This window comes from Bos taurus, chromosome X, assembly GCF_002263795.3.
Source record: "Bos taurus isolate L1 Dominette 01449 registration number 42190680 breed Hereford chromosome X, ARS-UCD2.0, whole genome shotgun sequence".
Classification (NCBI taxonomy): Eukaryota; Metazoa; Chordata; class Mammalia; order Artiodactyla; family Bovidae; genus Bos; species Bos taurus.
The window spans coordinates 58,614,927-58,903,284 of record NC_037357.1 but is presented as its reverse complement, the minus strand read 5'-3'; the positions used below and the strand labels follow the sequence as shown (position 1 = coordinate 58,903,284).

Sequence of the window (288,358 nt, the reverse complement as noted above, 5' to 3'; positions counted from 1 at the left end):
AATAAAGCTCAGACCAAAAAATACATAAATTTTTAAAAGATATTAGAGGATATTGTAAGAAAGCCATGGTTAGTCTTTCTAGCACCCATTTATACATCAATGCTTAGACCAGTAAAATTCTCAGCAAAGGTTGTCAAAGGGTAGGATTTGTTTTCTTTTTAAATCTTGCCAGCTTTCCCAAGACCAGCCCAGCTTTAAGGGTCTTGGTGAATGGTAAATTGACTCAGTCTTTTCATATGAATGGTGAATTGACTCAGTCTTTGTTGGAAAATGTCTACATTTCATACTGACTCTTGAGTGATAGTTGAGCAGTGTATAGAATTAGAAGTTCAAGCGCTGTATAAATATTCTATTGTCAGCTAGTCTATATCTCTTCTAGGTCCATCACCTCCCCCTGGAGGGCTCAAAAGTTAAGGGGTCTGCCATTAAGATCCCTCCTTGCTATTTGCTCCTGGAGATTTCCCTTTCTTTATTTCAGGCCCAGCTGTGAGTTCCCGCCCCCAACACTTTATTCAGCATTTCTTTGAGTTTACAATGGGAGAAGCCACTCAAATTATCTCTATTAAGATGCTTAAACCAGAAGTATCTGGTGCCTTTTTTTAATGTGAATACTTTTTTATCAACAATGCCTCTAGATTACTTTAAATATACTCTGATTCATATATACCCTTTTAAAAATTGAGATAAAAATGATATATAACATTATATAAGTTTAAGGTGTACAACATTACAGGTTTCAGTTATATAACATTATAAATCAACATCTGTATGCACTACAAGGAGATTACCACCAAAGGTCTAGTTACCATCCATTACCATACAATTGACCTCCTTCACTCATTAAGGAAGGGGGTTGAAAGGTGGACTAAATGATGCCTTTTAATGTGTACACTCATCCCAATGTTAGAACCATTAATAGGATCACTTTCCAAGGTGTGGTGGGAGAGGGCAGAAGAGGATGACATTGGAAGACAAGGACATAGACTATCCAAATGGTTGATCATCTTCCTTCCTTATCCATTTCCCCCCACCCCACCCCCTTTCTTGAGAGAGGAGTGGCAAAGAGGTGGAAATAAGTGCTGAGAAAAAAAAAACAGCTCCTGCTGTAACCACAAAAATTCCTTCACTTTCAGAGTCCTATACCCTTCCATATATGCTGGGGTCCAAAATACATTTTTTTTCCTCTATGGGGTGATGCCCAGGGGAGAATCTTACCTTCCTTCTGTGACCAGAGCCCAGAACAGAGGCTGTTCTACTTTGGGGCTATAGCTAGCCCCTGGGCAGAACCTCCTGAGTTCAGTACCATCCCTCAATGATTGATTCTTTTCCTTGAATATGAAAGACTTTTCTCAAATACCCCAGGAGAATTCACATCTGGGTCTAAGATGGGGAAGGGCCACTGTTGCTCAGGCCTCAGACTTTATGACCTTCAAATGTTGGCTACTGTTGGGTGGCAAAATTGTCCCGGGTGACAGGGTAAGCCTTCACAGTGACCATTTGGCTCTAAATAATGAAGCTGTGCCCATATAGTGGAGTGGTTGCATGTGGGGTTCTGTGGTCAGACTCCATGTGTTCAAATCCCAGCTCTGCTCCTTCTTAGCCTGGGGCCACTTACTCAACCTCTTTGTGCCAGAGCTTCTTGGTAAAAGAATAAAATAAAATAGGACTAATGAGAGCACCCACTTCACATGGTTGTTTTGAAGATGACATAGGATAATACAGATAAAGCAGGTAGTCCAGAATTTGGACCCCTGATAAATGCTCCACAGATGTCACTATTAATGTGTGTCTTATGCCAGTCTTCAGCCAAGGATTTACTTTTAGATCTTTCCCCACAGTTTAAACAGCATCTCCAAAGAGACTAGATGCTGATTATGTCCCAACTAGCCCTATCCTACCTCAACCTACCCCAACCTCCTCAGGGCTGAACCTAGGTGTAAGGGTAATAAAAAAGATCTTATATTTTTACATCTTGCATTTGATTTTTCCAAACACTTTCACAACATTTGTCACATGATGCTGTGAGGTTAGCAGGATGGTGATGATTAACCCCATTTTGGAGAAGAGGAAACAGAAGCTCTGAGAGGTAATGAGGCCTGTCTAGAACTACCTAGTTTGTTAGAGGGAGAGAAAGAGGTACTCAAAGTCGTCTCCTCCTCCAATGGCCATTTCAACCTCCTACAATACAATGTCTATTTTCCTATAAATCCCCCATTAAATCACAAAGGATTGAACTGATTGCTTACCCCTCCCATCTGTTTGAAATTTGCAGAGCTTTCAGACCAGGTGTAAAGGAAGGAAACATATGTCCAGAAGAAAAAAATTTCTCTATAGCTCTGAGGTAGGCCCAGTTATTTTACCTGTAATATTCTGGTTGGAGAATAAGGTTGAGAATGCCTCAAGCTTATTAGAAAGAGTGAGGGGAAGGCAACCTATATCTGATGTGAGGAACTAGTCCAGTGTCGTGGGATCTCAGGTGATCTCAAAGTGGGATACAGAAATGTTTAGAAACTGTCTGAGGCATAGCCATTCAGTGTCAGGCCAACCCTATACTTTCATGGAAGAAATGATCTTCAGGAGAAGGTTCTATATACTGTTGGTCCCTGAGGGGCAGAGACAGGGACCAGGTGGTGGGGGAGAGGATGGCAGAAAGGTAGAGGACCAGGCCAAGGTGACATTTGCTCTCCATTTGGGCCCCAGAACTGGAAGTTTGGAGACAGTCCCTAAGATTTATTCACCTGGAAGATAATGGTTTTGAAGAGATCTGTGGATGTGGCTTATGATGAGCCACACCCCAACCCTGCAGGAGCCTCCATATTCTCATTAGCCAGAGGCTCCCTCCAGCAGGTAGGGTTGGGCTCTGGCACGACCATGTGGGCAGCGGAAGTCCACGATGTAGAGTAGGAATGGAAGAACAGGAGAGGACTATCAGAATATGGGAAAACTGTCAGGCTCTTCCACAAATTAGAGGAGGAAACCTTCAAAGGATTGAAGTTTTGTAACACACAGGTAGGCACAGGCATCAGTGACAGTGAGTTTTTACTGCTTGTGCTCAGTGGCTCAGTCATGTCTGGCTCTTTGCAACCCCATGGACTGCAGTCCACCAGACTCCTCTGTCCATGGGATTCTCCAGGCAAGAATACTAGAGTGGGTTGCCACGCCCTCCTCCAGGGGATCTTCCAACTCAGGGATCAAACCCGAGTTTCCTGCGTTGGCAGGCAGATTCTTTACCACTGAGCTACGTGGGAAGCCCTTTTACTGCTTTTGGGACCTTATGTTTACCCATTGGCCAGCGGGGCCCGGAGAAACTTGAACTGCCATCTTACAGCAGACAAAGTCATCTTAAGTACTTGGGCATATGATACCCAGCTCCATGTAGATGGTGAGTGACTCTTTAAACATTTCTGCTTTTAACTTTGAGGTGGGGAGAGGAACAGGGACTGGGCTCTGGGAGGTTATGATCACCTCAGTTCAGCTCAGTTCATTTGCTCAGTCGTGTCTGACCCTTTCTGACCCCACAGACTTCAGCCCTCCAGGCCTCCCTGTCCATCACCAACTCCTGGAGTTTACTCAAACTCAAGTCCACTGAGTCAGTGATGCCATCCAACCATCTCATCCTCTATCGTCCCCTTCTCCTCCCGCCTTCATTCGTTCCCAGCATCAGGATCTTTTCTAATGAGTCAGTTCTTTGCATCAGGTGGCCAAAGTATTGGAGTTTCAGATTCAGAATCAGTCCTTCCAATGAATATTCAGGACTGATTTCCTTTAGGATGGATTGGTTGGATCTCCTTGCAGTCCAAGGGACTCTCAAGAGTCTTCTCCAACACCACAGTTCAAAAGTATCAATTCTTCAGTGCTCAGCTTTCTTTATAGTCCAACTCTCACATCCATACATGACTACTTGAAAAACCATACCCTTGACTAGATGGACCTTTGTTGGTAAAATAATGTCTTTGCTTTTTAATATGCTGGCTAGGTTGTTCATAACTTTTCTTCCAAGGAGAAAACATCTTTTAATTTCATGGCTGCAGTCACCATCTGCAGTGATTTTGGAGCCCCAAAAAATAAAGTCTGTCACTGTTCCCCCATCTATTTGCCATGAAGTGATGGGACCAGATGCCATGATCTTCGTTTTCTGAATGTTGAGTTTAGGCCAACTTCTTCACCCTCCTCTTTCACTTTCATCAAGAGGCTCTTTAGTTCTTCGCTTTCTGCCAGAAGGGTGATGTCATCTGCATATCTGAGGTTATTGATATTTCTCCCGGCAATCTTGATTTCAGCTTGTGCTTCATCCAGCCCAGCATATCTCATGATGTATTCTGCATAGAAGTTAAATAAGCAGGGTGACAATATACAGCCTTGACATACGACTTTCGAGATTTGGAACCAGTCTGTTGTTCCATGTCCAGTTCTAACTGTTGCCTCCTGACCTGTATACAGATTTCTCAACAAGCAGGTCAGTTGGTCTGGTATTCCAATCTCCTGAAGAATTTTCCACAGTTATATGTGGTCCACACAGTCAAATGCTTTGGCATAGTCAATAAAGCAGAAGTAGATGTTTTTCTGAAATTCCTGCATTTTCGATGATCCAGCAGATGTTGGCAATTTGACCTCTGCCTTTTCTAAAACCAGCTTGAACATCTGGAAGTTCACCGTTCAAGTACTGTTAAAGACTGACTTGGAGAATTTTGAGAGTTACTTTACTAGAGTGTGAGATGAGTGCAATTGTGCGGTAGTTTGAGCATTCTTTGGCATTGCCTTTCTTTGGGATTGGAATGAAAACTGATCTTTTCCAGTCCCGTAGTCACTGGTGAGTTTTCCAAATTTGCTGGCATATTGAGTGCAGTACTTTTACAGCATCATCTTTTAGGATTTGAAATAGCTCAACTGGAATTCCATCACCTCCACTAGCTTTGTTCATAGTGATGCTTCCTAAGGCCCACTTGACTTCACATTCCAGGATGTCTAGCTCTAGGTGAGTGATCACACCATCATGATTATCTGGGTCGTGTTGATCTTTTTTATATAGTTCTCAGGATTCTTGCCACCTCTACTTAATATCTTCTGCTTCTGTTAGGTCCATACCATTTCTGTCCTTTATTGTGTGCATCTTTGCAGGAAATGTTCCCTTGGTATCTCTAATTTTCTTGAAGAGTCTTTCCCATTCTGCTGTTTTCCTCTATTTCTTTGCATTGATCGCTGAGGAAGGCTTTCTTATCTCTCCTTGCTATTCTTTGGAACTCTGCATTCAAATGGGTATATCTTTTTCTCCTTTACCTTTCACTTCTCTTCTTTTCACAGTTATTTGTAAAGCCTCCTCAGACGGCCATTTTGCTTTTTTGCATTCGTGGTTAGAATCAAACCCCATTCCCACCAGAGACGCTCAGAGGGCTCAAACAAACTTTGTGTGCACCAGGACCCAGAGACCCCACAGAAACTGAGACAGAACTGTGTTTGAGCATCTCCTGTGGAGGTAGGGGTCAGCAGTGAACTGCCATAGGGACAGGGGCTCTGGGTGCAGCAGACTTGGGTATGGCATAAACCATCTTGGAGGAGGTCACCATTAATCCCACCATAGAGCTGCCAGAACTTACACAGGACTAGGAAATAGACTCTTGGAGGACACAAACAGAATATCGTGTGCACCATGACCCAGGAAAAAGGAGCAGTGATCCCACAAGAGACCGACCCAGACTTGTCTGGGGGTATCCAGTAGTCTTCAGCAGAGGTGTGGGTTGGTGGTAGCCTGCTGCAGGGTTGAGGGCACTGGGTGTAGCAGTTCATGCATGGGATCTTTTGAAGGAGGTCACCATTATCTTCATTACCTCTACCATAGTTTCAGTTCAGTTCAGTTCAGTCACTCAGTCGTGTCCGACTCTTTGCGACCTCATGAATCGCAGCACGGCAGGCCTCCCTGTCCATCACCAACTCCCAGAGTTCACTCAAACTCACATCCATTGAGTTGGTGATGCCATCCAGCCATCTCATCCTCTGTCGTCCCCTTCTCCTCCTGCCCCCAATCCCTCCAAGCATCAGGGTCTTTTCCAATGAGTCAACTCTTTGCATGAGGTGGCCAAAGTACTGGAGTTTCAGCTTCAGCATCAGTCCTTCCAGTGAACACCCAAGACTGATCTCCTTTAGGATGGACTGGTTGGATCTCCTTGCAGTCCAAGGGACTCTCAAGAGTTTTCTCCAACACCACACTTCAAAAGCATCAATTCTTCGGTGCTCAGCTTTCTTCACAGTCCAACTCTCACATCCATACATGACCACTGGAAAAACCATAGCCTTGACTAGATGGACTTTTGTTTGACAAAGTAATGTCTCTGCTTTTTAATATGCTATCTAGGTTGGTCATAACTTTCCTTCCAAGGAGTAAGCATCTTTTAATTTCATGGCCGCAATCACCATCTGCAGTGATTTTGGAGCCCCCAAAAATAAAGTCTGCCACTGTTTCCACTGTTTCCCCATCTATTTGCCATGAAGTGATGGGACCAGATGCCATGATCTTCATTTTCTGAATGTTGAGTTTCAAGCCAACCTTTTCAGTCTCCTCTTTCACTTTCATCAAGAGGCTCTTACTTCCTTTTCATTTTCTGCCATAAGGGTGGTGTCATCTGCATATCTGAGTTCATTGATATTTCTCCCAGCAGTCTTGATTCCAGCTTGTGCTTCACCTAGTCCAGCATTTTGCATGATGTACTCTGCATATATGTTAAATAAGCAGGGTGACAATACACAGCCTTGATATACTCCTTTCCCGATTTGGAATCTGTCTGTTGTTCCACATCCATTTCTATCTGTTGCTTCTTCACCTGCATACAGATTTCTCAGGAGGCAGACAAGGGGGTCTGGTATTTCCATCTCTTGAAGAATTCTCCACTGTCTGCTGTGATCCACACAATCAAAGGCTTTGGCATACTCAATAAAGCAAAAGTAAATATTTTTCTGGATCTCTCTTACTTTTTCGATGATCCAACAGATGTTGGCAATTTGATTTCTGGTTCCTTGGCCTTTTCTAAATCCAGCTTGGTAATACATTTCTGATTCATAGGAAGAAAAACTGATGTTTTGAAGCAGCAACTATTAGCAACATAGACATTAAGGCATTTTCTGAAGTCACTCTTTTCAAAGTGTGATTTGAAAAGTTCACACTTTTGAAATTGAAAAGTTCACACTTGTTTCTCCTAGAAGTCACCTGTACCCGCACAGAGTTTCCACTTCTGAATTTTTTTCCAGCGGATATTCCAATTTCTAATTGCTGCAACAATAAGGCATGCACTGGATTTCATGGCTGATTTTAATGTAGGTTGCATAGTAAGATCTTTTTTTCCCTTCAAATTCCTTCATTTTAATTTTCAACATTACAGAATAATAATAAGAAATTAACTTCTTGAGGGGGCTTATTGCCAAATTCTTTTTTAAATTTATTTACTTTAATTGGAGGCTAATTACAATATTGTAGTGTGTTTTGCCATACACTGACATGAATTAGCCATGGGTGTACATGTGTTCAGCTTCCTGAACGCCCCTCCCACGTCCCTCCCTATCTCATCCCTCTGGGTCATCCCAGTGCACCAGCCCCGAGCACCCTGTCTCATGCATCGAACCTGGACTGGCGATCTGTTTCACATATGATAATATACATGTTTCAATGCTAGTCTCTCAAATCATCCCACCCTCGCCTTCTCCCACAGAGTCCAAAAGACTGTTCTATACATCTGTGTCTCTTTTGCTGTCTCTCATATAGGGTCATCGTTACCATCTTTCTAAATTCCATATATATGTGTTAGTATACTATATTGGTGTTTTTCTTTCTGACTTACTTCACTCTGTATAATAGGCTCCAGTTTCATCCACCTCATTAGAACTGATTCAAATGCATTCTTTTCAATGGCTGAGTAATTGTGTATATGTACCACAGCTTTCTTATCCATTCATCTGCCGATGGACATCTAGGTTGTTTCCATGTCCTGTCTATTGTAAACAGTGCTGTGATGAACATTGGGGTACACGTGTCTCTTTCAATTCTGGCTTCCTTGGTGTGTATGCCCAGCAGTGGGATTGCTGGGTCATATGACAGTTCTATTTCCAGTTTTTTAAGGAACCTCCACACTGTTCTCCATAGTGGCTGTAATAGTTTGCATTCCCACCAACAGTGTAAGAGGGTTGCCTTTTCTCCACAGCCTCTCCAGCATTTATTGCTTGTAGGCTTTTGGATAGCAGCCATTCTGACTGGGGTGAAATGAGGACCTCAATTCTTTTTCTTTATCTCATGAGGTTCTGCCAGTTTAAAGAAAGTCTTCTGTTTTTTCTGTCCTGTAGAGCCCTGTCCCTTTCCTGAAGGGCTCAGGAAAAATTTAATTTCATGGGTTATCAGGATTTTATCTGAATGTTTGGCTGAGAGTTGTGTACTTTACAGGCTCTTATATCCTACACAATAGGAAATAATTACAACTGTAGGTGTAAAGAATACTTTGTAATAATTGAGAATGACAGACTATCTTCTCCCTCACAGAGGGAAGAAGAAATAAAATACTAAAATGAAATTACTAAACATTCACAGAATTGTGAAAATGACTGTGGTGGGTCCACCTTGTTTCTCATAAGTGGTCACCAGTGTTCTCTTAATAAGATGAAAGAGGCAGGAGATATGCCCACAATTAGTTCAAAATGCATATCTCCTATGGTTGATTTTGTGCCTCTAAAAGTAATGTATCTGTGCCATAAACACTCATACTCATATGTGATCATATTTGGAGATAGAGTATTTACCAAGTAATCAAGTTAAAATATGTTCATTAGAGTAGGTCTTAATCCAAATGAGTTATAGCCATATAAAAAGGGAAAGGGCCTCTTGATGAAAGTGAAAGAGGAGAGTGAAAAAGTTGGCTTAAAGCTCATCATTCAGAAAACTAAGATCATGGCATCCAGTCCCATCACTTCATGGCAAATAGATGGGGAAACAGTGGAAACAGTGGCTGACTTTACTTTTCTGGGCTCCAAAATCACTGCAGATGGTGACTGCAGCAATGAAATTAAAGGACGCTTGCTCCTTGGAAGGAAAGTTATGACCAACCTAGATAGCATATTAAAAAGCAGAGACATTACTTTGTCAACAAAGGTCCGTCTAGTCAAGGCTATGGTTTTTCCAGTGGTCATGTATGGATGTGAGAGTTGGACTATAAAGAAAGCTGAGCACGAAAGAATTGATGCTTTTGAACTGTGGTGTTGAAGAATACTCTTGAGAGTCCCTTGGACTGCAAGGAGATCCAACCAGTCCATCCTAAAGATCAGACCTGGGTGTTCATTGGAGGGACTGATGTTGAAGCTGAAACTCTAATACTTTGGCCACCTGATGCAGAGAGCTGACTCATTGGAAAAGACCCTGATGTTGGAAAAGATTAAGGGCGGGAGGAGAAGGGGCTGACAGAGGATGAGATGGTTGGATGGCATCACTGACACAATGGACATGGGTTTGGGTGGACTCCGGTAGTTGGTGATGGACAGGGAGGCCTGGCGTGCTGTGGTTCATGGGGTCGCAAAGAGTCAGACATGACTGAGCAACTGAAATGAACTGAACTGAACTGGAAAAGGGAAAATCAGACATAAGATATATACATATAGGAAAGAAAATGTGGGGAGGTATAGGGAGATATCAGCTATTTACAAGCCAAGGAAAGAGGCCAGGAATGGAGGCCCCTTATGCATTCACACCTTGTGTAAGATCCAACTCAGATGAAACCTTGATTTGGACTTAGAGCCTCCAAAAGTATGAGACAATAAATGAATGTGTTTAACTGACCCAATCACTAGCATTTTGTACAGGAGCTCTAGAATACTTGAAAGTGTTGAAAGTATTAGTCACTCAGTCGTGTCTGACTCTTTGTGACTCCGTGGACTGTAGCCTGCCTCGCTCTTCTGCCCATGGAATTTTCCAAGCAAGAACACTGAAGTGGGATTCCATGGCCTACTTCAGGGGATCTTCCGACCCAGGGATTGAACCTGAGTCTCCTGCATTGCAAGTGGATTCTTTACTATTTGGCCATTTTCTAATACTTATATAATATTTAAATGATCTTAATTAGTTTTATAAAATGAACAATAATATAGATAAATAATCATACTTCTTACACTACTGTAACCAGACCCGAACACCCCAGGAAGCCCATTATTGGTTTAGTCAGGATAACCTCGCTGTAGGGTGGCTCAGTGACTGTGGCTACCAGTTTGAGTCCCTCCTTGGCTGACATGGAGTCAACATGAACTTTTTAGCTTCTTTGATGAATGCCCTCACCATCCCTAGGATGTTAAGCTGAAAACCATGAAGGTTTTCCACTTCAAAAACAAGAGAATAAGGGCTGGAAAAGAATTACATTAGATCATCTGAATGAGTTAGGGTAGAAACTTCTGATTCTAGGCAGTGTGAAATGAGTTTTTTTCCTGAATTTTTTGTTGCACTTAACTTCTATGTTGTGTTGGGGTCCTCTTTATAAGTGAATCCATAAACAATGGTAATGTTGAAAAGATTTCTGAATGGGGTATGCCTATCCTATCAACACCATCATCCGTGAGTTGAGACTTGCAGTTGTTAACTCAGCCGTGAAGCCATTTCCCTTATTTTGCCTTTACAATGAACCACAACATTGCAAGGTGATTACTCATAGGCTCTCTTATTTCCTTAATCATCAACTGAAGTGAATAATTACTAGTGTTACTCCCCCTTCCAGTCTTCAACATCAAACTGCTTTTCCCTTCTCCATCCTCGATTTCCTGTATATCAGAGACCTTTGAGGTCCCAGTTATCTCTTTAAAACCCATTGTTTTGTATTTTTAATGTTTTTTTATAACTAATGTGTTCACTTAATTTCTGAATTTACAAATGTGAAAGAAACACAGCTCATTAAAATATCTAATGGATTCTGTTTCTTAAAATGACTTCCTACATAATATATGTATTATATTTAGGTCTTTAGACCATTTTGAGTTTATTTTTGTATATGCTGTTAGAGAATGTTCTCATTTTACTTTATTGCATGTAGCTATCCAGTTATGCCAGCATCACTTATTGAAGAGATTGTCTTCTCTCCACTGTATATTCTTGTCTTTTTTATTATAGATTAATTGACCATAAGCACATAGGTTTGTTTCTGGGCTCTCTCTTCTGTTCCACATGTCTGTTTTTGTGCCAATACTATACTGATTGGATTAATGTAGTTTTCTGATATAGTTCAAAGTCAGGGAACCTTATTCCTCCAGTTCTGATCTTCTTCCTTAAGATGGTTTTGGTGATTCAGGGTCTTTCATTTTCCATACAAAATTTAAAATTGTCTGTTCTAGTTTTGTGAAAAATGCCCTGGTATTTTCATAGCAATTACATTGAGTATGTGGATTGCCTTGGATAGCATGTTTATTTTAACAATATGAATTCTTCCAATCCATAAACAAGGTAAACCTTTCCCTCTGTTTGTATTATCTTCACATTCTTTGATCAGGGTCTTATTTTTTCTAAGTACAGGTCTTTCACCACCTTAGGTACATTTATTTCTAGGTGTTTTATTTCTCTCTTTTTTTATTCGTTTTCTCTCATCCTAGTGACTTTTCAGCAATAAGAGTGATCATTTTTTGAGAAATAACCACTATAAATCATTAATCAATTCCAGTATGTGTGGTATTTGGGGGACCTAAATAATGTTTAAGAAAACAACTTATAATTTGCAAAATGTTAAATATTTTTAGTGTGCATGTGTAAGTATTCCTATGTCTGTGTTCTGTATTTGGAGACTGGGATTTTGTCATTCTCTTCATACTGATCATTGGTTTTGATAAATTTTGTAGATAATAGCTGTTTATTTAATTCCTATGATTTTCAGGAGCACTCTGCTGAGGAAGCCAGGACATTCTGCTCATGCCACTGAAGGTCAATCAGGAGAAGATACTGTGTTGGAGTAAAATGTCCACCAAGTGACCTGAGTCACTCTGATGCCTGAAAGAGCTGGAGTTATGGAGGTCTGTCATACTCTCTCAGGAAGTTCTAACTGATTATTTCATTTTTCAACTTAGGTGACTTTCACTGAGTTTAGCTGAAAGTGAAAGTGAAGTCGCTCAGTCGTGTCCGACTCTTTGCGACCCCATGGACACCAGGCTCCTCTGTCCATGGGATTTTCTAGGCAAGAGTGCTGGAGTGGGTTGCCATTTCCTTCGCCATGGAATCTTCCCGACCCAGGGATCGAACCAGGTCTCCTGCATTGTAGACAGACACTTTACCGTCAGAGCCACCAGGTGAGTTCGGCTGACTGGGATTAAACGTGGGGGAGGGGGGCGGCAGGAGTTGGGAGGTGGGCCGTCCAGTGTCACGTGACATGGGCTGCCATAGTAACAGGCCTACCTGCCTTGCATCCAATCAGATATGGACAGTGTCTGTGACATCAGGGAAAGCAGGGCCTATAAATTCGGCCAACGGCCTTCAACGCCCTCACTGTTCTTCTGGGCTGAGCTATGGGGAATGGTGGCTCTACCATGTCCAAACCATCCTCTGACAGCTATGAGGAAGACGTGATCACCAAAGAAAATGGCACCTCCGAAATTGAGCCCTCTGAAACGGATATGGCAAAAGCGGAGACCTTCAAACCAGAGCCGTATGATGCGGAACCAAAAAAGGCAAAGCAGAAGACAGCTAAGGGCCGCCGTCGCCGTCACCGGCACTGCCATCACGACAATTTCTCAAGTTTTGCTACCTATTTCCCTAGGGTGCTGAGGCAAGTACATACAGGCCTGAGTCTTTCCCACGACTCCGTGAACATCCTGGATTTGTTTGTGAAAGGTATGTTTGAGCAGATTGCCGAAGAGGCCGGGCGCCTGGCCCGCAACAACAAGCGCCGAACCATCACGCACGAAGACATCGAGACAGCTGTGCGTCTTCTGTTGCCTGGGGTGCTCAGCAAGTATTCCATAACCCAGGCCACCAAGTCGCTCATTAGATACCACACCTGCAGATGAACTGCCTCAGGACTGTCTGACCATCACAAACCAGACTTAAGGGTTCTCCCTTTAGGCCCTACATTTAATCTTTAAAACATTTCTACCCCAAAGAAAACATTAAAAACCTCATTAATTTTGCTTCAATATGTGTCGGTTGTGTCACTTGTTCGATGGAAAATCATGTACTTTTTCTTAACGTATTGCAACTCGTCACTTTACTAAATGGTTATTTCTATTCGTGGTTTCTCAATGATTTTAGGGATCTTTATGGTCAAAATTCTTTCCCTAAAAGTTTCATTGGCCTTTTCCATTTTCATTCTCCCATCTATATTTAGGTATAATCCAGAGATTTTTATATGGGGTATAGCAACCGATAAAAAACAGTGTGGTCTTCCCGGGTGGCTCAGCAGAAAAGAATCCGCCTGCAATGCAGGAGTCACAGGAGAGGCAGGTTCCATCCCTGGGTCATAAAGATCCCTGGGAGGAGGGCATGGCAACCCTCTCCAGTATTCTTTTCTGGAGAATCCCATGGAGAGAGGAGCCTAGTGGGCTACAGTCCATAGGGTCTGCAAAGAGTCGAGCCCGCCAGGCTCCTATCTCCTTGAAATTTTCCAAGCAAGAATAGTGAACTGGGTTGTCATTTCCTACTCCAGGGGATCTTTCTGACCAAGGGATAGAAGCTGTGTCTCTTTCATCTCCTGCATTGGCAGTCAGATTCTTTACCACTGCACCAGCAGTAGCAGATATAAAAATCACATTTACCCATTCTATTCCTTCAATCCCAATTCACTTCCATGTGTAAAATAGGACTCAAACACAGTGTAAAATAAGAAAATTTTAAATTTCTGGAATCCAGCACCATATCTTCTGGAAATTACCTTATCCAGATTTCTCTGATCCTATTTTTTGTTTGCAACGTAGAACATTTTGCTTTTAAAAAAAAAAAACAAAACAACAAAAAAAACAAAAATCCTGACTGAATTGCAAACTTGCAGGGATGATGGAACAGTCCAGTGACAGTGAACGTAGCCACAGTCTCCACAGTAGCAGCCAATGAGGGACTGGTAGCCCATGAGCCAAAGCAATTGGCCAAACATATGTGAGGAGGGCTGAACAAATAACAACCTTCCTGTGACAATCATCCTAGAGATGGAGCAGGAACGTGGGGTGATAGTTTCCCTGATGTTTTTCCATTCAAGCACCTGCTGTTAACCATGGCGATTTAAGTACAGGCATCCATTTCTTGGGGCTTCCCAGGTGGTGCTACTGGTAAAGAACCTGCCTTCTTACGTGGGAAACATAAGAGCCATGGATTCAACCCCTGGATTGGGAAGATGCCCTGGAGAAAGGCATGGCACCCCACTCCAGTATTCTTGCTGTAAAGTCCCATGGACAGAGGAGCCTAGCGGGTTACAATCCATGGGGTCTCAAAGAGTCAGACACGACTGAAGCGGCTTAGCACACACACATCCATTTCTTGGGTCTTCCCAGGTGGTACCGGTAGTAAAGAACCTGCCTGCAATGCAGGAGACACAGGAGACCCAGGTTCTGTCCCTAGATGGAGAAGGTTCCCTGGAGGAGGGCATGGAAACCCACTCCAGTATTCTTTCCTGGATAATTCCCAGGGACAAAGGAGCCTGGTGGGCAGCAGTTCATAGGGTCACAAAGAGCGGGACACAACTGAAGAGACTTAGCGCACATGCATGCATCCACTTCTTGTTGTGGGACATGTCTCTAGCTCCTTGCATCAAAATAAGGTGGAGGAGGATGTTCAGCAATAAAAGAAATAAGATGACTCCTTCTTCTACCTCACGTATTTGACTGCTATTGCTTATGATAGTATTTACTGAATGTAATGTCCATTATGTTTTCTTCTTGGTGCATTAACATTTTTATTTCTATAAGTGTATTGCTGAATTTCAAACTAGTTGGTGATTTTCCTATTCATTTTATTTTTGTTTATTTTGAGATATTTTTTATTTTTTTATTAATCTTTTATTGAAGGATTATTGCTTTACAGAATTTCGCTGTTTTCTGTCAAACCTCAACATGAATCAGCCTAGGGTATACATATATCCCCTTTCTTTTGTAACTCCCTCCCCATCCCACCCCTCTAGGTTGATACAGAGCCCCTGTTTGAGTTTCCTGAGCCATACAGCAAATTCCCATTGGCTATCTATTTTACATATGATAATGTAAATTTCCATGTTACTCTTTCCATGCATCTCTCCCTCTCCTCCCCTTTCCCCCTGTCCATAATTCTATTCTCCTATTTCTTTTTTAAAAGATTGATTTCAAGCTTACTACATCCTTGGAGAAAGAGAAAGCACTCTGCGATTTCAGTCCTTTTTAATTTACAATGGTTTTCATTAGAACTTACTATTTCATTATATTTTAAACTATTCATTTTGAACTTTAAGCAACAGGGATATGCTGTACAGCACAGAGAAATATACCAATTATCTATTAATAAATGTAAACAGAGTATAATATATAAAACAACTGAATCACTATGTTGTAAACCTGAACAAATATAATATTGCAACTCATGAATATATCCATAAAAAATTTTAAAGTTAAAAAGAATTTATCAGTACCACTGTTATTGGATGTAGAAATCTGTGAAGGATGTGACTCTCAGCAAAACAATAAGAGAAAAGCTAAGAGGATCTACAAAATTCCAACCTCTTGACCCCAGCTGTAGTGTTTTCTCTAGGTCAGTCATGACAGAGTTCGTGAGTTCTGAATTATTTTCCTAGCAATTTCATTTCCCAGTTTATTCTCATTCTCCCAATATGTACTATGGAGTTCTTCAGAAGCAGTTTATGTGTGATATGCAACAGATAGAGTGAAGAAACTGATATACCCATCCACTACCTCTCTTACACTTTCCCCATGTATCCCAGTTTATTTACATATTTTCCACATATCCTAGTTAATCAAACATTTAAATATATAAATGGGGACTGAAATATAGTACAGAACTGGCAAAACAAAAATTTCACACACATTTCAATTTTCTAATTTCCTGGTTTTTGAAACTGTTTTAAAAATTCATACAGGAGAACAAGATGGCAGAGGAATAGGTGGACATGGAGTACATCTCTCTCCACGGATACATCAGGAATACACCTTCAGACACAGAAGTGCATGCAGAACACCAGCTGAGAGAGGACAGGAGTACCTGACCAGCAGAAAAGAATATATAGACCCACACAAAACTCAGTAGGATGAAGGAACTAGGTGGGAAAACAGGAGTGTTAGTAGAACTGGACCTGCCCTCGGTAGGTGGGGGAACTGAAGCAAGGGTCGGATCCCCACATCAGGGCAATTGTCTGAGTCAGAGGAGAAACATTCAAGGTTGAGAGTGAAACAGCTGACCTGTGGCAGCCTAAATGGAATGAGAATCAGACAGTCCTTACAACCATACTTACCCAAGACAGGGATGCAGATCCCCTGGAAGGTGCAGCAGCTGGTAGCTGGAGTTTAGGGATTGTGGAGCAATCCCAAAGCGAGGGCTGCTGTTGACTGTGGAGAGACTAATCAAGGGGATGTGAGGGAGGAGACTGTGGTGGGAAATGCCTGTGGAGGAAAGCCAGGCAGCCATGGAAGCTAGGCGATACTGCTGAGTCACGTTTGGGGGTGGAGACATCACCATAGCCTCTCTCTCCCCGCAGTGCCAGCATTGGCAGCTGAACAATAGAGAGGCTGGCCCAGCAAGCACCTGACGCACTGAACTACAGAGTAGGACCCCACCCAGGGTGCCCCTTTAAGTGCCTGATGTGCCAATCTACAGAGTAGAACCCCAGCCAGGGGGGCCCCTATATGTGCCTGATGTGCCAAACAACAGAGAAGGTCCCCAGGCTAGGAAGCCCTCTAAGTGCCTGAACGGGTGGAGCTACGGAGAAAGACTGGCCAAATAGGCCTTCTGATCACCAGCTACAAGAGGCTTGAAAAAAGACTCTGATGGGGCCATAACTCCTGTGGTGGAGGCAGTCTGTGTCCCTGCACACTTGGTGCTGCCAGGGTCCCCGCAAGCCAAGCAGCTGTTGCAGCTTCACCCTCAACTCTCACTGGGGCAAAGCTGCCACAGGCAAAAAAAGTCTTGCGCCTCTGCATGTGGGGTCACTTCGGTAGTGTCCTACTCTTTGTGACCCTGGAGACTGGCCTGCCAGGCTTCTCTGTCAGGGAGCAGGGTTCTCCAGGCAAGAATACAGGAGCGTGTTAGCCAATACTGGTTTCCATGGCTGTGCGGCGCTGGAGCAGCCCTGAGGAGATACCCCACGTCCAAGGTCAGAGAAGCCCAGCAAGATGGTGATGCTAAAGCGACCTTGAGGAGATACCCCATGTCTAAGGGCAGAGAAGCCCCAGCAAGATGTTAGGAGGGGCGAATTCACGTTTAGAGTCACACCCCATCTCCACAAGAGACACTCAGAGGGCTCAAACAAACCTTGTGTGCACCAGGACCCAGAGACCTCACAGAGACTGAGACAGAACTGGGTTTGAGTGTCTCCTGTGTAGGTACGGGTCAGCAATGGACTGCCGCAGGGGCAGGGGCCCTGGGTGCAGCAGACTTAGGTATGGCATAAACCATCTTGGAGGAGGTCACCATTAATCCTACCATAGAGCTGCCAGAACTTACACAGGACTAGGAAATAGACTCTTGGAGGACACAAACAGAACGTTGTGTGCACCATGACCCAGGAAAAAGGAGCAGTGACCCCACAAGAGACCAACCCAGACTTGTCTAGGAGTGTCCAGGAGTCTCCAGCAGAGGTGTGGGTTGGTGGTAGCCTGCTTCAGGGTGGGGGCACTGAGTGTAGCCGTGCATGCATGGGGCCTTTTGAAGGAGGTCACCATTATCTTCATTACCTCCACCATAGTTTCAGTTCAGTTCAGTTCAGCCCCTCAGTCATGTCCAACTCTTTGCGACCCCATGAATCGCAGCACGTCAGGCCTCCCTGTCCATCACCAACTCCCGGAGTTCACTCAAACTCATATCCATTGAGTCGGTCATGCCATCCAGCCATCTCATCCTCTGTCGTCCCCTTCTCCTCTTGCCCCCAATCCCTCCCAGCATCAGGGTCTTTTCCAATGAGTCAACTCTTCCCATGAGATGGCCAAAGTATTGGAGTTTCAGCTTCAGCATCAGTCCTTCCAGTGAACACCCAAGACTGGTCTCCTTTAGGATGGACTGATTGAATCTCCTTGCAGTCCAAGGGACTCTCAAGAGTCTTCTCCAACACCATAATTCAAAAGCATCAATTCTTCGGTGCTCAGCTTTCTTCACAGTCCAACTCTCACATCCATACATGACCAATGGAAAAACCATAGCCTTCACTAGACGGACCTTTGTTCGCAAAGTAATATCTCTGCTTTTTAATATGCTGTCTAGGTTGGTCATAACTTTCCTTCCGAGGAGTAAGCGTCTTTTAATTTCATGACTGCAATCACCATCTGTAGTGATTTTGGAGCCCCAAAAAATAAAGTCTGCCACTCTTTCCACTGTTTCCCCATCTATTTCCCATGAAGTGATAGGTCCAGATGCCATAAATAACAGGGAGGGAACACAGCTCCACCCATCAACAGAAAATTGGATTAAAGATTTACTGAGCATGGCTCTGCCCATCAGAACAAGACCCAGTTTCCCCCTCAGTCAGTCTCTCCCATTAGGAAGCTTCCATAAGTCTCTTATCCTTCTCCATCAGAGGGCAGACAGACTGAAAACCACAATCACAGGAAACTAACCAATCTGATCAAATGGACCGCAGCCTTGTCTAACTCAATGAAACTATGAGCCATGCCGTGTGGGGCCACCCAAGACGGACGGGTCATGGTGGAGATGTCTGACAGAATGTGGTCCACTGGAGAAGGGAATGGCAAACCACTTCAGTATTTTTCCTTGAGAACCCCATGAACAGTATGAAAAGGCAAAAAGATAGGACACTGAAAGATGAACTTCCCAGGTCGGTAGGTGCCCAATATGCTACTGGAGATCAGTGGAGAAATAACTCCAGAAAGAATGAAGAGATGGAGCCAAAGCAAAAACAACACCCAGTTATGGGTGTGACTGGTGATAGAAGCAAAGTCTGATGCTGTAAAGAGCAATATTCCATAGGAACCTGGAATGTCAGGTCCATGAATCAAAGCAAATTGGAAGAGGTCAAACAGGAGATGGCAAGAGTGAACATAGACATTTTAGGAATCAGCAAACTAAAATGGACTCGAATGGGTGAATTTAACTCAGATGACCATTATATCTACTACTGTGGGTAGGAATCCCTTAGAAGAAATGGAGTAGCCCTCATAGTCAATAAAAGAGTCCGAAATGCAGTACTTGGATGCAATCTCAAAAACAACAGAGTGATCTCTGTTTGTTTCCAAGGCAAACCATTCGATATCATGGTAATCCAAGTCTATGCCCTGACCAGTAATGCTGAAGAAGCTGAAGTTGAACAGTTCTATGAAGACCTACAAGACCTTCTAGAACTAACACCCAAAAAAGATGTCCTTTTCATTATAAGGGACTGGAATGCAAAAGTAGGAAGTCAAGAAACACCTGGAGTAACAGGCAAATTTGGCATTGGAGTACAGAATGAAGCAGGGCAAAGGCTAATAGAGTTTTGCCAAGAGAATGCACTGGTCAGAGCAAACACCCTCTTCCAACAACACAGGAGAAGACTCTACACATGGACATCACCAGATGATCTATACTGAAGTCAGATTGATTATATTCTTTGCAGCTAAAGATGGAGAAGCTTTATACAGTCAACAAAAACAAAACCAGGAGCTGACTGTGGCTCAGATCATGAACTTCTTATTGCCAAATTCAGACTTGAAGAAAGTAGGGAAAACCACTAGACCATTCAGGTATGACCTATATCAAATCCCTTATGATTATACAGGGTATGATCAGGCTTCATTTATTCCATTTATCTCTAGTGACATTAGCTTAAAGGACAGGAGGGGCAAAAGCCAAGGGAAAAAGAATGACTGGGGCGAAAAATGAAGCAGAGACTTGTGATCATTCTGCATTATCATGGTGATCGGAAAATTAGTTTTCATCTTTAAGACATTTGCCTTCCCCTATATAGGTTCCAGACACAAATTTTGATTCTGCATCATCAATTTCTTTTTCAGGAAAGTCAACAGCCCTTTCCCTGAACTAAGAGCAACTCTGGCTGAACATGGAGGTCCAAAAATCCACTCTGGCTTGGACTGGACTAGGTGTGAGCCAACAGGGTCAGATAAGAGAGGAAAACTGGGTCCCCAGAGCACCACTAACTAGAATTTTGGTTTCCCAACCAGTTGAACCCTCTTCCTCTCCTACCCCCGCCAGGCCTGAGGAAACAGCACTGGTGATTGATGCATCCACAGGCAGCCCACACCACGGGGCTGCCAATTTGTCTGCTAATCTTTGTTTTTTTCCAAGAATCATTTTCCTCTTCCTGGAATCAGATCCAATGTTTAAGGTAATGGAGCAGCAGACTTGAACCCTCAGAGAAGATTTGGTCTCTGTGCCTCTTTTCATCCCCACTGCCCTGACCCTAGATTGAGTCATCTGAAGAGTCAGTCACCTGTACTATTGCAGTGCTTGCTGCCGTGCTCAGGCACTCGGTCATGTCCGACTCTTTGCAACCCCATGGACTATAGCCTGCCAGGCTCCTCTGTCCAAGTTAGTTTTCTAAAATGTGTTTCTAATCATGTCACTCCTACTGTTTTTAAAAGATCTTTGAGTAACCCAATTACATGGACTATTATTGAATAAATAAATTTGCTCTGTTAGTATCAAATTCCCCATTATCCTTATTTCCTGTCTTTATAGCCTTCACCACGATTTCAACCTATCTTACTTATGTGTTTTCTTACTTATTGTCTGTCTCCCTCTTCTGTTGGAATGAAGTTTCCGTTTGATCAATGTTCTTATCTGTCTGTCCCCAAAACAGTGGCTGACAATGTTAGATAATAAATATTGACTGAATGAAGGACTCAATAAATCAAATTCTGTTAGCCACAGTTAATTCTTTTTTTCATAAATGAACTTTATTTACTTTAACGATTACAAATGTAATACATGCTTACTGTAGAGAAACTGGAAAGTACAGAGAAGTAAAAAGAACATTAAAACACCCATAATCCCACCACATTAAGGCAAACACTGTTCACATTATGTTCTATCTATGCCTGTTTAAAGACCAAGATCTTTATCAAGAGTGCTGGCCACGAAGCACAATAGCCAAGGGGAGTGAGGGCAATTAACAACTGAGGAGGTCACCCAAAGGTCAGAGCTAGAAATTTCACACTAAGGGACAAGACAATGGCCACTTACAATAGATCAAGACTTCAGAAGTTGACAACAGAAGAACAAGTTGGGTTATGGTAAGAATGTAGTGAGATGATGCTTGTCAAGAGTTTAGCCCACTATCTGTCACATAGTACATAAACAATAAACATTAGCTATTACTAAGATTATTACTATGGGTCAAAACGAATGGTTCAGGATGGAGACTATAAACAGGACAAGGGCCTTGGAGACCAAATTTAAGTGCTATGAGTTGGGGCATATAGGGACAAGTATACTGGATGAAAAGGATGGTATTGGAGTGGGCATCACTCTCCTTATGGGCTCCCTTGCCAGGTGAAATGGGACCAGGGCTTCCTCAAGTTTGCCTGATGACATGTGGCAAGACACTCTAAGGTGTTTTTGAGGTAGGACATAGTTTCTCCTGCCTAGACTTCTCCCTGGACCAAGAATTAGCACTGTCCTTGTTGGTAATGGGAGTTCAGAACCTCATACATTGAACATTCTTGAAGTCCACGTTCTGATTGTTGGGGCAGGTTAAAGGCATGTGGGGTGAAAGAGAAGGTCAAGTCAACCAAGTGAGGGATAGGGTGGGATGCACCTGGAGGGGGTGCTGAAGGGGGAAAGGCCACAAGTTCTAATGATGTAATTGCATGGAATGAGTCTAGGAACCAGTCCTCAAGTTAGCAGCCAAGTTGGATATCACAGGAGAAGAGTCCAGGTAGCATTACTTGTTAGTGGGGGCCTTCTGATGGCCTGTGCTCTTTCGAAGGTGGTCGTGCAGACCCTCTTGAGGGTCTTCATGCTCTTTCAGGTAGTAACAGCGTTTGGGAACATGCTGGTGCTGGGAGTGAGAAAAAAAAAACAAAAACAGCAAATGTAAGAGCCATGCTTACTATGACAAGTGGGGTTCCACCTGGATAATCTCAATCACTTAACATGTCAAGGAACTTGGCCAACGTACCTTATTTGTATAAAAAGTGTGACCAAGGACTAGACTGGTCAAATTCCCTAGTGACCTGGGTCTACAACACATGTGGCTGTAGGTGGGACCCAGCCTCCAAAACATGACCCCTCTTTTAGAACTGGACCTGGAATCAGTAGTAGCAAATTGGGACTGAGCCCAACCAGTCCCCTCAGAAGATTTAGACCTTTACCACCCCCAAACCCTGAGTATCTTAGGTAGGGCAAGGCTCCACAAAGTTAATGGAGTTTGGGTTAATATGCCCAAAACAAGGGCCTAACCAGGCCCGCTGATGAAATTCCAGGTTGAGGCTTATGGTCTAGGAGCTCAATGCCTCCCCCAACCTCTTCCTTAGTCTACATAAAGGAGCAGGATGCCTTCAATTTTCTATTCAGAAACCTTGAGTGTGTTTCCCCATCATTACCTCCTCGGTCTGCTGCTGGGGGTTCAGTTCATTCTCCATTGCTTCCTCACTATTCCGCTTACAGGGTGATGTCAGAACCTGGCTGGAGCTGCCTCGGGAATTCTTCTCTCCGGCCAGCTGGCACTCGGTATAGAGAGACCTATCTATCAGCTCCTTTAGGCTGCCAGCCACCTTCAGGAAGATCCGGCCCATTTTGGTGGCAACAGCTTCAGAGAGTCCTTCCAGGAACCTGGTCCGCAGAATGGCATCAGACCAAGACAAATGTCGGGCCAGCAGAAGGAAGTCAGTGGCATACTGCCTGACCGACTTCTGGCCCTGCTTGGGATGGCAGAGAACTGCACTGAGGATGTCAATTTCAGACAGGGAGTCATATAAGCCCTGGGATCTTCTCAGGAAAGATTTATCTTCACTGGTGAGGGGGTTTCCTACCTCCATCTGCAAGATGGACCACCTCTCTGCTGCCCCCAGATGAAGAGACACCAGAAAAGCCATTTTCTCTGAATCATTCAAAAATCCCTTCATTTGCTTCTCCTCATCAATCTCCACCTCCTCTTCCACAGGGCATGAACCCCGGGCTGCTTCTTGTTCTTCTAAGAGGTAACAGAGTGCTGGGGTCAGCATGCCAAAAGATGGGACTTCCTCTGATGGTGGCTTTACTGTTTTGGGGGGGGTGGTCGTCGCATGTGGTGTGGACTTTGATCCCGAGGCTGTGACATTGATGCGAGGGGCAGATGTTTCCCCAGAGTCTGTGGCTTTGATTCCCAAGGTGGACATCATTCCAGGGGCTGCCATTTGGGATGCGAACATGGCTCCTGGGACTGTGGCCCTCATTAGTGGCATGGACATCCCCCCAGAGGATATGGGTCTTAGAAGTGGCATGGACATCATTCCAGAAGCTGAGGCTCTCATAAGTGGTGTGGATGTGGCTCTGGAAGCCGAGGCTCTCATCAGTGGTGTGGACATCTTTCCTGAGGTTGTGTATGTTGTTTGTGGCAAGGACGTTGATCCAGAACTCACAACTCTTGTTTGCAGTGTGGACATTGCTCCAGATGACAGGCTTTTCATTAGTGGTATGGATGTCTCTCCAGAAGCCATGGCAGACATCAGTGGCATGGGTGTTACTCCAGAGGCCACAGCTCTCACGGATGGCTTGGACATCCCTCCCGAGGCCATGGCTGTGGTTTGTGCGGTGGCCATCTTTCCAGAGGCTGGACCTCTCATGAACTCTGTGGACACATCTTCAGAGACTGAGGGTCTCCTTGGGGGTGTGCACATAATTCCAGAGACTGGAGCCCTTAATAATGGCGGGGACATCACTCCCAAGCTGGGGGCTCGCATGGATAGCGTGCACACCTCTGCAGATGCTGCTGTGGGCATCTGTGGTGCAGATGTTGCTCCAGGGGCTGGGGCCCTCAACAATGGCATGGGCACCCCTCCAGAGGCCACAGCTGTCATTTGAGGCGTGGACATCACTCCAGAGGCTGTGGATCTCATGAGTGGTGTGGACATCGGCCCAGAGATTGGAGCCCTCATTTGTGGCATGGACATCATGCCAGAGGCTGTGGCTGTTCTTTGCGGAGTAGACATTGCTCCATAAGCTGGGGCTCTCAGAGGGGTGGTGGCTATCTCCCCAGAAGTTGGGGATCTCGTTGGTGCTGAGGACATCTCTCCAGAGGATGAAGCTCTTGTGAGAAGTGTGGACACCTCTCCAGGGTTTGAGGCTCTCATCAGGGGTGTGGATACTGCCCCAAAGCTTGGGGCTCTAATTTTTGGTGTGGACATCACTTCAGAGGCTGGGGCTCGCATCTGCAGTGTGGACATCCCTCCAGAGGTCATGAATCTTTTGAACGACATGGACATCCCCCCAAAGTCTTGAGTGCCTATTGGCTGACTGGGCATCTTTCCAGAGACTGTGGATCTCATTAGCACTGTGGGCATGGTTCCAGGGCCCGGGGCTCTCATTAGGGGCACGGACATGCTTCCAGAGGCTGCGGCTGTCATTTGTGGTGTGGACACGTCTCCAGAGGCTGGGGCTCTCATTAGTGGTGTGGACATCCCGGCAGAGGCAGTGTCTGTCATCTGTGGCATGGACATGGCTCCAGAAGCTATGTCTCTCATTAGCATTGTGGAGATCTCTCCAGAAGCTGCAGTTGTCATTTGCTGCATGAACATTGCTTCTGAGGCTTTGGTTGTTGTTAGTGGCTTGGACAATGCTCCTGAGGCTGTAGCTTTCATCAGCGGCACGGACATCACTCCCGGGGCTGTGTCTCTCGTTAATAGTGAGGACATGGATCCAGAGGCTTTGGCTGTCATCTGTGGGGTGGACATGGCTCCAGAGGCTCTCATTTGTGGTCCGGCTGTCACCCTCAAGGCTGTGGCTCTCCTTTGTGACCTAGATGTTGCTCCAGAGACAGGAGCTTTTATTTGCAGTGTGGGCACTGACCCAGAGGCTGGGGTGGTCATTTGTAGCATAGATACTGTTTCAGAGATGGGGGCTGTGCTGGGTGGGATGGACATTGCCCCCAAAGCTGGAGCTCTCATTCGTGGTGTGGACTTTGCCCCACTGGCTGGGACTTTCATAAAGCCCGTGGATGTGGCTCCAGAAATTTGAGCCGTTGTTAAGTGTGTGGACATTCCTCTAGAGGCTGCAGTTGGCACTGGCTCTGCGGACATGGTTCCAGAGGTTGTGGCTGTCATCAGTGGGGTGGACAGTGCTGCAGAGTCTGGGACTGTCTTTAGCAGCGTGGACATATTGCCAGAGGCTGGGGTTCTCATTCGCAGTGTCGACCTTGCTCCAGAATCTGAGGCTCTCGCTGACGAAGCAGACATCTCCCCGGAGGCTGTTGCTCTCGTTGGTGGAGTAGACACAATCTGAGAATCTAGATTTTGTGTTAACTGTGAGGACATAGCTCCAGAGCTTTGGGCTGGCATCAGCTGGGTGGGCATCCCTCCAGAGCTCAGAGCCATCATTAGCAGTGGGGACACTGCCTCAGCATCTGGGGCTGGCTTTGACAAGATGGGCATTTCTCTAGCCTCGGGGACTGACAGGAGTGGTGAGGATATGGCTCCGGAGCCTGGAGCTGTTGTTAGTGGTAAAGACTGTACTGCAGAGTCTGGGCCTGACATTAGCTGGGTGGACATTTCCCCAGAATCTTGGGTGCTCGTTAGCTGGGTGGACATTGCTTCAGAAGTTAGGGCTGACATTATCAGTGAGGAGATCGCTTCAGAGTCTGTGTCTGACATGAGCAGTGAAGAGATCTCTCCAGAGACCAGGGCAGTCATTAGCACTTTGGACATTGCTTCAGTGTCTTCATCTGTAATTTGCAATGGTGACATTCCTTCAAAGCCTGGAGCTGGCGTTGGCTGTGTGGACATCTCTCTGGGGTTAATATCTGGCATTAGCAGTGGGGAGAGCTCTCCAGAATCTGGGGCTAGCATCAATGGTGTGGCCATTGCTTCAGAGGATGAGGCTGACATTGCCAGTGGTGATATGTCTTCAGAATCTGGTGTTGCCGTTAGTGCTGTGGACATTGTTCCAAAGTCAGGAATCATCAGCCCTGGGGACATTAATCCATACTCTGAAGTGGACAGCAATGGAGACAATGTTCCAGAATCTGAGGCTGGCATTAGCAATGGGGAAAGCATCCCAGAGTCTGAGGTTGGCATTAACAATGGGGACAGAGCCTCTGAATCTGAAGTTGGCATTAACAATGGGGACAGTGCCCCAGAGTCTGACAGGAGCGGTGAAGACACAGCTCCAGAGTTTGCTGTTCCCATTAGAGGTGTGGCCATGGTGTCAAAGGCTGGGGATGTCATCAGCTGTGTGGACATCCCTCCAGGGTCTGATGCTGAAGTTGAGACCATAGGCTGGACACTAGAAGGCAGAATTTGGCCTTCTGCTGTGTTCTCCTGCGTTGGTCCAGAGAAGGTCATCTCCCTATTTTGGGTGTCGCCATTTTCCTCCCTCAGCACATTGCTGAACTGCAGTGAATTTAAGGGTATTGATGTATCTGCCATGGCCAAAGGACAGTGTGTAGAGAACCTCTAAAGCAATTATATCAGGGGTCCTGCTGAAGCCCAAGTGGCAAGAAAATCTGTAAACAGGAAACAAGTTTAGCAGTCAAAAGGCAAATCAAAAAAATGGGGAAATAGACAAATGACTCGTGATGGAGACCTCTTATGTGTTTGCTGGCTCTGTGGCATCAGAGATGGGCCTCTCAGGTTAAAGAAGCTGTATGGCATTAAACAAATTCGAAGCTGGAGCAACTATCCTTTCCACCTCTATCCTTTTCAAACCAACCTGCTCAGTCACACGGCACACACACTCAGTTTATAAAAGCTATCAACACTGGCAACTTCAGCAGCCCAGAGCCTGGGAGGTCCTGGTTGAAATGAAACAGCAGCACCACCTTCTGGAAAATTGTGAGAAGTGCAGGTTCCTGAGCTACGCTCTCTTCCCACCATACAGCACTAGCAAGCCAGCCAAGGGCCTGGATGAGAACACCTTTCGCCCCAGGATAACTATTAGTTCCTAGTGCTCACTGAGTCCTGCTAATGCTTTAATCCCCATTTTACTACTCTAATGGACCTAAATGTCTTCCTCAGGAAAAGGAAGGCATTTAACTGACCAATGAGAGTAGCATTCCACAAACTGAAATTCCTGTTTATTAACATTTTGATTTTTAATAACAAAAATCACCACTACTACTACCACCTACTGCTCACCTAGTGTGTTCAAGGCAGTACACTTTAGCATCTGCAGTGTACCAGGATGTAGAAGCATTACACATTGGAATCTTACAATAGTCGTATTATTCCCATTTTACCAGTGCACTCAGATTAGTTGGGATTGGGGTTAGAATAAGACCACTGAAACACTAGAAACTGTTTGTCTTTGACTATCACTTACTCCTTGGGGTTGCCTAGCCTTTGGCATCCCTAAGGCTACATTCAGTTATCTCTCTGATGTCCTAGATCATGGTTCACTTGAAGCTCAGTCTATAGGAAGTACAAACTTCAAGCTTCTCTGACAACTGGGTAAGAGTGAGTGGGCAAGCCCAGAGCCTCACCCCTCCAGCCCCCTCCCATAAGCAGCCTCCAATGGGGCTTCTTGGCACAGAACTTGGAAACTAACACACACATGACACAATGTTGACATGTCCCCTCAGCCTGCTCATGCCCCCAGTGGAACACTTGCTCATTTGGGACAATGTCATAAAACTCATCAATCTGGTGCAGCGTGCCTCCATAATAATATTGAGAATGCTAGCAACAGAAGTGCCAAATGCTCAACATCTCTTGAGCATATGATGACTGGCAAGTACCCTACTGGGCACTTTACATGCACTCTCTTACTTGGTCCCCACAGCAACACTGAGAGATTTTGGTCATCCTCAGTGACGGTCATCCTCAAAATCCTCATCTTACAAAGGAGAAAACTAAGATCCAGAGAGGCTTCATAATTTGCCTGCAGTCACTTGGATTCCCAGGCCCACCCAACTCCAGAGACCCCTACTCTTCTCTGCTGTGCTATAATGATCCACCTTATCTGAAACACTGGCCTCATGTTAGGACCGTGGTTACTCTAATAATTGGTGCAATGGGAAAGATGGGTCAAAAGGGAAGCCGTAGCTGACCACCCCCACCTACCACATCTTCAGAAAAATCCCTGAACATGCCATAGTTTCCCACCAGGCAAAACCCGGAAAGATCTTACCTTGCCAGTCAGGGAGAAGAGAGGGAGTATGTCCTTTGCGCCCCTAGTTGTTTTGGTCTGGCCAATTTACTTATGCCCCATGCCCAGCCAGTTCATTAAAGTAAGACCCAGTACCAGCAGCTGTTCTCTGCAATCTCCCTTAGCTATCCCCTGCCACGCCCCCCTCCTGCCCGCCAGCCAGCCAGCCTGCCCACCCGCCCACCCGCCCCACTGCTCCTGACTTGCTAGTGCTTGCTCTGTCTCTCTGGTCCCAGATTCCTGCCTCTATATAGGCTCTGACATTTGCCTCTGGCCGCGTTTCACTTGACAGCCCTCCAGAAGCTCCACTTTAGCACTTGGCCTATGCAACTCCACCCTTCTTCCCCTCGCCCCCAGTAGCTGCACCAGGCCACTCTGCCCACCTCTGGCCATCCCAAAGGAAAGAGGAGAGTCACACAAGTAAAGAGATGAGACCGAAAGGGTCTTGGCTCAGGAAATGAGACATTCTCTCTGTGGCTGAGTGGACACCAGGGTCGTGGGAGCCAGGCGCTACCACCAGTGGGCCGTGGAAGAGCAGGTAGGGGATAGAGGGAACAGGGCTGGAGGCTGAGTGGAGCAGTGGAGAAGAGTGGGTTCAGGTGCGGGTAAACCAGGGTTTGGAAGGATGGGCCACGGGGCTTAAGAGAGCCCAGCAATGGTGACAACTAAAAAGCCAACTGGCCCTAGTGTCAGAGACTCAGTGGGAAATCTTGCAACCAGCTACCCTGCCATAGGGTTAGAATTCAACAATGAGGCTCCAGGGCATCCAGACAACTGGCAAGAAAAGCATGCCAATCTTAAGCATACCAGGTGAGAGCTTGCTCATAGAAGCAGGACTTTAGCCTGCTTTCTAGAACTGGGGCACAAGATCAGAGTAAAATTAACAAAAAGGTTTGCCAGAGCCTTCTGAATAAGGAGCCCTCCAACCCTTATACTAAGGGCAGAAATGATCCCTGAGCCCCGAATAGGGCAAAGCCTTTAGATGAAGTTGAAGTACCCCAGGGACTCAGAATCTAGGGGCTGGGGGGAGGCATTCAGCTTGTTATAAACCTCCCCATGCTCCAACAACCAAAGATAATTATCACCCCACAATACCTGGGCACTCAGGCTAAGCACCACACTTGTTTTATATCCTTCACACCTCATGGCCACACCTGCAAGGTAGGCACTAATACCATTCCCATTTATTTTATGCTTTAGAAATTTTTTCCTTCATTTTCTTTTTTCAATTTTCTTTTTTATTGAAATACAATTGATTTATAATGTTATGTTAATTTCAGGTGTTCATCAGTGATTCAGTTTTATTGTATATATGTGTGTGTGTATATAATATATTCTTTTACAAATGGTGAGAGGTGCTTGGAGAAATTGTAACCAATATCATAGAACCCGCACATGGCAAAGCCCTGATATGAGCCCAAGTTAGTCTGATTCCAGAATCAGACTAATTTCCTCTCTTGGTAAACAGACAAGTGATTAGAAACACTCCCCAAGTACCACCGTGCTCTTCCTACCCCCACTAATGGCTGAATCATCATTGTGATAATAATAATAGTAATAATAATAATACCAACTGACTTGGAACTCTTGCTACATGCCAAGAACTACGCTGAGGGTTGTACATGCATTCTCTCATTTGATCCCAACATCTATCCTGTAAGCTAGGTGTTTTTAATTCTCAGTTTACAGATAAGAAAACTGAGTCTCGGTGAAGTGAACTGACATGACCAAAACCATACAGCTCCATTTGACTCCAGAACTCACTGTAGTATACTACTCAAAGGGAAAACTTCCAGTCACTCTCCCCCTACCCTAAACCAAAAAGTACTCACAGGGAACCCAACAACAACAATTATTATTATTATTATTATTATTATACTTAATAATAACAGCTAACACTTACTGTGCCAGGCACTGTGCTAAGCACTATACATGCAAAATCTCATTTGCTGCTCACAGCTGCCCTATGAGGTAGGTATTATCACTCTCATTTTCAGATGAGGCACAGAGAGATTAGTTAGCTTTGCCAAGGTCACATAGCCAGAAAGCACTGTTGTTTATGATCATAAAAACTTGGAAATTACCTAAATGCCAGCATTAGAACCCAATCCACTGAATGATTAAACAAATCATTGTACATCTCCAGTGTCCAGTGAAAATGAGTATCTTATTTTTATAAAATAAATATGTATATTTTTGCAGAGAAAAAAAATACAGTTTGGAAAGATGTATACCAAAATGTTAACAGTGACCATACCTGAGTGACTGGATTAAAGAGAATTTTTACTTTTGTTTTTCTTAGCTGTATTCTCTCATCTGTCCATATAAATATTATTGTATTAGAAGAAAAAAATATTTTTCTTTCTTTTAAAAGGTATGTTCCTCTACAGTTCTATCTCTAGCCCTCTCCTCTCCTCTCTCTAAGGGCCCCCAACATCTCCCCACCCAAGTAACCTTTCTCCTCCAATAGGCTTAATTCTTGTATCACTGAGATCCTTGGTCAGTAGTGACCTCTGAAAACTGTCTCTAATGGCTTATTTTATTTTTTATCATTACTTTTTAAAAATCCAATTTCTTATTTTTCTACTTTTATTTATGCCTAAGAATTACACAAGTAATCTAGGAATATATTCTCAGGATAAAAACTTGAAATCCTACCTACAGATAAAGCCAGTCCTGCACCTACCCCACCCCACCCCATCCCCTCAAGTTCCATTCCTCTGTCTGTTCACAGTTGGGTGTGTCTCCTTCCAAACTTTTTCTAGCTGCAATGGCATTTGGAGTTCATATCATGCAATTGCTTGCAAAACCCAGGGTGTGCAAAGAGCTCCTGTTAGAAAACCACTCTGACTCTGGACATCCAGGAGTTCAAGTTCTGGTTCATTGTGACCATTAATCATCAGCCGTCTTCTAAGGTGGCTATCTAGCAAGAGTGCTTGCAGGCTCAGGCCATTTGGGTCCCAGATTTTCATTTTGTTCGTGCCAGTGTCTCTATAGACACAGAGAGGGGAGGCCTACTAAGGAAGGAAAAGCCCAGAAACTGCTGCTTAGCATCTCAGATCTCTCACGTCTGGCCCAGTCTACATTGATCAATACAGCTAGTAGGAAGTGTCACATGCCTGCTGCCTCACAAAAGGTAATTGAGTTTGGGCTAGCTGCTCAGGGAAATAAGAATAAACAAGAGACAGTTCAATATGTCAACAAATAGCTCTCCAGCTCTTGAAAATAAACTTTTCCTGAGATTCTGCATGATAGCCTCTCCCTGCCGGCACTAGCAAGCAAGCATTAAGATAACAGAAAAGAGACAACCTCAGGGTAGAGAAAGACTTGATCTACTTGAGGGTCTGCCACCTCCCTCACCCCATTGCTCACCCCACTTCTCCAATAGCCTTGATGCTTAAAATGCCCACCTGGCTCTTTATAAATCGAAGGGGGAAAGAGCTTGCATTCACGGAATCCTCACTCTGCCAGGCACTGGGTTAAGCTCTTTACATATATCACATCATTTATCACACAACAAACCAATGAAGTGGTTTTTTTAACCCTAATTTTATAAATCAGCTTAAAAAAAAAAAAAACAAGTGGAGAGAAAATAAAATCAAGTAACTCACCTGGGCTCCCACAGCCGAGAGGGGGTGAAGCTGGGCTTGTCACTCGCGACTGTCTGACTCAGCTGGTGCTCTTAACTCAAAGGAGAGTCACACACTGTCTTCGAGTCTCTGAAGGGCTGTCATATGGAAGAGAGGGTAGGTGTGTTCTGGGTAGCTCCAAAGAGAAGGATTTGACTGTTAGTTGGGAATTACACTTTCATTGGATGTGCTGCAAATTCCCCAAACAACATGTATATGCATGTCCAACTCTATAGGGAAAAAAACATTATAAAAAGAGCAAACGGAACTGCCTTGCATTAGCTGCTGTCCTGTGCAATCGGAGAGAACAGGAGGGATATCAAAGGATTGCACATGGGCAGCATCCCAATTTTCTTAAAGAAGGAAACTACAGACCAGTATACTGTAAACTCCAGAGCTGTAAGCTTGATGTCAATCCTTGGAGAGATTCTGCCGCAGATTATGAAGCAGGTAATTTATAAGCACTTAGAATGGAAGTGGTGATAGAAGGTACCTAGAGGTTCTAGCAGAACTGAAACCAATTAAGCCAGGTTCCCAAGACTGGCAGCTATCACAAACCAAAAATCTGGGGAGACTGACAGTAGGTTGCCAGGTTTTTATTTCTCCAAATAAAGGAACAAGCAAGACAAAACAACCTCAAATTATCATTTCCTAGAAAGGGTTTTCTTTAAACACAAAAAGAGAAGCAAACAATCTCAGAATAAAGGACAGTTCTTTCAGTGAAATAGGTTTCGCTTTACAGAACACTGGCTACATCGTCCTCAGGCTTTCTCATTGCACCCGAGGACTGCAATAATTTTCCTGGAGGATGGGCATTTATCCAAAGACCTTCTTTAGGGAATCCCTCACAGTGAAAATATCAACAAAGATAAGATCAGATACCTGTAAGACAGGAAATCTTTCTGGCCAGAACTGGGAAGAACGGAGTTTGACCTTAGCCTAAGTGAGGATATTAACATACATAAAGTGTCCACATAAAGGAGCATGAGAGAAATAGAACTTGCCAAGTGCAAATTCAAGCCCTGCTGGGCAGGACTTGGCCAGCACATTTGACTTTTGCCATCCCTTGGACCACCCAACTGTCCTGTAGGAATATTTGCCTGATGCCATTAAGCATTTGGCTCACAAACCAGTTTCTGACTTGAGACACTCCAAGCAGCCTTCAGACTATTACTGGTCTCTCCAGGGAGAGTTCCTAAAGGCAAATGAATTCTCAATTGGCTCAATACTATAGCCAGACTGGGGTTCTACAACAATCTAGAAGGCAGCTTCTAACTTTGGTCCCATCCTGTTCAATCCTCTCATCAATGGTGTGAAGAAGAGCATAGATGGATCTTTTACACAACTATTCTAGCGCTGAGGAGAATCTCTATGTTTGGCCTAGGAAGTAGATTTACATTTTTAAATCCCATGGTTTATAGTCTATGTCTCTGCCTTTGGGCATTTTCTCTCCTGTTCTTCGCTGCCAATACCGGAAGTCTCTGCAATGTGTGCTCTTTGTGGAAAATGCTTAGTGACGGTATGGCTGCTATGAGCTCTGCCTGCTGAAGAACAGGTAGGTTTTTCTCTACAAAGTGCTGAGCCTTCATCTCAGGCCTGCCATCTTTCCTCAGGTAACTGGTGTCAGTGGATACTTCTTGAATTAGAAAAGAGGACAGACTAATGTCCTCATATTTGTAGAATCAGCCCTATTTCCAAAAGAGCGTCAATTGGACTTTGACCTCATCTATTGACCTTGACCTTATTTCTGAAGGTGAAGTCAGAGCAGTTTACAGTACCTGCCATACTCCCTCAAACTGCATTTCTCTAAGTGTGGTTGGGAAGCCCTTTGCATTAGTCATTCTTCTGTGAGGACTGTTAAAATGCAGATGCAGAGTTGGGAGGTGGGGCTCCACATTCAGAGAGTCAAACTCAGTAGGTCCAGAGTGAGGCCGAGGAATCTGCATTTTGACCCAAGTGATTCTGAAACCCTCTAGAGTTTAAGAACAGCTGGCTTAGGGATCTGGACACCCTGGATATTATTTTTAATTAACTAATTTATTTTAATTGGAGGATAATTGCTTCACAATATTGTGATGGTTTCTGCCATACATCAATATGAATCAGCCACAGGTATACATGTATCCCTTCCATCCTGAATTTAATATCAAATAAACCAGGATTCCAACTCCCAGCACTGGCCTGTTATCTTTTCTGTAAAACAGGGATAATAACGGTACCTACCTCACAGGATCTTTGAATGTTTTAAACACAAAACATGCGTCAAGGGTCTGGCACCTAGTTGAAGCTCAGTCACCTCTCCTGGGCCTGCTTATTTGTGAGCCCTGCTGCCTGTATTCTGCCCCTGTTGCCAACTGCTCACTCTTTCTAGGTCTGGTATTCAAGCTCCCCAAGCGAGAGACTCTCATTGGTCCAAATTTAGTCACCACTGTGCTTGTTGGGCAAAGTTCTCATCCCACGTTCCCTCCTAGGCAACTTGCCAGCCTATAGAGTGACTGCTCTTGGATCAGATGCCCTCTCCTGGCTCAGTCGGCTATTGGCAGGGAGAAGCAGGGTCACGTGGGTACCAAACATAGCCACCTATTCATAAGAAACTGCTCCTTCCCTCGGCTAGGGTCTGCGGATGGAAACTCTTTAGAAGGGGCCTATGGGTGTGGCAGGAATTCTGAGGCTTAGCCCATCCAGTACACCTAGGCTTCTCATTTATCCAGCCTGCCAAAGGAATGAAGCATTCAAGTTCACTGAAGTCTCTATTTAATTCCTACTTTTCATCTCCATCAGGCCAGGAATACCAGTTTTCAAAAAACTAGACACGGTGAAGGAAAAAAAAAGAATACCTTAACCCTAAGAATGAGACTGTCTGTGTCTAGAACACGTTCTTCAGTTTTCAAAGCTCTTTCACATCTATTTCCTCATCACAGAGTCTGTAAACTAGCAGCCACAGGCTGGATTCAGACTGTAGAAGGATTTTATTTGACCCCTACAATGTTTTTGCCATTTTTTAAAGTATTGCTAACATTTGAAAGTCAGGAGATTTCACCTACATAATGCGGGAAAAACAGAAAACTCAGATCCTGGTTCTGAGATGGGAACAGTCAGGTGGAGCTGGGTAAGCTGCTCCTTGTAGATGGACCACTGGCTCACCATTTTGCCTCAGTACCCACCAGCCACTGACTTTTTCACAGTGACTTGCTTGGCCCCTGTGGGCCTTTGAAGCCTCATTTTAACCCCATCGAGCTTGTACAGAAGATGGTTAAGAGCACAGATTCTTAGGCTGAACTGTCTGGGTTAGAATCCCAGTTTTGCCCCTCACTGGCTTTGGGACTCTGCTCAGGTGATTTAACCTCTCTGAGCCTGTTTCTTCATCTGTAAAATGGGCATGATGGTGATAATAATAATGCCCACCTTATAGGGTTATTGGCCCAACTAAATCAGTCAATGTGTACAAACTGCTTAGAACCATACCTCGCACATGGCACACACTAAAGAAACGTAGTTTAGTAGCTAAGTCATGCCAACTCTTTGTAACCCCATGGACTGTAGCCGCCAGGCTCCTCTGTCCATGGGATTTCCCAGGCAAGAACACTGGAGTCGGTTGCCATTTCCTTCTCAAGGAGATGTTCCTGACCCAGGGATTGAAGCCAGGTCTCCTGCACTGACAGGTGGATTAGTTACTGCTGAGCCACCAGGGAAGCCCAAAGAAACATTAGCTTCTTTCATTGTCCACAATTTCTTACCTGGCTTTTTGACATCCAAAGGATTCTGAAAACTGAAATTTTGTGGCAAGCTCATATGGTAGCCAAACTGGGCCTGAATTGTTTTGTGTGTTATTCGCTCAGTCAGTCATGTCCTAACTTTTGCAACCCCAAAGACTGTAGTCCACCAGGCTCCTCTGTCCATGGAGTTCTCCAGGCAAGAATCCTGGAGTGGGTTGCCATTCCCTTCTCCAGGGGATATTCCCAACCCAGGTATTGAACCTGGGTCTCCTGCATTGCAGGCAGATTCTTTGCTGTCTGAGCCGCCAGGGAAGCCCAGGCTATTCATTTATCCCATTGAGAAATATTAGTGTGATTGATGACAGAATACTTGCCCCAGATTCCACAAGGGGTATTATATATGTTATAGGTACCATATTGCTTTACTAAAATCTAAAAAAAAAAAAAAAAAAAAAAACTCATGAAATCCAGAACATATGTAGTCTCAATGGTTTCAGATAAAGGATTGTAGACCTGTATTATTATTAATTTGTATACCCACTTGACAGATGGGAAAACTGAACTCCTGGGCACTAAGCAACTGATCGACAGTCCTACAGCTTGGAACTGGACATAACGTTGACCCCTATGCATGAAGCCCCTAGTGCCTAGTGCTGCGGTATGCACTGGGCTCACTGTAGGCGTGTTGATACAGGCTACCAGTCAGGGTCCCCTAAGGAACTGAAGCCTGCCGTCAAATACTGAGAGAGACAAACCCTCCCCCTAGTAGCATTCTTGTGACCCTTGGCATTAATCTTCACTATTGATATCACTGGGGCTTCCCCAGTGGTGCTAGTGGTAAAGCACCCACCTGCCATTGCAGGAGACACAAGAGACATGGATTTGATCCCTGGGTCGGGAAGATCCCATGGATGAGGTCATGGCAACCCACTCCAGTATTCTTGCCTGGAAAATTCCATCAACAGAGGAGCCTGGTGAGCTACAGTCCAGAGAGTTGCAGAGTCAGACACCATTGGGTTAGGATTAGAATGGGGATTACTGTCTTCATTTTACCCTGAGATCCAGCGAAGAGAAGTGACTTGTCCCAGATCACTCAGCAAAAGACAGGCAGATCTAGAGCCAGAAACCAAATGCTCTGCGTTTTTCTTATTAAACTCCAAGGCTGATCCAAGGGAGATGTGTGCTATACTTTTCACATACTGACCCACACTCTCTGCAGACAATCCTAAAATTTCAACACACCTGATTAAAGGAGAATGACCCAAGATCTTGCAAATATCAAAATGAGACCACGTGACTGAGTGGACCTCAGCCTTCCCAGTACCATAGGCAGCATTGTATAAACACCATCCAGTCAGAAGCCAGGGAGGAGAGATTTCTCAAATCCCAAGAAAATCACAGAGACCCTACTGTTTGCCCCTCTCTGTTGATTTTTTAGGCGCTGACATTTATTTTGTCAAAGGTCAAAAGAAATGAAAAATCTACTGGAAGGGGAATTACATCAGTTATGGAGCAGCATCTTAAAGAAACCTTTGCACAGTATCAGTTCCCATGTTGGAAATGCAGAAAATAGAGCACTGCTATTTCATACTGTCGGTGCATCAGAGACCTGGGAATGAGAACAGCATCCCCAGGAACTCCTGCCAGCCCCCAACTCTGCACAGGGGAGCTTTCTGACACCACCAGCCACTTAACCAAGTTGGAAGAGAGAAGGCAGGCCATGCCCCAGGTGACCTCACGTCTCTCCTAAGCTCATGGCTCGAGTTCCTCCTACCAACAAATCCGCACTTTGATCACACACCCACAGCGACCCAGATCTTTGAATTCAGCAATTCTTTCTCAGGTTTCAGCGAGGCATTGGCAGCCTGAGCTATTTTGGGACACTTTCTCTGCTGTGGATGCCACTTTCGGAATACGCCAGAAACACGCTCAGCACTAGGAGCTCTCCATCCTGGACCTGTTTTCGGGTTTGCTTGCGCTCTCTCTTCCTCTGGGCTGATCGTTTGGAGGACAGTCATTCTTGCCAGCCTAATCCCAGGAGCCTGACTACCTTGCTGGGCCACAGGCTCCAAGAGGCAGTGTGGCTGCCAGCACCCTCACGAGAAGGGGTATGGAGGCGCCAGGCAGCCAGGAAAGACAGATGTCCTGGGGAGGTAGAGGGGGTGATCTGAGTTTGGATATGGACTGAAAAAAACAAGAGGAGAGGGCAACAAGACTTTCCAAACATCTTATTTTTACAATCATCACCTCCTAAGCTGATGCAACTGACTCAGCAGGCATTCAGGAACCTGCCTTCTCCATTTTTCTGTCCGAAAATCCTCTGCACCTGTAAGTACCGGGGCTCATTGTCACTCATACTGTCTTTTATTTGGGGCAGGGAGGGAAGGGCCTGGGGTAGGTCATCAGTCAGGTGTGGGCAGGCCCATGACTTTGGAAGAATTCCTGACACCCTCCCCCACCCCCGGAAGTGCTTCTGAGTTCGGAAAATGAAAATGCCTTTTCGTTCTTTCCCAAACCCCCAGCATACTAGAAATGCCAAACAGCCTTCGGGGGTCTTCTGTTGAGCAGTGCTGTGCACATCCAATGGCTCGAGTTGGACTTAATGGGAGAAGCGCGCCCTGAGCATTTGAATTTCTTAAATGTGACCTCAGCTACTGTTGTGGGTACAGTCACTGCTGGCTTCTCCATCTTTTACAAAGCAAATTGCTGAAACGGGGCAAGATGTAAACAGGACAGTTGAAATAGAATTTAGCAACTCCTCTGTGTTGAAAAGGGCAGTGGGGCTTGGGCTGATAGTCAGCCCAATTAGAAACGCAGCCACCACACTGCAAGCTCCCTGCTCTGCCGCGAGATGGCCCTTTTCAACATCTTCCCAGTCTGATGGAAAGAGAGGCCAAAATAGACATGGGCTCCCCAGGAAAGGAGGAGCTTTTATTTACTGCTTTCCTGAGACACTGGACATAGTCTCTGGCCAGTTTGTCAGTCCCTGAAGCAGCTCAAACGAGGGCTCCAAAGAGTCCTAGATGACAGAGCCCACCCCTGTTACCTGCCCCAACACCAAAGCATTCTTAGGGCACAGGACATGTTTGGAGGCGAGTGTGAGGGATGCCTTTGATAGGAAATTATCTGGATAAACTTACCAGGATCCATACTAAAAACAGTGTCCCTCTAGGCTTTCCTAATGACTTGATGGGTCATGAATAAGAACATAACAAGGTCAGAAGGTCTTGCCCTTTTTTCCGTATATAGCAGCACAGAAGGAACACTGTCTTTGGCAGAGAAAAAGCAAAACTGGCTACTTTCAATTTCTCAGCCTGGCAAAATCAGCTGCTTCTCATTTGTATTCTGCTAAGAGTCTGAGGAAGATTAGAGGAGAAGAGGGCTCATATCAGTGCCAGAGAAATGAAAAGAGGAAAATCACCCTGTCTAGGGTGGAGATTGGATTTGTTCTCAGGTTATAGAAAGAAACTAGTCTCAGGAGGAATTTGGCTTTGCTTTGACTACTATTGTTTGTGTGGTCTTTGGTAACTCATGGAGCTTAGCAGTCCTTCCAACAGAGCTCTGAGAAAATGATGCTTGCATCATAGAAGTTCATTATCTGGAAGACTTTTTAGTCAAAACCTTGAGTGGTGAGTGAGAGGAGGGAGTTCATTCGATGTGATGGATTCTAAAAAAAATAAGCCAGCTTCTGGCCTGGTGGTAGCCTGAATTTGATGTCTACTTCATGGTATTCCAGGAGTATTAAGAACATTCCCTTGCCCTTCCAAATCTCTCCCTATCCCCACCCAAGGGCTTGAAAATTCTTAAGTCCATAATTTCTTTGATATGGGGCTTTGACACCAGTTAAAATGCCAACTTCTTGGGAGGGTCAATCTGTTAAGACTCACCTGGATGTATCCCATCCTGATGGCAACTCTGATAGCAGAGAGAAGAGAGTGCAGGAACATGAGATTACTGTAGGTACAGAGATAAACCTCAGAGCAGGAGCTGGAAGCAGGACCTAGGTCAAGGCCAAAAGGACCAAGAGAGTCCATTGGCAAAAAGGGAAAGTTCTCATGAAAGTGAAGTACAAGACAACTTACTAAAGGTGAGACTCAGAATTTGGGTAACAAGACAAAGACGCATTTAATGAACCTGGGGACAGGGAAGAGGAAGGAGCTCATCTGCTACAGTGGGATAGGAGATAGAAGGGTTCCCTGCAAAGGCACCCCCGGGCTCAGTTGCCTGAGCCACTGAACTAGGGACTCTCAAAAATGTGAAGAGGCCTTGGTACAAAGAATCAAACAGATCAAATACTCTGGGACCCCTCAGCCCCGGCATTTCTCCAGCCCAAGAGGGTGGATCAAAGGAGCGGATCACATAGGGACTTAGCCTTGGAGCCTCTGCCCGACCTGTTCCTTGGATTGGGAACTCATACCCAAGGGAATTCATGATAGATACAGTCACTCACCTTGTTCACCAGAAGCTATCAGATGCAAAGAGAGGTTGCCCATGCAGAACCACAGGCCCAGGGGAAGGCATCCCCATATCCCTACACCCTTCCTAGGGCCTAATAAACAGAGTTTGGGAGTAAGACTACCTGGGCTGAAATCCTGGCTCTGCCACTCCATAGCTGCATGGCCTTGGGCAAGTCATATAACCTCTCTCAGCCTCATCTGTAAAATGGGCACAATATTAGTAGGATCTATCAAAGAGTGTCATGAAATGAGGTGATGCATGTAAGGCCCAGCATAGTGCCAGGTACGAAATAAATATTTCACAAAAATCAGCCACGATTAAGATTTCCAGCTCTCTGCTGTATGAACCATCATCTGAGAATGGGTTACAGCAGCAGGAAGTCCTGCCCAGGGCAGATCTACCACCATCAGGGTTACCATTTCCTTAAAGTAGCTCTCTTCCTCCTTTGCTTCCCGGTCCCACCAGATGAGAGCTTTCCCAAGCCTTTCCTCTCACTGATTTTATATCCACCCCACCCCCCAGCTAGCTAACTAGACAGATTCAGCATTAGGGATCCATGCAATCATTTTCTTGGCTTTCCTCAACCACAGACTGAGCTTTGCTACTCCTTTCCTAGTGATGAGCTGGAGTTATTTCTGGGAGGGTGGGGTCCAGAAGGGTGAAGCTCCCTAGAGAGTACAGAGGCTCAGTCATGTCCAACTCTTAGCAACCCCATGGACTGCAGCCCACCAGGCTCTTCGGTCTATGGGGACTCTCCAGGCAAGAATACTGGAGTGGGTTGCCATTCCCTTCTCCAGGGGATCTTGCCGACTCAGGGATCAAACCCAGGTTTCCGAGCCACTCCAAGCACTCAACAAAAGGAAAGGAGTGCCACCTAAAATTTCAAATCTCTGGTTCCTGTAAAGCTGACTGCAACTGCAGCATCAATACCTAGCCATGGCCACTCGCACTGTGGCTCTCTGATCCTGTGGCTGCTGACCCACCAGCACACACCCCCGACCTCTGTCTCCCATCCTCCCTCCCCCTTCAGGACATCCCGTTGTCTGGGCCCCAAGGTGCTTCAGCTTCAAGAGGATTTCCTTCACTTCCTCTCTTCCCCCTCCCCGCCCACTCCTGAGGATTCACTCTCTTTCAAGGGGTGTGGTGGCAAAAAAGAGCTCTGCTTTCTGTGCAGGCATGCCCTCAGCGTGCTCTCTGCATTCAAGCCCTCCCTGATTCTGCTTGGCAAGGGGGCTGCGGAGGAAGCCCCCCTAGCCACACTTTGGGTACCTGTAGAATTAGCAGACAGGCTTCCAGTCTCAGAGACTTAAGTGAGACCAGTTGTGGAACTACTTCAGTCCAGGAGTTGGCTCAAATGCATATTCCAGCTATAATCTCCATAGAGATACAGAGTGTCTGGGCTTGGGGTTCATCCCTGGAATCTGCATGTTTAAAAAGCGTTCCTTGAGCCACACCTTAAGAAACGTGGTGCTCCATCTTGTGGAATGAGGGCAGGGGATGGGGAGGAAGATCGCTGGACTCCGATTCCTATAACCAGCCCCAGCCTCCATCCTGACTCTCTTACCCAGGAAAGCATGTGTAAATGTCTTCTGAATCCTGACTTCTCATTCAGGCAGCAGCTCCTAGGTTTTGTTTTTGTTTTTGTTTTTTTCACAAAGACCCGGAGCAGTTTTAAATATCTGAACTGCAGATCAAAATCATTGATGCTACCAATCTGAAGTGCTAAATGGACAGAGAACTCTTATCTAGAGGTGTTCTGAGCTACTAGAGGCTCTAGAAGGCCTGGTGCTTCCCAGGTGGTAAAGAATCTGCCTGCAATGCAGGAGATGTAGGTTCAGTCCCTGGGTGGGGAAGATCCCCTGGAGGAGGGCATGAAAACCCACTCCAGTATTCTTGCCTGGAGAATCCCATGGACAGAGGAGCCTGGCGGGCTACAGTCCATGGGGTCGCAAAGAGTTGGACACGACTGAAGCAACTGCACACAGAAGGCCTGGGTGGTTAATAGCATGCTGAAGCCACACTGGTAGACTTAGACTCACAACCCAGGCCTCCTATAAGCTGTATGACCTTGAGCAACTTAATCTTTCTGTGATTTGTTTCTTTACCTGTAAAATGGAGATAGTAATAACACCCCCCTCACAGTGTTGTGCATGTGGAATTAGGAATTATTTCGTCTAATGTGTTTAGAACCATGCTGGGCCTACATTAAGTTCTCAGGAAACATGATATGCTATGATTGTTACTATTAATATTATATATATTGTTACTATTATATATATACTTATATACATATACTTATATATGTATATATAGTATATGTATATATACTTCCCTGGTGGTTCAGACGGTAAAGAATCCACCTGCAATGCAAGAGATGTGGGTTTGATCCCTGGCTTGGGAAGATCCCCTGGAGGAAATGGCACCCCATTCCTGCCTGGAGAATTCCATGGACAGAAGAGGCTGGTGGGCTACAGTTCATGGGGTCACAAAGAGTCAGACACGACTGAGCTACTAACACACACACACACACACACACACACACACACACAAACAGGGTCTATAATATTCATAAGGAATAAGTGAGTTCATGTGAGTAAAGTGTTCAGAACCACTACTGATGCGGTCCCAGGAATTTAACAATAAATCAAATATCTGTCAAGATGGCAGTTTGGGGTCTCTTACATTCAGAGTGTAACTGAAACTTTCATGACTAACTTGGGGCTTTAGATGTATGGTATTATGGGATTTGGTTAGGGGACCCACTAGGTCTAATTGAAGCTTTAGGGCTCCTAGGAGACCCATGGTAGTCTGCACAGAGTAGATCTTTAGAAATGCCCTCGTGAATGTGCTTCCAGTTCTGCAGCACTGAATACTCGGTTGTTTGCACTGAATGCTCCAGCTGTCATCATATAGCCCTTGCATTTGTCCTTTCTGTCCCAAATCCCTGGTGGTTCATTTATTGGATTTCATCAGAAGACACGCCCCACCAAAGAACCCAAAAGCTGAAGTGATTGTCCTTTCCATGGCTCACCCCCGTGTGACATGAGTTCTGCACACAGAGCACCTCCCTTCACTGGTGGGAGCATAGCCATGGAAAAGGGACACTGGTCTTGAGGAGAAGGGACGGGGTTTCTGGAAGGGGCTGTGTCTTCTCACCCTGGGCCAGTGTCCCCGCCATCACACCCCTTTCATGCTGGGGCTCCCCTGGCTCTGTCCCCAGCCCTTGTCCTGTAGGAGTAAACGGGACAAGAGATACTCCATCCGGTCCCACAGGGTCAGCTAATGCCACTTAGACCCTGGTGGGTTCTCAGCCCTCAGCTCTCACCCCACTTCCTGCTGGATATGTCCACTAAGTCCCACTGGCAACCCACACCCTACGAGTCCCACTGAACTTGTCGCCTGTCCCCACTCATGCCCCTGCCAACCCTGTCTCTGTAAACAGCAACACCAGGGGCCCGAGCTGGAAGCTCAGGGTCATTGTCACCTTTTCTCTCTCCTTAATACTCCACAACATTAGCCCTGTGGTTTCTGTGACATGTCCCTGGAATGGTTTCCTGCTCCCACTGCACACTCCTGAGCCAGAGCTCCTGCCACTTCATGCCTTGAGATGGCTTCCCAATCGGTCTAACCCACTTTGAGCCCCTTTGCTCACAGAACAAGGTGCAAAACTCAGCTGGCCAACGAAGCCTAGTATAAGCTGCTCCCAACCACCTTTCCACCCCCTCTGCTGCTGCCAATTGCGCACCACCCCAACCCCAATCACCCCCACCACCACCCCCACGCCACCCCAACCATCCTCCCGCCCTCTGGAACAGGCTCTTTCATGCAAATACTGCTCCCTCTGCCCAAATGTCCTTCCCCTCCCTCCACTGCTCCTCCTGGCCAAATCCTCCATCCCTCAAAATTCAGCTCAAATGTCCTTCATCTGAAAAGCCCACCTAACTTCTGGATACCAGATCACTTACCATCAGTGCCCGGGTGATGCTGCTCCCTTCGACCACAGCACAGCTGTACCATGAGTATTTATGTGTGCCCCATTAGTCCTGCGAGATGGAGAGGTCCCCAAAGGCTACCAATACAAAGGTATTGGGTTCTCATTTGCATTCTCAGTTGAATACAATAAACTCTTGGCTTCCCTATTTTTAGGTGCATCATGAAAAGAATAGTTGCTACCTCCCAGAGTTAGAAGGATTAACTGAGATAATGTAGATAATGATAAAGAAGATGGCGATGATATGAAGGAAGAATAGTTAGCATCCTCTTGGTGCTTTCTATTAATACCTACCAGACACTGTCTTAAACTCTTTATATGGATGAGAGTCAGGTTAGGTATGCATGTGTTTATGTATAAAGATATAGATGTCATTTAGATGACATATTTATAACATGTATCAAGCACACTGCCTGACACCTAGAAGGAACTCTAGTTTTTCCTTTCTTCCCCCATCTTCCCTATCCTTCACCCTTAGCCCTTGCTACCCATCACTCTACAGGGCTGGGTCAGGAGGGAGGTAAATGCAGGGGTCTCTGAGTTATGGTCCCTGGTAACAGACTGGTTAGCAGAAAAGAGGGAAGCCCTTGGGATTCCTTTGGACTTAGTATCTAAGCTCAGTCACTCCATTCAGGTTGTCATTTCTTTAAGAGCAGGGGCTATGCTGGACCCCTGTTTCAGGCCACCATAAGCACTGGCTCAGTGGTGGGCACGCGGCAGGCTCTAAATAAGCTCTTAGTCTGGACTCAGCCTCAGAGGTCCTAGATTTCATCAGTTGCTGAGCCAGGTCTTGGAGTCGTGATTTCCAGATTCTCGGGAGCACAGAGAGCAAAGCCAGCGCCACCCGGTATCAGCCCTCTTGGCAGCGCCCTGCTGGGGACTGGCCACCTGCATCCCAGACACAGCTCTGCCACCAACTGGCCAGGTGACCCTGCGCCAATCTCCCTGCTTGCCTGGGTCTCGGGGTCCTCACCTGTAAAATGCTGCCCCTCTGGCTGTCTGAGGAGGCACAGCCTGCCAGCTGTGAAAGCTCTTTGCCAGAAGTTAAGGTGTTGTTAATTTCAAGTGCTGGGCTTCAGTCAGTAGGAAACATTCAGGAAGCGTGGGTGGAGGGAGAGAGCAAGGGCTCGTGTATCCAGGACATATGGGGGCCTAGATTTGTTGTCCTTCTGCTTAGCAGCGTTAGTGATTCAAGCTGGTGCTGCCTGTGGAACACTCTGTCCTTTGGGACCTTCGGGGACAGGAGAGGTTGCAGAGCTGCGAGGCTGAAGCCAGCACACAAGACGGTGAAAAATAGTGATAGCAATGAGGAGCCACGCACGCAGGTTCATCCGCATGCATTCACACTCCTGACGCCCCCAGCGCTGCCGCGCAACAGCAGCTGGAGCTAATTACAGACAGACAGCTCCTTTTCCATCCGGCTCTTTTTTTCCAAACTGTCATCCCTCCCCGCACCGCCCCTACCAGCCCGCCCCTGGAGATTGCCTGAGCTCTCAGTAGGGGTGCTGCTGGCGCCACAGTTAAGTGCCCAGAAAGAACGTGGAAGGGGTACAGGGCAATAGAAAGCCACCATGTGGCTTGTGTGGATGAGAAGACAGGAGGAGGTGCGGGGGTGGGGGAGCAGGCTGGGAGGCAGATGCAGCTTTGTGTTAACAGACCTGCTCTCCTAGCAGGAGAGAACCCAGCAACTCTGCCCCTCCCTTCTCCTTCATCTGAATCCACCCAGGGGTCCCCTCTTAACCCTTCTCCCTCTTGAATCCCCAACTTCTTCTTCAAACTTGGTATCTGGCACAAAGCTCAGTAAACGTTGAATGAATGGATGGATGGATGAATACACGAAGGCTCTTCAAACCTATGACTCGCATGTCCTGTTCCCACTTCACAGACCATAATACCTCCGCAAGCCCTTTCCTCTGCTTTTCTTTCTATGTACTCCCTTTGGGCAGTTTCAACTCTCACCTACATGCTCCTAACTTCCATATCTCTTTCCAGCCAAGACCCTGCCAGCTGCCTGAATGTTGCTCATGCTCCTCAGATCCAACGGGCTCCATATTACATTCTTTGGCAATGACGTCCCCAAGGGTTTTCTAGCACTGAGTCCTGGTCTGCCCAGGGAGTAGGAGAGGGAAGGGCTTGCTGTGTGTCCACTAGCAGGATAGAGGCAATGAATATATCAGCACAGTCATGGGGCAAACTCCTATTCCCAGAGCCTCTCTTCACCCTCTTAATCATCACCCCCTCCACACACACCCATAAGGAAAGTCAAGCTGGGAACCTGGGTGGCTAACTGCCTCAATCTGAGCTTCTAACATGAGGATCAGGCAAGTTGTTTCAGCAAGGGGAAGTCCTGGGAAGGGAACCAGTATGTACTAAGGAGTTATTTCTTCTCCAACACTCTCTGTCCAGACCTCACTCTCATTGCCTTGCAACCTGGTACCACCCACCCCACGCCTGCCATTCCTCACACAGTACACACATACACACACACACACCCCTCCCCTCACTCCCCAACTCCATTCCTCTTCATTCTGGAACCCTGTCCCCAGGCTCACTGCAAACCCCCAGGTAAATATTGAGCCAAGATTGGTAGAGACTGGGGATTTCATTCCATCAGACCAGTGCTGGAGGGAAGACCCAGAATGTTTACTGAGAGTCCACACTCAAATTCTTTCCTAGCCTTGGCAAGGACAAGAGAAAATAAAGCCCCTCTTTCCTTCAGGCCCTCCTAGATCTGGATAGCAGCCAAGGGATGGGTTACAAATACAGTGGCCTTTGGTTCCTGACAGCCTCAGGGCCTATGAAGGTGGAATCCAAGTTTCTTCCTTCTTTCCCGAAGGGTCCTAAGTGGCATGCGCTGAGACAAATGTAAGGTGTGACTGTACCAGACTGTGTTATGGTCACATCTAGGCATTTTCAAATTTTAAAGTAAAGTGAAATCTTTATCGCCAGTTTGTCTGACATGTAACATGTGATATACTTTATTTAAAGGATTCATGTGTTTACTTAAATGAATTTTAAATTCATTTGTTCATTCAGCAAATATCTTTGAAACATTTCAATGAGTTGTAAACCATTGTTCCTGCCTTCAAACTGCTCCTATTCTAGCTGGGGCGGGGAAGCCTACATACAAGGGTTAACTGATGATACAAGATTATGCCATGTTTCCCTCCATGCCTGGTGTGGCCTGGGTGACTCCTGAGTTCCCTCCAACAGTATGGAAATTTTCTACTCTTACTGCTACTGTCATGACTATTCCTCTCTCCTTCAATATAAGATGGTGGTTAAATGTATCTTCAGGGTGGGATGTATCTCTGGGTTCATATCTGAGTTCCACCATTCACTAGCTGTGTGACCTTGGCCAAGTTACTCAGCCTGTCTGAGCCTCCTCTGTAAAATGAAGACAACAATAGTACCTACCTCACAGTGTTATAGTGAGAATCAAGTGAATTAATACACACGGTGCACTAAGAATGATACCTGGCACATAAGTACTCAATAAATGTTAGTAATTATTTTCCTAATGCACCTACTGTCCTTTGTTACCACCAGAGATTAGAGTTCTTATTGGGCTTCAGAAAAAACTCATAGAGGTCTTATTCATTCATCCATTCAATCAACAAATCCACATTGAGCATCTACAAGCTAAGCTTGGATCATATAGACAAATAAGGCACAGCTCTTGTGTTTGGGAATAAACAGTTCACTCAAAGTATTGCTGGGTTAACAATGCCCTGAAGCACCTGGAAGAAGCAAACACAAATTCTTACTGGAGGAACACACCTTCCATCTGCTTCCGGATTCCCATCAATAGAGTCTGGCTGAACATGAACTCATAATCCAAAATTACAAAGCACACCATGAAGCCAGAAAAAACAGAAACAGAATCAGATCCTCAAGATTCAGATATTGCAATTATGTCATATAAAATATGTATTTTTAAAAATTTTAGGTGCATTAAAAAACAAAAGAGGATTTTGAAAACATTAGCAGAGGACAAGATACTAGCAGAAAATAATTAAAGTATCATCTTTTGTAGAGGGCAAAGCTAGGGCTTTGAAGGAAGTGACTCTTTCAATATTACACAGCTAATCACGAGGGACTCAAGTCAGGTTCTCAGTGTCTAATGTTTTTTGGCACACTTGGTTACTGGAGCTGGGCCATATTTTCCCTGAGTCAGTCAATTGACTGAGATGAGTACAAAGCACTTGTTAGATCTGTAGAAACTGCCAAGATGAACACAAGAGTATCTCTGCCCTCAAGTAGCTTAAAAGTCAGTACAGAGACATGACTACATACAGAAAAATAATCATGGCTCTCAGGTTGTGTGGTAGAAACTACTGTGGTCTGAAATGGTAGGAGGTACCCAAAGGACAGGGAAGAGGCAGATCTGTGGGGAAGAGGAGCTTTGGAGTGGTGACAGCAGTAGAAGAGATGGGAACAGCCTGACCAACATTATGGAGAAAATGAGCCCACACAGCAGTTTAGGGAACAGTGAATTCATCCGGCCAGCACACTGGCTATATGCAGGGGCAGGCCTGTGCCCAAGCACAGGACCTAGCACTCACAAGGGCCCCCACCATGCTTGGTTGAATGTGCTGCTGTTGCTGTCTTGAACATCTGAATACATTTTTTACAAGGGGACTCTACATTTTCATTTTGCCCCAGACCCCACCCACAAATGGTATAACCAGTCCTATATATAGGGCAATGAGGAGAGTATGGCAGGAAGACGGGCACTGTTGGGAAGGACCTTGAATGCCACTCTGATATCTGCTCTGCAGACAATGAGGAATCACTGTAAGTGTTTGAGTCCAAGAGGGATGTGGTGACTGTGGTTTTAGAAAGCCACGTGGGAAACTGGGTGGGTGGTGGTGGGGGAGGCAGGTAACAGACGGACTGGAGAAAGCAGAGATGAGGATTAGTCAGGGCACTATTGCAATAAAGCAACCATGGTCCAGACAGGAATAGTGACAGCAGACATGGAGAAGGAAAAGGTCTTCACATTACTCAGTTACCCATTCTCCAGATGTTTACTGAGCACATAAGATGTGCTAGGCACAGTGCTAGGGGCTGAGATTTGGGGTTGCACACGGCCCCACCCCTGACCTCAAGCTGCTCCCAGCAAGGAGACAAATAAGTAAACAGACCATGACCACCCCATGTGCTAAGGGCCAGGACCAGATTAAGGTGAGAGTGTTGTGGGAACCCAGAGAAAAAGTCCCTAACCCAGACAGGGGATTCAGAGATTTCTACCAAGATGCGATATCTGAGCTGCATGTTGAAGGTGGTATAGGAATTCACCCCATGGACAAGGTACAGGCAAGCAACCCAGGAAGAGGGCATAGAATGTGTAAGATCATGCCACGTCTACTATGTGCCAGGCACTGTCCTTGAGAGTCCCTGTTCTCAGGCTGCTAGAGGAAGCAGACAACTAAGCAGAGAATAACGAGATGATGGGGAAAGTGCTGTAATGTGGATGCTGTGGGTGTTCAGGGGAGAGGCATCTCACCCAGACAGGGAGGGGGGATCAGGGAAGGCTCTTCTGTAGAGGTGTCTTCTGATCTCTGTGTTGTAGACAAGAAGGCATCAGGGGGGAGAGGGAGGGGCGGGAAGGGGGGAGATGTGTGCAGATGCTCAGAGATAAGAGACTGTGGCCTCAGAGAAGTGTAAATGATTCCCTATGATTCTAGAAGGAGGATAGAAGGAGCGTGGGGAGACAGGACCGAAGAGTTGGGACTTCATCTTGAAGAACAGTAGTCGTCAGCCTTGACTGCCAACTGAAATCACCTGGGGAACTCTTAAAAAACACGGATGAATAGCTCCCACTCCCAGGGACTCAGATTTAATAAGCCCATTGGGGAGGTGTTGGAATGTTTAAAAGCTCCCCAGGTTTATACTAATGTGCAAGCAGAATTGTGAACCAGGGCTTTAGGGTGGGAGGTCTAAATCTGAGCACTCATAAGAATCACCCAGAGGGCTTGTCGGACCCAAATGGGGGGTGGTGTACCCTGAGTTTCTCATTCAGTAGGTCTCTAAGAAGTACCTACTTTAACAGGTTTTCAGAGATGCTGTGGCTGCTGGCCCCATGACTACACTTTGAGAGCTTCTGGTCTCAGGTATTGTAAAGTGAGTTACACTTCAGTGGAAGAAAGAAAAGAAAATGTTAGTCACCCAGTCATATCTGACTCTCTGCGACCCCATGGACCTTGCCAGGCTCCTCTGTCCATGGAATTCTCCAGGCAAGAATACTGGAGTGGGTTGCCATTCCCTTCTCCAGAGGATCTTCCCTACCCAGGGACTGAACCCTGGTCTCCCACATTGCAGGCAGATTCTTTACCACCTAAATGGAGGAGGTGGTGGGAAATGGTCTGACCTGCCTCTTGGAAAGATAGTTCAGACCACTTTGAGGAGAATCATCACCAAGGGGAAAATGAGAGGTGAGGAAACAAGAAGCTACTGAGGGAATCAAGGCAAGAGAAGACTGAGGAAGTCATGAACTAAAGCACTGGCAGGAGAAATGGAGAAATGGGTCAGATTTGAGGAACGCTTAGGAAGTAAGCTTGGCAGGGCTTATTGACTGGCTGAACATAAAGGTGAGAAATAAGGATGCAGGAAAAACAACTCTAGGCTTTTTGCCTTGGGCAACTGGTGAGTCTGATTGCACTGGGCATGTTGGTTACTGCAATCAAAAGTTAGAGGTATTACCGGACTTGGGTTGAGCAGTTGGGGAGCGGGGCATTTCTATCCTCAAATATCATAGTAATCATTTCAGAGAATTTAACAGGCATTTCTCACTGTCCACTTAACCCCTGCTTTCAGCATCATGAGTCATTACCTCGACCCTAATCAACTTGGGATTCTCTTCAAAATGCCCGGAAAAGAAAAGAAAGACAGTGATCACACTGACATGACTGACTAGCTGCCCAAGCCCAAGGTACCGGGCATACACCTCTGCTATAACCTCAGGTGTGTTTCATTCATTCGTTATTTTAATATTTATAGGGTTGCTGCCTAGAGGGGTTTTGGAATGTTCACAGTGGCCACATTTCACATACAGGTAAAGAATTCATAACCTGCTCTTATATAACCAGGGAAACAAATGTAGCTTAAAGGGCAGCCTGCAAAAACATTCATTCTGCATGGATTTGAAATGTGTAAAAATGAGCAATTTTCCAGTGCATCATCGGTCGTGACTACTTATAACTCCCTTCCGTGGGCAAGTAGAGAGCCAGCAATCAGCAGGACCAGGAGATGATGGATGGGATAATTGTCCATTAGAGTACAGATAATTTCTGTACCGTGGGAGGGTTCGACAGCATATAGACATGATAGATGGAAGAAGAGTTAGTTAATGTGATCAGAGTTGTAGCTCCATTTCTGATAGTAACCATTCTCTGGCTGAATTGATGACTAATCAAAGACACTTTCTCATTTGAAACTTTTCGCTAACCGGTGCACAACCCCTGCTTTGGGTTAAATTTAATAGCATCATTAAAAACTGCTGTTCAAGAAACTCGAATTACTTTTCCCCAGAAGAAATCATGCCACATTAGAGAGCTCTTTTGTGAGCTCGTGCACAGGGGCCATGGAGTGGGTGTGCCTGTGTTTAAATGTTTAACATTAGAATCCTCAATGCCCAGCCTAGGGGCTGACACAGAGCACTCAATAAATGTTTGTTAAAGTAAAGTGAAATGAATTAATACATTTGTCCATTCATTCATCTGTTTATTCCTTTAGCAGACATTTATTAAATACAGGAATTAAGAGCTCTAGCCCCCAAACCAGATGCTGCAGGCTTCAAATTCTAGCTCCCATTTGCTATGAACTTGAGCAAGTTACTTAGCCTCTATGAGCCTGACGCCTCCTATAGAAAATGAGAGAAACCATAACAGTTGTTTTCATAGGGCTACTTAAGGGTTAAATGAGTTAGTGTCTGGAAGTGTTCAGCAAGGGCCTGGCCCATAGTAAATGCTCACTAAAGGGCAACTGTTATATCATTATCCTTGTTATATATACTATGGCAGGGCCTTTCTCAAGTAACTAGGTCCATAGATGAGGCCCAGAATCTCTTAAGAAATGACAGGGCTCTTGGCCAAAGCTGCCTTTCATTAAAGTTGTTATTTATGGTTTCCAGCCCAGAGCCCAACTGCCCTAGGCCTGCCAATCCTGGCCTGGTGCCCTCCTGTGGTGGCTCTGGCTACCCCTAGGTGGGGTGTGCTCTCTAGAGAAACCTGAGAAATTACGGAGCAGGAAGGTGAAAGAGGAAGGCAAGGGCTGGCAGGGATCCAATTAAACATCAACGTGCAACCGCCGCCGCACCCCCGACATTGTTAACTCCCTTGGGTGTCTTTCTGTGCTTTTGTATAGCTCTTCCTGGCAACATTTCTACCTACTAATTGCTATTTCGAATGTTTATCCTCTTGGCTCGGCTGAACAAGACTCTCCTTGATTTTAATTTTCATTTAAAGGCAACAGAGTAGAACACACTTGCCTTGGAGTTCAGTCAGGAGGTAAGGGAGGCGATGCAAGTAAGTGGCCTGAGATGATTCTAGAGATAGACATGATCAGCCACTGAAGAGCTATGTGACCTAAGACATATTGCCTACAGTCTCTGAGCCTGAGCTCCAGAGAAGGGAACTTGAGAATAACGGTCTTCAAGACTACATGGAGACCACTTAGGAGGGTGCCTGGTGCACAATAAAGTACCTAATAAATGGTAGCTATGACTATTATTTTGGGGCCCTGGCTGGGGAAACAGAAGCCCAGAGAGGTTAAGGGCACAGGTAGCTAGTTAGTTTAGGAGTCTTCCTGTTCCTTATTCTTACTATTAAACTAGTCCAGTCTCTTTCAAGCCCTTTCCAGTTCCCATTTACACATAGTCTAGCATACGAATTACAGATCATGCTTGTTTTCCACCACAGGTAAATGTAATACATTTAAATGAGTACTTCCCGTATGTGTCTACCCAGAAGGTCTTACAAGCAACTCAAGGGCAAGAGCTATATATCATTCATCTGACATGCTCACTAACCATGGGTGAATGCTGGTAGTTGAGCCAGCAGTCAGTAACCTACCTGAGGAGTGTATGTCTTCCATCTTCTGGGTGTTATTCCAAGCAGTGCAAAAAGGTGGAATGGCGGGGACTTCCTTGGCGATCCAGTGGTTAAGAATCCACCTTCCAATGCAGGGAATGCGGGTTCAATCCCAGGTTGGGTAACTAAGATCCCACATGCAGCAGGGCACCTAAGCCTGCACGCTGCAACTACCAAGCCTATGTGCCACAACTAGAGAGCCCGAGCACTGCAATGCAGATCCTGTATGCCACAATTAAGACCCGATGTGGCCAAATAAATAAATTTTTAAAAAAATAAGTGGGATGGATGTACTGGACTCATATGAGCCTAGGCTTGAACTCTACAACTGGCAGCTAGGTATAAAGCACATGCCTGTGCTGGGAAAATGATAATAGCACCAGTAACCATAGCAGCAGTGGCAGTAGTAATAGCAGTAGTAATTTTAACGATTAGCGAAATGTAGAGTAGGGCATTTTTGTCAAGGATTCATTTTGTTCTCAAGGGCTGTGAGAGGCCTGAAATATGCTATGTGGAGGCAGTATAGTGCTGTTGCATCAGATAAGCCTGGGTTTGAATCCCACCTCCCCACATATAGATTGTGTGATCTTGCATTATGTTCCCTGAGCCTGTCTCTTTGTTTGTCAAATTAAGATAATGACAGTACTTCCCTTACTGCTTTGTGGTGAGGATGAAATAAGGTATGGGATATAAAGCATATCATAGTACAGTACCTCACACATAATGACTCAAAAAATCTGTTTGAATTAGTGAATATGAATTTTCAATAAAATGGCATGAAAGAAACTCCAGACACCTTTTAGCATCTACAAGAGATCTGAAGGAGGAAAAGAGAGTTCCCAGTAAAAGCTGGTTAAACACTTAACCACCTGTCTCTTCTGATGTAATACCTCATGTTGGAAACAGTGGGAATTTAACGTTATCAGAATAAACCATTCCCAGTGAATGCAGAGAAAGAAGCCAGTTTCAAAGCACAATCTTGCAGTTGCAGGAACAGAGAGGGTCTCTGAGAATGTGATAAAACATTGAAAAGTACAAATTTGACACCTACACACAGAATAGTTGGTCATGTCAGCCCCTCCCAAATGTGTAGAAGCACATACACCAATAACCATTGAAGCCAAAGCAGAAAAAGAAAAAAATCTAAGCAGTTGAAACCCAATCATGGCAGAGAACTCACTGGATAGACCTTTTACTCTTGGCCCTGAGGTGACCTGCCAGACTGGAAAACCTCTTGGGCTGAGTGGCTGACTCTGACAGGGGAGTCTGCTGTCATGATGTCACCATCATGTCCTCTTTATGAGTCCAGGAGAGACCGGACATGATGGGGGGACGAGGGGGCTACAGGCAGAGATCAGCTCCCAGCCTAGGATGCAAAAACCACCTATTCTCCACTTTCTGTGGTGCCCACACCCCCTGCCCTCTTCTTGTTTGGGCTTGCACCAAGAATGGCATTCAGGATTCCTGCATTCTCTCTCTCTCTCTCTCTCTCTTTTTTTTTTTTTTTAACTGTTTGGATTGGCTGTTTGCCAAGGCAACTGAAGAGCATTTCCAAAAAGCAGGTGAGCCTGGGGAAGATCTCATTATCTTCTCCGATATTTTAACTCCCTGACAATGAAAGTAATCAGGGAACCCTTTGTAAAGAGCATAAGCACTCTCAGCGCTTCCAAGTTAAAATTCCTACAAGACGCCCAACAAGGTGGTCATTTTCAAGGGAAAAGTACCCAGATGTGGTAGCTGGTTTAAGAAATTTGAGAAGTGACACACAGGTTACGTTTCTGATAGTGAAAACCACTCTGTGTTAGCAACCGTTTGGGTGGTATTGCAGTCATGGGTGTGAAACATCTGGTTGTAACCAGAATGTGGGTGACTGGCTCACAACTAGGGGAGGCAAGTAAATATGACTTGGCCTCCTGGTCTTGTATCTGGCCCCAGCGTGCAAATTCCTGTCTGGAAACTGATTCTTCCCTGCCAGAATTCAACAGGTTAATGACAGCAGCTGGCAGAGGTCTGCCCGTGGTTACACTGAGTGCCGCATGGCGACAGGTTAAGGACTACAGAAAGCCGCCAGAAAAGGGGGCTTGGATTGTCTGAGGAGTGGAGGACCTGGCTTGCCAGTCAGGGGAGGGTTCAGGCCATGGTCCAGGGCCAATATCAGAGGTACAGCAAACAAAACCAGAAGAAGCCAGGACAGGAAAAAGGAGATGGCAAGGACTTATTGCTTGAGCACTTCCTCTCTCCCCATCAGGCACTGTGCCAGCTCTGGGTAACTTCTCTTATTTGATCGCAGCAAGAGCCCCATTTTACAGAAAGGGAAACTGCAGTATAAGATCAAAAGCAGGAACCAGGAACAGTACAAATACCAAAGCTCCCAGAGGCACTTGGAATCAGCTGCCAAGAAAAATTTAGGAACCTGAGTTCTTTATAGTCATGGCAAAGGGGATTAGGAGATTTGCATGTAAACCACTATATCTCTTCAGCTGACTACCTTATTGGGCTGCCTGTACCTCTCACACCTCAAGGTGGCTGGGAAGGGCCAGTTTGGCAAGGACAGGGACCAGAAGAGGGATGGACAGGTATCAATGACAGATTCCTTTGAAGAGTACGTTAATGGCCACACACCATAAAACTCCAGCTAGAACACTAGTGGGGAAAAAAGATCAGTGAGTTGCAATAGCAGAATTGGCACATGAATTTGGGCTCTGTGTATACTTCTATAATCAGTGCTAGTCATTTCCTTGTTTGCAACTGAGATGCTCTGCCATCATTAATACCTGTTCATAAGTGCAAATAGGCTTGAATGACACTCACAGAGACCCGCATTTAAGCACACTGACAACTGCAAGCAAAGCACGGGTCCTACTGAAAGGAACACACAATAGAAATCACCACAAAACTCCGAGTCATAAATTGTCTAAATAGTCCTCCCCCACCGACAACGTTAGCCATCATTTGTTCTCCGGCCAAAACTGTCCTTGGCTCCAATTAGCAGTCAGTGAACAAATGACATTGTATCACAGAATCCCGCCACTAGAGTATACACCTCCACACGCAGGAAAAGCAGGCATCTCTCACCTTCAGCCCTCTGTGCGTACAAGCCAAAAAGTCCAAGTGCCTGAAAAGAGTTAGATCCTGCTTAGTCTTTTGAAGGATGAGAAAACCCCTGGAAGGTGACAGACATCAGGGCAATCCATTGACACTTGTTGGGCTGTGACACGAAATCAGAGGGGTTGGATGAGAACCTCACACAATAGCAACAGAGTTGCATTCCCAGCTGTGTGAAATGACCAGCATATCATGATTGCCTTTTCACGCAAATGTCAATGACATAATCCTAACAGACTCGCAGCTCTCTCACTGGTGTAATAAAACAATGACCCAATTATTTTGCAGGGCTGAAGCAGCAGATGTGATGACTAGGTAGGCTGTGAAGAGCACTGTGTGTGACGGACGGGGCACAGTAGGGCAGCAAACTGTGTGCCGAGGGTTTGAAATTTGCCTCCCAAGCCAAAACTTCTACCATTCATCTGGTCAGGAAAAAAAAATAAAGCCATTCAGTATGAAAGTTCCCACTTGTTCTCATAATGGAGGCCAGTTGGGAAAATGTGGCGCAGCGCTGATTGAAGCAAATTCTGTTTAAAAAACCAGCCGTTTTGTGGGTATTTGTTTATTTATAACTCTCCCCTGCTCCTCCCCCTCACTCTGCCTCCTTCTGCAAAGGATTTGAAATCGGATTGGAAAACTGAAAGTTTGTTTAAGTCCTAAACAGGTCCAGCTACTTTTCAGATGGACGACAAAATGAAACTCTTACAATCAAGCGCCTTGCTCTAGAAACGCTGCCGAGGTTGCTCAGTCAGCGCCAGTCCCCCCTGTATCCCACAGGGAGAGGGACCTCTCACATCAGAACACACCTTGTCATCAGTGCTACATTTTAATGCAAGCCAGGGAAATAAACATGAACCCATAAGCCTGCGCCTGAGAAAATAAAAGAACAGGGATTCACTACCTCCCTTATTCATTTACTCAACAAATATTGACTGGTACCTGTTTTGGAACAGGCTCTATTCTAGACACAGGGGAAGAAAAAATGAAGAAGACAGAGTCCTTGAACTTGAGAAGCTCCCAGTCTAGTGGGAATGATTGTTGATCAGAGCTGTGGCCGGGTAGCTTGGGGGCTGCACCGGGGCATGCATGATTCAGTTCCCAGCCTCAGATGGCCCTGGGTTCAACTTTTGGTTCTGTCTCTCGCTAGATACATGACCTTGGGCACTTTGCTTAACATCTCAGGGCCTCAACTCCCTCATCTGTAAAATGGGGTGGCTAATAATAGAATTGACATCATTGGGTTATTATGAGGATTAAATGAGATAATCTCCCTAGAACACTTAGAACAGCTCCTGACGCACAGTAAGCCCCCAGTAAAAAGTTAGCTTCCTGTGCTTTCTGTTCCTTTTGTTTAACTTTCGTAAGACTGTGTCTGGTGATAAGACTCCAAGGACCAGTTTCTAAAACAAAACTGCTTTCAACAAACTCCTCCCTTCAGCCTGATTTTTTTTTCATTTGGAATGACACAGTTCTGTCATGATTTTTTTCCTCAGCAACCATATGTCTGGCAAAAACCTCAGGGAGAAAATATTTCCCAGATGGTTTTGTTTATGTCAGCCTACTATGTGCCAAGCACCCATCTAGATGAGAAGCACATATTACCAAGTGATAAAGACAAGGTCCCTGTCCTCCTGGAGTTTACATTCCAACAGGAAAGACAGACTCTAAATAGATACATAGAAACAGAATTACACAGAGAGGTAAGTGGGATTAAGGAGCTATAGGCAATAAGAGGAATATTAGGAGGGAATTAACTGGAGGTGGTTGCAGAAGGCACATCTCAGGAGGTGACACTTGAGCCGAGACCGAAAGGTTAAGATGAAGCCTCCCATGTCAAAAGCAAGAGCAAGGCAGTCCAGGCAGAAGGAATAGCATGCACAAAGGCCCTGGGGCAGCAAAAGACCTTGGGAATGTTCCAGAAATCAAAAGAACAGCATGGCTGAGACATGCAGCCCCAGTAGGGAGGTAAAGCAGACAGAATTAGTCAATGCATTCTGAATGAGGGCATGGAAAGCCCAGAGAGATTAACAGACTTACCCACAATGCCTTGCACACAGTAGGCGCTCCATATGTTGTAGAATTGTCAGTCTGCAGGGCGGGGCTGAGGCCCACTGCCTTCCAAAATCGGACTGAGATTTCCCACCACAACTAGGAATCAGCTACCCAGCAAGACTGAAACATATAGTCTTTTTCGTTGGTGAGTCATAGGCAACACGCATTAGAGTGTAGGGTCGAGTGGCCCCAGCTGCCGCCTGAGTGTAAGGGGCGGGGGTGGGCTCAGGCCGTGGCTGAAGCTTTTTAGCATGTTTATGATGAGCTGAAAGCACTCACTGCTTAATTTAAAATACCGCTCACACATACACACACAATTCAGCAGCTGGGGGAGCTGCCAGGAATTGAGGCTAAGTGTAGAAAATTGGAGGATCAGAAATATCGGGTGCCGGGCCTTGTTTCCCAGCCCCCACGGGTTGTCTCTAACCCAGTACAGTCCCATCTTCCCTAATAAACTCCTGGAGGTCAAGACAGAGATGGGGGCAGCCGTGGTTTGAGGAAGGGAGGCCTACACAGAGCCCTCCATGCCAGCAACACTGGTAGCTCTACCTGGTCTTAAGTTTGCCAGCCTTCCTCTCCATCCAGCCTATTAAGATACCTCTCAAAGCCCAAACTCACTTTCCTTATGAAGCTTCCCTTTGCAGCCCCCCATTAACCCCCCCATCCTTAACTCCCCCCAACCTTCATGTTATTTGAAATTTGACAGTTGGGAAGACTCATTTGGCCCTGATCACAAATTGCCTGGGCTGGCTGCTGCTTTTTCTGGTGTGCATATCTTGACTCTCCAACCATACAGGGTCCCTCAGCACACATTGGAGGAACCACGTTGCTTTCTTCAGTCTTCTTCTCTGCTCTCAGCCCAGGAGTATATACACAGTGAGAGTCTCCTGTGCTTTTGCTCATTGGTTACATGATAGTATCATTTGAAAAGCCTTTTGGGTAGAGGAGCTGCTCTTAATTGAAAAACAAGAACTTCAACTTGACAAAATTTGAACACCATCAAGGGTATTCAGTTTCCTTCCCACTGCTCCCCTATACCCAGGGTACGCTGCCCACGAACTGGATGAACCTGCAGCCTTCATGATCAAAATGCCCCACAGTTCATCTCTTTGTTCATAATATCCCTCTGACCATGAGGCGCTCTCTCCCAATCCTACCTTTCAAAACCCCAACTCACCCTTCAAGGTCAAATCTAAATGCCATCCCTGCCTCGTCCCTGAGCCCCCATGACAGCCTGTGTCTACCTCTTTCAGGCTATAGGTTGGCAGACTGGAAATATCCTAGGTTCAAAGCCCAACTCCATCACTTCCCTAAGAACCTATTTTCTCTTATGGAAAAGGGGTTAACAACCCGCCTCAATGGGATATTGGAAGGTGCCAATAAAATAATTATATCTGCAGCCCAGTCAGTACACGATTTGGTCAAGGGAGCTCAGTGAGAGCTACTCGTCATCATCTTCATCATCTCTGGGAAGCAGAGTGAAATCATGGTTAAGAGTGTGTGAGCTTCGGAACCAGATTCATCTAAGTTCCAGGCCCGGTTCCATCACTTTCTAACTGTGTGACCTTTGGCCAGTCACTTCCTTTCTGAGGCCCAGTTTCCTTATGTGTACAACAAAGTAAGCACAGTTTCTCTGCCCATCACAGAACCTGTTGGGGAGGTTCAAAGATGTGCTGTATGCAGGTAAACCCCTCAGTACAGGACCCATCACATAAACATGGCTCATTCAGGTCTGTGCTCTGCTACAACCTAGAAAATTCCTTTAAGGGCACAGATAATATTTGACTTATCTTTGCATCTCTCCCTGCCTAGCCTAGCCCAGAACCTCTGCAGCTGGCAGGCCCACAATAAATCATTGTTGAATTGAATTGAAAACCCAAACCAGATGTGCCTCCTCCCCTGTCAAATGAAGCTTTCAAGCTGGTGGGTTGGGCTTGCTGCCTCTTCGACTCCCCCTCCCTTCAAGCCGAGCTGCCGCCATTGTCTCGAAGGGCTCTGGGGACTGAATCAGGGTGGCTGGGTGGGAAGTGGGACGAGCCTGGCAGAACAAGTCAGGTAGGGAAGAGCCCACTGTCTGCTCTCTGAGCAAACTGCCTTGGAAAGATGCTCTCCTGAAGTCTCTGCTGAATGAGAAGAGATGGCTTGGACTCCTGAGGGGACACCTCAAAAGTCCCTCACCCATCCAGGGTCTAACAGTTGAGGAAACCCCCTTCTTCCCCTGAGACACTGAAAAATTGACAGAAGTGAAGGTGTCAGGAAAAAGTTTCCTTCCCCTTCCGCAGAGATGGTGAAACTGAGGTTCAAAGAGGTTAGCTTCTGAAATCACAAGAGTGGGCTTCAAAGCAGAGTTTAACTGGTGTCACAGAAAAACTCTAACCATTTTGCAACCTTGCCACTAGGTGAGTCTTGCTCCAAAAGGACAGAGGTATGTATTTATCCCTCCCACCTCAAGATCCCCGGGAAGAAAACACAGCTTTACTGAGGAAAAATACTGCAAAAAAATGAATAAATACAAATCTTCTTTCAAACTACAAGAGGCCCATGTCTTCAGTGTTTCTGAGCCAAAGCTTTGTAGACAGGGCCCAGGGAATAGCATGCTGCCCAGCACAGGGTCAAAGTGAAACCAGAACATGGCTGCCCACACTGTATCTCTGACCCTAGGCAAGTGATTTAACCTCCCAGTGTTTCTGTTTTCTCATCTATCTCAAGGTGCCAGTAATAGTACCTCCTCACAGAGCTGTCAACAAAAGTCAAATGAGCTAATCTTTGTAAGTTGTGTTAGTTGCTCAGTCATGTCCAATTCTTTGTGACCCTATGGACTGTAGCCCACCAGGGTCCTCTGTCCATGAGATTCTCTAGGCAGGAATACCGGAGTGGGTTGCTATTTCCTTCTCCAGGGGATCTTTCTGACACAGGGGTCAAACCCTGCATTGCAGGCATTTCAGGCAGATTCTTTACCATCTGAGCCACCAAGGAAACCCAATCTTTGTAAAGCACTTGCCATGTGCCCTGTATATGGAAACACCATACAACTATTTGTTAAATAAAAATGAATGGGTATCTCTGTATCTCTGTAGCAAGATCAGCCCAGAGGGAGGGTGTTCAAGTGTTAGAGCCTACCTGTGGAACTAGCTGAACCCGGCTTCCAAGCCCAGTCTCATGACTGACTCTCTTTGAACCTCAGTTTCATCACCTCTAACGTGGGGATACTAATAGTCCCCACCCCAAAGCCTGCTTCTACTTTTAAATGAGATAGTACCAAAGTCCTGAACACCCGGCATGACCCAGAAGAGTGAGTTAGCACCCAACAAAGGTAGAGTGCTCATCATCTGAATCTTGGAGAGTGCTACTTCCTAATTATTTTTTTGCCTCTTCTGGGTTAACACACAATATGTAGTTTTGGAAATCCTGCCGCAGTAAAGGAACAATTTCATCCTTTTGCCAATGAAACCCCTAAACATTTTCTTTCAAGAGCCAGAAAAGGGAAACATTTTTGGTCATTTCCAAACCACAAACATGGGCGATTTGTTTCCCCATTCAGTAAACCTCACCCAAAGTTGCAGAAGTCTTGCAGGACAAAAAAAATAATTGAAGGAATGAGTATTTTACTGCAAACAAACACCATCTTTGTTTGCTGCCCAGCTTTGGGAGGGAAAATACCTTAACCCAGAAGCTTGGAAAATTCTTGAAAGTTCTCATTTTATTCCAACAAATCCAACCAATCTGGCAAGACCCCTGGCCATGTGAACCAGAATCAGAATGAATCAAAACTCACCGAAAGCACCACTAAAGAACATTTTGAAAACAGGAGGGGAAAAAAAAAAAAGCATCCATCAACTCACCACTCTAACACAACTCTTAATTTTGGAAAGTTCTCTTCCAGTCTTTATCCACGTGCAGACATATTTATACAGCACTGTAGTCATAGGGAAAAACTGCAGTAGCTTCAGCCAAGAACCAGATACCACACAGCTCATGTCACTAAACTTTCCAAGTGAGGGCTTTTGCCTCCCTCATGCACTCCATTCATTCTGTCAGTCAGCCATTCGACAAACCTGGATTGAACCAGGCTCTGGTGCTACGCCCTGGGGATCGCGAGACCGAGATGACTAAATCACAGTCCCCGCCCTCAAGCAGCTCCCAGTTTAGCGGGAGAAACAGACCAGTCAGCAGGAAATTAGAGTGCACCGTGATCAATGCATAAATGCTGTGAACTGCACAGAAGAGAAGCATTAAAGGTGGGCAGGAAGGGGAGGGGGAGTGGGGATGGGAGAGATCAGACAGAGCACATGCAAAGACATGAAGTTAGGAGAAAACAAAGTGTCATCAGGTAGCCAAAAATAGTACAGAATGACTGGCTCCTAGGCAGATGGCAGTGGACACAGGAAAGGAAAGGGGTGGGGGGGCAACTCATTAAGAGTCAAGGTTTCTGTTTCATTGTGAAAACCATGGGGAAAGCTTGGGAAAGATTGAATTTAAACACAGTAGTAGCACAGTCGGATACACAACTGAGGAAGAATGTCCCAGCAACAGAATGGAGGCTAGATGGAAGGATATGAGCTAAGGAAGAACAGGGGGACAGGTTAGCAGGCTATCAGAGTCATCGATCAAGATAAGGAGGGTCTAAATGACTGAGATGGCTTCTCCACTTACACTCTGAGTCACCTTAGTAGGTGACTTAACCTCTCTGTGCCTTAGGCTCTATTGTAAAGCAAGGATAAAAAATAGTATCTCCCTTGTGGAGCTGCTGGGAGGACTAGATGAGATACTGCATGCAAAGCACCTGGCGCAGTGCCTGGCACCCAGAAGACACTCAAGACATGTTTCTTCCCCTTCCCCTCATTCCCTTGTCTTCCACCTCACCCTTCCTTAAAGGCTGGCACGGTATGGAGCATGAAAGTGGCTGAAACAGGATTCTAACCCAGATCAGTCTGACTCCAAAGGGCAGTGGAGAAAGTTTGAAAGTGCCGTTGTCAGGACAGTTACTTAGAAGGATTGTTTAGCCAAGTCGAGGGCCCAGCTGAGGTTGGAAACTATGAGTTTTGAGTGGGACTAATCAACAAAGTGATGGGATTTTCTCCAGCAGTGCTCCTCCATCTGGGTGTAAGCACAGAGGAGGAGGCTGTCAGTTAAATTTATCCAGGCTTGGGTTTTTGCCTAGTGGATGTGTCAGAAAGACACAGGGCAAGGGAGTTCAGGATATAGGCAAGATCCTGAAGTCTACATTCCAGGAGTTAGGCAAACAGAGTTGGCTTCAAATCTCATCTCTGTCCTGAACTAGCTGGGGGACTTTGGGAAAGTCACTCAACCTCTCTGAGCCCCAGTCACCTCATTAAAAAAAAATAATAATAACAACAGTCTCTGTCTCATAAAGTTACTGTGAGAATTACATGAGGTTATTGAAATGATGTAAGATGCCTAGTATGTGCCTGCCACATACATATTCAATTATTATTTTTAACATCATCATCATTTTCAAGGATGGAGAGAGGAGGAAGAAAAGCTAGAAGGGCTAATGGGGTGGGGGAGTGAAGTGACTCAAGAACCTGGAGATCCTCTTGAGGCAAAGGATGAGCTTTGAGGTCGGTGGGCAGGAGATGGATGGTGGGGGCTCTGAGATGGAGCAATTCTGACGGATGATGAAGGATGAAACATGGTATGGCTATAATGGAGGTGTGTCCTGCACATGGATCATGGATGTCAACTCACCCAGGATGATGTCAGGACTTGGGGTGGAGAAGAAGACAGTGAGCCAGATGTCGAACTCTTCCTTGAATGGGTGAGGGGGATGGGTGGCTAAAAAAGAAGAGTCGATGAGGAGAGGAGAAAAAAGAAGAGGGTGCTGTAGCCAGATGGCTTCAGAAGGAGGAGTTCTTGGCAGAAGCGGAGGAGTAACGATCTGGACGCAAACAGGGGAAGCCAGAGCACAGACCCCACCTCCCAGCCCTAGGGTGTCTGTGGTAGAGGAGTGTGAGAAGTGTCCACCAGAGGGCGCTGCAGGCAAAGCCGTGAGCCCCTCCGTGGAGACTCAGGTTTCAGCACTTGCAGGCGCAGAGGTAGAGAACAGTGTTCTGCGGAGCTTATTTGGAGTGAAGAGGGAATTGTTTCCCGTGGGGGCGGGGTGGGGGGGGGCTTTCCAGAGGGTACAGAGAAGAGTAGGAAAGGGCAGTGGTAGTGAGATGGAGGAGTCAGGGGTTGCGGGGAACGGGAGTGCAGAGCAGTATGGGGACGGTGTGGGAGAGGACAAATGATGGGCAGGGAGACTCACGTTTGGGCTGTAGCCAAGGAAGGGGGGATGTGAGGCTTGGTGGGATTAACTGTCCTCAGACTTCCAAATGAAGCTCTTTTCCCTTTACATCTTTTGTTTATTATAAAAGTAACACATGCTTGTTTCAGGCAATTCTAATCATTACTGAAGTGAAAATCCACCTCCCCATTCCTTTCCCCAGAGGTAACCACTGTTAACAATCTGTCTATCCTTCCAGATTTTTTCCTATGAATAACAAATAATATCCTTAACGAAAATCAGATCCTATTATACTGATTTTCCTGCAACTTGCTTTTATCACAATATTATATTGGAGACATCAATCATATATAAATTATATCTGTATACAAAGATCTAGCTATGGATATCAATATATAAAGATCTCACTTGTCCTTATTTATGGCTACATTGTCACTGTCATCATTACAGTAGTAGTAGGGATAATGCTATGCTATGCTAAGTCGCTTCAGTCGTGTCCGACTCTGTGTGACCCCATAGATGGTAGCCCACCAGGCTCCCCATCCCTGGGATTCTCCAGGCAAGAACACTGGAGTGGGTTGCCATTTCCTTCTCCAATGCATGAAAGTGAAAAGTGAAAGTGAAGTCGCTCAGTCGTGTCGGACTCTTAGCGACCCCATGGATTGCAGCCTAACAGGCTCCTCCGTCCATGGGATTTTCCAAGCAAGAGTAGGGATAATAATAGATAGTAGTTATTGAATGCTCTGTGCCAGGTACTAAATATTTCATAAGCCATCATAGGGGTTGTCTCATTTACTCTTCACAATGTTATGAAGGAGGTAATGTTTTTATTATTATCATTTCCATGCTATAGATGAGACCACTGAGGCACAGAGAAGTTTAGGAACTTGGGCAAGGTCACACAGCTCACAAGGGCTAGAGGAGGAAGTCAGACCTAGGTCATCTGACCACAGAGCCCAAATTCTTAATCATTAGCATAATGAAGCTTGGTCTGCCACTATTTGGACATGCTATAAATTATTTACAAATTATAAATTATGACACCAGCCCTCCACAGACATCATTTGGGTTATTTCCAAATTTTCACTATTTACAAATAATGTTTAAATGAAGATCCTATTCATGGAGTATTTCAAACGGCTAAACTCCTAAAAGAACTCTTGCTGGGTCAAATAATATTTCAAGCTGCTCCCCAGGAATTGTGCTAATTTAGATGTACACCAAGAATGAATACATGTGCCCATTTCACCATAGCCCCACAAACGCTGGATTTTAGCAACCTTTTAAATTTCTGCCAATCTGAAAGGTGAGAAACATTTCAGCTCTCTCAACACTGTTGTAATTTGCATTATTATTAATTATTACTGAGGTTGGGAACCTTTTCATAGGGCATAAACCATTTGTGTTTCCTCTGGGATTCCCTGTTCATTATTCTTTGACTATTTTTTTAGTGGACTGTTCATCATGTTCTCATTGATCTATAGAAGCTCCCTCCTTCAATCTGTCAATGAGTATTTATTGAGCACCTTCTGTGTGCCAGATACTAGAACTAGGAATACAGCGGTGAATAAGCAAAGCTTCCAGCTTTCATGAAGCAAACACATAGGTAGAGGAAACAGATAACAAGCAAATCATTAAATAATGTAATTGCAGGTCATGGTGAGTGATGTAAAGAAGAGCACACATCCTATAACGGAGCTCTTGAAACATTATGAATAATAAACCTCTGTCTGCCTTTGACTTTATCCTGGTTTGTCCTTTGTCTTTCAACTTTGCATGAGATATCTTTTGCCATAGCAAAGCTGTTCATTTTTTTTTTTCCAGGCAAATCTGTCATTCTTTTTCTTTATAGCTCCTAGGGATTTTTTGTTACTTTCCAAAGACTTCCCACCTCCATTTTTTTTTTTTAATTTTCCTATGCTTTCTTCCAATCTTTCAATGGTGTCTCTTTTGAAAATCGACAGCTTTGACTAAGATGCGATCTATTTAGAAATAAAGAGGGAGGCAGAAATTCAGCTTGATTTTTTTTCCAGTGGCAGGCCACTTGTCACAGTAAATGGCCCCACGGGTTAAACTGTGTGTCCTCTTCCCCAGGAGGGTCCAGCGAGGTCCACAGAAAGGAATAGCCTTGCTCAGGGTCACATAGCAAATTAGCAGTGCCAGAATCGAGCAGGACTGTGAGGTCTGAAGGGTGGCTGACTCCCATGGCAGCAATGTGGGATAGAGCTCACCACAGCTCCATCTATCACTGCACTGGATCCACCCTCCCTGACCGGGGCCGGGACTCACTGTCTGCTGCCAAGGGCGCTTTCCCTTTCTAGTAAGCCCCCTGCCCCCTGGCTCAGAGATAGGCATGCAGCAGCGGTCCGAAGTGGCTCTGCGACTTATCAACAGGCAAACACCTGCTGATCTGTACTAGCTACCTGACATAAGGCAGTTTGGGCTGCAGAGGACAGATAGATTTGCCACTTTAAGAATCAAAATAGAAAGTGTCTGTTCTAAATAAAGAAATCTGGCTTTGTTTCCATTCGGCGGCTGACAGAGCAGCTGCTGTCCTGGGAGCCTTCTGAGGGGGCTGCCTCAAATTGGGCCAAAGCTGGTGGTTTGGAGACTTCTGGGATTTGTTCTGAGGCCCTGGCTAGAACAGCTCTAGAATCTAAAAGGTCATCTTCCAAGGACAAGGAGCACATCTCCATGGCACTTGGCCTAATATTCCATTTCACGGGTTGTCTCCTATACAGGGTTTGCCTTCTCCGTCCACATTTCCTGGGGCTGTGCACGTGGTCTCACCACGAGCAGGCAGGCATGCAGGAAGGGGTCTCCAGGGAAACAGACATGTGAAGTGGGAGTTATGTCATTCTGGCTACATGAGGCAACATTTTTCGTTTAAATCATATTTTCCCTCAGTTCCCAGGAGCTTTTTGGTCAAAGTGTTTGAACAAAATAGGTGGATAATTGTCACCATTATTTCGCTCGGCTTTCCGTGCATAGACACAGCCAAACACATTAGCACATTCTTATCATCCTACTAACCTTGATGGGTATTTTGTTGCTTCTCTCCAAAACTCAGCAGTGAATTTACTGCTTGCGATAATGCAAGGCAACCTGGTGGCCTCGGATCTGTCCCCCAGCTATAGGCAGGGTGGGCAGCTGGCCTCTGCAGTGAGATTTAAAGCGGTTCTTCCCATGCCAAGGATCACTCCAACCCGTCACACTGACTCCAGATATTCCCACCGCCAACACAGTGGAAAGAGACCCGATTTTTAGCTCCAACTCTGCCATGACTTGCTGTGTGACCTAGGGTAAATCACTGCCCCTCTCTGAGACTTGGGTACTTTCCAGCAAAATGAGATCAGTCTGAGTGGACTCCCTCACCAAGCTCCTCATCAGAATCACCAGTGATACTTACTGATGTGCAAATTTCAAGCCCTAACTCAGACATCCTGAGTCAGATTATCTCAGTTTTAGGGGTCACTATATCTGTATGTCAACAGAACTCCCGGTGATGCCACTGTACCGGCAGGTTTCTGATCCAGTGAATCAGATGACCCCAAGGCCACTTCAACCTCTGACGCTAGCTGGTTTGATACCTCCCTCAGCATTTCTGTATTTTTTTATCTCTAAGAGGGATGCTCCCTTCGCCTCCCCAACCCCATGCAGAGTCAGGGATACTTGCTCATCAAGAGCCCTGAAGCATTCCACCACCCACTGGTTAGACTTTGAGCACAGAAGCCAAGAGGAAAAGGTACACACCTTATTGTTGGAGAAGGGGACTAGGAAAGAGAAAAGCAACAGTAGCAACAACAGGAAAATGGGGAACTAGATCTGTGTGAAGTTCAAGGCAGCCTGACACCCCTACCGAGGACACAGATGTATTTTAGGGACCGCACTTGAGGCTCCCATACCCTGGAGTCCTCTCCACCTCAGCCCAGGTCACACAGTGCAGAGAGGTACAGCCATGCTAGGGAATAGCCTTCTTTAATTGGTGAGGTCTTATGGCTTTTGAGGTTGGTACCAAAAGTAAGAGCGTAAACACTTCTCTCTCCACCACTGGTACCATCTGAGTCAAGTCCCTGGACCCAAGCATGATTCAGGCCCAGAGACCTGTAAGAAGCACTGGGCCTTGCATGCACCACAACTGCTGAGCCTGTGTTCTCGAGCCCAGGAGCCAAAACTACTGAAGCCCATACGCCTAGAGCCTGTGTTCAGCAACAAGAGAAGCCACTGCAGTGAGAAGCCAGCGCACCACGACTAGAGAGTAGCCCCCAGTCTCCACAACTAGAGAAAAGCTCATATAGCGATGAAGACGCAGCACAGCCAAAACCAAATAAATAGATAAAACGGAAAGACGCACTGCTCGTCGACATCAGGACACTAGCTTTGGGGAAAGCTCTGAATTAGAGTCCTCCTTTCATAGCGGACACCTGCCCTCTTTCAGTGATCAAGAGCCCCCATCTACTGCCACTCTTATCCCCCAACTCTGCTGCCCTAGATCCCTGACTCTCTGGCTCTAGGTTTGAGTCCACATTTATTACTCATTCTTCAGTTGCCCATTATTTACTAAGCACCTACTCTGACCTGGCACTAGGTTAATTAGGCCAAATCGAAGCAAAACAGACATGGTCTTGGCCCCCGGGAAGCCAAGAGGCTAGCACAGTAAATATCAATCTTATCAGAATCGAAACTTCTCTTTTTATCATAAATGTATCTTGTTGTACCCCTTTGTGGTCTGTTCACTCAGTTCAGTCGTGTTGACTCTTTACAACCCCATGGACCGTAGCCCATGAGGCTCCTCTGTCCATGGGATTTTCCTAGCAAGAATACTGGAGTGGGTTGCCATGCCCTCCTCCAGGGGATTTTCCCAACCCAGGGATCAAACCCGTGTCTCCTGTGTTGCAGGCAGGAACCTGCTGAGACACTGGGGAAGCCCGTCATACCCTTTTATTATCCTGAAATTAAAATCATAGCTATAATAACCTGCATATACACATAAGTTCCAAAAGATCAAGAAGTGTCCTTCCACACAAAGAAGAAATGAAAATAATCCATAATCAACGACAATGTATTTAAATATGTAAATACTTACATAGGATGACAGTGAAAGACTAAATGAAGTAGGCAGAGACTTGCGCCTTCATCGAGAAGCCCCACGAAATGCAACAGGCACAAACTGATAAGGGATGTTGCACAGACGACTCTAATTCCAAAAGCAACATCACTACTGTTACCACGTGATTTTTGAAATGGTGAACGACTGTGGATAAACCTCTGGGAGGAGAAAACAAAGTTCCATCTTCCCTCTATTTACACAAGATTCATTAAAACTGTGTGTGGAGGCAGGAAGCCAAACTTTTTGTACATATATGTAAAATATTTACAGTACACGTTCTGATCATTATAAGAAGAATTTCCACCTCCACGGAAGTCCAACAGGACATTTGAAAATCATATAGGATGTTGGACTAGTCTTCATTTTGCAAGACTGTCCTGGGTAAAGAATCCGTCTGTCCAGACAGGAGATGCAAGAGACACAGGTTCAATCCCTGGGTCATTGGGAAGATATCTGGAGAAGGGCATAGCAACCCACTCCAGTATTCTTGCTGGAGAATCCAATGGACAGAGGAGCCTGGCGGGCCACAGTCCATGGGGTTGCAAAGAGTCAGACACGACTGAGCACACACACAGCACAGCATCTGGGCAGTCCAGGACGTGAGGCATCTCCATTTCTTGTCCACTAAATGACCTCACACATTTCCCCAAAGTCCCCCTAGGGGGCAGTATTGGCTCAGTTTCGCGTCATCAGGCTAAGTGTCTCCGTTTCCATAGAACTAGAGCTTTGTCTGATTCTCCCCAAATCCTCATCCCCTTCACCCTTGCACCCAAGGAATGGAGTCCAATCCTTGCTACCACTGTCTGACGGGACTCATAAGCTTCAAGCCCTCTTGATCAGTTCAGCTAGTTTGCTTCCACCGGAGGCGACTGCTTGTCTGGATTACAACCTGTTGCTCCCACTCCTTTCAGGTGCCCCCGCTGAACTCGGCACCCGCAGCAGAGCCTCCTTTGCCATGCCAAGAGTGCCACTACTTGCAGATGGCCGCCCTTCAGCTCTGCAGCTCAGCCCTGCCCCCCCTCCCTCAGCTCCCAGTTCCCCTCCATCCCCACTCTGGGCGACTTGAGAAGCTTCACTTAGACTCTCTGAGCGGCAGTTTGTTCATTTGGAAAAACGGCGATAATAATAGTACCTACCTCCACAGTGTCCTTGAGAGATGAAATGAAATGAATGCTTATAAGATGTTTAGTAGCCTGCCTGGCACACAGCAATCCACCCGAAAATGATAGTTTTTGTTCCTATTCTGGGAATCACATGGAGTGCACTGCACACTGGCTTCTGCTGACTCTACTTCTCCCATTCTGCATGTTTCCACTTTATCTTCCAGACCAAGTTAGAAGTTTATATGAGGCTGAGCAGGATGGGTCTGCATCTGGCTTGAAGTTCCATTTGCTGAGAAGTAATAAGCTGGGAAAATCTTCAGCGCTCTTTTCACCCAGGCCAAAAGAATGCTTTTTAAGTATTTTTTTTTTCCTATCCTGTTTCATCTCACAAACACTATCTGAGAAGGAGTCATTGAGCAGACCAGAACTGGGGAGCGGGATTAATTAGGAACTATCGTTAAAATACGGCACCCACTTTCTTGTCTGAATCAGTGTCTGGTGAAGTTGGCTGCATGGTTAATCACCTAAGCTGTGTCTGCATGGTGCCAAAGGTTTTGGAGGAAAAGGGAAAAACACAATCAATCATCCATGTGTCAAATAGTACATTCAGCTCCTGTACATAGATGATACTAAAAAGTCATCTCAGTACAAGCAGTTAGATCAGGGCAACAGACATCTTGAAGGTTCTAACTGTTTGCTTAGCATTAACAAAGGATCTTGAAGAACCCAGAAACCACTGAAGGGAATGTCCAGACATTTGTTTATTGATCAATATTTATTGAGCACGTACTATGTGTGTGGCACTGTGCAGGCTATAGAAAGCAGAGGAATCAGTCTAGAACCTTCCCTTCGTGGTTGCTATCCAAGAGGAGAGTTGTGGCGGGATGGGGAGAACCAGTTCCTGATAAAGCAATAGAAAGCCCGTCAGCTAGGTCTTTCAGAGTAGGTGAACATCCTTCAGTTGCTGTAATCATTGTTGTTTAGTTGCTAAGTTGTGTCTGACTCTTTTCCGACTCCAGAGACTGTAGCCCACCAGACCATGGGATTTCCCAAAAAAGAATACTGGAATGGGTTGCCATTTCCTTCTCCAAGGGATCTTCCTGACCCAGGGATCGAACCCATGTCTCCTGCTTGGCAGGCAGATTCTTTACCACTGAGTCACCTGGGAAGCCAGTTGCTGTAAATTACATTCTCACAAAATCAAGCAACCCAAATATTCTGCTATTTGGTGGTGGGGGTGGGGGGTGGAGACAGTTGAGCTTATTGAGATGGCTATTTGGCTTTACAAGTGAAGTGAAAGTGAAAGTGAAATCACTCAGTCATGTCTGACTCTTTGCAACCCCGTGGACAGTAGCCTACCAGGCTCCACAGTCCATGGATTTTCCAGGCAAGAATACTGGAGTGGGCTGCCATTTCCTTCTCCAGGGGATCTTCCCAACCCAGGAATCGAACCCGGGTCTCCTGCATTGCAGACAGACGCTTTACTGTCTGAGCCAGACTTAGACTGAATGCTTCAGGACTAGATCTTGTGTCCAGCAGATCTGGGTTTAAGTTCTGGCTGTGCCACTTTACAAGCTGTGTGACCTTGCCCAAGTTGCCTAACCTCTCTGAGCCAGTTTCCCCCTGTGGAAATTGAAGGTAATGACAGTATCATCTTTGAAGGATTGATTATTGTGAGGATTAGAAGAGATATCTTACATAAAGCACTCGGCATCAAGCCTCCATCATAGTCAATGTTCCTGAAAAAGGCAGCTTACTATAATCATTAAAAGAGAGAGAATGGCTATCACATGCATTGGTCCAAGATATCTCAAAACTCTGGAGAAAAATTCTAGCCACTGGCATTAGCAGTGAAGGCAGGTTCTCCTCTCCTCCCTGCAGCTCTAGTATTCTCAGGGATGAGCCAGCCAGGTCTGGTAATATCATGAGGAGGTAGAAAAAGCATTCCCATGACAGCTCCTCCCCTCCCCTCCCCCCGCCACCTCTCCCCACACCCCAGGCTAATCTGGCGTTTAAGGTGCCACCTACTGGCCCAGAAGGATCTCCCTTCCCCCGCTGAGGCCCCTGTCGGAGAGCCCTTGGTCATCCAATTTCAATATTCCTCTCTACAATCTCCCTTTGCAACTTGGCATCCTACATCTCCTTCCCTGAGGTATAACAACATGAGAATGGATAGACACATTGTAATGTGACCTTTTAAAAAAGAATGACCTGTATGTAAAAATCCATCAGCGCCTCCTAAAAAATGCAAAACCCCACAAAAGGCTCTGACTCATGGTTGGGAGCAGCAACGGGCACACCTGAATAGATTTTTCTAATTTGACTGGCAAAAAATTTCTCTCTGAATCTCCCCTCATAGTATGTAGTTTCTACCACCATCCCCCCCAAAAAACCCACTTTGCATTATTAGGAGAGATCATAATGGCTGTTCCAACAGAATGTGGATGACAGAATCTGCTTCTGAAAATGCTACCATGTGTAGTATTTTGTTGTTTCCTGCTTATTAATACAATACATTTTGCCTCTGAGTCAAATGTTTTTCCTTCTGCCAAGAAAAATCGTGAGTTACAGGAAATCTAACAGGCTTAATTAGTGAGGAGTTTAACTTAAGCCAGTGGTTTTGCAATCACCCCAGCCCAAGTCAGGCTCACTCCCTGCATTTAGTGGGAAATAAGTGGTAGGAAATGGCCTTCAGCAACCTTGTTAGAGAAAAGGCACGGTACCAGCAAGGCTGGTTCTCCCAAAGTAAAAAATGGCAGGTTGAGGTCACTGTAATTATCAACAGTGCTTTTTGCATGCAGGTTCCTATTACATATGTCACCTGTTACTTTCAACTTTCTGTAATTACAGTTTCTTCTGGTGAGATTGCGCTGCTTTCCCTGCTTTTTACCAACCAGCACACTTGGGAGAAAATCATTCATGGCCCCTTGAGTTTGCCCTGTAAGTGTATTTTAAAAGGCAAAGCTTCTTAGACCAGCCAAATGAAACTGATTGGAAATGTTCACCATAGAAACGGGAGACCTATTACATATAATGGCCGAGCTCTTTGCAGCCAAGTCCTAAGTGCTAGGCCACAATTTCAGAATGAAAGAACCTGTAAAGGCTTTGGAAGATAGCCGTGAAGATGATTAAGGGATTGGAAAAGAGGATCTAGGGGAAAAGGTGAAAGGAATTAGGATTAGAAGGACGATTTAGTCCCAAGAGAAAAAAAAAAAAATGAAGGCGTTAACCAGCTGTTTCTTCCTTGCTATCAATGGCATGCAGTACATGAATGGCAGCATGAGATACTTTAGGTTAGATGTAAGAAAGAACTTCCCAACAATGCATCTCCTTCAACACTAAAGGCCATTTATTCTTAAGTCCTAAAAGCACATGTTGGACCATGTGCTGGGTCCTGGAGAAGTTCACAGGCCAATGTTGTTGTTGTTGTTTAGGGACATTAAATAGATCATTACAAGACAGTGGGGTGCGTTCTATAATAGAAGGAATTTGGAATGCTTTGAATTTTAAGAAAGCCAGAGGGGATCTATAGCAGAATATTATATGTCACTTCCAGTGGGGTCTGAGACAGCATCCAGCAATCAAGTACATTGATATTTCAGGAGCAAAAACACATGAATATTCACACAGGGTGTGATAGAAAAAGACTATAAATAGCCTCATGCCAGCGCAGGTTTGGCTGCCAACTGAATTTACCTTAAACTTACAAAAGGCCCTCAGTTTTCAGAGCTTTGGGGCTTGGGAAGGATGGATATGGGAATGTGTATCTGTGTGCACCGAGTCGGGTCTAGCAGCAGGACTTGGGAAAAACGGGACTTTTGACTGCAGGCAGAGAATGTGTCTCTAACGTGCTCTGTGGCCTCAGGACTGTGGACATGTTTTCGAGGAACTTGACTCTGTGTGTGTGTGTTTGTGTGGGCATGTGCATGCATGCATGTGTGCGTGCGTGTGTGTGTGTGTGTGTGTGTGTGTGTGTGTGTGTGTGTGCGTGAAGCAGTGGGAAAACCTCATTATCCCTCAGGTCAAGCCCACATTCAGGGCCTATATATAAAGTAGCCCCTGGTAAGGCATCCCAAATGGTCAGCCAATGGTGTTTGTTATGGTTATGATGATTTCAAATATTTGGCCCCTTGGTCCCTACGGGCAAGGCCACAAAATTTCAGAATCGGCATCCTTCAGTGGGGTCCACAGGGTGTGGTAGAACCACTGAAGGGGGTTGAGGGGACATCTTTGACCTTCCTTTTTAAGCTGTGTTCATACCTGCTGTGGTAGATGGCGGTGCACGTCAAGAGACAAAGTGAAAAGCCTACAGGGAGGAGCACTGAAGCGCCTTCTTCTGTGGGGTGAGGAACACCTAGTTACCCTCTACCAGCCAAGCACCCTCACTTAGGGGGTAACCTCCCTTGAGGGGGAACACCCAGTGAACCCTGCCACACCCTCAGAAGTTGTTTCCTTTCCAAAGGAAAGGGGGCAGTCCTTCAGCTAAGTCTCCTCTTAGCAGTCAGAAAAAGGAGACCCCCACCCTTCAGGGGGCATTTTCTACTACGACCCACCTATCCACAGGTGTCACTTACACGTAGAGATGAAAGACACCAAGACTCTCTTTCTGTCTTTAGATACCCCCAAAGTAGGACCTCCTCCCTGGTCCTCCTCTCTGCCCTCCAGGAATTCAAGCCCACATCATTTCAGGATGAGCTCAGCCTCCAACCACTCCCTCTGAGGCCTGGCTTCCCAACCTTGGTGATTCCAAAGTTCACATCTGTTGCAATACACAGGGCCCACCCTAGGCAAAACTGTGCCGGAGACACAGCCTTCTATCAGCTGATTTCCCACACCCCCACGCCCCACCCCTGCCTGCCTGGCTTTCCTCTTCCCTGGGGAGTCAGCTCCCTCTAACCTTTTCCTCCCCTCCCCCTGACAGGAAAGGCTCTGATCAAAAAATCTGCACTCACATACACAAAGCAACCCTGCCTGGCCCAGCCATTCCCCCCAGACCACCCAGGGCAGTTGGACTCAAAGGGATCGTCCACTGATGGTAGAGATAGTGGCATTACTCACAGGCCAGAAGGAAGTCTCTGGGTCCGAGGGGGGAGGCCTTCTCAACACCCATCAGATAACGACGTGGGGCCATCAAGTCAGCCTTCACCATTTGAATGTAAGATGGACTGTGGTGACACTCCTCGCAGGAATGAACTCTGCTTTCTGAATTCAAATCAGCTCGTGCACTCAAGACAGCAGGAGAGAATATCCAGAAACGGGATCAGCCCCAGGAACTCTGACGGCTAGTTGTTCCAAAGGTTGAGGATGCCAGAGGGAGCCACTGGGAAAGGAAGGGAAGAGTTTCCAAAAGGATACCTGTTGGTGAGGCAAGGAAAGAAGCAACGGGGGAAGGGAAACCTAGATGGCAGGGGTGGGGGTGGGGGAGCCAGTAGAAACAGATTTCAGGAAAGATTTCACATTTTTCAAGTGATTATTTTGTACTACAGGCTTCCCTGGTGGCTCAGTGGTAAAGAACTGCCTGCAGTACAGTAGGTGTGGGTTCGATCCTTGGGTCAGGAAGATCCCCTGGAGAAGGAAATGGCAACCCACTCCAGTATTCTTGCCTGTAGCATCCCATGGACAGAGGAGCCTGGCGGGCTACAGAGGTCGCCCACAGGGTCACAAAGAGTCAGACAAAACTGAGCGACTAAACAACAACAACATTTTGTACTACACACAGTTGCTGTGTTGTCTCATGTCATCCTCACAACCTCCCCAGGAGATGAGAAGTATTATGAGATCCATGTGACAAAAGGGGAATGGGAGGCTCAATGAGGTTATTTGTGACCAATGACACAATTCATCCTGGAATGGTGAAGCCAGATTGAAACACCTGTTGGTCTGACTCCAGAGCTCTCAGCCCTCCGAGGTAGGCACCAAGCACCTTGAGAATGTGGGAGGGGCCCCCACATGTCTGTTGAAAGAGATGCCCAGAGCAACCTGTACCCCCACTCCCCATAACCAGAGCCCGCCCGCCCCCCGACCCCCCCACAGCTTACACAAGGGCCGCTTGCTCCTGGGTTAAAGATTGCATTAACATGTAAACATGTGCTCTGGAAAAGTTTAGCACAGCCCAGAAGTCAAAGTCTCAGAGGAGTTGCAAAGGACAAAGCTCCCAATGGGATGGGCTACCTGGTAGGCCCCATAGTAGTGGCTGCAGGGGTGGGTAACACTGTGGCGCAGAGTCCCTGAGACACCTTACAAGCCTGAAGACATCAAAGACAAGCTTGACTTATGTCACCATCACTGTATTACCCAGAAGAGGCCCCACCCTCCATACACAAAAAGGAGAGAAGGCACTGGAGACCAACAGCCTAGGTTCAAATCATGGCTTTGCAACTTCCCAGCAACATGACCCTGGGCAAGTCACTACTCTGAATTTACATTTCCTCATCATGAAGGACAGCGAAGTGTGGCATGCTGTAGTCCATGGGGTCGCAAAGAGTGGGACATGACTTAGTGACTGAACAACAACATTTGTGAAGTACAGATGGACATTAAAAACATCTCTTTCAGACATGAGATCGTGCATGCAAAATGTTCAGCACAATGCCTGGTACTTAATAGAAACTCTGCTGCTGCTGCTGCTAAGTCACTTCTGCTGCTGCTGCTGCTGCTAAGTTACTTCAGTCGTGTCTGACTCTGTGCAACCCCATAGACGGCAGCCCACCAGGCTCCCCCGTCCCTGGGATTTTCCAGGCAAGAACACTGGAGTGGGTTGCCATTTCCTTCTCCAATGCATGAAAGTGAAAAGGGAAAGTGAAGTCGCTCAGTCGTGTCCGACTCTCAGCGACCCCATGGACTGCAGCCCACCAGGATCCTCCGTCCATGGGATTATCCAGGCAAGAGTACTGGAGTGGGGTGCCATTCGCTTCAGTCGTGTCCAACTCTGTGTGACCCCATAGACGGCAGCCCACCAGGCTCCCCCATCCCTGGGATTCTCCAGGCAAGAACACTGGAGTGGGGTGCCATTGCCTTCTCCAATGCATGAAAGTGAAAGTGAAGTCACTCAGTCATGTCTGACTCTTCGAGAACCCATGGACTGCAGCCTACCAGGCTCCTCCGCCCATGGGATTTTCCAGGCAAGAGTATTGGAGTGGGGTGCCATTGCCTTCTCCGAGTAGAAACTCATTAAGTATCAAATCCATCTGGCCAGTTCTTACCACCTCTTGGCAGAAAAGGGAGACCCAATTTGAAAGCCCTGGAAATAGCTTCTGAAGATAATTGGGACTTTCATTAATTCATTCAACATGCAAGCCCTGAACCTCTCCTTCTATCCTGGAGAGTCACACATGAAAATAAATAAATAAATAAATAACAGTCCTTGTTCTCAAGGGACTCATATTCTAGTGGGCAAAGCTGCAACATACTCCAGCCACTTGATGGAACACATTATAAAAGTGGTAGATCCAAGAGGGCGGGGAAGACTCCTGAGGGTACTGAGAAACCTTCCCAAAGAAGAAAGCTGAGGTAGAACTTGAAGGACAAGTAGCAGTTGTCAGGCAGACAGAAAAAGAAAGTATATTCCAAGGGAAGAGAATAGCATATGTTGAGTAACAGAACAGGGCAGGTTTAGATGGAGCTGGAACAGGGAGGATCAGTGAGAAATTACCCTGGAGGAGGAGTCAGATGGGGTAGAGGACTCTTGAGTGACACCTCTGAGCCAAGAGAGATGACATTCAAGATTTATAACAACCAGTGTGGCATGGGCATGAAACATTTTGAAAAGACCCCGGAGCCATAAAAAATAAGGTCACGATGGGGTCTTTAGGAAGGGACTCCTCATATTTAGAATAATTTTGGCCACTGAAGTGACTATAGGTGGATAATCGATGTATTTGCTATTACAGAGACTTCCATGCTATTTGAAAATTTAGCCTGACATTGACAGTAATATATGGCATACAAGATACATATACATTGGCACATAATACTGTTTCACAGAAGCGTTTTTCTAACGTGTATCCATATCTATAGAGAAGAAATTCTCCACTATCCTGCTAAAACTTGGGTGTATAGTATTGTCATAGCTGCCCTAAGTGTGTAGGCCACAGCCACACGTCATCTATCCCTAATCACTGTTGAGTTGCTGTAACATGGTCAGTTGAATTGAATGTATTCCCCTTGAAATTTGATCCCTGTCAATTTCTTTAAAATGTCTTAGCGAATCACTTGAATGAATCCACCTTTTCCCCCTCTCCTATTCATTGCCTTTGCTATATAATCTCAGATAGTCAGGGTAGAGAAGGAACGTTTTTTAAATTCTCTTTGGACTCCATAGAGCTCCCTCTTTGTTAATTATCTTCTGAACCCCCTGACTCATCCATGGTCATCCCACACTATCATCTGATGCTAGCATGGATATTATTGTCTGACCTGTTGTTTTTCTAAGCCTCCCGAGAGAATCAGTAATAGTCTCGCCACACAATGAGGTTATATTAATCATTTATTTGCAAGGGAACCAGGTCACCTTTCACGTCAGCTCTCCTAACATGTCAATTTTTAACACATCTAACATGAAACAGCCCAAACAAATCAGTTCCATCTAGCTAAGGGCCTGCAAGCAAATGTTCTTAGAAAATTAGTAAGAACAAAAATGATGGGGTTTTTTTTAGTGTAGTTTAATGCTAACCAAGTCAATGTGACCAGGGTCATCTCCACCTGCTGTAGGTTGTGAGGGCAAATGCAACCTTGTGTCTGTAGGAAGTCAGAACCCAGGTTTTACACTTTTGGAGCCAGACTGGTCTCTGTTTAAATTTCAGCTTTAGTACTTGCTTGCTGTGGGCCTTAGGCAAGTTTTTTTAACTTCCCCAAGTCTAGGTACATTGGAGATAAATGTACCGCCCTCACTGGAGAAGGAAACGGCTTCTCCAGTACTCTTCTCCAGTACTCTTGCCTAGAGAATTCCATGGACAGAGGAGCCTGGTGGGCTGCTGTCCGTGGGGTCACACAGAGTCGGACACAACTGAAGCGACTTAGCATTCATGCATGCATTGGAGAAGGAAATGGCAACCCACTCCAGTATTCTTGCCTGGAGAATCCCAGAAACAGAGGAGCCTGGTGGGTTGCTGTCTATGGAGTCGCCCAGAGTCGGACACGACTGAAATGACTTAGCAGCAGCAGCAGCAGCAGCAGCATACCGCCCTCACAGGGTTGTTGTGAGGATTGAAGGTAAGGAATGGAAATTGGAAGGTGCTTTGTGCCCGGCAGTGAGCAGACACTCATCAAGTGGTAGTTATTATTATTGTTACTGCGGGTCCATTGTAAGGCAGAAAGAACCCAAGGCTCTGAGTCGGGAGCCTAGGTTATGTTCTGAGCTGCACTACTAATGAGGCAAAGACACTGTCTCATCTCTTGACCTCAGACACTCTGTAAAATGAGGAGATTTGCTGAAGGGTGGCTAGTACATCACATGACTTCCTCCAGTCTTCTAATCAACATTCAAGACAGGCATCAATAATCAATCACAGCACTTGTTCCTGAGGAGCAAACAGAATCATTCTCAATGCCGGATCCCAAATAGCCTCTACTGCTCAATTAAAGTTGGCAACTGAAATGAAGTTTATTTGCCTTCCCTGTATTAAACAGCCTCAGACATATGTTTTAGTGCTACCATTCTGTGGCTCTGTGGAAGAAGTGCCTTCTGATAAAGTTTGCAAGTCAACTCCAAGGTGAAGTGAAGGGCTCCGGGATCAGAGAGTGACTTCCCACCTAATGAGATGGAAACAAATAATTCAACCCAAAGAGGTAAGGCAATAAGAGCGACCTGGATTTATGTCTGTTTCTTCTGCTGTGTCCTTGCTCTGTGACCTTGGACAAATCACTTAACCTCTCTGAGCCCCCGTTTTCTCATTTGTAAAAACAGACCTGAGATGGTTATGTAAGGTGTTAACATCGGGGGAAACTGAGTTATCCTTGCAACTGTTGTGTAAATCTAGAATTATTCCAAAGTTTAAATTTTTCTTATTTAAAAAAAATAGGCAGAAGGGCAATTACCTTGGGAGACTGTGAAGATAAAATGAGATAAAGAGGTGTGGAAAGCATGTAGTTCGGTGCTTTTCTTTTGCCCCTCCCAGGCATCTCCCTTCACCTACACCTTCAAACTCGCTGAACACCTGGAGAATCAGGAGGTATGTTTTCTGGACTGCGATGCCAGCAGGTTCACCAGCCTGACAGCACTGTAATTCAGAGCCTTGCTGCCAAGCCAAAACCCTCCCAGCAAGAAGGTTGGTTTTACATGGTCCTAGGATCTAATAAATGTGTCACACGTTGCCAGAAAGCAAAGTGACCTATCTTTGTTGGACTCTGAGTGTGTGTGGGGCGGAGGAGGGCAGAAGGGTGCGTGCAGGGGGAGGCGAAATAAGAGAACCAGCTAGAATCTGGATAAGACTTGCAGGTCAAGGAAGCTAGTCAAGGAAGCAGGTTCAAGCTCCACTCCCACCCTCCAACTTACAACCCACTTTCTTGTTGGCTTTGGGTAAAAGCACTTTTTCCAGACAGACCCTGTTAGATCCAAATACGTTGGAGGTGGGGGGCGGAAGGAGGAGTATATAACCAATCAGTAGTTTCTTGCTGCTCCCAGGCCTGTTTGCCCACAATCCATCCCTTCCTCTTCCCTTCTCTGCTGACATTGTAGCAGGAGAGGACAGAGAGGGGAGGGGGATGAGTGGACCCCTGAAGGCTGTTTCCCAGGTCCTGGTGGGTTTGGCCAATGGAAGGCACTGGTAGGACTTGGAAAACAGAAGGGAGAACAAAGCTGGGCTACTTCTCTCCTTCCCTCTCTGCCTCATGTGATGTCCCCCACAGTGACTGTGTCTCTCTTGTGGCTCCAGTTTCCACCGAGCAACCTAGCTCCCTCACTTCTGGTGTAGGAGCTTCTTGCTGTGGCTAATCTCTGGGTAGCCTCATTGTCCTTGGCTTGGCACTGAAGCTCTCTCATCAGCTGGGTAACCAATTCCCTGCACTGAATTCCTTCTCCCTTAAATACTCAGTGATTCATTCCTGTTGTCCCAGTTGGACCAGACTGATCAACCCTCCACCGGCCCAGAGCCAGGATTCTTGCTCTGCACTAGTCAATTTTCATTTTGGAATGCAATGCTCTGAGAGACTTATCTGGGAAATCTGGGTGGGAGATTAAGGGGAGTGGAAGAGGTTTGAGGAATTAGAAATGGAGGTCAAGCTCAGGAGAGCCTGGTGACCTAAGTAAAGTCTGAAAAAAGAAGGGAGCAAGAACAGAAAAGCAGCGGAGCTAGTTTTACTGCTTCTCGAATTTGCACTGTCTTGACCTGTGGTGCTCTGAGCCCTCTGCTTTGGCAGAAAGCAAGTCAAAGCCTAGAAAGAGAAGAAAGATGAGCACCCCGCCCTCCTCTGAATCAGCTCTAGAACAGGGAAAGAAGAGGAGAGAAGTTCCAGGTTGTGGCAGGCCTGGCTGTAGGCGGCGGACACATTCCAATCAGATGAAGGAGAACAGCCCTAGGAGCCCCACGGAGCCCCTCAATCAGGCAGTCCTGAACAGTCATGATCAAACTGTTCCAGACGAAGGACTTGCTTGATGCTGAGTGGCAGGATTTCAACAGAAACAATGCAGGACTGTCCCTAGGACTGAGGTCCCTTTGCTTCATCTCATTGCAAACTGTGTTTGGGGCTGTATAGACCCAGCTGCTGTGCTTGAGTCTCATTCATCAGCTACTAACTGACTGCGTGACCTTGGAGAAAACAGACAGAGGGCAGTTAGGCCCCCTGCTTACCTAAGAGGACACATTGTGAGTACCCAATACACATCAAACTGTAATTCCAGCTTCAAGGAGGAACAGAGCAGATGCCTGAGAAATGCTTCCTGCTGGAGGCTGGGAAAGCAGAATGGAGAAGCTAGCCTGTAGTGCTCAAGAGCATGGTTTTAAAGTTGTTGTTAGTTTGGTTAGGGGCAATGGTAATACTGTCACTGGATATGAAAATATCCCTAATTGTTTTAGATGTGTCATGAAGTATGTAGAGGTAAATGATATAACACCTGGGATTTCCTTCCAAATATTAAGGCAAGGCCTTAAAGAAAAGAGAAAAAGAAAAAGATAAATAAAGCTAACGTGAAAATAATCTTGATAGCTATTGAATCTGGTAATGAGTACACAGGGATTTTACACTATTCTAATTTTTTTTTCTTTCTCCAATTTTTTTTAAATTAAAGTAGCTTCCCAGGTGACTCAGCCATAAAGAATCCACCTACAGTGCAGGAGACGAAGGTTCAATCCCTGGGTTGGGATGATCCCCTGAAGAAGGAAATGGCAATCCACTCCAGTAAATTCTTGCATGGGAAATCCCATGAACAGAGGAGCCTGGCAGGCTACAGTCCATGGTGTTGCAAAAGAGTCCGACACGACTGAGTGACTAAAAAACAATAACAAAGAGTAATTTACAATGTTGTGTTAGTTTCAAGAGTACAGCAAAATGATTCAGTTACATGTACATACATACATTCTTTTACAGATTCTCTTCCATTATAGGGTAAGATACTGAATATAGTTCCCTATGCTATTGCAGCAGGCCCTTGTTGTTTACCTATTTTATATATAGTAGTATTATACTATTCTACTTCTGTCTGTATGAAAATTTTCATAATAAATTTTTAAAGCATGTGTTTTAGAGTCAGACCTGAGTTTGACCCCAGTTATTTAAGCAATAAATGTGTAATGGAGTAATACTGGCTACCAGGCCCTGTGTTTTGACTCAACAGTGGTAGGTACAAGAGGCACAAAAGAGACCAGGTCAGGGGTCCCAAACAGAGGAAAGGCTTTCAATATTAGGTGGCCAGAAAAAAGTGACAAATGTCCACCTCATCTATCTAGGTTCTTTCTAAATTGCCTCCGATGTCTCTGATGCCTCTGATGCCACTTTCTGCTTGAAAGGCCAGAGTGCTTTCTGATGAATTCTTCCATGATCCCTAAAAGGGCACTGAAGCTCTCTTTTGTGACCTGTGCTGCTGTAGCCAATGGCTAGGGAGGACCACTGCAAGCTGGGGTGGGCTGCCTTTCCAGTGCCCTGAGCAACTCACAAAGTCCCACCCGATCCTAACTCCAAGGAGATTCTGAGCTTCCATGGGACACTCTGAAGTCTCAAGCAAATTGCCCTTTCCCCCCCTTGCCTGTCCCTCTCCCTCACACTTGTCCAGGATTGTGTCATTGAAATCACATGAGCAATGAGGCATTTCAAAAGTTAGACAGACCTGTATTTGAATCCAGACTCCACAAACTGACTACCAATGTGACCTTTGAGCACATCACCTCAATGCTCTGAGCTTCCATTGCCTCTTCTGTAAAATCATGACAAAATGGCACTTCCCTCACAGGGTCACGTGAGGGTTAGTGAAGAAAGTGCTTACATGGTTCCAGGTTCAAGGTAAGCTCTCCCAAACCCAGGCACTGCTCTTGCTGAGGGACAGGAGAATAAAGAGTTTATTCTCTGCCTGGGTGGGAGGTGCGGAGAAGGAACAGGAGTTGAAGTACCTCTGAGTCATAGCCTCATCATCCAGAGCTCAGGGCTCCCCTTGAGCATGGGCCCTGAGGCAAAACACCCCGTGCACGTTTTCACCAGGGAGAATCCAGGGGCCCCCGGTGAGGTGGAAACCCTTTGGCCTGAGGGGCACTAGGATTTTACAGGACACTCAAGAAAGAAACCCAGTTCTGAGCTCACACCAGAGGTTTCAGGCTAATTCCAATAAAGCACCCCTGAAGCAGCCCAACACATTCTCTGCCTGACCACATACTTTGCCCAGATCCCAGTAGTTATCTAGAAGTTGCACCTGACTGGAGCAGGCTCTTTGGTCCTGAACTGTTCCAGATCCAGAAACCCCAGCCAATAACTCAGCATCTGGGACTATGAGCCTGGGATAGTGGGCCCCCGCCAGCTGAATGAATCACAGGCAGGCCCCAGCTGCTCAGCATATGCTGACTGGACATACTGAGGGATGGCCCGCTCTCCCTGAAGGCCAAGCAAAATGTCCCAGAGGCAACCTTGACCTACAGTTTGCAGATTCCACTTTCCATGTGAAGGGATACAAGCTCGGAGAGCTAAAGTGTATCACCCACTGTGGTCCAACTCACATGTCCCCATCCTCCCACCAGCATTCTTGCCCTTGACTCCCACTGTCTCCAAGGGTAGCTTTGTGGTAAACCCCTCTCAGGCCAAGGTAGGCCATTGGCTGGATGAGCAGAGAACAGGGATGATTCCTAGAAGAGGAATCCCCCTTTTCAAGAGCCATGTGACTAGGCCCTGGTTTGTTTGTATTGATTATTATTATTATTTTAGCCACCACAGAGAAGGCAATGGCACTCCACTTCAGTACTCTTGCCTGGAAAATCCCATGGACGGAGGAGCCTGGTGCGCTCCAGTCCATGGGGTCACTAAGAGTCGGACACGACTGAGCGACTTCACTTTCATGCATCGGAGAAGGAAATGGCAACCCACTCCAGTGTTCTTGCCTGGAGAATCCCAGGGACAGAGGAGCCTGGTGGGCTGCCGTCTGTGGGGTCGCACAGAGTCAGACACGACTGAAGCAACTTAGCAGTAGCAGCAGCAACCATGCATCTTGTGGGATCTTAGTTCCCCGACCAGAAATCAAATCCTGGCTCTCAGCAGTGAAAGCAGAGAGTCAGAACCACTGGACCACCTGAGAATTCCCTGTATGTTTGTTTTAAATAAACACATGTTTAAAGTTTGGTTTAAGTCATTCATGAGGAAATCAGAAAGACATCACAATTGGTGCAAAGGAGAACTCAACACACATTTATAGTCAGGGAAGGAATGCTAAAATGAATTTACAAATGAAAGTAAAACAGGAAAAGCTGGTCAATATTCATGGCAATAATCAATTGTATTCCATGAGACACTGGACCTACACAATCCCCAAAGCCTCCAGAATTGCACTGAGAGGATATCCAGTCATTTCCTTTGCACATTTCAAAATCTTCTACCATTTTCTATATACCTGGAAACTGTAGAGATGCTGGAGTAGGGTGGGTCTTGACCTGGCTGGTGCTTTTAATGAGGCAGAGGAAATTTTTGAAGTGTGGGTGTAGGGATCATCATTGGAAGACCACGGGCTCTGGGAATCAGGGAGGGAGGGGCCTGAAGCCTGGTTTCTGTTCTGCCTTGGGGCAGGGGGCCTTTATCTCACTTAGCTTCAGCCTCCTCACCTGCAAGATGGAAATAAAGACTGGTAGTATCTGCCTCATCTAGTTGTGGTACTTGAGGATGTAAATAAAACACCTACTACAAAGTCATTGGTCATGAGAGCCAACAGTGAACGTGGGCCTGCTCTAGATCAGTTTAGTTCAGTTCAGTCACTCAGTCATGTCTGAATATTTGCGACCCCATGAACCACAGCACGCCAGGCCTCCCTGTCCATCACCAACTCCTGGAGTTTACCCAAACTCATGTCCATCGAGTCAGTGATACCATCCAACCATTTCATCCTCTGTTGTCCCCTTCTCCTGTCTTCAATCTTGCCCAGCATCAGGGTCTTTTCAGATGAGTCAGCTCTTTGCAGCAGGTGGCCAAAGTATTGGCGTTTCAGCTTCAGCATCAATCCTTTCAATGAACACTCAGGACTGATTTCCTTTAGGGATGGACTGATTGGATCTCCTTGAAGTCCAAGGGATTCTCAAGAGTCTTCTCCAACACCACAGTTCAAAAGCATCAATTCTTCGGTGCTCAGCTTTCTTTATAGTCCAACTCTCACATCCATACATGACTACTGGAAAAACCACAGCCTTAACTAGATGGACCTTTGTTGGCAAAGTAATGTCCCTGCTTTCTAATATGCTGTCTAGGTTGGTCATAACTTTCCTTCCAAGGAGTAAGCGTCTTTTAATTTCATGGCTGCAGTCACTATCTGCAGTGATTTTGGAGCCCAAAAAATAAAGTCAGCCACTGTTTCCCCATCTATTTGCCATGAAGTGATGGGACCGGATGCCATGATCTTCGTTTTCTGAATGTTGAGCTTTAAGCCAACTTTTTCATTCTCCTCTTTCACTTTCATCAAGAGACTCTTTAGTTCTTCACTTTCTGCCATAAGGGTGGTGTCATCTGCATATCTGAGGTTATTGATATTTCTTCCAGAAATCTAGATCAGGCACTGTATCAAGCACTGGGATAAGCAGTTTACATGCCTTTATTCATTTATTCCTCACCACAACTATGAAGTATGTACTGTTTTAGCCCTTTTTATTGGCAAGGAAGTAAGGTTCAAGGAAGTTAACCGGCCCAAGATGATCCAGCTAGTAAGTGATGGTACCACTGTTTGAACCCAGGCAGTGGACTTCAGGCCAAGCTTTTAGGCTCTCTACTGTCTCCCTGTTTCCATGGGAGATGTGGTCTCTTGTCAGAGGCAGGCCCAAAAATTAGAGGGGCAATGTGCAAATAGCACAAATGTGGTCTTAATCCAGGAAGCAAGTTTCCTGCGAACACAGGCCCCCGTAAAGAAGCTGCAGAAGGTAGACCAAGGCCTGGGCTCTCCAAGGCACGCATAACCCCCACCCCAGCTCACACACACACTCAGGTACACACATCACATCACATCTTTTTGACTGTTCCTCCTCATTGCTTCCCAGCCTCTTTAATTTCATGGAAAACAAAGGAGACTATATTTTTAAGGTGCCAGGGTTCTCAGGCCCCTCCTAGTCTCTCTGAGGGTCACAGAAATCAAGAGCTTGGTACATCAATCAGGTCGCTTTGCTGTAACTCACAGATACCTTCTGTCTACTCCAAGCAAAATGATCTGATTATATATTTCCAATCAAACGCAGATTAAAACATTTGTAGGAAGCTGAACACTTAAATCTTCCACTACAATTTCAGGTTTTAGACCCCATTTCCTTCCACTCACGTTCAGAGTTAGTAGACGAATAACTGCCTGATATTTAATGTGATGCTGTACATTTTTAGACATGTTATTTTAAATGAATAAACAATATGAATTCATTTGTCATTCTTTCCTACTAGTATGGATCATAATAAACTCATCTATGATTCACAAGAATGTAAAAACATACTCCCATGGGAACTTCATCTTAATTCAGCATTATTGGTCTTTCTAAGTGAAACATTATCTGTCGCTCTTCTGAACAGAGAGTTCATTGATAATTGTTCATCAGAGGAGAAGCATAATATTTTCCATATTTTTTTTCAGTCTCTGACAAAATCACGGGTAAAAATTGGCTGGGTATGCATGATGTCAACAGATATGGATGAATAAAAATGGAGGAGGTGATATTGTCATTGATATAGTCATTGACTAGTCTGTTTGGTCCATATACTACTTGCCAACATCTGGGTGTTTGGCCTGAAAGGGTTCAGAGTATTTTCTTTCCATTCACATGTTATGGCTTTGTGTATATAGATGGCTTCTCACTAAACAACTTGGATGCCTCTGTTACGAAAGAATATATGGAAACAATGAGAAGTTGAAAAAGGAAGGGGTGGGACAAAGGAGAAACTGTGGCAGAAGACATTCCTAAAATGGTTCTGCCACTGCCATGGAGTTGGAGCCCAAGCTGCCATAATGATGTAGGAAAATGTGGCTACTATAACACAAAACAGCAAAGGTGGAGGAGAAATCATCAGTATTACACCACTTATCAGAAAAATACTGAGTCTAAGTCAGCACTGATTAACCCATGTTTGCTATAGCCTGGGAGGGTGCCCCTGAACATGGTGGTTAGGGGAAACAATGACTTGCCCATGAATTCAGCAGACCAGGGCCCATGAGGCCGTCACATGGACACTTAATACACTATTCAATTGTAGCTCTGAATTGAGTTAGTGGACATTCACAGCCTCAGTGTGAATGTGTGGAAAACCAAACAACGTGATTTCATTCTACAAAAACAAACCCAGAAAAGCCCGGCAGAAACAGTGAAAAGTAGCCCAGAAGAGCAAATCTTTCAGCACACATTTTAGAACTGCAGATCAATAGAAAGTAACTTAAGATTATAGAAGGCAAGAGGCGAAGGGAAAGAGCTTCATGGGGATTCTCTGCACTTCCCACTTGAGAGTGAACCAATCTTCTTTTGAAGTTGAGACTACTCAGAATAACTCAGTTCCAGTTGACAAATGTGGAGAGAAGAGAGTGGCGGCCATCTGCTGTTCATGACTGAGGCTGGCTCAAGAGTAAATAACTTTCAACAGCCATGGGAAAGAAAGGCCCATAAAAAGGATTTATAAGAGAGACTTACGAAGCTTCTATCTTGAATAAAGATCAAAATCTAAATGAAAAGCCAAGTTCACCTTCTTGTCTTGACTGATAAGGTAGTTTGACTGCTAGGTTAGAGGGACCAATTTAGTCCATACAGCTCAACCTCTCCAGCATCTAGACAATGATCCAAGAACTCAACAGAGACATTTCTATTGTGCTGTATGGTAGCCTCTACCACTTCTTTTCAGCCCTGTGCTTTGGGGGGTCTATAGCAGTAGGGAATCTCCTGAGACATTTTGGCCATATTCAGTTCACCCAATTGCAAGATAAACAGGAGATTTAATTTCAAGAGAAAATATATGTAAGCTACTTCTGAGTTGTTACTTCTCAAATATTTTATTTATTTATTTACTTGAGGTTGGGATTGCTTTTGGGGTGAGTGCGGCAGGCCCACCATGGTGGAGTTAGTGTTCTGCCCTTGGAGGCAACCGAAGCTGGGCGCCTCCACCCGCCACCTACCTGGGTTAGTAGAACATGCTTAGTTGGAGGGTGAAGGTGAGGCAGAGCCACCAGGGCCCCGGGTGATGGAACAGGAACAGGTGGCACTGGCTGGGTTGCCTCGGTCAGCACGGACCACCCAGGCAGTGAGGGGAACAGGGGTTGAGGCTCCTGGGAGAGGCAGGCAGGCAGCACCCCAGGGGAGACCCACAGGCCTGGGGAGGTGGGCACCGGGCCCACGGTGGGCAGAGGCCTGTAGGAGCTCAGCCGTACCTGGCTGGCATGCCTGAGAGCTGAGCAGTGACGAGCTTTTCACCAGGAGGGTCTGTCTCCCATCCAAGGGACTTTATAGTGAGCTGAGGCTGGAAGGCTGAAGCCAGAGGCCTGGGGTCTGAGGGGCCTGGCCTGGGCCAGCTGGGTCTGCTAGGGAATCTCATCATCTTCTCATGGGGAATGGGCTTTCTGAGCAGCCTAGGAGAGGCGGCTGCCGCCCCCGCATGGCCAGCAGAGCCAGTGGATCCATCCTGGAGACCGGAGAAGCTCTGGTCCTGATGGCCCTGCTGCTGGGGGCCACACCTGCTGCCCGCGCAGGTCGGACTGGGGTTGGGGGTTGGGTGGGGCTGGTCTACGGGGCTGGGGGAACTTCGTGCAGGCGGAATCCCCTGGGGAGATGGGAGGGCTGAGTTGGGGGCCCATCTCTGGATGAGTGGCAGGTAAAGAGGAGTAGGGAGACCTGGGGGATGAGGTGGTCAGTATTTCAAATACTTTAGTTAAAAGGAGTGCTGATGTTTTTTGTCATTCTTCTATGCAATCAAATAGGTCATCTTATATTAGAATATATATTGTATGCTATTAAATAGTATTTGCACTTTGAAATAAAAATGCAACAGAAAACTTATAAACATTCTATTTTTAACCTGAACTGACTCTTTTTTTTTTTTTTTTAATTTTCACAGAGATGTATAAGGGACCCCATTTTGGATATTTATGTACCTTGTAGAAATTCAGCAAATATTAATTGAATCTTGTGGGCTTTCCAGGTGGTGCTAGTGGTAAAGAATCTCCCTGCCAATGCAGGAGGTGCAAGAAAAGCCAGTTCCATCCCTGGGTCAGGAAGATCCCCTGGAGAAGGAAATGGCAACCCACTCCAGTATTCTTGCCTGGATAAGCCCGTGGACAGTGGAGCCTCTTGGGCTACAGTCCACGGGGTCTCAAAGAGTCGGACATGACTGAGCACACAGCATACATTGGTTGAATCTTAAATCCCATCATTTTCTTTTCAAATGATTGTTTAATGTGGGCACATGATTTTTATATATATATATCAATGTAAAAATGCAGTATCCTGCCACATCCAACTTGCAGTGTTTCTCCATTGGGTTAAGTTTGTGTTTTGTTCAAGTGGAAAAAAAACACAACAAAGAATGATTAATTGGGGGACAGACACACTTCCAATGCTCTATGGTAAACAAACAAGCTGACTCAGTGTCCTTGGTGAAACAAAACTTTCCCTAAGAGCCAGGAATCAAATAAACACAGGATGTGCCTACATTTCTCAGCCTGTTCATTCCAGTTGGAATCATGGCCTGCAATGGCCTGTCTTTTCCTTCCTTCCTATCAAACTCTCAGCATAAGGTTTCTTACCCTTCTGGCTTTGAAGATTGAATATTCTTCAGGGCATGTTGAATTCCAGATAAAAAGAAAAAAAATGTGTGTGCATGTGTGTGTGTGTGAATGTCTGTTCTGGCTGGGGCCACTGGCTTCCCCCATTTGCAAGGGAATGATAAATTTCAGTCACACCCATCATCGTGGGAACAAGTCAACTTGTGGCAGAGTGAAGTGGCAGAAACAGGACAAAATCCCAGATATTTTGACTCCCACTCCAATGCTGTGTTCATTGTTACAAGCAGCCTCATTCGTTGATAAGATGTCTTGGCATTTGGATGTAAACCAATGAATGTTTCTCAAGCCATATTCTCCAGGAAAAAAAAAAAAAAAACCAGGTATTAGTAAAGGATCCTTAGTTTGTAAAGTTTGAGAGATCCAGCATATTCTATCTTCCCTTGGAGATCTTTGCTTAGCATTTGAAAGGCTCTGAGAGGACTTGGTGTAAAGAACCCTGTTCAATTTTATTTTACGCAAAAATTTCCAGCCTTATTTAACTATGGATCTTTTTTATCCCATTGAATGCCTATTAACATCTTGTAGGGCTCCATAGTGTGTAATTTGAAAAACACTTGTAAAATAAATCAGGAACGTGTAAATGAAATTGTACTTACTATGTTTGGACACTGCTTAAGAAAGTATTGCTGGTACTGGAAGCCAGCCATTCTGATTTCCTGGCCAGTTCACATTCTCCCCACTGCATCTATCACATGCTTTACCCATGGTCTTTTTTTTCCTTCTGGTTTCTTTTACTCGGATTTTTCTAGTTAGCTGCTCTCTTGAGACAACTACCTTGTTAATCTAAGGCAATGGTTCTTAAAATGTGGGCCCTGGGTCAGTGGCATCACCATCACCTGGGAACTTGTCAGAAATGCATATTTTGGGGCCTCACTTACTTCAGAACTATTGAGTCAGAAATTCTGGGGCAGGCTCAATGATCTGTGTTTTAACAAGCCCTCCAGGGGATTCTGAGACCCACTGATCTTCTAAGGCAAGGCTATAAACCATTTCCCTATATCTGCTATCATTTCATTTTTTCTCTTGTCACTCAGAAAACAGCCAAGACAAAATAAGGTACATGCCAGGGACATGTGCCTACATAAAATCTCCTCCCTACCCCTCCCTCTGATAAAAAAAAAAAAGTAGTTCCTTTGACAAACAAATTACTCATTCCTTCCTTCAATATTGAATATATTCAGTTTAGGATGAAAAGTTTTAAGTGAAATATAAAAAGATTACCCTGAGCAGCCTATCCATGGCAAGCAGCTTGCCCCACCAAGTCATAGCAAAGCTGAAACTTCTTAAAGGTAACAGACATATTTGTCTCTAAACAGTAAGCACATTTTAACACACCCAAGTTTTGAAGGGAGGTTACACAGTGAATTCTTCACAATCCTATTGATCAGTAAACTGACAAATATCTTGTTGTTGTTTCTCAAAGTTGCATCCGACTCTTTGCGATGCCATGGCTCCTCTGTCCATGGGATTTCCCAGGCAAGAATACTGGATTGGGTTGTCATTTCCTTCTCCAGGGGATCTTCCCGACCCAGGGATCAAACCCGTGTCTCTAGTGTCTCCTGCATTGGCAGGAGGATTCTTTACCACTGAACCACGGTGGCACTAGTGGTAAAGAACACACCTGCCAATGCTGGAGACACAAGAGACAAATATCTACTGAGCACCTATTAAATGGGCTTCCCTGGTGGCTCAGATGGCAAAGAATCCACCTGCAATGCAGGAGACCTGGGTTCAATCCCTAGGTTGGGAAGATCCCCCAGAGAAGGGCATGGCAACCCACTCCAGTATTCTTGCCTGGAGAATCCCTATGGACAGAGGAGCCTGGTGGGCTACAGTCCATGGAGTTGCAAAGAATTGGACACGACTGAGTGACTAAGAACAATGTGAAGCACCTGCTCCATGCTCTCATAGAACATAATGTGGGCCCCTTGCACTCTGCGATGTCACAGTGTAGTTTAAGAGAAACATTTATCATATTAAAAACTGTCCAACAGAACAAAGTAGTGATCAGAAAGTCCCAGAAGACTGCAACTAAGCAATAGGCATATAGACTGGAAAAAAATATGTTGTTGAAAGAACATTGAAAACATCTATGAGCTGAACATCCAAAGAGCAGAAAATGTGGGTTATAGTTCTCTCTCTTTCACTTAATATTTCTGTGATCTTGGGCAAGTCTCAACCTCTATGGGTTTTAATTGACACTCTGTAAATTAAGGGTAATGGTACCATACATGCCCAAAGGCAGGGAACAAAAAGCAGATGCACTCTTAAGGTAGCTTTCAGTCTAAGTCCTCTGAATCTAGGAGATCTCAAACTAAAAAGTCCACAGGTGCACATGGGGGTGAAATGAACCATGTTCCTAGAGCATACATGCTCCGACCGAGGGTTGCCAAGTCTTCCAATTTTTCCAAACAAAGAGAAATCCATATTTTATGTGAAACTTGCCCATTACAACTTTTTGCAGCTAACTGTACAGTTTTTTTTTTTTTTTAAACTGGACCAAACAAAATGTATCTGTGAGCCAGATGCAGCTTGTTATATTGCTAATTGGTAACCTCAGGACTATACAGAGGCCATGTAAGTCTTCATAGGGAAGATGAAATTGCGGAGAATTTTGCTGAGGTTGAAATTAAGTGATGGTATCAGTTTAATCATTAAGATGCCTCCCTTCAAACAGAGTCAATATTTTTTTTCTCCCCAAGTCTTTGTTTAGTATTACACAGGCATGGCCGCAGTTAATTATAGAGCTTACACCCCTCCTCCTTAAAGCTTTCCCTGACCGCTGCAGCCCCAAGTGCTCTCACTCCCTCCCCTTTGAGTTCCCATAGCAATTATTTTCCATGCAATTCATTTGGCAATTAATCACACCGTGCCTTGTGGCATCTTTTCTATTGTGGTCTTGAACTGCTATTTAAACATGTTATAATTATTTAAGTTTCCACAAGTTTGCATCTCCTCTTCCCTCTAAGTTAGTAAGCTCTTTGAGGATAGAGTCCAGGTTTTATTCCTTACAGTGCCTAGAACAGAGTAGAAGCTTAATATGCTTTGAATTTAATTTCAAAGGAGCACAGTAGGGAAGGGTAGGGTACTTAAGAGCATCTCTCAGCTGGCTTTTAGATCTCATCTTCCCCTCTGCAGTCTGTGCTCTTTATCATATGTGAACTTGTAAATGTCTATTTAATAACAATAGCTTCAAGAAAGTGAAAAGATATCATGCTTTTCATTTTCTTGAGAGGAAATATATGCAAACCTACATATAACAAAGGACTTGTATATAAAAAACTATTAAAGCTCAATAAGGGGGGAGGTGATATATGTATAATTATGGCTGAATTGTGTGGTTGTATAGCAGAAACCAACACAACATTGTAAAGCAATTTTCCTCCAATTAAAGAATAAATTTTTAAAAATAGATAAAAAATCAGAAGACAACTTAATCTTAAATGTGCAAAGGAGTTGAATAGACATTTCTCCAAAGAAGATGTAAGAATGACAAATGGAAACTAAAACTTTGATGGTGAGCACCCTGTAGTGTATACAGAAGTGAAAGTATAATATTGTACACGTAAAACTTAAATGACTTTGTAAGCCAACAAAAAGTATATTTTTAAAAAGAATGGCCAATAAGCAACTGAAGAGATAATATGATTAGCCATCAGGGAACTGAAAATCAAATCACAATGAGATACCACTTCATACCTTTTAGGATGGCTTTAATAGATAGACAGCTAATAACAAGTGGTGATGAAGATGTGGAGAAATTGGAAGTCTCATTCCCACCTCTAGCTGGAATGTAAAATGGTATAGCTGCTATGGGATACAGTTTGGCAATTCCTCATACCATATGACCCAGCAATTCCACTCCTAGGGATACAGTGAAGAGAACTGAAAACATAGCATCACACAAAAACTTGTAAATGAAAGTTGATAGCAGCATTACTCATAATAACAAAAAGAATGGAAAACAACCCAAATGTCAATCGAATGATGAATGGATAAATAAAATATGGTATATCCATACAATGAAATATTATTTGGCAAAAAAACAATGAAGTACTGATACATGCTATAACCTAGATGAACCTCAAAAATATGCTAAGTGAAATAATTTAGCCACAAAAAATCACCTATTATATGAGCCCATTTATATAAAATGTCCAGAAGAGGCAAAACTACAGAAAGTAAACTAGTGATTGCTTGAGGCTGAGGAAGGGAATCAGGGATGAGAATGACTGCTAATGGGTACAGGGTTCCTTTTGGGGTGATGAAAAGGTTACAAAGTTAGATTGTGATAATGGTTACACAGCTTTGTAACTATATGAAAATCACAGAACTGTACACTTTCAGTGGGTGAATTAATGGTTTTATAGTGAATTTTTGTCTCAAAGTTGTTAAAATTATGATAATAGCTGATATTTATATAGCACCTATTGTGTGACACTCTTCTAAGTGTCCTAGATGTACTAACCCATTTAATCCTCACAAGACCCTAGGAGGAAGGTATTTTCATTGTCCCTATTTGACAGATGGGGAACTGGAGTTACACAAACATTAAGTGATTAGCCTGAGCTCTCACACTAAGTGGTGGAGGTGGGTCTCTGATTCAGGCCATCTCAGTCTAGATAGAGTGTCACATTCTTCAATGCAGTGCTATATTGGACCCAAATAGTCAATGCTTGTCATCTCTCCATTTATTCTGCTGGAGCCATGATGAAGAGAGTCTGCACAGGCATGGGCTACACTGGAAGAGAGTGGAGGGAAAGTTAATTAGCAAATAAAAGGGAAAAGCCTACGCAAGCCTAAGAAAGCACAAGAGGAGTGGATTTATAGACTGGCTCTGCTGTGGTTTTTAACTCTTTCTTCTGCCCATCATAGGAAGAGTACGTAACCTGTACATAGCATGGGAGAGACTGTGTCCAATGAGGGACAGAAGTAGTGTTTTAGGGTAATCTTATAGAAAGGACTTTACTGTGAATCAGTTGGCCATGTCTGTTGCTGTCTGTGAGATGGTGCCCCAGTTCAGTGACCCAGGAAGCAGAATGGATGACTCACATTTTCCTCTTGATTCCTACGAGGATATGGAATAATCCTATCTGGAAGATAGCTAGGTCTGTTTATCAAGCACAAGTATTTATTAAGCCAAATGCAGGGGAACTCTGCTCAATGTTATATAGCAGCCTGCAAGAGAGAGGCATTTGGGAGAGAATGGATATATGTATATGTATGGCTGAGTCCCTTTGCTATTCACCTGAAACTATCATAGTGTTAATTGCCTGTGCTCCAGTATAAAATAAAAAGTTTTTTAAAAAATAAATGCAAGGAAATACAAAGTTGATAATACCAACCATTTAGTGAATGTTTACCATGTACTATGCTGACTTATTGAATCCTTAAAGCATCCCTATGCAGTAGGTGAGCTTCCTTGGTGGCTCAGTAGTGAAGAATCCGCCTGCCAATGCAGGAGATGTGGTTCGATCCCTGGGCGAGGAAGATCCCCTGCAGAAGGAAACGGCAACCCACTCTAGTATTTTTGCCTGGGAAATCCCATGGACAGAGCCTGGTGGGCTACTGTCCATAGGGTCACAAAGAATCAGACATAACTTGGTGACTAAACAACAGTAACAATGGGGTAGGTACACTTATTATCATCCTCATTTTACAGATGAGGAAACTGAGGCTCAGGGAGATTGAGATCATACAATAACTAAGAACAGAGTCAAGATTCTAATGCTTTTCCCACTACAACATACTGCCTTCAACAAATATTTAATGAGCTTATACTTACACGAGGTACTATGTGGGAGAAGGTAATACAAGTCTTCTCTCCTCAAAATACTTATAAACTGGTTGAGTGTCAAGATATATACACATAAAAGGTTTTAAATGCTATGAGAATAATAGAATAATAATTAAAATATACTGTGTATACAAGTATGCTATATATATAGGAATAATACAACATTACAAGAGATGATGATGTCAACTGGGGCTTCCCAGGTGGTGCTAGTGGTAAAGAACCCTCCTGCCAATGCAGGAGACACAAGAGATGTGGGTTTGATCCCTTGGAGGAGAGGGCATGGCAACCCACTCCAGTATTCTTGCCTGGAGAATCCCATGGACAGAGGAGCCTGGTGGGTTACAGTCCATAAGGCTGCAAAGAGTCAGATGAGACTGAAGCAACATAGCACACACACTCACACATGATGTCAACTACCAACATTTACAATTTGACAGGTTCTGTTCTCAGGGCTTTATAAGTATTATCTCCTTTATTCCAGTTTATAGGCGAGAAAACTGAGACAAAAGGAGGTGAAATAATTGGCCCAACATCACATAGCATCATATGTAGCACCATCAGGACTCAAAACCAGGCAGTATGCCTCCAGAGCCTAGCCTTCTACTCATTACATTGCATTTCCATGATAAGTATGGTGCTATAATAAGAGTTGGAAAAAATGCTATGGGAACCCAAAGGAGAAGGTCATGAATTCTATCTGGGGCAGTCGGGAGAGGTTTCCCACAGGATGAAATAGTTGTGCAGGGTCTTAAAGGAGGGAAGGAATTTACTGGTGAGATAAGAGGAGTAAGGGTGTTCTGGGCAGAGGGAACAACATGTGCATGAACTTCTGTTGAAGGCCTAGTTTATCTGAGGAATGTTGAAAAGTTCAGCATGACTAGTATCTAGAATATGTCAGGATTATGAAAGGGTGGGAGCAGCAGTGAAAGTGGAAGATGAGACTGGAGGAGTGAGCTAAGTAATCAGAGTGGGAGGGGCCTTGTGCACAGTAGAATTGATACCAAAAAATGAGCTCCAATATGATGTCTACTGGGAGATTCTCCCCCTTTTGAATTCACCCCTGATTTTTTGAAGAGTCCTTTCCTTTCTCTAAGCTTGGGAAATGAGTTTTCTAAGCAAGGATAAGAATTCTTGGGGGCAGGAAGGTTGGAAGAGTATACTCTCTGGAAAGGACATGGGCCCTGGTGGGAAAGAGACTGTAACAAGGATATCTGCCTCAGATTCATTTGAGAGAGACAGACAGATACCCTTCTCCAACCTACCATTAAGTTGAGTGCAAGCAGAAGTTACTCAATGCACACTCACCCTATACACACATACTAGAAAGAAAGATGATCTGATATCTGGAGGGAAAAGCTACTAGATGGCTTGTTTTAAGAGTTTCTCACCCCAGACATAGTTCCTTAGTTGTCCCTTCATCTATTAGTCTGGGGGAATCCTTTGGTTCTTTACCAAGTCATTGTGCGAAACTGAGGGAATTCTGCTATGTCCCATAGGCAATGGTCCACCACAGAAAGTTGATAAGCAGGGAAGTATTAGAAAGCTCACTCTTGAGACAGATTGAAGCCTGAACTAGAGGGAGGAAGAGACTAATGGCCCAGATCAGAGAGGATATGGAATTTAATTAACACAGTGGCCCTGTGAGCGGGAGTCAGGAGAAGGGCTTTGAGTCAGGACAGCCTTCTGAGGTAGACATATAACATCTTGGTGACCAAATGAATATAGAGGAGCGAGGACTCTAGGAGATAGCTGACTAATTTGACAAATTAATTACCAGCAGGACATTTGTTTATGACACTTATCTACTTTCAATATGGCTGTCTAATGCCAGTGAGCTTGCGTTGGTTGTCTGAGTGGGCTGACATACGAAACTAGCTACAGGTTATATCCTTCCTTCTTATTTCTTTTCTATTTTTCTCATTTAGTCTAGCGCGCAACTCCATGGTTCTCCCTTGCCTTCTTTGTAGTTTCTTTTCTGCTCTTTTAAGAAAAGGAATCAGAAAGTCTAAAAGTGCCATTTCTGCCACCCTCATTCCTGTCTCCCAGACCCCGGTGGCCTTTGTTTCTTGTTGTCGATGGTGGTGTTTTGGTTGCTGTTTATTTCCTTTATGATTGGTACACTGCTTACTCACACTCTGTTCCATAAAGTTCGTCATGACCCACTGTGCTCTTTCTTCCCAGACTTGTGTGTAATTATCTTGTGTTTGCATGTGGTTCGTTTCTTCTGTCTCTGTTTTTTCCACATAGCCTTCTGAATTTTTGCTACAGTATTTAAAAACAAAGAGAGAATTCTAACCAAAGCACAGGTATGGAATACATAATTCTTAGCAAAGAATTTTTCTAAAAAAAATACTATCAACAGCATAGAGGAGGCGTGAATTCAGACCTGAATCAGATTAATCTTCCTAAAGGACCTCTCTGATTATACTATTGTCTGACTCCAAAATCTGTCATTGCTTCATAAGGTTGGTGGAAAGAAGTTCAAATTTCTAAAGCTTGTATGTTCTGTCCCCAACAAATTTGACGACCTCAACTCTTACTACTCTTGTACATGCAGCTACACTTTCCCATGTTTGTTTCAATACTTCTAGTCATATTATTCATTCTAGCTTTCTTACTTTGCCCCACTCTCGTCTTTTGAAACATCAACTGCTATCGACTGCTCCTTTGTGCCTGGAAGCTGATGATGGTAAGGAATCAACCTGGCTTTCCAACTCAGATTTACTACTTTCTGATTGCATGATCTTGGTGCCTTCTTTTCTTTTTTCCCCTTGGCCAGATGGCATGTGGGATCTTAGTTTCCTGACCAGCGATCGAACCCACACCCCTTCCATTGGAATCATGGCGTCTAAATCACTGGATCACCAGGGAAGTCCTGATTGCATGATCGTGGGCCAGTCATTTTCCATCACTGAGAAAAAAGTCTTCATCAGTAAGTGGATGATAATAATCTATTCTCAAACTTACAGTGAGGAATATATTATATATGTTTACCAACATCTACCACAATATCTATCATATAGTAGATGCTCAATAAATTATCAAATGGCTATGTTTCACGGGCTTCACAGACCACCCAAAGCCATCCATGCATTTTGCATTAGAAATTCTTGAATTTTAATTCATCAATATCAGACAGTCTATTTAAAAGAAGAATAGTACGTCAAGAGTGTGTCTGTATGTGCCCATGTTCAAACATGTGCACATGCATGTGTGTGACAGAGACAGTATATATGTGTTGTGGGGCAGCGGGGTGGGGTTATTTACTTCAGCAATTACATTTCAGAGGGAGTTGAGGAAACAAGACTTATTTTCAAAATAAGTCAATCGGATGTCAGGGAAGTTGGGTCACTCAAAGGGAGGCCCAGAGTGGACCCAAAGGAGCAAAAGAGGACTATGCAGAAAGCCGCGGTGGGCTACAGTGTTCTCTAGTTCTCAAGTCACAAGTTATCACTAAGAGAAAGTGAAGAATCTCTTGACAGAAAGGCGGTAACCTGACAGAAGACTTCCATGACTTATAATTTAAAAGAACAGCTGAAAGCAGATCCTCTTTTTGGCTTTGTCTTTCAACTGAGAATTAACATCAGATGAAAATCAGAATCTCACTAAACCATTTACTAAGAAAGTAGACCATGGAAAGTGTCTCCCTGAAAGCTATCAGAGAAATGGAAAGCAATCAAGAATCAACACTAGAGAACAATTCAAAGGTGCAGTGAAAAGTGGATGGGGGTGGTGTGATACAGAGTACTGTGAAAGAGCAGTCCTATTGTTAAGAGAAAACCAGTGAGGGGCTCAAAATGTCATCTGAGTGGTGAGCAAAGTGACAGGAACAGAAAGCCAGAGTGAGCAGGGGATGCGAAGAAGCTGTGCTTGCTCTTAAGAAAAGTGATGCTCTGGCAGATTGGCAGAGCCAGCCATGGGAGGCACCCAGCCACCGAGCCAGTGTCTCTAAGGACCACTCCAATGTGTCTTCCTGGAGAACAATTCACAGAAGGGAACTGGACAGGCTCCAGGGCACACCCAACTGGCAGCTGACGGGCAGTTGTGGACATAATCATCTCCACCCTGGGGTCTTCACAAGCAGTTATTGATGGAAATGAAATTGTTCCAATCAGTACTACTATTCAATTCAATAAATTTAGCATAATATTGAGCCACCTGCTATGTATTCTGTGCTGTGCTGACTCAGACAGAACCATCCATTCATTTATTGAGCACCTACTGTGGACCAGGCACGGTTGTGAGCTCTGGCAATATAGCAGTGACCAAAACAGACAAAAATCCCTGCCTTCCTGGAGGTTACATACTAGTGAGATCCAAAGAAGAATAAAGCAAGCTAACTGCTACTTACCATCTATTATGTATCAGGTGCTTTACATCCATTATCACATTTAATCCATATAGCAACCTATGAGAAAGTTTATTATCACCATACAGAAGACAAAACTGAGGTTAAAATAGATTAAAAACCAGACTAAGATAACACAGCTAGGCAGTGAGAGAACTGATGCTGGAAACCATCCATGTCTGTCTTATTCCAAAGTGCATGGATTTCTCCTCTAACTTTCTGACCTTCCATAGATCCTCAGGGTGAGTTTCAACACCCTCAAGATTTAACTTTTAGAGACTGCTTTCCAACAGCCATTCAAAAATGCCAGGATTACTCAAGGTTCAGTGGATCAGAATCAGATCTTGCGGATATAGACATGAAAACACATCACCTTTGCCCTGAACCCTTTCACTCAGTAGGTGAAGAGGCAGTCTGGCAAAGTGCTTAAGAGCCCAGGTGCTGAGGAAAGACTTAGTGACCTCAAGTCTCAGTTCTGCCTCTGCCTGTGTAACCTTGGGGAAGTTGTTTAACTTCTCTATGCCTTGGTTTTCCCACCTGCAAAATGGGGATAATAAAACCTACCTCACGTTGGGGGAGGACTGCAAGGATCAGGAAGATAATAGTAGCAAACACTTATATACTGCTTATTATGTGTCAGGCACTATTCTAACCACTTCATATATGTTAGCTCTTTAATGACAACAAACAGTTCTCAAAGGTCAGGAACTCCTGGAGATCTGTGAGTTCAAAACTATTTTCATAAAAATACTCAGTCGCATGTTACTTTTGGTATTCTCATCTTCTCACAAGTGTACAGTGGAGTTTTCCAGAGACTATATGATGTGTAATATGATCTGTTGATTGAATACAAAAGCAGATAGGAGAATCCAGCTAGCTTCTATTGATCCAAGTGTTTAAAAGATTTGTAAAATGAAAAATAATGCTATTTTCTCACTGAATTTGTTTTGTTTTTGAAAATGTAGTCATTTCTCATTAAAAAGATTTGTATATTAACATAAGCAATGGGTTTACTAATTTTTTAATATACTGATAAACAATTTTTCAAAATTTCTCAGTTTCAATTTCTAATGAGGTAAATATTGACAAATATAAGCCAAATAAACACTCTTTGAGGTCCTCAATAATTGTTAACCATCTAGAGGTCCTGCAGCCAAAAAATTTAAGAACCTGTAATATATATAAGAAGGGCTCAATAAAGGACAGAAATGGCAGGGACCTAACAGAAGCAGAAGATATTAAGAAGAGGTGGCAAGAATACACAGAAGAACTGTACAAAAAAGATCTTCATGACCCAGATAATCACGATGGTGTGATCACTCCATCTAGAGCCAGACATCCTGGAATGTGAAGTCAAGTGGGCCTTAGAGAGCATCACTACGAACAAAACTAGTGGAGGTGATGGAATTCCAGTTGAGCTATTCCAAATCCTGAAAGATGATGCTGTGAAAGTGCTGCACTCAATATGCCAGCAAATATGGAAAACTCAGCAGTGGCCACAGGACTGGAAAAGGTCAGTTTTCATTCCAATCCCAAAGAAAGGCAATGCCAAAGAATGCTCAAACTACCGCACAATTGCACTTATCTCACACGCTAGTAAAGTAATGCTCAAAATTCTCCAAGCCAGGCTTCAGCAGTACATGAACCATGAACTTCCAGATGTTCAAGCTGGTTTTAGAAAAGGCAGAGGAACCAGAGATCAAATTGCCAACATCTGCTGGATCATGGAAAAAGCAAGAGAGTTCCAGAAAAACATCTATTTCTGCTTTATTGACTATATGAAAGCCTTTGACTGTGTGGATCACAATAAACTGTGGAAAATTCTGAAAGAGATGGGAATACCAGACCACCTGACCTGCCTCTTGAGAAACCTATATGCAGGTCAGGAAGCAACAGTTAGGACTGGACATGGAACAACAGACTGGTTCCAAATAGGAAAAGGAGTACGTCAAGGCTGTATATTGTCACCCTGCTTATTTAACTTATATGCAGAGTACATCATGAGAAACGCTGGGCTGGAAGAAGCACAAGCTGGAATCAAGATTGCCAGGAGAAATATCAATAACCTCAGATATGCAGATGACACCACCCTTACAGCAGAAAGTGAAGAAGAACTAAAGAGTCTCTTGATGAAAGTGAAAGAGGAGAGTGAAAAAGTTGGCTTAAAGCTCAACATTCAGAAAACGAAGATCATGGCATCCAGTCCCATCACTTCATGGCAAATAGATGGGGAAACAGTGGAAACAGTGGCTGACTTTATTTTTTGGAGCTCCAAAATCACTGCAGATAGTGACTGCAGCCATGAAATTAAAAGATGCTTACTCCTTGGAAGGAAAGTTATGACCAACCTAGACAGCATATTAGAAAGCAGAGACATTACTTTGCCAACAAAAGTCCATCTAGTCAAAGCTATGGTTTTTCCAGTGGTCGGGTACGGATGTGAGAGTTGGACTATAAAGAAAGCTGAGCACGAAAGAATTGATGCTTTGAACTGTGGTGTTGGAGAAGACTCTTGAGAGTTCCTTGGTCTGTAAGGAGATCCAGCCAGTCCATCCTAAAGGAGATCAGTCCTGGGTGTTCATTGGAAGGACTGATGTTGAAACTCCAATATTTTGGCCACCTGATGCGAAGAGCTGACTCATTTGAAAAGACCCTGATGCTGGGAGGGATTGAGGGCAGGAGGAGAAGGGGATGACAGAGGATGAGATGGTTGGACGGCATCACCAACTCAATGGACATGGGTTTGGGTGGACTCTGGGAGTTGGTGATGGACAGGGAGGCCTGGCTGCTGTGGTTCATGGCATTGCAAAGAGTTGGACATGACTGAGCGACTGAACTGAACTGAATATATATACTGGACTTCCCAGGTGGCACAGTGGTAAAGAATCCACCTGCCGATACAGGAGACGTTGGTTCAATCCCTAGTTTGGGAAGATTCCCTGGAGGATGAAAAGGCAACCCATTCCAATATTCTTGCCTGGGAAATCCCATGGACAAAGGAGCCTAGTGGGCTATAGTCCATGGAGTTGCAAAGTGTTGGACACAACTTAGCAACTGAACAACAACAATATATATAATACCTAAAATATAATGCCTACAGTATCTGTCACATAGTAAGCACTCAAAACGCTAAGTAATTATTTTAATACCTATAACCATAATAGGCATCACATGATCAGTGTCTTAAAAGAAATTCTAAATGCTGTAGAAGTCCACAGAAAAGAAAGTTCACATCCAGCTGAAGGATCCTGGAAAGGCTTCATAAAGTAGGAGACATTTGACATGGACACTAAAGAATGAATAAGATTGTGAATAGAGAATTTGGTGGAGGGGAGTTAATTCCAGGTGGGAGAAACACTGAAGTGGGAGAGCAGAGGGTGTGCTCTGGAAACAAGAAGTGGTCAGGTTTGGCTGAAACCAAAGCTGTGTGCAAAAGAGGAAAGGCAGAGAAGGCTGGAAAGGAAGATCGGTGAGCACATATTCTGTGGAGAGCCTTGAGTGCCAGGATGAGGAGTTTGTACATTACCCAGCAGGTAAAGGGGTGGCCACTAAAGGTCATTAGCCAAAGGCTGAGGCTTATAGAGATGACTGGCAGCTATGCTTAGGGAATGGGAGGCAGGGAAGGGATGTGAAAGAGTAGGGCCATCAGTTAAATAAACATTCAGTGAACTTCCACAATCTACTCTGTTTCTCTCTCCAACATTAAGGACTTCCCCCATTACCCAAAGGTAAGTCATAATGGACATATTTCATATTTATGGCCACCGAACTGTGCCACACCATGGCAGAAGAAACTGAACAGGATAAGTATGTCAGATTTCAAAATGAATGTCCACAAGGAAACCAGGCTCCTAAACTAAAGGACAAAAATGGAGAGATACTAGAGGTGAGGGTAGATATTAAAATCCAGACTCCCTGTACAAATCAAAATTGATGATGATATATGACTTATGTAATCTAGTGGAAAGGGAAGTTATCCAATGAGCCCAAGGCCAAATGAAAAGAATTTTTTTCAAACAGAAGCAAAAGAAATGTTCCACCTGTCCTGAGTAAGAAAATACTCTGCAGCACATGGACATAGAGGGGTGGGGATTAGTATATAATAGTTCCAGCCTTTTGCCCAGTTGATTAATGGTTTGCTTTTGGGTGTTGTTTAAAAGAAAAACAAAAAAGAAGCCAAGCTATTCAGTGACTTACTGCAATGTTCCCTTAGTTTTCATTCCGTTCTTTCTGTACTGCGTAAGGCTCAATGAAGTTCCTAGAAAACTCTGGGCATCTGTGCTCTGCTATGCTGGCTATTTCACAGAATTATGAAGAAGTAGACAGAGGTCTTACAGGCAAATAGAGAGGTATTAAGGTTCTTCCTCTCCCAAGTGGTTAACACATATAGTTTGCCTGGCAGGAGTGAATTTTATTCGTACTGATCCTGTAAAAAGTCAGCGTAGGTGAAACATTCTCCTGGCAGGATTTCAAGATTGGATTTAAATAGCTGTCTTCTGTAATGGAATATCTTCAGAGTGAGGGAAAACCTTGAGAGTGTTATTTCCCTTGAAGGTTCATTAATACTGTCCACTAGCAGCTCTGTTCTACATTCACCCACAGCCCACTGCCAGTATCGGGTTGTGATTAGGAAGACCCAAGTGGGAAGGAGTTTCTGTGTCCTGAGGTGGGATCTGAAAGACTTATCTACTGAGCTCAACGAGAAGCTCAAGAAGTGCTCAAGGAGAAGCAAATGACCAAATGTCATACCTCCTTCAGTAACAGAAAGAAATAATGACTAATATTCATTGAGGACTTATCAAGTGCCAGATGCACTTGACTTGAATCATCTCAATGGAATCTCACCACAACCCAGCAAGGAAGGCACTATGGTCATATTGTAGGTGAGAGAACAGTGTCAGAGTTTTAAGTGACTGTCGAAAAGCATACACTAGCTAGGAAGAGGCAGAGCGAGAATTTGAACCCACATCTGATCCTTTCTATGATGCTTCACCACCACTAAAAGAGGTTTGTTTGTTTTCAATTGAAGTATTGTTGATGTATACTATTATCTTAGTTTCAGGTATACTACACAGTGATTTGATATTTGCATTCATTATGAAATGATCACCACAATAAGTATAGTAGCCATCTGTCTCTGTACCAAGTTACTGCAATATTATTGCCCATTACCTTACGCTGTATGTTACATCCCCAGGGCTTATTTATTTTGTGACTCCAGGTTTGTGCCTCTTAATCCCCTTAAAGGGTTTCTTTTTTGGTTTCTCCTGAATGTTCGTGCTTCCTGACAGGGCAGACCATGTTTTTTGGTACTCCAGATGATTACAGCACCATGGATCTCTGCATCGCCCTGTAGAATTCTCCCTCATCTGAAGGCCTTTGAGGTATCATGTCAGCCAACCACCTCAGGAAGCTCCCCTAATCCATTTGGGAAAATAGAATCTCAGATTAAGGTCATCTTTTCCAGTGCCTCAGCTCCTGTCGACTCTTCTCTCTAACATCCCTGTCTAGAGGCTCTCACTCGTGCTTGAAGATTTCCAGTCAGAGCTTGCTTCATGGGCATATGGCTATTTCATTTTGTGCTGGGCCCAGCAAATTAGGTGCTAATTCTGCTTCCAATGAAGAGAAACTCATTAGCTCAGGAGGCAGTCCATTCCATCACTGGACTCCTCTGTCTCCTAGCGAGGACATCCTTATGGTGTGAAGAAATCTGTTTACTCTCAGCTTCTTCCCACTGGCTTCAGAGACAGACAGACAAACTCTTCAGCCTCCTCATTATGGCTCTAAGCAAGTCATTTCACCTCTCTAAACCTCAGTTTCCTCATCTCTAAAATGGGGAGGGGGTAAAGGGATGGATGAAATAGGTGAAACGGACTAAGGGGTACAAACTACCAGTTATAAAGAAATAAGTCACAGGGACACAATGTACAACACACAACATATTCTATTATAATGTAATAACTGTCAACAATATTATAATAGCTTTGTATGGTATGTAATCTATAAAAATATCAAATCACTATGTTGTACGCTTGAAACTAATACAATGTTGTAAGTCAACTGTACTTCAATAAAATGTATAGGATGGAAATATTATCATTAGAACTTTTGTACTAACCTAATACCTTCTTTGCAGGGTTTTTTTTTTTTAAGGACCGATAGGACATAGCACATTGTACGTAGTCAAAGAATGTTAACTGTAATTAACACCATTATTACCCCTACCATGAACACATTGAGTGCAAAGGACAGAACACGGTACAGAACACAGATCCTGATGTGTTCTTTACCTAAATTGAGAAAATCACTTGAAGTGTCTTGCATTTTTGCTATTCTTCTTACTTTCCATGCTAAGAAAACTTGATATCCTTAGCCCACCATTCATTTTACCTTTAATGTACTCTAACCAGTCTTCTAATTTAATTTTAAAAAATAAACTTCTCAGTAGTAGCTATAGTATTTTACCATAGGATTGTTTAGTGTTTTAATTTCATGTAGTAACTTCCCATTCCTGATCTCATCTGAATTTTACAATAACTCCATGAAGCAGGCAGGGCAGGCATTAGTTCATTCATTCATTCCTTTGTTCATTCATTCATCTATTCAACCACTATCTAGTGAGGCTCTACTATCTGCCAGGCCCTATACTAGGGGTTAGGGTGAATAAAGCAGAACTGGTTACAACTCTCTAGACTCCCGAGTCTAGAACTTATATTCCAGTAGATTTGCAGATGAGGAAACGAACCTCAATGTTTAAATAATCTGCATGTGATGAGCAGGAGGTAGAGCCAGCACTAGAATAAGAATTTCTAATAATGCTTATTCTTATAGATATGCCACTCTTCACTTCTGTCTCTTGCTCTCCTGCATCCAGCTCTAAAGCATGTTGTTTGCTATTAAGACTGTTCTTTCTAAACACCAGTTTCAGCCTTGCTGATAGTTTGGTTAACATAGTTTCCACTAGTCTGTTGGTTCAACATCAAGTCACCCCAGTGTCTCTGACCTGTTTCATGAGCTTGACTACTTGTCTGGATAACCTGTTAGCAATGATTTCACCCAGTCTCCTTACTCCTTCCACGATGAGTTCATGTTTCTTTGGCTGGCCAGATAATATAATTTCCTTTCTAAAACGCTGAAGTGGCTCCCAATTGATATCAAGTCCAAACGTACCACCTGGCTTTCCAGGCCCTCCATAATCTATTCCCACCTTGCCTTTGAACTCTCTTTACTCCCCTCACTTTCACACATTCACCCCAAGCTCATTTCCTAGCCTATGGCTTATTCATGCACCTCATCACTCCTGTTAGCTCCATCCCACAAACCTGGAAGCTCTCTTGTATCCCTTCTATCTAAAATAAATCCTACTTATGGAACTTCTCTGCTGGTCCAGTGGCTAACACTCTGTGCTCCCAATGCAGGAGTCCTGGGTTTGCTCCGTGGTCAGACAGCTAGATCCCAAATGCTGCAACTAAAAAAGCCCACATGCTGCAACTAAGACCTGGCACAGCCAAATAAATAAATAATTAAAAATAAAATAAATCCTGCTTAGCTGAAGTCTTACTTCCTATAAGAAGCCTGCTTTAATGGCTCCAGCTCTCGATGATCTCACCAGCAACCAAATAGTTCTACATCCGAGTTTTAAAAATTAATTGCCTAAGTACATGCTAGAGAAGGACGCATTTGACAGCCCTTCATTTGAAAAAGTCCTGGGGGTTTTAATTGGCCTCCTGCTCAATATGAATCAATAGTAGTGATGCAGTTGCAAATGTATAAATAGATGGATAGCTGGGAGATACAATCTCAGGCTATTTTAAAGGAAATATCATGCCTAGATTGAGAGAAATAATGCCTCCACTGGCTCATTAATTCACTCACTCATTCATTTCAAACACATCCATCTCTTTTCAAAGTGCTTATCCTCTGTTCCAGAAATTCCACCTTTAAGAATTTATCCCACAGAAATACCATGCAGTAGTATTTGTCTCTAGTAAGTTTTGAGATTTTCCTTTTATCCTTGATGTCCTGAAGTTCCATCATGATGCATCTAGAAGTTATCCATTTGTCTTCATTTATTCTGTTTAGGATTAGGTACAGGATTTTAACCTGAGGACTCGTGTCTTATGAATTCTGAGAAATTCACAGCCATTTCTCTTCAAACATTACTTTTTCCTGTTTTTTTTTTCCTCTTCTGGAATTTCTGCTATATGTATGTGGAGCTTCTTATTCTATCTATCATCTGTATCTTCTAATTTCTCTTTCATGTTTAGCATTTTTATAGTGTTGTTCTATATTTTATGAATATCTCAGCTTTATTTATTTCACTAATTCTTCCCTCATCCATGCCTTATTTGTAGCTTAACCTGTCAGTTGAATTTGTAATGTTTAAATGGGATGAGAACTAATGTCTTCCAACGATCATCCCATATTTTCTAGAGTCTTCATTTCTAGAACTTTTCTTTCATAAGTGTTAGTCGCTCAGTCGTGTCTAACTCTTTGCCACCACATGGATGGTGACCTGCCAGGCTCCTCTATCCATGGAATTCTCCAGGCAAGGATACTGGAGTGGGTAGCCATTTCCTTCTCCAGGGGATCTTCCCGCCCCAGGGATCGAATCCAGGTCTCCTACATCGTGGGCAGATTCCTTACTGTCTGAGCCACCAAGGAATCCCATATATATGAAGTATATATTCCATCCATTCTTTGATGGAATATACACACACACACACACACACACACACACATATATACGTATAGTCTTCCTAACTCAGGGATCTGACCCAGGTCTCCCACATTGCAAGCAGATTCTTTACCATCTGAGCCACCAGGAAGTCCATATATAACATATACCATATTATATATGATGTACATATATATATATATATATATATATATGTATTCTGGAGTTTTTTCCTCTTTAAACCTTTAAATATACAATATTTTGAAGTATTTTTGGATTGCTGTATTGTCCATAATTCCTTGGACTGAATTCTCCCATTTCTTGTGTATACTGACTAAATTTTATTGTAACGGGCTTCTTCATGTGCTTTATAATTTTCTATGTGAGCTTATCTTCTACAGGAGTTACATTCTGTGAGGATTTTACTCTGAGTTGAAGAGGTGGCCCTGTGGGCAGTTTTTAATTTGCCCCTACCAGAGTTCTATGGCATTCCCAGTTCTGGAAAAGTTTTTATGTAAAGGTCTCAGCTCAGGATTTCTGAAATACATGGGCATTATGAATTTGGGTCTCATACCAGTGTGTAGCTCAGGTTTAAACATTTTAAACTTCTTAGAGATGAGTTTATTTTCACCCTTGTCCTACGGAAGATGGCCTACATCTTATTTGTAGTGACGTAGTATAGTATAATCGGAGAAGGCAATGGCACCCCACTCCAGCGCTCTTGCCTGGAAAATCCCATGGATGGAAGAGCCTGGCGGACTGCAGTCCATGGGGTCGCTAAGAGTCGGACAAGGCTCAGCGACTTCACCTTCACTTTTCACTTTCATGCTTTGGAGAAGGAAATTGCAACCCACTCCAGTGTTCTTGCCTGGATAATCCCAGGGACGGGGGAGCCTCGTGGGCCACCGTCTATGGGGTCGCACAGAGTCGGACATGACTGAAGCGACGATACTGGAATCAGGATACCTGGGTCTGAAGCTTATACCTACTACTTCCTAGCAGTGTAACCTTAAGCAATTTATTAATACTTAAACATTTTCTCCCTTATTTGTAAAATGGGGGTTATAACAGTACCTCCCTTAATGGGGTTTTGTGAAGATTAAAGAAATTAACACATGCAAAATATATAGAACAGTACCTGGCACATTGTGTGTACTGATCAAGATTTGTTATTATTGTGCATCTGCCTAATTGACAAAGGTGGTTTCAATTCATAAATGAGGCAGGTCTCCACTGCTCCTTGTTTTGTGCAGGAAGCACAGGTCTAAGTCAATTCCAAGCCCTTTGGAGGACCCCAAACCTCAGTCTCCAAGGTGCTTATCTGGTTCCATTATCCCTGTGAGTTGTGACACTTCAATTTGTGTTCATTGCTAGGGTTTTGAGTTCTACTTTTGTTTCTGGTATCTGGAAGTTTTCCTTTCTTGCTTCTTGAGTTCAGCTATATATTTTGTGGTTAAATTTTATGCAGTGTGTCCCTGTGTTTTGAGAATCATTGCTTCTAATATGGACCAATATTAGATAACTAACTGTCCAATAATAGGGGATTTGTTAAATAAATTATGATAAATTTTTCAAATGGAATACAATTCAGCTATAAAAATAATGAAGTAGGTCTGCATACCTATATGAGCTGACATAGAATACAGACTGTTGCATTGTTAAGTGAAAAAAAGCAAGAAACAGAGATGGGTGTCTATATTGTGTATATATAAATATGTACATTTTTGTACACAGAAAAGGTACTGGGAGGATGCCCACCACAGACCATTACTATGACTAATTCTAGCATGCATATGAGGGATAGACTTTTACTTCACTCTTTTCCCTTTAGTTATAATTTAAAAAATAATAGGTAGGCATTTCTTCTAAAAATACATAATTTGAATAAAGAGAAAAACAAACACTCCCTCTCCAACTTCATCCCCTTTCTCTCCAAAAGAAAAGATAACCAGCATGTACCAAGTATGCGCTTGGCCAGGAGCTGAGACAATAATGATGAATAAGCTTCATTCCCTGCCATAAGAAGCTCAAGATCTAATGGGAGAGACATGCATAAATAATCAGAGTGCTGTAAGAAATGTTCTCAAGGAGCTGGGGAAATATCTAACTTTCTCAGAAGGAAGGACACTCAGGGAAGCCTCACAGGGGAGCTGGGACCTGAACAAAGTGGAGTTCACCGAATAGACACCAGGGCATGGTGGCAGTCAAGGGTCTAGTAGGAAACAAACAGCATACTGAAACAGAATACATGAGGGGAGTTTAATGATGGGACTGTTTACAACCATGTGAGCAGCGTTAAGGGAAATCAAGAAAGGATGGTGAGACAGCCCAGGGAGCCTTTACCATCTTTATACCTGAAAGGCCAAGAGGAAGGAACAGTTATCAGAACCCAGAAAGAGTAGCTGTAGCTATAAAAGATGGCTGCCAAAAAAAGTCTGTGGCCTATGTTAGATTCTTCTAGAAGGACTCAACCAAACTGCTACCACTCCACAGAGAGGGGGATAGGAGAATAAATATTCAGATTTTAATCTGCTTCTGGTCTCCCTTGGGTTTATTTATTTATTTTTTTGCCATGCCTTGTATCCTGTGGGGTCTTAGTTCCTCGACCAGGGATCAAACCCATGCCCCTTGCAGTGGAAATGCGGAGTCTTAACCACTGGACTGCCAGGAAATTCCTTCCAATCCCTTGTTAATGATTCCCATTGGCCATATCCGTGAGAATTCAGAGAAGAAACTCAGTTAATACAGTCCACAAAGGTCAGCCTCTAGAGGTACAGGGAAAGAGTGGAAAAGGGGGAAAAGTGGATCCACTGAGGGTATCCGGAAACTCTCTATATGTTCCTCTCAATTTTTCTGTGAGCCTAGAACTTCTCTAAAAAATAAAAACTATTTTTAAAAAGTGGATCTGGAGAGACAAATAGGGACTATTCCGAATAGGCGTTTGATGCAGAGAGCGCCATATGGGTAAAGGAATAAGAGCAAGAGATCACAAGGGGTATTTGAGAAGCAGAGCATAGTCTTGTGTGACTAAATAGTTGGGCTTATGGGGGAGGACAAAGGTGAGGTCATGGAGTGAGGAAAATGTGAAAGGAGTGTTGCCAAACTGTATGAGTTCCAAATAGATTTGCAAACTGTCAGCTCACGGGACAAAATGGACCTGTAAATATGTTTTGTCTCGAGTTTGAATGTGAATATCTTTAGACAACTACATGGACTCCACAGGTCCCACTACTTGCCATTGTCTCACAACTGGTCTACCTCAGTTTTTAAAAAGTATCTACTTTCCACTGAAGACATGTGGAGGAGAACATCCATATCAGGGCTTGTCCCGGGGAGAGCAAAGCAGGTGGGTTTGGAAACCATGACAAATTAAGAGTTTTTGCCTTGCAGAAGAGATGATTTAGAAGGACATAATGACTTTCTCCAAGCCAACCAAAAGCTAGCACAGAGAAGAGGGAGTAGACTTATTTTGTCTTATACTTTCATTCACTTGGCACACATGTGTAGCCTGTCCCATTCGTATCAGGCTCCAAATAGCTGAACTAGGCTTAATGGGTATACGTTTCAGGAAGGCAGATTCAGACTCTGGATAGTGATTATTGGGGCTTCCCTGGTGGCTCAGATGATAAAGAATCTGCCTGTAATGCAGGAGACCTAGGTTGGATCCCTGGGTTGGGAAGATCCCCTGGAGAAGGGAATGGCTACCCACTCCAGTATTCTTGCCTGGAGAATCCCACGGACAGAGGTGGGCTACAGCCCATGGATTGCAAAGAGTCAGACATGACTGAGCAACTAACACATAGTGATTGATTATTAACCATTTTGGGTCTCAGGCCCCTTTTAATCTGATAAAAGGTATGGGTCTTCTCCATTGAAATATATACATTCTTTTTTGTTTCACAGATACTTATTGAGTATCTATCATGTGCCAGGCACTGGGGTAGGTACTGGGGATAGAGCTGCTGCTGCTGCTGCTAAGTCGCTTCAGTCGTGTCCAACTCTGTGTGACCCCATAGACAGCAGCCCACCAGGCTCCCCCGTCCCTGGGATTCTCCAGGCAAGAACACTGGAGTGGGTTGTCATTTCCTTCTCCCATGCATTAAAGTAAAAAGTGACAGTGAAGTCGCTGAGTCTTGTCCGACTCTTCTCGACCCCATGGACTGCAGCCCACCAGGCTCCTCCGCCCATGGGATTTTCCAGGCAAGAGTACTGGAGTGGGGTGCCATTGCCTTCTCTGGGGGATAGAGCAGTGACAAATAAAATCCCTGTATTCCTGAAGTTTACATTCTAGTGGTGGAGAGAGATAATGAACAAGCAAGCAAATATTAATATATCAGAAAATAAGTGCTGTGGAGAAAAATAGAGCAATGGGAAGTGATAGAAAAAACATGCAGAAAATGGCAATTTTTAAATGAGATAGTCGAGGAAATGTCACTGGTAGTATCATTTGCACAGAGGCCTGAGGGAAGCAAGTGAGTAAGCCTCTGTGGGAAAAGAACATTCCAGTTAGAGGGAACAGCAAAGGCCCTCTGGGAGTTATCTTGGCATGTCTGAGAAATAGCAAGCAGGCCATATGGCTGAAGCTGAGTAATCAAGGGAGAGAATGGTAGGGTTGAGTTCAGAGAGGTAACAGGGAAGAAGCCAGTTCCTGTAGAATCTTCTAAGTGATTCTAAAGAGTTTGCTTTTACCTCGAACAATATAAAAAGTCATGGGCAGGCTTCAAGCAGATGCATGACCTGATCTGATTTACACATTTAATGGATTTGGGGCTTCCACAGTGGCTCAAACAGTAAAGAATTTGCCTGCAGTGCAGGAGACCCAGGTTCAATCCCTGGGTCGGGAAGATCCCCTGGAGAAGAAAAAGGAAATGGCAACCCACTCCTATTCTTGCCTAGAAAATCCCATGAACAGAGGAGCATGGCGGGCTACTGTCACAAAGGGTCACGAGGTCACAAAGAGTCAGATACGACTGACCAACTCAAACACACACACACACACACACACACACACACACACACAGAATTTTGTGATGGTCCAGATAAGAAGTGATGCTGGCTGGGACTAAGGCAATAGCAGCAGAAATAGCAAGAAGTGATCAAGTTCTAAATATGTTTTGAAAGACTCAACCCACAGTATCACTGATTGATACTGTGAGGTGTGAGAAAATGGGAGGTGTCGAGGAAGGCTCTAAGTTTGGCCTGAAATTCTAGAAACATGGTAAAGAAGACTGTGGGATAAACAGGTCTGAGGAAAATAGTCATTTTGGTTTTGGAGAATTTTGAGTTGAGTGGCCAATTAGACAGCCTAATGGTTAGAAAGATGAGGAGAACCCAGCAAAGGATACTGAGAAAGAGTAGCTAGCAAAGAAGGAGGAGAACCAATACAGAGTGGTGTCTCAGAAGCCAAGTGAACAAATTGTTTCAAGAAGGGAGTGATCAACTGTGTCAAATGCTGCTGTTGAGTCAAATAAAATGAGAACAGAAAAAGGATCATTGTATTTAACACTGAGGAGATACTATTGACCTTGACATGAATCATTCTGGTGGAGTGCTGGGGGCAAAAGCCTGATTGGAGAGGGTTCAAGAGAGACTAGTAGGAGAAAATATGTTTTGCTTTAAGGAGAGAGAAAAAAAAATGGGGCTGTAGCGGAGGCAAAGAAAAGTTTTGTTTTGTTTCTTAACATTGGAGATGTTGGTTTGGTGAGAGAAGAATTGCTGATGTCATAGAGGGAGAGAAAAATGACTAGAGTCATGACCTTGGTAAGTTCAAAAGGGGAAAGATCTAGCACACAAGTGAAGGAGTCAGCCATTGGTGGAATTACAGACAGTTCATTCCTAGTGACAAGCAGGAAGGCAAGGTTGACAAGCAGGAAGCAGGGTATGTGGATAGAGATACAAGTAGGTTTGCAGATACCATGGTAAGAGTCTGCACTTGTTCTCTTCTGACATTTTTTATTTTCTCAGTGAAATGAGAAGCAGAGTCAGCAGCTGAGAATGAGGATAGGGGAAGGGGTTTGGGAGGAGGATAGGGAAGGTGTAAAACAGCCACTGGGCTTCCCCAGTGGCTCAGTGGTAAAGAATCTATCTGCCAATGCAGGAAATGCAAGAGATGAGGATTCAATCCCTGGGGCAGTAAGATCCCCTACAGAAGGAAATGGCAACCCACTCCAGTGTTCTTGCCTGGAGAATCCTATGGACAGAGGAGCCTGGAAGGCTACAATCTATGAGGTCACAAAGAGTTGGACACAACTGAGTGAGCACGCACATACAGACGCAAAACAGCCATCAGAGAGAGTTCAAGAACGGTTGAATGAAGAAAATGTAGGAAAATTGGAGGGTAGCATGAAGGGCCCACTTGAGGTTAATGGTCATGAATTGAAAGTGAGACTAGTTAGCATGGTTTTAAGAATTTTCTAATCTTGTTCAGCTGCTGGGGCAGGTTTGGAATAGATAGAGAGTTGGATTTAACCAGGATTAGGTGTCTGTTGCTCAACTAAGATGGGGGTGGAGAGAGGCAAGGGAGATATAGGGTGTGTGCCAAACAGTGAATATAATGGTGCACATAGGATCTAAGCTGTACAAAGAAGACAATGATGACACCAGGGGACTGAGAACAGTTCAGCACATAAGTGTTCTCTTGTTAACTTTTGTCATGAAAGGGCTAAAAAGCAGCCATTCCTGTTACCAAGTAGGAGGGCACCAGTGGCCTTGAGCAGTGTTCTCACGATTGTTTCTCAAAACCACATCATCACCCCTGTAAGTGAAGTCACAAAACCTTGAAAACCCTGTGTTCCCCAACCTTCTCATAGGAATCCACATTGCCTGTTAACATATCAAGGATTCTGAATATTCCTGTAGTTGGGAAATCCAATTTGACTAATCCAGCAGTTCACAACTTTGCCTGTTCCTAGGGCTCTTTCTTGTGTAACATCTTATTCATAAGATGAATATGAATTAGTCCATCCCCAAGGACTAATATTCTGTGGAACAACTTTGAGAAACACTAAGTTAGGAATCATGTTGCAGATTAGAACCTGAGTTTTAGGCCAAAACCTCACTCACTGCAGCCTTTCTCCAAGGTGGTGTGTGTTGCAGGAACTCACACCCTCCCCAAGCCATCTCACTGTCTGCAGCTGATCTTGCCCTTGGAGACTGGGGTTCTAGCCAGTTCCCTGACAGCCCCTCAAAACCCTGATATTGTCAGTACAGCTGATTCCCTCATTTTCATTCATCTGCAGCTCTCCCATGTTATCTCGTCAATAATTTAAGAGATATTATTGTGTCAGTGCACAGAAGGTGATATGAACATTTATTAACCACTTTCTTGAGTCAGGCACTCTGCTTGGCGTTTCACATATATTTTCTCACTCACTCTTCACAATAACATGGTGAGAAGGTAGCTGTTATTAAAAAAAAAAAAAAAATTCAGGAAAATCACCAGTAACCAGTGTTCATCAGAAACTTGTTGCCTGGAAGAAGAGAAATAAGTTTAGTCAGTAATGAGTGATGTGTTTGTGACAAACAGATTTGAAGCCCTAGGAACTTCATAGAATTGAATGTTGAGCTGAAAGGGACATTTAGAGATCAAGTTAAGATAGTAGAGGTTATTGTATTCTCCTCAAAATTTATTACATAAATTGTCTCAGGAGAGCAGGATTAATAAATTTTGCCATAACTGTTTTGATTTAAATCAAGCCATATAAAATGATATTGTCACACAAATTAAAGTCTACAGATCATGCTGTAAGAATGCAATATTGTAATTGGTTATTGGCTGGAATTGTAAATGAACATTTAGAGTTGAATCTGTGTTTCACTGCTGTGGAAGCCCGATTTCACCAGAATGCCATGGTCCTTAAACCTAAGTGTATCTCAGAATTATTCCAGTTACCTGTTTTAAAAGGTAGGTTCCTGTACTCTATCTTCAGAAATACTAACTCAGTAAGCCCGGTGGGTGTGTGTGTGAGTGCGCGTGTGTGTGTTAGTCACTCAGTCTGTCCGACTCTGCGACCCCAGGCTCCTCTGTCCTTGGAATTCTCCAGGCAAGAATACTGGAGTGGGTAGCCATTCCCTTTTCAAACTGTTTATGGGGTTCTCAAGGCAAGAATATTGAAGTGGTTTGCCATTCCCTTCTCCAGTGGACCACATTTTGTCAGAACTCTCCACTTACTGTTTATTTAACTTATATGCAGAGTCAGTTCAGTTCCATTCAGTTCAGTCACTCAGTCATATCTGACTCTTTGTGACCCCATGGACTGCAACATGCCAGGCTTCCCTATCCATTACCAACTCCCAGAACCTACTCAAACTCATGTCCATTGCATCGGTGATGCCATCCAACCATCTCATCCTCTGTACTCTCCTTCTCCTCCCACCTTCAATCTTTCCCAGCATCAGGGTCTTTTCCAGTGATATGCAGAGTACATGATGTGAAATGCTGGACTAGATAAGGCACAAGCTGGAATCAAGATTTCTGAGAGAAATACCAATAATTTCAGATACACAGATGACACCACCCTTATAGCAGAAAGTGAAGAAGAATTAAAGAGCCTCTCAATGAAAGTGAAAGAGGAGAGTGAAAAAAATGGCTTAAAACTCAACATTCAAAAAACTCAGAGCATGGCATCTGGTCCCATCACGTCATGGCAAATAGATGGAGAAACAATGGAAACAGTGATAGACTTTATTTTCTTGGGCTTCAAAATCACTGCAGACAGTGACTGCAGCCATGAAATTAAAAGATGCTTGCTCCTCGGAAGAAAAGCTATGACCAACCTAGACAACATGTTAAAAAACAGAGACATTCCTTTGCCAACAAAGGTCCATCTAGTCAAAGCTATGGTTTTCCCAGTAGTCATGTATGGATGTGAGAGTTGGACCATAAAGAAAGCTGAGTGCCGAAGAACTGATGCTTTTGAACTGTGGTGTTGGAGAAGACTCTTGAGACTCCCTTGGACTGCAAGGAGATCCAACCAGTCTATCCTAAAGGAAATAAGTCCTGAATATTCATTGGAAGGACTGATGCTGAAGCTGAAACTGCAATACTTTGGCCACCTGATGCGAAGAACTGACTCATTAGAAAAGACCTTGATGCTAGGAAAGAGGAGGAGAAGGGGATGACAGAGGATGAGATGGTTGGATGGCATCACCGACTCGATGGACGTGAGTTTGAGCAAGCTCTGGGAGTTGGTGAGGGACAGGGAAGCCTGGCATGCTGCAGTCCATGGGGTCACAAGGAGTCAGACACGACTGAGCGACTGAACTGAACTGAACTGAGCCATTCCCTTCTCCAGGGGATCTTCCCAACCCAGTCACTGAACCCAGGTCTCCTGCATTGCAGGCAGATTCTTTACTAGCTGAGCCACCAGGGCCAGGAAGTTTGCACTCTTAACAAGCTCCCTTGGTTACACTCAGTGGTCCATCGCTATGGGTGGTCCACCGACTGATCACAACCTGATAAACACATTGCAAAGGTTATTCTCTTCCTAATCAAGGTGTTAGCAGGGCTGGGGGCAGTTGTTCTGCAGAGATCAAAAAACTGTTTCTATGTTTCTACTGTCATCATAGCCCTCACCATCATCCCTGTGAGTGAAGTCAAAAAACTTTGAAAACCCTGTGTCCCCCATCCCTCTCTTTGAGACTCACATTGCCTATTAACTTAGCAAGGACTCTGAATATGTCTGTACTTGGGAATCCATATTTGATAAAACCAGTGGTTCACAACTTGATTGTTCATGGGGCTGTTTCTTATGTAATACTATCAACGTCCATCCCCAGGGACTAATACTCCCTGGAACATACTTTGAGAAATACTAATTTAGGAAGCAGGTTGGGGGTTCGAAACTGAGTTTCTACTGTTTCTGGATCCCTATTTTTTCTACTGAATCTCATCTTAATATGATAAAGAACTCTTAAAGGCATCTCCTTCCCTATGTTTGGATGATGGGGGCCAAGGCTCGGGAGCAAACATAGAAGGTTCTTATGAGGAACCTTTCTGGGACATCACATTGAGGTAGAATCCAAATTCCTCCTAGAAGCTTTTAAGTAATTAGAAATTCTTCTGTATACTCATAAATTTATGGCATTTCATTAGTGTGGTCTCTTACATGGTAAACAAATGGACATGGATTGTAGGCTGTGAGATGCTTCTATCCTGAAGGGATCTTGCCAAGATACAATCCTCAGTTTCACAGGTTCTAAAACTCAATTTTTTCAGTTTTAACCAGGGAATGATTAAGCTCTGGGGGACACATTTCACACAATCTAAAGTTACAAAGAAATGTTTTGGAAACCAAAATGTCAATTTATTAATTCATCTTGATAATTAATTACAAAGCAAACCTATGTCAACAAGTGCGTCCTCTTCCCAGTAGGAAATCTACTTAGGAAACCAAATAAAAGGCAAAGCAAACGCCTTTTGGTGGAGGCAGCCTGGTTTAGTGAAAAGAGCCAAGATTTTAGAGTCATCCAGATCTAGGTTAGAATCCCAGCTAGGCTACCTGTAGTGAGTTGAATGCTGTTCTACAAACAGATATGTCCAATTGGAACCTCAGAATATGTGATCTGATTTGGGATAAGGGTCTTTGCAGATGTAATTAAGGTAAGGATCTCTATATGAGGTCAGCTGGATTAGGGTGGGCTCTAAATCCAATGATGAAAGTCCTTAAAATAGAAAGAGACATAGGGGAGAAGGTCACGTGAAGATAGAGGCAGAGGTGGGAATAATGCAGCTAGTAAGTCAAGCTAAGTCTGCAGCCACCAGAAACTAAGAAGAAACAAGGAATGCAATCTCCCCTAGAGACTTTGGAGGAAGCATGGCCCTGCCAATGCCTTGATCTCAGATTTTTGGCCTCCAGAACTGTGAGAGAATGCATTTCTGTTGTTTCAAGCCACTAAATTCGTGGTAATTTGTACAGTAGCCATGGGAAATTAGTATTGCTCATTTAGTTTTATGGACTTGTGTAAGCCACATTACCTCTGTGAGCCTCAGTTCCCTCATCTGAAAACAGGGCTAACTAGAGAAACCTATGAGGTCATAGGGTTACTGTGGGAGAAGTCAGTTCATTTATATAAAGTGCTCGGTTTAGAGTAGGTGCTTATTATTTAGTACAAGGTGGCTGTTGTTACTGGTGAGTGAAGAAGTCAGTAGAGTGTGGGATGTTTTGAAAAGATGGAGTCGTATAGTTTATACAGCCTGATGCAACCATCCATTCCCTATCAGAAAGACAGTAAATACATCACCAGGTCAAGCACGGCATGAGAGAAACAACTTCTTTCTAATTATTTTTATTTGTTTTGATAATGGTTAAATAGCTTACTTAGCCATATCATATCATAAATCCCTTCTTAGCTTTGATGGGCCTTCCAGCCATAGCATTCGAAAGGCTACAGTAGGGTTTTTCCACTGTTTACACTTTAGAGCATTGCCTCTTAATGACATATAGGGAGGTCACTTATCTAATCAGTACATGGTTGTTTTTTTTTTTTTTTTGTGTGTGAGCAACCAATCCCATTTCTGCAGTGGGCAACTTTCCTATCAGTTTAAGTCCTCCAGCGTGGTATTTTTCTTATTAGTTGTCCTGAGCTCTAGAGTTGGGGGCCCTCTTCCCTTTTAATCTGTATCCCTCTGTCTCCATTTTCAGAGACCTGTGAATTCATAGAGCTATGTCTATGTTCTCACCAACCTGTTTATAAACAGAAAATTCTTTCATCTCTGTTCCTGATATCCTACATTCCCACCCACACAGCCCCAGCCAGTATTAGGTCTGGGAGACAAAGGAGATTGTGCCCTATTCATCCTTATAGATTCTGTTTTGTATACTTTATGGCATATGGTAAATAGGCTTCCTAGGTGGCACACTGGTAAATAATTCACTTGCCAATGCAGGAGATATAAGAGATATGGGTTCGATTCCTGAGTTGGGAAGATCCCTTGGAGTAAGAAATGGCAAACTACTCCAATATTCTTGCCTGGAAAATCCCATGGACAGAGGAGCCTATGGGCTACAGTCCATGGGGTCAGGACTGATTCTGAAGCTGAAGCTCCAATACTTTGGCCACCTGATGTGAAGGGCCTACTCACTGGAAAAGACCCTGATGCTTTTTCATTAGGAGGAAAAGGGGCAAGAGAGGATGAAATGGTTGGATAGTGTCACCGACTCAATGGACATGAGTTTGAGCAAACACTGGGAAAGAGTGAAGGACAGGTAAGTCTGGCATGCTGCAGTCCATGGGGTCACAATGAGTTGGACAGGACTTAGCTACTGAACAACAACAAAAAAAGATGAGGAAAGACAGTAAATCTTGACCCTGGAGTCAGGCAGACCTGGATTTAAATCCTAGCTCCCCTTTTTGCTAGCTGTGGGGCCTTGAGAAAATTACTGCAGCTCTTGGGACCTCAATTCCCTCATCTATAAAACAATGGTAATAGTGGTACTTAGCTCCTAGATGTTTCATAAGGATTAAATGAGTTAATATGAATAAAGCCCTTAGGACAGTACCATATACATAACTGAATGCTCAGTAAATGTTTGCAATGACTGAAGGACTATATGAAATAATAAATAAGTGAACGTACATTTTCAACAGGAAGACATATAACTCCAGGAAATCTTTAGTGCCTATAAGAAATTCAGAGAAGGATGGGAGAAGAGTCAGTAAGGACGGGTGAATACTTCATTTACCATGTCTCTTATCATGTGATTCCTACTGTTGGGAGTACTTGAAAACTGAAGTTTATCAGAACAAACCAGTCAAGCTGAATGCATGGATGGAAAATAACATTTCATATCATAACAGTAACAGTTGCTCAGCTTCAGAGAGTACTCCAAAACATGATAAAGTGTTGAAAAGTGTAGCATTGTCAACAGAAGCTATTCCTAGCAGTTGTCTTAAATTAATTAAAAATACTGATTCTGGCGTTCTGGTTTTAGTACAGAGCACTTGAGTTATTATTGTTATTAGAGTGTCTGAGTCAGGAGGATCACATAGACAAATGATAACATTAAAGGAAGTCAGATGAAATTTCACACATCAGGGGCGCTGCACAGGCAATGGATGTAACTTTCACATCATATGACATTCTTTAAGTAGTAGTGTAGGGATGACAGGGGAAGGGAGGAAGGAGAATTGGTATGCTGGAAACTTAGCCAGAATCAGTTGTTGCTAAACATTCTGCACCATCAATGGGTCTATGATATCTATCCCAACCTCCCAGTCTCCTATCCCCCACTGATACTTTCCTTCAACAAAAATATATTGGGTGCCTATAACATGCCAGGCACTGTTCTGGGTGTCGGGAATATAAAAGTAAACAAAAATCCTTGCCTTCCTGGAACTTACATTCTAGTAGGAGTCAACAGTATGGCTCATGGACAAATTCTGGCCCATCACTTGTTTTGGTAAATAGCATTACTGAGACACAGCCATACATCTCTTGATGTATCATCTATGACTATTTCTGTGTAACAACAGAGTTGGGTATTTGTGTTGGAAACTCACTGGCCCACAAAGCCTAAAATATTTACTATCTATTCCTTTAGAGAAAAAGTTTGCTGGCCCTTATTCTAGCAGGAGAGGGACAATTTTTTAAAACAAGAGCAGGAGCTGACTGTGGCTCAGATCATGAACTCCTTATTGTCAAATTCAGACTGAAATTGAAGAAAGTGGAGAAAACCACTAGACCATTCAGTTGAGTTCAGTTCAGTTCAGTCGCTCAGTCATGTCTCTTTGCGACCCCATGAATTGCAGCATGCCAGGCTTCCCTGTCCATCACCAACTCCCAGAGTTCACCCAGACTCATATCCATTGAGTCGGTAATGCCATCCAGCCATCTCATCCTCTGTCGTCCCCTTTTCCTCCTGTCCCCAATCCCTCCCAGCATCAGAGTCTTTTCCAATGAGTCAGCTCTTTGCATGAGGTTGCCAAAGTACTGGAGTTTCAGCTTTAGCATCATTCTTTCCAAACAATACCCAGAGCTGATCTCTTTTAGAATAGACTGGTTGGATCTCCCTGTAGTCCAAGGGACTCTCAAGAGTCTTCTCCAACACCACAGTTCAAAAGCATCAATTCTTCGGCACTCAGCTTTCTTCACAGTCCAACTCTCACATCCATACATGACCACTGGAAAAGCCATAGCCTTGACTAGACAGACCTTTGTTGGCAAAGTAATGTCTCTGCTTTTTAATATGCTGTCTAGGTTGGTCATAACTTTCCTTCCAAGGAGTAAGCGTCTTTTAATTTCATGGCTGCAGTCACCATCTGCAGTGATTTTGGAGCCCCAGAAAATAAAGTCAGCCACCGTTCCCACTGTTTCCCCATCTATTTCCCATGAAGTGATGGGACCAGACACCATGATCTTGGTTTTCTGAATGTTGAGCTTTAAGCCAATTTTTTCACTCTCCTCTTTCACTTTCATCAAGAGGCTCTTTCCTTCTTCTTTGCTTTCTGCCATGAGGGTGGTGTCATCTGCATACCTACGGTTACTGATATTTCTCCCAGCAATCTTGATTCCAGCTTGTGCTTCCTCCAGCCCAGCGTTTCTCATGATGTACTCTGCGTATAAGTTAAATAAGCAGGGTGACAATATACAGCCTTGACGTACTCCTTTTCCTATTTGGAACCAGTCTGTTGTCCCATGTCCAGTTCTAACTGTTGCTTCCTGACCTGCATACAGGTTTCTCAAGAGGCAGGTCAGGTGGTCTGGTATGCCCATCTCTTTCAGAATTTTCCACAGTTTATTGTGATCCACACAGTCAAAGGCTTTGGCATAGTCAATAAAGCAGAAATAGATGTTTTTCTGGAACTGTCTTGCTTTTCTGATGATCCAGCGGATGTTGGCAATTTGATCTCTGGTTCCTCTGCCTTTTCTAAAACCAGCATAAACATCTGGAAGTTCACGGTTCACGTATTGCTGAAGCCTGGCTTGTATGACCTAAATCAAATCCCTTATGACTATACAGTGGAAGTGAGGAATAGATTTAAGGGAATAGATCTGATAGACAGAGTGCCTGATGAACTGTGGATGAAGGTTCGTGACATTGTACAGGAGACAGGGATCAAGACCATTTCCAAGCAAAAGAAATGCAAAAAAGAAAAATGGCTGTCTGAGGAGGCCTTACAAATAGCTGTGAAAAGAAGGGAAGAAAGCAAAGGAGAAAAGGAAAGATATAAGCATCTGAATGCAGAGTTCCAAAGAATAGCAAGGACAGAGGAGAAAGCTTTCCTCAGCAATCAATGCAAAGAAGTAGAGGAAAACAATAGAATGGGAAAGACTAGAGATCTCTTCAAGAAAATTAGAGATACCAAGGGTAACATTTTATGCAAAGATGGGCTCAATATAGGAAAGAAATGGTAGGGACCTAACAGAAGCAGAAGATATTAAGAAGAGGTGGCAAGAATACACAGAAGAACTGTACAAAAAAGATCTTCACGACCCAGATAATCACGATGGTGTGATCACTGACCTAGAGCCAGACATCCTGGAATGTGAAGTCAAGTGGGCCTTAGGAAGCATCACTATGAACAAAGCTAGTGGAGGGGATGGAATTCCAGTTGAGCTATTCCAAATCCTGAAAGACAATGCTGTGAAAGTGTTGCACCCAATATGCCAGCAAATTTGGAAAACTCAGCAGTGGCCACAGGACTGGAAAAGGTCAGTTTTCATTCCAATCCCAAAGAAAGGTAATGCCAAAGAATGCTCAAACTACCACACAATTGAACTCATCTCACACGCTAGTAGAGTAATGCTCAAAATTCTCCTAGCCAGGCTTCAGCAATATGTGAACCGTGAACTTCCAAATGTTCAAGATGGTTTTAGAAAGGGCAGAGGAATCAGAGATCAAATTGCCAACATCTGCTGGAGCATAGAAAAGGCAAGAGAGTTCCAGAAAAGCATCTATTTCTGCTTTATTGACTATGCCAAAGCCTTTGACTGTGTGGATCACAATAAACTGTGGAAAATTCTGAAAGAGATGGGCATACCAGACCACCTGACCTGCCTCTTGAGAAACCTGTATGCAGGTCAGGAAGCAACAGTTAGAACTGGACATGGGACAACAGACTGGTTCCAAATAGGAAAAGGAGTACGTCAAGGCTGTATATTGTCACCCTGCTTATTTAACTTATACGCAGAGTACATCATGAGAAACGCTGGGCTGGAGGAAGCACAAGCTGGAATCAAGATTGCTGGGAGAAATATCAGTAACCGTAGGTATGCAGATGACACCACCCTCATGGCAGAAAGCAAAGAAGAAGGAAAGAGCCTCTTGATGAAAGTGAAAGAGGAGAGTGAAAAAATTAGCTTAAAGCTCAACATTCAGAAAACTAAGGTCATGGCATCTGGTCCCATCACTTCATGGCAAATAGATGGGGAAACAGTGGGAACAGTGTCAGACTTTATTTTCTGGGGCTCCAAAATCACTGCAGATGGTGACTGCAGCCATGAAATTAAAAGACGCTTACTCCTTGGAAGGAAAGTTATGACCAACCTAGACAGCATATTAAAAAGCAGAGACATTACTTTGCCAACAAAGGTCCGTCTAGTCAAGACTCTGGTTTTTCCAGTGGTCATGTATGGATATAAGAGTTGGACTATAAAGAAAGCTGAGTGCAGAAGAATTGATGCTTTGTGAACTATGGTGTTGGAGAAGACTCTTGAGAGTCCCTTGGACTGCAAGGAGATCCAGCCAGTCCATCCTAAGGATATCAGTCCTGGGTGTTCATTGGAAGGACTGATGTTGAAGCTGAAACTCCAATACTTGGGCTACCTGATGCAAAGAGCTGACTCATCTGAAAAGACCCTGATGCTGGGAAAGATTGAGGGCAGGAGGAAAAGGGACAATAGAGGATGAGATGGTTGGACGGCATCACCGACTCAATGGACATGGGTTTGGGTGGACTCCGGGAGTTGGTGATGGACAGGGAGGCCTGGCATGCTGCCGTTCATGGGGTTGCAAAGAGTCGGACACAACTGAGCGACTGAACTGAACTGAAACATATAATGTCAAGTAGTGTTCTCAGTATAAAGAAAAAGAAAGCCAGAAAGGCAGATGGAGAATGTGGAGGGGAAAATTACAACTTTAACCAGGGCTGTCAGAGAAGATCTCACCAAGTATGGGATGTCTGATCCACCACTTGAAGGAGGTGAGTGAGTGAGTTATATTGATATTTGGGTTGTATACAGCATAGTGGGCCATTGTAAGGAGTTTTACTATTATTATGTGTGAGACAGGATGTCACTGGGGTTTTGAGTAGAGGAGTGACCTAGTCTGACTTTCATATTAATAAGATTAGTCTAGCCCTCAAATTAAGATGGGAATAATAGACTTGGATGAGGGCAGCAAGGCCAGGAGCAAGGAAAAGGGTTGGGAGATATAATTCTGAATATGGATCATTGTGACTTAAACCAGGTGATGAAAGTAGTCGAATTCTAGGCATATTTCAGAGATGGACCGACAAGATTTGATGGTAGAATAAATGTGCGATGTGAAAGAAAGTAAAGAATCAAGAATGATCCTAAGGTCTTCAGCCCAAGTGACTGGAAGAATGAAGTTACCATTTACCCATGAGATGGGGAAGACAGTGAGGAGCAGATTTGATAAGTGGAGCAAGTTTAGGTGGGAGTGTCCAGGGTAGGGGTGGAGGCAGGGGGAATTAAGAGCTCAGTTTTGGATGTGTTAAGTTTAAGATGCCTACTAGGCATCCAAGGTGACATGTCAAGCAGGCAATTGGTTATGAAATATGGAGGGTTCAGGCTGGAGATAGTACATTTAGGAGTCATCCGCTTATAGACGGTATTTTGAGCCATGAGAAATAGAAGCATCACCAAGGAGAGAGAAGAGATCCAAGGCTTAAAGTCTTCCTCTACCTATCAATTCTAGATTTAGTGCATGTCAAAATCCTATCAATTCTTCCTTTATGTTTCTCAATCCAACATTTACTTTCCATTCCCACTGCTACTGTCCTAACCCAGGATCTCGTTCTGTCTCACTTGACCTTTTACAATGGCCACTTAATTGGCTTCCTTGACTCTAAATGTCAAGTTGAAACTCATCTTCTCATCTGTCCTTCCCCTCCAAAAAATCCCTCCATTTCTCCTGGGGTTGCCATCATAAAGAATAACATCACCATTCATACTTATTTGTTCAAGTTTGAAACCTGAAAATTATCCTTATCTTCTCCATTTCTCCTACTTTCCATATGCAATCCATTATCAAGCCTTGTCACTTTTAGCTCCTAAATATAACTCAATTCTGCCCCTTTTCTCAGTCTCTGTTACCACCATCATCCTCCATATGAACAACAGTAATAGTCTTCTAACTACCTTCCATTCCTCTACTCTGTCTTCCATACTGATATCAGCGGGATCTTTTAAAAACACTTTTCACCTTTAGTAGGTCCACAGAATAAAATTCAAAAACCTTTCATCACTTGGCCACAACCTTCTTTCCAATGGTATCTGCCATGGTTATTCTGTGAAGTCCCTCCATTTTATCTCTGTGGCCTTGTCAGCAGTCTTTACACCCACCATGACCATAGCTTGTCCCGATAACTTAGTGTAGACCTTCCCAAGAGTGTTACAGGTGTCTCAGGTGCAGTATAGTTGAAACTTTTGGTCACTTGCCTCTGGGCTGAAACTGCTTCCTCCATCCACTTTACAAATACTATGCTTTTCTTACAAATACTATGTGTGCTACAATAAAAGTTAGGAAGCGCTGCCTTAGTGCACACAACTCCCTCATCCTGGGAAGTTCTGTTCCATCCTTTTCTTTAAGTGCACTTCTATGCCAAGTTCAAGACCCACTTTTGCATGGTTTTATTGTGGGATCTTATTTCCATGGCCAAGGATCGAACCTGTGAGACACGGCAGTGAAAGTGTGGAGTCCTAACCATTGGACTACCAGGGAATTCCCGAGACCCATCTTCTTGATAAAGCTGTCTATGTTGCTACATTCCCAGCCTCAAAATTCCCATATGACCTAAGTAGATCACCCATTTGGCACTTAGCATATGTACCTGTGTGTTGTCATTCAACTTTCAATGGTGAGATTTTATCTCAGTTGTGTTGTCAGGTCCTTAAGAGCAAGGATTTTTTTTAAATTTTTGATTGAAGGATAATTGCTTTACAATATTGTGTTAGTTTCTGCCATACATCAAGATGAATCTGTCATAGGTATACATATGTAAACTCCCTCTAGATCCTCCCTCTCACCTCCTTCCTCATCCCACCCCCTAGGTAGTCACAGAGCACTGGGTTTGAGCTTCCTGCATCATACAGCGAATTTCCACTGGCTATTTATTTTACATATGGTGATGTATATGTTTCTATGTTACTTTTTCAATTCGTCCCTCCCTCTCTTTTCCCCTCTGTGTCCACAAGTCTGTTTCCTATGTATGTGTTTCTACTGCTCTGCAAATAGGTTCATCAGTATCATCTTTCTAGATTCCATATATATGTGTTAATATATGATATGTTTTTCTCTTTCTGACTTACTTAACTCTTCATAATAGGCTCTAGGTTCATCCACCTCTTTAGCCTGACTCAAGTGCATTCCTTTTTATGACTGAGTAATAGTCCATTGTGGGCTTCCCTGTTGGCTTAGCAGTAAAGAATCTGCCTGTAATGCAGGAGCCACAGGTTTGATCCCTGGTTGGGAAGATCCCCTGGAGGAGTGCATGGCAACCCACTCCAGTATTCTTGCCTGGAGAATCCCATGGACAGAGGAGCCTGGACGTCTACAGTCCATAGGGTCTCAAAGAGTCAGACATGACTGAAGTTACTTGGCATCCATGCATGCAATATTCCATTGTATGTATTTACCACAACTCTATCATTCATCCATCAGTGGACATCTAGGTTGCTTCCATGTCCTAGCTATTGTAAATAGTGCTGCTTTGAACATTGGGGTACATGTGTCTTTTTCAATTATGGTTTCCTCAGGGTATATGCACAGTAATGGGATTGTTGAGTCATACTGTTGTTTTATCCCTAGTTTTTTAAGGAATCTCCATACTGTTCTCCACTGTGGCTTTATCAATTTACATTCCTACCAAGTGCAAGAGGGTTCTGTTTTCTCCACACCCTCTCAAGCATTATTGTTTGTAGATTTTTTTGATGATGGCCATTCTGACCAGTGCGAGGTGATACCTCATTGCAGTTTTGAGTTGCATTTCTCTAATAATGAGCAATGTTGAACATCTATTCCTGTGTTTATTAGCCATTTGTATGTTAAGAGCAAGAATTTTTATATCTACCTTCCTTCCCATCTAGTGCCTTTGCATACAGTAGGTACTTAATTCATTGTTATAATATGAATAAGTGGAGGAATAGATGAATAAATGAATGGATATGTGAAACCCATTTGATGGTACAAAAGAAAAGATCACTGGATTAAGAGTCAGAGAACCTGGATTCTCTAGTTCACTTTGCCACTAGATAATTGTAAGAGATATTAGGCAATTTGCTTTCCTTGGTTCCGTCATTCACAAAATAGGAGCAACACTTTACATCCTCACTTCCAAGATGAGATGGGACCATTTATGAAACAATTATTTGGCGGGTGACAAGAGCATGTTGTTCAAGAATAATGCCGAAGGAGGTAGTGTAAAAGATGAAAAAGGACACTGCAGAAAGTCATGGTTGGTGGAAAAGCCAGTAGGGTAAGGGAAATTCACCAGCAAAGTAGACTTGTCCAGGAGTTGTTGAAAAAGGATGTCAAGCACAAGAGGCAGAAAAATCAAATATTTCTACTGAGAGGCAATATAACACAGCCATTAGATCTAGACTGCCTAGGTTCAAAGCCTGGCACTTACCAGCTGTGTGATTTTGGACAAGTTACTCAATGTAATTTCTAAATTGAACTTCAGTTTACTCATCTATCATATGGGGATAATAATAGTACTAATTTCCATGGAGTTGCTATAAGACTTAAGTGAGTTCATGTTTGTAAAGTACTAAGCCATGGAGACCAGTGTCTGGCATAAAGAGCATTACAGAAGAGTGTGTTAGGTAAAACAATGGCCTTGCCAAGCAGAACTTCAACGCCCATGGTTGTGACTTCTTCCTTGGGCCTAAAGCAGGGTTCAGAGAAGCCCTTAGTTGTTCCCCAGTGGGCGCTTCTGCCATCCAGTTTCCCAAGCCCTGTCCTCTAAGCTTGGTCTACCTCATTGTTCACAGGACACTGGCTGCTTTTACTAGCTTTCTGACTCACAAAGTTTCTTCCCGACTCTTCAGCTTCTTTCAAAGCCCAATAAGAGTTTATTATGAGGACAGATTGGAGTAGACTCCATGAAATCCCCAAAGCAGATAGAGTCAGAAGAGTCTGATCTTTAATAATAATGGCTTTGCCATCAAGCAAAATTGAGTATGAATCTAGGCTCTGCAAATGACCAACTAGATAACCTTGAACAAATCAATCTCTCTGAGCCTCAGTTTGCTAATCTGTCAAATGAGGCCTCACAGGCGGTTTTTCAGGAACAAATGAGAAAATGGACATGAAGCGTTCAGTACAGGGCCTGGCCCATGGTAAATGCTCTAAAAGTATTGATTCTTATCATTAAAAATCCTAGGATTACCGGTCTTGATTTTAGAATGTAATTTAGCAGCATTATGGCCTCCAGTCACTACTGCTCTGCCATCCCAATGTGTCCCTTTCAAACCTAAAAAGTGCAAAAAAAGAAAAAAGTTATATATGCCTATAAATTGAAATCGTTCCATTTGAGGTTTATGCTCAGTTCAAAAGAGTTACAGAGTGGAACTTCCCTGGTGGTCCAGTGGTTAAGACTCTGCACTGCCAATGCATGGGGCTTGGGTTCAATCCCTGGTCAGGGACCCAAGATCTCTTGTGCCTTGTGATGTGGCCAAAAAATTAAAAAGAAAGAGAGAGTCACAAAAGAATTACAAAGAAAGAACTAGCAAATCTAAGCACACCAGATTTCAATATGTCTGAGAATACTCTCAGCCTCCATAAAATCAACAATCTTTTTTTTTAATTTATGAGGTATATACTATTAATATCCCCATTGTAGAGATGGGGATACAGAGGCAAATGGAGATTGACCAACTTGCCATGTCCACCCAGTTAATATATAGCAAAGTCAAAATTTGAATCCAGATAATCCAACCCCAAATCCCTTAGTCTTTTTTAAAATGTATTTTTAAATGGGGGGAAATTGCTTTACAATGTTGTGTTGGTTTCTGCTGTACAACAATGCAAATTAGCCATAATTACACATATGTCCCCTGGACAAGGGCATGGCAACCCACTCTAGTATTCTTGCCTGGAGAATCCACATAGACAGAGGAGCCTGGTGGGCTACAGTCCATAGGATTGCAAAAAGTTGGACACGGCTGAAGCACGCATACACACGTATGTTACTTCCCTCTTGAGCCTCCCTCCTTTCCCTCCATCCCACTCCTCTAAGTCATCACAGGGAGCCCATCCTGGAGGTTTCTCACCAGCTATCTGCTTTCCACATGGTAGTGTATGTATGTTGATGCTACTTTCTCCATTCGTCCCACTCTCTCCCTCCTGCACTGTGTCCACAAGTCCTCCATTCTCTATATCTGAGTCTCCATTCCTTCCCTGAAAATAGGTTCATCAATACCTTAATTTTATGAAATACATTCTTCTTACAAAATGGTGAATAGTTTTGGCAATGCTCATACTTGCATTTAGCCTAGAAACAATTCTCTTGTTGAAACAAATCTCCAGTGAGGACACAAGTGGCCAGGCCAGAATGTTTAATGTTGTCCAAGTGACTCTGGGAAACACTTCTGCTGTGAGTGAGGGGCTGAAAAGTGAGTTTGGGGCAAGAGGTCAGGGCCTCTCTTTGAGAAGAAATTCAAGAAGGGCAAGGATAAGCACTCTGCCTCCCACACGAAGTGGATATGTAGAAACATGCCTTAAACCACTGAGGGAAAGCACCATATTTTGTCCTTTATATATTAATCATGAAAGATTTTCTTCCTATAGTTTATCCAAGCATTATCCTTGACACACCAACTGGAGAATTGTGTCAGTGAGAATACAAAATTTATCCCATGCTTCAGAAATGCAACTCTATTTAATGACTGGATTAAATATATGCTATGTCTAAAGATCAAATACTATTTAATGTCTGAAGCAAAGAATGATTACCAAATAATATAATTATTTGGGGCTTACACAACTGTTCTCAAAGCTAATTATTAGCTGGCAAAAACTGGCCTTGATTATGAACATTAGTAAGTGAGCTTGCATTTCAAATCAAGAAATCAAACTCTCAAATGGCTTTAATCAAATAAAATAAAAACAAATAATTCTCAAAATAAAAGCATAAAACAAAAGAAAGTGTAAAAAAATCATAGCTGATGAAGTTGTTATTTTTTATTCCCTTGTATACATATATGTATATATATAAACAACTTCATAAGTTATGATTTATAGTTCAAAAATTCTTGATTTTTTAAAAAATATATTTTACAGCAGTTTTAAGTTTACTATCTAATATATTTTATAGCAATTATTGATATATATTATATAAATATATATTATATTGGGGCTTCCCAGGTAGTACAATGGTATATGATATGCAAATATATACATTATATATACGCACATACATAAATATATTTTATATAATATTAATATGTATTAATATATGACATATGTCACATATAGATATATGTTAGGTTCATCTATGTTACTTTGGAGGTCCACCAAAAACCTAGATGTTTCCTATAAAACATCTGAAAAATTTAAAGTAAATTTTCATTTAAATTTTTCAAAAATAAATAGAATGTCAAATTTCATATACATATGTGATCTCTAGTAACAGATCTATACTTGGTTCTCATTTTCCTAGTACCAGAATTCTCAATAATGAAGGACACTTGACCCTCCGCATCCTTGAATTCAACTGCAGATCGTGTAGTACTATTGTATTTACTACTGAAAAAAAAAAATCCACATATAAGTAGACTTGTGTTAATCAAGGATCAACTGTATAGTCATAGAAATACTTTTTAAAAATAATACTTCAAGAAGAAATGTTAAATCCATTGAGCTATAGATGTCAATATTTCAATACAAGGATGTAAAATTTGTAATGTAGTTAGGCATAAAACTCAAAAACCAGGTAAAACTGATTCTCATTTACTTCTGATCTCTTGTTAACTATGTGAGCTTGGTCAAGTTACTTTTTTTCTCTGAGCTTCAATTTTCTTATCAGCAAAATAAGGATAATGATAGCTCCTATGTCAGAGAGTTGATGGGAAGATTAAGTGAGCTAATTCACTTACAAAATTTTTAAACTGTCTGACACGTGGTTGGTGTTTAATGATTGTTTTGAGATTTTGTTATTATTTCTTCTAGAATGTAAATGGCAGTTTCCTTCTCATCGTCTTCTTTGTTGGATTCCCAGTGCCTAACATAGGGAGTGCTCAATAAATATTTGTTTGGTGGATTAATTTATGTGACAGCTATCTGAAGGTCTAGGGGAGCTCTTTATTGATTGTGCCACTGCTTCTAACCACACTTGGCAGCTGCACAAGTAACTCAAGGTGAATTTTTTATAACAGCTTTATTGAGTTATAATTCCCCCATTTAAAGTGTACCATTAAATAGTTTTTAGTGTATTCATGGAGATGAACAACCATCACAGTCAATTTCAGAACATTATCACTCCAAAAAGAAACTCCATACTCATTTAGTCACTCCCCATGAACTCACAGCCCTTCCACCACTGCCTCCCCCTCAGCCTGAAGGTAACACCAATCTGCTTTCTGCCCTTATTAATTTGCCTGTTCTGCACATTTCTTAAGGGCTTCCCTGGTGGCTCAGTCATAAAGAGTCTGTCTGCAATGTAGGAGAGCTGGGTTCCATCCCTGGGTCAGGAAGATCCCCTAGAGAAGGAAATGGCAACCCACTCCAGCACATTTCTTAAAAATAGACTCATACAACAAGTAGTCCTTTGTGACTGGCTTCTCTCATTTAGCACAATGGATTTTCAAGGTTCACCCATGTTTTAGCATATATTAGTGCTTCATTAATTTTCATGGCTGAATAATATTCCATTGTATGGTTATGCCATTTTTATTTATCCATTCATTAGTTGATAGACATTGTGGTTGTTTCTACTTTTTTGCTATTATGAATAATGTTGTTATGAACACTTACATACAAGTTTTTGTGGGGACATGTTTTTATTTCTCTTGGGTACATACCTAGGAGTGGAACTGCTGGGTCATATGGCAATTCTATGTTTAACATTTGAGGAAATGCCAGAATATTTTCTACAGCAGCTGTACCATTTTACATTCCACCAACAGTGTATGAGAGTTCCAATTTGTTTACATCCTTGCCAACACATGTTATTATTATCTGTCTTTTGATTATAGCCATCCTAATGGAAGTAGTATCTCATTGTGGTTTTGATTTGCATTTCCCTAATGATTAATTGGAGAAGACAATGGCACCCTACTCCAGTACTCTTGCCTGGAGAGTCCCACGGACAGAGGAGCCTGGTGGGCTGCAGTCCATGGGGTCACACAGAGTCGGACACGACTGAAGTGACTTAGCAGCAGCAGCAATGATTAATTATGTTGACCGTCTTTTTATGTACTTATTGGCCATTTCTATACCTTTTTTGTAGAAATGTGTATTCAGATCTTCTGCCCTGCCCTTTTTAATTGGGCTACTTGTCTTTTTATTATTGAGTTGTAAGAGTTGTTTAGATATTCTGGATGTAAGTCCCTTATCAGATACATGGTTTGCAAACATTTCCTCCTACTCCATTCTGTGAGTTGTCTTTTCATTTCCTTTGATTCACAAAAATTTGTAATTTTGACGTAGTCAACGTACCAGTTTTTTTCCCTTTGGTTGTTTGTATATCTGGTGTTATATTTCAGAAATATTGCCTGATTCAAGACCATAAAGTTGTACATCTTTCCTAAGAGTTCTATTGATCAGCTCTTAAATTTGGGTCTTTGATCTCTTTTTATTTTTTGGCTCCATCCCTTCATTCTTTCTGGAGTTATTTCTCCACTGATCTCCAGTAGCATATTAGGCACCTACTGACCTGGGGAGTTTCTCTTTCAGTATCCTATCATTTTGCCTTTTCATACTGTTCATGGGGTTCTCAAGGCAAGAATACTGAAGTGGTTTGCCATTCCCTTCTCCAGTGGACCACATTCTGTCAGATCTCTCCACCATGACCCGCCCATCTTGGGTTGCCCCACGGGCATGGCTTAGTTTCACTGAGTTAGACAAGGCTGTGGTCCTAGTGTGATTAGATTGACTAGTTTTCTGTGAGTATGGTTTCAGTGTGTTTGCCCTCTGATGACCTCTTGCAACACCTACCATCTTACTTGGGTTTCTCTTACCTTGGGTGTGATCAGTGGAGAAATAACTCCGGAAAGAATGAAGGGATGGAGCCAAAGCAAAAAAATACCCAGCTGTGGATGTGACTGGTGATAGAAGCAAGGGCCGATGCTATAAAGAGCAATATTACATAGGAACCTGGAATGTCAGGTCCATGAATCAAGGCAAATTGGAAGTGCTCAAACAAGAGATGGCAAGAGTGAATGTCGACATTCTAAGAATCAGCAAACTGAAATGGACTGGAATGGGTGAATTTAACTCAGATGACCATTATATCTACTACTGCGGGCAGGAATCCCTCAGAAGAAATGGAGTAGCCGTCATGGTCAACAAAAGAGTCTGAAATGCAGTACTTGGATGCAATTTCAAAAACAACAGAATGATCTCTGTTCGCTTCCAAGGCAAACCATTCAATATCACAGTAATCCAAGTCTATGCCCCAACCAGTAATGCTGAAGAAGCTGAAGTTGAATGGTTCTATGAAGACTTACAAGACCTTTTAGAACTAACACCCAAAAAAGATGTCCTTTTCATTATAGGGGACTTGAATGCAAAAGTAGGAAGTCAAGAAACACCTGGAGTAACAGGCAAATTTGGCCTTGGAATACGGAATGAAGCAGGGTAAAGACTAATAGAGTTTTGCCAAGAAAATGCACTGGTCATAACAAACACCCTCTTCCAACAACACAAGAGAAGACTCTATACATGGACGTCACCAGATGGTCAACAATGAAATCAGATTAATTATATTCTTTGCAGCCAAAGATGGAGAAGCTCTATACAGTCAACAAAAACAAGACCAGGAGCTGACTGTGGCTCAGACCATGAACTCCTTATTGCCAAATTCAGACTTAAATTGAAGAAAGTAGGGAAAATCACTAGACCATTCAGGTATGACCTAAATCAAATCCCTTATGATTATACAGTGGAAATGAGAAATAGATTTAAGGGCCTAGATCTGATAGATAGAGTGCCTGATGAACTATGGAATGAGGTTCGTGACAGGGATCAAGACCATCCCCATGGAAAAGAAATGCAAAAAAGCAAAACGGCTGTCTGGGGAGCCCTTGCAAATAGCTGTGAAAAGAAGAGAAGTGAAAAGCAAGGGAGAAAAGGAAAGATATAAACATCTGAATGCAGAGTTCCAAAGAATAGCAAGAAGAGATAAGAAAGCCTTCCTCAGCGATCAATGCAAAGAAAGAGAGGAAAACAACAGAATGGGAAAGACTAGAGATCTTTTCAAGAAAATCAGAGATACCAAAGGAATATTTCATGCAAAGATGGGCTCTATAAAGGACAGAAATGGTATGGACCTAACAGAAGCAGAAGATATTAAGAAGAGATGGCAAGAATACACAGAAGAACTTTACAAAAAGATCTTCACGACCCAGATAATCACGATGGTGTGATCACTGACCTAGAGCCAGACACCCTGGAATGTGAAGTCAAGTGGGCCTTAGAAAGCATCACTACGAACAAAACTAGTGGAGGTGATGGAATTCCAGTTGAACTATTCCAAATCCTGAAAGATGATGCTGTGAAAGTGCTGTACTCAATATGCCAGCAAATTTGGAAAACTCAGCAGTGGCCACAGGACTGGAAAAGGTCAGTTTTCATTCCAATCCCAAAGAAAGGCAATGCCAAAGAATGCTCAAACTACCGCACAATTGCACTCATCTCACACGCTAGTAAAGTAATGCTCAAAATTCTCCAAGCCAGGCTTCAGCAGTACGTGAACCGTGAACTTCCAGATGTTCAAGCTGGTTTTAGAAAAGGCAGAGGAAGCAGAGATCAAATTGCCAACATCCGCTGGATCGTGGAAAAAGCAAGAGAGTTCCAGAAAAACATCTATTTCTGCTCTATTGACTATGCCAAAGCCTTTGACTGTGTGGATCACAATACTCTGTGGAAAATTCTGTAAGAGATGGGAATACCAGAACACCTGACCTGCCTCTTGAGAAACCTATATGCAGGTCAGAAAGCAACAGTTAGAACTGGACATGGAACAACAAACTGGTTCCAAATAGGAAAAGGAGTACGTCAAGGCTGTATATTGTCACCCTGCTTATTGAACTTATATGAAGAGTACATCATGAGAAACGCTGGGCTGGAAGAAGCACAAGCTGGAATCAAGATTGCCAGGAGAAATATCAATAACCTCAGATATGCAGATGACACCACCCTTATGGCAGAATGTGAAGAGGAACTAAAAAGCCTCTTGATGAAAGTGAAAGTGGAGAGTGAAAAAGTTGGCTTAAAGCTCAACATTTAGAAAACCAAGATCATGGCATCTGGTCCCATCACTTCATGGGAAATAGATGGGGAAACAGTGTCAGACTTTATTTTTGGGGGCTCCAAAATCACTGCAGATGGTGACTGCAGCCATGAAATTAAAAGACGCTTACTCCTTGGAAGGAAAGTTATGACCAACCTAGATAGCATATTCAAAAGCAGAGACATTACTTTGCCAACAAAGGTCCGTCTAGTCAAGGCTATGGTTTTTCCAGTGGTCATGTATGGATGTGAGAGTTGGACTGTGAAGAAGGCTGAGCACCGAAGAATTGATGCTTTTGAACTGTGGTGTTGGAGAAGACTCTTGAGAGTCCCTTGGACTGCAAGGAGATCCAACCAATCCATTCTGAAGGAGATCAGCCCTGGGATTTCTTTGGAAGGAATGATGCTGAGGCTGAAACTCCAGTACTTTGGCCACCTCTTGCGAAGAGTTGACTCATTGGAAAAGACTCTGATGCTGGGAGGGATTGAGGGCAAGAGGAGAAGGGGACGACAGCGGATGAGATGGCTGGATGGCATCACTGACTCGATGGACGTGAGTCTCAGTGAACTCCGGGAGTTGGTGATGGACAGGGAGGCCTGGCGTGCTGCGATTCATGGAGTCGCAAAGAGTCGGACACTACTGAGCGACTGATCTGATCTGATCTCTTCTTGTTTGTTTGTTTTGTTTTGGCTGCACTACATGGCATGTGGGATCTCAGTTTCCTGACCAGGGATTGAACCTGTACCCCCTGCAGTGGAAGCATGGAGTTCTAACCACTGGACCACCAGAGAATTCCCATATTTGATCTATTTTCAGTTCATTTTGTATATAGTGTGAGGTAAGCATCCAAATTCATTCTTTTGAATGTGGATAACCAATTGTTTGGACACCATTTATTGAAAATATTCCTCCTTCTTTATTGAAATGTCTTGGCACATTTATTGAAGATCAAACATAAACTTTTATTTTTATATTCTAAATTGTATTCCATTGATCTACATGTCTATACTTGTGCCAATACCACATTGATCACTGTAGCTTTGTAGCAAGTTTTGAAACTGAGAAATGTGCATCCTCTTCGTTCTTTTTCAAGATTTTTTTTTTTTAATTATTGAGTTATAACATATACCATATAATTCACTTGCTTTATTTGCATAATTCAATGTGTTTTGGTATATTTACAGTTGTGTTACTATCACCACTGGCACAGAATTTTTTTGTTTTGTTTTTCGGCTATCCGACATGTGGGATCTTAATTCCACAAGCAGGGATCGAACCTGCACCCCCTACATTGGAAGTGCAGAGTCTCAATTGCTGGACTCCCAGGGCACCCCCTCAAGATTGCTTTGACTATTCTGGGTCTCTTGCATTTCCATATGAATTTTAGGATCATGATGTCAATTTCTGCAAAGAAGCCAGCTGGGACTTTGCTAGGAATTATGTTGACTCTATAGATCAATTAGAGTAGCACTGCTATCTTAACAATATTGTCTTCTGAGTCATGAATATAGGATTTCTTTCTGTTTACTTATGTTTTCTTTGATTTATTTCAATAATGTTTTGTAGTTTTCAGTGTACAAGTCATGTACTTCTTTGGATTAAATTTATTCCTAACTATTTATTCTTTTTTATGCTAGTGCGATCAATGGAATTGTTTTGTTAATTTCATCTTTAGATTGTTCATTGCTAGTGTATTGAAACACAACTGATTTTTGTATGTTGATCAGGCAACTTTGCTGAAATCTTTTACTAGCTCTAATAGTTATTTGGTAAATTCTTTAGGGTTTTCTGTATATAATATCAAGCCATCTGCAAATAAAGTTTTACTTCTTCCTTTTCAACCTGGATGCCTTTTCTTTTTTTTTGCCTAATTGCCCTGGAAAGATCTTCTAGAACAACGTCGAATAGGAGTGGTGAGAATAGACATCTTGGACCTGTTCCTGATTTTTTTTTAAATTTTTTTTTATTTATAATATCATATATGAAATGAGTCACCAGTCCAAGTTCGATGCACGTGTATACCTGTTCCTGATTTTAGGTGGAAAGCTTTCAGTATTTTACTATCAAGTATAATGTTAGCTGTAGGGTTTTTGTATATGCTGTTTATCAGGTTGAGGGATAAGGTGAAATTTACTTGAAACTGGAAGACCATCACCAATAAAGGAACTCTCAGGCCCAGTTGTATTTTCTCTCTTCTAGTTTGGCATAATTCTTCTGTTTCATATTATTCAAACAGGGGGAGAATGCCTTACAGGACAGGCCTATACCTTATTCTGGGTTTCAATTTCAGAGGAATGTTTCTGGATTGTTTCATTTCCCAGGGAAATGTTTTAAAAATACAGCCTACTGAGAACTGTACATATACTTAATAATTAATTTATAAAACATAAGATAGCAGGCTTTGTTTGAGCTATGACTTTGTTATTAATAGTTTGGTGAAGTTTGGGTTCTGTCAGTATATCTCATCTTTTCCTTAATCTCCCTGATGGGAGCATGAGAATAAGCGGGGAACATGGAGGACTCTCTTATATATGATATCTGGAAAAGTAGTGGTATGTATGACAGGACTTCCTGGGGGGTTCAAATCCTTGCTCTGTCACTTATGAATTTGACAAGTTATGCAATCTGTATGTGTCTCAGTTTCCTCATTTGAAAAATGGGTGTGATAAAAACAATGATGATGGTGATAATAATAAAACCTACCTTGTACAGTTGTTGTGAAGAATAAATGAGTTATTGTGTATAAATGTACTTAGAACAGTTCCTGGAATTATGGTGAACTCTATTTATGTACTTGCAATTAGGCTGTGGTGTTCAGAAACAAAAACATAGGTTTAGGAGCCAGATAAATCCAAGTTGTAATCCTTGCTCAACTGCTTTTGCCAACTATGTGGCCTCTGACAAATTACTTCATCTCCCCGAGCCTTGGTTTTCTCATTTCTGAGGCAGAAACAGAGCTTACTTTACATGGTTATTAGAAGGAACAAATTAGATAATTCCTGTGAAACACCTAGCACAAAATAATTGTTGAACAAGTGGCAACTGACTATGATGCTTTACTTATATTTTCCTATTTGAAGGCCAGTGAGGTACTATCACAGAACTTCTCACGCTTATTTTATAGTTCAGGTCTGGGGATGGCAAAAGCAAATCCCATAGGGAACTTTAGTTTAAAAAATTATTTCTAAAATTACAAAAGTAGCATATACTTATAAAAAATTCAAACTTTCAAAAGTATATAGTGAAAAGTAAAAATCTTTTTATACCCATTCACCCACCCACTTCACTTCCCCTCTCAGAAATAACAGTGCCAACAGTTTGGTGTATATCCATCCAGGCCTTCTTCTATGTATATACATACATAGGAACACATACATAAGAATATATGCATGCACATGTATGGTGGTTGTGGTGGTTCAGTAGTTAAGTTGTGTCCAACTCTTGAGACCCCATGGACTGCAACCTGCCAGGCTCCTCTGTCCATGGGATTCTCTGGGCAAGAATACTGGAGTGGGTTGCCATTTCCTTCTCCAGGGGATCTTCCCAATGCAGGGATCGAACCTGGGTCTCCTGCATTGCAGGCAGATTCTTTACCAACTAAGTTACGAGAGAAGCCCCCACCCCCCACCCCCACTATATATATATATATACATATATATATATATATATATTATTCTGTGACTTTCTAGTTTTCCTCATCAGTATGCCTTTTACATCTTTCCATTTGAGTATGTAAATATCTACCTCATTCTTTTTAATGGCTATTCAGTCATCTATATGATGGATGTGTCAGAGGTTTACTTTTAAAAATCCTCAGTCATTGCTCTCAGGACAGCATCGTGAGTATCCAATGGCAGTGTGTTTTTTCTCAAAGCCTGTATTTAACAATGTAGTGTGTAAATGTGCAGTTTAAGGCAAATTCATAGTTTGCCTAGATGATGAATGCCTTCTCGAATTCTCAGCTGTAGGGACAGAATGGAAAGCTAAGTATGTGGGCAGAAAGGAAGTTCTTTAGATAAGTCAGAAGGAAAAACAAGTCATTCAAACTATTACCAGCTTTTGAATTTTTTTTCCTGATGGGTTCTAATATTGAGAGACTAAATGAAAAAGAAGTGGAAAACCAGTAAGTTCAAAAAAGACCTTGGGATGCTTACTAAATACAAAAGAAACTGTTGATCTGGCGGATGAAATAACTATAATAATTAACCTTTTGCGTTGAGAAGTTACCATAATTACTCTTTTGAATAAGAAAGTGAAAGTGAAGTCGCTCAGTCGTGTCCGACTCTTTGAGACCCATGGACCGCAGCCCACCAAGCTCCTCCGTCCATGGGATTCTCCAGGCAAGAATACTGGAGTGGGTTGCCATTTCCTTCTCCAGGGAAGAACCTAGCACAAATAATTGAGAAATGACAAAAAGTGATAACCCTGTATTCAAAATAATTACATTTATATAAATAAGCCCACAAAGGAGAAATTAAAATTAATGCTTCCAGAACAAGCAAAATACACTGTGTCAATTTCCAACAGTCCCAATCTGTCTATGTGCTACTGATGGAGGTGTCAGAATTCTGGGCAAGTATTCACAAAGTTCAAAAGAGTCATAACGCTGAAAAAATGTGCTTATAAGAGAAGAATATGTGCATAGATGGAATCATGGAAATCATGGAAATATCGCTCACTGTAATATCTGAGCAGGAGGTTGCAATCAAAGCAGTCAACAATTAGAAAGTACAAGGCCTTAACTCCCACAGAATTTTTGGTATAAGCAGCTCTGACGGCACACAGAACTGTTGTAAGATACTTTGTAAGAAAGCGCTGTCAATGGTAACGCCTTCCTTAATGACATCTGGAAACAGCTGTTTTGCTCCCAAAGACAGCAATATGTTGAAGCCTGCCAAATACAGATAATAAGAGGTACTTACCTATCATTAACAAAATTATGCTTTCTTTATTGACAGAAAAGATCTGTTCACATTGTGAGAGGAGTACATTACAGAACTAGTGAAAAGCTATTGAAAAGTATCATACGGATGGCTGCAAAGCAGTGATTCCCAGCCCTAAATCTGCCACCCTCTAGGATCATCATGAGCTTTCAGAAAACGTCTCAAAACAAAATTAAATATGAGGCACTTTAATTTTAAAACATGATATGCCATACAGCATTTTAAGGAAAAGGGGGAGATGCTATAAAATCAAGCTAACAATAGCAGTGTGTTATAAATTCCCACGAGATTGGGAGCCAATGATAGTCAGACTGGTGTATAATATAGATTCAGCAGTAGTTCTTTTGAATTCAGAACACTCTACCAAGGCACACCATCAAAACAGTTATAAGCAAATGCATGAGTTTTCTATGTTTTTCACACAAATAGTAATCTGTGAATTCTGTCTCCAAGTTTTGGGCAATTTTTGTAGTTAAACATTTCCTGAATGTCTAAAAACATATTCCAATGCTAGCAACGAAATCATTCATTCATTAAAGAAATATTTATTGAGAGCATGCTATAGGCCAGGTACTGATATACACATTGCTGGATAGAAAGTTTGTATCAATCATGTATAGGAGTGTCTGTTTTCTTAAGCTCTTGCGATAGCATATTAGAAAATATCTGTAGCAATAGATTAGTAAAAATAGTAACTCATTGTCATTTACCATTTCTTTGAATACCAACCAGTAAGATTGGACACTTTTTCATATGACAGTTTGTATGGTCATTTGACATTTTGAATAATCTGCTCACATCCTATGTCCATTTTCTACTGGTCTTTTTTTAATTCTTTTTTTTAAACTTCTTTTTTAATTGGAGGAAAATTGCTTTACAATGTTATGTTGGTCTCTGCTGTACAACAACGCAAATCTGCCATAATTATACATATATCCCTTCCCTCTTGAGCCTCCCTCCCCTACCCCCATCCCACCCCTCTAGGTCATCACAGAGTGTCAGGCTGACTCCCTGTGTTATATAGCAACATCTCACCAGCTATCTGTTTTACACATGGTAGTGTATATATGTCAATGCTACTTTCTCCATTCGTCCCTCTCTCTCCTTCCCCCACTGTGTCCACAAGTCCATTCCACCTGCGTATCCTTTACTTCCCTGCAAATAGGTTCATTTATACCATTTGTGAAGGCTCTTTACATATTACCATGCCATCTATCTGACCTTACTGTCTTTGAGTAGGAGTTTCCAGAGACAGCCAAATTCGCTCCATAACTATCAGATTGAAGTAAGTTAATGTTGTCAAATATTTTTATAAGGTCTTTGAGTATCCTGGAGTCATTGTATTTCTGTTCACTTCTCCTATTTCTGCACGTAATCTAATTTTATGTACACTAAATCAGGTTATGCCATAGCTAAACGGATTCCAGGAGTGTCCAATAGGCCATATTGTTCAATAGTCAATAAGGAGGAAATTGGACTATAATCTTGCCAGTGATTTAAAACAAAACAAAAAACTGAAAAATCTTACTATGGTTGCCACCATCGACTGGCTCATCATTCTTGAAGTTGGCATTAATGGCAGCATCTTTGGAATATTTCAACACATTTTTAGTACTGTGTATATTTAGAAAGGACTTCATTGCCATCTAAGGCACACTCCATCACCCTGCTTAAAAACAATCTTAGCAGGCATACACAATTAGGTCCTAGAGATTTGCGGATTTGAGAGCAATACTGACCTTTTCACTGGAAACAGCAGAAGCTAATTTAAGGTGATATCAGTGTGGCCCAGTAACTTGAGCCATCATCCTCAATGACAGATAGGTATTAAAATTTCCATAGAATTCTTTTCTCTCTGTGATTCAGACTCAATAAACATTTGCTGATCTTAATAGGTGCCAGGTGCTTTTACATACACTCTTCTGATCCTCACCACCAATCTATTATTTATATATTGGCATCTTGATGTTCATATGAGGAAATTTTAACTCAGAGAGGTTCTATGATTTGTTCATGGTCATATTAAGTGGCAGAGATGGAACTTGAAACCAGATTTTCCAAGTCTAAGTCTAGTGTTCTGATGATGACACAACTGCCCTCCTCAGCAAGACTGGCCAGGACATGTATTAAATGCCCCAGGCAGCCTCACGTTCTGGTGCCTCTTCAGTGTATTAAAAATATATGCCCAAAATTTATTTAATGAGAGTAGGGACTGAGATCCTCTTAATAAAAGTGTAAACCTTTTGCATTATGTTCAAAATAAAGAATTTACCACATATACTTGCCATAATAACAGCTGCCATTTATTGAGCAATTACCATCATCAGGTATGAACCACTCCACATGAACTATCTCCTTTAATCCTAAGAGATTGGCATCATCATCATCACCATCACATACTGATCCCCATTCAGTATGTGAGGCCCAAGGTTAAGTGACTTAGCCAAGGTCATACAGTTAGTAGGGAAGCCAGGATTTAAGCTCAAGGCAGTCTGACACCTGAGCCTTTGAGTTTAACCACTATGATTTACCGACTTTAACTACAGTAAAATCCTAAATTAGCATTTTAACCTACTCATTTCTTTCATTTGTTTTGTTTTGTTATTCAAAACTGAATACAGTAGAGGTAATTTACATGGATATAGTTACAAAATCATATGTAAAAGATTTAGAATCCCCCCACCACCTTTATTGTTTGTTTGCTTTTGTTTTCTTGATAACAGACCATTTCCTATTTTCCTTTAGTTTTTGTTTTGTCTTAAGTTTCCTTTTGCAATTTTCAAACCAGGCAACTTTCAGGGAAGTGTATTAGAGGATTTAAAACTCAGATAAGAAAATAAATCCCTCATTCTTGATAAACAGCACTGTGGCAAGCATTATGGTATTTCACAATCTCCACTCACGGTGGAGCATTGCCCATTTAAGCAACTCCCAGCTTGCTAATCTCACAGTTGGTGGCACACCCTTTAACTTGCATGTGCTCATCACAAAAATTATATGGTTGGCACCAGTGAGAACTGCTGGCTCTTTTTGCTTTTGACTTTTTTTTTTTTTTTCCCACTCAAGGACCCAACAAACTTAGCAAGAGAGATGGCTAATTTCCATCTCACAAATTATTTTGGAAAGAACTGGAAGAAACCCAAAGTGGTTGGCACCAAATTTATAATTTATCCCAGAGGTTTTCTAACACCTCTTTCAAATTGGCACCCCAGGCAGTTGCCTGGCTGGCCCTTTGCTTAATCGCCATTCCTGTTTCTGGAAGCTGCAAAGGAATTGATGGGTCTAATCAAATTTTCACGATTATGCAGAATTCAAGAGTTGAAGAAGAAGGAAGGTATAGTTGGATACATGCATATTGATTCATATATAAAAAACAATTTTCTATGAGTTTTGGCTGAACCTAATGGACATATAGATTCCAGCAAAACCCATTTGGTGCGTTTCCTCACCTTACTATTTGTAAACAGGTAAAACCTGATTATAATGAATGTCATAGGGCAGTTGTAGCCTGCAGGTTGAATACTGATGCTGACAGCTGTGTAATTACAATGCAGTTTTATTACAGGCATTGCATATATATAATTATAATGAAGTTTGGATAATTTAGAAAAATGACTGATCATTAGCAATGTCAGGCCATCTACCATCTGAACTTCCCCTTTGTGTTAGAGCAAAACCTTCAAACAGAACTGGAAATGAAGGATCATGCCCGGCAGAAAGACTCCCCTACCTGGCTTCTAGTTTGTCCAGTAATTGTATGTACTTCTATGGAAAGCTACAGACTTTACAGACTGAGTACTTCTGGGATCCAGATCATGCCACTTCCCCTGCCCCCGGTCCCACTTGGCCAGTTTTTCATGGGCACAAGTCTGCTTTGGATCTTAATTAGCTGTCTCTGACTAGAACTGAGGGTTTCAAACCATGTGTAGGGAGTGGAGGCAGTTTTATGTCTTGGTGCCTGAGAAAACAAAGCCTCCCTCTTATGCTGACGAGAAATGCACAGTGATCACAGTTTGGAATTTCAAATGGGAACACATAGTCTGAAAATGTAACAGAGCATCTGAAATCAGAACTGCCCCAGAAAACTTGGATAATTATAGGCATCATGTATTTTGAGTACTTACTATCTGCCAGGCACTGGGTAAAGTCCTTCCCAGGCATATTATCTCATTTAATTCTTTCAACAAACCCTAAGAAGTAGGTCTTAGAATCCTCATCTCTGCATATGAGGAAACTAAGGCACAGTGAGGTTTAGACAACTTGCCCAAGGTCATACAGCAATTATGTGGCAGAACTGAGATTCAAATCCAGTTCTGACTAACTGCGAAGGTATTCTCATGATTACCAAGGGGCCCTGACAGCCTCTGAGATGTTTGTACTGTGCTGTGCTTAGTCGTTCAGTTGTGTCCAACTCTTTGCTACCCTACGGACTATAGCGAGCCAGGCTCCCTTGTCCATGCGGATTCACCAGGCAAGAATACTGGAGTGGTTTGCCACGCCCTTCTCTGGGGTCTCTAAGATGTTTAGGGTCTAAATAATTTCTTTGCAGAAAGTATTCAAGGTAGAAGCCAAATAAATATTCCATTTGTATATAATCTGCACAGTTTTCATCCAAAGACTACATAAATTACAGGCAGGGTGTTCAGACATGCTATGCTCTCTCTCGTTCCCTGAACATAGGGGTGGCAGGCTTTCCCACCTTAGCCTCATCCCCATAAGCCTACCCAGGATCTATTCCTGGCCAGCCAATTTGGTCTCTAGAAAGTGAACTGCCTTGGCTCAACCTCCTTTAATCTCATTTTAAGCAACAGTAACTATGAACTCAGAGATTGGATGTTTAGATATATTTTTTAATGCACATCAAAATAAATAATGTTCATCTGTGATCATCCCAAATCATCTTGTGCCACCTGGGAGACATTTAGCCACATACAGGACAGCACTGATCTGGGTAATCTCTAAGTGACCTCCCAACCTTTACATACCATGAAACAACCTCTAAAAATAGTTCAAAAGGGATGAGACAAATTTGAGTAAGATGGCAATTTGCCCATCCTTGCTCATTTTCATCTCTTAAAATCTCCAATCTCTGCTTTACTGTCCTCCATTTGCTGAGAATTTTGTTTTCATAGCTCTTCAGGAAAAAATGAGCACTTCCCAGGGAGCAAGCTGCTTCTATTTCCACAACTGCTGATCTTCAACCTCTAGCTAAGGTTTCATGTCCTTAGAGAAGCTTTCTCTGATGACTTAATCTGAAGTAACCCCTTATAACGTTACCCTGTCTTATTTTTCCCTTAACGCTTATCACTGATTGAAACCGTCTTGCCTATTCGTCTCCTATGAAATAATAAGTTGCCTGGCATGTAGTAAGTGCTCAAGGGGTATTTCTCAAATGAATCAAGTAGGGAATCTAAAGTTAAGGTAGGCCTGTGGAATTGATGAAACAGAGAAAACATAAGGAAAGCTGAACTTTGGGTGATGTAATTTATCCAACAAGGCAAAATGAGCAATGACTTGGGAAGGTGTAAAACTGTCTCAGGTACTTACACAACTCATTGCATCTTGAGTGCTTACTACTATTTGTGCTATCAGAGCATTGTGCTAAGGTATCCCCTGTGAACTGGCTACTGTTAAGCTCTGGGGCTTATGCCATTGGTAAGTCTCAGTTGCATTCTATAACTTCTGATCATTGAGTGGCTACTACAAGTCAAGCATTGCTCTATGCTAGGATACAACAATAAAGAGGACAAAATTCCAGCCCTCGGTGAGGGTCAAATTAGGATCAGGCATGCATCTTTATGGTCTTCCCTGGTTGCTCTTGCCATCTCCTATTTGACCACTTCCAACTTGACTTGGACCTAACCTTGACTCATGGACCTAACATTCCCAGGTTCCTATGCAATATTGTTCTTTACAGCATCAGATTTTACTTCCATCACCAGTCACATCCACAAGTGGACATTGTTTTCACTTTGGCTCTGTCTCTTTATTCTTCATGCCAAACAGGAGATGACATGAGTGAACATCAACATTTTAGGAATAGGTGAACTAAAATTGATTGGAATGAGTGAATTTAATTCAGATGACCATTATATCTACTACTGTGGGCAAGAATCCCTTAGAAGAAATGGAGTAGCCCTCATAGTCAACAAAAGAGTCCAAAATGCAGTACTGGGGTGTAATCTCAAAAATGACAGAATGATCTTTGTTCATCTACAAGGCAAACCATTGAATATCACAGTAATACAAGTCTATTCCCCAACCACTAATTCGAAGAAGCTGAAGTTGAATGATTCTATGAGGACCTACAAGACCCTCTAGAACTAACACACAAAAAAGATGTCCTTTTCATCATAGGGTACTGGAATACAAAAGTAGGAAGTCAAGAGATACCTGGAGTAACAGGCAAGTTTGGCCTTGGAGTACAAAATGAAGTAGGGCAAAGGGTAACAGAGTTTTGCCAAGAGAACGCATTGGTCATAGCACATACCCTCTTCCAACAACACAAGAGATGACTCTGCATATGGACATCACCAGAGAGTCAATACCAAAATCAGACTGATTCTATTCTTTGCAGCTGAAGATGGAGAAGCTCTATAAAGTCAACAAAAGAAAAAAGACCGGGAGCTGACTGTGGCTCAGATCATGAACTCCTTATTGCCAAATTCAGACTTAAGTTGAAGAAAGTAGGGAAAACCACTAGACCATTCAGGTAAGATCTAAATCAAATCCCTTACAATTATACACTGGAAGTGACAAATAGATTCAAGGGATTAGATCTGATAGACAGAGTGCCTGAAGAACTATGGACAGAGGCTTGTGACATTGTATAGGGGACAGTGATCAAGACCATCCTGAAGAAAAAGAAATGCAAAAAGGCAAAATGGTTGTCTGATGAGGCCTTACAAATAGCTGAGAAAAGAGAAGCTAAAGGCAAAGGAGAAAAGGAAAGACATATCCATCTGAATGCCGAGTTCCAAAGAATAGCAAGGAGAGATAAGAAAGCCTTCCTCAGTGATCAATGCAAAGAAATAGAGGAAAGCAATAGAATGGGAAAGACTAGAGATCTCTCCAAGAAAATTAGAGATACCAAGGGAACATTTCATGCAAATGAGCACAATAAAGGACAGAAATGGTATGGACCTAACAGAAGCAGGAGATCTTAAGAAGAGGTGGCAAGAACACACTAAAGAACTATACAAAAAAGATCTTCATGACCCAGATAACCACGATGGTGTGATCACTCACGTAGAGCCAGACATCCTGGAATGTGAAGTCAAGTGGGCCTTAGGAAGCATCACTATGAACAAAGCTAGTAGAGGTGATGGAATTCCAGTTGAATTATTTTGAAACCCTAGAAGATGATGCTGTGAAAGTGCTGCATTCAATATGCCAGCAAATTTGGAAAATTCAGCCGTGGTCACAGGACTGGAAAAAGTCAGTTTTCATTCCAATCCCAAAGAAAGGCAATGCCAAAGAATGTTCAAACTACCACACAATTGCACTCATCTCACATGCTAGCAAAGTAATGCTCAAAATGCTCCAAGTCAGGCTTCAATGGTACGTGAACTGAGACCTTCCAGATGTTCAAGCTGGATTTAGAAAAGGCAGAGGAATCAGAGATCAAATTGCCAACATCTGTTGGATCATAGAAAAAGCAGGAGAGTTCCAGAAAAACGTCTACTTCTCCTTTATTGACTATGCCAAAGCCTTTGACTGTGTGGATCACAACAACCTGTGGAAAATTCTTAAAGAGATGGGAATACCAGACCACCTGACCTGCCTCCTGAGAAATCTGTATGCAGGTCAAGAAGGAATGGTTAGAACTGGACGTGGAACAACAGACTGGTTTCAAATTGGGAAAGGAGTACATGATGGCTGTATATTGTCACCCTGCTTATTTAACTTATATGGAGAGTACATCAGGCAAAATGCCTGGCTTGATGAAGCACAAGCTGGAATCAAGATTGTCGGGAGAAATATCAATAACCTCAGATATACAGATGACACCACCCTTATGGCAGAAAGTGAAGAAGAACTAAAAAGCCTCTTGATGAAAGTGAAAGAGGAGAGTTGAAAAGAAAAAGTTGGCTTAAAGCTCAATATTCAGAAAACAAAGATCATGGCATCTGGTCCCATCACTTCATGGCAAATAAATGGGAAAACAATGGGAACAGTGAAAGACTTTATTTTTTGGGACTCCAAAATCACTGCAGATGGTGACTGGAGCCAGGAAATTAAACGATGCTTACTCCTTGGAAGAAAAGCTATAACCAACCCAGACAGCATATTAGAAAGTAGAGACATTACTTTACCAACAAAGGTCCATCTAGTCAAAGCTATGGTTTTTCCTGTAGTCATGTATGGATGTGAGTTGGACTATAAAGAAAGCTGAGTGCTGAAGAATTGATGCTTTCAAATTGTGTTGTTGGAGAAGACTCTTGAGAGTCCCTTGGACTGCAAGGAGATTCAACCAGTCAATCCTAAGGAAATAAGTCCTGAATATTCATTGGAAGGACTGATGCTGAAGCTGAAACTCCAATAATTTCGCCACCTGATGTGAAGAACTGACTCACTGGAAAAGACCCTGATGCTGGAAAGATTGAAGGCGGGAGGAGAAGGGGACGACAGAGGATGAGATGGCTGGATAGCATCACCGATGCAATGGACATGAGTTTGAACAGGCTCTGGGCATTGTTGATGGACAGGGAAGCCTAGTGTGCTGCAGTCCATAGGGTCACAAAGAGTCAGACACGACTGAGCGACTGAACTGACTGGCTGACTGATGGAGAATATCTTCTTTTGTTTCTCTTTTCCTCCTTGCATTCACTCAAGAAACATTATATGCTAGTCATGGGGCCAAGGGACCTAGAGAGGTGGCCGTTGCCCTCAAGAAGTAGAAACTAAGTAGAGGAAGACAATAGAGCTACAATATCAGAGTGGCCTGAAAGAGGAGGCAATATTTAATTCAGGACTTAAAGGATAAGTTGAAGTTTACTAGAAAAGAAGTAGGGAGGGAAATTCCAAAAAGAACTAATAACATGGGTAAAGAAGGGAACAGAATTCCGTAAAATAAAAATAGGGAAGTGATAGAGCATAGCATGCTGAGGGAACTATCAATAATCTGACTGATATAAAAAGTTTGTGGGGAATAATGGTGAGAGACAAGGCAAGGGAGTTAGTCTGGGGTGTGATTGAAAATGTTCCTTTCTGCAATGTTAAAGAATTTGGGATTCTTCTTAAAGGCAATGAGATTCTAACAAAAGGTTCAAGTAGGGATGTGACAACAGCAGGACAGCATTTTTTTTTTAATGCTCCTTCTGATAATGCTGCCAAGAATGGACTAGAGTGGGGGCGGGTAAAACTGGATACAGAGAGAATAATCAAGTGGCTCTTGGTTAGCATGGATGACATGAGGCTATAGAAATGAAAAGAGATTTGAGGTAACATTGGTGGACTAAGTGTAAGAGGTGAGACATAAGTAGGAGTTACAAATGATTCACAGGCCTAGGTAATTGAGTAGATGGAGACAACATTAACTAAAATAGGAAATACCCAAGAGGGCCATGTTGTATACAATGAGTTATGTTTTGGATATGTTGAATTTCAGGTGTCTTTGGGACACCAGGTGAAACAATTTAATAAGTCAACTGAAATATCAGCCTGCAGCTTGGTTAGAGAAGTCAATGATGGAGTTAGTGATTTGGGAGTCATCAGACTACAGGTGTTGAACAGACTGATGACAATAATAAATGTAGAGCAAGAGAAAGGGCTGTTGTCAGGGGCCTGAGGTGCAGATAGCTGGAGTAGGAGAAATACCCCAAAAGAGACTGAGAGAAGCAGTAATCTGTCATGGAAGACACAGAAGAAAGGTCCTGGAAGGAAGGGATGGTCATGAGTCACAAATGCAGAGCAGAGGTCATACAGAATAAGGACAGGAAGGGCCACTATGAATTGGGCAATAGATGCCACTAGTGGCTTTTGTTGGAACAGTAGTGAGGGCATAAACCCGACTGCTGTGATTTGAGGACTTAAGAGGAGATAAGGAAGAAGGAAACAGTATATAAGAGGTTTATCTGTCAAGAAGGCTGGCAGTAAGTGAAAAGTGAAAAATAAGATGGCACCACAGTAGGCAAAGTTCAAAGAAAGATCGTTTAATGTAAGACTGACAATGTGAGTGATAGTGGAGCTCTGAGAGAGGAGAGGGCTGATTCAAAGTTGAGTCTCAGACAAGTCAGGGGAAGATAAGTTCTAGCCCAATACTTTTCAAGATAGGTTCTAGCTGACGATGTTCCAAACTCTCTGTGGTGGAGGACCAGTTTTTTAAACTTCCAATCTGTCGCATATTGGTACTTTTGTAAAATATAATACAAATAATTTACTAGAAAGATGCATTGAAAAACACAGATACTCAAAATATAAGCCCTAATTTCTCATTATTAGATCGAATGAATATACAATTACTTTATCAAATTGCTAAAAAATTTCTAAATTCTTACTCTCAGTTTCAATGCTTACGTAGTTGTAGATCAATATCAAACAGTTTGAGGATTGGAAGGGGTCTACCACCTTCTTTGGGTCCAGTACTTACTTTGGATACCACTATTCTAGACCATAGGACCTGGAAAGGAGAAAGGAAAGAACACTCCTTCTTCCAAGAGAGAGGAAGGAAGCAGGAAAGGATGGGAGAATAGTGAGAACACTTACAAATGGAATGAAGGAGAGTTGAGGGGATTCCCATTTGAAAACCTTTTTTTTTTTTTTTTGTAGTGAAGTAGGATGTCTTCACCTTATGGAATGAGTAAAGGATAAAGGGCATGGTGGGGGGGATTGGAAGAGTATAATAATGAGTTGAAACAATTGCAGACTGATGAAGTTTCTTCTTTGAGAATATTCACTGAACTTTAACTTCAGGGAACAAGTCATAAGTGATATTAAAGACACAAAGCCAAAAGCCTACCCAAGGCAGGACATGTAATGAGGTTCCTTGCCAGATAAAATTGGAATGACAAGGAGCTAAAGCATCAGTGTACAAGTGAACCAGAAATAAGCTGCCACACATACACACATACATAAACACACACATAAGGGGACTTTGAGGAAAGCAGCCTTGGCATTAAGTGGAGAGGCTGTAAGCACAATCTTGTCTAATAAAGATTTGCAGCCTAAATTCACATTACCCAGGTGCTGCAAAATACCTCAAGCTCTGAATTTAAAGTAGACCCAGATTGGTAGTGCCACAAAGTACCTGGCAGAATGCAAATCCTCTTTGCAGGAACTCATCCTCATCCTAAACTTCAAAATACTCCCACAGATGATTTTCCAAAAAATGAGGAAATCGTGATTAAAAATCATTAAGCACACAACAAAACAAGATACCATGCATAAGATAAATAGGAAGTTCAAATAAGATAGATTTGAAATAAAATATATAAGTAGTTTTATGTAAATATAATGAACTAAATGCTTGTGTTTAAAAGAAACTAAATTTTAAAAATCCAACCATATACTTTTTATAAGGGTTACATTAAAACATAAAGATACAGAGAGACTGACAGTAAAAGGATGGAAAAAGACATTTCACACAAATGCTGCTGCTGCTGCTGCTGCTGAGTCACTTCAGTCCTGTCCGACTCTGTTTGACCTCATAGACGGCAGCCCACCAGGCTCCGCCGTCCCTGGGATTCTCCAGGCAAGAACACTGGAGTGGGTTGCCATTTCCTTCTCCAAATACTAACCCCCAAAAAGCTGGTACTGCTACATCAGTATCAGGCAAAATAGATTTTAAGGCAAGAGAGCACTACTACAGATTTAGAGGGTCATTTTTATAAAAAATACACTCCAAGGGGAAGATATATAAATGTTAAATTTAAATGAACCTAACAATAGCCTTAAAATAAAGTAAAAATCAATGTATTAGACAAGTTCACAGTCATAACTTTGAACACAACTCTCTTAGTGTAGGACAAATAGAACAAAAAATCAGTAAGTATCCAGAAGATTTTAATAACACAATTAACAAAATTAATCTAATAGTGTATAGAACACTCAACCTAACAATTTCAGAATACACATTCTCTTCAAGCACACATAGAAGACTCACCAAAAAAAAAAAAGACTCACCAAAACTGATCATGTACTGGGTCACAAAACAAAGGATTAAAATAATACAAATGACATTCAATGATCATAATGCAATTAAGCCAGAAATCAACAACAAAATAATAAATAGAAAAACCACATATGTTTTGAAAATTTTAAAACATACTTTTAAATAAACCATGGGTCAAAGATGAGATAATATTAAAAATTGTAAAATACTTCGATTTCAACTAAAATGAAAATACTACCTACCAAAGTTTGTGGGATGCAATCAAAGCAATACTTAGAGGGAAAGCTATAGCCTGAAATGTTTATATTTGAAAAGAAATAAAACCTGAAAATGAAAAAACTAGACATTCATTTGAAAAATCTAGAAAAAGAACAACAAAATAAACACAAAGAAAGTAGAAGTAAAGAAAACATATGATAAAGTTCATCCAAGATTAGAGTTTGGCAGAGCAGATGTGGTTGAAGGTAATAAGAGGGAATTGAGGAAGCTAGTGAAAGTGTGGGCAGCAAAAGGGGTGAAGTGGATGTGGTAAAGGAGGGTATAGCAGGAAGACTGGAGAATAGGGATGGGTCTAGAGACCTGAGGTCACAAAGACATGAGATCACAGAGCAATTTAACGGGAGTAGGAGATCCAACCAGTCCATCTGAAGGAGATCAGCCCTGGGATTTCTTTGGAGGGAATGATGCTGAAGCTGAAACTCCAGTACTTTGGCCACCTCATGAGAAGAGTTGACTCATTGGAAAGAGTCGGACATGACTGAGTGACTGAACTGAACTGAAGGGAGTTAGTTAGAGGTAAATACATAGGAGTTTTTGGTTAGTGTGGAATTTTAAGGTTAAGGGTTTCATATGTGAAACAGTTCTAAATGAAGAAAATATGTCAAATGTAGCCATGTAAGTGGGTTGCTGGAATGAGGTGGGGTACTTTTACTTCTCTGTTTAGAAGTCTTTCTCTGACTCTACATTGGATTGTAAGACCTCACAGGATTAGAAACACCTTATTCATTTCTACATCCCTGTTATGGGGTCTGTTACATAGTAAATGCTCAACAAGTGCTTGTCTACCCTAACTAATATAGGCACTATGCTAAGCACTTTACACACATTTTTAAAATTTAATCCTTACAACAAGTCTATGAAATACCTTCAGTTCAGTTCAGTTGCTCAGTCGTGTCTGACTCTTTGCGACCCCATGAATCGCAGCATGCCAGGCCTCCCTGTCCATCACCAACTCCCGGAGTTCACTTAAACTCATGTCCATCAAGTCGGTGATGCCATCCAGCCATCTCATCCTCTGTTGTCCCCTTCTCCTCCTGCCCCCAATCCCTCCCAGCATCAGAGTCTTTTCTAATGAGCCAATGCTTCGCATGAGGTGGCCAGAGTATTGGAGTTTCAGCTTCAACATCAGTCCTTCCAATGAACAACCAGGACTGATCTTCTTTAGGATGGACTGGTTGGATCTCCTTGCAGTCCAAGGGACTCTCAAGAGTCTTCTCCAACACCACAGTTCAAAGCATCAATTCTTTGGTGCTCAGCTTTCTTCACAGTCCAACTCTCACATCCATACATGACCACTGGAAAAACCATAGCCTTGACTAGACGGACCTTTGTTGGCAAAGTAATGTCTCTGCTTTTTAATATGCTATCTAGGTTGGTCATAACTTTCCTTCCAAGGAGTAAGCATCTTTTAATTTCATGGCTGCCGTCACCATCTGCAGTGATTTTGGAGCCCAAAAAAATAAAGTCTGCCACTGTTTCCACTGTTTCCCCATCTGTTTGCCATGAAGTGATGGGACCAGATGCTATGATCTTTGTTTTCTGAATGTTGAGCTTTAAGCCAACTTTTTGACTCTCCTCTCTCACTTTCATCAAGAGGCTTTTTAGTTCCTCTTCACTTTCTGCCATAAGGGTGGTGTCATCTGCATATCTGAGGTTATTGACATTTCTACTAATACACAATTTAAGAGAGAAGGAAAGTGAGGTTAAGTAACTTGCTCAAAACTGAACAATGAATGAACAGCTACTTGTGCTAAAGGCTTGAGAGTAGATGTTTACTACAGTCCTAGTAGACAAGCTATGCCCAAAGCAATCACTAGGCTCTGTTGTGATTCTGAAGAGCAAAATTTTGCTGAAGTAGTAAAAACATCATGCTATCAACATTTTCACTGGAATCCTCAAGCTGGTTTATAAAATGTATATCCTTCCTCGTTGCCTCTCAACTGTCTACTTCTCTCACCCCATCACACTTCAACCACTACCCAAATCCAAGCATTTTACTGCCTGCCTTCTTTAAGTGTTCATCATTTTCATACAGCTGAATCCCCCTTCTTTCCTGGCTGATTCTATCTTATCCATCTCCCTATTTATGAAACTAGAATAAAATAATAATTAATGCTTTGAGATCTCAGTACTTTTGCTGTTCAGAAGTGTTTCAGAATTAAATCATCAGTCCAAAAATTACTTGTAGGTATCACCCCACTCCAACACTCCTGCCTGGAAAATCCCATGGATGGAGGAGCCTGGAAGGCTACAGTCCATGGGGTGGCTGAGAGTCGGACACGACTGAGCGACTTCACTTTCACTTTTCACTTTCATGCATTGGAGAAGGAAATGGCAACCCACTCCAGTGTTCTTGCCTGAAGAATCCCAGGGACGGGGAAGCCTGGTGGGCTGCCGTCTATGGGCTCACACAGAGTCGGACACAACTGAAGTGACTTAGCAGCAGTGGCAGCATACTCCACTGAAGAATTTGTAATAATAACAACTACTTATAAGAACTCTAGAAACTATCTGTAATTAAAGAAAAGCCCTCTTTCAACCCAATATTCCTCTCTAGCTATTCCCTCATTTCTCTGCACTTCAGAGTCAAATGTTTCAACAGAGTTATCTGTATACACACTATGAGAAGTTCCTTGCCTCCCTATTCACTTTTCAACCCATTCTAATCTGGCTTCAGGCCTCTCCACGCCAATGAAATCACTGCTGTTATTTCAACAAGCCACCTCCATCTTGCCAAATACAGTAGAAACTTTATCCTTATCTTACTTGAACTCTCTGAAACATTTTACATTGTTCACTTTTCCCTCCAAGTTAAAACATTTTCTTCTTTGGATATTGTGACATGACACTGCTGAATTTCCCCCTACCTCACTGGATGCTCTTCTTTAGTCTCCTTTGCAGATTTCTCCTAACATTGTGGTACCTCAGGACTCACTGCTGGGTTTTCTTCTCTTTTTTCTTTATACAGTCAACCCTTGATATCCAGAGTGGATTGGTTCCAGAAGGCCCCCACACATACCAAAATCTGCAAATGTGCAAGTCTTACATAAAATGGTGTAGGACAGGAATATAGCCAGTCCTCCTTATCCTAGGGTTTCACATCTGTGGATTCAACTAGCTGAAGATCAAAATCTGAGGTTGGCTGAATCTGCAGATGCAAAAGGCATGGAAACAGAGGGCCACTGTATTCTTTCTCTATGTTATCTTATCCAGACCATGGCTTCAAATACCACAAATATGCTGATAACTCTCAAGTGTATTTCAAGACTCTACTCTGAGTATATAACATGTATATTTGACTATCTACTTGACATCTTCATTTGGATATCTGGCAGATACCTTAAACTTATTATGTCAAGAACTTTTGCTATTTTTCCCAAATAGCTCGTGTTCCTATCTTTCCCATCTCAGTCACCACTGTTTATCCAGTTACTTAAAAAATCTAGGCATTATTCTTAATTGCTTCTTTTTCCTCACCTCAACAACATATCTATCAGTAAATCTTCTTGAATTTATCTCCAAAATTTATGTAGAATATATCCATTCATTTCATAATAACTGCCACCACCTACATCCAGGCATACCCTGGATTGTGGAAGTTTCTTGCTTGGTCTCATTTCTTCCTCTCTGTTCTCTTTGAGTACAATTCTCCACATAGCAGCAAAATTTATCTTACTGAACCCTTCAATGACTCCCCATTTGGCTCTTTGAATATCTTTTTTATGGTTATATGTGAGCCACTCTTGTTTTTTAATAAGTAAATAGAAGACTTGGACAACACTATACACCAGCTAACCCTAAACGTGCATCTATAGAGCATTCTTTACCTCATGCGAAGAGCTGACTCATTGGAAAAGACTCTGATGCTGGGAGGGATTGGGGGCAGGAGGAGAAGGGGACGACAGAGGATGAGATGGCTGGATGGCATCACTGACTTGATGGACGTGAGTCTAAGTGAACTCTGGGAGTTGGTGATGGACAGGGAGGCCTGGCATGCTGCGATTCATGGGGTCACAAAGAGTCGGACACAACTGAGCAACTGAACTGAACTGAACCCAGTAACAGCAGAATATATAATCTTCTTAAGTGAACATGGAATATTCTCCAGAAAAGACTATATGCTAGGCCATAAAATAAGCTTAGAAGCATTTAAAATGACTGAAATTTTACAACAGTAGTCTCTACCACAAAGGAATAAAATTGGAACTAAATAACAGAAACTTGAGAAATTCACAAATAAGTGGAAATTAAATAAAACACTCCCAAATGACTACTGTGTCAAAGAAAAAAATCACAAAAGAAATTTAAAAATAGTTTGAGATTTAAAAAAAAAAAAGCAAAACTACAATATGCCAAAGATTATGGGATATAGCTGAAGCAGTGCTTAGGGGGAAATTTATAGCTGTAAGACCTTTACTTAAAAAGCAGAAATATCTCAAATCAATACCCTAGCCTCTTACCTGAAGAAACTAGAACAAAAGGTAAAGTACACACAAGGCAAATATAAGGAAGGAAATAGTAAAAATTAGAACAGATATAGATGAATTGGAAGGTAGAAAAGCAATAGAGGAAATCAAAGAAACAAAAGTTGGTTTGAGAAAAACAGCAAAACTGACAAGCCTCAATGGATATGTGTTTGAGCTAACTCCAGGAGATAGTGAAGGACAGGGAAGCCTGGTATGCTGCAGTCCATGGGGTCACAAAGAGTCGGACATGACTTAGTGACTGAGCAACAGCAGCGATGACCAGGAACAAGACAGGTATGTCTTCTCTTGCCAGTTTTATTTAACATTGTCCTGGATGTTTCAGCCAGGACAATTAGGCAAGAAAAAGAAATAAAAGGCATCTAGATTGGAAAGGAAGAGGTAAAAACATCTGTTTGCAGATGACTTGATCTTGTATACAGAAAACACTAAGAAATCAAATTAAAATATTACTATAAACAGTTCTGCTAGGTTTTAGGAGACAAGATCTATATATAAAAGTCAGTTATGTTTCTATACAATGTACAATTCAAAAACTAAAATTAATAAAACAATTCCAACTACAATAACTTCAAAAGCATAAAATACTTAGAAATACGGTTAACAATAGAAATGCAACATTATACTCTGAAAACTACAAAGCATTGGTGAAGGAAATTAAAGCAGATCTTGATAAATGGAGAGAAATCCCATGTTGATGGATTAGAAGACCAAATATTGTTAAGATGTCAATACACCTCAAAGTGATCTACATTCAATGCAATGCCTATCAAAATCCCAATTGGCTGCATTTCAGAAATTGACAAGATGATCACAAAATTAACATGGAAATGCAAGGGTCCCAGAAGAGCCAAAATAATCTTGAAAAAGAATAACAAATTTAGAAGATCCACAGTTCCTCTTTTCAAAACTTTCCACAAAGCTACAGTAATTAAGACAGTGTAGTGCTGACCCAAGGACAGGCATGTCCATCAGTGGAACAGAATACTGAGGGCCCAGAAATAAACCTTATATATTATTTTTGATTGTTTTCAATGGAGAACAAAGACTCTCTTCAACAAATATTGGCTGGGACAACTAGATATCTGTATGCCAAAGAATCAACTTGGACCCCTCCTCACACCATATACAAAAAGTAAATCATAATGAATCAAAGATGAAATATAAGAACTAAAACTATGAAACTTTTAAAAGTAAACATAGATGTAAATCTCCATGACCTTGTATTTGGAAATGCTTTCTTAGATATAATATCAAAAGTACAAGCAACAAATAAATTGGACACCACTGAGAAAGTGAAAAAAAACAACACACAGAGTGGAGGAAAATATTTGAAAATGATATATCCTGATATCTCAAATTTATAAAAAATTCTTACAACCTAATAATAAGAAGACAAATAACTCCGTTTAAAAATGGGCAGAGGAAAGATACTCTATGACCCACCTCCTAGGGTAATGGAAATAAAAACAAAAGTAAACAAGTGGGACCTAATTAAACTTAAAAGCTTCTGCACAGCAAAAGAAGCTATAAACAAGGTGAAAAGACAACCCTCAGAATGGGAGAAAATAATAGCAAATGAAACAACTGACAAAGGATTAATTTCTAAAATATACAAGCAGCTCATACAACTCAATGCCAGAAAAATAAACAACCCAATCAAAAAGTGGGGAGAAGACCTAAAAAGACATTTCTCCAAAGAAGACATACAGATGGCTAACAAACACATGAAAAGATGCTCAACATCATTCATTATCAGAGAAATGCAAATCAGAACTACAATGAGCTATCACCTCATACCAATCAGAATGGCCAAATCAAAAAGTCTACAAACAATAAATGCTGGAGAGGGTGTGGAGAAAAGGGAACCTCTTGCACTGCTGATGGGAATGTAAATTGATACAGCCACTATGGAAGACGGTATGGAGATTCCTTAAAAAGCTAGGAATAAAACCACCATATGACCCAGCAATCCCACTCCTAGGCATATACCCTGAGGAAACCAAAATTGAAAGAGACACATGTATCCCATTGTTCATTGCAGCACTATTTACAATAGCTAGAACATGGAAGTAACCTAGATGTCCATCGACAGATGAATGAATAAAGAAGCTGTGGTACATATACATGAGGGAATATTACTCAGCCATAAAAAGGAACGCATTTGAGTCTAATGAGGTGGATGAACCTAGAGCCTATTATACAGAGTGAAGTAAGTCAGAAAGAGAAATATAAATATCATATACTAACGCACATATATGGAATCTAGAAAGATGGTACCAAAGAATTTATCTGCAGGGCAGCAATGGAGAAACAGAATATAGAGAACAGACTTATGGACACAGGGAGAGGGGAGGAGAGGGTGAGATAAATGGAAAAAGTAACATGAAAACTTACATTACCACATGTAAAATAGATAGCCAATGGGAATTTGCTGTATGTCTCAGGGAACTCAAACAAGGGCTCTATATCAACCTAGAGGGGTGGGATGGGGAGGGAGATGGGAGGGAGGTTCAAGAGGGAGGGGATATATGAATACCTACGGCTGATTCATGTTGAGGTTTGACAGAAAACAACAAAATTCTGTAAAGCAATTAACATTCAATTAAAAAATAAATAAATTTTAATTTAAAAAGTAAATAAATAAATAGGTTAAATATATTAAATAGAAAAAAAATGGGCTGGGGAACTTCCTAGTGGTCCAGTGGTTAGAACTCTATGCTCCCATTACAGGGGGCACAGGTTTGATCCCTGGTCAGGGAACTGAGGTCCCCAAAGCTGTGCAGTGTGGCCAAAAATAAATTAATTAAATAAATATAAGTAGAGGATTTGAAAAAACATTTCTCTAAAAAAGATATATAAATGGGTGATAAGCACATGTTAGTCCTTACAGAAGTGCAAATGAAAACTACAATGAAATACTACCTCTCACCCACTAGCATGGCTACAATAATAATTTTTTAAAATAAAAAAGTGTATAAGAGTACATGAATTTTTGTTTTGATTACATTGAAATTATTATTTTAAATAAAATGTCATTAAGTAAAAAAAAATAAAAACAAGCATTGGCAAGAATATGGAAAAATAGGAATCCTCACATATTGCAGATGGAATTTGAAAATGGTGCAGCCAGTTTGGAAAACAGTCTGGCCATTCCTCAAAAGGTTACAATATGGAGTTACCATATGGTATATAGTATATAATTTCATCACTAGGTATATACCCTTCAAATGAAAACATACATCCACATAAAAGCTTGTACATGAATATTCATTGCAGCATTATTTATAATAATCAAAAAGTGGAAACAACCCAAATGTCAATCAATTGATGAATGGATAAACTAGAGTATAGCCATATAATGGAATATTATTCTGCCATTAAAAAGAATAAAGTACTGATAGACGCTATGGCATGGAGGAACCTTGAAAACATGATGCTAAGTGAAATAAGGCAAACACAAAAGGACAAATATTGTATGATTCCATTTATATGAAATGTACAGAACAGGCAAATCTATAGAAACAAAAAATAGGTTTTTGCTTGACAGGGGCTTGGGGGTGAGTGGCAGTGGAGAGAATGGAGAATGAATGCTAATGGGTATGGGGATTAGAAAAGTGTTCCAAAATTATGTTGCTGATTGCACAACTCCATGAATATATGAAAAATCATTGAATTTAAATGGGTGGGCTGCATGCTTTGTGAATTATATCTTAATATAAAAAAAGGAAAGAAGAATCAGAGATGTTTGAGGGACTCACAGAGCAAGTGAAGCATGGGAAATTTCAAGCCCCTTAGAAAAGTCATAAGCCATCACGAATCATCTGCAGTAGAAGTGGCAACATGGGGAGGGGGTTAGTTAGAGAGAAGCCTGTCAAGTGGTATGGAAGAAATCCATAATTCCTTGTGGGGACCTGTGGAGAATGCTGAAGGCAGCTGAGAATTAAGAGGCAGCATAGTTGCCAGGCAGTCGCTGTGGCATGAGTGAACAGACCAATGAGTTTTCTGACCAAATCATTGTGCATTGCCAATAGTGAGAGACTAAGCCATAAATTACTGACATTTAAACAGTGAAGAGGGTAAGGCAAAATGAGCTAGACTTCAACTAGGATCCAGCAGAGATTATGGGACTCACTCACTGCCATGAACTTTAAATCAAATGTTCGCACAAAAGAGAGTTTTAATTCAGAACACAGTTTTACATTTTAATTGACAACCTTAATCTGTCCAACCTGTGCCCAAACTGTGCCTCCAGGCAACTGGAGTAGGTGCTCCAGAACCTGATGAGATTAATTATAGGAAAACAACTATATGTTTAAATTAAATTTGGAGGTGGGGCACACTTGCAGTATATACATTTTTTCACCCCACTAAATGCATAGAGGATAGTAGATGAAGTCTTTAAGGAAAAAAGAAAAGAGTGAAATAGTCAAGTAAATACACCTTTGCATTTTGGTTGCTCACAACTCCTGTTCAGTTCAGTTCAATTCAGTTCAGTCACTTAGTCGTGTCCAACTCTTGGAGACCCCATGAACTGCAGCACACCAGGCCTCCCTGTCCATCACCAACTCCCAGAGTTTACTCAAACTCATGTCCATTGAGTCGGTGATGCCATCCAACCATCTCATCCTCTGTTGTCCCTTTCTCCTCCCGCCTTCAATCTTTCCCAGCATCAGGGTCTTTTCAATGAGTCAGTTCTTTGCATCAGGTGGCCAAAGTATTGGAGTTTCAGCTTCAACATCAGTCCTTCCAATGTACACTCAGGACTGATCTCCTTTAGGATGGACTGGTTGGATCTCCTTGCAGTTTAAGGGGCTCTCAAGCCTTCTCCAACACCACAGTTCAAAAGCATCAATTCTTCAGTGCTCAGCTTTCTTTATAGACCAACTCTTACATCCATACATGACTACTGGAAAAACCATAGCCTTAACAAAGGTCCATCTAGTCAAGGCTATGGTTTTTCCTGTGGTCATGTATGGATGTGAGAGTTGGACTATGAAGTAAGCTGAGTGCTGAAGAATTGATGCTTTTGAACTGTGGTGTTGGAGAAGACTCTTGAGAGTCCCTTGGACTGCAAGGAGATCCAACCAGTCCATTCTGAAGGAGATCAGCCCTGGGATTTCTTTGGAAGGAATGATGCTAAAGCTGAAACTCCAGTACTTTGGCAACCTCATGCAAAGAGTTGACTCATTGGAAAAGACTCTGATGCTGGGAGGGATTGGGGGCAAGAGGAGAAGGGGACGACAGAGGATGAGATGGCTGGATGGCATCACTGACTCGATGGACATGAGTCTGAGTGAACTCCAGGAGTTGGTGATGGACAGGGAGGTCTGGCGTGCTGCGATTCATAGGGTCGCAAAGAGTCGGACACGACTGAGCGACTGAACTGAACTGAACTAACCAGACGGACCTTTGTTGGCAAAATAATGTCTCTGCTTTTTAATATGCTGTCTGGGTTGGTCATAACTTTTCTTCCAAGGTGTAAGGGTCTTTTAATTGCATGGCTGCAGTCACCATCTGCAGTGATTTTGGAGCCCCCCAAAATAAAGTCTCCCACTGTTTCCACTGTTTCCCCATCTATTTGCCATGAACTGATGGGACCAGATGCCATGATCTTAGTTTTCTGAATGTTGAGTTTTAAGCCAACTTTTTCACTCTCCTGTTTCATTTTCATCAAGAGGCTCTTTAGTTCCTCCTCACTTTCTGCCATAAGGGTGGTATCATCTGTATATCTGAAATCATTGATATTTCTCAGTATATTACAACTCCCATAACTGCCCAAAATAACACTCATTTTGATCATCTCTTCTCTAAAAACTTTCCTTGCCAACCCACAACTAGCTAGTTTTGTGAATTCTTCCACATTCAGTATAGATATTCACATACCTAAATCTTATTGAAGAGTTGATATAACTTTGTCTCAAGGAAATAGGTAGTGAAACAACATTCAATTAGCTTGCTTGACAATAGAAGATATAAATGAAACAACTAGAAAACAGTCAAAAGTAGACCATGGTCCTTTGTCTCATTAATGTGTTCATTAGATAAAGACCGGTTTCAGGAGGGAAGGATCTGATTTGTAATCAAGAAAACAAAAGCTGATTTATCCATTTGAACTGTAAAGCAGGTAAAGAATTTCAGTATTTATTCACATATTCATTCAAATATAAAAGGGAACTGATCACCACCTCCGCCACCACAACCATGTGTCATATGTGTACAAGGTTAGATCAAAGTGGTAGCTAATAATACTACATTCTGCAGTTGTTCAAGGATGACAGTTGAGAAAGTTTGATGACAGAGGATAAAAATAACACTTGTTTGGGCATAAATGGAAGTTTTTTCATTGAACTATGTGAATGTTCCTCATGCCATCCACACTGCCAGAAACCTAAGAAAACAATTTTGCAACATTTTTATGTGTTCACTACTCATCAAATTACAATTATTCTTTTTTTTTCTGAAATGAAGAATAACTATTGTAAGCATGAGAATAAATTGAGGTAATGATAAAATAATCAGCAACTATTAGGTATAATTCAATTTCCAGTTTTACTGCAGTTACTAATGTGCATAACCTTTGTTCAAATAGTTTGTCACAGTTGTGTAAAAAAGCATTTGACAAGAGTTAGTTAACAGCAATTTACAGGCAGATACAGAAGCAGAAATGCTTAAAGTTTGAATGTACTTTGTCAACAAAGAAACTATGGCCTATTTACTTCTTTTTCATTTAAAAGAAACATGGAATCTTTTGCTCCCAGCTTGACAGTCAGTTACAAAAAGCAGAAGGCACCTTAACGTTTCCTCTGGAGGATATTATCACTTCACTCCAGTATCAGCAGCGGGTAGAAACATGTGCTTTATCATACTTTGACCTTTATACTTCAAGTCAAGGGAATCCTAAGCAAGGTCAGTTTCCTCATCCAGCATGCACTTTGTGCAGATGTAAAAAAAAAAGTTTTTTCCCCACAGAATTTGATCTGTGGATTTTGTGTTTGAATGAAATATGTTTATTTCTATGGTGGTGACTTTGCAAGAAAACAAGTGCAGAAGTATTTCCTCAAAGGCTAAAAGGAGGCATTACCACCACCACCACCACTTGCCAAGGGATTTGCAAAGCATCTTGAGGCTCATGGTTAATATGGGAGACAAGCCAGAATCAGGAGAAGTTAGCACAGAGAAAAAAGTTGGAGTGTTTTTCCCCTTTTAGCCAGCCAATTCAACAAAGTCCTTCAGATAGTAACACCTAGTGGTCAGATAATGATGTCTTTTCTACAAGGATTGTGTTTGGGTTTGTCTATTTCCTTTATGTTTGGAAGATTTGGGGTTGGCATTTAAAATCCTTGGGGGGAAAGCTATTTTTGTAACTCAACTGGGATGTCCTTGTCTTAGGGTTTCCCATTGCATCAGTCCCCTAGCCTGGATGATAACCATGATAGTGCTTTGTCTTTCAGATGAAATGCAGAACTAAGGACATGACTACTGGTGCTTATTAAAGATTCCTTGCTATTTTCACAAGAGTAGGGGTGTTAGACTCTTGTCTACTGGCCAAATTCTAAATTGGGAGATTACATTCTGCTTTCCTGAATTCCCCTAGCAGAAGCAGCCATCCATGGTATCCTACTTTGCTTCCTGTGCTACACTGTTGTGTGATGTCATTAAATGGCTCTGCTTTTCTACTCTAGAAGTGACCACTTCTTAGTGGAGTGCTGAATAAATTGGTACCTATTGTCTGATATTGTATTTGTCCTAGTTTCAAACAAATTAAAAGGTAGGCTCTGATAGTTAAGGATAAAGAACAAAACAAAACACTCTAACGGTACTGGTTGTTGTGAAGCAGTAAAAAAAAAAAAAAGAAAGAAAGAAAGAAAGAAAATCTGCTTTCTCTTCTGCAACACAGACGAATTAATACATTTTTTAAAAACTACACCAGTGGTTGACAACAAATTGTTATTTTCCCTCAAACAGGAGGATAGTTCTAACAGCAATGATGAGGTTTGAGAGGATGTGATCACATATCACAAACCAGTTAAACCATCTCTTTCGCCTTTAGGTTGCATCTAACTATCCTAGACAATTGATCTGTCTGTTTCATAAAATCTCTCTTTTAGGAGAGTCTTCATCTTTCCTTCTTAACATATTTCAGTGTTTTCTAATCTTTCCATAAAAACGATGTTCTTGTTTTTATTTAACCTCCAGTCCACCTACTGTAGCTTAATGTCACCATCTTTTATCCGTCTCTAGCCTTTTATCCTACACAAGTACTGAGAGGCAGTGTAGCACAACAGCATGGTTTTTGGAGTCAGACATGTTCACATTAAAATCCATCACTTTATAGGTGTGTGATGTTGGGCAAGTTACTACTGAGGTTCAATTTCCTCATCTGTAAATGAGCAACCTCTTCAACCTCATGTGAAGATCAAATGACATAATATATTATTTGTAGGGTTATGGGGTAAGATGATGGAGAAGGCAATGGCACCCCACTCCAGTACTCTTGCCTGGAAAATCCCATGGACGGAGGAGCCTGGAAGGCTGCAGTCCATGGGGTCACCGAGGGTCGGACACGACTGAGAGACTTCACTTTCACTTTTCACTTTCATGCATTGGAGAGGGAAATGGCAGCCCACTCCAGTGTTCTTGCCTGGAGAATCCCAGGGATGGCGGAGCCTGGTGGGCTGCCGTCTCTGAGGTCGCACAGAGTCGGACACAACTGAAGCGACTTAGCAGCAGCAGCAGCAGGGGTAAGATGAGGCATGGCATTTGGCACCCAAAAAGTGCTCAATAAATAGTAGTTATTTATCTGATTAGGTGCACAGATCTGACTCAATTCATAAACTTTTAGAGTGGGGAAGAATAGTTCCTGGATTTCAACACAAGTCCCCTGGTAGCTCAGTGGTAAAGAATCTGCCTCCCAATGCAGGAGACACAAGAGACGTGGGTTTGATCCCTGGATGGGGAAGATCCCCTGGAGAAGGGAATGGCAACCCATTTCAGTATTCTTGCCTGGGAAATCCCAAGGACAGAGGAGCCTGGTGGGCTACAGTTCACGGGGTTACAGAAGAATTGGACATCACTTAGTGACTAAATAATAACAGTGTCATAAACATACTAGACACAGAGGCTCAAAATTTGTTGACTTATTTTTCCCCTGGAGTGAAATGAACAGCCCTCACCTATCTGCAAGATATCACATATTTAGCTCAAAGGTGACAAAATCGATCAATCCTCTGATGCCTCCAAATATGCAGATAGATACCTCACTTTGTCTAGATGTTTTGGCAAGGCATAGACACAACACAAAAAGCTTAGACTTTGTTTCTATGAGGTTTCGTTTCTATGAATATTTTACATTTGATTATTGTCTTGGGCGCCCAGAATGGGAGTGACTCAATCAAACGCCTCCTCATCCATCCAAGCATTCTTTGAGAAAATTTTAAAAGAATACTAACAACTCATCATATACCTGAACAAAATCTTTCAACTTGTGACTAAGTATACTACCTGCCCTGTTTATCTGTAAGATCTGTGCTAACTACAGATATATTTCTAATCTGCTTTGTTCCCAAGCCAATCCCCTCTCCCAATAACCCACCAGTGCAAGTTCCAGACCACAATGAACATTTGTGAACCAGTGAGGTGTTGGTTAGGATTTTATTTTTTGCTTTTAAAGGTCTTTACGGGGCTAGGAAGGAAAGTTGAGGAACACGCATGGGGATATATAGAGTCGATTGGGCTGGAATGTCTGTCAATAAGGACAGAGTGTGTCTCTTTTACCATAATCTTGGAAAAAAGATTATATGCGTGTTCAGATGGAGTCACTGCAGTATGGCCCGTTCCCCGACTGATTCATAAGGGGCGATCTCAGGTGTGGAGTTCCAAGCACCTGCTTGATCACACTCCGGCAGTTCAGAACCTAGCGTATTTGAGGCCGGTGGCTCAGGTTCCACTTAATTTGGCTCAGGTGTCACTAACACTATGTGCAGTGCCCGTCACTGAGTCGTACTTTGGGACTTGGATACTTACTTCGGACTTTCTTGTTTCTCCCCGCTTCCTTCCCATTAGTTTCCCTTTCGCTCCTCCGTCTCCGGGGTGCCCACTTCCTCCCTTTGCTCCCATTCTCCGCTTTCTTCTCTTTCCTTCCTACTGGGCTTCCCGTCTCTCATCCTCGTAGGGCCGCGGGGCTCGAGGCTGAGGCTCGGCTCCGAGGAGGAGGAGGCGCGAGGCCGGCGGGACAGGCGAGAGGTGCCGAGCCGCGAAAGCGCGGGGCGCGCGCCGGGGCGGGGGCGCGCGCGGGCTGGCCGCGTGGCCGGGCGGCCGGACCAGGGAGCGGCGCGCGCGCGCGTGGCCCGCGAGCCCCTGGCGCGCCCCCGGCGGCCGGGGCCGCAGCGTGCTCGCCCCCGCCGCCAGCTCGCCTCACTTATGGGTCGGAAGCGCTGCGTGGGGGAGACCGTTCCAAGATGGCGGCGGGTTGCTGCGGGGTGAAGAAGCAGAAACTGTCCAGTTCGCCCCCCTCTGGCTCGGGTGGCGGTGGTGGCGCCTCCTCCTCCTCCCACTGCAGTGGAGAGAGCCAGTGCCGAGCAGGGGAGCTGGGACTAGGAGGCGCCGGTACGCGGCTCAACGGGCTAGGAGGTCTAGCCGGAGGAGGTAGCGGCAGCGGCTGTACCCTCTCTCCCCCCCAGGGCTGCGGCGGCGGCGGCGGGGGGATTTCCTTGTCGCCCCCTCCGAGCTGCGGAGTGGGGACCCTACTTTCTACCCCGGCCGCCGCCACCTCTCCCTCGCCCTCCTTGTCGTCCGCCGCCTCGTCCTCATCGCCCGGCTCCCGGAAGATGGTGGTGTCAGCGGAGATGTGCTGCTTTTGCTTCGATGTGCTCTACTGTCACCTGTACGGATACCAGCAGCCCCGGACCCCCCGGTTCACCAACGAGCCCTAGTGAGTACCGTGCCCTCCGCCGCCCTCTCCCTTGCGCTCGGGATGGGGCTCAGAGTTGAGGCAAAGTACGAGTCCGCCTCCCCGCCGGCCGCTGCCCCTGCCCCTCTGGCTGCCCCGGGTCCCTGGAGCCACTCTCCCTGAGTAAGGGCACCCCGCACTTTCTGCCCTCTGAGGCAAGCGCCCCACACTTGGAGAGGGGTGCTGCTGCGAGAGATGGCTCGCTGACTCCCAGAGGTGTTCGCTTTCTCTTTGAGATAACTTCGAGGAGTTTTGACCCTCTCCTTCGCCACCCCGGCTCCCCATCTCCCGGGTTTGGGAGCTCTGGGTCGCTCACGGTGTTGACCTCTCCTGTATTGGGTTTCCTTGACCCCCAGTGGAAGTCCCGCCGGTGTTCCCGCCCCGCGTACCATGCACATGGAGCGTTACTATCCCATTGCAACGTAAAAAATAGCAACTATCCAACTTCTGTTCTGCCAGTGATGGAACTTAGCTCCGGAGCCTGTGAGCTTACCCATCTTTTTCCTTCGGGTTTCCTTGTGTCCTGGGGAGGGAAGAGGTTTTTTGTCAAAACACATGTTCCCTTAGGACCTATTTTTACCCGAACTTACCCATTAAAATGTGTTTCTAGTGAAGCGCACCGCCGGCTCTCTCACATTTAAAGAGTGAGATTTTTTTTTTTTAATTCCACCGTCTGGGTAATAGCTCATTCAAAGAGAGCTGTCCCCATAGAGCCACTGTCAATTTGTACATTACGCGTGCACTCGCTTTTGTGTCGATTTCACTTTTAAGAAACCCATGTTAGGTTTGACGATTCGGGAACTATTTAAACAGCAAGTGTGTAGGAATTTTATGGTTTCCTCCGGTTTTGTACTTTTATTTTACCCTTCAAATGTGTGGTTGAAATTGTTTAGAATAAAACTGTTACAGCTAAAAGCCAGGTTAATTCTAATCCCTGTCCATTTGGATGTGTGGGAGATAGGGCATGTGTTGTTTTTTTAATGTGTACACTTGAGTGTAAACTGACTTTTTGAGTTAAATGCTCAAGACAGAATGTAAAGCCCAAGGAAGGGCAGAATGACAAAAAGGGTGATTGTTTTACTTATGAGTACTTAGCATCAATGGGAAAAATAATAGAGAAAAATTTCAGTGAAACTTATACTGAAAAGCATCAACCCTTTTTCTGGCTAAGACAAGTGCCCCTTGTCCCCATACCGTAAGTACCTAAATTGATGTTCTTTTAAAACTGCTTCTTTTCATTTTGTGAGATTAGGGGATTAACTGCGACTGGATAGTATAAACACTCTGCCTAGTCTAAAAATATTCATTTAATATGTAAAGTGGAAATTGCAATAAAGTATCCTGGAAATTGTAAATTCGTTTTGTTTTTCTTTGGCTTTGATACTTGAAATGTATTTCATTTTGTATTTTTGCCACTTTTCTGTGGCCTGTGCATTTTCTTTCAGACCTGGTCCCTCTTTGGGCATTGGTTCATAAGAAATGCGTGAAAGAGCAGAGACTGACACTTTGTCAAATTACATATCTTGATAACTTTCATAGTTTCAATTCTAAAAGCTTAAATCCTAAACCCACACCTGTACTTAGCCAATTTGCTTTTTGGTTAAGAAGTAGAATTCATTTTGAAAAAGACTGCCATGTAAAAAAAAGTCTATGAAATATTTATTAGGTTGAGTCACTTATTTGTGACTTTTCTGCCTTCTCTTGGATGTCTATGATGTATTAAAGCCAGTCCTGGGATGATACATAGGTTGGCTCAGCAAAGTCATGGGACTGCAAAAATTCACTCCTGTTTAGTTATATGAGTTTGGCAAAGGCTGTTTTACTATTCACGCTCCATTGCTCCAAAGCATATGTGAACACGCTTTCAGGAGGTGCTATTTTCACACATTTTAAAGTGAGTTTGGGTTAACTGAATGACTGTAACAAGAATTTTAAAAGGAAAGTGAGCTTGACCAGCTCATACAGAAACTGCTTTTGAAAGTGTCATTTAAGAGTGGCTACTTTGCACACATATTTAAATATTATTTCTCTAATACCCCACCCACTGGATTTCTTTCTCTTGGAATTAAACAGAAAAAATAAGACACCCTTTGACCACTGTGGATATGTTGCAACAATGGTGAAAGAATAATAACTATTATCATTTAGCAGGCCTTGACTGTGTCATGTATTCCACCAAACAACAAATTTAGAAGAGACACTGAACATGACCAAGAGGAGAATGGAAGTTCACTTAAGTGGCAAGAGGAGTGTATCTTTATTTTCTTTTATCTTAAAGTCATTTTGGAGGTGGACTGTGGAAAAATTTAGGAAAACTTCTTCAAAGCAGGGTTTGATCATGGGAGTAAAAGAACTAGAATCACTTGACAGTGCCTTAGTAACCAGCACCTATTTTCTTTCTGTTTTACATATTTAATAGCATTGTGTACTTGTTAGTGTGGCTTGGTGCTGGGGGCCATAAGACATAAATAGATACATTGCTTCCCCCCCAGAGTTATTAGTATCATGGTGTCATGAGCAGTGCTGTTTAGGTCCTGTCTCTGTCCACCGGAAGACTTGCTTTCAACAGTGGCACATCCTCCTATAGGAAAGCACACCGTTTTCATCCTTTCCCAGGATCTTTCTGCCAAAATGTCTGTCACTGGTGAAATCTGCCTTTTATGGGCTTAGAAGTTCTGGTTTCATCAGTGACCCTTCCACTCCAGTAGGTTATTAGAAATTTCCATGATCTATCAGTTTCAGGTTTGGCTGGGAGGATGTCACCATAGGAGCAGGCTGTATGGATACAGTGTATCTGCTGTTTCAACTGTATCAACACAACACTGTTGCTACTGTTTCCTTGAGTACCTACCTCATTGCTAAGAAGTAGCCATAGCTGGGGCTTGGGAGGAGAATGGAAATCTGTTCAGTGGAGGAAAGGTAACATTTGTGTTCAGAGTGAGGAATGAATGACTGAATCCTTGGTCTCAGTTGTACAGCCACATGTGCCCACAGAACTAAGGTTCAAAACATGATTTAAAGAAAACACGACTTTAGATGCATTTTACAACTCACAGAGCTTTGCATTTATGGATGGGAACGTTATAAGGGATCCACTGTGCCAGGTGTTGAGCCAGTTCTACTCCAGAACTGTCCTTCTCAACTTTGGCTGCACATTGGAATCACTGAAGAATTACTAAAAAGACAGATGCCTGGGTCCCAACCCCAGAGATTCTGATTTAATTGGTCTTGGATAGGGCCTGGGCATCAGGATTTTTAGAATCTCTCCAGGTAGCTGAGGTGGAGGACCAGTATGTTGTATTCGACTAGGCCTTTCTCCTGACATTGTGATTAATTTGATGTGGGGTGGTTCCTGGGTACTCGAATTTTATGAGCCTTCTGAGTGATTTTTGGTAAACAGCCGGTTTGGGAAAACACTTGCAGTGTGGTCTGCAGACACATCACCTGGAACTTGTTCAAAATGTAGGCTCACATACCCCAGCTCAGACCTGCCGAATTTGAATCTGCATTTTAACAAGTTTCCCCAGGTGACTCTTAGGCACATGGAAAAGTTTGGGGAGGTGTGGTTCTCAAACTTTACTTCATAAGCTCCTGTAGTGCTTGTTAAAACACAAATTGCTGGGCCCCATTCCCAGAGTTTCTGATTCAGTTGGTCTGGGGTGGGGCCGTGAATTTGCATTTCAACCAAGCTCCCTGGTGATGCTGCTGCTACAGTTCCCAGGACCACACGTTGAGCCCCGCTGGTTCCGACAGCAGAAGACCTGAATAAAGTACTTGAGCAACTGTAAGGGAATGGCACTTTTCACTGTCAGCTTCCAATATAAAACTTCCTGCTTCCATGCCAATATCCTTTATCATGTTCTTTCTAACTTACACCAGGGAGACTGAATGCTGCCAAGATCCTGATAAGAGTCTGAGGTTCTTGGGATGGTTTCAGTCCGAGGTGAGATTGAGGGGAGGAAACCCTTAACTGGAAACCTGCTGTATGATTTTAGGTTTTTTTTCCCCAGAAATTGTTAAATGTGAGGAGCACATTTTAGGAATAAAAGCAGCTCAGATATGATATCTTTAAGTGAGTTTTATTGATTTTAGTAACTAAAGCCCCCTAAAAAAATGCTTTGATGATTAGCTCACTAAATAACATGTTGTAATAAGATTTTAAAAGCTTTTTACTCACACTTATGCTTGCTGGATTGCATTTTAAGAATTTCCCTCATTAACAAAGAAACATAAAAGGATCCTGCTAAGGCACTGGGATTGCTCAGTCTTATATCTTTAATACTGTGTTGCATGTCACATCCCATGAACTTTTATTTTAATCTTCTTACCACCTTTGAAGTTAATGCAGTACTATATTTTGTATAAACCAGAGCACATAAAAGATACTTTACTATTAAACATCAATAAGTGTGTTTCCCCCCATTGCAGTGAACAACATGTATTTAAAAAAAAATCAACTCTTGGACATGCAGATTTTCAGATACCCTCATCAGGTGTTTGAACAATTACCTTTTTCTTGTCTTGTCACAGTAGTCAAATTACTATTTGTTGGTGTGCTTGGGACGAATTGGGTTGCTGTAGGGAGATGAGAGGTAGGCACTTTGTTTCATTAGAACAGTAACAATCCTATCCCATGTTAGTAAGATGATTTGATAATACAGCTCAGGTCAAAATGATATTAAATCAGCATTTTAAGCACAGACTATTTCTGTTAAGTCCCTTTTGGATGAAGACTGACCAAAATAGCCAGAAGGTGTGTGTTTCTCCTAGATGATGCTACTAAGCCATTACAGATTTCCTTATCTATGCTAGCATAATGATCGTAATGTATAGTTCTTTTAAAATAATAGTCTGAAAAACTGTTGAGCATTTTGGGAGGTATTATATGGGTTGTTTTTCAACAAGGTCTATTTCCATTGGAAGGCAATCTGGTGTCCTATCTTATAGAAAAGAAAGCAGGGCATGCCCCCAGTTGTCATTTATGCTGTAAAAACCTTCAGTGACTGAAATGGTAGGATATAGAAATATAAATTACAAAATTATTTTTACATCCATGCATGAAGGTGTATGTAGGGCAAGGTATATTTAGTTACAAAGGAAAACTCGATGCTTATTTTACCTTCTCCCCCATATGGCCAAAGGGAGTGATAAGCTAGCTCATAATTTTTTGTGCTTATGAATTGTGTTTGTGCTGCATTCAGGTCCCAGTTAGTTGATAGCAACCAAGAAGGATCTCTAAGTCCAGTGGGAAGAAAGACCACTACTGAGAAAGAGAAAACTGCTCTGTTAGCCCACTCATATATTGTTTTTTTCTCTAAGTATGTGTTTCTCAGAAACAGACTAACATTCACATTGTTGCTTTAAAAGATTGTACACTTTTTGAAATTGTGTTAAAACACTATATCCTATTATTGCAGTTTATTATAATTTTGAAGTCAGTTGTGTTTCCCATTAACAGACCATCTTTTTGAGAATGTATATGTGCGAAACACTAAAACTTGTGCAATGAAATTAGTCAGTTCCCTATTTCAATAGGCGTTTTTCTGTTCTCTCCATGTCACACATGCTTGCCTGTTTTAAAGCAGCACAATGACCAGGGCTCTTACATTTAAATTTTCTTAAATAGTCTTTTTACCCCCCCAACTTGTGTAATAATGTCTTTTTGATACTGTTCTGAATCAATTAAGCTAAGTGCATGAGGACCAGCAGTAAAACCCAGGGGCTGCCAAGAATGGACCTTCAGTGTGTAAGCTGTCTTTCCACAATCAGTAATTGGGCAGTTGCTCAGAAGACACTGGAGACAGTGTGGGAAGCCAGTGGTTGTGTAGGTGGGAAGAGTAGATTCCCAACAGTGAACTTATTTAGAGTTGAGCTTCTGTAGTTACAGTGTTGCTAAGAACAAAAATGAGCCACAGGCTTATGTAGCAGAAAGAAAAGTGCCCAAAGGAAAAAGTATGGTGTAATAATTTAGTTGGTTGGGTGGGGCATATTTTATGTTTGGTCCAACCATAAGTGGCATCTTTTCTATCAAGTGTGGGTGTATTTTCTACAGCTCTTAGTGTACCATACTTTCAAACTTGCTCACCTGTAAAAATGTTAGTGTTGAATAGCTGAGTGGAAATTATATGTCACTGGGGGAGGAAACCTGGTATTTTTTTTTCTTATTAGCATATACACTTTGCTGAGTTCCGTGGTTGGAAACTAGAGAAATAGAAGAATAGTTCTATCCTCACAGAGCTCACAGTGTCGTTTAAGATATGATACTTAACATGCTTGCAGAGCAATATATAGATGATTATAGGTGAATTAGACGCATGAAAAATGCGGTACATGAGCATGGTAATGACATGGGGTAAAGGAGTGGCCAAGAAGAAGGCTGTGGGGAGAGGACAACTTTTGAGCCAGGTTTTTAAATGGCAGAAGTACAGAGATTATTGGTAAGAGCCTGTGAACAGTAGATCTAGAAGTCTTACTTGGTTGTTCTCAAACCGGTTGCTGTCACCGCCACACCCCTTGCCACAGCACTTGGGGATTCCCAGCAGCTGTCTTCAGTCAGCAACTTAAACACTCAGCATTTGCCATACCACTCGCCTTGCTCTGGTCTCTAAGATCATAAAACTTCAAGGAAATGGAAAGTAGCCTTTTGGCTTGGGAACCCTCTGAGAATGCTGCATAAGAAATATTGGATCTGATTATAGTTTTTCATATTAGGAAGGGAACAGAATTTGTAGACGAGTCCTCTAGAATGTAGGATGAATTGGAAGAGGAGCCTAAAGGTAGGAGAGAACAGCTAGACTTAAGGTGATGAGGGCACAAGGAATGGACCCCAGGGACATAGTTTGTGAATCTAGGAAGGTTGGAAAATCAAGAAGTGGAAGGAGTTATCAGTGTATGCAGGGACTCGCACTCTAGGGCCAGGTTTTGTGTAGGAGTGGAAAGATTGCAGCTCACCTGCTTTTTGGCTTCCATCATTGGCTCTTCTTTTCTTGGCTCTGTGCCTAGCTATTCTTGTGCTCAGGAAAAGTTTGTTCAACAGCTCTGTTGGAATTGCTGTGAAATTTGATCTCAAGTGTAAGGACCTTCCTTCCACCTTTCACCTATTCCCAACTGTATCTAATTTGAGAGAAAGGAGTAGAAGACATGTTGGTTTGATTGAATTTGGATTGAGTATGAAGATAGCTGAGATAGCTTTTAGACAAGGACCTGAAATTAGGTGATTGCATGTGAGTAGAGAGGCATTATGGGGGGAAAATCTACCAAATTCCCATTGCTGGGGCAGGTGAATGTAAGAGAGGCTTTGAACATAATTCAGAATTCATACATCTGAGGAACCAAGAGAATGGTGGTGCCACTAAAAAACATGGTGGGGGAGGGGAGCAGTTCAGTTGCTCAGTAGTGTCCGACTCTGTGACCCCGTGGACTGCAGCATGCCAGGCTTCCCTGTCGATCACCAACTCCTGGAGCTTGCTCAGACTCATGTCCATTGAGTTGGTGATGCCATCCAACCATCTCATTCTCTTTCGTCCCCTTCTCCTCCTGGCTTCAATCTTTCCCAGCATCAGGGTATTTGCCAGTGAGTCAGCTCTTTGCATCAGGTGGCCAAAGTATTGGAGCTTCAGCATCAGTCCTTCCAATGAATATTCAAGACTGATTTTCTTTAGGATAGACTGGTTTGATCTCCTTGCAGTCCACGGGACTCTCAGGAGTCTTCTAGAAATAAATAATTGGTCAGGTGAAATCAGATTTTTAATATGTATATTTCAGGTGTTGGCAGTTATCAAATGTCATTTCTTTTTTAATTAACAGCCACAGAGCAGCAAAGAGCTATTGTGAGGATTTGGTTGGTCTCTTGGGATCTCTTCAACCTCCCTTTCTCCCCCTCTGCAGCTTTGAGCTGCTGAAATGGGTAGAGATCAGTGATAGTTTTCAGCTTTGTCAGTGGAAATACTGATAGAATGTTGGGTTTCCCTACTGTAGGTTTATATATTTTCTCAGTCTTCAGGCTTATCAGTTTGAAAGCAGTCAGTGATTTTTTAATTTCCTTATGTGTATATCATAGCATAACTTTCAACAAAATAGAGCCTTGTGGAGGACCATCTCAGGAACTTGTAATTTTAGGTCTTGGATGAAAGGAAATTTCTGAAGGATAGAAAGTACTATCTGGTACTAGATTCTAGGTCCTGTGTCCTCAAGCTTAGAAAGTAAAGAATCAAACTGGATCTGTTTTGCATCCTTGCTTATTGATCAAAGAGAGTTATTATCAATGGAAAGGATCAGCCATATTGGTTTGTGATCTTTGCAGTCTTCAGTGGATGGGCAAATGTGAAAAATTCTGCTTGAGTACAGGCCTACTAATTCTAGTTTTTAAAATAAGGTCTGTGATAGTCTTGATGATTCTTGCCTTTCCCCTATCTGTTTCATTTTACAGATAATCCACACTGTGACCCAAAGCCACATGCAATGCTGGGAGAGCACAGTTGACTGTATTATGCAATATCCTGCCGGAAGATGCTGACCAGCTCTCTAGTAATGGAAAGTAGTGAGATTGACCTAACTGCCTATGTAGCTTGCCTTGCCATTCCATAAACTTTCTGTAAGCATGTTACACACAATTCTAGTAACATATCTTATAGTGAGATCTTAGATTGCTGCAAGGTAGTGACACCAGATTCTCAGCTTTGCTTCAGGCACTGGTGGATCTTTGAGTCATTCTCATAGTATAGAATTTATGAAAAATCAGCTTTGGTGTTGTCAGCCTGAAGGCCACCGCACTGTGTCTGCCTCAAAGAAATGCTCCCGTGCTAGTCACGTTGATGTGCTTCTTCTCTGTGACATTAGTATTGCTTATGTAGCCTAAAAATCACATGGTTAAGTGTAGGTAGTTTGGGGTGCAAATAAGTTATATAACTGGTAAAACTTAGACTTCAAGCGCATACCTTATTGTAGTAAGACAAATACCCTCTGCGTCCTGATTTTGAACAGCAGTGAGGTAAGTGTTTAGATGATGGGTGCTTTTTTCACTTTTTTCAAAAAAAGATGGTAAATGGAAGACAGTGTTGCTGATTTATTCACTAAAGAAGAATTTAATGAAGTCTTCTGGCCTTTTTTCCATGTTAGATTATTGTTCTCAATGCATTTTGTCAAATTCCCCATGATTAAAACAAACAAACTCTCATGCTTCTTTTGTATTAAGAACAAAATCTTCCCAATAGCTTGGCCAGGTACTTGAATTTGTGGAATAGCTCTTTGATGGTAGGAGTAGGGGGCCAGGCAGTCAGTGATTAAAAATTTTTGTTCAATTCATGGATCCATCTGCCCCACACCCTTGTCAATTCAATGCCCTCCCCCCACCCATGAGAACAAATGGGAATGATACTGCTTTCTATTTCTCTGACACTAATGAGGTGATACGTGATTTGTGGTATATTTCACTCCACAAACTGCTCTAACCATTGCCCTGTTCAGCAAGTTGTTTTGCAGAAATCCACCCTTTCACACTGAAAGCATGGCTCTGTGGAGAAAGAGAGTCACATAGAGCTGGAGGTAGGAGTAGAGGGCATGTGGGAATCAGGGAAGGAGAAAAAATAAGATTGTTGTCAAATGAGATGACACCTGGATTGAGGGCAGATAAAGGGACCGAGTGCCGAGTCTGGAGCAGGACTGCTACAAGAGGCGTATTTTACATGATACAAACCTAGGTGTTCCTCCTTTAGGACCAAGGGTTGGTGGCACTCTGGTTAGAAAGAAATGATGGCTACCAGCCACAGATGCATATCATGACGTTTAACAACATAAGAGAGCTTGTGTATGGCTCCCCCCGAGTGCTCCCTAGAGACCACATTGATAATCATTCACATTGTGTCCTCACATTGAGGCCTCTGGGTAAGTTTGGGAGCCATGGGACAAGTAGCTTAAGTGTTTTGTTTAGTCGCTCAGTTGTGTCCGACTCTTTGCTTAAGTATATCCCAAGTGGATAAATGTAGCCGCTCTCTGGTCATTAATCCTTTTTTTTTTTCCTTGCTGTGTCAATGAGAATAGTTATAAATCCTCAGGTATTCAGATGTGTCTTATTTTTAGGCCTATGTATTTAGGTATTAATAGCCTCTCCTTAGATGTAGGAAGTTTCTTTTATATAGCTTGTCAACAGATATTCTCCATCACAAAGATTATGGAACAGATACTATGAAAGGAGAGACCCAGCTGTAATTTCTAAATGCAGAATGCAGTCATATGAAGGCATCCTACTTAGCATGCTCAGCTCACTGTACCTTGTCTCCAGTGTCTCTTTAACAGGACCCACTATGGTCGGTTTAGTTTGTACATTACATTCTTAGAGATAACTGAAGCACCAGCTGTTTTTGGTTAATGACTTCCTCTTCTATCATATAGATGTATATCAATTTTAGCAAGTATTTTTTATTGTGATAAAAAACACATAACATGATCAATCCTGTCAACACATTTTTAAGTGTATAGTACTGTTAACTATAAGCACCATGTTTAGCTCATTTTTAAAGGTATGTAATAGTGTCTCTATACCTCAAGCAACTAAGTTTTCATAGGAATGTTGGAATCTTTTAAAATGTCATCTTACCAACCCATATTAGAGATGCATGAAGCTTATATGCAGGAGAGCCTAATTTAAGCTTTGAAGTATTATTTATTTTTCCATACTTATTGAAAATTATGAAAACTAGATTCAAGGCGTTATAGGCAGAAACAACCATTAAAAAAAAGTTAAATTTCAAGCTAGTAGCATTTCAGTTAGTATTTGACCTGGCATTTATCATTTCTTTTACTAGTACACAGAAAAATTATACAAAACCGATCTTAATGATCCAGATAACCACGATGGTGTGATCACTCACTTAGAGCCTTGGAGTACGAAGTCATGTGGGCCTTAGGAAGCATGACTATGAACAAAGCTAGTGGAAGTGATGAGCTTCCAGCTGAGCTATTTCAAATCCTAAAAGTGCAGCTGTTAAAGTGCTGCACTCAATATGCCAGCATATTTGGAAAACTAAGCAGTGGCCATAGGACTGGAAAAGGTCAGTTTTCATTCCAGTCCCAAAGAAGGGTAATGTCAAAGAATGTTCAAACTGTTGCACAATTGCATTCACTACACATGTGAGCAAAGTAATGCTCAAAATTCTCCAAGCCAGGCTTCAACAGTATGTGAATTGAAAACTTGCAGATGTTCAAGCTGGATTTAGAAAGGGCAGAGGAACCAGAGATCAAATTGCCAACATCTGTTGGATCATAGCAAAAGCAAGAGAATTCCGGAAAAATGTCTACTTCTGCTTCATTGACTATGCCAAAGCTTTTGACTGTGTGGATCACAACAAAAATGTGGAAAATTCTTAAAGAGATGGGACTCCCAGATCACCTTACCTGCCTCCTGAGAAACATGTATACAGGTCAAGAAGCGACAGTTACAATTGGACATGGAGCAATGGACTGGTTCCAAATTGGGAAAGGAGTATGTCAAGGCTATATATTGTCACTTGGTTTATTTTACTTACATGCAGAGTACATCATGTGAAATGCCTGGCGGGATGAAGCACAAGCTGGAATCAAGATTGTCGGGAGAAATATCAGTAACCTCAGATATGCAGATGATACCACCCTAATGGTAGAAAGCAAAGAACTAAAGAGCCTCTTGATGAAAGTGAAAGAGGAGAGTGAAAAAGCTAGCTTAAAACTGAACATTCAAGAAACTAAGATCATGGTATCCAGTCCCATAACTTCATGGCAAATAGATGGGGATACAAAGGAAACAGTGAGAGGCTTTATTTTCTTGGACTCCAAAATCACTACCGGTGGTGACTGTAGCCATGAAATTGAAAGATGCTTGCTCCTTGGAAGAATGGTATGACCAACCTAGACAGCATATTAAAAAGCAGAGATATTACTTTGCCAACAAAGGTCCATCTAGTCAAAGCTATGGTTTTTCCAGCAGTCATGTACAATTGTGAGAGTTGGACTCTAAAGAAGGCTGAATGCTGAAGAATTGATGCTTTTGAACTGTGGTGTTGGAGAAGACTCTTGAGAGTCCCTTGGACTGCAAGGAGATCCAACCAGTCCATCCTAAAGGAAATCAGTCCTGAATATACATTGGAAGGACTGATGCTGAAGCTCCAGTACTTTGGCCACCTGATGGGAAGAGCTGATTCAATAGAAAAGACCCCGATGCAGGGAAAGATTGAACGCAGGAGAAGAAGGGGACAACAGAGGACGAGATGGTTGGATGGCTTCACCGACTCAATTGACATGAGTTTGAGCAAACTCCGGGAGATGGTGAAGGACAGGGAAGCCTGGCATGCTGCAGTCCATGGGGTCACAGAGAGTTGGCCATGAGTGAGCAACTGAACAAGAACAAATACTGACTCCATGTGTTCAAACAGAGCTTGATTTTCTAGCTTTCCTCTTGGGTTATTATCTCATCTTCTATTTTTTTAGGGCTTTCTAATGAATTTCCTAATAATAATATAAAGAAACATCTGTGACAGGTAGGAGTTTGGCCCTTGTTCACCCACTTTTAAAGGTGGAAGGTGGGACCAAGGCATTAAAGAAGAACATTAGTTTTGACGGTTAATCCTGATGTTTCTTAGAAAATGTGTTTTCTAGAGAAACTGAAAATTGGAAGACACCTTGCCTCATAGGCTATTATAAGTAAGGCATTTCAGTCCATATGTTTGTGTATAAACTATTTAAGCACTTCTTGAAATGGCTTCTTATAGTGTACATACTTGTTTCTAATGGAAAGCTCACTTCTTAATGTGTTAATAGCATCTATGAAATAATGGATATGGTCAAGTCAGGGGTTTTCAAAGTTGTTTATTTGCTCTGTTGTCTACACAACCATATGAGGTTCTTTATCATTAGCAGAGGTGCAGACATTTTTAATAGCATCACTGAATTATAATGCATTAATTTGTATTTTGGAGAAGTTTCTAGCTTCTTTCATTTAGAGATGCCTTTGCACTTCTAAAAGAGAAAATAGAATTTTCATGATTATCCCTTATAGATATTTAAAAATGAATATTTGTTTACGCTTCAATATTTATTTGCCAGCATTATCTTAAGACAGTATGTTTTACATCAAAACTTATCTCTTATTCTAAGCTAGTACTACTCTTCATATTATGGTTAATTCTAATATTTCCATTCAACAAGTGATATAAGTGTTGTGGGCAGAACACTGTGGTAGCCTCCTTTTTGGGTGCAGGTGGGTGATCTATAAGATAGGCATAAGCCATACTTCCTGCCTTTAAAAGGCTTGCAGTCATATTGAGAAGACAAGATTCAGGAAACAAATAAGTCATATATGACTTAATGGCCAAGTGAATGATGGAAACAATGAGGTCTGGAGGAGTTTGGACAAAGATGAATGTGAGCTGGGGTTATGTAGGAGGGCTTCATGGACAAAGTAGCATTCGGGCTGGGTAGAGCTTTTTTGTAGATAGATCAAGCATTCTAGACAGAGAATCAATTTAAAGGTACAGAGGTCAGAATGAGCACTAGACAATAGTCAATGGATGCCGCAAAGGTAGATTAAAGTGGGGGAGATCCTAGCAAGAAAGGAGATGCATTAGGATACTGTTGCTATAATTCAAACATTTGGAAATGAAAGTCTGCCAGTTGACAATTTTAAACTATTAATGGCTTGTGAATTGCCTCTTTCTTGGTAAAGTTTCCCTTTTGTCCAGTTAATTATGCCTCAGCAGCTTCTTTAATGTCTTGAATGTCATGAAGCCTGGACAAGAGACTAGGAAATAACACACGTAGGAGTCTGCTGTGTACGCAAAGTGCTTTCATTCATCAATAGACATTCAGCATAAGTCAGTTAGATTAACATTGGTTATATCTTCCTTTGCCCACGTGTCTTTTATGTTCAGTGTTCTTTTTTTCTTCCAAACTTCAGTGTCTTAAACATGAAGCTGGGAAAACTGAATAGCTACAAATATTATGTAATTGAAAAAATAAACTACTTTAATTATTATGGAATTAAATGGCTGTAAGCCATTTTTTTCCTCCCTAAATTAATGAAGAAAATTTAACTTGGATGTTGCAAATGTAACTCACATAAGGTAGGTACTGGGAATTATAATAATTACAGGGGGATTGTGTACTAACTCTTGAATGATGTCATTTGTTAAATTAGCTTTAGATTAGTCTAGTGGGTGTATTCCTTATGGTTCTTAACATGCCCTACTCAAGAATGTTACAACTGTTAAGACACAAGCTATATAAGCAAAATCATTAAAGGGTTTATAGTATTACTTAGAAACAAAGTTCTAAAATAGTTTCCTGAATTATAATAGAACAGCATATTTTTATTTTATGCTGAACAATTGCCCTTTGAAGACAAAAGAGCAAAATTCTCAGTCTTTTATTGATAGTTTGTCTTTAATTACACTAGGTTACAGGTTTAGAATCCCCAAATTCTTCTTCAGTGATCATTGTAAAATTTTATTTTAGTAACTCACTTTTTTTTATTCTCTAGAATATATTTCAGAATATAAGGAGATTATTTTGAAACTATGAGACTGTCTCTGACAGGTTTTAGCCACATAAACATGAACATTGTGCCAGCATACCCAGGAAGTAAAGGGAAAAAAAAACATGAGCACAATGCTCATGAACAGCGTTCTCCACGTAGTCAGTTTATGTTTATAAGTAAATGAGCTCTCCCTTACGTCATAGCCTTGAATTATGAATAATCTGTAACTTGAATTATCTATTACTATAGCGAGGTGAAGAAACACCAGATGTGAAACGAAAATAGTGGTAGTGAAATGTTTTTGAAGAAGGATGGATTTTGGCCTACGTAGGTGATCACAGATCCCTGCCACACAGTTAGGGTAGGAGGCCAAATGGAATCCAGTGATTTCTTTGGACAGATCACACAAAGGTCCTTGATCACCCTCAGTATGCTTAAAATCTTTATTAACAAAGGTGCATGCCCTTCCTTGTCAGGGGAAGGAGAGGTGATTTTGTTTATACAGGGCTGAACGACTTAGATGCCAGTTTCATTTTTTACAGGCTTCAAACAATAGGCATGTTAAATAGGCAGTGGCCTCCATGGTTTAGAGCACAACCAAGGCTCCATTTTGATGTGGCAAGAGAACAAGCAAATTCCAATTTTAAAGTGAACCTTTGCTGTATTTTATTTGGTTCAACCTAGAGAAATTCAGGTTAGTTTTTACAGAAAAGGAGTGTTTTAGTCTTGAAGCTTTCTTTCACTTTTTCATGAAGAGTTATAATTATTCGCTACCCCATAATAACCATTCATTAACCCTTTATTACCTTAAATAACCTGCACCAACCCAGCAGGGTCAATGGTGCTTTCCTGTTCTCAGAATTGTTGTTGTATTTATCTGAATGCTTTTAATTCTCAGTCTCTCATTCCCCAAAATTGAAGCACAAATCCAGGAAGATCCTTCTTTTCCCCTTCCTCAATATAGTATTTCTGTGGAGCTTCATCATTTTTTAAAGCAGTAGTCTTGAATATCTGAAGGCTTGGTAGCAACTGCATAATAGAATTTTGACCACTTAAATCCTAACAGTGTTGAACCATTTTGCATTATCTAGAAAACTATTTGCTGGTCCTGCTAGTTTTGCATTTTGGGGAGGTGGTGGAGTAATGGTGGTAGATAGGTTGTGAATTTATGACTTTCAGGCTTTTTCAAACTGGTTAACTAAAGGAGTACTTAAACATTGTTTAATTGGACTGATGAATTCTGAGCAGTGATAGATCTCAAAGATTTCTAGTTTTTCTAGGCAGTTTAAAAGCAGAGAATAAGTGAGATATTCCATTGTGCTCCTTCCTGTGCTTTACCTTAAAGTGGGTATCTTTTTCTCTATGTGTATAACTGACACCATAAGATCTTTGTGGATTTATTTGATATTGTTTGTTATTTTGGGGACTGACATGTAGCTGTATGCAGGAGGGTAAGAACATGTATTTATGGTTCTCAAGGAGTTATGGCACAGACTTTAGTCACCTGCTTATCTTTTACCTGATGATGGGCTTCCCTGGTGGCTCAGAGGTTAAAGTGTCTGCCTTCAATGCAGGAGACCTGGGTTTGATCCCTGGGTTGGGAAGATCCCCTGGAGAAGGAAATGGCAACCCACTCCAGTATTCTTGCCTGGAGAATCCCATGGACGGAGGAGCTTGGTGGGCTACAGTCCATGGGGTCGCAAAGAGTCAGACACGACTGAGCAAGTTCAGTTCACTTCACTTCCATTCTCATAGGAGATTGGAGTAAGGGGGAAAGTACTGGATGGGATGAATTGGGAGATTGAAACTGACATATGTACACTATTGATACTATGTATAAACTAGATAACTAGTGAAAAGCTAACTGTGTATCAAGGGGAACTCTACTCAGTGCTCTGTGGTGACCTAAATTGCAAGGAAATCCAAAAGAGAGGGGATATATGTATACAAATAGCAGAATCACTTTGATATACAGTAGAAACTAATACCACATTTTAAAGCAATTATACTCCAGTAAAAAATTTTAAGACATCAATATGAAAATTTAAAAAAAGATTGGAGTGCTTGGAAGGCTATTTGGTACTATTTGCTTATTTTTTCTACTGTTTTGTTTTACATTCTAGGTTTCCATATGTTTACATAAACGTGTCTTTCTTTCCTAATATTTCTGCAGTCAAGAGTGTTTAATCTGTTGCCTAAAAATGTATTTTGGGAGAGTCAGGAAACACACTGAATATCCTACATTTGATGAACCAAAGGAATATCTTTGTTTGTTTTATGAAAATTCTTGATGTTTCTGTTCTCACATTAATAAAATTTAGATGAAGAGAGGCAGATTTGAAGAAGCCTGACCCAAGGGATTATGAATTATCCTGAAAGCACAAATAATATTTTAGCATGTAATTTCCCTCATAAAATGTTTTATGGCAGACTTGTTTATGTCATAGATCTGAGTCAAAGCTGAATTGAAGACATTAGTCTTTAACTTATCCAGAATTAATATCTTCTGGCTAACAACCAACACTGCTTTATGACTCTTAAACCATTTCCTTATATTAATCATCAACAGTAGAAATTTGCTTTATTTCAGGGGCCATTTTTTTAAAAAACAATTTTTTAATAACTTCCTGATTTATTTTGTAGTTTACAATGCAAAGAAAACATCCAAAGCATAATTGGATGATAGGATAGACTTACTAACTTAGCAACTCATTCACACATATTAGCCTTAAAGTACACAAGATTCAAATTCTTTAATGTGTTGGCAAAATGAAAAATTATTTAATCAAGGACTATAAGGTTGCTCATAAATTCCTAAAGTTGCGGATTCTAAGTCCATGAATTCTGAAGATACATAGTGAAAACTCACCATGTTATATACCTTTGTCATATGTTCATGATGGTTTATAAAAATATGTATAGACTAGAACAGTGAAACTGGATGATAGCATCATAAATAGCACTGAGGCTACTTATCATTGTTGATTTTTATGAGTGAATTCCTCTATATTGAGGATTTGGTCAATTTAAATTGCTTTTCTTGGAGAAGATTTTAATGACTTTGTAGTCACTGTTACTGTGTTTCAGAAATTGTCAGTGATACTCGACATTTTTCTTTTAGCAATGCGACTCTCTGCCCTTGAAGCATGACCCTGAAGCCCAAAGTCCCATGTACAATTTTGGGTGCTACTTTAAGGGGGGCAAGGAAGTTATGTGGAAAGATTTATGTGTTCATTCAAATTTTCTATACCATACCCCCCACGACATAGGCACACAAGGTATGTGCAGGTTGTTTTCATATCATACATGCAACTAAACTCATTCAGGACCCTCAGAACTCTCCAAATGAACCACTTATATATGTTTGACATTTTCTAATTTAGTATTGTGTTAGTCGCTTAGTCGTGTCCGACACTGTGACCCCATAGACTGTAACCCACTGTAGAATTCTCCAGGCAAGAATACTAGAGTGGATAGCCATTATCTTCTCCAGGGGATCTTCCCAACACAGGAATTGAACTTGGGTCTCTTAAATTGCAGGCAGATTCTTTGTCTGATTCTGTCTGAGCCACCAGGGAAGCCCATGGACAAAGGAGCCTGGCAGGGGGTCCATGGAGTCGCAAAAGAGTTAGACATGACTTAGCAACTAAATAACAACAATTTTGTATAAGGATAATGCTACCATTGGGCCTCCTGGGTACCTCAGCTGGTAAAGAATCTGCCTGCAATGCAGGAGACCCTAGTTTGATTCCTGGGTCCGGAAGATCTGCTGGAAAAGAGATAGGCTACCCACTCTAGTATTCTGGGGCTTCCTTGGTTACTCAGATGGTAAAGAATCCACCTGCAATGTGGGAGACCTGGGTTTGATCTCTGGGTTGGGAAGATCCCCTGGAGGAGGGAATGGCAACCCACTCCAGTGTTCTTGCCTGGAGAATCCCATGGACAGAGGAGCCTGGCAGGCTACAGTCCATAGGGTGGCAAAAAGTTGGACACGACTGAGCAGTTAAGCACGGCGCCACAATGTTACCATTGTTGTCAGACACTTTCATTACTTGTAATTTGGTTTGGTAACATTATAATAAATAGTCAGTTGTACCAAATAGCAAACATTCTATTAAAATGAGTTTTTAAAGTATTTATGATTCTTTATAAAAGTCAAGATTTAAAGCTTATAATTACTATCTTCCTCATTTCATATAAGAGATACATTGAGACCTCCTTAGTAAACTTTCATCTGTTATGACTCTAGCCATTGAATTAGGTGCTGTGCCTTTAGTCTTACCATGACTTGGATAAATCAGTCTCTCATGTTCTATAATGTAAAATTAAAATTTGTGAATCTTTAAAAAGAAACAATATTTTAAAAATACTTAAGTGTAGCCAAATGTTGATAAGAGTAAATGCTTGTTTTCATGTCTGTTATCAAAAAACATATTTCCTTATAGTCTCCAAAGGTAAAATGGAATGTAAATCTAGGTTGATCATATTTTCTCTCTTCTAATTTTATAGGTGTTCATGAATACTTTAACCTAGAAATGTACATGTAGATATCACTGCTGCTGCTGCTGCTGCTGCTGCTGCTGCTGCTGCTAAGTTGCTTCAGTCATGTCTAACTCTGTGCGACCGCACAGACGGCAGCCCACCAGGCTCCGCTGTCCCTGGGATTCTCCAGGCAAGAACACTGGAGTGGGTTGCCATTTCCTTCTCCAGTGCATGAAAGTGAAAAGTGAAAGTGAAGTCACTCAGTCGTGTCTGACCCTCAGCAAACCCATGGACTGCAGCCTTCCAGGCTCCTCCGTCCATGGGATTTTCCAGGCAAGACTACTGGAGTGGGGTGCCATTGCCTTCTCCGTAGATATCACTAGGGATGCCATATTCTTTGCTGAGCCTTTTAGGAGCTGAAAGTTACAGTCTTTTGGGGAACCACCAGTTCCAGAAAGATTTTCAAACTCAAAGAATGGATTTCGGAATATTGGAGTAAGGACCTCAGAAAATCTACTTATATGAAAAAGCAGCATGAACACTGGCAAAAATTTTCAAAATCAACTTGTTTTGGAATTCTGGAAATTAACCAGAGGCTTCTAATAACCTGAGGAGTATTTATTTATTCATTAAAAACAGCTGATTTTCAGCAAGAATAGTGAACTTTGTTGTGTTTTAACTTGCTCTAATATCCCTATTCCCATAGAACTATAACTGTTTGACGCATCTGGCAGCTCCATGGAAAGGCCCCATTCACAAGGCTTGTCTTGACTCGACCTGACTCATCCTTTCTCAGTGGAAAAGTCTTATCCTCAGGGCATTTGTTTAAAACATTCAGGGAAATTGTTTAACATTGCATCTGCCTGAGGTAGTGATACCAGGAGGCACAAAGAAGGGGCTGGTCAAAAAATTCTAAAGAAGGATCTAGAGATGAGATAGGAAGCTTTAAAAAATTCTGATGTATTCCTGGGTAGCTACATGGCCATTCACATGTGCAGGGCTGGGTGTATGCCTAGGAAAAACCTGTGGAAGCCTTGTGTGCTCACCTCTGGCTGACCTTAAAATCTTCAGAAGCAGAAAATGAAGACTAAGGCAGAGTTGTAAACTGCCAGATCAATTGAAGGCCTGTCCCAACACACGCATGGGGTCCCTTTGCAAAGGGTGAAAGATCTGTTGGTACAAGGCATTTTAGAAAAATCTCTCTCCAATCATTAGCTGACCCCTAAGCTATTATTAACTGAGCAGAGACTTCAAGTGGCCACAGACTGGGAATACAGACTTAACAAAATTCTTCCAGGAATGTCACTAAACAAACAAATAGCAGCAATAACAATAAAACAAGAAAAACTTGGAGGGGGGATCAGATTTCTAAAGTTGTTACATTTTTTAAAATGTCCAATTTTCAACAGAGAAACAGGGAAGTATGGCACATATACAGGGAGATAGCATTTGATAGAAACTGTCCCTGAGGAAGCCCAGATGTGCTTATAAACAAAACTTTAAATGAACTACTATAGATAAAGTCAAAGGAAATAATATCTAAATTAAAGGGAACTTGTGAATATCTTGTCAAATAAAGAATATCAATAAAGAGATAGAAATTACTTTTAAAAGAGCCATGTGGAATATTTGTAGTTGAAAGTTTTAATAACTGAAATTTTAAAAATTTACTAAAGAGTTTCAACAGCAGATATGAGCTGGCAGAATTAAGAATCAGTAAACTTGAAGATAGGTTAATTGAGATTATACTGTTTGAGAAAAAAGTGAAAGTGAAAGTTACTCAGTCGTGTCTGACTCTTTGTGACCCTATGGACTACACAGTCCATGGAATTCTCCAGGCCAGAATACTGGACTGGGTAGCCTTTCCCTTCTCCAGGGGATCTTCCCAACCCAGGGATCGAACCCAGGTCTCCTGCATTGCAGGCGGATTCTTGACCAGCTGAGCTATAAGGGAATCCCAAAGAGAAAAATAAAAGGGTGGGGGGAAAAATGAGCAGATGCTGATGCCTGTGAGACACCATCAGGTGTACCAACATACATATAATAGGAGTCCCAAGATGAGAAGTAGGGGAGCAGAAGGAGTATTTAAGGAACAATGGCTGAAAACCTCCCAAATTTGATGAAAACATTAATGTACAATATCCAAGAAGCTCAACGAACTCAAAGTAAGATGAAATTAAATTCAGAAAGATCCACACCTAGACACATGATGGTTAAATTGTTGAAAGAAACTGAGAGAATCTTAGAAGGGGCAAGAAGGAACCTATTACATACAAGGAAACCTCAATAAGATTGTTGTCATTGTTCAGTTGCTCAGTCATGTCCGACTCTTTGCAACCCCATGGACTGCAGCACGGCAGGCTTCCATGTCCTTTACCATCTCCCAGAGCTTGCGCAAATGTATGTCCATTGAGTTGGTGATCGCATCCAACCATCCTGTCCTCTGTCATTCCCTTCTCCTCCTGCCTTTACTCTTTCCCAGCATCAGGGGCTTTTCTAATGAGTTGGTTCTTCCCATCAGATGGCCAAAGTATTGGAGCTTCAGCTTCAGCATCAGTCCTTCCAATGAATACTCAGGACTAATTTCCTTTAGGATTGACTGGTTTGATCTCCTTGCAGTCCAAGGGACTGTCAAGAGTCATCTCCAACATCACAGTTCAAAAGCATCAATTCTTCGGCAGTCAGCCTTCTTTATGGTCCAACTCTCAAATCCACACATGACTACTAGAAAAACCATAACTTTGACTATACAGATGTTTGTTGGCAAAGTAATGTCTCTGCTTTTCAATACATTGTCTAGGCTTGTCATAACTTTTCTTCCAAGGAGCAAGTGTCTTTTAAGTTCATGGCTGCAGTCACCATCTGCAGTGATTTTGGAGTCCAAGAAAATAAAGTCTGTCACTGTTGCCATTGTTTTCCCAACTACTTGCCATGAAGTGATGGGACTGGATACCATGATCTTAGTTTTTTGAATGTTGAGTTTTAAGCCAGGTTTTTCACTCTCCTTTTTCACCTTCATCAAGAGGCTCCTTAGTTCCTCTTCACCTTCTGACATAAGGGTGGTATCCTCTGCATATTTGAGGTTATTAATATTTCTCCCAGCAATCTTGATTCCATTTTGTGCTTCATCCAGCCTGGCATTTTGCATGATGTATTTTGCATATCAGTTAAATAAGCAGGGTGACAGTATACAGCCTTGACATACTCCTTTCCCAATTTGGAACCAGTCCGTTGTTCCATGTCCAGTTCTAACTCTTGCTTCTTGACCTGCATACAGGTTTCACAGGATGCAGTTGAGATGATCTAACTCCTGTGTCTTTAAGAATTTTCCACACGTTGTTGTGATCCACACAGTCAGAGGCAGAAATAGATGTTTTTCTAGAACTCTCTTGCTTTTTCTATGATCCATCAGATGTTGGCAATTTGACCTCTGGTTCCTTTGCCTTTTCTGAATCCAGCTTGAATATCTGCAAGTTCTTAGTTCACGTACTGTTGAAGCCTGGCTTGGAGAATTTTGAGCATTACTTTGCTCACATGTGAAATGAGTGCAATTATGCAGTAGTTTGAACATTCTTTGGCACTGCCTTTCTTTGGGATTGGAATGAAAACTGATTTTTCCAGTCCTGTGGCCACTGATGAGTTTTCCTGATTTTCTGGCATATTGAGTGCAGCACTTGCACAGCATCATCTTTTAGGATTTGAAATAGCTCAACTGGAATTCCATCACCTCCACCAGCTTTGTTCATCATGATGCTTCCTAAGGCCCACTTGACTTCACACTCCAGGATGTCTGGCTTCAGGTGAGTGATCACACCATCGTGGTTATCTGGGTCATGAAGATCTTTTTTGTACAGTTCTTCAGTGTATTCTTGCCATCTCTTCTTAATATCTGCTTCTGTTAGGTCCATACAATTTCTGTCCTTAATTGTGCCCATCTTTGCATGAAATTTTCCCTTGGTATCTCTAATTTTCTTGAAGAGATTTCTAGTCTTTTCCATGCTATAGTTTCCCTCTATTTCTTTGCATTGATCACTGAAGAAGGCTTCCTTATCTCTCTTTGCTATTCTTTGGAACTTTGCATTCAGATGGGTATATCTTTCCTTTTCTCCTTTGCCTTTAGTTTCTCTTCTTTTCTCAGCTATTTGTAAGGCCTCCTCAGACAATGAATACGATTAATTAGCTGATTTATCATCACATACCATGGTGGCCAGAATAGAGTGGGATCAAGAATTTAAAGTGCTGAAAAAATGGATTGTCAACCATGAATCCTGTATCTAGCAAAACTATCCAACGTAAATGAAGGAAAAATTAGGAAAATGAAGGAAAAATAAACAGAAACAGAATTTGTTGGTATAGGTCTGCTCTTCAAGGAATACCAAAAGGAGTCCTTCAGGCTGAACTGAAAGGACACTAGATAGTAAGTTGAATGCTTATTAAAAAAACAGTATTGGTAAAGGTAACTGCATAGATAAACATAAAAGTCAGCGTAAAGTTATTTTTGTAACTCTTCTCCTGTTTGATTTAAAAGAACTGCATGAAGCAGTAATTCTAAAACTGTTAATGTGCTTATCATGTATAAAGAAGTAATTTGAATGACAGTAATAGCTTAATGGAAAAGGGGAGGGACAGAGATTTTGTATACTATTGACATTGGTTGGTATTAATGCAACTAGATTTTTTAAGTTAAGATGTTAATTCCTGGGCAGCCATTAAGAAAATGACTTAAACTGGAGCAAGGAATTGATAGTTTCAGAAATCTCAGTGCTTTGACATGCAGGTTAGATGATGGGAGTGCGATTACAGATTATTTTTGAAGTAAGTTCTGTTTGACAATTTCTTTTATATACTGTAAGCAAGTACAAGTATATTGTCTATGTACAATATTTTGGGTTCCTTCTAGATAGACCTTACTAAAATACCAGAAAAAAAACCCCTTCATAATCATCAATGCTCAGAACATTCCCATGAACTATGGGTTTATTCTTATTCCAGTTTTTAAAATGAGAAAACTGTACCACAATGTTTAAGCTTTGCCTATTTCTTCTATGTATGATTTTTGACATTGTGAGAGTTGTAATACTCAAGCATTGGTTTTATAACATATCCCTCCTCTCCTAAAAGTACTTAATGGCATATGTTTATTTTTTGATATTAAAATGAGTACATTTAATAATTTTATGACAGCCCTCAGGGAGCTGTAGACAGTTAAAAATCTCTCTCTGAGCTTGCTTACCTTTCTTCGAGAACTAATTCCCAGAGACCTTCAGTGGGCTGTGCTACATCTATCACAAAATGTGAATATCTATTGCCCAGAAAGTTGATTTTAGCTCAGGTAGAGTCTCTTAAGAGACTTGAGAAAAATTTCTTTTTTTTAAGTAAGTATGGCACATCAATAAAAAAGTTGAATCATTTCTAATAGAAATGTCTGAATTTTAAAAGTGAATTATCTGTCAATGTGCATATTCAATGCATCCTTGAAAAAGTAAATTCAAATAAATATTCTTAAGAATTTACAATGTTCAAGGCACTGTGAGAGATTCAATGATAGGTAAAATGTGGTTCCTGCCCTCTTCATGGCTCACTATTAAGGACAAGTGTGAAGGATTGTAATATGATTTTTTTAAAGTTGCCTTTTATATTAATGCTTGCTTTAAACTAAATAAAAATTACAGTAGGGTTTTAATATAGCCTAACCTTTTGAAACTTACATAACTTAACTAACCAAATGAACTACAGAATAGACTAATGAAGTTCCAGATAATAAAATCGGGTATAACTTAAAATATCAGTGATTTGTTTCTATGGGGAGAAAATCGGCTCTAATTTTGACTTACTTTCAGTTCTGTTTATTTGAGGAGGAGGTATTGTGGCAGACAAAATGACTAAAGGTTCTGAGCAGTTTTGCATGAATCTTGACTCAGCTGCAAATAGCAGAAAACAAGGACTTTACTGCTTCTGGGGATTGGCTGTCAGGATCAGTGAGGTCCAGCAGGCAAAGCAGGATTCCTTGTAAAGTAGGAAGCTAGTGAATGGGTGCTCTCAGAAGGGACTACATCTTCTTCTCTCTCCCCCTAGGGATCTTAGTCTCCTTATTTAGCAATTGTTTACCAAGTTTAAAGAGCAAGTAGCTTAGCAATTTCATAGTAATGTTTCAGCTTAGAAGCAAACTATACATGACTGAGAAAGGGAGAAAGGATATGTTTCTAGTATACAGATCAAGAAAGTGTTGGATTCACCTCCATGAAGTCAGACCATTCTCAAGGATGTTATGATAGCATAATTTCTTTCTAGATACACTTGTAAAAGTCTTTTATTTGCCCTTACAACAAACCCTGTATGCTATCTTAAGCAAATTTATTCAGTAATACATTAAATGATATTTTTTAAGTTATTTTTAAATTATGAAAAGTTAATTAAATGAACTGTCTTCAAAGATGACTGACCTAGATATTAGTTACTGTGGGAATAATGAGATTGATAAGGCTTCTCTGCCCTTAAGAGGTTTATACTCTAGTAAGAGAGCTATTGAGCTTCCAAGGTGGCTCAGATTGTAAAGAATCCACAGGCAGTGCGGGAGACCCAGGTTCAATCCCTGGGTTGGGAAGATCCCCTGGAGAAGGGAACAGCAATCCTCTCCAGCATTCCTGCCTGGAGAATCCCATGGACAGAGGAACCTGGCAGGCTGCAGTTTATGGGGTTGCACAGAGTCAGACACGACTGAGTGACTAACACTTTCACTTTCAAGAGAGCTAAGTTATACACTTAGATAACTGTACTACAAATACGTCTTACCTTATAGAGGGACAAATAAAACCTATAGAAGTTAGGGGGTGATGAGCCTGGATAGTAGGTTTTAGCTGAGATGACTGTGAAGAGTCATCTTGTTGATAGACATATAGATGTTAAAGTAAAAATGAAAGTTATAAATTACCCATGTTTCCATAAAGACTCTGGCCTTCACTGGAATAAGCCTGCACCTTTTTGAGCATTTGGTGTCAGTAGTTGCTGAGCTGGGAATGACTTATGCTAATAGGAAGTTAATTTTTTTAGCATTGCTTCTGGGGCAGAATTGGTAGTAAAGAATCCTTCAAGGTTTTAAGAGTAGGTCAAAAGGAAGGGCCAGGGTAAAAGGTCAGATTAATTCAAGAAAATCTGTGTCACAAGATATGCGAGACTTTGTGCCAGAGACGGCTGATGCGGCCCTTCTCCCTGGAGAGCCTAGTTCACTGTCTAGCAGGTGGATATAGAGTGCCAGGTCAGTGGAAGAACCTATCCCTAAATCCCATCCTGTAACCCTTGGGCCTTCTAAACTGAGTGTAGGGGAATACATCAGATGGAAGATACTGCTTTAAAATCTTGTGACAGGAAGACTGTGCCCTGGAGTGAACTTTTTTTTTTTTTTTGAAGAGGTAGTATGTGTACATGGTGGGGCTTCCCAGGTGGCTCAGTGGTAAAGAATCCATCTGCCAATGCAGGAAATGCAGGAGACACAAGTTCGATCTCTGGCTCAGGAAGATCCCCTCGAGGAGGAAATGGCAACCCACTCCAGCATTCTTGCTTGGGAAATCCCATGAACAGAGGAGCCTGGTGGGCTACGGTCTACAGGGTTGCATAGAGTCAGATACAACTGAGCACACATATATCTGATGTGTCCATAGTATGAAATTCAGACATCACAAGAGGACAATAAGATGTAGATCTCCCTCCTACCCCTGTCTCCCAGCTACCCAGTTCCCCTCCCCTGCTGCCGCCAGTTTCTTGCATATCTTTCCATAGATAATCTATGCATATACTAGCATTTGTATACATATACATACCCTTTATTTTGCACATAAAGTAGCATACTATGCATATTCTTCTACACCTTTTTTTTTTTGCAGTTAAGTGCCAGTTTTGGAGATCCTTCTACATCAGCACACTGAGAAATGCCTAGTTCTATTTTTTTCTTTTAGCTTTTTTATTATGAAGTTATTGTGAACTCACAGGATATTACAAAAATAGTACAGAGAGCTCCCGTGCACCCATCACCCAGCTTCTCCTGCAGGTGATATCTTCCATAACTACAGTGTATTACCAACACCAAGAAATTTAAGCACCACTGTATAATTAACTAGACTCCCAGTGCCTGTTTCTGTTTAATGCCTGCAAGATATCCTGTTGTATGGATGTACCATGATTTATTTAACCAGTCCTTTATCGATGAACATTTAGATTGAAGCATTACTAGCAGAGGGAAAGACAGGAAGCAAAATTATGTATTCAGGGCCACTGCTAGCAGTACATTGTGTGAATTTGAAAAACAGTGCCCTCTCTGGGTGGATGCAGGACCTGTAGGTGCATGGTTTGGAAAGCAAAATACAACCTGAGTGACTGCATTTAGCATTGCTACATGTATATCTCTTTGCACATAAGTGGGAATCCATATGTAAGATAACAGAGTGTAATTTAAAATCTACAGCATGGCATCAGTGCTCCAATTTCAAACTTTGAAGCTGTCTTCTTTCTGACTTGGCATGTCCCCACACCCCTCCCTAATGCCTCAGTCACTGAATATTTTCTATTTGTATGCATGTCCTTCTCCCACATTAGATGGTAAACTCATTTGATAGCAGAGACCTAATGTCTTCGTCTTTGTATCTTCTTTCTTTTCCTCTTCTCACTCCATTTTCACCTATACAGATAGAATATTGCTTTATATAAAAGGACTGACTACATTTTTGTTTGTATTTGTTCCTAAGGCAGAAAATTAAGAGCAGTGAGTTTTTAAATCTGCCTCTCAATTCTTCAAGAGGTGTCACGAAGTTTTAAAATCAAAATTATTTTGAATGAAAATGCCCACACATGCCACATTTGTAGGAGAGAAAGAGTGTATCATGAGGTCAATCAACTAATAATAAAGTGAAGTCGCTCAGTCGTGTCTGACTCTTTGCGACCCCATAGACTGTAGCCTAGCAGGCTTCTCCATCCATGGGATATTCCAGGCAAGAATACTGGAGTGGGTTGCCATTTCCTTCTCCAGGAGATCTTCCCGACCCAGGGACTGAACCTGGGCCTCCCGCATTATAGGCAGACGCTTTACCATCTGGGCCACCAGGGAAGATAGCCCAACTAATAATCTCAGAAGTCAGTCAGTCATGTCTGACTCTTTGCGACCCCATGGACTGTAGCCCACCAAGCTCCTCCCTCCATGGAATTCTCCAGGCGAGAATACTGGAGTGGGTTGCCATTTCCTTCTCCTGGGATCTTCCCGACCCAGGGATCGAACCCAGGTCTCCCACATTGCAGGCAGACGCTTTAACCTCTGAGCCACCAGGTAAGCACCCCCCCAAAAAAAAAGTGAAAATGAAGTTGCTCAGTTGTGTCTGACTCTTTGCGACCCCATGAACACCAGGCTCCTCCATCCATGGGATTTTCTAGACAAGAGTACTGGAGTGGGTTGCCATTTCCTTCTCCAGGGAACTTCCTGACCCAGGGATTGAACCCAGGTCTCCCATGTTGTAGACAGACGCTTTACTGTCTGAGCCACTGGGCGCTGCAATTTCAAAAATATTAAGCATTAAAGTACTGAAAGGAACAAAATCAAACAGCTGAACTTCTTGTAAAATTGTAAGCAGGTTATTGGGTTTTGGTTCCACTGAATATTGAAATGTGGGAATAAGAATAATCCTTCATAAGGGCATTTTAAGAACTCATATACTAAAGAAATATATACTCTTACAGATAAAGCATTTTAAAGCTCTATTCACAAAGAACCTGAATGTATTATATATAATATATGTATTACATGCTTATGTTCATATGTACCATTCTGAGAAGTTGCATAAATCTTGTGCCCTAAAAATACCCAGTTTCATCAGGTTTTAACTTTGTATGCCATTGATTTAGGATGAAAATTGTCCATTTTTACCACTGGCCTTTTTGTTACTGTTAAGGTAGAAATATTCTATGAAATTTTAATTGCATTAAGTATTTCATTAAAACTTACATCATTAGGACCATATGCAGTACGTATCAGTACTATTATAAACACACAAAGAAACATGGAAATGTATTGTTTTTTTAAACCACCTTCTATTGTGTAGATGGAGAAGGCAATGGCAACCCACTCCAGTACTCTTGCCTGGAAGATCCCATGGACGGAGGAGCCTGGTGGGCTGCAGTCCATGGGGTTCCTAAGAGTCAGACACGACTGAGCGACTTCACTCTCACTTTTCACTTTCATGCATTGGAGAAGGAAATGGCAACCCACTCCCGTGTTCTTGCCTGGAGAATCCCAGGGACGGGGGAGCCTCGTGGGCTGACGTCTATGGGGTCACACAGAGTCGGACACGACTGAAGTGACTTAGCAGCGGCAGCTATTGTATAGAATTTGTATTTCCAGTGTATCAATACTTAAATACAGTTTAGTAGGTTAACCATATAGCCTGATTGGCATAAATCTTACACAAGTAACAAGTTAAAATAGATAATAGTTGCAGAATAACTTGATTTTTTTCTTGTTGTTTTTGAGGCAAGGAATATGGCTTTATCTGGAAAGCCAGCTGACTGAGAAGATGGCAGACTAATGTCTCATAGTAACCATCTTGTTGGGGTCTGGATGCTAGGTTCTTCTATAGAAGCAAAGAGAGAAGCAATGAGGAACTAAAGTCAAAAGGCAGACTAGAGAGGGAGAGGCAGTGGTGAAGTAAAGTAAAAATGGTCTTCAGTCTTGTAAAACATCTCCAGGAATGGCCAGCCTTTGGAAGGGGTGTGTTAATCTATTTGTAGCCATTCACAGGTAGGTTTCCCTGGTGACTCAGTCAGTATAGAGTCTGCCTGCAATGTGGGAGAGCCAGGTTCGATCCCTGGTTTGGGAAGATCCCCTGGAAAAGGAAATGGCAACCCACTCCAGTATTCTTGCTTGGAGAATTCATGGACAGAGGAGCCTGGTGGGCTACAGTCCATGGGGTCACAAAGAGTCAGACATGACTGAGCGACTAACACTTTCTCTTTCACAGGTGGGCAGGGTCAAATTATCTCTCTATGAGCAGAATAACTTGATTTTGAAGATTAAGTCTATAGCATAGGCAGTGAATGGATTTGACATCCATTTTAGGTAGTTACGTATGCTTATGTACAATATTTAAGCAGGTAAGGGTTGAGGAAGTTGTATTGAATAAAACTGGGGGAAAATGTTCACAGTGAATTAACAAGTGAGGATTGCTTTGCCAGCAGCACATAAATATTTTTTCATTACAGGGAGTGACTGTTTCTAGAAGAGAATTGAAGAAAACATTTGTTTTCCTTGATTGTTTGCTGTAAATAATTTTTTGTATCAAATCAACAAACTACTGTGGGTTCATTTTGAGACAGAACATTGTTATCTTGAGGCTTTGTCATCCTGATGTTAACTATAATGAGTTTTTACCTGTATTCCAGGAAATAAAGCAAGTTGGATTGATTCCAGTAGGTTTTATTTTTCAGCTTTCGTGCTAAAGTCAGATTGTGTGCGACTCTGAATCATGGTTCTATAAATTCTTGGCTATACTAAGTAAATTACAGTATATCTTCCAGTACAATTATAAGAATGCTGTAACATGCAAGATTCTTTTTTAGAGTGTTTTTATGATTAAAGATTCATTTCCTCCTGAACTTGGCTGGATAGGTTTTCATTCAGCTAGTATTGAAGATCATTGTCAACTACCACTTGAATGCCCTTTATGTACTTGACAGTTTACTGTGGACAAATAGGAGTTTAAAGATTGATTTGGCAAGCTCTTTTATAAGGGACGAATAGGATGGGCACATTTACTTTGTAACCATGTGTGTTTACACACACACACATTTCATGTTAATCTTACTCTGGAGACTTTCACTATACAGTTCATAGAATAATTTACCAGCTTGCTCTTGTACTGGGACATAAGTAAACATCTTTTCTATTTAACTAACCAGGTGGCTATTTCTATGGCTATGATGTATGTCTCAAATTATAACTTGATGTAATGAAATTTTACATGTATATATGTAATCACCTCTCATTATCCCTGCCTCTGTAAGGGACCTTAAGGCAAATAGTGCAAAACAGTAATTTCCTTGCCTTCTTTTCTTGACTTTTCCCCTCATTCTGTGAGCTGTTTATATATACTTCCCTTACCATGCTCCAGTACCTTTACTGGAGTGGCCATACCCCAGGCCAATAACTGAAAGAGGGGAAACGGCCACACGTGGGTGATGGGGAGTTGGGTATTCATTTTTATACATGAAAATGGGGGAGGAATATTAGTCATGTTTACATTAATGGACTTATTTGTTGGAGAAGCATTAATGGGAGATTTTGAATTATGTTTCAAATGATAAGAATTTAGAATTTGATTTGGGGGGAGAGCATTAGACATTCCAACCAGTAAGGATCACAGGGTTGATTTAGTTTTATTTAGGGAACTATCAAGAAATGAGGATATTTGAGAAGTATAGAATCAGGAGAGGGAAGAGTAGAGAAGCTTGAAATGAAAGCATTTGTTCATTCATTTTGACTTGATTTTCTGACCTATTAGGAAATATTGGTGTAGGAGTTATACGGTTGAATCAGAGTGAGAGATTCAGTTTAGTTCAGTTTCTCAGTCATGTCCGACTCTTTGTGACCCCATGGACTACAGCACACCAGGCTTCCCTGTCCATCACCAACTCCCAGAGCTTGCTCAAACTCATGTTCATTGAGTTGGTGATGCCATCCAACCATCTCATTCTTTGTCATCCCCTTCTCCTCCTGCCTTCATTCTTTCCCAGCATCAGGGTCTTTTCTAATGAGTCAGTTCTTTGCATCAGGTAGCCAAAGTATTAGAGTTTCAGCTTCAGCATCAGTCCTTCCAGTGACTATTCAGCACTGATTTCCTTTAGGATTGACTGGTTTGATATCCTTGCAGTCCAAGGGACTCTCACGAGTTTTCTCCAACACCATAGTTCAGAAGCATCAATTCACAGGTAAAACAGAGTCATTGTTGAAGAGAACATTGGAATAGTTTAGCCCAGAGAGGACTCTTCTGTGTAAGGATTAGCTGTGAAGTTAAATTCATGAGGAAAGAAGAGGTACAGGGCTTCCCCAGTGGCTCAGCAGTAAAGAATCTGCCTGCAATGCAGGAGTCAGAGGAGACCTGGGTTCGATCCCTGGCTTGGGACAATCCCTTGAAGGAGGGCATGGCAACCCAATCCGGTATTCTTGGCTGGAGAATCCCATAGATAGAAGAGCCTGGTGGGCTACAGTCCATAGGGTCGCAAAGAGTCAGACCCGACTAAAGTGATGGAGTATGCACACACACAATAGGTACAGATAATAGTACAAGAAATGGTATAGTTTAGCACTTTAATGAATGATATGGGTAGTGATCTAGAGGTCATGCTACGCTTCCAGTATTCATCCAAAGAGAAGGACTGTGCCATTTCCCAGTGGATTTAGAGAGCTCTGTCAGCCACACCGATGAAACGCTGCTGAGTAATGTCTATATTTTTGCTTCCAAGTATACTTTGGTGATCTCTGTTTTTTTTCTCATCTTCTGAGTGCAAAATCTAACTCTTGAAATTCTGGTAGAATTTGTGGGGAGAAGCCAAGAACAGTACTATTTGCCAAGAACTTAGGTGTCATGTACTCTTTTGGATGTTTTACACACTTACTCCCCCGCCCTGTCCCTGTTTCTCCACCAAAGTAAATCTTCTGTAAGGGTATATGCAGGTGAGTGAGAAGGCATTCTGCTGAGAGAGAATTCTCCACCCTGCCAAAGCCTCTGTCCCCTAAAAATGTCCAAAAACAATGGTGCTCCTTCAGCTCTTTGGCTGGGAACTTTTCTAGCCTTCCTCCTTGCTTTTTTCTATCTTCAATTTATTCTGCCTGGTAGCTCCAAGCCACAGATCTTGAGCTACTTTCCCCAGTCATGATCCACTTCTTGCTTGCTTGCCTGAGCTCCCACACCAAGTGTTTTTATTCTGCCCCCTCACTCCTCATTCACAGCTATTTTAGCATTTACTGTTTATGTTAAATTTTATTTATGTGATTTTTCTTCTTCTCTTACTAGACCATGAGCTCCTGATGAGGAAGGGTGATCTTTGTCATTCCTGATCCCTAGTGGATAGCACAGAGTAGGGAAGCTGCTTCACAATGATTTGTTATCTTAAATTCACCCTCTCAACTGCAGTTTAATCTTGTTTATCCTTGTGGGGTGATGACCCTCCAACCCATTCTTTCTGTTGAGAAAGAATGAGGCCAGGAACACCTCTTAGTTTTCTTTGTAGTCTCTCTTAATCCAGACAACTGCATGCCCTCCAGATAATAGTCTGAGTCCTCCAACAGCTGAGTATTTCCCACTCTAACCTGTTCTGCGTGGTGCCATGTATACCAGTAACTTCAAAGATTGAGATACAAGAAATGGTTGAAGTGAGGAATTCTGAGCACTCGTTATACACACTAATTTCTTCCCTAGAATGATGATACCTGGGAAAACAGGGAGCCCTTGGCTACTGGAGGAGCTGTCAACTACTCCAGATTGAAATTAGATCAAGTGACGCTAATTGCTGTCACTCTGACTGATCAGATGCATTCTCTCCAAGTACAATGACAAGGTGGCCTCTCTTTTCCAGGGTTGGAAAGGAAACCAGAACAATTTGAAAGTTGTTACTCAACTAGGTCTGGAGGGCCAGCCATTTCCGTAAAGTGAAAGATCCTCTGAAAAACAATGCCTGCTCAGTCTTAGTCACGCTAGATGACTGCACCAGTCAGAGTGTCTCTGCATTTTGATTTCTATTTGGGAAAAGCATCTCGGGAAGGAAAATTGACACAGTAGTAGTAAGAAATGGTTTATCCTTCATTCTACTCTTTTGGTATCCTACTGTTAAATTCTAGTAGGTAGAATTATTTTCTGTCTCTCAAACCTGGTACTTGCACAGGAAGGTAAATTGTTCAAATTCACCTACTTGTGACTGACTTGGTAGTAGCAGGTCTCATAATTGACAAAATCACTGGCAGTAAGGCCATTAATTCTCTAACCAGTCCAGTTTTTATAACCATTGGTTATAAAGTTCTGCTTAACTGTCTACTGGATCTTAAAAAAACTATGAATTCCTGACCACGATTTAGTATTGAAGGACCTTTTGTCCCTCCTTACCATCAAGGGCAGTGAAGTAGTCCAAAAGTACCCTTGAGCTGGTATTAAAAAAAAAAACAAAAACAAAACAAAACAGTAGCTAATATAAGATATTTGGGATAAGCCTGACGATCTTTTACTAAGGTCTTCAGATTTGGCCAGTGAATTTATAAAACCCAAAGGGTCTGGTAAAAAAGGAAGAAAGAGAAGATGGCCCTAAGTAACTTCTCATAAATGCTCTAAGTTTTTAGGGGTCATGTGCCCATACAGCCTTCATTACTCAGGGTGAGTCATAACCAGAGCCTGTATGGAGGTATTGTGAAACTTTGTGCAGTTCTTTAGCCATACTGGTGTTGGTTTCTTTTAAAAATAGACCATTTCCAGACAGTAACCATATATTCTGAAATTCCCAGGACAGCCCTGGTTTTGGTGTGTCCCATTGTGTCCCTAAGTATACTCATATTCATCAGACACTGTACCAATTTTTGGTTTGGAAAATATAGACACCAGACATATAAGGACTTCTTGCTTTCTGAGAAGAGTCCATCATGGCCTAGCCTTGCTCGTCTAACCTGCTATTTTCACTGCCAGCAGTTCTCTCACCTGTGACAAGAAACCTCTTTTCCATTCCCATCTTGCTTCCTCTCTTTAACCCTTCATGAGTTAACTTCTCTTTTTTCTTAGGCATCTCTTTGCTCAGGAGTCTAGCAAGCAGTGTATCTTTACACTCTCACAAAGCTACTTGTATCCTAGCATGTAGGTGATACCCTTTATTTTCCCAGGGCCTTCTTGGAGGTTGAGAACTGTTTCTGTGAGATCCTCATCTTCACAGGCCTCCACAACAGATTCACTAAGAAGAAGCTGCCACTATCATTTATGGAGTGTTTCATATATTTTAGAACTTACATAAATTTTTTTAAAAAATCTCATTCAATCCTTCCAAACTGTGAGGTTGGTATTATTCCTTTCTCACAGATAAGGAAACATGCTTAAGTTAAGTAAGTTGTGCAAGATCCTTCCTTAATAGCCTGCATTTGGAAATCCTTACTCCATTCCAGGTAAAATGTTAGTTGTGTGCATACCAGGCTCAGAATCGCGGATAACCTGGCCAAACATTTCAATGCCATACTAGAAAAGAACCTTTACCTTTATACTTCCCTGAAGCAGGAAATGTATATTTCTGTTCTCTTGTTACATCCCAGCGTCCTAAAACTTGAGCATGCATGGAAATCCCCTGGAGAGCTTGTGAAAATGCAGGTGGCTGACTCTACTCCCGGAGTGTCTGATTCAGTAGGTCTGGGGTAGGACCTGAGAATTGAATTTCTAACAAGTTCTCAAATGATCCCAATGCTGCTGGTCCAGGGACCACACTTTGAGAATCATTGTTATACAGATCATTATTCAGCATTTGTTGTGGTCTGGGCCCTATGCTAAGCACTGGGGATATAAAAGTGAAAAGGGCAGATAGGGCCTTTGTTCTCCTAGAGCTTATAGTCTAGTGGGAGAAATAGACGACTGAACTAATTTTATTTGTGTTAAGTAAACAGCATCAACATGAAGAATAAGAAAGTTGCTGTCCTCTACTTTGGGCTTTCCAGGTGGCTCAGTGGTAAAGAATCCGTGTTCCAATGCAGGAGACATGGGTTTGATCCCTGGATTGGGAAGATCCCCTGGAGGAGGGCGTGACAAGCCACTCCAGTATTCTTGTTTGGAGAATCAAGAGCCTGGCGAGCTATGGGGTCACAGAAGAGTCATCCATGATTTAGTAACTGAACAACAACATCCTCTACTTTAGATAGGTTGAGAGAAAGTCTCTTGGAGGAGGTGCTGTTTAGTCTAAGACTTAAAGGACGTGAAGAGTTCATTAAAGCTTTCAGCATTGGCCTTTTTCAGCTCCAACTTGTGTTTCCATCACTGGTGAAGACTACCTTGGGAGAACTCCATGAATTTCAGAGTGACCTCTGGGCAATTCATTCCTTGGCACTTTCTGTGGCCTTGGCCAAGTTTGATTGCATACTTCCTTCATGACTATTTCCCTCCCCTCTACTTAACCCTTGCACAGGGGTCAGAGGAATTTGAAGGGTAGAATTTTGTCTTCTGGCTCCTTCTAGATCACATTCCTTGGTATCTTATGGCTTAGGAAGAATATATATCTAGGATAGGGCCTGTGAACTTACCATTCATGACCACTGCCTTCACTTTATAACTAGTTATCAGTGACATCTTAAGATTCTGTTTTATTTGCCACTTGGCAAATTTGCCCCGGAGAAGGCAATGGCACCCCATTCCAGTACTCTTGCCTGGAAAATCCCATGGATGGAGGAGCCTGGTAGGCTGTAGTCCATGGGGTCGCGAAGAGTCGGACATGACTGAGCGACTTCCCTTTCACTTTTCACTTTCATGTACTGGAGAAGGAAATGGCAACCCACTCCAGTGTTCTTGCCTGGAGAAGCCCAGGGACGGGGGGAGCCTGGTGGGCTTCCGTCTATGGGGTCACACAGAGTTGGACACGACTAAAGCAACTTAGCAGCAGTAGCAGCCTCAGCAAATTTGCCTGGAAAGAGGTGTCAGCATAGGAATCCACATGACTCCCTAGCTACTTGATGTTGGGTTTCTTTAAAGAAGATTTCCCGATTCCTGTGTTCTAAGAGGATGCTTTCTGCTTTCCCAAAGCCCACCAGAGCAACACAAACCAAACCTGCTTTCTAGTTATATTGACCAAACCTGGAAAAAATTCTAGGTGTTTGAAGATGACTTTGGTCCCATCGGCCCTTATCTCTAGCCCTCTGATTTTTAGTTCTGATTTTAACTCTGACTTTTAGTTTGATAATGTATTCTTTTTTGCTCTGGATCTTCCCTGCCCTGAGTTAACTAGCTTTTGCTTAGAACACTTCCACCTATAGAACCATTTCCTTAATGTTCACTTTTATTGTGTTTTGACGAAACATTTCCGCTGGTATTCTGTTCCTGTAGAGGTGAAGGGACTCTTACTAGATATTTCTCTGGGTGTTTTCAGGGAGGGCATTTCTTTTGACCTAGGTATACTTTTTTGAGATAATGGATTTCCTTAGTCACCCCTCTATAAATCCCTGAACCCCAGGATGTTTATCACATGGGAAATACTGGAAACTGACTTTTCTGGTTGCCAAGGATATCCTAAGTTTACTTAAGTCTTTTAAACAGTCATCCAGTGCTTGCTTCATGGGCTCTGATGTCTCTTCTACCCACCTAAGTAAGAGTCATATTTAACTACTTCACCTAGGTTAAGAATCACCTTTTCCCTATGGATTCAGAATCTTACTGTTAATCTGTGTCCTGACGGTATAGAGTGGATCAGCAATTTTTGTAAACCCTTATATCAACCACAAGAATGACTGAAATAATAAAAAAGGAAATGGGGAAATGGTATGCAAGCTCATTCATATCTGGAGATGATAAATTTTTTGTGTGGCTTTGGAGTCAGATAACCATGGGTGATAATGTCAGGTCTTCCTCATACTAGTAAGCAACTTCTCAGCCTCAGTTTTCTCATCTGTAAATGGGGAAAATAACACCTTTTTAAAAAGAGTTACTGTGGAGAGTAAAATGCATTATGAAAACACTTAATCATATTTGACTCATACTTTGCTCTCACTGAGGGCTTCCCGGGTGGCGCTAATGGTAAAGAACCCGCCTGCCGATGCAGGAGACATAAGAGATGCAGGTTCAATCCCTGGGTTGGGAACATCACCTGGAGGAGAGCATGGCAACTCAGTCCAGTGTTCTTGCCTGGAGAAACCCATGGACAGAGGAGCCTGGTGGCTACAGTCCATAGGGTCGCAGAGAGTCAGACACCACTGAAATGACTTAGCATTCATGCTCTCATTGAATGTTAACGCTCACTTTCCTCCTTAGTATTCTTAACGTCCTGAACCACTTAACTGAGCATGGCACAGTCTCTCATGGTGCACCTATCAGCACCAGAATCTTACCTTTCCCCGGACATGAAATCCATTCAAGAACCACCTATGAAATTATAATACTTATTAGAAGAAATTATAATACTAAATTATAATACTCAAGTATCCCTACTTCTCTCAGGTATGCCAGGAAGGAAATGAAATGTTATTGAGGGGCTACTTATTAGAGGTTTCATTAGCCAAAAATGATAACATTAATAATTGTACCTTTACTGATACAGCATTGTAATAGTTGGCAGTTTCAGAATCTTCTAAACGGCTAGTGTTCTTGGATCCTTATAGCACCCTATCAAGCAGACAGTGCACTTGCCTACATCTTGCATATCGGTGTCTGAAGATGAAGGGAATGGAATGAAGTCATGGCCTTCTGGCTTGAATGGTGGGGTGGAGCCTTGGGCCTGTGTCTTCAGATGCCTCATCCTGATTTCTGTCCCCTTCCCACTCTGCCTGTGCACTTTTATCCTGCTGTAGCACATTGATCTGACCTCTGTCTGAGGTTCAGATACATGACTGACTCTGTGACTAGAATTCTAAGAACCAAATGTCTCATAGTTTTCCCCCTGATTTTATCCCTGAGACATTTATCTCCCTAAAGGGTATCTCTAAAGTGTGAAAGTTTTGCACTGTTCCTAAGGGCCTGAGAAAGGTGTTTATGCTTTTGATATAAATTCTGTGTGCCACAGTTAGACATCCACTACACATTCAAAAATAGTATTTCTTGGGCCTAGACCCACAACAAAGCTCTTTTAGTGTGATTCTCAGTCTTTTAGATTAAATTATTTTATTCATTCTACAAACATATACTTAACCCTTGCTGTGTGCCTGGGGCTAGGAATACAGCAATGCAAAAGGCATGTATGCTCTTGGAGCTTACCATCTGGTGGGTAGACAATAAAAAAATAGGTAGTGATATGTGCTATGAAGAAAAATAAAGCACTTAAATTTTTTTCCTCCAACCATGAGATTACTAAATTGCAATGGCTATCAGTGACCCCTGTAAGACTTTATAAGTCAGAAAACAAATGTTGCCACTGACAGCTCTTAGCAATTCCTGCCTTCCTTTCCATTCTTTGGACTAAAACCTTGCTTTCTTAATGGTTGTGAGAAACCCTGATCAAATTGGATTGTAAGGACACAGCCAAGCACTTAAGACAGACTGAAGAGGAGAAATATAATCTTGCAACAAATACATTTAGGGTTGTGTTTATCTTTTATTCTTTGAGTGTAATGCCTTGCTTTATAGTATGTTACATGAGGAACATTGGAAATAGATGGATTTTTAAGTATTGATTCAACTATGCTACGTGTAACAAAACACAACATAAAAAGCAGCCTCCTCAGATGCTTCTAGTTTTATGATGTAAGGCTGTAGAAGTTCTTTCTGACATAAGTGTTTTAAAAGTTTTGAAGAACAGGGAGTCTAAAAGTTGGAAAGAAGCCAAATATACTTGAGTTTAATTTTTAAACTATAACTGCCGTTTGACCTTAAATTAAGACAGTCTGTTTCCATTGTGGTGTTTTACCGGTTTAACAATGAGAACATTTAAAGCAGCTGCCACCAATTAAAATGATTCAGAAATGCTGGTTGTAAATAAATATTCCTGAAGTTTTAACTCAATGAAGTCAGTCTTTTTTTTTTTTTTTTCCTTTAGTGGGCACTGTCTTTCTGGAAAGCAGTTTTGTAGAATGCATCAAGAGCTCAAAAATGTTCATACACTTTGAACTGTAATTATGTTTCTAAAAAAATCTATCCTTAGAAAATAAATCTGAGCTCTGGATAAACTTTAATGCACAGAGATGTTCCCCACAGTTTTCATAAGAGAGAAATGATTACCTAAATTATGGTACACCCATATGATGGAATATCATAGAGCTATTAAAATATTTTTGAAGAATCTTAACCATGTAGGAAAATATTTATGCAATTTAGTTGAAAAATAAACTATGCAATTTGACCATGCAGTATGATCTTAACCATGTGAAAATATTTTCACAGAAAAAGGCTGTCAGGAAACATTGTAATTTTTCATTTTCTTTGGGTTGTGAGATTATGTGTGGTTCTTATTTTCTTTCTACTTTTCTGTATTTTCTTAAAAATTTTTTACAGTGAACATATATTACATTTATAGTGAATCAAAATAATATATAAGTGTTTTGATCCTTTCAGTGGGATGCTTTTTATTAATACCCAGTCCATTTATACTTACTATGACATTTTTTTCCAGCTTTTCACTTGTAGAGCATTTCTTCCTTCTAGTGAAGTTTTATGTTTTTAATATTCTGTTTAGTTTTTATGATATACATAGTCAGTGTCAATTTTATTTATGCTTGCTCTAATTTCTAGGTGTTCTTTAGAGCCAATAATCCAGTTCCACATTGGAATACTAATTTTTAGGTGGTTTATATCAAACAATGCACATACATTCATGCATGCTTAGTCACTCAGTTGTATCCGACTCTTTGCAACCCCATGGACTGTAGACGGCCAGATTCCTCTGTCTATGGGATATTCCAGGCAAGAATACTGAAGGGGGTTGCCAGTTCCTTCTCCAGGGGATCTTCCTGATCCAGGGATCAAACCTGCATCTCCTGTGGCTCCTGCGTTGGCAGGTGGATTCTTTACCCACTGAGCCACCTGGGAAGCCCCATATATAGTCATGGTATGTGGTAAAGAGAGTTGGCCTGAAGCCACAATGCGTGGGTCCAAATTGTGGTCCTATCACTTAGTAGCAGTGTGACCACTGACAGGTTAACTGTTCTCTCTGCTTCTCAGTTTCCCTGTCAGTAAAATGGGGGATAATAATAATATCTACCTCATAAGGTTGTGGTCGGGATTTAAAGAGTAATTACATATAAACACTTGTGCCAGAAAGTCCTGGCACATAGAAAACAGTAAAAGTTAGTTTTTTTTTAATAGTATATATATACAAACATATATTATGTTTAAATATATTATGTTAAAATATTATGATCATTTCTAAAATGATCTTTTTTATCTTATTCTTTTTTACAGTTGGTAGTCAGTTTTCTTTTCATGCTTTGAAATTATTTTTTAAAGTTGCCATATTTTCAGCAGTAGAAACCTTATTGATTAGTTTTCCAATCATATTTTCTTTTTCCATATTTGGAAGTGATCATCATTCATATGAGATGGAATGATGGAGGTTGGTTTTATTTTAGGTATAAAAAACTTCTATTTATATACAAATAGTTAATGTATTCATTACCAGTTATTCTCATCTATTAAATTATTCATTTATTAAAGTGCTAGAAATGCTATTTAGTAGAGAAGGAAGAGGATGGGCAGGTAAGTGAGAGTGTATCTGCAAGTAATAAAACTATATTTGTCTCATTTTAAACTCTATAATTCAGACTTCTCTAATTCAAAATGATCTTCCCAGACAGATTTGGGGTGAAAAGATAGCTACGTTTTAGTAAATCATGCACTGGGCTTACATATATATGCATATGTAAAATACATAATATGTTATATATAATATATATAAAATACATTGTTATGTATATTACATATATATTACACTTATGTATATTATGTAATTTTGTAGTCCACATGAGAACTATTTTATTATACGTAAAATAATCATTTGCCAATTGTTCTGTCTTATATTACAGAATATATTCCTATGGAAAACAATTTGAATTTAACTGATTAACTGCTCTTCATAGCTAATAATTTTGCCATTGCTCAGTTTCACTTCCTTTAAGAAGAGGTGCTTTTGTGTTATGTTTACATTGTCAGAATGAGGAAAGACACTGGGCAAGTTTGAAAACATGAAGCTGGTTACTGAAAGACTCTAATAAAAAGATTTTTCATCAGTTTAGCAGTATGCGGCTGAGACCAATCGAGTCCAGACATCTGCGTCTTTAACTGGAAATTTGTATAGTGTGTGTGTGTTTATATAGTGTTTAATGCCAAGAAAATGTTGGAGAAGTAGGCCTGATGAGAAATAACAGTTTCCCTGGTCTTTGGTTCTATAGCTATATAGAAACCCTGGACTGAGTATTAAGTTCCATATGTGCATTTCAGATCTGTAAGTAGAACACTCTGTGTGTGCATGTGTGCATGCTCAGTCGTGTCCAACTCTTTGTGACCCCATGGACTATAGCCCTCCAGGCTCCTCTGTCCATGAGATTCTCCAGGCAAAAATACTGGAGTGGGTTGCCATTTCCTCCTCCAGGGGATCTTCTCGACTCGGGGATGAAACCTGCATCTCTCGTGTCTCCTGCATTGGAAGATGGATTCTTTACCACTGCACCACCTGGTTTAAAATAAAGTATTGTTTTTTATCTGTGGGATTTATCTAAAAAGCAAAGGTGTGGGAACTGTTCTTTCTGGTTTTAAAGAAGAGGACTAGGTGGACTCTAGGGGAAAAAATTAGCTTTCAGGGATGAGTGTGTATAATAGCTTAGGTGACAAAGCTTGCTTTCTTGTATTGACATGATGAAGCTGAGTAGATCACTCTCATTTCCAGACCCTATACACCACCATTAGCTAGTTTGTAGTCGGCTGTGTACCTAGCAGTTCAGCTGGAGGCTTTTTAAACCTGAACCTTTAAATATACAGAGGAAGTTGTTGTACTGGTGCCTGTTGGTAGGGCTGCTGTGTTCTTTCTTATCTTCCCAGGGAATTTGGTCCCTTTGTTTAGCTTCTGTTTCATTTGTTTATAAAGTTATAGACTTTGAAGTAGGCAGTTATATAGGACTGCCTAAAGAGAAGTGTACAGCAAGAAGGTAAGCAATTTTCCTTCTTACTTCACTACCTCGTTACCTTGGTCAATGTCATTCAGGGATTTTGCTTTTTTCTCTGGCTTACTTCCTGCTATCTTAATTTTCTTTGGAAACTTCCGTTGTTCTGTGCCTCCCAGGTTAGTGGTTCAGTTTACTTTTTGAACATTGAACTTTCATGGCGTTGCCTGATGTGTTGGTGGGAAATTTTTAAAAATAATTTTGGATATGATAATTTAATGGCACATATCGCAGAATTTTTTTCTGGTTTATTCCATTATAAGAGATTTTTTATGTATCTGATTTCTTTAATGTGGAGTTCCTGTGTTTAAGCGACTGCCTTTCTATAGATGTGGCATTGTGATTGCAAGATTTATGCTAAGACCGATAACCTCAGTTTTATCTTGCAGTGAGGTAAATAACTGAGACCTAAGATTGTTTAGTCATCATAGCTGAAAAAAACAACCCTTTAAAAATAGTAATAACAAAACATACATACATCAGATATCATTCATAATTATTGATGACTTCCTCAAGATTTTTTTTAAGTGTTGTAAATAAGGTTCAAGGGATTGCATTTTTTGTTGTTGTTTTAACTTGTATGAAAGAATAAGAGGAGAGAGCTATTTTTGGCATGGGCTTAAAGAAAGAAATATCAGAGTGACTGGTAACTGACACTTTTGTCAAGTTCAGTTTATACTTGACTGCTTTGATTTTTTTATTTCATTACTTTGGATTTTAGAGTTCTTGATTTGATATTCTTAAGAGTGACATCTCTAACCTTTTGGTTCTGAGTAGTACATTGCCTCTGAAATTGGTTGAGTCACTTCATATTCTTCTAAAAGTGCACCAGCTGTCAAAGCTGAAGAGATGTGTCCCTTTGCTTTCTGCTTCCTGAACTATTTTCCTGCTTACTGTGGTCGTCTACTATTTGTGGTAGGCTTTTTCCACATTTAGTATGTGAAACCTACCACAGAGTTTGACCCTTAAGTGACTCAGTGTTAAAAGGCTTTGAGACTTCCACTGTGGTCCACGAAGGAGTAACTGGCATAAAACATGTTCCCTTCTGCCTCATATACCCCATAAACAACTTGAAACTGGACAAAAATATATGAAACAGTGTTTTCAGACATTGGGCAACAGGTAGCACAGGACTGTGATCCCTGAGAAAAACGGAACAAAGAAAACGAGTCCTGCAGTCACCCTGGCTTTCTGTCTGTAGGTAGTTTCTGGACCATAGCATTGTGAGAGGGAACTCAATCAGAACCTGCAGTCTTGTTGAATTGATGAGACTGAATTAGGAACTCAGGGAAGTCTACCTAGGTGGCAGGAATTTGTGGAGTAGAGTACTGAAAGGGGAGGGAGGACTAGTCAGAGAAATAACTCCAGAAATCTGCATAAATGTCCCCTTTATCTTTGGCTGAATTATGCATCTGTGAATGTCTTAAGAGAAACACCATGGCGCTGGATAAAAAACTATTTCTCAGGAGCTATGAGCTGAAAATTTACCAGAGCTCATACAGGACTGAGAAAGATTTCAGTTCCCACAGCAAGAACTGAGAGACCTTGTTGAACACCCAGAACATTCAATAGAGACCACGTAAGAGTTATTCCTTAGTAGTAGCATTAATGTAGTCGTAGAATAAAACATACTTTTAACCCAAAGTAACAAAACTTAAAAATTAAGCCTTGAAAAATAATTATTCACAAAACATTTAGATGCACAACAAAACAAGCTTCAATAATCTTTAAAGGAAGACAGTAAAATAAAGAGCTTCCCTGGTGGCTCAGAAATAAAAGCACTCAAAAATACAATGATTATAATAGCTGATATCCAGAAAATTACTTGACATTCCAGGAAGCACTAAAATGTGACCCATAAGCAAGAAGTCAATTCAGTAGAAACTGAATGAGAAATAAGTTACAGAATTAGCAGACAAGGACTTCAAAGCAACTTGTGCTGAACAATTGAAAGATAAACATCGATGGAATGAGGAAAGAAATTTAACACAGAAGCAAATAGAACAGGAAACACAAAAATGGTGTATAAACTCGAACCTAAAACAATAAAGTAAATGGCAACGGGATCATACTTATTAGTAATTACCTTAAACGTAAATGGGTTGAATGCCCCAACCAAAAGACAAAGACTGGCTGAATGGATACAAAAACAAGACCCCTACATATGTTGTCTACAAGAGACCCACCTCAAAACAGGGGACACATACAGACTGAAAGTGAAGGGCTGGAAAAAGATTTTCCATGCAAATTGGGACCAAAAGAAAACAGGAGTCACAATACTCGTATCAGATAAATTAGACTTTAAAACAAAGGCTGTGAAAAGAGACAAAGAAGGTCACTACATAATGATCAAAGGATCAATCCAAGAAGAAGATATAACAATTATAAATATAAATCCACCCAACATGGGAGCACCACAGTATGTAAGACAAATCCTAACAAGTATGAAAGGAGAAATTAACAATAACACAATAATAGTGGGAGACTTTAATACCCCACTCACACTTATGGATAGATCAACTAAACAGAAAATTAACAAGGAAAAAAAAAAAAAAACATGTATCTATAAAGCTCACTAAAGCAAAGCACAGTAAAATGAGGTATGGCAATAAAAGGCGTTAAATTTATCAAATAAAAAAAAATAAAATAAAGTGCTGAAAAATTAAAAAAAAAAAGAAAATAATAGTGACTCTTGTGAAGCAATTTTCCCTTTGATTTCTTTGTAACAGAAATGTTTACTTGCTATACTTCCACTTGCCACGATAGTGTAAGTGTGTTAGCTTCTAGAAATGGCCTTGGAAATGTAAGTGACATGATGAATTATTTTTCTTATTGTAATTTCAGTCACTAACATCATTACTTCTCAGTTTCTTCATGCTTTTGGATACCATTGTTTGGGGGGTAGTACATTACTGTAATGTGAGGTTCATACAATATAGAATAACTGTATTCATAACTCTTCCACCTACTTGGCAGAATAATCAATGGGCTGCATTTTATCATTGCACATGGGGACAGTTATGCAGTGTTCCATAGATTATAGACATTTTATAGGGCCCTAGGAAGAACTAGTAGATAAAGAGGAATTTCTAGGTAAAAATTAAGTTAGAAAATTAATGATAAATATACCTAGGATATCATGGAAGAATAAGAAATTAGAATTTATTTTATGTCAGTGGCCTAACATCAAAAAAAAAAAAAAATAAAAGAACAAGACAAATAATTAGTTTCTCTAACATGTCAGAAATTCTCTAACATGCTTTTCTTGGACTGCATATAAGGAACATAAATCATCATTGTGACTTAAAATATATTCTGCATAAACTGACTGCTGCAGGATTAACACTATCTATAGATCTTCTTCATTACCGCTATAATTATGTGTGTAACGTTCTAGGTTCGCAAAATCATTTCTCCAAGAGTAGAGAAAAAAAAAAAAGAAGCAAATAGAACTCCTGGAACCAAAAAGTACACTATATAAAGTGACAGATTCACTGGATGAGATTAATAGATTAAATTGCAAAAGAAAGGATTAATGCATTTGAAGACACAACAAAAGTATCCAATCTGAAACAGAGAATGTAAAATAACTGAAGAAAGAGAAAGCCTCAGTGGTTGATACTGTGGGACAATATCAATCAGACTAACATGCATGTAATTGGAGTCCCAGAAGGAAAGGAGAGACTGGAATAGGCAGAAAAATAGTTGAAAAAATAATGACAAAAATTCCAGTTATTATGGAAAATATAAATTAACAAATCCAAAAAGCTCAATGAACCCTAAGTAGGATAACCCCAAAGAAAACCACTCTAAGACAATCAAATTGCTGAAAACCAGTGAATAGAGGGAGCATTGAAAAGAATCTAGAGGAGGGGAAAAAAGAAACAGTACATATGGAAGAACAAAGATAAGAAATCATACACATCTCATCAGAAACAGTGCAAGTGAGAAGACAACGGCATGACATCTTTAAAGTGCTAACGAAAAAAAAGTACTGTCAACCTCAAATCCTATCTCCAGTGAAAATCTTTTTTAAAATGAAAGCCAAAATAAATGAAGGAGAAATATATTTTTTCAGACAAAAAATTGTCACCAGCAGACCTGAAATATTAAAAATTTCTTCAGGCTGAAGGAAAATGATACCAGATGGATACCTGAATCTCTAGAGGTAATGAAGAGTTCCAGATAAGTATGGTAAGTGGGGGATGAATATGAAAGACTTTTGTTCATTTAAAAAATTTTTAAAAAGTTAACTGATTGTTTAAGGCAAAATTAATAATCTGTTTAGAGATTATAATGTGTATTTATAATGTATATAGATGTAAAAGGTGTGACAGTAGCCCCAAGGCATGGAAGGAATGAAATGGAAGTATACCGCTCAGGTTCTTATAGTGATGTCATACTACTTGAAGGTTGATAACGATAAATTAAAGATGCACAACTTGCAACCTGGAATAACCAACAAAAAAGTATAATAAGTTAATAATGGCAATAAAAATGAATATTAAACTATACTCATTTAATCCAAAAGAAAATAGAAAAAGAGGAGCAGAGAAGGGATGGGAAACAACAAATACCAAATATAAAGAATACAACAATATTAAGGCTACATTAAATATAAGTAGTTTTCCAATTAAAAGACCATAAAAATCTAAGACCCAACTGTGTACTATTGCCTGTAAGAAACCCACTTTAAGAATAAAGACACAGAGAGGTTCTAAATAAAAAGATGGGAAAAGATATATCATGCAAGCACTAATCATAAGAAAGCTGGAGTATCTGTGTTAATATGAGATTATACTTCAGGATGGGGGCACATTTCATAACGATGAAGTGTTAAATTCATTAAGAAAGCAACAATCCTAAAAGGGTATGCTCTTAATAGAGCCTCAAAATACATGGACAAAATCAAAATAGATACAACTGAATGGATAAATAGACAAAACCACATTTAGAGTTGGATATTTCAACACTCTTCACTCAGTAACTTATAGAATAAATAGAAAAGTCAGTGAGGGGATAGAAAATCTGACGAATACTACCAACCAAATTTACCTAACTGGTATTTATAAAACACCAGACCTAACACTACCAGAATATATCGTCTTTACAAAGTCACGTGGTACATTCACGAAGACCACATTCTGGGCCATAAAACAAATCTCAATATATTATAAATAATTGAAATAATACAAAGTATGTTCTCTGATCAAAATGGAATTAAATCAGAAATCAGTAACAGAAAGCTATCAGGAAAATCCTCAAATATTAGGAAATTACACAGTATACCTCTAAATAAATTATAGTCAAAGAAGAAGTTACGAGGAAATTAGAAAATTTTTGAACAGAATGGTAATGAAAACACAACATATTAAAACTTGTAGGATGCAACAGTGCTTAGAGGGAAATGTATAGTCTTAAGGAAGATCTAAAAATCAATAACCTAAGATTCTGACCTAAGAAGCAAGAAAATGAAGAGCAAATTAAACCCCAAGAAAGATCAATAAAATGTTAGAGTAGAAATCAATAAAATAGAAAACCAACATAGAGAAAAATCAGTGAAACCAATAGCCAGCTCTTTGAAGAGATCAATAAAATTGATAAGCTGATAGCTAGATTGATACAAAAAAGAGAGAAAGATATAAAGTAATGCAAATTACCAATATCAGGAAAGATAGAATGGATATCACTACAGATCCTAGAGACATTAAAAAGATAATAAGGGAACATTAAGAATAATTTTATGCCAGTAAATTCTACAACTTAGATGAAATGGAAGAATTCCATGAAAGACAGAGATTACCAAAACTGACTCAAAAAGAACTTGAAAAGTCTGAACAACTTTATATCTATTAAAGAAATTAAAATTGTAATTTAAAATCATCCCATAATTAAAATCTAGGCTCCAGTAACTTTAACGGTGAATTTAATCAAATATTTAAGGAACAAATAAACCAAACTTGTAGGAAAGAGAGGATAAAATTCTTGCCAACTCATTCTGTGAGGCTGGCATTGCCATGGTGCCAAAAACCAACAGATATTAGAAGAAAAAAATCACAGACCAATGTTCTTTATGTACATAGACATAAAAATCCATCACCAAAATTAAAAAATATTCAATATTCACCTTACAATATATACAAAAGTAACTCATAATGAATTATAAACCTAAATGTGGAAGCTAAAATTATAAAACCCCTGGAAGAGAATAGGAGAAAATCATCATAACTTTTGGATAAAGAGTTCTTTTATTGAACACAAAAATATAAACCAGAAGAGAAAAATTGATAAATTTCATTAAGAACATATACTCTTCAAAAGATATTATTAAGAAAATGAAAAGGCAAACCACTGACTAGAAAACTGTATTTGCAATCCATATATGTGATACAGATTGGTTTTCAGAATATATTTTTAAAGCCTGAAACTCAATAAAAAGAAGAAAAACAATCCAATTAAAAATGAGCAAATGAGTTGAACATACACCTTCCAAGAGAGGATATGTGAATGAATATTAAACACTTAAAGAGCTGCTCAGTATCCTTAGTTATCAGAGAGCTGCAAATTAAAACCACAGTGAGATATTCTTACACATTAACTTAAATTATTATTTTTTTAAAGACAATACCAAGTATTGGTGAGGCTATGGAGTCACTGCACACTTATGCAAAACCGGTAGGAAAGTAACTGGTACAGCCACTGGAAATTGGTACAGCCAATTGGAAATAGTCTGGCAGTTTCTTACAAAGTTAAGCATATACCTACTCATGCTCAGCAGTTATCTTTGTAGGTAGTTACCTGAAAGGAATGAAAAGTTATGTTCACACAAAAACGTAAATCCAAGTATTATCATAGCAGCTTTATTTATAATAGCCCTAAACTGGAAGCAACCCAAATATCCATCAGCGAGTGAGGAGATAAACAAAACCACTCAGTGGAATATTATTTAAAAAGGGCCAAACAACATGAGTGAACATCAAATGCATTGTTCTAAGTGAAAGAAGCTGCACATGAAAGACTGCATACTAGATGATTCCATTTACTTGAAATTCTAGAAAAGGTAAAGCTGTAGTGACCAAAAGCAGGTCAGTATTTGCCAAGGTCCAGGAGTGTGGAGAGGGGATTGATTGCAAAGAGACTCAGAGGAACTCTTTGGGGTGATGGGAATGTTCTATACCTTAATTATGGTTTAGGTTACCTGTATATATACATTTGTCAAAATTCTTTGAATTTTACACTTCAAAAGGCTGATTTTATTATCTGCAGAATATACTTTAATAAAGTTGATTTTTTAAAAGAAGCACTTCGGAGGTGAGAATGTCAATTCCATGTAAAAAAAATCATAATCCCTTAGATATTTCATGATAGAGGTTCTTAAGAGGTTGAAGTGTTTTCTGAAAGTTAAAGAGAAGGGGAAAGAAAGAAAGCAAAGGCAGCATAAGTTGCCCTGATACAAAATATGGTCTCAGTTGAGTACTTTGTCCCTAAATCCTGCCTTTCTTCTTCCTCCTAAAGTGAGAAAGGCTTGCCGAATTCCTGCCATAAATCTATCTAGCTCCTTTCTCCCAAAGGAGCAAGTAATCCAATACAAGGACCTTAAAATCAACAGTTACCTTTCTAAACTCAGAAAACATGTGAAAAAGAAATACATCATAGTTTTATTGCTGGTCTTACTTACTAAGCTGGGCTTCCCAGGTGGCTCAGTGGTAAAGAATTTGCCTGTCGATGCAGGAGACTCAGGAGATGCAGGTTCAATCCCTGGGTTGGGAAGATCCTCTGGAGGAGTAAATGGCAACCCAGCCCAGTATTCTTGCCTGGAAAATTCCATGGACAGAGGAGCCTGGCGGGTTACAGTCCTTGGGGTCGCAAAGAGTTGGACAGGACTGAGCACACTTACTAAGCTCGTACATTACATGAGACCTCCTTGGAATGGGAAATAAGATAAAAATCTAGAATGAAGAAGCTGAAAAACTTTCCAGCTTTTTTTATACTAGTGTTTAAATCAGTCAGCATATTTATTTCCTATGACAGGATTGCAGAACATAGGTCATTAGCTGGGGAGGTAAGATGTAGGGACAGACCTAAACCGCAACAACAAAAAAAACCTTAGTTGTTTTCATTGTTTTAAGTGTTAATGAATTCCCTGAGCATCTGGCTGAGCATCTGACGTACAAATGGACAAATGGAAGTATCAAAACATAGTTCCATAGAAGTTTTTATTGGCATTTTAAAAAGTTTACTATATCAATCAATATTCATTCTAAAACTCCTGGATCTAGTTCTAGTTCTCTTAGTTTTCCTTATATTGAGTTTAGAAATCTTCGGACTTCAGTACGTCATTTTTTTGACCTGGTCTGTTTTATATTAAAATAATTAATTCTTTTCATAGTTAAGGCTGAGTCTCAAACCTTAAGCTCTTTGAACAAATGGTTTCAGAATAGGAATTCCAAATAGAAATTATTTTATTTTTATAATCTTTAGCAATTTGTCATTTAAAATTTATGAGTTAGATTTTCAGATAGTAAAGATTTATGGTTTGTTCCTGTTACGAGAAAAAATACAAGCTATTTTCTTCCTTCAAATGCTACCATATATTAAATTTAGTTCCCACTGCAGTGTAAACTAATAAGAGAGAATATGTGCAAATGTAGTATTGTTTTCCAGTGCAGATAGCATTCTCATCTAATTTGGGACTTTAAAAATGAAAATAATAATGAGACTATCTCAATTTATTAAGCCTGAAACTGAGTTTTTTTAGTTTACTGAAAATTGTTGATTTGGTCTTGCTAAAAGGAAAAAATAGTTCTTTCAGTTCAAAAATTGGCAGAATCAAGCTAATCCTTTAAAGTATGCTTGTGATTTGGCTGATTGTGTGTTGGTGGTGATTACCCTTGATTTGTAAGACACACGCACATACTCAACCTTCCCAATCATCTGTAAGACTTTAGACTGCCTCTTCTCCTCTGACATTTGCCAGTTAGATGAGTATTATGAATATAATGCTGCTATGATAGAATTTCTGGGAATACTAGGCAGAGAAAAGTAGTGAAATATTGGTCATTCCTGATTCCCACTTTTAGGGTTTGAGGGTCTTCTATACTATCCCGTGCTGTCTGTTTAAGCAGTGTCTCCTTATTTTCCTGAGCCCTGTGGGATACAGGAAGTATCCTGGAGGGAGGAGTGTGGTATAAGGCTGTAATGATGGTTTAGTGTATTTTCCTTATCTGCAGTAAAGGATTGGTGTGAATGAGAAAGTATAAAATGCTGTATAACCTTACCTTCTCTCCCTACCCCTCAACCGTGTACTTCCTCCTATTCCTCTTCTTTCAGGGAGTCCTATCAATTTGAATTTCGAATTATCTGAAAGAGTTAAGCTTCATTCACTAATTAATGATTCATTCATTCAGAAGCCTCATTAAGTAGTACGAATTACTTAAATAATCAGATTAGTACCTAACTAAACAGTTGTTAACCAATGGTATATGGGAATTTTGATTTGGTGGAAATTTGTAGATATTAGATAGAACACCTGAGTTTTGAGTTTAATGAAAGCTGGCTAGGCAATAGGAGATAATGAAGGTTTCAAGGGAGTGAGAAAGGGTGTTGGTAGGCTATCAAAGGTAAAATGACAGATTTTGCTATGGCTTCTAATGGGAATAGTATAGAAGCTTGCAAATTGGGTCCAGTATTTCTAGGCTGATCCAACATTTCCAGTTTGTCCCGGTATCTTCTCAACTAATTTCTCTTGTTCCTTCTGAGAGGAGAGGGAGAAAAGGAGATTTGTGCTTATGTTCACCTATGTGGTACTGTGTAGTAGTTTTGGGGTTTTCCTGTTTTCTGGTATTTTAGAAGACATCTAGGTTTGCTACTCACAATTTTAAATTTAATTAAAATTTTAAATCAGTAATAAGAAAATCTGCAGAAGTAGCCAGGTTCTAACACTAACTAGTTGACCCTACATTATGCCTAGATAGCTTTTTGCTTTTCACCTGTAAAATGAAGAGGGAATAGATAATCTCTTCAAAGCTCTTTCACCTAATAACCTTAGATAACTTATTACATAAACTTTGAAATATGTGCTAACGTTTTTGTTAGTGATTTGCTATGTGTCCCCACAAAATCCATGTGTTGAAACCCTAACCCCCCCAAGACTACATTTGAAACATATAGTTGAAACCCTAGCTCCCCAGGACTGTATTTGGAGTTAGAGCCTATAATGAGATAATTAAGGTTAAATGAGGTCATAAGGATGGGGCCATGATAAAATAGGATTAGTGTCCTTTCAAGAGATACTAAACAGCTCACGTGGATACTCATTCTCATTTTGAAGTTCAGAGGAAAGGCCATGCAAAGACTAAGCAGCCATCTACAAGCCAGGAAGAGAGCTCTCAGAAACAACCCTACAGGAACCTTTATCTTGGACTTTGTATCCTCTAGAATTTGAGGAAATTAATTTCTGTTGTTTAAACCACTCAGTTTATGGTATTTTGTTATGGTGACTTGAGCAGACTAATATGAGATTTAATGATAATTGAGTACATTTTAACAAATTGAATCTGTTGTTTATACATTTTGGAAATGAAATATATAGCTTCTTTGTGTTGAAATAGGATATGAAAGGTTTTAATCTGGTTGTGGAAGGAAGACTGCCATTTCTGTGGTTCTCTGAGCTTCTAGGTACTGTGGAATTACAATGTTGAGTTGGATGTTATGAGTAATACAGTGGACTAAGTTGGTGAGGAGCCTGAGTTCAGTTGAAAAGCAATCATTGTTTGATGGCAGAAGAACCAAGCTAGAGGAACTTATCACTTTTCCTGTATCTACCTATAATATAAATAACCTTGTTGAAGACTCCTATAGCAGTCATTCATTAGTATATTGATGGGGATTGACATTGTATTGTTAATGTTACCACCTACAAATCTCATTCTAAAAGAAGAGTAAATTGCCAGAGTAGGGGCTTGCTAATGTCCAAAGATATTTTTAACCCTTGTTTTTGCCTTGGTATGGCAGAGGAAATATTATGGTAAATATATTAAGTAAATATGCCTTTTTCATGGTTGTACCCCTCTCCCACAAACATATTTCTAATCTATCCTGATCTACATCAATATAATAGTCTTAGAAGAGAGGCATAGGAAGTGGCATGTAACTTGGTAGTATCCTGCTCAGATTTACATTGCTATTCTGGACTTTTGCTGATTCCACGCAACTGCATTTCCCCTAAGAGCTACTATTGACCTGATAGTACTGTCTGTCAGTTGGCAGGGAGGATTTACCTAGATTAGGTGGTTACTTCCACTTCCTCTACAGACTTGGAAAAATGGAGAGCGTTTACTTTCCCCAAAACATTTCTCAGAACATAGTGGCACAAACTGTTCAGGAGTGGGAAAATTCCTTGAAAAGTTATGTCTGGTTACTTTCAAATAAACATTTCCATTAATATTTCATTTCATTTTGAACCCCTTTTTAGTTTGTAGCATTTTTTTTCAATGTATGTTGATGGCCTCAAACCATATAGTGAAAGTATTTAAAATCATATAGTGAAAGTATTTTCAAAAAACATTCACTCTTTGTCTTACTATGACTATGAACTGTTTTTTTTTTTTTTTTTAATTTCCCTGTCATTGAGTAAGCAGCTCCTCTCAACAGGCTCAAGTCCCTTTTTCTGCTTTGATCTGTCTCTGATTATGCTGATGTTTTATATGCTTTTGGGAACTCATATGTTTTAATAACATTTAAGAATGAAATTGCCTATTTCTTCCCTCTGTGTGTTAGGAAAAGAAAAACTTTTGTTGCTATTTTTAGACAATATGTATTGAATGTTCCCATAGCCATTGCCCTGTACAAAGTAGTTGTCCATATACAAGATACAATCTCTTGTGCTCCATCGTGTTTATTCTGTTTCAGTCTACTTTATTCTGTTTCAGTCTACTTTAAAATGCTTAACTTCCCAAGTTATTTTCCCCATTAAATAAATATTGCTTTTAGATGTTTGGGGTTTTTTAATTTCCACATAACATGTTCTTTATAAAAGACTTTGAGCATTTGCAAATGAGAAATTTGAGTCCCAGATTTTGAAGGAGTAGTTTCATTCTGTCTACTAAAGGTCTGGTTTCTTCCATCTTCAGGCTTCTGTCCTAAATACAGTGGGGTTGTCAAGTAGCAGTCCCTCCCATCTTTGACACAGATACTTCCCTGCAATACCACCCCCACCAAAGAGGATGTTGCCTGGGGCAGGTAAGCAACAGGGAGAGTACAGGCGGTCCTGCATCTGCTCTACCTCTATGAGGGCTCTTGAGAACATATACTCAACAGTGCCTACAATTCATAGAGTGTTAAATATGGAAGAGACCATAATGAGTTATCAGGATTGTCAGACTACTTCTTGGTCTCTGAAAGTGTTGTGTGCTTTTACTTCTCTGTGCCCTTGCTTATTATGGAGCACCTGTTCTCCCAGGCCAGGGGAGCCTGGCAAAATGCAGCTTATCCTCTAGCACTCTACCCTCTGAGTGAATCATTCCTTCATCAGTCATAGCATAGCCTAATAAGAAACTGTGAGAGTTGGCCCATAAAGAAGGCTGAGTGCGAAGAATTGATGCTTTTGAGCTGTGGTGTTGGAGAAGACTCTTGAGAGTCCCTTGGACTGCAAAGAGATCAACCAGTCAATCCTAAGGGAAATCAGTCCTGAATAATCATTGGAAGGACTGATGATGAAGCTCCAATGCTTTGGCCACCTGATGTGAAGAGCCAACTCATTGGAAAAGACCCTGATGTTGGGAAAGATTGAAGACAGGAGGAGAAGGGGTCGACAGAGAATGAGATGGTTAGATGGCATTCCTGACTCAATGGACATGAGTTTGAGAAAGCTCTGGGAGATGGTGAAGGATAGGGAAGCCTGGCATGCTGCAGTTCATGGGGTCGCAAAGAGTCGGACACGACTGAACAACTGAACAACAACAACAAATAAGAAAGTATATAATTTCTCCCACTATGTGCTTGAATACCCTCCAACACATTGCATAATATAGCGTTTAATGGTGTTGTTTTTAAATTTACTCTACAAATTTCGAACGTTTGCTTGAATAGACAGGATTACAGCAAAAATTGTATGCTTATCTATTTTAGTGGGGTAAATAAGAGGATTGAAGGAAAAGTACTTTTAAATGACTTTCATGTTTTTGATAGCAAATAAATGCATTCCTACTTTTAGGTTTCCCACTTAAGTCACTGAGGAAGAGAATATACAACTTAGTTCTGTGTTATTGAGAAGCCATCATGGAATTTTAAAGACATATTGTTATATATGGTAAAGAATGATTCACTTTGTTCTGAATCTCCCAAGGGATCTTACATACAGATCTTTTGTATAGGCATTGTTATGGGAGAGGATTGACATCTTACTGTTCATTTAATGATTACTGACATTGACCCCAAGTTAGAAGGTGAAAAATGAAGAGATGAAATTCATCTTTAAAGACACTATGTGTGCATTTTAGGATACTAGTATTTGTACAAGTAATAGAAGAATTGGTGAGAAAGTGATCCCATCTAATACTTATCTTCCTGATCAACTAGTAATCAAGAGCAATTAGAGAAAAATTTCAGCTGGAGCATTAGAACCCTGTATCAAGTTATAATGTAGTACATATGATGTAGAAAACAAACCAAAAGAAAAAACCCTAGAATTTACCTTTTGCTTTTTATTTTAGTACCTTTAGTATAGGTCATCCAGCATGTGAATAATAACTGACAAAACTTGGCCTTACACTTAGTCATCTTTTTCAATCCCTCTGGGCATTTGGCTCTTAGAAAGAGGTAATTTTTAGTACTGCTCCCTGGTTTCGATTATTTATTTGGGAATCTCTCTGCCATTGTGGTTACTTGTTGGAACACAGCATAATTTAAATGTTTGAGATGGGTGACTGAAGTGTTTGAATAGGGTATCTTTTCCCCCAACTGCTGATGACTGATTAGAGAGTACATTAAATAAAGTATGTGTTCTTCAGTGTATTAATATAAACTTATAAATATATTAATATAAATATATAAATATATTATACATAATTATATAAGAAATATATGACATATGTTATATCCCATAAAATTTTAGTTTTTAGAAAGCTGAAGTATATTATGTTATACCAAATTCTGTGAATACTCATATTAACAGGGGCCATCCCCAACTATAGAGTGTTAATCTTTTTACAAAATGTTCTAAAATGTATGAATTTATTTCATAAAACCTGACAAAGTTGCTTCTATTTATAAAAGAATTGTTTTTAAAATTAACCACTAATTGAGGCTGTGAGTGCTTTGCTGCAGAATCCAAGCATCTACTGTATTAAATTTCATTTTAAACTGTATTATTGCGTGTTATACCATCAACTCGTGTTGATGTATGGCAGAAATAAACACAACATTGTAAGGCAATTATCCTCCAATTAAAAATAAATGAATTTTTAAAAAGAATATATAAAAAATAAAGTCTGCAGACCATGAACTCAAACAAGAAAAAACTATATTACCCTTCTTAAAACAACAATCCAAACAACTAAATTATTTTCTTGTTGCCATTCTAATTGACATTTTGATATTTAATGCTTGAAAGATTTTATTTATTGGCAGTAATTTTATCTAAAAATTGAAATAAACTTTCTGGTTTCAGAATATTACTTTGTTAATATTTGCTGTTGTCCTTTACCTCTCCAAACCCTACTCATTCTTCTAGGCCAAGCTGAAGATGATCACACTTGATGAAATTTTCTCCTATCAGTAGCTTAATTTGTGGCATTTTGGACAGGGCTTCTAGCGCTTAGTTCCTTTTGCCTTGTGTTAGTTAGCTGTGAACAAGCCCTCCTCCTATACTGGCTCTCAGAGAGCAAAGACTGTGTCTTAGGCAACTACAATAGCACCATCTCCAATAGCACGTATCTCCAATAGCACCTTTCACAGTGCTTTGCACCCCCCACCCTGTACATTCAGTAAGTATTTATTGAATCTGTTGCTTTTTACCCGGGTTTTCTAGACTAGACTTAGGACTCAATCAGTGACTTGAGTTTTAAATGAGGAATCAGGCAGTAATGGCTCTGTAGTCAAGACTGGCCAGGTTTGAGTTCCTACTTCATGATGTATTAACTGTGGTACTGCTTCATCTGTAAAATTGGAAATGTTAATAATAGTATCAGGCCTCTAGAGTTGTTGATGAGGATTAACATAATCTGTTAAAACCACTTATTGGACTTTCTAACATATAGAGATTCCCAGGTGGTTCAGATGATAAAGAATCCACCTGCAGTGCAGGAGATGTGGGTTCAATACCTGGATCAGGAATATTCCGTGAAGGAGGAAATGGCAACCCACTCCAGTATTCTTGCCTGGGACATCGCATGGGCCAAGGAGCCTGGTGGGCTACATACAGTCCATGGAGTCTCAGAAGAGCCGGACACTTAGTGACTAACATCACCAACATATAGAATACATTTAATACAGTGTAGCTATAATTGTTTCTAAATGCAGCTAAGCCCCTGAGGGCCTGTCATCTAGTCTCTGTATTTCAGGCACCTAACCTTGGTATAGTAAATATTCAACAAATATTTCTTTGAATTGAATTGATTGATTTACCCTATTTTTATCTTCCATTACAGCCCACTGTTTGTAACATGGAAGATTGGTCGAGACAAAAGATTGCGTGGATGCATAGGTACTTTTTCTGCCATGAATTTGCATTCAGGACTCAGGGAGTACACACTTACCAGGTGAAGACCAATTTTTGTTACCTCTACTTCTACATTAAAAAAAAAAAAACCTTATGAAACTTAAACTTGATTCTTAACTCCTTTTCCTTTCCTGAATTGTCAACATTCTTGACTCCTTTCATGTCAGACTTTTTTCTCCTCGACCATTTGCCATATCTCTGATAAAATGTTATTGATATATATTATCATAATATAGAATACTGTGATTACATGTATTCTGCCATAAATGTCTTTAAGTGTTTTTTTTTTCTTTCAATGATCAGCTTCTTTTGTATAACTTGAAAATCAATGACCAAATATCCATGGATTTACTTACATGTATTATTTCCATAATAACAGTCATTGTGTCTTCTTTGTTAGGCTTTTAAAAAATTGTTGATGTCTATTCCGCCTCACCCATTCTGTTACACTTTTATGTACTTCTGGAATTGAAGGGAGAACCTAAGAAGAAAGTGATGCAACAGCCTGACAGCATAATCATTCACATTCTTGCTTTACCCAGAATTAACTGTAGCTTCCTTATTTTGTTTCATCCAACACAAGGACAAAGTAATGAATGGCTCATTACAGTTGTTAAAACTTTGTTCTTAATTTCTGAACTCACAAAAAAGCTATCTAGCATGCCATCAGATTTTTTTGGTTCAAGTTTAGATTTCAAGCAAATTGTGTTCTAAAATTATTTCAAAAGAAGAAATTCCTTAAATAATAAGCTATTAGTAAAGGAATTTCCTGTTTTGTTCATATTTCAGGGTGATTATCTGATGCAGTTTCTATAGTTGTAAAATGCACGGTGTCTGTCCAACAGGAAATTGGTCCCTGTTGACTCTTGGTACTTGGGGCAAGCTGCTCAATCTCCAGTAGATAAAGCAGTGTTTACAGTACTTTATATAGTTTATAGGAATGTTAGGGAGATGTCAGGGGAATGAAGTATCAATAATAATCAGTCACTGTGTTGCTTCAGGATTAATGTTGTAGAAGCTCTATTATTTTACTATATAATTGCATCAATGCAGCTCATATCACCAGTTACTAAAATGCTGGTAACTGAGATTAGTATTCTTATATTTGAAGATGTAACTCATAGCTACAGGGTAGTCTTAGCTTACGCCAAAGCCCAGAAAGAAAGGAAAAGGCTTAGAGAGTCACATAGATTCTTAGATTTTCACAGGTATTAGAAATGGGGTGTTTGGACTTGATTAAATAATAAATAAATAACAGGCAGAATAGGGGTTAAAACACACATTCTGGAAATAACTACAAGATAGTACAAATATAAATCTAGGCATGTTAGATTTTCTTCCCTGACATGAAATATCATGGACTCATTTTGGGACTTTAGCAAATTCTGCAAGTGACTATCTTTTTGGGACAGGTGCATAAAATTACCTTTTAAATAGCTAATGAAAGGCAATTTATTATATATTTCCTAAAATAAGTTGTTATGAGGAATACTGGTTCCTTGGTATTGCTTGAAAAAAGAATTCTATGGCCAAATAAATTTTGGGAACACTAGCTAAACAACTTTAAACAGCTCTGCTCACTGCAGGGTTTCTCAGAGCCCTTTTATCCTCCCACCCTCTTATGTTATGCCATTAGTGCTCCAAGGAACACATTTTCAGAAACAGAAGTATGTTATAAAATTTCCATTTTTCTTTAAAGTTGGTGTGTCCAAGTAGATAGTATACAAAACCCTTGTACTTTCAAATGAAACCGTGGCAGAAATCCCAGTATCAAATATTGTATACTTTAGAAATCCTTAGTAGCAGTAACTGTAGTAACAGTTTGTTTTTACTTTAAAAAAAAAAAAAAGAAATTCTCTTGTGTACGTTGATAAAACTTGTGGATCTGTCTCCTAGGGCAATTACCAGAAGAATTACAGTATATTTTTTCTGAACTTAGAAATTTGCCTATATTTGTATTCGTACGTATACAAATGCAGTCTATTACTCTTCCTGTTTACTTTTCAACTTTTTCCCCATGTTTCTGTACAACTTGCTGAAATCATATACAGCACATTAGAGAGAGATGTGTGTTTGTGTATGTGTATACACACATACGTACCTGGTCTTATTTTGGTTGGACTTAATTTCTTTTTTTGCTTAATATGACAATAAGAATGAAGTTATTTGGAAGAGAGGAACAAAGAAAACAAGTCTCAAAATACACAGTTGTTCTTTTTTCTGGATTCATATAAGAGTCAAAACTGTGGTGTCATTTTTAAAAGTGGCATAGGGCACTTATTTCTATATGCTGTTGTTATTAGTGATATTAATAGCTCCTGTTTTTTAAGAACTTACTACATGTCAGATACTGCAGAGGAGCTTTATATGCATGGTGCTCACAACAACTCTTAGGTATTAATATCCACATTTTAAAAACAAGGAAACTGAGATTTAGAGAATTTAAATAATGTGCCCAATCACACATCTAGTAAGTGGTAGAAACAGGATTCAAACCCAGGCTATCTGACTGCAAAGTGCAAGCTCTTAATCTTAACTACTACATTTAAGACAAGATAAAATAAAATTTTCTGAGAATGTATGTTTTGCAGCTTCCTGGTGAAAATAATGAACTTGAAAGCAGGTTCCTATAAGTTGTTTAATCATGGGTCAATAATTCTTCAAAAATTCTAGTTAGCAGTTAAGATGAAGTATAGAATATTATTTTAAATTTCAGAAAATCCATAGATGGGGTTATAAAAAGTATATAACTCATGGTTGCATAGACTAGTCAGAAGAAAATTGACTTGGATTAATATTGTATAAAAGAATAATGCTTTTTACAAAAATATACTATCATATGAAATGAAATCATGTTCTTTGCCTGAATGTAAATTGTGGGTTAGACTCCAAGAAGAATACGATTCTTTTGAACATAACAGTTGGTGATTCTTGGAGTCTGGTCTTTCAGTCTTAAAACCTATATATAAATCATAAAACTTATAAATGGAATCAAATAAACTTAGTAGGTTTGGAATAAAAGAGAAGGAGAGAACAAAACCAAAAATAATGAAATTAAAGACTCGTCAGATATAGGTGTCCTTTAAAAAAAAATAGGATATCTGGTAACTCACTGTTTTCATCTGTGACTAGATATTATTCGGTTTTCTTCATGTTACTCAGCTGTACTCTTTTTTTATTGTAAAATATACATAGCATAAAATTTACTACTTTAATTTTAAGTATATAGTTCTATGGCCTTAAGTACATTCACATTGATGATGCAACCATCCACCATTCATCTCCAGAACTTTTTTTATCTTCCCTACCTGAAACTCTGTACTCACTAAAGTCTAACTCCCCATTTCTCCCTTCCTAAGCCCCTGACAACCATCATTCTAATACTTTCTGTCTCTATGACTCTGACTCTTCTAGGTACCTCACATAAGTGGAAGCATACCATATTTGTCTTTCTGGCTTATTTCATTTGGCATGTTTTCATGATTCACCCATGTGTTAGAATTTACTTCCTTTTTAAGGCTAAATAACATTCCATTATATGTATCTTCTATATATTCATCCATGCATGAAAACTTGGATGGCTTCCACTTTTTGACTATTGCACATAATGCTACCATGAACATGGGCATGCAAAAATCTGTATGAGTGCCCTTTCTTCTTTTAAAAAGCTAACCGTTATACAGAAGATAGTGATCTAGTTTGTTTGTGGTCCCTTAATCTCTAAAACCTAAGTGTAGGGGAGGGAGGTGAGAAGGGGGTTCAAGATGGGGAACACGTGTACACCCGTGGCAGATTCATGTTGATGTATGGCAAAACCAATACAATATTGTAAAGTAATTAGCCTCCAATTAAAATAAATAAATTTATATAAAAAGGTACAATTCTGAAAGCAAATGAAATAAAATTAAATAAAAAATAAATAAAACCTAAGTGTAAGAAAAATGACCAGGTACTTTGTAAATGAATGCCTAATCTGCATTAAGTTTTTATGTATAAATATACTGCTTTAAAATTAAAATACTTGACATAGCCCAGTTTTACGTTCTCCTAATTAAAATTTTGATTTATTGTAGACTGAAATAAGACCTTATATATAGGCCGAGGATTTCTCCCAGTTGTAAAAATACATAGTTCCTATGTAGGTAGCAGGAAAACTTTGTGAGAATTACAACATGGAACTATTAAGTAGACTATTATTTCCTTGACCTGGGTAAAAGCAGGAAAGATTATAGCAAGTAAGAAGCAAGACTGAGAGCTCAGAATTACTGATAAAAGTTTATCCATGGTGAAATTAAGGTTCACAAATTAGTATATATATTAGTGGTCTAAATGTCAAGGTAGAAGTATTCTTTATCCCTATTGAAAACGAATAATTTCTAGCATTTATCAAGCTAGTTGCATTAGTGGCTTTTACGTGTTAGAAAGCAAAGACAAATTTATTTCCTCTTTTTCAGTACTTAGATTATATAGTTTTATAGAAAGGAGAATTACAATGAGTATAGATGAACATAAACATCTCAGTCGAAGAAAATTCCTTAAGATCTTGGTTAATAAATTGTCCAGCGAAGTGTAGGTCTATTTCTTTATGTAAATTCAAGTTGATAGTAATTTTTCTAGAATATATAAGTGATTAATAGATGTGGCCTTATTTCATAAAACAGGAATATGGCCTATTGTCACACTTAAAAGGCTATCTTCTGCTTTACTTGGTTGTACTTAGATGGCTTGGCAATGAAATAATTATGCAGGTGCAGGCAGTATCTGGAACTTGATTCAGAACTATACTACTTTGTTGCACTGCTTAATTCTGAGAAAATAGCAAGCGAGGTGTATTCTTTCTAGGGAATAGGGTGCTCGTATGAAAGGTGATGTGTTTTGCTTTGTGTGAGAGAGTGTGTTTGTGGGGGGGTGGGGGGATGAGAGAGAAAGGATGATTTTTTCATTTACATGTTATAAACGTTCACTTACTATTAGGCTTTTTGAGATACTGCAAATAGCTAACAACCTAGTTTATTACTTTCAAAGGTCCTGGCTAGATTGGGTACTTTTGGGTAAGTAGATTCATTGTAAACCAAATTTGCTTTTATATTTTGGTGTTGTAATCTGGCATTTTTCTAAAGCAGTATGAGTTTAAAAGCATTGTAAGCAGCATAATTATATTTTCCCCATCAGCGGGGCAGACTCTTTTGTGATCGTTCTTATTCTTGATTATTTTAGGTAACTACACTTGGCTCATTGTGAATAATTAGTTTAAACAAGCTCCCCAACTCCTCATGGTAGCATCACCAGGATTGATTTTTCTTATGAAAAAAAAAAATAGTTGTACATGAGTCACTTCTGACTATACCCTATTGTCAGTGAAGCTCATTCTGGAGATGTTAAGGCCAGACTATTTTTGGCAAGTGTCTGTGGCAAGGCTCTTTGCTAAAATATGTTTTTTTGAGACGGAAATTAGATCTATCAAAAACACTATGAAAATTAATTATCTTAATTTATGATCTACATTTTGTTACCTTTTACAAATGGTAGCATGGCTTGAGTCCTAAAATTTATGCCTCATTTGTTAGTTTCAGTTTTGTCACATTTTATAAGCATTTAATTTGAGGTGTAGTTTGGAACCTAGGTTGCTATATGCCCTTTACTCAAAATTATCCATAGAATAACACAGCTAAATATAGTATGTCTGAATCTGGAATCTTCACTTTAGCCACTAGTTTAATGCACGCCTTCATTATTCCATGGTTGTGCTAATGTGCAGAGATGTGGCCAAAAACTGGGCAAGAGAATGTGGCAGGAGAAACCAAACAGCAAGAACCATTCCCAATATGGGTGATGACTCCTGGGTTGTAGAGACTTGTTGGAGTTCATATAGCACCTACTGCCACAGAAATTAAGTGTATCGAGTATATAAGATTCTAATTCCTTATCACATCTTCCAGATCTTCAGAGTCTCCAGTTGGAATCTCTGCTTCTTTGAGACCCAGGCACAATGCCTTTGGGTCAAAATTCAGTAAGAAGGTGAAGATGTGAGAGAAGCTGAAAATTGGTGAAGGTGAGGGAGGAACTGAAAATGGTGTTTTGCTCTGTCAGAGCTCTTAGTTTTTGTGTTTCATAAGGAGAGGGTAAACTAGAAGAAATTGAACCTATTCTTACATCTATCTCTAAACTTTACCCCTTTGCTCTTAAAAAGTTGCTTTTTCTTCCTTTAATTATGTTTAAACAGTTCATCCTGTAAATCTAGTCTAAACTTTGCCTTAGGAGTTTATAGTATACTAGGAGAGATAAGTTATATAAATAATTATAGTCCTAGGTACAAAGTGATTTTTGCCAAAGCGTCAGGGGAAGTTATACTGGATAAACAGACATTCTACATCTGTAATAAAAGAAGAAATGTATTTAAAGCAATTTATGAGATTCTTTAGTCCACTCCCAGTTCACTCTGAGTAAAAGCAAAACACTATACCACTTTTTGGTTTCTGTTTTCCTATGTGGACAAAAGTCCAGGTTATAGGGATGTGTGTAAATTGCTATTATCAAAGTGACCATATACAAGGTATTGGGTATTCTGAGAGATTTTACTAATAAATATTTTAAAGGGAAAGGGAATGAACTTGCTATGGAAAAAAAGAAAACCTCAGAAACAGAGTATGTACACACACACACACACACACACACATATACACACTCTTCACCAAAGAGTGTCTAGAACCAGTTGGAATATAGCCCTGATGCTTGGCAAATGAAGAAAACTAAAAGTTAATAGTTGAGATTTCACTTTCCTTTTGTCCCATTAAAGTAAATTCATGTTTTGTTCCAGTCCAGTAAACTGATATCTACATCCTTTCCTGAGACTCACTGCTTGAAATAGTCTTCATTTTTTGGGGGGTGAAAGACTGAAGTGGTAAAGATAAATTAGAACACAAATATTGTATGATATTAGTATCATATTAGATGTGGTCTAAAATCATACCATAGGCATTTAACAATATATTTACTTTTGTCTGAACATTTTAAAAACTAAATATTGGGTCTACTTATAAATGTCTGAAGTATTTGAGTCATTAGGGCATGAATGAACAAGAGAATGGATTTGTAACTTAGTGTTCTGGAAGAAGAAGATGCTAACACCAATGTATGCTCAAGGTGATTATTCAGGTCTAGAATATCATGCAAATAATATACACTTACCTCTCTAAGGGACAATGTTACTAGTTATTTGAGTGCTCTAAAATAATTGAATGTTTAAGTTTGGGGGTAGCAATTTCATATTAAATTTTCAGCTATTATTTTATGAGCATGAGCAAATACTTGTTAAAAGACTTCCTTAATAGGCAAAAGAAACCACCCTCTTCAGTGATCTTTGCCCTTCCCCCAAACTTTCAACTACCTCAGATGTGGATATCCGAAGTAGTAGCCTTTGGAAAACATTTTCCTTTTCATTATTGATAACAATTCGGTGTTCCTTAACACCTAAACACTTAATTGTTAGCCCTTTATCTTACATTAAAATATATTTGTCTTAGAAACAATTTCCAGATTTTTTTTATATTCTCTCTCACTTTTTAAATAAAAAGCAAGCATTCAATATGTCTTATGACAGCTACATTTACTGAGCTGCTTCTTGTTAATGAAATTAATTAAAACACCCATAGTTATATAATAAATAAAGTAGACATCAACAAATGATAACAAAAAAAATCTGGAATAAGAATTTCATAGGTGCTAAGGATTTTTAAAGGTGAAAACTAGTATTTAATAACTTCTATTGAGAATGTACGTCTAATCATTGTTAATATCAAATGTACCTTTTCAGCATGTTTAAAATTTAAAAGTGAAGAAAATTCATTAGATTCATAAAGTATAGATTTATGGTTGGTCTCATGTTCAGAAAAATTTTAGTTTCACAATTTTACTTCAGCCCATGAAGCTACTTTGTAAATAAATATATGAAAACTATAGGCTTCATCATTCAAATCAGGTTTAGCAGGTTTTCTTCTGTTTTTAAGCCTCATTTTAAAAATTTATACATTGAAGTACTAACTCTTGTGTCCTTTCTAGTGGTGAAAGAGAAGATTAGAAAAAGCCATAAAATAAATCCTTCAGAAGCTTTAATTAAAGGGATTGCCCAGAACTCAACTTCCTGTTCCTAGACCTGACTACTTTTAGGACTGCTTTATATGTTCCACAAAACTGATTTAAAAGGCTGCCATTTCACTAAGGATGGGAGGAAAGAGAATCTCTCTTAAATTCTTCAGGCTACTTTAAATCTAAATCATTCTTCAAAATGCCCTTCTGCTGTTCCTTGGCTAAGGAGGGTGGATTGATTTGCTTACCTAAGTAGGGAGAAGGCTGCTAAGCCTTGGAAATAAGTGGAGCTGCGTTGCAATATTATGAAGAGCAATAAATAACCCATACACTGTGGCTAGACTGACATTGCTAATGAGGTCACAGGTTCAATCCCCATTTGGGCCACTTGGCTTTGTTTTGCTCTGATTGACAGCCTGCACCCTAGACCCTGGGCAGTGGATTGATTCCAAGGGGCTTCAGACAAGAACATGTGGGTGATTCAGTACCACACCCCAAACCTCAGCATTGTCTCAGCATATGAAACACGCCATACTTGGAGTACCCCAAACTGAATATCTAAGAAATAGGTGTGTGTGCTTATTCGCTTAGTTGTGTCCGAATCTTTGTGACCCCATTGATTATAGGCTGCTAGGCTCCTCTGCCCATGGAAATTCTCCAGGCAAGTATACTGGAGTGAGTAGCCATACCCTCTTCCAGGGGATCTTCCCAACCCAGAGATCGAACCCAGGGTCTCCCACATTGCAGGCTGATTCTTTACTGTCTGAGCCACCGGGGTAGCCCAAGAGTACTGGAGTGGGTAGCCTATCCCTTTTCCATGGGAATGTCCAGGAGTCAAACTGGGGTCTCCTGCATTGCAGGCAGATTCTTTACCAGCTGAGAAGCCCAGAAATAAGTTAATACTAAGTCCAATAATAATTGCTTTGACTCTCAAAAAAAAGAATGTTCAAAATGTTAGTTTCTTTTCAAAAGCCCTTTGAAGGGAGCCAGTGTGAAACTGGAAAAAAGAGGTTTTAGGAGTAGTGGTGGGACTGAGAACACAGTTTGGGTTTCAACAGGCCTGAAAATGCTGCGGACAAAAGGGGAGATCTCTGGTTTGATCCCTGGCCTCAGAGAAGTTTGGAGAAATTATGTCTTAATTCCTCTTTCCTGTAGTGGCTGGGAGTGGGAGCCATCTCAGATAATAGTCGATTTCAGCTGAAGCAACTCTTAAGCACTTCAGTGGTGAATGGATGACTATGTTAAATTCACAAGGTTATAAAGACATGTTATAAATGTAATTGCTCCTTTTTAAAAGACAGTTTTTGAAAAGACTGCCTTTTAAGGTTGTCATCTCTGGTGTATTAAGATGTTCCCATGCTTCATGCATCAGCTCACTAAGGTGTACGTCTGCTGTCTAAGCATCTGTGCCCTCCCATGCTGTTGCATCGTCCTTGTCATAGCTTTTGTTACTGCTTAGAACAGCACACTTACCCCATCAGACAGAATGGACACAGACTTACCCATTGGCATGATTAAACTCTCCTCGTTTACTGTTAGTGGCTCAGATGGTAAAAAATCTGCCTGGAATACAGGAGATGATCCCAGGTTCGATCTCTAGGTTGGGAAGATTCCCTGGAGAAGGGAATGGCTACCCACTGCAGTATTCTTGCTTGGAGAATCCCGTGGACAGAGGAGCCTGGTGGGCTACAGTCCATGGGGTCGCAAAGAGTTGGACATGACTGAGTGACTAAGATACACTATACCTGCGACACGAATGCCCTTTCTGCCTACCCATCTTTTCTAGAGTAAAATCAGTCATTCCAAAGCCTGTATTTCACTCAGAATTAAGTTCACGTTCTAAAGTGCCACCGTTCTTTGTCTGCCCCTGCCTCTCCCCCCAGTTCCTATTCCCATCCTTCTTCAAAAGCACAGCATCCGAGACCTTAACCTCACACTCCAGCCATGCACACTCCCACTTCTCAAATGTACTCTTCCGTGTCTCTGTGGCTTTTGAACATTTTTTTTTTCTCTGCCAACCACACCTCTCTCCATTTCCAGCCAGTCAACTCCTACTCATCCTTCAAGACTCAGCTTGCTCATTACTTCCTCTGTAAGATTTCCTAGACACTCCCCAGTAAAGTTGGTCCATCTCTGTATTCCTATAGCACTTTGTTCAGGCCTCTATTAGAACACTGAACACATTGACTTGCAGTGATTAGCTTTACATCTTTGTCTCTCCGTTTTGAAATCGCTCTCAGTAGTAGTTTAGCAAGCCACATCAAAGCAGATCAACAGAAACCAGGCTCATGACTTAGGAGCAACTTCCCTTGATCCTAAGAACCATTTTTACTCTCTTCCCTTTCTGTCTGCTTCTGTTAGCTTAGGTTTGTCACCTTCTCTTGCTGCCAGTGTACTTGAGTTGGCAGGAGTTGCCAACGCTGATTGGTAGTGAGAGGGATAGTTTAAGGCCACTTGGAGCTAGACTGAGCCGGAAGACAGGGATCCTTACCCAGTACACTTTGGAAAGCAGGTTAACATCAAGTCAGTCTCTTGTTGTAAGTGCTATAAGTGACTAAACTGATGCTCACCATGGAACCATAGAGCGGGAAGGCATCCTTAGAAGTCATCTAGTCCAACCCCCATCAGGTACTTTTATCTCTCTTAAAGTCTTCCAAGAAATGGGCATGTAGCTTCTGTATGAACCTCTCCATTGACTTGGAACTCGCTCCAAGTAGTCATTTCATTCTCAAACACCTCTAAACCCACCACCACAGCTCCAGTTACCACATAGCTTGGGTTGAAGTACCAGAAGTCAAAGATTGCCTGTATTTAGCACTTTATACTTTATAGAAAGCCACATTAACCAGCAGTGGTTAAACGTGCCCCCTGAGTAATGGCTGAATCTTTAGAAGTTTAGGAGTGGTTAAGATACACAGCTTTACAACTGACTCCCATCAACCCACTCATAACAATTTTCATTGGCTCCTTATTGAAACCTTTGAAGCTGTTACCACTGCATCTTCTCTCACTGCCTATGTTAGACTTCTGAAATTGGCTGGGCCAGACAGTCCACAGATTCCAAGATAGAACTGGCACTAGAATTTTTAGTACCCCCAACAGTTTATCACAGAAAATTCTGTGAGAGTTAGAACACAAGTCTTATGACATCACCAGAGACTGTCACTACAATTTTCACAATAGAAGGTATCCATAACAGCATGTAAATTTATTTATTTTAGTTTTATGTTAAGCATACAGTCTCAAGGCACCCTGTTATAATCATTTTGTAATATAATGTCTCACTCTCAAGTTATCTGCCTTGGGTCAAGTTTTTGGCATAAAATGAAGAATGCCTTTGCAGTGATTCAACCAAAACTACAGGTGTAACAGGATATCAGTATTGAGAAGCCTGAAGGAAATGCATATATATATATATATATATATATATATATATAGAGAGAGAGAGAGAGAGAGAGAGATTATAGTTTACTGTTAGATTTCCCTTTATGTTCAAACATACCTCTAACATACTACTAGTTATATTTCCTAAGCACAATAATAATTTCTATCTTTGTAGGTGTGCTGGACCTGTCCTAAGTATTTTATATAAGTCACCTCATTTAATCTTTTCAACAACTGCATGAGATTGAAGGTATTTCACTTATGTTACAGTTAGGGAAAACCAAGGCTTAGAGAGGTTGAGTGACTTGCTGAATGACAGCTACTACATGACAGTACCTGAATTTGAACCTGATTCTGTCAAAGTCTGTTCCCAACCACTGTGCTATACTGCTCCCCTCCAGGGACACTGCTTCTTCTTCTCCCATGAAAACTTCTTAAAGCTATTTGTTCTGCTAACTCAGCTAGTACCCGCTGGTCTCAGCTAACAGGAAAAAACACTGAATAATTTTACATTCAGGGACTCAGTTTCTTAACTCAGTATCCCCCAAATCTCCCTTACACCCTCAGCCTGTTCATTGCAGTCTTACTCAACTTCTCCTGGGTTCTCTTTGCTTTTAGAATCCTGTGGTGCAATGTCTCCCTCATGTGCTCTTTTTCTTCACAACCATCCTCTCAGTTCAGTTTGTGTTCTGAACTCCTCCCATCAGAATGGATCATTCTCTCAGGGATACACACTTCCCAAGCTTTGATTTCTCTCTGTGCAATATTTGCATTTAACATCAGCCAGTTTCCATGGAACGCTGATTCAGCCTGCAGGTTTCTACCCAGGCATAACCCACTGGAATCTACTGTGACTTTTGAAGGGTTTGGGGAAGGCTTCACCATCAGGGACTGAAGATGAAAAGCCCTGGTTTTGCTCTTCTCCACACTCCATCAAAAGGGAGACATTTTGGAAGGAAGAAATTAGTCTGTTCCTTGGAAATTAAAATTAAGGAAACAAATTCCAAATTTCTAGGTGATTCGGGCCAAATTTACTGCCGTAGTTTTCATTTTTCTAATTTGAAGTTCCTTAGGGCAACTTATAAAACAAGAAACAGCTATATAAATAAAGGACAAATATATCCATGACTGACATTTTTCTTATATTAATAAGAAAGGAATTTCAAAAAGGAATTGTATGTATTTGGTCATGGACTCTATCAGTTTTACCAGACTTAGATTTCTTACGATCATAGGGTTTAAAAATATAAAATGATCCAGATTGTATCTCTTTTTTAGTGCAGCTGAATTCAGGGATCTAAGTATTTGGAAGACAGGGGTGCATAACCTTTTTAAAATTTTGAGGTAAATGGTAATAAAAGCTTTAGAATCATAGGCTTTGTGCATATCTTCTGTTTTTGCTCCTAATACACTCAAATTTTTTTCTTTTTCTGAAACAAATAATACATTGTTGGAAATCTGTTTTCAGAAGGGGTTTTTTAAAAAATATTAAATTTTTCTTCTGTAAAGGAAGATACTTTTCAAAATGTATATTCATATACTGCCTGTTAATTCTAAGCTTACTATCAGTGTTGGTTGTTACATTGTCCATGTCACATGTTTCTTAATAAGCTTTCAAGAATTTTGCAAATATAAGAAGTTGTCATTTCACGTATTCAAGACCCCCCATACCAGAGATTCTTCATGGCAGGCAACATGGCAAATTAATGATGCAGTGGAAGAGAAACCAGTAAATGACTTGGGGATGCCAGGCCAGAAATTAGTAGTGTATTTTGTCTTTCGGATGTCAGTGAGGCTAAACAAGACATTTAAGTGTCATTTGTAGGCTTACTTCATAGGCCAAAGAGGTGGGAGGAAAGGGTGATAGGGGGCCTGGTAGAGCAGAAATTCTGAGGAATTGTTCAATGTCAGAGTTGATTGCTGCTGTTCTGTCTCTTGCCTTAGGTGTATTCCATTTTAAGTTCAAGACTAAGAAAACCTTTCAGCAGGAAAATTGAAACATTTCAAAGCAAATAAATTAGTAAACACTCATGGCTCTCCAGTTTCCCGTGGCAGATTCTGTCTTCTGTTTCCTAAAGGATTCGCCCAGGGTTTTTCCCAAACCCTCCTAGTTACTGCTGCTGCACTTGTGTGCTCATTACACACTGCTTGGTGCCTCGGTTACAGGCCTTGCTTTATCTTGCCTTGCAGTGTCCTTAGTTTCTTGCTTGTCTTCCCTACCTAGATGGGTAGTTCCTTGAGGATGTGGGGTAAATTTTTCACATGTTTGCATCTCTTAAGTAGCTATGGGGAATTAGGCATAGATCAAAATAAATGTTTGAATAAAAGCATTCAGTTCCCTTAGTATAGTGAAGTGATTGTTTACTTAGGTGGATAAGGTAATTAAAGAAAATGTTAGAAGCCTATGCAAGGGAAGCGAGAAATGAAGATTAAAGCATCTCTGAACATGTAAACCATAGGACAACAAAATTATTTTGTAAAGGTAATTTACTTTCATGTTTAGGAACAAACCTAGATACAACCTAAGGTGAGGCATATCAGTATTTTGTTTTCTATTTATAATTTTAAATCAAGGAGTTTTTTATACATTACGTGCTTTATAATTGCATCAGTTGTCATTTAATAAAGGATGGGAACACAGTTCTTATGGGAGACTTTTTAGGTTGATACAATATTTCAATATCCTAGTTGCAGCTATTAAGTTTTGCTATTATAAAGTGAAACAACTGAAATAAAAAGTTTACAATATGCTCTATGGCAAAACCTATATATACTAATTCTAAAAATAAGATGATTGAGAAACAGAAATAGCCTGAAGAAAGGTGACGGGAGTGATATTTAACATCCTATATATTACCTGTAGTGCACAATTGCAACTTAGAAGCATGGTGCCACAAGGCTGCTTACTAGAATTGTTTCATGAGGGACATTTTATTCACAGTGGCATTGCTATCCATGTATTTTTTTAAAAAATCCTCAGAAACGGCCGTTTCTGTGAAGTTTTACTTGTAGTTTCTAGTCATAAAAAGGTTTCAGTGAGCAGGTGATGGTTTGTCAGAAATGATCTTTTTGTGACAGCTGGACACTTTGGAGGGATGAAAGTTTGAGGTGAGCAATCCTAGGTCATGTCTTCACACTGTGCCATTTTTTTTTGTATCTAGTTAACTATGTTTGAATCTGTTAATGGATGAAACCACACAGAAAGTCTTTGTTGACATAGAAATAAAACTTGAATTCAACAGACAAAACTGTATCCCACCCCCTCTTTCCCAAAGAAGATGACTTGGGCTAGGGATTGCGACAACATTTTTATATTGTGTTCGGCAAGTTCAAAAAAGTCCTCTTGAGGGATATGGCCTAGAGGGCTCCCATCTGTGATTTGTCTGTGGGAATATTTGCTCCGGAGTGGATCCCACCCTACTATGAGCCCGACTTTCCTTGTCATTCCCCCTACAATAAATACTATGCAATATTTGTCTGTGTAACAGATAAACAGTTTGGGGATTAAATAGAATGCAGTGGGGAAAAAAGAAGTCTTTTTGACATGCATTTGATAGGAATGTGTTAATTTCAACAAAACATCTGGTATTTAAAAAAAAAAAAAGCTGTGAATGCAGGACATTTGAGGGGGTTATGGAAGGAGAAGGGATTTACTGTGCTTAACAATTGCCAGTAGTCATACCACTTCCAAGTTGTGATTTTGTCAGACTTGGAAATTAAGTGGGATCAAGTCTACTCAGCCCTTCAGTGGGAGAAGATCCAAATCCAGCTGCAGGAAGGACCAGTTACTGATTAAGAACTCAGCCTCTACCCAGTGTCTCCTTGCTAGTTTTAATTAATTTGCTTCTTATTGCCCTTTTTAATTTCTAGGTAAAAAAAAAAGACTGCCTTTGTGGCTTACTGGTTGAACTTATACAGCTGAATCTACAGTAAAAGGTCTTTCTTCATTGGCATTATTTTACTTCAGATTTCAGTGTTCTTACTGTTCTACTTATTTTCTTAATAAGGTAATTCAAACTTAGAATAGTTACTATAGTTTCAAAGCTTGATTGAAAGATGCATTCAGTATTTTCTCTAAATAAGCAGCAATTATAACAGCAGAGCTATAGTTAAAGATAGAATTTATTATAAATCCTGATAGTCTTGCTTCTTAATTACATCAGGCAGAAAGAAGGTTTATTCAGTTCAATTCCACATTTATTGAGCACTTAACTCAGCATGATACTGTACCAGGTACTGTGGGGCTACAAAGGTGAACAATATGTGATATCTACCTGCCATGAACTTGTAATCTTATAAGAAAGATGGTTGGTGATGGACAGGGAATCCTGGTGTGCTGCAGTCCATAGGATCGCAAAGAGTTGGATATGACTGAACAACTGAAATGAAACTGAAAAAAAAGAGAGATGGACAGGTACACAACAGAACGATAAGGAAGAAAGTGTAAGTTCTATTTAGATGTATAAACAACACTACTGGAAGTAAGAGGAAATAGTTATGGCTGGACAGACTGGAGAAGGTTTTACAGAAGAATAGCAACCCACTCCAGTGTTCTTGCCTGGAGAATCCCAGGGACGGGGGAGCCTGGTGGGCTGCTGCCTATGGGGTCGCACAGGTTCGGACACGACAAGCGACTTAGCAGCAGTAGCAGTCTGCTGACATTTAAGACTCCATTTCAACATTCAAAAGTGAGGATGTGGAGAACATATGCATTATGTGTCCAAAAAAACTTGCTGAGCCAAATGCAAGGAGGCAGAATAGTATGTATGTCATTTGGGGGAGAACAGTAAAGTAACACTGTGTGGCTTGAGCTCCAGTGAGGACAATGGGAGAGAAAATGATAGACTGGGGCTGGATTTTTTTTCTAAAGGCATTAAATTTCCATTGAAAAGTTTTCAGCAGAGTAAGAGGGTCATTAGGGATGACTTGGCTGCTTGTACATATGATGGAGTAAAAAGATAGAGATGAAAGACAAAATAGTGCAAAGGCTAATTTTAAATATTCTAAATGAGAGATGTTACAGGCCTGAACTAGATTAGTAGCCTAAAGGATGTAAAGAGACATATAACAGAAGCATGGTAGTGGTAGAACAGATGAGACTGTGTGTGGGGAATAAGGTAAAGGGAAGAGTTGACGATGGCTCTAAAGGTTCTTTCTAACGTGATGGGGAGATGGCACAAGTGATAAGCAATGCAGGAAAAGGTACACGTTTGACACATTGCTTATAGAAGAGTTATTTTTAATGTCATTGTAATTTTGACTTTAATCTTAGGTTATCTTTTTTCCTGAATTTGAGCATTGAAGACTTTAAATTAAAATTTTATTGAAAATTATTTCAAGATATGGTAGTGAGAGTGAAAAATACTATTTAATATATTCTTATATCATTGTCTTATTTCTTTTTTCTTCTGGTTCTTCTGGAGATATAATCACCACACAGCACTTTTTAAGATTAAGGTGTGCAGCATCATCATGACTTGACTTACAGACATACATCATGAATGATGACCACAGTAAGTTTAGTAAACATCCATCATCTCATATAGATACAAAAGAAAAATTTTTTTTAATTTTTTCCTTGTGATGAGAACTCTTAAGATTTACTTTCTTAACAACTTACATATACAACATACAGAAATGTTAATTATCTTTGTCATGTTGCACATTATATCCCTGGTCCTTATTTATCTTATAACTGGAAGCTCGTGCCTTTGACTGCCTTCATCCAATTCTCCCTCCTACCCCTCACCTCTGGCAACCACAAATCTCATCTCATTTTCTATCAGTTTGTTTTTGAAGTATAGTTAACAAACAGTATGTTAGTTCCTGCTGCACAACATAGTGATTGGATATTTTATACATTTCAAAATGATCACCACAAAAAGTCTAGTTTCTGTCCATCACCATACAAAGATACTACATAATTATTGACTGTATTCCTCACATTGTACTTTTTATTCCCATGAGTCATTTATTTTGCAACTGGAAGTTTATACTTTTTAATCTCCTTTGCTTTAGAAAATATATGCATTATAATATTAGTAGTATTTAATATATAATTCTATGTAAAGGCATAATAAAGAAAATAGAGGAACAGGATCCTTGATAACATTATTTTCTTTTAGCTCATGCCACAAAGTGAAGTTTAGAAAATAAAAGATAATTTTTATAGGCTACGCTTGCTTGAAAAAAACATTGATGTTGTAATATTTGTTAAAGTACAGCTAAACCCTCAAAATTCCTTTTCTAACCAAATATACATTTTGTGGATGGGAAATCTATAAAGAAATAAATGTTTGTAAACACTGAATGGTTGTTATGGAATTTAAATATCTGTACTTATTACCTAAGAATGTCTGGGTTTCAGGGCTGAATTAAAATGTATTCCAGGCTTCCTTAAATGTAAACAGCATGTCTTTTGATTTGTCTAGGACAATGGAAACTGACTGAATTTTGTACTATGATAAAAGTCAGCATCTTCTCTTCCATCTATTTAGCAATACTTCTTGGTAATCTTTTCTCCTTTGGGGAACTTTCCACATGTTTTGTGAATATGATTCCAATTTAGAAGAATTGTTTTTATATTGTAGCTGACTGATGTCCTAACTGAAACTCTTAGACTAGTGTAACTCTATCCAAGGGGTCTTCTCCAACGCATGTAGGAGTGCTCTGTGACACTTTGGCTTCCTTGACTGGCCTAGACCCTCAAAGCTGCCTGTGGGGGCAGTTTCCTGGAGTCAATGAATCCATCCCCTATTGCAGTAATTTCCATTAACAAAGAAAATAACATTTCCAGGTATCCGGGATCACTGAGTTTGAGCAGTGTTCATATAGTGCAATAAAAATGAACAGCTAGTCCCACAAGATTATTTAGATGATTCTTTAGAAACAATGTTGACTTGTTCTGAAAGGAAAAGAAGCCCTGAAATTTAGTGAAAATGACAGGGTGGTTGCTGTTGTACACATTGTTAAAAGAATCATTTTCAAATAAAAGATTGTGAACATTTATTTTTATGCTAATATGTTGTAATAGTCTAGCATGAAGTAGTGAAACAACCTCAGACAAGTGTCCAATCTGTATTATGACTACATTTATTTCTTAATTTTTCTTTAGAGAATTAATCACCAATGGTTAGTTTTATCTGAGTATGGATTATGCCTTTTATGATCTCCCATGGAAAAACCCTCCTAAATCAGAACTTTCAGCTACCTTACTTGGGCCTAGTAGTTGACTTGTGTCTTGTGTTTGCTGACCACCTTAAATATTTGCCTGTTCTTCAGTTCAGTCACTCAGTCATGTCTGACTCTTTGCAAACCCATGGACTGCAGCATACCAGGCCTCCCTGTCCATCACCAACTCCCGGAGCCTACTCAAACTCACATCCATCGCGTTGGTGATGCCATCCAACCATCTCATCCTCTGTCATCCCCTTCTCCTCCTGCCTTCAGTCCTTCCCAGCATCAGGGTCTTTTCCAGTGAGTTGGTTCTTTGCATCAGGTGGCCAAAGTATTGGAGTTTCAGCTTCAGCATCAGTCCTTCCAGTGAATATTCAGGACTGATTTCCTTTAGGATTGACTGGTCAGATCTCCTTGCAGTCCAAAGGACTCTCAAGTGTCTCCTCCAACACCACAGTTCAAAAGCATTAATTCTTCGGCACTCAGCTTTCTTTATTGTCCAACTCTCACATCCATACATGGCTACTGGGCATAATTTAAAAAGTAAAAGTCTCATTTAAAAAGAGTCACAAGTTTATGGTGTCTGATTATAGATGCTTTTGAAACTGTGGACCCTCTTTTTCCTCTCATTTTGGCACTGATATAGAGACTGACACAAATGATCAACCCAGTAGATAAGGAGACCTATGTTTTCTTGTTATTTCATTGAAATATTGTTGATTTACAACACTGTGTTAGTTTCTGGCATGCAGCAGAGTGTTTCACTTATCCACACACACACATATTCTTGTGTATTGTGGTTTATTACAGGATATTGAATGTAGCTCCCTGTGCTGTACAGTAGGACCTTGTTGTTTATTTAAGATTCCACATATAAGTGATATCATATGATATTTATCTTCCTCTGTCTAACTTTTCTTAGTATGATAATCTCTAGGTCCATCCATGTTGCTGCAAATGGCATGTCATTCTTTTTAAGGCTTAGTAGTATTCCATATATGAAAGTGAAAGTGAAGTCGCTCAGTCGTGTCTGACTCTTTGTGACCCCATGGGCTGTAGCCTGTCAGGCTCAATGAAGTATCACTCTCTCTAGTCAGAATGACCATCATTAAAAAAGTCTACAAATAACACATGCTGGAGAGGTGTGAGGAAAATAATTTTAAAAATAGAGTATAGATATTCTTGCCGAAAACCATTTCAAAGAATCTTTTTCCTATAAAATGTACTGGCTAGCACTCACTTTAATTGGAACACTGACCTATGATTATTTTATTCACTATTCTTGTGGGACACCTATCAATTTTAGTGTCCCAGATTTTCTTAAGCAAACATGTTTCATGGTTCTGGTATTTTCAAAGTTTCTATAGAAACTAGAAATTTGGGAACCTTTTTTTTTTTTTTTAATCCTAGTGCTCTGATTTACAGTTCTGTGTATGAAAAGAGGAAGTCTTATCACCTCAACCCAAGTGAAATTAGTAGAGTACCCTTCCATGATATGCTAGTTCTGCATTTCTTGTGCTTAAGGGAAACCAGTAGGAATCCAGGAGCTTACAGTATCATTAGAGTGGTCAGAGCTAAACTTGTGACAAGGTAACCTGGCCTCTCAAGCAGTGAGCCATGATCACCGAGGGAGCTGGCAGACTGCCCTGTGCTAGTGAAGTGAGAGCCAGTATGGAGGTGTGAGGAGTAACAGCCTCAGGAGTACTTCCTTTGGACAGTGATGCTACTGTGTTGTGCTTTCATTTGACGGTTGTTTCACAATGACTGAATACATAGGTTTCCCCAGGACTTTGTTGCTTTGCATTTGATTTTGTTTGTTCTGGTGTGTAGGTCTCTAACCTAAGGGATGTATGCTTTCTTTTTGTTGTTGTTCTCTCCCCCCAGTTTTACAGCTAGATGTAACCTGAGGTATTAAAAGTCTGTGACTTCTTTAGATCAGACAGTAAGTGACTGAACTCAGTGGGGGACTTGGGCCATATTTCTGACTCAGTTATTAGTGATCTCCCATAGGACTTGTACTCAGAGGTCTTTGAGGGTGACCACGACTGGAGGCAAGTAGCCTAGCAACACCAAAGTGGAAGTCAGAGCTCCCAAATTCAAAATAATTGCAGGAAGTCCAGTATAATCAATAAAAATGAATATGATTTTCTTTTAAAATAGTTTGCTTGTTTTAATGACATAGGTAACCCCAAGTGGGCTGAGTATTATTAAATAAAAGTCTTCAAGAGATCTGCTTTTTCATATACACAAAAAATGTGTAGTTATGGTGTTACAGTGTTTGTAGATGGTTAATTCTACAGTTCTGAAAATAGTTTCTCTTTCAGCAAGTCCTGTACTTCTCTTCCAACCTTAATTACAAAGTTGATTTACTTAGAGGAGCAGACCCTTCTTTTCCTGTCAGCATAGGTCTGTTTGAATTAGCACAGATTTTTGAATTAGTGGAGCTCAAATTAATGACGTTTTATTCTGTTACAAAGAGTTTGTTTTCCTTCACTGATAATTATTTCCAGGAAAGTTAAGTCCACAGAAATATTCTCTCAGTTTTGTTCACATTGTTTACCAAAGTCTAAGAAGTGGCTTTTTAGTTACATGGGGGAGGGAGAGGCTGTGGCAGTAGCAAGGGAAAAAGAGGTGCTACAATCTGGTCTCTCAGATTTGTAAAGCAGGCTCTGAGCAGCATTCTAAACCAATATTATTTTTGTAAAAGGCAAACCAGACCTGGGGATGTGAAAGTCTAATGTGATTGAGGGAATGTGTGCTGATGCATACTAATTCTTTAACCCCCATCAGCCCAGTGGGTTGTTAGAACGTCTCAGTTGAGCATTCTGACAGCCCCACAAGTGGGGCATCAGAGTCAGCTTCTTTCCCTTTAGATCATTCTCATTACCTGTGAGAGTTGATTTCCAACAAGTCCCCTTTTCCCTTTAGACACTTACTTACCTGAAATCTCACAGAGAACTGGAAGAGTAGGCAGAGGATTTTTTTTTTTTTAAGGAAAATTTTTTTTATTTGTGAACTGATATCTGATTTCTTTCAGACCCTTGTTCATTTAGAGAGACTGTTATCTTGTGCTTCTTTCTTCTGTGCCTGCCCTGGCTGACTTGTGATTCATCCAGTTCATAAGATGTTCCTTTATAAGAAGGTGTGAAAGGCCTAAAGAAAGATGAGTAATATGGGCCCCTATATGTTCCAAACTACAGAAAAATAGTAGTAATAATCACCACACAAACCTAAGAGGCCACTGAGCTCCTCAAGGTTACAAGGCATCTGTGTTTTCCTCAAAGCAGGGAGAGGTCACTGAGATCAAAGTAACTCTGTAACTCTGTCATGGGAGTAGATTATTATCTATTTATAGCAGTCTATGAGTTTTAGATTGAAAAATGTTGCCAAACTGTGCTGCACTGTGAATGCACAGTAATCCAACTAAAGACTCAAAACACCAGTTACCACCTTCTGAATGAGCAGCATTTAATAGATTTAATGGATACTAAACCAAGGAAAACATACTTCAGTGGACAGTTTTTCAGTTGATGGATAAAAGGCTATTTAGAGTATAGGGGAATGTTGACTGTTTAATAAAGCACAATCAGTGGGGCCATTTAATATTTATTATATTGCCAATAAATATTATTAAATACACAGTGAAATGAGACTACCTTCCTGTATTCTTTCTTTCACTATCATTGACTCACTAGCTACTGAATGCCAGTCACTGGGTATACAATGGTGAGCAGAAGTGGACACGGTCGCCGCACTCAAGGAGCTGATGGTCCAATGAAATTAGACATAGAACACATGCAGAGGTGTAAATAGTCAAAAACTAAGTTTTTAATTTGAGTTTCTATAGGGTTTTGCTTAGTCTTGTAGATTTTCTTGACATAGCCTAGTATCCATAAAGTTAAAAGTAGTAAGGCCCTGTGAGTTTAAGTACCTCTCTCTCTTTTTTTATGTCTCTAAAATATGACTTACTTTGAAACTTGTACTTATCATTAGGTACTCTGAGTTGCTCATATAAACACCAGTTGTACCATAGTGAAACTTCAATGAAGCAAAGTGTTCCACAGGACTGCAGCTGAACATACTATGCCCCTATAGGTAAAGTTGTACTCAGCACATAGCAAGCATTCAGTAAATATTTACTGCATTAATTAGTTCATGATCATAGGTATCTCTTCCATCAGTAATCATTAAGACCACCACTTACTCATGGCAAGTTTTGCTGCTGTGGGGGACAGAGCTATTGTCACATGACTGTAATTTAAACTGCATGGCTTTTATCCATTGCATTTTTTCCATCCCCAAATGATGCAGTTTCCTTTTAACATCTATTGTGGTTTTCCTAATATGTACTGCAGTACAGAATCAGCAGTTGTTGTTATTTCAGCAGCATATTGCAAAGCGTTTCCAACATATTTCATTACCCCATGTGCTTGTCTCATGGAAACAAAAATCAGAGTGGACGTTTTCAATGAGAGAATTAAGTAATTTTTAATGGTAATAGAACGGGAAACTATACAAGTAAAATTTTGATTAGCCTTTGAAAATTAGATTTATCAAGATATAAACCAAACAAGAGATGAAGAGTTAAAAAATACCCTTTTCTGTTTGACCAGGCCTACTGTAAACATATTTGTTGAAAGGAATAAAGTAAAATCTGTTCCAAGTTAAGACACTGGAAGATAGGTTGGATTAAAGTCCAAGGGCTTTAGCAGTACACGAAGAACCACATATTTTTCCCATGCTGGATCCACGCATGGTGTTGTGCTGTTTACTGGAAAATGGGTGTTCAGGTTATCTTGCCCTGACCAGCTTTATAGTCTGACATATTTATAGACACACCACCAGAACATAGTGTGGCATTTACAAGGACAGATTCTCTAGTTGCGAGAGCTTGAGAAAAGGGAATGAAATACCTTATTTTAAAAATGTATAACTCTTCTGCTGAGCAATCCTATGTAGCTCAGCAGCTAGAGAGAAGTGACAGGCCGGAATGGATGGCCTGGACTTGCACTGGGGAGAGAGCAAGGGAAAAGCACACTGGGGAGAGAGAACCACTAACTAGGAGTGAATAAGAATAAAGAGAGGTGAGGAAGGAGTGGACTGGAAATGCAGAGGAGGGCAGTGATAAAGACCGCGTTGCTCTGCTGCTCCCCCACCCTTATCTGCTCAGTTTCTAGACTCTGCGTGACTTCAGCATGCTGACAAGTCTCAGGGGCCTGGCACTTGGGAAGCTCACTGTTTCACTGTTGTAGCTATTCCCCAGTGTCTTTGGCAGCACTTTCTTCTTCCTCCTCCATACATCCCTGCTGGAATATTAGTGGATTAGGCCAGAGCTGGTCAACAAATATGTGAAAGAATACTGGAAAGATGAATGGATGGGGGACAAGGGATGTCTGAAGATGCAGCAGGCTAAGCCCTGACTCCACTACTCAGTAGCTGTGTGACTTTGGGCACATTACTTTCTGCTCCAGTTCCCCCAGATGTCAAGTGAACGGTGTGGACTAGACGGTCTCTAAGTGCTTGTGGCTCTGGCATTTTGTGACTCTGTGACTACAGGGGGTCTTGTTCTCAGAGGAACATCTATTGTGCTTTCTAACATAATGTAGCATTAGCTTGTCAACTTCATGAGGCTGTTTTGAGTGTCAGGATAAAAGATGTGAAGACCCTTTGGAAATTCTATGAAGAATCATATAAAACAAAGATGATATGAATGGTTTAAAGGAAACTTTCCCCCAAAGATATCAGATAGTGATAAAAACGAGAGTTCCATTTGAATGAATGTTAAGGAAAGTTACAGAGGCCTTAAAAACAGGCTTTGTTGTTGACATATATGCCTCGAGAAAGTACGCAAATCAAAGAAAGTGATTCTGTAAACGTGTGGTTAAGCAGCTAGGCTGCTAGGGTTGAGGTCCTTGACTTTTCTTCCCAACCCCCAACCCCTTGGCAAGGGTACCTTAAAACCCCAGAGAAAAAGAGGCAGTGGACTGGGTTGTACCTTTATCTGTCACCATCACGCATCTACTCCCTGAAGGCTGAAACAGAACATTAAAACCAGTATGGAAGGGAATGGGTCATCCTGACCCAATAGCCGCTGCCTTGCATGCTGGTCTGTACACTTGTCCAGTAGAAGCAGCAGCTATATGTGTTTGTCTTAATGTTCTCCTCTCTCCCCCCACCCCCATTCTTCTCTTTCATCTCCTTGCAACATTTTACAGTTTTTCCTTCCTTACCATAGTAGAGGAAGAAGAGGAAGAAAAAGAGGAAAACATCCAGAAGCTGGGAGAGGGTGAGAAGAGAAGGAAAAGAAAGATGAAAAACATATCGCTTGAGTCAGTGGAGAGGGCTGGAGTCTTTCACTCCCTCTTCCTCAGCAGGACTGAGTTAAGTTGATCAGTTGATTTTGTACCTCATCTTCAAGACTGACTTAATTCTTTTATCCTTTGTTACCCTTCGTTGCCTGTCAGTGACATCTGAAAAAATCATAGACAGGCCATCCAATAAGAACCAGCATGTTAGCTCTCAGCAGACCTGCACCAGCTAGCACTGACAAGAGTTTAAGAAAGGACAGTAATCTCTTACCGTAGGTAAGACTGAACCGCCTCACACAGCACATCAGTGAGAGTGACACCATATGTTTCGCAGTTTACAGAGTTCAACTTATAGATTTGATTACCATGGAGAGAAGGAAGGGAAAAAATTGCATGACTCTTGTGGTGAGTATGAGGGAGCTTATTCATTCATGTTGGAAAAGCAAAGTTAAAAAATCAGAAACAGGCCTGCCAGTCTAGATATGTCCAAGACTAGTACTTTGGTAACGCTATTATGACTTTCAGTAGATTAAATTTCAAATTGTGGAAAGGCTTCAGAATAAGGGAAGGCTTAGTGTCCCACTAATAGGCCTTATTAAATTTAGATAAAACAGATGTTTTTCAGTGACAGCAGCTCTGAATCACCAAGATCAAAATTAAGAAAGAGCAAAAACAAGCCAAAACTTTCACTAAAAAAGTACTATTTGTCTTCGTTGCAGAACCTGCCCACACTTATAACCTACAACATCCAGTTAAACCCCAAGAGAAGCCTCATTAATTGGGGGAAAATTCCTTAGAACTGATTGAATGTGCATATACCGAAGTTGATTCACTAACATTCTAGAGGCGGTGCTGTGAAAACAGAATGGAGCTGTAGAGGCAGGCTGTCCAGAATTCAATTCTTACCTGCTTTAATGACCTTGGGCAAGTTGCTTCATCTCACTGAACTCAGTGAACCTCAGTTTCCTCATCTACAAAATGGAGTTGTTTTGAGGACTCAACAAGATAACACATGTCTAGCACTTAGCACACAGCAGGCACTCTGTAGGTATTAGCTCTTTTGTATTGAAAGCTCTTTTTGCTCATAGTGTCTAAGTATATCAGAACCAATTTCTTAGAATTTGATTAAGAGCTTTAGATTAGCAGTCTCCTAAGAGCAGTACATCCAGACCATCCATTGTGGAGTGGGACGAAAAGATTAGAAATTCTATTTATGATCTTTTACATAAAATATAAGAAAGTACTGACACTCCATTCATATTTAATGTATGCATTGACCCTGGTGCTCCCATTTGGTCTATGTCAGTGGGTCATTGTCGCATACTCTAAATTGAGGGATCTTGAGGAAAGTCTGAGAACCACGATTTGCTGGGAGTTGATGGTGGCACACTACTTCTTTCAGTCACTTTTGCAGTATGTTGCAGCGTATTTCAGTTTACGAGCCTGGTTAAGTAGATGCGTGGTTCTTAGTATTATCTTCAATTTGTGGTTTCTTTGCAGGAACCTTCTTAAGCCATTTGACTATTATGCATAGGTTGGCTATAGCTAGTTAAAGCCACTCAGGGTAGACAAATGGCTTAAGAACATTCCTGCAAAGGAACAGTGGAGTGATGATAATAGTCATAATATAAGCACAAAGCAAGGACAAGAAAAAGGTGGAGCTAGCTGCCACTTCTGCAAGTCACCTTGTAAATTGGTTGGCCAAGTCATCAAGTGAAAATGAATATAATCTAATTGGACCTGACAAGATGTCAGCCCCCCAAAGAAGGAAATTATCAAGAACATTATTTGAAATATGTATTTATACCCACTCTGTTCAACAGCAAACTTATTCTAAGTCTGTACTGTGCTTTGGATATATTCACTGTACGTGACTGTGATACATACTTTGTAAATAAATATACATATTGAGGATGTATGCTCAGACTTCTTTTACTGATAAGAATGCTCAATCAAAACAGTTTGGAGACCACTGGGTGAGATGAGGAAAGCATGGAGCTTCTCATCTCTCATCCTGTGTCTGCTGCTTAGAGAGTGTTTACATTTTTTTCCTAAGGATTTTGCTGGAGCATAACCAGTAAGATAGAGAATAGCATATCTAAATCCATTGAAGATAAATTGAGCACAGTTCAGGGAATTGCATCTCTTGGTAAACATTTTTTTTATATGGAAGTAAAAAGCCAATCCCTGCCCTGGAGATTTTTTAAAACCTAGCTCAGGAAAACTAAGAGTTACATTACAAAGCAACATATGAATGCATGGCTGCAGGATAATGGAAATTCTTGATAAAGAAGTATGTTGCTCAATGTAATAGACGTCTTACTAGAAAACAAAAATGTGTATACATTTAATTTCTGTGAATTTACCTGCAATTCTGGGTCATTTGGTAACCAGTAAACCAGTAGCAGAGAGTGTAAACAGATCCTTCCAGAAAAGACATTAACCTTGCCTAACCTTGCCTCTCAACCTTCCTATCAAACTCTTTTACATGTGTTCATGTATTATTTTGTAATCTACTATTCTTAAATCCTCTGTGGCTCTTCACATAATAAAAGGCATACCGCAGATGCTTAATAAATATTTTGAAAGTGAAAGAAAATGAAGGGTTCTCAAAAACACCAGAACCTGAAAGCATAGCCATTATTCTCTTTCAATGGTCACAGCAGTTCCTAGAGCAGATAATTTGCTTTGATCTTCTCATAAGTTTGAAGGGTCAATCTTAGTCCTGAGGCTCCATTCCTGTCACCAGAAACATGACATGGAGGCAGCCCTGTGGGTATAAACTTAACAAATAAAACCTTGATGATGGCGGGGGAGGGGCACTACTTACTGAGCCCCTGGTGTATGTAAGGCACTTGTGCGGGTATTATTATTTTGTTCACTTGTCACAGTAGCTCTGTGAGGTAGGTACTATTAGTATCCGCATTTTATAGAAGAGGAAATGGAGGCTGGCACAAGTTAAGAGACTTAACCAAATGTCACAACTAGCATGCAGTGGAGCCACAATCCACATGTAGTCGTTTCTGATTCCAGATTCCAAGCTTTTGATGATTCTCCTGTGCTGTATTCTATAGGACTGTGAAATAGGGCTCATATGTTAACGATGACTTCAATTTTGCATTTTTCAGAGCTATTTTTATCAGTGGTAAGTCACAGGGAACTGTTGTTACACCTTGGAGAAATGCTTCTGATGACTTTGGGAAAATGATGCTTGTTCAGGGTTGTAGAGGTTTTTCTAGATTCTCCAAGAAAGGCAATAAAATTGACATTTGATTCAATTTAGGTAGTTGAATTGAAAACTGAGAGGTAGTTCAGTTTTATAGTATACAAACTTAGAGAACACAGGGGTCAGATCCCCTGAAACTTTGAAAGTCTATGTCAGGTTATTTTTGTGTTACATTCTCTTCAAAGTAGAGATAATCTCATGTTTTCAAATTTCCCAAGATGGAATCTGTTGGTGGTCATAGTGTAATCTGTTTTCCATACCTACAGATTTTTTTTTTTTATTGCCAAGACTATATTGAGAGTACTGTTCCAATACTGTATAGTAATGAATGGCCTAAGTCATATTGAGTCTTAACGATGAACCTGAGTCATGCAGAGAAAATTATGTCCGTTATACTCTGGTAGAATATATTTTAGAAGATTTCCATCAGAAAAATAATTAAAAACCAGTTTCTAGCCCTTCATTTCTAAAAACAGGATCAAGTAAACCCAGAAACTCTGCAGGGAAAGCATCATGTGGACGCTACATGGAGAGAGAGGAGGAATACCTGCCACATACACCAAACATTTAGCCATCTGTTTCTTCACATGAAGAAATATCTTTTATTGATATTTTCCAGTTGTAGTCCTGCTCCACTAAATCAAATTCACAACCTTGTCTCATAATTTACAGGTGAGGAACTTGTGCTAGGAGGCAGATTCTTGACAATATTGCTCTGATCATCACAGCATGTAGCCCAGAGAGTATTTTTCCTTCCTGGTGGGCAGCTGTGGCCATCTCAGAAAGTAGAGCCTTTTAAGAATTCCAGATTAGAGCATAGAGCAATTCAAGGGCTTTAAGCCATTCAGAGGACAGTAGGTGATAACAGACTAAAGCCTCTGAATCCTATAGGATAGGAGCCAAATAACTTACATGAAAACCTTGAGCACCCACCACTCTAGATCTCCCTCTCCCTCCTACCCTTCCATTCTTCCATCCTTGCGTTCTCTCTCTGCCCCTCTGTGTGTGTTTTTTTAACTTTCTTTGCTGCCCACTTCCTTTTTCTGCTTCTAGTTTTATCTTCCTCTCCATTTTTATTTCTTTCTATATATTTTAATTTTCTTTTCCTCCTTCATATTTTCTCTTTCTTTTGTTCCATGCCCTAGTTCTTTCCTCCACTCCCTGCTAAGTACCCATCCTATCATGCTTAGAAATACATATTACAATTAATAAATTATAGTGTTAATGCTCATTAAGCAGCAAGTAGATTGTACTCATTACTCTAAAAGGGAAAAACATGTCCCAATTAAGTAAGCATTTACATGTGGCTTACAATTAAAATTTTCCTTTCTTATGGGTCTCAAGTCTCACCAAAATGAGGTTCCCTTCCTCACTCCTTAAGCATGACCATGTCCTTTGTTGTTCCTCTCTACATTTAGGTTTGATGAATGATCACTTACTTTTTTGCATTCTGCTTTGTGCCTATTTATTTATTTTTGGACCACGGGAAGCTAAAATTGATACTTAATGTGGAAGAGAGGATATAGATAACTTTTCAGATTTGGGCTTAGGATTCTAATATTCTCAGCTCCTGGAGTTTAGACACGTCACATGTCCATTCTGTTCTAGAAGCTCTGATGAGGAATGGCAGAATTTCCAGATAATTGAAACCCCTTGTGTAAAAAGCTGTTTTAAAAAAAAAATTTTTTTAATTAATGTATACTTGATTTGCTTTTCTTCACCTGTCCAAACAAGGATTTTAAATTTTGGTTATTACTTCCTTGTCTTGGAAAATGATTGCTTGTAATATGAAGCCTTTCTCAGTTTGGTATCTTTCCACTGGTTAACTGATTATGGTCATCAGTGTTTTAGAAAGCAAAAGAATGAATGAATGAGTGAATGGCTAGCTATCTAGACTCACAAATAATTTCTGTTGCATGCTCTGTTGTTTGTGATGAGCCTTGCCATATCTAAGGCTTTGTCTCTTTTCAGCTGTTTTTTCCCCCCTCATAGTTTCCAGGTACTGTCACAAACCATGTGATTCTTTGATAGCTAAGCTCCTAATACTTTTTTCTTTAATGTTCATTTTCATTAAAGTGCTATTTAACATTAGATATTAACTTTGACAGATGTTATTGCTGCTTCTCAATTAGGTGGAATATATTCTTGGGAAGATGCCAATTTGAATTGAATATATTTGAATTTGGTATTGAATCAAACTGTTGTTTAAACCTTAGCCATCCATCATATGGGTGATGGAGCAGCCAACAGATTTTTGTACATAAGTGTTTTTTTTTTTTTCCCCTAGCAATATTTAAACATTAGAAAATGGCTTCCTATTGTAACAAAGAGAACTTCATACAAATTTACTACAAGATCTCTTTCTTTGTCAGTTCTTTAAATTGGCACATACTACTTTGGTATAAAATGCTTTCCATGGACAGTATTAATATTTAAAAATCTTTTTTGTTCCTGCAGATTTCCAGTAGACAGGACATCTAGCTCTATTTACCCTTTGGCTACTAGTGAATGCTGTTAAATTATTATTTATCTTTTTTAGGCAGAGGCACTGCAGGTATGAGATCAGAATTGCCTAGTAAGGCAAGCATTTTGTTTTAAAATAAAAAAAAAAACCTCATAATCCTGTCAAAAGTAGCAACTAAGGAGTGGATCCTAGAAAGAATTGTGAACTTGCATCAGAGAATCTGGGTTGTCCACCTACTTGTGTCACTAACCAGCTGGGTCAACCTCGAGTAAGTCACTGCCTGACTCCCCATAGCATACTGTCTCTAAAGGCTCAGCTTCCGCATCGCATATTCTATATACAAAAGGGAGCAGGGCCAAGAGAAGCTGAACCTCTTGTTTATCAGCCATCTACCCCAGTCTAGCAGCTCTGAGGTAGTCTCCAGCCGCATTTTTTCATCTTTTTAATAATCCCTTAAATCCTCGCTAGGCTTTCATCGCTTGTTCTTTTCCCTAGGAATTTGCATTTAGAGATACTGAGGGCTTCCTGCCGTTTGGAATTTGTCTATGTGCATGAATTTAATGAAAAGTTACCAATGAAAAATGCAAGAATTAAAAGTCTTGTTTGAATGAGTGTTTTTGTAAAATCAGACTGTTTACATCATGATTAACATACCTTTATTAGTTCAGTGTTTCGAAATTAATACATTTGAGTGTCGTATAGCAAGGCATGATTGTTATTTTATCTTATTAGCCATGCTGGCATTCTCCCTGGAGAAGGAAATGATAACCCACTCCAGTACTCTTGCCTGGAGAATCCCATGGACGGAGGAGCCTGGTAGGCTACAGTCCATGGGGTCGCAAAGAGTCGGACACGACTGAGCGACTTCACAGAACAGAACAGCATTCTCCCACTCACTCTTTGATCTAAACATTTTTTTTTAAGTCCCTGGTGAGTAAGCAATAGACTCCATATCACAAGGAAAGCTTCCTAGCCTGGTCCTCAGTTGCACTTGAAAATTTTGTTGATTTGAAATAGTTTGAATTGTACTGAGCTAAAATATACCTTTCACTGGTTTGCTAGGAAATAAAATAATAACCTGCCTCAGAGTGTTGAGAAATTAACTGTATGGCAACTTCAACATGTGTATTTTTTAAATATATATGAAAGCTAGAGCTAGATACAAAAATCTCTTCATTAAAGGAGACCTAGTACTATAATGAAAAAGGCAGACAGTAGAAGTGTTGGCGAGAATGTAGGGATATTGGAACCCTTGTACATTGCTGGTGGGAATGTAGGATGGTACAGCCACTATGGGAAACTATTTGTTGGTTCCTCAAAAAGTTACACAGAATTACCACGTGACCCAGCAATTCGACTCCTAAGTATCTACCCAAGAGAAATGAAAGCATTACTTTCCACAAAAACTCATACATGAATATTCATAGCAGCATTATTCACAGTAGCCCAAAAGCAGAAATAACCCAAATGTCCTTCAACAGATCAGTGGAAAACAAAAATGTGATATATCTATAGGATTGAATATTATTGTTCAGTTCAAAGGATGATGTGCTTTTACAAAAGGTATTAAGCTGGCACTAGTGGTAAAGAACCCGCCTGCCAATTCAGGAAACATGAGACCAGGGTTTGATCCCTGGGTTGCGAAGATCCTCTGGAGGAGGGCATGGCAATCCACTCTAGTATTCTTGCCTGGAGAATCCCATGGACAGAGGAGCCTGGCGGGCTACAGTCAATGGGGTTGCAAAGAAAAAGACAGGACTGAGCAACTAGCACATACCGATACATGCTGCAACATGGATAAAACCTCAAAAACATTATCCCAAGTGAAAGAAGCCAGACACAAATGGTCACATAGTGTATGATTCCACTTATATAAAATGTCCAGAACAGGCGAATCCATAGAGGCAGAAAGTAGATTAGTGCTTGCCAAGAGCTGGGGGGAGGGAAGAATATGGACTGACTCCTAATGGGTATAGGGTTTCTTTGTGGTGTGATGAAATATTTTAAAATTGGATGGGGTAATGATTGTACAATTCTGAATATACTAAAAATCATTGAATTGTGTACATTGAAAGGGTGAATTTTATGGTATGTGAATTGTATGTCAATAAAGCTGTTTTATAGGAAAAACATTAGCAACTATATTACTATAATTATTTGAAATTATAAAAGTGTATTAAAATTACATTTCTCCCGGGGCTGGGAGGAGGGAGGAATGGGGAGTTAGTGTTTATTGGGTACCTTGTTTCAACTGGGCAAAATGAAAAAAGTTCTGGATATGGATAGATGGATGGTGGTGGTGGTTGTACAATAAGTGAATGTATTTAAGCCCAGAGAAATATACACCTAAAAGTGGTTAAAATGGTAATTTTTATGTTTTGTATATTTCACCACAATAAAACCTATAACCCTAAATATAATATTTTATGTTATTCTAATGTATGAGGCTTTTTACCCTCTCTTTTTCTTTTTCTTTTCAAAAGGAAAACTGAAAGTGTGTAAGTTTGGATTTTTATGCATGGGATTCTTCTGTTTTTTACAACTCCTCTCCTGGGTGGGGTTGGGGGGGGTGTTATACACATATCATATATGTCTTTATGTTGGCTTTGAATAAGAACTTGAAAATATTTCTTAAAACTTTATTTGCCAGTTGGAAAATAAAAGAAGCCAACCATAGGAAATTTATGTTGTTAAATTATGAAATAGTGAAATGCTATTCTTAGAGTATGAATTATCACAGATTTCCTGATTTTCTTGGTTAATCTTGGCTCCTTGAATGGGGAAAACATGTATGCTCTCTGTATAACATCTCTGTCTTTCTGTAAGCATTTTCCTCTGTATGGCAGGACAGAACGAGCACCACAATGTATCGAAAATACTTAACAAACATAGGGTATATTTGTACAGTACAGTGAGTGAGTTTCTGAATGCAAAGGAAGGAATGGAAAAAAAGAAAATCCAGCAATGAGGAAGTCACTGAAAAAGGAATTAAATTATTTCCAAAGGTCATGGAACTTTGTTATGACCCAAGCAGTTTGTAGGCTCTAAGTTTGTAACCTCTAAGGATTAATCTGTGAAAACATTTTCTAAGCCTGGCTGTGCTATACAGGACATTTGAAAATCGACAGCACAAATGCCATTAATACAGTGGGTAATCAGAGGTGTGTTTGTTTTCTTGACCAGGAAGTGGTTTCTTTTAAAAGTACAGGAACACACAGTGCCTCTGTGTGTGTGTCTTTGTCTTTTCTGTCTATTCTACTGTTGCAGGAAGAATTATGATCTTCCAACATTTTTGTCCTTTACAGTGAGGTTTTTCTAGAATTTGGCACTGTGGTATACTATCCTTGATTACAGGATTCAATCAGAGTTGATGTACTCAGAAATCCATTGATGTGATTAATGGTCTCCTAATCATAATTTTATTTCCGAAGATTAGCCCTATTTTCTGAAATTTCACAGTTTTTGAGTAGAATCTTGAATTCTCCTTTAGAGGGGGCCTGAAATCTTTGTACTTCTAGTCCATAATTTGCATGATAATTTTCATTTTCTTTGATTTCTTTTGCTTGAAGAAAATAACATTTTTACCTTTTTTTCAACTTTTTATACGTTGTTCTATGGTAACTGTCCAACCTAGTGTGAACCTTTTTTTTTTTAACATGAAATATATATATATATATTTTTTCCTACCAGTGCTAGATACAGAATTCTTCCCCTAAGTTTCCACTGCTCTGGTTTTTATTCTCCTGAAAAATCAAATAAAACATTGTCAAATTCTACAAGTAACAGGGAAGTATACAAGGAAATGACTATACAGGAAATGTAATTGATCATTCACTCTTTACAATTGAATCGGTTACAGGATTGGCTAGTAAACATAATCTGCTGAATGAACAAAAATAACTTCTAAAATCTTTGGAGTGCTTGAATGCATTTGGAGATTTTGGCACCTTTCTCACCTTACTGATTTTTTAAGAAATTCTTACCTTTTTCAAATGATTGCCTTTGAAACTAGGAACTCGTATCTAGTGACTGTTTTAATATTCACTTTGTTTTCAACAGTGCCCTTAAAGATAGCCGTTTTCCCCCAATGACAAGGGATGAGCTGCCACGGCTGTTCTGCTCAGTGTCTCTGCTCACTAACTTCGAAGACGTCTGTGATTATTTGGACTGGGAGGTAAGACAATAGAGAATTTTTAAAGAAAAAGGAAGGTAACTTCTGAGTAATTGTTTAAAAATTAGGCCCAAGATAACTCTTTTGTAATGGAGATGGAGATAACATGGATAAATAAACCTCACAGCTGATCAATGAAATGTGAGTGAAGGAGTTTTTCTTTTCTTTTTTTTTTTTTGAAGGCAAAGTACCTTATGTTGTTTAAATACCCCAAACTAAATTTGCTCTTCATTTTTATCCTATTAACTTCACTACAGCACCTCATAAAAGCTGTTAACAAGTAGTAAGCAGGATTGATTAGAATTTATTTCTCCTCTCTGGTATGACTGCCACCAAACAGTTAGGTAGTCAGAGGATATACCACAGTAACAAGCAGCAAAAGGGTTAGGATAATACACCAGTGGGGAAATCAGCTCATGGTAACAGTGGGGTATTGGTTAACTACAGGTAAATCATGCTAATTCATTCTTGGCTACCTTAATCTATGTACTTGCACACACTAACAAGTAAGAGTATATCTAGGGTATCTCTGTGCATTACAATTATCATAGTAGCCTATATTGATCATCTTTTTGTTCTTCTTTAGTATGTGGGGTTGAGTTGTTAAGAAACTTCAGATTCTCACCATGATTTGTTTTGGTGGTTGGGTGGTGTTAGTTGAGTGTATATCTATGAAATTTTATACGTGAACATACCCATGTTACCTGACTGCTTACTGTATTCCAGCCATGTGCCTCATGCATGCAAGTCCTGAGATTTGGTCCCTGCCATAAACATCTTATAGTCTAATAGCAGAGAAAAGAATTATATACAAGCACAAAGAAATTAAGTGGTATAAGAATGAAGCAATGGGAATTCAGTGATACACAGAGCATTCATGTGCATACAGATACTCTAGACTGTATCATCATGATATGTTTAATTCGACTGCCTTGTTAGAATGACTATCCCCCATGGTAACTGAGATATTTTTCTCTGTGGACAGGCCACTTTCTTGACAGTTAATTTTATTTTTGTCCCCCCCTCACTTCTTGTGATACCCTGGACAATTTACTCCACTGTGTTTCAGTTGTCCACATACAGAAAAAAAGACATTTAGAAAGTTCTTAATCTTCATTGAAAAAAATCTCCGTGATATAAATATTGTTGTTATGTGAGAGCTACTTTAAAAATTCTTCAGAGAGTAGCATGAAACAGTTCCTTTCTGGGGTTTGTGGTAGGGTTTTCTTTGAGGATTATTAGAATATGAAAGCATCTTAAGATTTTTTTGTAAAGGAAAAAGTAAAATTTGTTGATAGTGTTGATCCTGGCAAAGTTGGAATGTGAAAAACCTTTTATAGAATTAAAATATTCCAGTTGATCCTTTTCTCTAAGTTTTATTGTTCCTATTTGAATTTTTCTTAAAGAGATATCTACCGGTATTACAGAAATATCTCAGTACTTTATTTTTAAGTGATCCCAAATCATATTCCTTACTTATTAACAAATATTACAATTTGGGTCATTCTTATTGTTTTAAGAGTACTGCTTCCTCTTCTCTAGCTAGACTTATATTTCTGCTTTCTGTATCACAGGGCGCTATGTGTGTATTGGTAGGGATGGGAGTGATAATAGCAGAAAGAACCTGAGATCTAGGGGGTGACCGGGCTACAAAAACATTCCTACCTTTACTTACAGCCACTGAGTTGGAAGTACAGTTCAGAAAGGGTGCATTTGTATATGCAGAAGTGTGCACGTGTGATATGTACATGAATGTTTATTGCATAAATGTGTGTGCATATGTTCTCGGGGAAGGAAAAATGGGAAAAGCCAACAGTTGCTAAATAGGTATGGGTAAGCACACCATCATTTTCTTTAGTCCACATCGAGTAGTGTCTACAGCTAAAATGATATTATTGGGCTTGTATGTTCATAAGATGTATTATCTTTCTGTTGGGAGGGTGAGAGGTAAAGCACTTAAGAATTGGTACTGTGTACTCTCTTAGGGTGTATTCATCCTCTCTGATCACCATCTGCCAGTTTGAATTTCTAGAAGATTCTATATGCTTCTACTTGGCATTATATATTTAATACAGCCCTTAAAGTTTAAATATTGATGTCTATTTGGTGATGCTTTTCTGTTAAAGAAGCAACAAAAAATATACATATATTTTTGTACTTTTAATATATAAGCATTTGAAAGTGACTTAAGTACTGTTAGAATAGCTATGCTAAGAGGAAGACTGTCATTTTTCAGTTACTTCATCATAGTTTAAAGTATTTAGCATAAGAGAAATTTGTTCCCAAAGAATAAGGATGAAAATTACATTTTTAAAAAGAATGTGATTTGGCCTTTAAAAAAATGTACCATAATCAGTATTATAAAGATTATCCTTAACAATTCTGAAAAAAGCATTGCTACTTTAAACGCAGAATGCCAAAGTAGAATTAAAGAAAATTTTTAAAAAGCATATATCAGTAACCTTCCTCTGCTAAGTATATACTCCAAAGAAATGAAAACAGATGTTGAAACAAAAACTTGTACATGAATGTTCATAGCAGCACTATTCACAATAGCCAAAAGGTGGAAAACAACTCAAACATCTCTCAACAGATGACTGGATAAAATGCAATATAGCCATAGAATTGAATATTATTCAGCCATAAAGCAAATGAAGGACTGATACATGCTCCAACAGGAATGAGCCTTGGAAACATTATGCTAAGTGAAAAGAGCCAGGCACAAAGGCCACATCCTGTATGATTCTGTTTATAAGAAATATCCAGAATGGGCAAATCCATAGACAGCATATTAGTGGTTGCCAGGGGTTTGGGGGGAGGGTATGAATGGGAAGTGACTACCTAATGGGTACAAGGTTTCCATTGGAGGTGATGAAAAGCTTCTGAAACTGGATAGTAGTGATTGTTGTATAACATTGTAAACGTACTTAATGCCACCTATTTTGTACACTTTCAAGTGGATAAAATGGTAAATTTTATGTGATTTTATCAAATAAAAAGGTACATGTGCATATGCATATATATGTATATATTTTAAACTACTGTCCATAATAATATAGTAATTCTAAAAAGAATAAAACTTTTAAAATTCAAAAAATATAAAGAAAGAGCTGCAAGCCCTTTGGAATTACACCATTCTGAGATAACTGTTAATATTTTGGAATTCTTTCTCTTAATTCTTTTTGTGTCTTTGTATCAATAAATCTACATATTTGTTTATGTAACTGAGATTATATTAAATTTACAGTCACTATTAAAAAGATTATAGGGAAGTCTGTTATGGTTTATCTTTGTATATATGTTAATTATTGTTTGTGGAGTTCCTTTATGAGGAGTCAGTCTATATTAGGAAGGTATACATTTCACTTTGAGAAATTTCACACTGTCAAATAAGTATTAACTTTTCTTCTAGGAATGAAATATCCTATTCACCATAAGTATCTAATTTTAACATATAATACAAAGTACTGTGTATGTCTATACCAGAGGGGGAGACAGGAGTTGATTACGGAATTTCAATGGAAATTTTTTAAGTCAGGGATTGATCGGTAATGAGTATGTTTTATATAAGCAGAAGCCTCGAACATAGGGCTTTTCTGGTGGAAGTACAGTTTGAGAGTTGACCCCCGCTGGTGAAGCGTGTTACTGCAGTAGAATTCCTAATTAAAAGGACGAAAATGCCCAGATCAAAGCAGGAAGAGGGCAAAGTCTGGAAGTCCCCAGGGATAGAGTTAGGTAACTTCAACAACAAGAAAGACATCCCTGTGATCGTGAGGATGAGGGACGTGACCCGCGGTAATAGACACCTAATTTTCAAAGGATCAGGAACAAGTAAATTGCCACAGGGCTGGCAGTTACTCTCTTCTTTAGCCAAGGTTTTCAACTCAGCCTATTTGGGATCTCTCTTTTGGTAACATGTCTCTAATTTTATGAGACCTTTAGTAGGAAAATAGGACTTACATCAGACTTTTAGAGGCTAGAATGCTTCTATCTGATAATGTGAAGAATGCATGATAAGTGGTTTCACAAGTGGATGTAACTAATTTTCAAGTCACTGTTGAATTGACAAAATGATCAGTAATGCTTCCATCTGTTATATTTCCTCAAAATAGTTATTATACACTTAAAATGAAAGTGTCTACAGGTAGCCTCTCAAGGAATCTGTATAGTCATTAAAAACAACAAAACCAGCCACCAAAGGCTTGAAAGACAAATTGGAATAGTGTTCCCTCCCTTCTGAGAATTGCTGATCACTGCCCACATCATGATCTACTTACTACCCTGATAGGTATGAGAAGAGTGAGGAGTGATTGATCTGGGCGGGGGTGGGGGTGGCTGGGTGGGTAATAATTAACTGGTAAGTTGAAATACCTACCTGCAAGGGTAACATGGTTGTTAAATGAGGAAAATTATATCTCTAGGGAGATATCTGAAGTGATCTGCCTTGTGTTTGAACACAAAAACTTACCGTCATTGTTCTATATTCTTCAATTGACAACACTCTTAGAATTCTGAGTGGCAGGATGGCTGACAGACATGGCGCTTTAGAAAGGGGAAAAAAAAGAGCTCATGCAGCATGTTGGAGTCCTCTGAAATGATAGGGAGCCTAGAACTTGTGTAGTTACACTGTTTGGGAGCCATGTTTCCTTTTAAAGATCTGGAAGAAGATAAAACTAGTGACATCATACTCCCTGGAGTTTGACTCAAGGGGTGATTTTAGGTGTGTCATCTACTAGCTGCCCATTTTCAGGACTATATAAATGAATAAGCCTTTTGTTTGTAGAAGAACTTGTATAGCAAGTATGCTACCAGTGATTCTGTGGGGAACTGATGCAGCAATTTGCTGACGGATGTCAAAATATTTTATAAATTGTAGTCAGCCATCTTTTATCTCTGCTTTAGAGACAAGATCATTTTGAAGGCATGAGGAAGACATGTTTTCTGTATTCTGAAGTAGACCCGTATATCATATTTCAATAGATTACTGATACTGTCACAAACCATAAGGCACTTTTTGCTATATGCAGCTTCCTGAATCACTGACATCTCACGGGTGTATACAGTTGTCACTTGTGGCCCTAAGGCAGACTGCTTACATGGAATCAACTGGGCTTGGGTGGGGCTGGCCAGCATGATTCTTACGTGGTGCCAAAAATCTGTCCCCAGACTATAAAGGTAGACCTCAAGTCCCTCCTAGTCTTACTCTGTCCCCAAAGCACCCAAGCTTGTTGAACTCTTAGTACCCAGAGAACAGTACTTCACTTTAAAAAGCAAGCTCCAAAGCACACCTCTTAAATGATCACAACTCCATTTCTGACGTGTTCAGTTACAGTTAATAATGGGGAACTTTTGTAGCAGCCTTCATGAGAGTAAACAGATGAGATGAATAAATCAGCTACCGTCATTATCTCGCATATATATTTTTTAGAAGTTCATGTTCTTCTTTTCACCCTGTCTCCCCACTTAAAGGTTTTACATTTTTCTGGCTCCTATTAATGTTCCACTGAAAACAGTGTTTCCATTCATATACAGATGATTGGCATGACTCACGAAGTCACCAAGTGGAATGACTTCTAGTGGTACATGTTCTGTCAACCCCAGACCCTTATTTTTCCCAACTCTGATAGACACTGTGTTTTGCTTCTCTTCTAACCTAAGATTTCTGCCTTTTAAAAAAATACATAGGCTTCATCTATCTAAGAAAATGTTTTTCACTGTATTTTCTCAGGGACCTTGATGTGGTTGTGTAAGATGTCACTGTCGTTAGGATGATTTAGTCTCCATCCTGATGCTCTGCTTTGAATGTTTTTTCAAGTGCTGTAGAACATTGGGAAAGGAATGCTTCACACTTCTGGCCACCTAGAAAGAATTTGCTGTGAGTCAACAATTCAACGTATCAGAAGCCTAGTGAGGAAGCAAGCCGAACAAAGTAAAGTAACCTCTAGAAGGTGATTTAATGCATAAAATTTTCTATTAGCTATTGATGCTGTTAGTGAGATGGGCTGCCGTAGTCTATTGTCAGGCCTCCTCCATTCACTTCCAGCTTCTCTCCCAGGGCGTTGTTTGGTGGGGGAATTTTTTCCTTCTTCCTCCCTTAAATCCATAAACTCTTCCAGCCCTTTTCTTGTAGTAGTTCCATTCAACTACTCTTTCCTGTACAGGTTGCCTCAGTGTGTGTATCCCTAGCATTTGATAAAAAGAGAGTGCTGAATTGTGGAAATGAGGGGACTTGGGTTCTCTTCTTAACTGCCACTACCCAGGTTGCTGCCCTTTCTGGACCTCTGTTTTCTCACCAGGAAGTTGGAAGAGTTGGACTAGATAATTCCTAAGGTCTCTGTGGATGCTGACAGAGTGTGACGCTGTGACACCAGTTTTAAAAATGGCTGTTTTGTTTTACATCCAGGGAATGAATGAATGCTAGCCATTTAGAAGTCATAAAAGGTCCCTAACTTTTAAAATGGCCATTGCCAACTTAAAGTAGGCAAGAAAGTGAAAGATTGTCCATTTTCTAAAATTTTGCATTCTAAATTTATTTTTCACAAAAGAATTCTCTTTAGGAAGAAGCATACTCAATGCTAAACCATAAATGCTTCTACTTTATTATTGCATCATACTCTAAGTCAGCATTATAGGTGTAAATCTAAATTAAGCAAATATATTAGGGACTGATTATTCACTTTACAAATAGATAATTTCATTTGCAGAAGAACACCCTATAGGGTTTCTTTACTGTCTTCCTCATGACTTTAAGATTAATTTATTTACATAAGTTCAAGCCATATGTAACTTTTTAGGAACAAATCTCTTTTGTAGAAACTGAGTAAAACCATATTGAGTCAGGTACTCAGTGTACATTTCTAATGTGTATAAGATTTTTCTCAGTTTCTTACCAGGCAAACAACATTTTTATATTGGGTACATTTTCAAGAGGTGTTTTTCCCCTCAGCCTTTGAAAAGCAAACTAAAGCAGATCTCTAGATTTTTTTAAAAATGTATAACTTTAGTTTCCTTGTCTGTAAATTCACTCCCTTCCTCATCCCCTTTTAAAAAATGGTAGGAATGCATTTTTCCAACTTTTGACGAAAAGCAGGCTTTTTATTTAAAGGTCACCTGTGTTGCCTGAGCTTTCCTTGGAAAGCTTCAGGATGTTCAATTTTTAAGGAATGCTCATTATAATTAATCATTACAGAGAATGGGCTTTTTCCCCCTTAATTGCACTCTGAGCTGTCACTTGTTCCCTGCAAAACCTTAGAGTAAGAACAGTTTCTTTCATTGCAAATGATGTATAAACATGTTAGGCTTTATAGCTTTTCAAAGCACCTCTTCATTAACTATGCTTTATTTTAAAATTTTAGCTAATTATTTAAAAGTTCATGGAGATGATTATTAGCTAGTCCAGGTATTTTCCAGGCAAGAGTACTGGAGTGGGTTGCCATTTCCTTCTCCAGGGGATCTTCCCCACCCAGGGATCAAACCCAGGTCTCCTGTATTGCAGGCAGACGCTTTACCCTCTGAGCCACCAGGGAAGCCCCAGGTATTTTAGAGCTATGCATTTGCTGTGTGTTTGCCATTAGTTAAAATAAATGTTATCAGATTGTTGTTCAGTGGCCTTTGTGAAATAAATTGGCAGCTTTGTGTTCCTGATAGACAAGATGTCTAAGTCTCCTACATGAATCAAAATTGGCAGTAATTGGTCTTTTGGTAAGCCCTGCAAAAGCCAAGAATTGGTCCATGGAGACTGAACATTTTTAAGCTAAAGGTTTCTAATTTGCAGGGATTTTAGAAAAGAACAATACATACGTATTTTGATCAAGGAGACCTTTGCAGGTGTTTTCACAAAATAACAACAGGGGAAAAAAAACATCTCAGCTGAGGTGGAGGGTGCAGTAGAGTTTTTAAGGTAGAATATACTAAAAGGTTACCTGTGCCTAAGTGAAGGCTTTGCAATCAATTACCCTTTTTGTTTATTTTTGTAATATTTTTTACAAAGACAACTAAGGGAACTGGTCAGATAATGGATAAAAACAGCCTGATAACAGTCCTTGGTGACATCTCAGTTGGTTCAAGAGAAGGTTATTTTTTAAGTCTCACGAAGGCAAGAGCTGTCCCTAGATAGTACGAGGAGTACACATATCTTTAGTTTCTCCTGTATAATTTTCAAAAGGGATGATTTTTGTAATATGCATGTACTATTCTTATAAATTTTTAAAAATCCATATTTATAATTTTTAAAGTTCACAGAAGTAAAAATTACTGAGAAGAAAAACCCTGAATTGCAGCAACACTGTTTTTAAAATTTATTATTTGGCCAGATTCTGAAGTGTTCATTGTTAACCATTGTTAAGTGTTAACTATCAATCAGATGGGCATCTTCAAAGCTTCAGACTTAACTTCTGAAGTTGATGGGTAGAGTAAAGTGATGTGGAATCACAGCTTTGGGAATTTGACGGGCAGGTTTGGACAATATGTAGTTGACTTTTTTTTTTGTAGTCAACATTATCAGGGTTGGGGGAAATGATTCATTAGGATCAGTACAAATTGTCATCAGCCCTTGTGATGAAAATGCTGATTTTTCTTGCCCAAATAAGAATTATTCTTGGTGGACAACCAAGTTTGGTGAATTTGCCTCTTTTATGTGGAATTTGCTTTCATTGGGGAGAGTAAGAGTCAGTGTGAAGAAGGGCTGAGCTGGGGATGGGGTAAAAGGTACTGTCAGGCTATGAGTTGAATGAGTTGAAGGTGCTGCGTTGTGGATTTTGTGCTTTCAGGCAAAATATCACTTGTGGCTTTATCCTAAAAATAGCAGAAATACCAGACTCTGGGTCAGACCCGTAGTTTGTCCAGTGCACTGTTTGTTTCTGTCCGTGGTGCCATGGGTTGTTTTGTGAGAGAGCCTCATGTATGTCTCCTATGATGCCAGCCTCTAAAGCTTAGGGGGTATGCCAAACATCCTGAGCTCCTCTCTTTAGAACATAGTCCTTTCATTCAGTTTAATGGAACTGGCACACTGAGCCTGGCAGGTCAGTCTTATGTGAATGACCAGCGACTGGCTGCTTTGTTAATTGCACAGCCTATTTTGCCAAATGATATTGGCAATGAAGCTGTGTCAGACAACCTCTGATTCTTTGACCTCCTGACATTTTTTATTTTATTCAAGGTGAACCTACTGAAAATCAGTGGAGTGAAGCTATGGCCATACCATTCATTACAGGGAGAACCCAACATTTGGTTCTGAAAATGGGGAAGAGTGGGACTAACAGGGACATTTGCTAAGACAGGATGAACCTGAGGAAGTAAATTGGTTTTGTTGGCCAGGATGTGATCAGGGGCAGATTTAGCTTTGAGGGTCAGGATGCGTAGGTAATTGTGGACCCAAATGGTCCAAGGCTTGCATGGAGCCTACACCACTTAGCCAGATCACATTTTATACTCACTGATGCTTTTAGCCAGATAACTCTTTGTTGTGTTTCAGCATATCTGGATTGTTGGCTCGCTGATTAGGCTCACAAGTAAAAGCGAGACCCTTTTGTAGTGCTGCTAGTGGATTATAGGATATTTTAGACTTTGACTATGCAATTGTACAGGGCATAATATGGACCATGTATTATAATGAGGAGGGGAGAGGGCACTTTTTTTTTTTAATGCTCCTGTGTTGAGAGTCACTGCATTAGGGCGTAATAGTTTTAAATGAAGCCACATTTCTAACAAGGGGTGAGATAACAAGGATAAATGAAATCTGCAGTCTAGAAGGTTCATTTTAGCCATTATTTATAATCTCTTCTCCTACCAAACCATTTTACTATGTAGCAAAATTGATTAATTTGCATGTATCTCTTTTCCCTGTGCCCACATGCTCTCTGATAGAGGAATGAACAAATAAGAGAAATATACAAGAGAGGAAAGAGGATGAGGCCGAGGCCAGGGGGAGTTGGGGATGCATAATCCCCACACTGAATAATCAGCTCCAGAATAATCAAGATATATTTTAGGGTCCTAACACTCATCTTGATATTTAATCATTCTGGGCCATATTGAAAACAAAAGATTGTATAATAGCATTAATAAAAATCACTTGCTGTGGAAAGGTTCAGAATAAATATGGCTTTCTTTTTAACATGAAATAGGAATCTGTTGAACTGCTCTTCATGTTCTGTCACAGCACACACAGATACAGCTCTGTTTAATTCCATATCCTCTTATCTATAAGTCCTACATTTAATTTACTACCATTCCAGTTGATTTATAGCTTTGCTTAGTAAAAGTACAGCCTTGATTAAAAGGATATTATCACAGCTGATGGACCTTGAAAGCATTTTTCTCCCCAGACCTTCTAATAGTTTTGAAAATGACCTGAAGACTCCAATAAGGCTAGATTTTGCGTGTCTCCAGTTTTTGCTCACCTGGCTGTACTTTTGGGCGGTGGTGATAAAGGGTGTTGAGTGACATAGTTTTCCCATATGCTGACTCCCTATACATCCTAAGAAATGGAAAGTTACTGCGATAGTGTTTTCAAGCAAGTTTGCTTCAAGGACTCCAAGACCCCTAAGTCAGTTGCCCTCTTATCTAGCTGATCACTGCAGCTAGAGCCTTTGTCTCCTGGGATGCTGCTGGTCTAAAGGATTCTCCAGTCTGTCGAAGGGAGGAAGAATTCAATTGTTGTACATGACGGTTACATTTTGGAGTTAAAGCTGTGACAGATGCCTCCCTCCAACAATGCAGAATTAGTTTTGGTGCTCATTTCAGTGGAGATGACTTAATTTGCAAGGCCAGTGATTTTCCCAGGTTAGCCAGATTTGGTCATTCTCCACAGCAGGCCATTTTCCACTCTCCTGTTTTGATTGTGCAGTGTGACTATTTGGTGGTGTCTGTGGTTCTGGGAGCAAGGAAAATGCTGTTGCTCAACAGGTGAAAAAAGGCTATTATACTTTGATTCTGTTCAGAACATTATTAGCATTCTCCTGATTCTACTAGTCAGAAAAAAAAAATGAGTCACTCTGGCTTTGGCTTTATATCTCTGTGGAGTATAATATTTTTGACATATGAAATAAGTTATTTCTCACAAAGGAATCACTTGAAAATCACCATACCTACAGTTCAGTTTACAGGGGCTTTCGATTGTTCAGAATCATAGGAACACAAAAAAGAGTTAAAAATTGTAAATGTGGTACTGATTCAAAATGGGAGAATTTTGATAATTTTTTATATCTAATTTGATGGTGGGGCCTCCTCGAAATACAAAAGTAAATCAGTTTTATTCATGAATAATTTTTATTTTGGTCAACATGCCCTTCCAGTTTGGTCTTAGCGTCTTCATATCTATATATCTATCTCTCTCTCTATATATCTTTATTAAGATATTATTCATGTACCATACAGTTGGTCTTACCTCTTTTCATTTTTAAATTACTAGGTTTTAAAATCTCTGTAATTTTTTTTGAAAAGCACAGAATGTACTCTATGAAGAAAAGATTTATGTGTAAATCACCTCCAATTTGCCTGAATCGTTTTTGTTTTTCAATACTTAGCCACAGTTTGTCGGTACTAGACTGATTATTAGAGGTTATCTAGTTAACCCAGAATAAAAATCACCTGGGCAGTTATTCTTTTTACAAACTGTACCTACGAACCTGCTTGAAATTCTGATAAACTTTGCAGCCCCCAGCCCCACCCCAGACCAATTAAACAGTACTGATTGAATCTAACATTCTCATCTAACAGATAGGGAAACATTCTTCCTCTCACAGTTTTGATGAGACACCTTAATAAACACCAAAATTCTTTTCAATTTTAACATGACAGGTTTTTGATAAATTGAGTTGAAGATGCAGAATTCACCTCAGTGAATGATAGCAGCATAAATTATTTATACAGTATGTTTTTAAAAACAAATTATGAAGGATCTGATATTGTTGAAGGAAAAAATTTCAAAGTCACTGATCAGAAAGTCAGTATACAGAAACTGTTGCAAATTTGTCATTGTCTCAATATTTTGTCAGGCCCTTGGGAGATTAGTAGATGTCCTTTATCCTGGAAATGCCTGATAGCTAAGCACTCATATGTCTTCTCAGCTGTCCATGGTCATTTCCCACAGGGGATGGGAGGCCTTATTGTGTTAGTTTTTAAACAGCTGCCTTGATTGCATTTTCAGCAGAAGGATATTCATAAGAATACTGATATTAGATAGAAAAGATATCCACAGAGATAGGCTTTAATAAAAAACATAAACTTCTCAGATCTGACTGGCTCTAATGGATGGATGTCTGAAGACCTGGGGGAAAAAATAAAATGGCTTTTCCAGAGGACTTCTTATTCCTGAAAAACTAAGAAATTTCAGGCTAAGTGCAGAAGAAGCAAAAGGCCTTTACATCCATACAGATGAATGGATGTAACCAGCTGCTCTGCAAAGAAGCCTCTTTCTCTGGTAAAAATGTTTACCTGGTCTTAACATCTTTCCTCCTCGACAACCTTAAACTCCACCTAGGAACCCTTGATCTATAGCAGCCATACATTTGGGAGAGCAGAATGGAGTTTGTTATACTTTGAAATGTCATTATCAATTTAGCTGTATATACTATTCTATGTGACATATGACCAGAAAGGACGGATTCCTTTTGACTGAATGCTAATCAAACAAAAAGTACATAATGTTCTTAAAACAGTAGCAAGAAATTGCCCTTTGCTTAAGAGACTATCTCTTTTAGGGCATCATCAAAAGTTTGTCTGTTTCACATAATAAAGTTATAGTGGTCTCTGGGTTAGTATATAAGAAACTATGTAAAAATACCCTGCCTCAAGGTAATTTGAAATTTTACTGCTCTTAGATTTGGCAGCAGTGTTGTAGATAAACAGGGTTTGCCACAGGCACACTTCAAGCCAAAATACATTTTTTTAGACATAATGGGTGACGATGCAGGATCTGGTTGTTAGATTTTTTTTGTCTTATCTGTGTTTGTTTATCTGGTTTCAAAGAGACTAGACAGTTTGGGAAGGGAGTCAGCTACCCCACAAGTTCTGGAACTCAGTCTGAAATGGTGTTTGCCCCTGAAAGCAGGATGGTTGTTTGCTGTCTCTCTGAAGTCGGTTCCCTTGGTCTAGTTCCTTATTGGCATGGGCTACAATTTGGGGGTGGGGGCAGGACGCTTGCCATTGATTGTCTGATTCTACACACAGCCCCAGAGTGGTGGTCCCAGTTCCAAAGAGCATGGCATACATAACCTGGTGCATGTTGGGCACATGTAAATCAACATTTTCAGTCTCCATGGCCATGATACTGGCCTTCAATCTCCAAAGTCAGTGTTTTGGAAAGAGAAGAGATATGCCCTTCCAAAAAGCAAGGGGAAAGGAAAAAAAAACCTGCATTCTCTGAAAGTTAAATTATAACTTTTTCTTTTTTTTTCTATGAAGAAGACTGTACTAATAAAACTGCCAATTTCTTTCAGGTGGGTGTACATGGCATTAGAATAGAATTCATCAATGAAAAAGGATCAAAACGCACCGCCACCTATCTACCGGAGGTTGCAAAGGAGCAAGGTCATTGTTGTACTTTATTTTATACCATCTGGTGAAGAATTTAAACAATTATACAAATTAAAATGTGCTATCTGACCTTGCAGTTATATCTGATAATTGATCACTGTCAGATTATAAGAAATGATTCGTCTATCACTGCCACTGCAATGTCTGTCTGAAATTGGTGAATTACACAGAAGTTGAATCTCTGTACTAAAGTTTGACAGCAAAAACATAAAAAAATAAACTTTCAAAAAAGGAAAGATTTGTAAAAGTTGGGCTTTTAGGCAATGGTTTGCTGAAAATTTGATGTGCCACTTTCCCATATTCCACTGTGCTATAGCTTTGTGGCATAATAAACAAGCTTTTGTTTGATGGGCAGCCACACACTTCATTGTCTTTATCAAATGTTTCCTTCTTAGGTGGTTGCCATTACTCATTCTGCTACTATTAAGACTGTTAAGTTTCCCGTGAAGATTAGGAGCACTGAGAATAAAGGAACTATTATAGTGTTTTATTTGTTCCTCATCAACAAATGTTTTTTGACTTTACATACATAGCACAAAGTTTAGGAACTACCAGTGTAACACAAAATACATTTCAGTCTGTAGTATCTTGTCCTTTCTAGCCACTACTAAATTATAATTTCATGTTAGTTGAAATGAATATCTCTTCTTTATCTCATGGAGCTTTTCTTCCCATCAGAAAGCACGGGTAATTTGGTTTCACCATATCTGTTTAATATAAATGTGATATAGAACTGAAAAATTTAATAGTAAACCCCCAAATGAGTTATTAGTCTTTAAAGCAGCTCTCTGAAGATTTATTGGGGTTACTTTTGAAATTTTCATAATTCTGTAGTTCTGTTGACTCTGCAGAGCATACATGAGCTTGAGGCCCTGGGGTATGACTGTACATCCTGTGTCAGAACCCATAAAAATGCCTTTGAATGCTGCACACAGATACAAATGATTGACTCCAGAAGATACCATTAGACATGGCGATTACCATGAGTTAGTGTGGGAATCCTATGTCCTACTGAGTTGGCTCAATGAGTCTTTTCCCTCCCTTTTAAAGATGTCACCGTTAGAGGAGAGTACAGTGTTTATGGTTTGTTGCTGAGACACCCCTGAGAAGTTACTGCTGGCCTCTTAGGCTCTGTGTCTTGGAATGTGGTTGAGATAAAGAAGCTGGTATTGCGAGCCAGCAGGGATAGCTAAAATTGAAGGTGTGCCATGGTATACCTGCTCCTGTACAGGGTGAAATCTTGGCCCTTCTGTGTGCCTGTTTTTAGGACCAAAGGGTTTGATAGCGGTTGGTGACAGTGATAGCTGACCTCTACAAAGTCATTTTGTATTTAACCAAAGGTGCTTATTACATGTGCTTGACTGGTATTTTATCTGGTCTACTCTCCACAGGATGGGACCACATTCAGACCATAGACTCCTTACTGAGAAAAGGAGGATACAAAGCTCCGATTACTAATGAATTCAGGAAAACCATAAAACTGACCAGGTACAGAAAGCACTGCCTAGTGCAGGGCTGACCAATGTATTTTGATGTGCATACCTGTAACCTTGTGTAATCTTTTCTCTAACTATACTTGCTTCTTTTTTCTGAAACAGTGAAATGAATGGCAGGGCCATTCTGAGGGTGAATACAATGGAACTCTGCTCGACAGTAAAGCCTGTATGATGTATGAGCCCATCCTTCCCATCTTAGCTCTGTGTGATTAGTCTGGCTTTGTTAAAGCAAGCCTTTTGAGCCTTTAGACTACGTTACTGAAGAAAGTTACCGGAGTTTATTGGTCAGCTTTTGACATGCCTTAGCAGGACCCCAGGATCCTGATAAGCAGCCCTCAAATTTGAATTTCACTTTAGAATCTTGGCAGTGACAGAAAGGTTGCTGAAAAAAACACAATTGAGCTAGACTCACAGATGCTGCAAGGGCTCATAGGGGTACTGACTTAAAAAAGGAAAGTATCAAACATTTTAGGAAAATGGCTTGCTGTTTCCATTTCTTTTAATTCTGCAAAACCACACTGAATGCCTGTAGTCTAAAAATGAACTATTCTCAACTCTGAGGAGTTACAGTCTAGGAGAATAGAAGGGCATGTGCAAAAATAATTATTACTAGAAGGCAAAATATGATGGATGGTATGAGATCATAGAGTAGGGAAAGAGGAATTCCAAGAGGGGGTTGTGGATAACAGAAAATTTCAAAGAGGAAGTAGATTGGAGGCTGAGTATAAGAATTCTACTCATTGAAGAATGAATAGAATATTTGACAGGTGGGGAGAGTGGGGGAGGAAAGGGGTTAACTTAAAGAGAACTTTCTGAGGGGCTTCCCAAGTGGTGCAGTGGTAAAGAATCCATCTGCCAATGCAGGAGACGTATTATATGCAGTTCGATCCCTGGGTTGGGAAGATCCCCTGGAGGAGGAAATGGCAACCTACTCTAGTATTCTTGCTGGGATAGTCCCCTGGACAGAGGAGCCTGGCAGGGTACAGTCCGTGGGGTTGCAGAGTCAAGACACAACTGAAGGAGTTGAGCATCAGTGTACATAGAGAAGGAGGTCACCAGGGAGAATAAGGCCAAGAAGGCAGAGAGTAAAAGTTTAAACTCAACTCTGTAGGCAATAGTAGCCACTGACAGGTTTTGAACAGATGGATTTGAAATATAAAATTAGAATTGGAAACAGGAAAATCAGGAGACATTTCTATTATCTAAGAATATGTGGCAGCAATCTAAAGAAGGTGAAATGGGAGCCTTAAGAGCTGTGGCCATGCGATGGCATGAAAGGAAGGAAAAGAAAATATTGTGGAAAAAAATAAAAGGACTTAGTCATCATTCAGGAGTAGGGAAGAAGAGCAAGTCAAGGCTTTTATCTAAATAAAAGGGACCAAGGCAGTCCCTTTGACCAAGACATGGACCACATTGAGGAGAGTTCCATTTATGCACTGATTCTGGATTTTAAGTGCTTCCTGGGATACCTGTATAGAAATTTATATTAAATAAATAAATAAAAATTAAAAAAAAGATTAAAGAAAGCTAAAAAAAAAAAAAAGAAATGTCCAATAGGTCACTGGATATTTATATGTGTAGAGCTTATGGCTAGAGGTAGTGATTTGGGATCATCTGTAAAGATGACATACCTGAAGCTGTGAGGCAAAGGTTCACTGAGCTGGGACAGAGCATAGGGACAAAGGAACTGAAGGGAGAAATATAGGAAACTCTTACAAGGCACAAGGGTAAGATGAGTGATCAGAGAGATAAGGCGCAGTCCAAGAGGTAAGTGGAGCACCAGGGGAGTATGAAATTATAGAACGCAAGGCACAGAGAGCTTCCTAAAGGGAGTAGTGAGAAGTATCCTAATGGAGAGGTAGAAAACACATGACTCTTCTGAGAAGTGTGGCAATGAAAAGAAGAAGGAAAAAAAAGATGGGGGAAAGAGGATTGCGATACCACAATCAAGACACGTTTTGTGTTGCTGCTGTTTTCCCTTAATGGCAAGACCTGAGACCTGTGGACAGAAGGAAAGAAATGGTAAAAGAAAACCGATGGAGAATCCCAGAAGAAAAAGTAGTCAAGTGAATGAAACATATACATGACAGTAATAGACTGGCTTTCCTCTGTTCTTTCCTGTTAGCAAACCAGAGCTGAGAGGGCAATACAATTTCTAGAACAATTTAAACAAGGAGTGAAAGTGTTCATCACTCAGTTGTGTCTGACTCTTTGCGACCCCATGGCCTATAGCATACCAGGCTCCTCTTTCCATGGGATTTCCCAGGCAAGAATACTAGAGTGGGTTGCCATTTCCTTCTCCAGAGGATCTTCTCAACCCAGGGATTGAATCCAGGTCTCCTGCGTTGCAAGCAGATTCTTTACCATCTGAGCCTCCAAGAAAGCCCTAAACAAGGAGTAGTAAAATGCAGAGTCCTAGACTCAGATTCTGGATTCCTGGGTTGTTCTCACCTTTGCTATGTATTAGCTGTGTGAAAGTGGGCAAGTCACTTCTCTCTAGGTCTCTGTTTCCTGATATAGAAGCATTATCTCTAAGGATCCCTTCTGGCTCTGACATTCACATATCACCTATTTCATGATGTTAACTTTGTCTCTTCCCTGACTTTCTTTCAGGTACCGTAGTGAAAAGATGACCTTGAGCTATGCTGAATACCTTGCTCATCGCCAGCATCATCATTTCCAAAATGGCATTGGGCATCCCCTTCCACCATACAACCATTATTCCTGACACTGAGCCGCACAACCAGTCACTGGGCCTCTCTGCAGACCTCTTCCCAGGAGACCCTACCCCTTCTTGGTCTAGCTATCTGTTTTACTGTACCATTTTATGATGATAGTTTCCGTTGCCATGGTGAAGCTTCGACATCGTCAACTAAGATCATCATGGTAACGGGTAGGAAAGTGGCATTTATTAAGAAGATCCTCCTGTTTTATTATTTTAGATCATTTTTTTTTTTGCAGCATATATGAATTTTGGAGTTTTCTTTCCTTACAATATTATATAGAATTTTGCTTTGCTATTTCAGTCAGGTTTGTCTTTCTGTCCTTCTTGCCCTCCTTCCTGTCTTCTTCTTTCTTTCTTCTCTTCCTTCCTTCTTTTGACTGTGGATGGAAGAAATTGTGCAGTTTTTAAGGATTTCATTTAGGTTTTTCCTCCATTTTCCTTAGTAAGATAGATAACTTTTGATAGCCATGTTTGGGAGTAATTCATATCAGATTCAGGTATTTGTATACTTTTGAATTTGTCTAAAATTCATTTTGCTATAAGAGCTTAGTATATGGGTCTTTACTGCTTAAGTATATGTTTTTCCCATGGTAAAAATATATGAGCTTTCATTCTAGTGTAGAATATTTGAAGGTCCGTGATAGGACTTGTCACACAGAGTGAGAAATCATTTATGCCTATTGTGCTAGTTATCATAGGAAAAACTGCCTCATCACTTTATAGAACCAACTTACAAATTGAAACACTGTTTTAAGAAAGTGCAAGCTACCTTTGAAATATGCTACAGAAATCATTTTGAAAAGCAGCATATATCAGGAAGAGAGCAGATACAGAATTTAGTGCCTTTGAGAAGAATATAATGAAGTGGAATTAAGAGGGGTTAGAAAAAAGGCAATTTAGAGAAATATTCTTATAAAATTTTATTGTTTATATATGTGAAACAACAGATTAGACAAATTGCTTACTCTTGAGTATTTTTTTAAGCTGAAAAAATTTATTTTGAGCAAATAACCAAAAAGAGACACATTTCTATTATATATTAATTTAAATTTGTTAGCTTTAGGTTTCAATAAGTCATGATTGGCCAGAGACAATTTTAGCTACCATTTAAGGAAATGGTAATGATAATCTAATGAAACAAAAGTTCATACATGTCGTGATTTCAGACATGTTTATCATGGGGACAATACTGGAGTTTTAGAAATACTATAAAATCGCTTAAATCTCTTTCTGCACTACATACTTTTGATAGAAACACATTTACTATATTGAGAAGATGTTATGTTACCCCTGCATAAATGGAGTTGGCATTTAGGTATGATATAGTTGCTAGAGCCCAGCGCATTTGCACGCTAGTTTTCCCGTGATGTATACACAGAGAACTTCCTCGTGTCAATGGGAGGTCTCTATGTATACCCCCAGGAAAAATGACAGATGACTCTAGAGAAAGATTATCTTCATATTTTGGTAGTAAGTATATATAAATATATATGTGTGTGTAAACATTTTTTTTCAAACAGGAAACAAAGATTTCAAGTGATGAACATAAGTACGGTGCAGAACATATAGTCTAAAACCACGCGATGTCACTGAATATCAAGATGGCATAACTTATACATGTAGTTGCTGTGACAGGTAACAGACTGCTAGTTCAGAATTTGAAAACCCTTTTCTAGTTTGTGAGGTGAATTGGCTGAATTTCTTCTGCTGGCCCTTGCAGCAAAGCAAACTGCTTTTGTTTTTGATGAGAGTTCTCAGAAGTTTTTTGGTATTCCTTCATCCACAGCATCCATTGTTGAAATAACCATTTTCAGTTGTGATGCCTTAACTAAGAAGCCAGTTGTTAGCCTGAAATGGAACCTCGGTAGCCAGTTCCATTGAACCTAGAGATTAGTTAGAGAAAGCTAGCTGTTGGCCTTTAGAAAGGGATTTTGAGTCCTTTCATTTCTACTTGGGAGCATTTTGGAGCAGATTAGTCTTTCAGTATAAAAACAAGTGGCTACCTGATGGAAATTTTTTCTTGCCCTTATAGGGAAACTGAGCACAAGCTGAATGATATTGTCTGCTGCAAAAAAAAAAAAGTAAATAAAACAAGCAAACTGAAGAGAGACAGAATAGACCAATATTGATCCATCTTATCCATCATCTCATCAGTTCAACAGGCTCCTCATCCTGGGTGAGCTCATGGTTAGTTTTTTTTTTTTTTTTAGAGAAAAGATCTATTACATGCATATGTGAGTGTGTATACAATATATACATATGTGTGTATTAATGTATTTAACGGTGCTAATCAATCTTGAGCAGGTCACGTGACTGGTCATGCGGACTCTAAAATCATATCAGATTTTTTAAAATTCTTGATATATGCAGATGTTATACAGATTTTCTTACCAGTGTAATAATGTTATACTGAAGAAATAACCATCCTGCAGGCTTCAGAGGACGAGGTCAGCAATATTTCCCACCGTGGCTTGGGGGAAAAGGATAGTTTTGTCTCCTTTTGTATTCAAATTAATGCACAGTGCATTTTTTGTGTCTAAGTAGCTGTTGACTAAAAGATTTTGTAGTGTAAAAGGTGTTATACAAACTTGTAATGGTGTGCTTCAAACAAATGCTAGACCCTTTCACCTTTGTTGTATATAACAAAGCTGTTAAATATGTGGTTTGAATTAACTTTGAACATGTTGAAATATGTAGCATGTGTTTTTAACTCAGACGAAGATTCTAATTGCACAGGTTGTGTTCTAGCCAGTTGTGGTTTATTTGTTCAGAAACACAAATGTGAATTGCACTCTTATCACCAGAATATTGTATAAGTTCAGCGATCTCTAAACAGCTCAGAAGTAATACTTGAACTTCATTTGAGTAGCACAAAGTTTACATAGCCCCCCTTTTAAATGTTAATTAGTTCCATTTATGTTTTCTGTTTTTCAAATGCAACTGGGTATTTTTTTTCCTCTTGGAAAATAGTACATATTTTACTTTGGTATGTAGCAAAAGGCTTCCATTTCTGGAAGGGTTCTCTTGTTGTTCAACAAGGTCAGCCAGGTACCAGATTCTAAAAGAACAATTGCCCCTCCCCCCTTCTTCCCTTAAGTGGCCTTCTGACGGTAGGAGAATGTGCTACTGCCCTGCCCGTTTCCCCTGTCCTGAGAGGCCGGTGTGATTGATGGAGGAAGTGCAAGGCTTGCTCTTTACCCACCCCACCCCCCAGGCGCTCTTAAAGCAGTTACAAGATTTTCAGTCCACTGCATACAACCCCAATGCCCAGCACACCGGAAGTTTGTATACTGGCCTCTTTTCATGTCTTCAAATGTGCAGGAAATTCGAAAACTGTCACCTGGAATAGGTCCCATCTCTTCTGTGTGTTAGATCAAACCAAAGAAGCCCCCAGCCATGCCCAAATGCTGCTCCAAAAGCCTGCCTTCCAGTCCTTACAAAAACCTTGCAGGATTAAATGTGTTAACTTTTTTATTTTTGTACAGTTTCTAAGTGATTTTTGCTAGTGATGTTAAATTGAATTAAGTTTATTTGAGGGGTGTGAGCACCTCCTCCATTGAAATAAACTGGTGACTTTCCTTTTATTTTTTAAGAGCGGAAACCCATTGTGTGCCTCTCGATTTAAGGGTTTCTGATTACATTATTCTTAAGACCAGCATTGATCCTTTATATACAAAGATATGTTTTCCTTGTTTTTTATTACTGTTTCAGAAGAAAATAAACCTTTTATTTTGCTCTGGACCCAGTAACTGCGCTGGTACATAGACGCACTGAGAAAACAAACTTTTGTAACCACCTCTGACTGTTTTTGTATATGAAAGTTGATTACTTTTGAAATATTTGGATCTAGTTTCTAAGTTATTTTAGTGTTTTATATGTTCCCCAAAATTACTTTGAATCAGTCACCAGCATAATGAGTTCTTGGTGATGCAGTGGTGAGACTTGTAATGAGCAAAGCTACCTGGAGTAGCTCTCTCGTCCTCCCTTTCTTAGTACCCTGTTTTTTGATTACAGTAAGACATCACCAATTATCTGTAACCCCTTCAAGTATAACTAGATCCTCCTTCCTTCCACATTTAATTGCTTAATAGTTTGAAGAAACTATTGGAAATGGGCATTTTATATGACATGTATGGCTTTAAAATATTATAAATGAAGAAAAAGAAAAATGAGAAGGTTTATGTGGGTCTGTAAGGTATGGCTGTGGAAAGATATTGTAGTAGTTTTGACACTATTGTTATTACCTTTAAAATCATTTACCCAATAAAATGTTAAAACTGAATTACCATTTGTGGTTTCTTTCTTTAACCTGTCTCATCAGGGCCTCGTGGGTACTCCTTAACTAAAAGCTAACAGTTGAAGCCACTGAAATAATGTGTGTGCAGGCTCAGTTGCTTGCTCAGTCATATCCAACTCTTTGTGACCCCATGGACTGTAACCACCAGGCTCCTCTGTCCATAGAGTTTTCCAGGCAAGAATACTGGAGTGGGTTGCCATTTCCTCCTCCAGGGGATCTGCCCAACTCAGGGATTGAATCTGTGTCTCTTGCGTCTCCTGCATTGGCAGGCAGATTCTTTACCAGTGCTCCACCCGGGAAATAATATACTTAGGAACTGATACAGATTTCTTTCCAAACTGGCACTTGGGAAACCTCATCTGCTTACAGCTGTTCCCTACGATATGAGTTACCTATGTCATTCTTGTGCCCAGCCCTAAATCCTGGCCTACGGATATAGTCTACCCTTTATTGGGCAGTCTACCCTGGCCACGGATCTGAGGCAAGCATCAGACTTGAATTCCAGTGGCAACATGGCTGTACTTAAGCCTGTTCCCAATTTCTTCCAGATCAGTGTATTACTGGGTCTTCCCCTTTCGGAGCTGGTAGGGGGTAGTAGCAGTGCCATCCAGCACAATCCTCAGGGTACATCACATATGTAAACTTATTACCAATTTTCCAGTTCCAAAGTGATAAGAGATGAACCCTATTTGCCACTTGAGCCTGGGGAAAACATCTGCATATCAGGCAAGGTAACTAGTGCTACTGCCATCCAAGGGCCAGATAGGAGCCCACATCAAGCAAGGGATCTTTCGGTGTCCTATCTCTATCAGCTGTTGCCTTATCTCTTTCTCTGCAGAAAGGCCATCAAGGACATTGCTGAAATACCTCTGGCTCTTTCTAAATCATTTGCTGTCTCAGTTTCATAATGCATATTTCAGGATTAATTGCTAATGAATATATGCAGGACAATTTTCTGTTTCATTGCCCCAAAGCCCCACTCCCTGTGTGAATTTGATGACATGTGCTCATGTCAATCACAGTAGCTAAAAACAGCCATCTTGGCTCTAGAGGACTATTGTGGTTTGGAATAGTGCTCCATTAAGGCAGCCATCTGCTCAGAGCCAGTTTCATCATTCATGTTTAATGGTACACAGGATTTTTTAATGATTTAGATGATATTAATAGGTTCAGGTAGAATGAAGTAATTTAATGAGCCCACAGCATTCTTTTTTAATAGCATTAGTGGTTAACTCAGTGGTCTGGACAGATTTCAACTTCAGTAATCACACTCCACCTACCTAAATTCTTCCCAGAGTTTCAGCACTTCCCCTCTTTAGACTTCATGCCCCACTGGGCACCTTTTAAATTGCTCCACTGCTTCAGAGGGCAAGTGTGAGTGTGTGGAATGTGGCAATTCCTCTCTGT

General features: G+C 41.0%; 2 protein-coding genes, 1 long non-coding RNA gene and 1 pseudogene across 5 annotated transcripts; 3 read left to right on the top strand and 1 right to left on the bottom strand.

Moving 5' to 3' along the window:
• Window positions 1-12,353: 12,353 nt before the first annotated feature.
• Window positions 12,354-13,125, top strand: LOC615633 (histone cluster 1, H2bk-like pseudogene; annotated as a pseudogene).
• Window positions 13,126-21,006: 7,881 nt separating this feature from the next.
• Window positions 21,007-36,166, bottom strand: RTL9 (retrotransposon Gag like 9). Its single transcript, XM_010821745.4, has 3 exons — window positions 32,017-36,166; window positions 22,672-26,765; window positions 21,007-22,127 (listed from the first exon to the last, which is right to left on the bottom strand). Exons 2-3 carry the CDS (start codon window positions 26,686-26,688, stop codon window positions 22,011-22,013), a joined length of 4,134 nt encoding a protein of 1,377 aa, XP_010820047.1. The 5' UTR covers window positions 26,689-26,765; window positions 32,017-36,166; the 3' UTR covers window positions 21,007-22,010.
• A 43,465-nt stretch (window positions 36,167-79,631) lies between these two features.
• LOC132344282 (uncharacterized) lies at window positions 79,632-83,496 on the top strand. Its single transcript, XR_009493485.1, has 3 exons — window positions 79,632-80,694; window positions 81,024-81,173; window positions 83,132-83,496. It is a non-coding gene; the product is annotated as an uncharacterized lncRNA (long non-coding RNA).
• An 87,538-nt stretch (window positions 83,497-171,034) lies between these two features.
• Window positions 171,035-286,936, top strand: AMMECR1 (AMMECR nuclear protein 1). Of its 3 annotated transcripts, XR_003033536.2 has the most exons (8): window positions 171,035-171,523; window positions 230,013-230,123; window positions 264,786-264,900; window positions 278,337-278,427; window positions 279,825-279,921; window positions 282,543-282,822; window positions 284,175-284,289; window positions 284,687-286,936. XR_003033536.2 is itself a non-coding variant. In XM_024988747.2 (6 exons), exons 1-6 carry the CDS (start codon window positions 171,051-171,053, stop codon window positions 282,655-282,657), a joined length of 1,002 nt encoding a protein of 333 aa, XP_024844515.1. In that variant the 5' UTR covers window positions 171,035-171,050; the 3' UTR covers window positions 282,658-286,936. The 3 variants fall into 3 exon arrangements, 2 of the variants coding, with proteins under 2 accessions (XP_024844515.1, XP_024844516.1); XM_024988747.2 differs by having other exon boundaries at window positions 282,543-286,936; XM_024988748.2 differs by lacking the exon at window positions 230,013-230,123 and having other exon boundaries at window positions 282,543-286,936.
• The last annotated feature ends 1,422 nt before the right edge of the window (window positions 286,937-288,358 follow it).

Bases quoted from the DNA above. Each gene is read 5' to 3' on its own strand.
- RTL9 (XM_010821745.4), bottom strand. From the start codon at position 26,688: ATGGCAGATACATCAATACCCTTAAATTCACTGCAGTTCAGCAATGTG. The intron at 22,128-22,671 runs GTAATGATGGGG...TCTCACTCCCAG, and splicing joins CCCAGCAGCAGACCGAGGAG to CACCAGCATGTTCCCAAACG.
- AMMECR1 (XM_024988747.2), top strand. From the start codon at position 171,051: ATGGCGGCGGGTTGCTGCGGGGTGAAGAAGCAGAAACTGTCCAGTTCG. The intron at 230,124-264,785 runs GTGAAGACCAAT...TGTTTTCAACAG, and splicing joins AGGGAGTACACACTTACCAG to TGCCCTTAAAGATAGCCGTT. The intron at 279,922-282,542 runs GTACAGAAAGCA...ACTTTCTTTCAG, and splicing joins AAAACCATAAAACTGACCAG to GTACCGTAGTGAAAAGATGA.